Raw genomic sequence first — 288,358 nt, 5'->3', positions numbered from 1 at the left:
GATTTATTGAGCATACATTTTAAATACCGTCACCTTGCTAAACTAATGGCCTAAGTCACTTTTTGAGGAAAATGATATTCTTGCCTAAGTCAGCTCCTCATGACACTGGCCACCTCTGGTAAAATCACCCATCTCCTAATTGAAAAGGATCATACTGTTCACTCCCCTTTTAGTATAATGGCCTAACTCCCTAGTGTGACTTGGCCAAAATAGCCCTTTTTTTGGCCTAAGTCACATGGTTTTGTGACTTAGGTCAATTTATTTACTGATTTAGGCCATTAAAAAAAAAAAAGAAGTCAGATTTAATCCTATTTAAAGCTATTTAAATCTCTTATGTTACATAACTGACAGACAGTGTTATTTCTATTTAAATAGTCATAATTTGTTATAAACATTTTGGGTGAAATTATTAAGAAATATCATATAGTTTTGTTTTGGATCAGTTTTTTATTTTTCCTGAAAAACTTTTTAAAAAATGACATAGGCCATTAGTTTAGCAAGGCGACGAAATTCAACAATGAACCGTGTTGATTTTGTCGACTAAAACTATGACGAAAAATGTTCGTCGACTACCTTTTTTTCACTGACGAAAACTAAATTAAAACGAAATAAGAACTAAGCTACGGTGACTAAAACTAAGACTAAATATATTGACAATTTCGTCAACAAATAAAAACTAGACTAAAATGTTAGTGAGGGACCAGAGGAGAAGAGATCCAATAGAACTAAAACATTTTATGTTTGGTTGCGCTCGGGTGTTGCGCTCTGAAAATAGCAGATCTACAAGCTCATCGCGACGCGTTGTGAGCTTGCAGATCTGCTATTTTCAGCATGCAACGAAGTGTAAAATCAGCCAGTACGACGCCATCAAGGCACCGGCAAAATACATTTTATTCGACTATAATCTCATGATATTTAGTCAACGAAACTAGACAAAAACTAAAACATTTCAGATGACTAAAATATGACTGAAACTAAATGGAATTTTATTCAAAAGACTATGACTAAAACTAAATCAAAATTTGCTGTCAAAATCAACACTGCCATGAACTCCACCAGACGGATGCATATGGAATAGTGAAGCATAAGATGTATTATGGATGGCATACAGATTGACAGAGTGCTGATCCAGGCCCCTGCTGCTGCTCCTGTTGTAGTCCATGTATATCTGCTGCATCCATCAGGCCGTATAGCATATTTTGATACCAAAACTTTCGTACTTTTATTCAAGTACATTTTGAATACCGAACCTTTACTTGTAACAGACTATTGATACTTTTACTTAAGTAAAAGATGTGAGTACTTTTGAGTTGCCCGGATCCTCAGTCATTCTTTCTCAAACCACAGCAGATGTCTGCCTCCACCTCCACTCTTCCGTTCCGTCTGTGCGGTCGTCGTGTATATTTGTCTTACTGTAAATCAAATTAGCAGAAGCATATATAGCTTGCTGCGTAGCAAGGGATGTAAACTCAATAACATATGCTTTAGTGAATGAAATTGACAAACAGAATGACAGCTTCCGTTCGAGGGCTTTCAGGGAGGCGTAGATACAGTGCAATATCTTTTAACCCATTAAGACCTGAGGCCGTGTCTAAAAAAATCTAAATCCTAACAATTTTTTGGAAGAAAATGTAAAAAAATAATTTTCACGATTTTTCAAAAATAGCAGATATACAAGCTCGTAGCGCGGCACTCGGTGCCGCGCTACGAGCTTGTATATCTGCTATTTTTGAATAGCCAAAGACATCTAAAGTGACACAGATGCGTTCCAGGTATCAATGGGTTAATCAAGACAGAGAGAGAGGCAGCTGTGAGGTGAGCTGATACAGGCAGTGACGGAAATTAACTAAGTACATTTACTCAAGGTTTGAGGTTTTTTACTTTACTTAAGTATTTCCATTTTTCGACACTTTATACTTCTACTCCACAACATTTCAGGAGAAATACTACTTTTACTTGTACTTCTACTCCACTGCAGTTATTTGAAAACCTTAGTTTGTAGTTGCTTTGTAGATTTAGATAAGTATTACAAAACAATAACATACATTAACCACGTCAGCCCTATACGCGCTATCTGCAAATAGCAGATCTACAAGCTCACAATGCGTCGCAATGCGACGAGAGAGAGATAGAGAGAGAGAGACAGAGAGAGAGAAAGGGAGAGAGAATGTCTTCTCTAACAATGGACAGTGTGTCAACACATCAGCGCTTAAAGCACCTGTTCCTCTAAACCAAACACCACCTCTCTCTCTCACACACACACACACACACACACACACACACACACACACACACACACACACACACACACACACACACACACGCAGAGAGAGACAGAGAGATGAAGGGAATGAGTCAGAGGCTGGACAGAGCAGAGGAGTGATATATCTCTGGTGTGTATTCAGTGCTGTACTGTGAACAATACATAGTATACCTTATTGAACGCTGTCACTCAAGCTGTAGGCTGTACTGTACTGTACTGTACCTGCATATAGGCTGCAGAGGTTCAGGCTCAGAACAGAAACCTCTTATCTCCATAATGTTTGTGTTTTTTTCCCCCGTTTATTAACACCCTACTTTATCAAACTGCAGCGTCACTCGAAAATATCAAAAGTAGCAGATCCGAAATCTCTATACTGCTACAGTGTCTGCAATATGTCTAACTTTATGCTTTGTTGTATTGGCAGCAATACACAACAACACACCCTGTAGCCTGGAAAATGGAGATATATATAAAAAAAATAAACAGAAATTAAAAAGTATTAAAAATAGAAATAAAACCCCCCCAAATATTCCTGTTTTATATTTTATAAAACAGGAATATCCAATCTCAGTTGGAGAGCTTGTGGATCGACAATTTCCACGCCTCCTTCTAACAGTCGTGACAGACCTGCTACTTTTGATTCTGTTTAGTGGTGGGAAAAAAAGTTCATTTCAGTGAATGAACGATTTCGTTCACGTTCACGGCAATGATTCGTTCAAATGATTCGTTCACGTTCTCATTCAGTAACGCTATTTTCTAGTGTTAAAAATGTACTCGAGTAAAAGTACAAAAGTATTGGCATCAAAATATACACTTAAAGTACCAAAAGTAAAAGTACACAACGCGTTACCGCTCGGATCAGCGTTGATCGCGCCGCGATCATTGTTGTTTCGTCCTCCTGCGCGGTGCGGGGAAAACAAAAAGCTCACCACAATCCAGCTTTTGCCGCCCGTGCGCGTGTGTGCACAAACGAGCATGCGCGCGAAAGTTTAACGGGGACCGCGCCCGCTCGCCTCACCGCCTGTCAACTTCTCCACGCACCCCAAATACTCGCCCGCCTCTCATTGAAAATGAATTACACAGGCGCGTCGGTCGCTTGCCGTCTGAAAGGACCGTAACCGTGCCTCACATTCCAGAGTATAGTACCTCTCATGGTGTTATAGGTGGAAATCACTTACTTAGATAAATCTCAATGACCTTATTTCTGTGTTATCCCTTCAAACAATGACCTTATCTCTCTGTTATCCATTCAACCAATGACCTTATCTCTCTGTTATCCATTCAACCAATGACCTTATCTCTGTGTTATCCCTTCAACCCATTGGTTCTCAAAGTGGGGTCCGAGGACCCCCAGGGGTACTTGAGGGGGTTCCCAGCTAAATGATGGACAGGGACCAAATGGACCCTTATGGGTCTGTAACTCTGAGAGTGTACAGACTCAGATTTAAATTAACATTGATTTTATAATATGAATTGGGGTCCCAGAGACATACATGCCATTAAATGGGGGTCCGTAGCCTAATGCATGTCAAACTGGGGGTCCTTGAAATTAAAATGGTTGAAATCACTGCTAGAGAGCCGTAAAAATCTTCTCTTATGGGGGTCCCTGGCTTATCTTTTCAAATGGGGGTCCGCGGTCTAATAAGTGTCTATTTGGGGGTCCTTGGCACGAAAAAGTTTGAGAACCACTGCCTTCAACCAATGACCTTATCTCTGTGTTATCCCTTCAACCAATGACCTTATCTCTGTGTTATCCCTTCGACCAATGACCTTATCTCTGTGTTATCCCTTCAACCAATGACCTTATCTCTGTGTTATCCCTTCAACCAATGACCTTATCTCTGTGTTATCCCTTCAACCAATGACCTTATCTCTGTGTTATCCCTTCGACCAATGACCTTATCTCTGTGTTATCCCTTCAACCAATCAGGTTGGTCAGAAGTGTTTTGCATGCCTGCTGATGGGGGGGGGGGCAGGTTTTTATTTCTGGGATGTCTGGCTGGTGGGTGAAAATGATCTGTATGGTGGCCTTGTCGGATGATTAACTCCTCCCTTTTTTCTACCCTTTTTCCTCCATCTTTCCCCTTTTCTCTTTTCTTTCCATTTCCTATCAATATCTTTCGCTTCTCCTGAAAAAACAAAACAAAAAAATAATCAATACATAACCAATCGATCCAATCAATCATTGAAATCGCCTTGTTCACATAAACATGGGCACCTTTCACACCATAAACCACACACACACACACACACACACACACACACACACACACACACACACACACACAAAAATATGGCCTTTTTGAACACAAAAGCCGGCAACGCGTGTGTGGCCATGCCCCACAAAATAGGGCGCATCATCGAGGGCAGCCCGGCGGACCGCTGTGGGAAGCTGAAGGTGGGGGACCGCATCCTGGCGGTCAACGGCTGCTCCATCACCAACAAGTCCCACTCGGACATCGTCAACCTGATCAAGGAGGCCGGCAACACCGTGGCCCTGAGGATCATCCCCGGAGACGGTAAGAAAAGAACCATTATGGTGTTATTTTTGCACCATATAGGCTCTGTGCACAGCGGCCATATTGGAAAGAGATTGGGCCCCTTCTTCTTTACTTCCTTCACAGGTGTTACCAATGATACTAAGAGTCAGGGTGCTGATAGTGTGCATGGTGGCTCACTGGAAACACTCTGCTACACCAGTGGGTCTGAAAGTGTGGTCCAGGGACCCTCATGGTTCCTTGAGGGCAGGGGTCTTCAACGTTTTCAGGGCAAGGACCTCCTAGCTGAGAGAGAGATGAAGCAGGAACCCCCTCTATATTGTATAAAATTGTGTTTCAGATTATTGTTTATTTGGTCTGCTCTTTTTTCCCTCTACACCTATACCTCTTTGCCAAAAATAGCCGATCTACAAGCCCACAACGCCTCGCAGCGCCAGGCGTTGTGAGCTTGTAGATCGGCTATTTTTGGCTAAAGTTCTCCTCAGAATGGGATGCTATAGGGTTCAAGTGGTTAAGTTAAAAAGAAAAATCATATCACACAAAGATTTGGCGGACCCCCTGAAGTAACTCTGAGGACGCCCTAGGGGTCCCGGACCCCCTGTTGAAGACCCCTGCTTGAGGGGGTTCCAAATGGACCTCTGACGGCTCTGTAACTCTGAGAGTGTACAAATGGTTCCATTTGGTCCCATTTGTACACTTCATTTGGGTCCTTGAAATTAAAAGGTTTGAGAACCACTGTGCTTTCATTAGTATCATTGGTAAAACCTGTGAAGGAAGTAGGGAAGAGGCCCAATTTCTTTCCAATATGGCTGCTGTGCATAGAGACTATTGTTAGAAATGTATAAAAATCCCACACAGTTATAAATGAACAGCAAGCTATACATGAACCAGTGGAACAATGTTAAATCCCTGTCCATTAATTTCAAGGCTGCTCAACAGCGCCACTTGAAGGTAGGTCACCCAGCGGTATTCAGGCGGTACTACTCTATTTGATGTGTGGGGTATTCAGGCGGAACTACTGCATTTGATGTGTGGGTGCTGGTATTCAGGCAGTACTATATTTGTGCTGATTAGAGCAATGGTCACCGAGTTATGGCCATTTGAAATGTTAGTTACTTTGAAGTATTTTTGTGTGTGTGTGTGTGTGTGTGTGTGTGTGTGTGTGTGTGTGTGTGTGTGTGTGTGTGTGTGTGTGTGTGTGTGTGTGTGTGTGTGTGTGTGTGTGTGTGTGTGTGTGTGTGTGCACGTGTCTTTAAGTGCTGCATGTGTTGCACTGTCTCCTGTTTGAGTTTAATTAGTGTAACTGGTTGCATCTTTGTGTTGCAATCAGCTGCAGCTGTTGTTGCTGTGCCCATACATACATACATACATACATACATACATACATACATACATACATACATACATACATACATACATACATACATACATACGCAAACACACTCACAGTTATTGGAGCGGCTGGCACCGCTCAAAAAACTAAATGTGACTAGATTATGACTTTCACTCCACTACATTAGAAGGGAAGAAGTTTATTTTCATGAATTAACCACTAATCTAACAATCTGGCGCACCGTGACAAGCTTTTTGTGGAGGGGAAATCTCTGGAAAATGTTATTATAGCAATGCATTGACATTAAAAAGAAAATGCACTTTGTGATTTTTGAAAGCATGTAGCCTAGTAGGTACAGTACTTCAGTACTTTTACTCAAGTACAATTTTGACAGAGCAAATTTCACTTTTGACTCAATTACTGAGGTTGAGTTCTTTGTCCACCATTGCTTTCAACCTGCAATCCCTATTTCGGGCATGTAGGGCAAACAAAACAACAACAAAAAAGAAGTAATTTTGCTTGTGGATCAGGTATTTTTTTTGCCACATATATTTTCTAAGTCATTTCACTGTAGGAGGGCTGGCTACGGCCAGAGGCTTCCTTGGAAAAAGTCATAGGGAAACCCCTTAATTCTAGGTTGTTATGGGGTTGAGTGGAACTAAGTTGGAGAAGCTGTGGTATGAAAATAGTTCCTCCTCAGAGACACAGCTTAATTAAGTGGAGAGAAGTAGGGGCGAACAACCCCCCAAGATACGCACACACACACACACACACACACACACACACACACACACACACACACACACACACACACACACACACACACACACACACACACACACACACACACACACACACACACACACACACACACACACACACACACACAGAGCTTGTTTTGATGCCTGCCAGCGGATCCTGGCAGTTAGGATTAAATAGTAATGATAGCATTAGCTGTTCCTCTTCATTCTCACTTTAACCACTTAATCCCCAGCCTCTGTAAGCTTTCGCACAAAATAGCCGATCGACAAGCTTGTCGATCGGCTATTTTCTGCGAAAGCTTTTCCCCACAACAATAGCAGAAAACAGAAAAGTAGAGAGAAAAAGTATAGAGCCCTGAGCGACTCCGTTCAATCATATGGGGTTTGAGTGGTTTAAAGTCCTCAGACCACCCCACCGTCCAATGCTGGAAGAAGTACAACCATTTCTTTTTTTTACTTAACCCATTAAGACCTGAGGCCAATTCAAAAAATGTTTTCTAAATCCTAAAGCTTTAAAAATATATATATATATTCAAAGATTTGCACAAATTTAAATGATTTTTCAAAAATAGCAGATGTATCTAATCCAGGGGTCTTCAACGTTTTCAGGCCAAGGACCCCTTAGCTGAGAGAGAGATGAAGCAGGGAGCCCCTCTATATTGTATACAATTGTGTTTCAGATAAACCTTTGCTGCTCTTATTTCCCTCTACACACCTGTAACTCTTTGCCAAAAATAGCCGATCTATACACTTCAAACTCCATTCTAACCGTGTTGGACACACCTGGTTCTGTTGACTGATATTGGCCTTCTAATGTGTGAGGGTGTTTTTTTTTTATTTAGAAATAATATTTTTTATTTTTATAAAAGAAAAAAAGAAATATAAATATCCCTTTAAGTACAGTACTTGAGTAAATGTACTTAGTTACTTTCCACCGCTGGGGAGGCATGCCTTTCATAATAACGAGGGAAGCGAGAGAGAGAGAGAGAGTGACATGAATTAGTCATAGAGATGCTTTCACAGCCTCAGAGCAGCAGGCATATCGTTGTTGTCGGGCGGAAACCTTGTATGTCCAACAACGTTCCTATTTTATTATTATTATTTTTTCAAATGTCAAAATAGTGAAAATAGCAGATCCACAAGCTCACAACGCCTCGCATCGCGACGCGTTGTGTGATACTTTTGTGTGGTGAAATAAGGCATTAGTGTATGAAAAAAAACATAAAACGTTGAACTAAGGAGATACATGGTTGAATGTACTGAAACCAGCGAAACCCCAAAACAATATGCTGAGAATTGATTGCATGAAACAATCACCTGTGCGTCCAGTCTCAATGCTGGTAAACAAATAATTGGCCTATACGTAGGAGACCAGGGTCAGTGGGGAATGATACTCGCTACCACATTCATGCCTGCGGCACCAGGCTTGTACATTTGCAATTAAGTGTTTTTTTTTAGTTTTTGATCTGTTTTTTCAAATACATGAATTCCAACCACAACAATGTTGCACGCGTGTGTGTGTGTGTGTGTGTGTGTGTGTGTGTGTGTGTGTGTGTGTGTGTGTGTGTGTGTGTGTGTGTGTGTGTGTGTGTGTGTGTGTGTGTGTGTGTGTGTGTGTGTGTGTGTGTGTGTGTGTGTGTGTGTGTGTGTGTGTGTGCGTGCGTGTGCGTGTGCGTGTGCATTTGTGTTGACACCGTGGCTTATGAATTAGTTGAATTTGCAATGACATCATTACAGGCAGTTACCCTAAAACCACATTAACCCTAGCGTCTCTATTCCAAAATAGGCAAGCTCACGTAGAGCTTGTATTTGACGCACAAACTAAGAATATATAGGGTTTCAAGTGGTTAATTGGCTCACGGGTTTCTGTAGAATAAAAGCATGTTCTTTGCAGGCAATTGCCTTTTGAAAACACTTGTTGTTATCTAAAGCGTTTGATAAGAACAGTACTTTTTCCACCACTGCTTGTTTGTGTCTGTACTCATAATCTGTGTGTCTCTCTCTGTCCAGAGTCGTCCAACGCATCTCTGCTGACCAACGCTGAGAAGATCGCCACCATCACCACGACACACACACCTCAGACAGAGTCACGGTGGGTCTGACTACCTCCCTCTTAATAGACCGTAGGACAGGGGTCTTCAATGTTTTCAGGCCAAGGACCCCCTAGCTGAGAGAGAGATGAAGCAGGGAGGGACCCCCTCTATATTATATAAAATGGTGTTTCAGATAAACTTTTGCTGCTCTTTTTTCCCTCTACACCTATAACTCTTTGCCAAAAATAGCCGATCTACAAGCTCACAACGCCTTGCAGCGCGAGGCGTTGTGAGCTTGTAGATCGGCTATTTTTGGCTGGGGGTCCGCAGGCTAATAAGTGTCAATTTAGGGGTCCTTGACATGAAGAAGTCTGAGGACCACCGTGTTACAGTACATTATTTACAGTACATTGTACTCTGTGTTTATATCGATGTCTCTTTTCGTAGGAATAACTCTAAATCCAAAGGCGCTCCTCCACCTCCCCCGACACAAACTCAAGTCCCACAGGTAAGAACAGATATGTTGTTATCCCTCCACACTTTATTATGACACTTAAAGATGCCTTAGGTGATTTTCTGTGTTATATAGCTCTATATTCTGATAGTAATAATTGCTATAGAGTGTTTGTTCAGTAACAGGAGTCTCCCTGTCTCTCTCAGGGGCGTCACGGCCATTCACTGTGCGTACGACCCGACACCCTCACTCTCACAGATCCGTGATTTCATACCCCCCAGTTTTTGAAAACATGTTTTATTTTTTTTTATAATAAATCGGTAAAATCAGGCAAAAATAAGAATTAAATAACCTAACCCTAACCCTAAAACCGAAATAAAGTAACCAAAACACGAAAAAAAACTAACAAAATCCGCCCAATATTTTTTTGAAAATACAGAATTTGTTTACATTTGACAGTTACAAATGTTTTTCACGCTTTAAAAAAAATAGCAGATCTACAAGCTCATAGCGCGGCACTCGGTGCCGCGCTATGAGCTTGTATATCTGCTATTTTTGAATAGCCAAAGTGTAAAATAAGGGGTATAGTCCACCGAAAGTCCACCCCCCCCACCTTCTGAGAGCCCGTGACGTCCCTGGTCTCTCTAGCTCTTTAGTAAACAGAAAATCCATTTTCAGGTTGGGACTCTTATTTGTTTGATTATTTAGCCTGTTTATTGACTAGAGTTCATGTTCACTCTGCTTATTCTGATCTCACACTTGTAAAGTCGCTCTGGATAAGAGCGTCTGCTAAACGCCTAAATTGTGAATTGGGATACCAATTTGATCCAATCAGGAGAGAACGCTCAGACAGGATACAAGATAAACAAAGTGAAATTGGAAGAGAAAAAACTAATGGAATTGGAGTGCTATAATCTTGATGCTGATGAATGGGTTCTGGATGAAATGTGTAACCCACCATATTTTCTGTTTACTAAAGAGCTGGAGAGACAGGAAGACTCATGTTACTGTACAAACACTCTATACTAGCAATGATTACTATCACAATATAGAGCTTTAACATTTTAACAACAAAAAAAAACTGTTACTTTTCAGGATTTTGATATGTTTATTTTGATACTTTTGTGTGACGCTCTAGTGTGATCAAGAAGGGCGTTAATTTACGAAAAAAACACAACAACAAAAAAATATGGAGAGAAGAGGTTTCTGCCTCAACAGCAGCAATACATTTCATTGACCGGTACTGCCCCCTAGCTTCAGTGATCTGTATCCGACTCACAAGCTCAAACTCTCTCTCGCTCTCCCTCTCTCCTCTCTCTCTCTCTCTCCCTCTCTCTCTCTCTCCCTCTCTCTCTCTCTCTATGTGTCTCTCTCAGGATGGTGATTTCTACTCGGTGGACTTGGAACGCGACAGTAAAGGTTTCGGCTTCAGCCTGAGGGGGGGCAGGGAGTACAACATGGACCTGTACGTGTTGAGACTGGCCGAGGATGGAGCGGCCGTACGAAACGGCAAGATGAGGGTACGAACCAAGAGCTTTTCCATCGTATGTGTGGGCCCTATTTAGACCATCAGACCATCTATTTGCCCTTCAATTTTACTGGTTAAACAGCAGGTTGTCTGGGCACTAAGTGGGGCAGACGGCAAAAAAGGGGTTGTATTTAGACTCTGAATTAGTCATGGGTGTGTCATTGAAATAACATGAATTAAACCAACCAGAGTGTAGTCTCCCATTACCTTTAAAGGGCCTATGACGTCCAGAATTCAATCTTTATGTTTTTTAGCCCTTATTTCTTGTAATTCACTGTAGATAAATGCAATATCTGCCCTCAGTATGACAAAAAAAGTAGTTTTTTTGTAGATCTGCTATTTTCAAACATTACATTACATTACAGACATTTAGCAGACGCTTTTATCCAAAGCGACTTACAATAAGTGCAATCAACATAGGTAGGGAACGAAAACTACTAATCACCAGAGGTTTTAAGTGCATTTTCTGCAAAAACAAGCAACCAAGAGTATACCTAGCGCTAAGGTTAAAGTGCAATATAAACATTTTAGTACTTTTACTTTTGGTACTTTAAGTACATTTTGCTACCAATACTTTTGTTCTTTTACTCAAGTAAATGTTTTATTCCGGACTTTTACTTGTAACAGAGTACTTCTACATTGCAGTATTGATACTTTTACTTAACCCATTGAGACCTGGAACGCATCAGTGTCACTTTAGATGTCTTTGGCTATTCAAAAATAGCAGATATACAAGCTCATAGCGCGGCACCGAGTGCCGCGCTATGAGCTTGTAGATCTGCTATTTTTTTTAAATCTTGAAAAAATATTTTTCGTTTTTTTTTCAACAAAAAAAAATAGGATTTAGAAAACATTTTTAAGAATTGCCTCAGGTCTTAATGGGTTAAGTAAAACATTTGAGTACTTTTTCCACCACTGGTCCCCATGGTAACGCAGCAGGGCTCTCTGTCTCTGTCCTCAGGTGGGAGATGAGATCCTGGAGATCAACGGTGAGAGCACAAAGAACATGAAGCACGCACGCGCCATCGAGCTCATCAAGAACGGCGGGCGAAGGGCGCGGCTCGTCCTGAAGAGGGGTGACGGGTCGGTACCGGAATATGGTGGGTTAACGACGTGAAACGACACACCCCCCACTGTGTTAATGGAACAATAATAATAATAATAATAATAATTATATGTTATGTACATCCCACTGTCTTAATGCCAACTAATGACAACATTAACCGCTTAAACCCTCTCTAGTAAACTGGACCTGAGTTGGCTCTGTATTTGGACCGCTTTTCTTCACCAAATCTCACCAAATATAGTCAAATTTGATTTGAAACCACCAAGGAATGTGGTTTCGACGTGCGTGTGTGTTTTTTTTGCTGTTCGATAAAAGCCAATCTGATCTCAATATCGATAGGCCAAACATGTTATTCTCATACGTTATGGATATGATAAGGATATATTGCCCAGCCCTATAATATAAGTACATTGCCATATGCGTCATACTGTATGTTTTTTTTACAGTGCAATGTGTATAGAATTGAAAGCAAAGATGTTTTAATTGCTGCAATTATCTGCTCTTCCAAGGAGTGTATTTTGTGTTGGTTGGATTCTTGTCCTCATGACAAACAGTCCAGTTGTGTTTTTTCCAGCTTTATTTTTCTGCTTTACTTTGAGAGCTCAACGTCGCTGAACATCCCGTTTTTTTTCTCCCTCTTAGAATAATTTGATATTGCAAATACTTAAATATATATATTTTCTTTCACGACAAAAACCCCTCCTGCTCTCCTTGACGACTCACTGTAAACGGTCTCTTTTGTCTGTTTTTTTTGTTATTTTATATTTCATTTTATTTGTTTTCTCTATTCTATTCGACTCTCCCCCTCTCTCGTTCTCTTTCTTGTTCTCTCTCTCTCTCTCTCTCTCTCTCTCTCTCTCTCTCTCTCTCTCTCTCTCTCTCTCTCTCCCTCTGTTTCACTGGGCTCTCTCTTCCTCCTCTCCAGCGATGATGGCCCCTCATCATCTCGCTGTTGGTACAATGAGGAATGACAAGCTGGGAGAGCCCTGTTTCTACCTAATGGGCCAAAATCAGACCACGGTTTGTAGCCAAAAGCCTGTCTGTCCAAAAGCCAGCCAGTCCACCCTCCTTCCTGTCCTCCTTTTCACCCCTTCACTTTAACCCCCGCGCGCTCTCCACTAGGCCTGTCACAATTATGACACAATCGTCTAGTCGCAAATATTTGAGACGATCGCAATTATTTTTGCAGGATTGTCATGTTCGTACATTTTCAAACATAATTCCAAAAATAGCAGAAATAGCAGATCTACAAGCTTACAACTTGTAAGCTTGTTGATCAGTTGTAGAACAGATCTTGTATTAAATATGTCAGTAATTTATTTGTATATTTAAGCAATTCTTTTGTATTACGAAGCCTAAACGGCAAACGGAAATTTAATTTGTATTCATAATGTTCGAATCGTTAATTGCAATTAATTCATTTGTATGACAATTAATCGTCAACTTAAATTTAATAATGGTGACAGTCCTACTCTTCTGCACCCACCATGTGTGTGTGTTGTGTTGTGTACACAGACGCTTCATGTCATGTCTCCCCTGTCTTGTATCTGCTTCCATGACTTCTGTTCCACCCACAATGCACCTCTCCTCTCCGACCCAGCAGGCCAAGCAGTGGGGCTACATACTCCAACCGAACAGCTGGGTGCATGGGGCAATATCATGTTCTTCCACCAGGGTTTGGCAACAGCCAAAATAAGTTCAACAATAAGTTTGGAGGTGTTCTGACTACAGCCACAGTAGTTTGGCTAGCACGTATGTTACTTCAGACTAAACCCCTCTGTAATCCATCTCTGAGTGGCCATGAATAAACACGAGCTGTAGCAAGAAATGGCAAAACCTCTGCACCTCCGTCGGAGGGGGAGATCCAGTATTAAAACCACTGCTTCCAGCGCTGGCTTGTACAAAGTGCTTCAGTGGTTTTGAGCGACCAATGGAGCGAGCTGCAGTGTTGTTGCTAGGCAGATTCATTGAGCTATAAGGGTCAGCTTACTGAGTGGCCAGGACCAGGGCGTATGAAATACTTTCGTCCTCTCCAGACTTGATTCGGATCGGTAAACCCCCCCCCCCCCCCCCCAAAAAAAAGAGTTGCTGTTCGGTTGGACTTTCTGTGAAGTATGTAGCCGCCTTTACTGCGATTGACTCATGTCACTGTTCCATCTCTCACTGCAACCACACACACACACACACACACACACACACACACACACACACACACACACACACACACACACACACGCACACACGCAGCCATAGCACTTTTTATTATTTTGCTTTGGGTTTGTTCCGCTCCTCCCCAACAACAATGCACACTGAGTTGTTCCGCCATTTTGTTCTGAATGGTTTCTTACGAGGTGCCTGTTGTTGTGTCACATGGTACTGGCTGCCCTCAACCTGCTGATGTTTTGCACCTGCTGTTGTTGTCGATGACGTCAACGTGTGTTGTCTTTACACCCATTGTCACCACAGTCAAAACAATAGAGCCTGACACATGTCACATTTGGGTCCTAGACCACCCATGTTTTGTCCGATAATTTGTAAAAAATAATAATAATTATAATAATCTTGAAATCAATTTGAAATTGTCTTTGAATAAAGTTTCAATTTGAGAACATTTAACTTATAAACAATCAAATACATAGAAAAACAACAACGTTTTAATAGCTACAACATTGAAATTTTTTAGGTAGGGTAAGTGATATTTGTTGGTATTTTTTTGGCAATGAGTACTATCAGAATATAGAGCTATTTAACACTTATTTTAACCACAGTAAATCACTTACCCTACCTTTAAGTATATATATTAAACTAAATATATTACATACCCATAAACTGAACTTTAATCCCTAACAATTTCAAAAATACAAGCTCACGAAGCGTTGTAAGCTTGGACATTGGCTATTTTTGAAAAATAGGGTTAGGTAATAATTGGCTACATAATAGCTGACATGGATCTCGTAATAGTAACCGATATATCGGCCAAACGGATATATATATCGGTCAGGCTCTAGAAAACATAATATGTGTGTATATTATGAAGTGATTTGACTCCTCCATGTGATTCAGTGAACAGAGAATGACAATGAAATCACTCACGGTTTACATTATTTATATTGCATATGATTATGTACTGTATATATAATTTTGTTGGAATGTTTATGGAAGAGCATGTATATGCATGGTATATCCATACAAAAAAAACTGTATTTATCAATACAGCTGCAAGCGTTCACATGGACCCATCTTTGTTGAGATTTAGTTTAGTTTTTTTTTAAATCACAACAAGAATATGAACATTATAAAGATATCGTTGCTGTCTGGGGGCAGAGACCTTGTATCTCCATATTTCAACTTTTCATGTTTGTTTTTTTCCTCCCTAAATTAATGCTCTATTTCGTCATACAAGAGTAGCGAAAATAGCCAATCTACAAGCTCACGACACGTCACGACACGTCCAGAGCTTGTAGATCCGCTATTTCTGCCATTTAAAAAAAAACATGTTTTGTGGGTTTCATAAATATTGAACCCATAAAAAGTATTAACCCATTAAAACCGGGAAAGCATCTTGTGTCATTTTTGATTTTTGCGTTGGCTATTCAAAAATCGTGAAAATGTGTGCAAATCTTTGAATATATATATTTTTTAAAGCACATTTTTTTAACTCAAATCTTTGCTTCTGGGGGGTCCCTGGAACAAAATATTTTGATGAGGGTCCGCGGCCAAATACATATCATTTTGGGGGTCCTTGACATGAAAAAGATTGAGCACCAATGATATAGAAACATACGTTTTTCAGAATACTGTAGAATCGGCTTCAGGTCTCAATGGGTTAATACCTAAATCATAACTTCATTGGATTCCACTTCTTGAAAAGCAACCGGTTTGGGACATAACGCGGTTTCCACCCCACAACAGCGACGATATAAAACGTTAACACCATTTCACAGCTTGGTGTGTCTTGCTATCATGAGTTATTTATGTTTTTTTTACTCACTCTTCCTCCGTTCTGCCCCCCCCCCCCCCACCCCCACCAGACGGCAGCAATGACGGGCACCCTCCCTCACCCGGGTCACAAAACACTCCGGAAGTGAGAACTATGCCGCTCAACAGCCGATACACACACACCTCATCGGAGTCCAGTTACCCACCAGAACTTCACCAATCTCCACCATCGTCGCGCCAGGAGGAGGCTGTGCGTACGGGCGGCCGAGACAGGGACATGATGATCCGCTTCAGCACGGAGCCGACGGACTACCAGGGCCGGCCGTTTAACAGTCCCCCCCATCACCACCACACATGGAACAACAGTCACAACTCCCCCAGACAACAACAACAACAACAGCAACTGCTACTACAGCAGCAACAGCCGTCTCCGGACAACAACAACACGGCCAACAACACCAAGAGCCGAGGCCGCAAGGTGAAGAAGTCTGAGTCTGAGAGCGGCATCTCCAAGCTGCTGAAGACTCTGAGGAAGGACAGCTCAGGGAAGAAGGCAGCGGCGGCGGCCGCCGCCGAGAGGGAGAGGGAGCAGCAGGAGCGCGGGCGCGGCGGGCGGGAGCTCTCCGCCAGCAGCTCCACGCTGGACCGGAGGTTCGGCGGCCGAGCGCCGGCGCGCCGCGGCTCCCTCGACCGCTCGGCGGCGACGGCGACCGAGAAGCGCAACTCCTCCCCGCCGGACCGGCGGCGGGCCAAGTCCATGGACCGCCGGGCGCTCCACCGGGAGCGGGATCGTACTCCCGAGCGGGAGGAGGAGGAGTGCGACGACGGGGGCTTTCTCGCCGTCACGCCCGAGCGGAAGTTCTACGAGCGGCGGCTTCTGAAGGAGCCGGCGACGCCCGGCCGAGTCGTCAACAACGCGGCGACCGTGGCCACCCCCGAGCGCGTCAACAACGGCGGCGACACCTCGTCGCTCTCCTCCAGGGGGCGCTCCGTGGCGGCCCTCGATCGGCCCTTGAACAACGGCAACCTGTTGTTGCTGCGCGGCGACTCCTCCCCGGAGAGGTACGGCAGGACCAACGGAACGCCGGAGAGACGGTACCGAAGCGATCGGGACTCTTCCCCCGACTCTTCCGCCTACAGCCGGGAGGAGCTGAACTACGCGGCCACGACGGCCACGGCCACGGCGCCCCCTAGGCTCAAAGACTACTACGGCATGTTGAAGAACAACGCCGCCGTCGCTCATAACAACGGCGCCGCCAACGCCTCGTTCAACAACAACGCGTCGGCGACCGCGACCGTCGCCGCCGCGCAAAACAACAACAACAACGCGGGCGTCGCCGGCCGCAGCCCGCCGCACCCCCCCCACCACCACCTCATCCCTGAGCCCAAGAGACGCCTGTACAAAGAGAGCCCCAAGGACCTCAGCATCTAGAGCAGTGGACCTCAACACTTTTTTCACTTTCAACGACCCCCTCCCACCCCTCCACAGTTAGGTATATGCATCATTACTCCCAAACCTGTAAAGGGTTCCGTTTGGTTTCCTAACTATCAATAATTCAGCTGCAGACCCCGGTCGTCAGGACCCCGGCTTTGAGAAACGGGGATCCAGCGCAGGGGCCGAGACAGACCAGACCACTCCCCTCCTCCCCACTCCTCCTCCTCCTCCTACTGTTGTGGAAAACGATGTATAATACACTGGAATTATCGGAACTTAAGAGGATACTGACTCTTGTGATGTATTTGATCAATTGGTTTATTAATCGATTGATTGGTCGGTTCACCGACTGATTTTGACTGACTCCTCCCCCCCAGCCACAGATTCCTAAAAACAGCAGGAGTACAATCCTTTTTTTTTTTTCTTTCTCTTTTTTGTTTTCTTTTGAGTTCCATGCTGGTCGTTTTGTTATCGTTGGTTATTTTTTTGAACATAAACACAAAGTTGTTGTACTATATAGTAAAAAGGTATTGTATGTGCCTGCATATAAAAGAAAAAAAAACTAAATACAGCGATATTGCTTTTTTTTTTGTAGGCATTTCTAAAAATATGTGTTCCCCCCCTCCCCCCGAAAAGTTTGAAACAATGCTTCCAAACTGTGGTAAAACTAGTACTTCTTAAAAAAAAAAACTAGTAGGCTTGTTTTAAGCTCTTTTAGATGTCTTTCTTTTGTTTCTTTAACCCCAGAATTGCTTTTTATTGAACAAACTATAGCACAAGATACCGATGGGTTTCACAAGTAGTGTGAATATTATACTGGACTGAAGACAAAAATCTAAATTTTAAGATCAGATGGTGAATCTAGACTGACGCATATATATATATATATAAATATATATAATAATAATAATAATATAATATATATAATTTTTTTATTTGCTCACTATTTATTTTGTAATTGAGACATATCTGGAACAAGCTTGGTGAGGCCTGTACGGACCATAGTACGTGACATAATGTACCTGAGGAAAGCATGTTAGAATCTCTACTCGACTTTGTCGCGGTCGGGCGGAAACCGCGGATGTCCAAAAAAACGTTCCTTTTTAATTATTATAAAAAATACAAAATAAAACGTTTCAAAATCGTGAAAATAGCCGATCTTCAAGCTCACAACGCGTCGCGAGTAGATTGGCTATTTTACCTACTTTTGTGCGACACTCTTGTATGATGAAGTTAAGGGCATTAATTTACCGGGGGAAAAGAATTACAATAAAGAAATATTGGACATAAGAGGTTTCTGCTCGCCGGCGACGATTTGCGCACAAACCGTCTTCTTTGAGAAAAGTGTGGCGACTCATTCTCTTCTGCTTAACGGTGGTGGATAGTGATGTGTCGTTCATGATCGATTCGTTCAAAAGAACTGTTTCATTTGCCGTGAACGAGCTTGTTCACTTTCTGAAACTGTTACGTTCACACGCGACGTAATGGCTCCGGGGATGGTGTTTTACACACATTATAAAACATACATTAACCACTTTAGCCCTATTTTATACCTAGGCTATTTCAAAATAGCAGATCTACAAACTGCAACGCGTTGTGATCGGCTATTTTCAAATATGTTAGCACTTTTAATTCTGGTAGTTTAACTCATTTTCTGCCAATCACGCATATATGCGTTCTATTGAATCCATCACTTGCCTGCCAATAACGCATAAATGCGTTTTTTTTACATTTTTTTTTTTTTATTTGACCCAAAGACCAAGGAGATATGATTTTTCGAAGATCTAGACTCCCATCCACTTCCTTGTTAATTTAAAACTTAAAAATTCTGTATCTCGGCTCCTGAGTACTTTTTTAATTTCAATGAAAAATCTCTGGCAGACAACTGCAAAAAATCTGAAATAATTCAGGCAGGTTAAGTGTTAAGTATATTTTGATACCAATACTTTTGTACTTTTACCCGAGTACATCTTGAACGCTAGAAAATACCGCTACTGAACGAGAGCGTGAACGAATCATTTGAACGAATCATTGCCGGGAACGAAATCGTTCATTCACTGAAATGAACTTTTTTCCCCATCACTAGTGGTGGAGGAAGAACTCAGATTTTTACTTTAGTAAAAGTAGCAATACCACAATGTAGAGATCGACATACTCACAGAAATGTTACAAGTGAAAGGCCTGTATTCAAACTTTTGCTTGAGTAAAAGTACAAAAGGTATTTGTATCAAAATATACTTACAGTACCAAAGTAAAAAATACTCATGAATGGCCCATTATATACAGTAGATACATACAAAAAAGTTGTAATGTTTCAAAATGTGACTATTTTTGAACGGACAAAGTTTGCAAAAAAATTGGGTTTACTTCTAATTGGTTTGTACTAATGATCTGAATCTACAAAGTAACTCGAATACTTTTTGTGGACTAAAACAAGTACACCTCTGCATCTGAGATGGTGTGGAGTAGAATGTATAAAGTGTTGAAAAATGGACAAACACAACAAGTCAAAGTACCTCAAAATTGTACTTTGTACAGTACTTGAGTAAATGTACTTGGTTAATTTCCCACCACTGCTGCTTTATATTCTGTCCCGCGGCCGTATTATCATCATATCTCTGTCGGGTGGAAACTTCATATGTCCAAAACTCATTCAAATAAATTTAAATAAAAAGCAGATCTACAAGCCCAAAACATGTCGCTTCGCGCTGCGTTTCGAGCTTGCGGATCTGCTACTATCGCAGTTTAGCTGTCGTATGATCAAGTAGTAGGCTAGGGCATTAATTTACAAAAACACACAGAGTAATATATGGAGATAAGAGGTTTCTACCCCGACAGAGACGAGGTGACAGAAAGGACATATTATTTTCAACTGGTAAATGGTTGACACGATTCACGTCGACACAGTTTTCTGTTGGAAAAATGTAGCAATAGGCTCTATGCACAGCAGCCATATTGGAAAGAAATTGGGCCTCCTCTTACTTCCTTCACAGGTGTTACCAATGATACTAATGAAGCCTCTGTTCCATTCTGGTCAGGGTGCTGATATTGTGCATGTTGGCTCACTAGAAACACTCCATTTTGGTTCCCAAATGGCCCCTTATGGTGGGTGTGTAACTCTGAGAGTTACACACCCACCTGAGAGTTACACACCAATGGACCCTTACGGGTGTAAGGGTCCATTTGGTTCCATTTCTACACTCTCAGAGTTATGGGGGTCCTTGAAAATAAGACAACCATTATGCCACACTAAATGAAACAGAGCCTTAATTAGTATCATTGGTAACACCCGTGAAGGAAGTGAGGAAGGGGCCCAATTCCTTCCCAACATGGCTGCTGTGCATAGAGCCTATTCCTGTCATACGACCCAGCCGTGCGACTGAGTACAGCTTTTTTCTTTAAACGCCCACAAGTCTACATCCTGTATCGAACATTTTAAGAAGCAAAAAAAAACAACAACATACTGGCATCTCTCACATCTACCACTCTGGCCCTTTGTTTCTTTAAGCCTGATTTATACTCTGTTGTGCTGTATAAATTCAGCGTTAAAGGCTGTTCACACCAAGCAAGCACTATAACTTTTATTATGACGATAATTAAGTGAGAGAGGGGAGAGAGACTATTAATTATAAATAGGCTACCTGTAATAGCCTACCTGTAATAGAGTAATGTCAGTTAGCCTACCAGCTAGCGTTAACTATTTATAATAGTCTACTCGTCTTTGTTAATAACGATAATGATAATAATAATAACAAAACATCACTGACTCCGAGGTTGAGACCAATTGCATCGAAGATGTCCTGATGTATTTTGATTGGCTACCAATGTATTTTAGTCTTCATGAAATTCCTCTGAAAGTGATCCAAACTATTTGAAAACATAAGAGAATATGTTGGTGTTGTTTAAATGGCTCAAAATGTTCAATCATTTTCAAAAGCAGTAAATCTACGAGCTCACAACACGTCGGGAGCTTGTAGATCAGCTATTTTCTTTCAGTAGCTGACGTATAAAATAGAGTTAAAGTGGTTAAACAGATTTTGATGCGATATTGACCAATGGACCCACCCGGACCCCACTTTGAGAACCACTGGCGTGCAGACCTTCATGGTTATTGTTCTCGGTGTGAGCGGCCCGTTTACGATGTAGCAGTGAGAGAAACCCAGTCACTCGTATCTTCAAACAAAGATCACGTGTGTAGACTTTGACATCCGGGGGATGCTCAAACGTGGGCGACATGTCGCGCACTCAGAGAAACGGAAGAGGACTTTCTCCTGACCGCCAGATTTTAAGTTGCCATTACATGATTTAAGAGATATGCCAAAAAATAAGAAAAAGAAAAAAAGACGATTTCAAGGTTTCATCCTAAATGTGTACACAGTCTTCACCGAAGATGCATGTGTAATTGTGTATTAGATGAGTGTATATCGACTCCTCTGATAGCCTGTATTGTCGGAATCAAGTTCGGTCAGAACGACTTATACTTTGATCTCATTGTCATTGTAAACCGTCACCTGCTCATAGCACACCGACCGCATCTCGGATCACCAGGTAATGAGCCAATGTTGCTTAAATGTGATGTAAGTGATTATGATCATTTCTTTGTTAAAATGAGTGTTAAATAGCTCCATGTTCTGATAGCAATCATTGCCATAAAGTGTTTCCTCAGTTAACCGGGGTCTTCCTGTCTCTCCAACGCTTTAGTAAACATTTTCATCTCAGATTCCTGTTGTATCCAATCAGGAGAGAGAACTCATACAGCATACAGGATAAACATTATCGAACGTTATTGAAATTAGAAGTAACAAAAGGGAAAAAAAGCAGCCAAAATTTGAACTGGAAACACAATAAACCCATCTTGAAAAAAAATATTTTCTGTTGGAGAGAGCAAGCAAACCCTGTAGCAATATGACTACTATCAAAACACAGAGCTTTAACTTTTTAACAAAAAACACAAAAATATCACTTACACCACCTTTAAATAAGCCCTATGTATACTTTGTCATACTACGACAAATACGAAACGAAAATAGCCAATCTACAATGAAGCTCACAAGGTGGTAGATTTTTGCTGTTTTTGAAAGTTTCACAATAACCGCGACGCTAGGGTTACCGTTGGTTAGATAGTTAATAGACAGATGTTTGTGGTACAGAAGTCGAGCAATCTGCCATCCTGAGCCATGCCGTCACACCACTGGAATCTGACTGCTGCTTTACCACGTGTTTATGTGTGTAATTCTCTGTTTTTATGTTTCACTAACCAACTAAAGAAAAAATATATTGGGGGGAAAAACCACAACACAATCTTTACCTAGTTTTATCACTGTTGTCGCCATGGTACTGTATCGAATAGAAGACGAGAGAAAAAAAAAAGAAGAAAAATCCGTTTGAAGACGTTTAAACCCGTTGGCCATGAACCTGTAAAGAATTTTACCATGTAACTAATAGGATTTACCTGTTGAGGAAATTAAAAATGTTGCCTTTTTCTTGTACAAAAGAGAAATTTATGAGAAACCTCAGCAGTTTGGGGGAATGTGATGATAATGTGTTTATATTTCTGAAATGGACCTGTTTTGATTCATGGGGGAATAATGTTGATTTGCTCTGGATCAGGTATGATGTAAATGAGTGTATTTGGTAAATCAGAAGCTGTTTGATGGTTTGAACTCTCTCGATGGTTAGCCTGCCTTTGTATTATAAAGCACTTGTATGCAGTGTGTGTTCTTTAAAAAGCATTATTTCTTGCAATGTGCTCCAGACATAATGCTGTCTCTATGTGTTGATAAAAAGCAGTACATGTATATGGGCCAATCTTTTTATAAAACTATGCATATATAAATACTACATTGTTCATAGCTTTATTTGACCCATGAAGCTATACATAACATTAGTCTAAGTACAAGTAGTTGTGGACTTTATCTGGTAAAAGCTTCTTTTCCTTGAGATGGATCACAATGTATATGTAGCTATCGAAAGAAGTCTGTGAATGCTATTTTTATTATCAAATAAAGTTTTCCATACAAATAAAAAACAAATTAGTTTTATGTTTCGGCGCCGTTTTGTAGTTGTATCCCTGGGGGAGGTTTCTGGTATGTTTTGCTTTTTCCCTCGACGGGAGAACATTTAACGTGCGCGAAGAATCTACACACAAAAGCTTGAGGTGACCTCAGCTAGGACATTAGTTTGCCCTGCACTCATTATGGTGTGTTATCGTACATTTACACATGTCTACACACTTACCACTTGAACCCTTTATACAAGTAAACTGGATTGGAGTTGGCACTACTTGGTGCACACTTTGTTCCCCCTTCACCAAAAATGTATGATACTGACCATAATACTGACATGATACTGACCATGATACTGGCATGACACTGACACTTATAGTGACTTGTAGTGCCATGGGTTGTCATAGCAACATATATGATGAACGTTGTGGTTATACTGAATCCAGCACTGCCAGTTGTGTAGTCATGACATCTAGTTAATGAAATCTATAGTGTGTATATATAGAGCCATTCTACCGAATTGGTTCAAATTCGGTAGAATTCAAAAAGAGTTGAAATTTTTATTATATTTTGGAAAGACTTTGACCATATTCACGTTGCACCAGATCTAAGGGACACATATTTAGTAAAAGTACAGTCAATTATCATATTGTATTTTCATAATCTTTTGGAATATCTTTCCTCTCCCAAAATGTGTCACTACCGAAACATGTAGAATTACCTTAGAATAAAGATACTTAGGATAATTCCTTTTAACAGGTCGTTCATGAAAGTCCTTGCGGTCTTGTTTCCAATGAGAACCTGTGAGCAGTTAGGGGTTAAGAGTCTTGCTCAGGGACAAATTTCATTTCATCGACACATATGCTGACCTGGCCTGGAATCGAACTTGGAGGAACCAGGGCCTCTGGCTCCCTAGGCGGGCTCACTAACCATTCAGCTATGGCCGCCACATACTTCTACTCATACTTATATGAATTTACTAATTTATTTTTTCATCCTCCCCTGTACAGACTATTTCTAAAAATGTATGTAGGTGGTTTCTAAAATTAAATACATTAAAATGAATATTCTAACTGATTTTTTAATATTGAATTCTTAAGATTTATCAAAATTAAATGCTATATTTCTTTGTAAAATGTATGAAGTTGATTATATTGATTTCAGAATTAATGATTGTTGAAATTACACATACACCTAACCAATCATTATCATAAAATATTGGTATTGACCATCACTGCTTTTATAGATATTAGGGGGAAAAGTACAAACTTTGGCAGGCTACTAGGTCAGGGGATCTTAGTATAATCTCACATTCTATTCCAATTCACTTTTTAAACAATTATTTTACTGATTTTCCTTTCAGACCCCAAATTAGATATTGATCAATTTTTCAAATATTCACTTCCAATTTGAAGCTCAGATTATACTAAGATCCCCCGGGCCTGTGAAGGTATCTTAGTATAATCTGAGATTCAATTCGAATTCACTTCTCAAGTCTATCTTACTGATTTTCAAAATCGTCCCCCCAAAAACCTGTTAGGAGTACGTTTCAGGCAATTTAGAGTTGATTGGTAATTTTCGTTTCGGTAAAATTTATTTTACCGAAACGAAAGTTAAATGCGAAAAAATCACTAATTGTGGAGGCCAAAATCGTCCCCCCAAAAACCTGTTAGGAGTACGTTTCAGGCAATTTAGAGTTGATTGGTAATTTTCGTTTCGGTAAAATTTATTTTACCGAAACGAAAGTTAAATGCGAAAAAATCACTAAGTGTGGAGGCCAAAATCGTCCCCCCAAAAACCTGTTAGGAGTACGTTTCAGGCAATTTAGAGTTGATTGGTAGTACTTTGTAGTGACTTTTTTTGGTCCCTAACATTCATCGAGCTCTGGACCTAGTAAATTTATTTTTTCACCATTGTGTCACTACCGAAACGAAAGTTTGTCACTACCGAAACGAAAGTTAAAGGTAGGGTAAGTGATATTTTTTTGGTTAAAACAAAAAGTATTTTGTTAAAATGTTAAAGCACTATATTGTGATAGTAATCATTGCTATAGAGTGTTTGTTCAGTAACAGGAGTCTCCCCGTCTCTCCAGCTCTTTAATAAACAGAAAATACATTTTCCGGTAGGTGTCAAAATCTCAGCCAATCAGGAGAAAGTACCCATTTTTAAGCTTCATTTTTCTAGTGTTCCAGTTCCAATTTTGCCTGCTCATTTCTTAGTGTCATCACTTCCAATGTCACTTGTTTAATCTGTATCCTGATTGAGTTCTCTATCCTGATTGGATAAAATTGGAAATGAAACTGAAACTGAAACGAAAATGCATTTTCTGTTTTATAAAGAGCTGGAGAGACAAGGAGACTCCTTTTACTGAACAAACACTCTATAGCAATGAGTACTATCACAATATAGAGCTATTTAACACTTATTTTAACCAAAGAAAATCACTTACTCTACCTTTAAATCCGAAAAAATCACTAATTGTGGAGGCCAAAATCGTCCCCCCTAAAACCTGTTAGGAGTACGTTTCAGGCAATTTAGAGTTGATTGGTAATTTTCGTTTCGGTAAAATGTATTTTACCAAAACGAAAGTTAAATCCGAAAAAATCACTAAGTGTGGAGGCCAAAATAGTCCGCCCAAAAACCTGTTAGGAGTACGTTTCAGGCAATTTAGAGTTGATTGGTAGTACTTTGTAGTGACTTTTTTTGGTCCCTAACATTCATCGAGCTCTGGACCTAGTAAATCTATTTTTTCACCATTGTGTCACTACCGAAACGAAAGTTTGTCACTACCGAAACGAAAGTTAAATCCGAAAAAATCACTAATTGTGGAGGCCAAAATCGTCCCCCCAAAAACCTGTTAGGAGTACGTTTCAGGCAATTTAGAGTTGATTGGTAATTTTCGTTTCGGTAAAATTTATTTTACCGAAACGAAAGTTAAATCCTAAAAAATCACTAAGTGTGGAGGCCAAAATCGTCCCCCCAAAAACCTGTTAGGAGTACGTTTTAGGCAATTTAGAGTTGATTGGTAGTACTTTGTAGTGACTTTTTGTGGTCCCTAACAGTCATCGAGCTCTGGACTTAGTACATTTATTTTTTCACCATTGTGTCACTACCGAAACGAAAGTTTGTCACTACCGAAACGAAAGTTAAATCCGAAAAAATCACTAAGTGTGGAGGCCAAAATCGTCCCCCCAAAAACCTGTTAGGAGTACGTTTCAGACAATTTAGAGTTGATTGGTAATTTTCGATTCGGTAAAATTTATTTTACCGAAACGAAAATCACCAATCCGAATCGAAAATTACCAATCAACTCTAAATTTAACTTTCGTTTCGGTAGTGACGAACTTTCGTTTCGGTAGTGACACAATGGTGAAAAAATAAATGTATTTGTCTTGTTTGTTCTTCAAGTCAAAGCAGGAAGGCTGTATTTCTTGGCCAACAGTTAGCTCAATGGGTTGAGATGCAGTATTCATGATCCAGAGGCCATGAGTTCAAATCCCACTGGTGTCTTTACTGTGATGCTTCCCTTTGCAGACTAACTTCTAGAAAAACAAGTTAAAACCACCAGAAAACCTTTAACTCTCAGCCAACAGCTTAGGTCAACTGGTAGAGCGTCTGTCCAATAACATGACTTGACTTGACTTGAGTGGGTTAGATTCCCATTCGAGTCAAGTGTCCCCGGTAACTTGGGGCAACGGATACATTGACTGATATCCTTAGTGATGCTTCCCTTTGCAGACTAACTTCTAGAAAAACAAGTTAAAACCACCAGGAAACATGTAACTCTCAGCCAACAGCATAGCTCAACTGGTAGAGCGTCTGTCCAATAACATGACTTGACCTGACTTGAGTGGGTTCGATTCCCACTCGAGTCAAGTGTCCCCGGTAACTTGGTGCAACGGATAAATTGACTGATATCCTTAGTGATGCTTCCCTTTGCAGACTAACTTCTAGAAAAACAAGTTAAAACCACCAGGAAACCTGTAACTCTCAGCCAACAGCATAGCTCAACTGGTAGAGCGTCTGTCCAATAACATGACTTGACTTGACTTGAGTGGGTTCGATTCCCACTCGAGTCAAGTGTCCCCGCTAACTTGGGGCAACGGATAAATTTTAGCGGGGACACTTGACTCGAGTGGGAATCGAACCCACTCAAGTCAAGTCAAGTCAAGTCATGTTATTGGACAGACGCTCTACCAGTTGAGCTATGCTGTTGGCTGAGAGTTACAGGTTTCCTGGTGGTTTTAACTTGTTTTTCTAGAAGTTAGTCTGCAAAGAAAGCATCAGTAAGGATATCAGTCAATTTATCCGTTGCCCCAAGTTAGCGGGGACACTTGACTCGAGTGGGAATCGAACCCACTCAAGTCAAGTCAAGTTATTGGACAGACGCTCTACCAGTTGAGCTATGCTGTTGGCTGAGAGTTACAGGTTTCCTGGTGGTTTCAACTTGTTTTTCTAGAAGTTAGTCTGCAAAGGGAAGCATCACTAAGGATATCAGTCAATTTATCCGTTGCCCCAAGTTACCGGGGACACTTGACTCGAGTGGGAATCGAACCCACTATAGTCAAGTCATGTTATTGGACAGACGCTCTACCAGTTGAGCTAAGCTGTTGGCTGAGAGTTACAAGTTTCCTGGTGGTTTTAACTTGTTTTTCTAGAAGTTAGTCTGCAAAGGGAAGCATCACAGTAAAGACACCAGTGGGATTTGAACTCATGGCCTCTGGATCATGAATACTGCGTCTCAACCCATTGAGCTAACTGTTGGCCAAGAAATACAGCCTTCCTGGTGCTTTGACTTGAACAACAAACAAGACAAATACATTTATTTTTTCACCATTGTGTCACTACCGAAACGAAAGTTTGTCACTACCGAAACGAAAGTTAAATTTAGAGTTGATTGGTAATTTTCGTTTCGGTAAAATAAATTTTACACAATGGCGTCACTACCGAAACGAAAAAAAAAATGTTCCCCCAAAAACCTGTTAGGAGTACGTTTCAGGCAATTTAAAGTTGATTGGTAGTGACTTTTTTTTTGGTCCCTAACATTCATCGAGCTCTGGACTTAGTAATTTTTTTTCCGTTTCGGTAGTGACACAATGGTGTCTCTACCGAAACGGGAAAAAAAATGTTCCCCCAAAAACCTGTTAGGAGTACGTTTCAGGCAATTTAAAGTTGAGACAACCCAGAACCTTGAGAAGGTTCTGGGTTCAAAGCTCCCAAAGAGCATTTTTCACTTTCCATCTAAATTGTGAAAGGTGAGTCAATTATTACATTCCCGATTGCTTTTTCCATGCTAGCATGGCTCAAATGATAAATCAAGGATTTAAAATCCGAAGGTTCTGGGTTCAAAGCTCCTAAAGAGCATTTTTCACTTTCCATCGAAATTGTGAAAGGTGAGTTAACTATTACATTCCCGAATGCGTCTTCCATGCTAGCATGGCTCAAATGATAAATCAGGGGTTTATAAACCAAAGGTTCTGGGTTCAAAGCTCCCAAAGAGTATTTTTCACTTTCCATCTAGATTGTAAAAGATGAGCTAAGTATTACATTCCCAATTGCATCTTCTATGCCAGCGTGGCTTAATAGATGAATCAGGGGTTTATAAACCAAAGGTTCAGGGTTCAAAGCTCAATTAATACAAAAGACCACTCCAACAACTAATACAAAATATCTCAAACAACCAAAACAACAATCAATACAAAACTTCAAAGTGCCTCAATAAAAAAACATAAAACAGTGGTCAAAAAAATAACAAATAAGTCAGCTATAATACTAATAATGTCAATGACATACAACAAAAAAATTGCTTTGCTTCGTATGTAAATGTATTAAGCTCCTCCCACTGGAGGTGGGCTTTACCCATGCTCCTCCCCCTCCTACCGGAGCTAAAAGAGGGCGTGAGGAGGGAGGCGGGCTGATCCCACGCTCCTCGCCTTAAAAAGAGCAAAGATAGAGATTTACCATGACCAAGATTCAAACCCCCAACCTTCCACCTGCGAGGCCTCTCCTTTACTCTTGCGCCACCAGGCTTTTCACACTAATTAGAAACTCGAGGTAATATTTGAAGTTTAAGGGAGAGGTGGCAGCTCAAAAGTTGAAAGTCTACAGCAAACACCTCTACCCCTGACAGAATGACTGAATCTACTAGATTCACTGATGATCAGGGTTCATTATGACACAACTTTTTTGAGTTTTAGGTTATTGTTAAAAACCATCAAAAAAGGCAACAGATGGTTGGAGAGCAAACAGAGGGATGTTTAATGTTATCAAAACACATATTCGTTATTGTCATATCTTAAAGTCATTTATCAATTTCAGAAGACCAAAACTAGCAGTTTTAAAGGACAACTTTGTTTTTTTACAACCAAGGTTTATATTTTAGCTTGTAATTAAAGTAAATAAATGATGAGTGTAATTTTTTTTTCATTTACTGCTTTCTATAGTTTTAGCATTTTTTGCGATATTTTTTACAGTGGGCGGGGGCATTCTGTCCGGTGGCTAAATATGCCTTTTTTACACAATAAAAAAGGTCCGGCTGTCTGAGATGGCCAGATGTGAGTTATTGGGGGCTAGAAGAGCTACTGTAAATAATAATAAAGAAAACGCCGGGTTATTGTGTTAAAAAAATACATATTTAGCCACCGGACAGAATGCCCCCGCCCACTGTGAAAACACTGTAAAAAAAGATTGTGAAAATTGCTAAAACTATAGAAAGCAGTAAATTTAATTTTTTTAACACTCATCTTTTATTTACTTTAATTACAATCTAAAACATAAACATTGGTTGTAAAAAAACAAAGTTGTCCTTTAATCAAGAGTGTGAACCTGGCTCAGAGTTCAAACAAAATAAGAGCAATACACTTAAACACAGAATTGATTATGAATGTAAAGACAAAGGCTAATTAACCAATTGTTTATGAGTGAGTTAGTCTGCAGAATCTGTAGTGGATGTGTGTAAAGCAGTGGTTTTCAAAGTGGGGTCCAGGGGACCCTCATGGTTTCTTGAGGGGTTCTGAATGTCCCCTTACATTTCTGTAACTCCCGAGAGTGTACAAAATGGAACCAAATGGACCCCTAATGGTCCATTTGTACACTCTCAGAGATAATGGGGTCTTTGAAATTAAAACGTCGTAGAAGTAAGGAGTTGGATGATGGATGCAAACCAAAGGCCAAACAAGCCAAAATGTGAGAGGGGAGAATGAGAGACTCCAAAAGTAATGAAGACTGCTGTCACTGTGCGAGTCAGGAGGGAGTGCAGGACAGAAAGACCAAGGCAGACTAGTTCAGATATAAGGGGTTTTCTTTTTTTTATTATGACAAAAACCAGGGAACACAAGGAGCACCAGAAGGACTAGGAGGGCACTTGCAAGTTTCACTTGTAAAAGCACAAGAAGAAAGCCTACACTGTACATACACCGAATCAAGGAGACTAGATCAAACACTAAGATACTCACAGACAACTACGTATACAACAAACAGACTGGCAGTGAAGGGCAAACAGACACACATAGGAGACACAGGTGCTTATCTATGGACAATCAACACACGATTGGTTAGGGCTAAACAAGACACAGGTGAACAACATTTGCAAATGACAGGGTGAGACAAGACAGGTACTGTAGCAGCAAACAGTAAACACTCAGACATCACTACAAAATAAAAGGTACACAAGTGTAAATTAAAACTAGAACTAAGAAGATATATTTCTAAAATATGTAAAGAAACACAATTGTAGATCTGCTATTTTCAGAGGCCAACACCCGAGCACAACCAAACATAAAATGAATTGTCTTTTAGTTCTACTGGATCTCTTCTCCACTAGTCTCTCCCTGACATTTTAGTCCAGTTTTTATTTCTTGACGAAATTGTCAATATATTTAGTTTTAGTCGTCATAGCTTAGTTCATATTTAGTTTTCGTCAAACATTGACGTACATTTTTCGTCATAGTTTTAGTCTAAGAAATCAACACATGGTACGGATGGACGGACGGACGGACCAATATTCATCCCCTTGGGGACATTCAGGTGTCATCACAACACCGCTGTAGGCATGAAAGAAAAGACAGTTATACAGTAGGTACTGTAAGTGTACAAAGATCAAATCAAATTAAGAATGTAATGAAGATAAATACAGTACATCTTGCCATCGGCAGTTGGACTGACCAGGCTAACATAATGAATGAATTATTGTGTATCTAATTGAATCTGTTGTTTTATTGTAAATATTTCTTGCATTTGTTCCAATTGTTGTGCAGCACTTTGTAACTAAAAGTTACTAAAGTTAATATCACCCATTTTCAACATATCTTCATATAATTGGTGTCAGACTCCTCACTAATGCAAACCTTTTAATAAACTGATACATGCCTTTGATACAAGGATTTTAATACATTTAGTCATCTTGACAATCACATTTAGACAGACATACTTTGACCATCTTCAACTTGTGGAGATAGTTGTTTTGTCCATCATTGTCTGAAACGTGCTCCTAACAGGTTTTTGGGGGAACAATTTTTTTTCTGTTTTCGTCACTCGTCACTAGACGTCACTACCGAAACGGAAAAAAAAAATCACAAAAAAATCACTACCAATCAGCTTTAAATTGCCTGAAACGTGCTCCTAACAGGTTTTTGGGGGATTTTTTTTTTTCTGTTTTCGTCACTCGTCACTTTTCGTCACTACCGAAACGGGAAAAAAAAATCACAAAAAAATCACTACCAATCAGCTTTAAATTGCTTGAAACGTACTCCTAACAGGTTTTTGGGGGAACAATTTTTTTTCTGTTTTCGTCACTCGTCACTTTTCGTCACTACCGAAACGGGAAAAAAAATTCACAAAAAAATCACTACCAATCAGCTTTAAATTGCCTGAAAAGTGCTCCTAACAGGTTTTTGGGGGAACAATTTTTTTTCTGTTTTCGTCACTCGTCACTTTTCGTCACTACCGAAACGGGAAAAAAAATGCACAAAAAATCACTACCAATCAGCTTAAAATTTCCTGAAACGTGCTCCTAACAGGTTTTTGGGGGAACAATTTTGTTTCTGTTTTCGTCACTCGTCACTCGACACTTTTCGTCACTACCGAAACGGGAAAAGAAAATCACAAAAAAATCACTACCAATCAGCTTTAAATTGCCTGAAACGTGCTCCTAACAGGTTTCTGGGGGAACAATTTTTTTTCTGTTTTCGTCACTCGTCACTTTTCGTCACTACCGAAACGGGAAAAAAATTCACAAAAAAATCACTACCAATCAGCTTTAAATTGCTTGAAACGTACTCCTAACAGGTTTTTGGGGGAACAATCTTTTTTCTGTTTTCGTCACTCGTCACTTTTCGTCACTACCGAAACGGGAAAAAAAATCACAAAAAAAGCACTACCAATCAGCTTTAAATTGCCTGAAACGTGCTCCTAACAGGTTTTTGGGGGAACAATTTTTTTCTGTTTTCGTCACTCGTCACTAGTCGTCACTACCGAAACGGAAAAAAAAATTCACAAAAAAATCACTACCAATCAGCTTTAAATTGCCTGAAACGTGCTCCTAACAGGTTTTTGGGGGAACAATTTTGTTTCTGTTTTCGTCACTCGTCACTTTTCGTCACTACCGAAACGGAAAAAAAAATTCACAAAAAAATCACTACCAATCAGCTTTAAATTGCCTGAAACGTGCTCCTAACAGGTTTCTGGGGGAACAATTTTTTTTCTGTTTTCGTCACTCGTCACTTTTCGTCACTACCGAAACGGGAAAAAAATTCACAAAAAAATCACTACCAATCAGCTTTAAATTGCTTGAAACGTACTCCTAACAGGTTTTTGGGGGAACAATCTTTTTTCTGTTTTCGTCACTCGTCACTTTTCGTCACTACCGAAACGGGAAAAAAATTCACAAAAAAATCACTACCAATCAGCTTTAAATTGCCTGAAACGTGCTCCTAACAGGTTTTTGGGGGAACAATTTTGTTTCTGTTTTCGTCACTCGTCACTTTTCGTCACTACCGAAACGGAAAAAAAAATTCACAAAAAAATCACTACCAATCAGCTTTAAATTGACTGAAACGTGCTCCTAACAGGTTTCTGGGGGAACAATTTTGTTTCTGTTTTCGTCACTCGTCACTTTTCGTCACTACCGAAACGGGAAAAAAATTCACAAAAAAATCACTACCAATCAGCTTTAAATTGCTTGAAACGTACTCCTAACAGGTTTTTGGGGGAACAATCTTTTTTCTGTTTTCGTCACTCGTCACTTTTCGTCACTACCGAAACGGAAAAAAAAATTCACAAAAAAATCACTACCAATCAGCTTTAAATTGCCTGAAACGTGCTCCTAACAGGTTTCTGGGGGAACAATTTTTTTTCTGTTTTCGTCACTCGTCACTTTTCGTCACTACCGAAACGGGAAAAAAATTCACAAAAAAATCACTACCAATCAGCTTTAAATTGCTAGAAACGTACTCCTAACAGGTTTTTGGGGGAACAATCTTTTTTCTGTTTTCGTCACTCGTCACTTTTCGTCACTACCGAAACGGGAAAAAAATTCACAAAAAAATCACTACCAATCAGCTTTAAATTGCTTGAAACGTACTCCTAACAGGTTTTTGGGGGAACAATCTTTTTTCTGTTTTCGTCACTCGTCACTTTTCGTCACTACCGAAACGGGAAAAAAATTCACAAAAAAATCACTACCAATCAGCTTTAAATTGCCTGAAACGTGCTCCTAACAGGTTTTTGGGGGAACAATTTTTTTCTGTTTTCGTCACTCGTCACTAGTCGTCACTACCGAAACGGAAAAACAAATTCACAAAAAAATCACTACCAATCAGCTTTAAATTGCCTGAAACGTGCTCCTTACAGGTTTTTGGGGGAACATTTTTTTTTCTGTTTTCGTCACTCGTCACTAGTCGTCACTACCGAAACGAAAAAAAAAAAATCACAAAAAAATCACTACCAATCAGCTTTAAATTTCCTGAAACGTGCTCCTAACAGGTTTTTGGGGGAACAATTTTGTTTCTGTTTTCGTCACTCGTCACTTTTCGTCACTACCGAAACGGAAAAAAAAATTCACAAAAAAATCACTACCAATCAGCTTTAAATTGCCTGAAACGTGCTCCTAACAGGTTTCTGGGGGAACAATTTTTTTTCTGTTTTCGTCACTCGTCACTTTTCGTCACTACCGAAACGGGAAAAAAATTCACAAAAAAATCACTACCAATCAGCTTTAAATTGCCTGAAACGTGCTCCTAACAGGTTTTTGGGGGAACAATTTTTTTCTGTTTTCGTCACTCGTCACTAGTCGTCACTACCGAAACGGAAAAAAAAATTCACAAAAAAATCACTACCAATCAGCTTTAAATTGCCTGAAACGTGCTCCTAACAGGTTTTTGGGGGAACAATTTTTTTTCTGTTTTCGTCACTCGTCACTTTTCGTCACTACCGAAACGGGAAAAAAATTCACAAAAAAATCACTACCAATCAGCTTTAAATTGCCTGAAACGTGCTCCTAACAGGTTTTTGGGGGAACAATTTTTTTCTGTTTTCGTCACTCGTCACTAGTCGTCACTACCGAAACGGAAAAAAAAATTCACAAAAAAATCACTACCAATCAGCTTTAAATTGCCTGAAACGTGCTCCTAACAGGTTTTTGGGGGAACAATTTTTTTTCTGTTTTCGTCACTCGTCACTAGTCGTCACTACCGAAACGAAAAAAAAAAATCACAAAAAAATCACTACCAATCAGCTTTAAATTGCCTGAAACGTGCTCCTAACAGGTTTTTGGGGGAACATTTTTTTTTCTGTTTTCGTCACTCGTCACTTTTCGTCACTACCGAAACGGAAAAAAAAATTCACAAAAAAATCACTACCAATCAGCTTTAAATTGCCTGAAACGTGCTCCTAACAGGTTTCTGGGGGAACAATTTTTTTTCTGTTTTCGTCACTCGTCACTTTTCGTCACTACCGAAACGGGGAAAAAAATCACAAAAAAATCACTACCAATCAGCTTTAAATTGCTTGAAACGTACTCCTAACAGGTTTTTGGGGGAACAATCTTTTTTCTGTTTTCGTCACTCGTCACTTTTCGTCACTACCGAAACGGGAAAAAAATTCACAAAAAAATCACTACCAATCAGCTTTAAATTGCCTGAAACGTGCTCCTAACAGGTTTTTGGGGGAACATTTTTTTTCTGTTTTCGTCACTCGTCACTAGTCGTCACTACCGAAACGGAAAAAAAAAATCACAAAAAAATCACTACCAATCAGCTTTAAATTGCCTGAAACGTGCTCCTAACAGGTTTTTGGGGGAACAATTTTTTTCTGTTTTCGTCACTCGTCACTTTTCGTCACTACCGAAACGAAAAAAAAAAATCACAAAAAAATCACTACCAATCAGCTTTAAATTGCCTGAAACGTGCTCCTAACAGGTTTTTGGGGGAACAATTTTGTTTCTGTTTTCGTCACTCGTCACTTTTCGTCACTACCGAAACGGGAAAAAAAAATCACAAAAGAATCACTACCAATCAGCTTTAAATTGCCTGAAACGTGCTCCTAACAGGTTTTTGGGGGAACAATTTTTTTTCTGTTTTCGTCACTCGTCACTAGTCGTCACTACCGAAACGAAAAAAAAAAATCACTACCAATCAGCTTTAAATTGCCTGAAACGTGCTCCTAACAGGTTTTTTGGGGGAACAATTTTTTTTCTGTTTTCGTCACTCGTCACTAGTCGTCACTACCGAAACGGAAAAAAAAAATCACTACCAATCAGCTTTAAATTGCCTGAAACGTGCTCCTAACAGGTTTTTGGGGGAACAATTGTTTTTCTGTTTTCGTCACTCGTCACTTTTCGTCACTACCGAAACGGAAAAAAAAAATCACAAAAAAATCACTACCAATCAGCTTTAAATTGCCTGAAACGTGCTCCTAACAGGTTTTTGGGGGAACAATTGTTTTTCTGTTTTCGTCACTCGTCACTTTTCGTCACTACCGAAACGGAAAAAAAAAATCACAAAAAAATCACTACCAATCAGCTTTAAATTGCTTGAAACGTACTCCTAACAGGTTTTTGGGGGAACAATCTTTTTTCTGTTTTCGTCATTCGTCACTCGTCACTTTTCGTCACTACCGAAACGGGAAAAAAAATCACTACCAATCAGCTTTAAATTGCCTGAAACGTGCTCCTAACAGGTTTTTTGGGGGAACAATTTTTTTTCTGTTTTCGTCACTCGTCACTAGTCGTCACTACCGAAACGAGAAAAAAAAATCACTACCAATCAGCTTTAAATTGCCTGAAACGTGCTCCTAACAGGTTTTTTGGGGGAACAATTTTTTTTCTGTTTTCGTCACTCGTCACTAGTCGTCACTACCGAAACGGAAAAAAAAAATCACAAAAAAATCACTACCAATCAGCTTTAAATTGCCTGAAACGTGCTCCTAACAGGTTTTTGGGGGAACAATTGTTTTTCTGTTTTCGTCACTCGTCACTTTTCGTCACTACCGAAACGAAAAAAAAAAATCACAAAAAAATCACTACCAATCAGCTTTAAATTGCCTGAAACGTGCTCCTAACAGGTTTTTGGGGGAACAATTGTTTTTCTGTTTTCGTCACTCGTCACTTTTCGTCACTACCGAAACGGGAAAAAAAAATCACAAAAGAATCACTACCAATCAGCTTTAAATTGCTTGAAACGTACTCCTAACAGGTTTTTGGGGGAACAATTTTTTTTCTGTTTTCGTCACTCGTCACTAGTCGTCACTACCGAAACGAAAAAAAAAAATCACTACCAATCAGCTTTAAATTGCCTGAAACGTGCTCCTAACAGGTTTTTTGGGGGAACAATTTTTTTTCTGTTTTCGTCACTCGTCACTAGTCGTCACTACCGAAACGGAAAAAAAAAATCACAAAAAAATCACTACCAATCAGCTTTAAATTGCCTGAAACGTGCTCCTAACAGGTTTTTGGGGGAACAATTGTTTTTCTGTTTTCGTCACTCGTCACTTTTCGTCACTACCGAAACGGAAAAAAAAAATCACAAAAAAATCACTACCAATCAGCTTTAAATTGCCTGAAACGTGCTCCTAACAGGTTTTTGGGGGAACAATTGTTTTTCTGTTTTCGTCACTCGTCACTTTTCGTCACTACCGAAACGGAAAAAAAAAATCACAAAAAAATCACTACCAATCAGCTTTAAATTGCTTGAAACGTACTCCTAACAGGTTTTTGGGGGAACAATCTTTTTTCTGTTTTCGTCATTCGTCACTCGTCACTTTTCGTCACTACCGAAACGGGAAAAAAAATCACTACCAATCAGCTTTAAATTGCCTGAAACGTGCTCCTAACAGGTTTTTTGGGGGAACAATTTTTTTTCTGTTTTCGTCACTCGTCACTAGTCGTCACTACCGAAACGAAAAAAAAAAATCACTACCAATCAGCTTTAAATTGCCTGAAACGTGCTCCTAACAGGTTTTTTGGGGGAACAATTTTTTTTCTGTTTTCGTCACTCGTCACTAGTCGTCACTACCGAAACGGAAAAAAAAAATCACAAAAAAATCACTACCAATCAGCTTTAAATTGCCTGAAACGTGCTCCTAACAGGTTTTTGGGGGAACAATTGTTTTTCTGTTTTCGTCACTCGTCACTTTTCGTCACTACCGAAACGGAAAAAAAAAATCACAAAAAAATCACTACCAATCAGCTTTAAATTGCCTGAAACGTGCTCCTAACAGGTTTTTGGGGGAACAATTGTTTTTCTGTTTTCGTCACTCGTCACTTTTCGTCACTACCGAAACGGAAAAAAAAAATCACAAAAAAATCACTACCAATCAGCTTTAAATTGCTTGAAACGTACTCCTAACAGGTTTTTGGGGGAACAATCTTTTTTCTGTTTTCGTCATTCGTCACTCGTCACTTTTCGTCACTACCGAAACGGGAAAAAAAATTCACAAAAAAATCACTACCAATCAGCTTTAAATTGCCTGAAACGTGCTCCTAACAGGTTTTTGGGGGAACAATTTTTTTTCTGTTTTCGTCACTCGTCACTTTTCGTCACTACCGAAACGGAAAAAAAAATTCACAAAAAAATCACTACCAATCAGCTTTAAATTGCTTGAAACGTACTCCTAACAGGTTTTTGGGGGAACATTTTTTTTTCTGTTTTCGTCACTCGTCACTTTTCGTCACTACAGAAACGGAAAAAAAAATTCACAAAAAAATCACTACCAATCAGCTTTAAATTGCCTGAAACGTGCTCCTAACAGGTTTTTGGGGTAACAATTTTTTTTCTGTTTTCGTCACTCGTCACGTTTCGTCACTACCGAAACGAAAAAAAAAAATCACAAAAAAATCACTACCAATCAGCTTTAAATTGCCTGAAACGTGCTCCTAACAGGTTTTTGGGGGAACATTTTGTTTTCTGTTTTCGTCACTCGTCACTTTTCGTCACTACCGAAACGGGAAAAAAAATTCACAAAATAATCACTACCAATCAGCTTTAAATTGCCTGAAACGTGCTCCTAACTGGTTTTTGGGGGAACAAATTTTTTTCTGTTTTCGTCACTCGTCACTAGTCGTCACTACCGAAACGAAAAAAAAAAAATCACAAAAAAATCACTACCAATCAGCTTTAAATTGCCTGAAACGTGCTCCTAACAGGTTTTTGGGGGAACAATTTTTTTTCTGTTTTCGTCACTCGTCACTAGTCACTACCGAAACGGAAAAAAAAAATCACAAAAAAATCACTACCAATCAGCTTTAAATTGCCTGAAACGTGCTCCTAACAGGTTTTTGGGGGAACAATTTTTTTTCTGTTTTCGTCACTCGTCACTAGTCGTCACTACCGAAACGGAAAAAAAAAATCACAAAAAAATCACTACCAATCAGCTTTAAATTGCCTGAAACGTGCTCCTAACAGGTTTTTGGGGGAACATTTTTTTTTCTGTTTTCGTCACTCGTCACTTTTCGTCACTACCGAAACGGAAAAAAAAATTCACAAAAAAGATCACTACCAATCAGCTTTAAATTCCTTGAAACGTACTCCTAACAGGTTTTTGGGGGAACAATTTTTTTTATGTTTTCGTCACTCGTCACTTTTCGTCACTACCGAAACGGGGGAAAAAAATCACAAAAAAATCACTACCAATCAGCTTTAAATTGCCTGAAACGTGCTCCTAACAGGTTTTTGGGGGAACATTTTTTTTTCTGTTTTCGTCACTCGTCACTAGTCGTCACTACCGAAACGGAAAAAAAAATTCACAAAAAAATCACTACCAATCAGCTTTAAATTGCCTGAAACGTGCTCCTAACAGGTTTTTCTGGTCAAAAACTCCACTTGAGCTGTATTTGGGTAAAGTGATGATAATATAAGGACACATTCAAGTATCTGACAATGTATAAAGTCATCATACTACCAACTTTGATGGAAAATGCAGGGCAGAGTTTTTCCCTTGGCCTCTAGGGAGTGTGCGTGCAAAGTTTCACGCCTATCGGTCCAGTTACAGGTAACAATGCAAATTGGCCTGTTATGGATCCATTGGAAAACAGGCTCTCTTTTTTTTTTTACATTTTCAGAAAAGTAACGGTTTTGGACATTTCCACCCAACAGCGACAATATCCTATATTAAACCAGGCTAAAACACTCATTGATCTTTCAAAGCTAACATTTGTAACTCAAATCTTTGCTTCTGGGGATTCTACAAATGTCTTCTAAATCCTAACAGTTTTTTTAAAAACACTTATGTTGCTATTGTTGCAGTGGTTCTCAAACTGTTCCATGTCAAGGACCCCCAAATTATATGTATTTGGCCGCGGACCCCCATCTGAAAATATATTGTTCCCCCCCCAGAAGCAAAGATTTGAGTAAAAAATGTTCGCTTAAAAAAAAGTATATAGATTTGCATTACAAGCTTGTAGATCTGCAATTTTTGAATAGCCAATTAAATATAAAAATGACACACTCACAGATCTTGTGACTCATTGAGATGGCACCATATGGCCGATTTGAAAAACGTAGGGTGGCATTTCTTCCTTGGGCCCAGTGACAATGTGCGTGCAAAAGTTTCATGGCAATCGCACGCTGTGTTCATGATTTGAGGCAAACTTTGGAAGCCAATCTTAGCCAATCAGGATGGAATATATGAAAAATCTGAAAGACCCGTTTGGTTTAATGACTATGGAGATACTGTGTACCTTTTTGCGTGCTATTTGGACCAAATCTATAGGAGTAATATCCCCCCCACCAAAATTTGCAAAAATCAGCCTCCTGGTGGCGCTATAACAGGCCGATCTGAAAAGTGCGCGCGCGCGCGCGCACACACACACACACACACACACACACACACACACACACACACACACACACACACACACACACACACACACACACACACACACACACACACACACACACACACACACACACACACACACACACACACACACACACACACACAAATCGCTTACCCTCTGTAGAAGTAATCCCCCACTAGCCCCTGGGCATACCTTTCCCTTTCACCCAGTCACAACATTGGATCAAAATCTCCAATCTGTTTCCTATTATAATCTGTGTCCTCTGTAACACCACAGACTGATCCGACCATCTAATGGGGCTAAGGCAGGACAGGGCACGTCTATCTGCATGGCACATTTCAACAACTAGGCAATTCAATCATCATATATTATAGTATTTGACGCCCTACTTCGTCATAACTACGGTGTCACACAAGAGAAGCAAAAATAGCAGATTTGCAAGCACACAACGCGAGTCTGTGCTGTTTTTGAATTCCGTTTGAAGTCAAAGTGAAAGTGGTTTAGTGTGTCTGTGGGTTTAGTAAATATTGAACCAATGAAGCCTATCAACAAGAGCTTGTGACTAAATAAGAACTACATTGGATCCATTGGAACACAGGCTCTCTTTTTTTTAAACATTTTCTGAAAAGTAACGGTTTTGGACATGCAAGGTTTCCACACAACAGCGACAATATCCTACATTAAACCAGGCTAAAATACTCATTGATCTTTCAAAGCGAACATTTGTAACTCAAATCTTTGCTTCTGGGGGATTCTACAAATGTCTTCTAAATCCTAACAGTTTTTTTTTAAAACACTTATGTTGCTATTGTTGCAGTGGTTCTCAAACTGTTTCATGTCAAGGACCCCCAAATTATATGTATTTGGCCGCAGACCCCCCATCTCAAAATATGTTGTTCCAGGGACCCCCCCAGAAGCAAAGATTTGAGTAAAAAATGTTCGCTTTAAAAAATGTAGATTTGCGCAAACTTTCACGATTTGTCAAAAATAGCAGATCTACAAGCTCATAGCGCGGCACCGAGTGCCGCGCTATGAGCTTGTAGATCTGCTATTTTTGAGTAGCCAAATAAATCAAAAAATTACTCACAGATCTTGTGACTCATTGAGATTCAAATCTCTTTTCCAAGAGTGACCTGGCCAAGAGTGCAGCATGAAACACTTGTTACAACAATGAAAAAACAATACATATATCACACACTACATACAAGAACCATCACACTATCCAGTTAATATTGCAAAACAGGACTAATATGGTGACAACACGGTGACAAATTTAAAAGCAATCACGTTTTAGGAGATTGAAAAATGTGTAATGAATCATTCAATTCATCGCTTCATTGTATAACGTCTCCGTCGGGTAGAAACCTCATATGTCCAAAACGTGTTACTTTTCAGGATTTGAATTCTAAAATAGCAAAAGAAGCAGATCTACAAGCTCAAAATGTGTCACTTTGCGCTGCGTTTTGAGCTCGTAGATCTGCTACTTTTGATTCTTTTGTGTGACGCTGTAGTATGATCAAGTAGGGTTAATGTACTGCCCGACACCAACGACATGTGAAAACTGTAAATAAACCTTGTTAAAAAAATCTATCACATTTGCCAATAGTATTAGTCTGTCTATTCTTTGAAATAGATTAAAATTCTACCATAGTGATCAGCTCTGATAATTTTTTACCATCTGAATAGAATGTGCTCTACAAGCAAAATAAACACACTATAAAAAGGTCATTCTAATTCAGAAAGAAATCAAGAAAGAGAAAACAACAGGAAACACCTATAAAAGAACACAATATAATTTGAATGCAAAAAAATCTTAAAAATAATATAAAGTCACAGTTCGGGGGGGAATAAATATGTCAATAAAAGGCAGAGGCAAATAGAAAGGGTTTGTACCGGATTTACTTGATTTAAAAGAACTGAGAGTGGTAGCAGAACCTGCAGCAGTGGTGGAAAAGGTACTAAAATGTTTTACTTAAGTAAAAGTATCAATACTGCGATATAGAAATACTCCCATTACAAGTAAAAGTCCGGAATTCAATTCTTGAACGTAAAAGTATTCAAATAAAGTACAAATACCTCAAAATGGTACTTAAGTACAGTACTTGAATAAATGTACTTAGTTACTTTCCACCACTGACCTGCAAGTTCTCTCAGAGGTTGTTCCAGATATGTGTTGCATAGAAACGGAACGCTGCTTCTCCGTCTGGGGACAAAAAGCAGACTTTTCCCACATGACCTGCAGAGATGTGGATGGTTAAACAAGGATGAAGAAATGTGAGCAAGCACAATGCAGAAAATACAAACCTTGATATAGTTGCATTGTTTGTGGTACAGTATGTGATAATATTATTGAAAAGCTGAATATTGATATAATGGTATAAAACATTAAAACATTTATAGCAACCCTGCAAGCTGTCGTGCAGTAACTCGTGCAAATAACTCCCTATGCCATGCATTAAGTGAGCTTGTAGACTGGCTGTTATCGAATAGACAGAGTAGAAAATAGGGCTTATTACGTGTTTAATGATCAATAATTATAGCCCAATAACATGATACACATGATTCTGAAATGTGCATTCTGCATTTTGATGGTAGTACTTTTGCACTTTAACTGAGTAAGATTTTGAGAGCAAGACTTTTACTTGTAACCCCTGTGGTGGTATAGTAGGCTACTGTTACTCTTACAGAGTACTTCTCCCAGCGCTGGCCTGCAGTGTGTGAGAGAATGAGCAGCTATTTATTGGATCTTGCTGCAGGACATTAACCCCATTACAGACCCGGGACACTAAGCTGCTAATCTCTTTAAGTCCACACCCATTAAAAGATGCTGAGCCGTCTGCTAGCTGCTAAGATAGTGTTACTCTCTCTCTCTGAACCCGTTTGTCTCCTTCGCTATAAACCCCACAGCAATGACAATGCTCAAATTTATCTGAGTGTGTTGGCCGTGTGATGGTCGACTAATTCTGTTTGTTGAATTACTGTAGACACAATAAACACATTGTAGAGAATATCAATTGATCCCAAGAATCCCTTATAAAATGTTTGCAAGCTAAACATAGTGGACATTACAGTATATCCAACCCCAAACTGGGATTAGATACTGACCATGATACTGACATGATACTGACCATGATACTGACATTATACCGACCATGATACTGACATGATACTGACCATGATACTGACATTATACTGACCATGATACTGACATTATACTGACCATGATACTGACATGATACTGACCATGATACTGACATGATACTGACCATGATACTGACCATGATACTGACATGATACTGACCATGATACTGACCATGATACTGACATGATACTGACATGATACTGACATGATACTGACCATGATACTGACATGATACTGACCATGATACTGACCATGATACTGACATGATACTGACCATGATACTGACATTATACTGACCATGATACTGACATGACACTGACATGATACTGACCATGATACTGACATGATACTGACATGATACTGACCATGATACTGACATGATACTGACCATGATACTGACCATGATACTGACATGATACTGACCATGATACTGACATGATACTGACCATGATACTGACCATGATACTGACCATGATACTGACATGATACTGACCATGATACTGACCATGATACTGACCATGATACTGACATTATACTGACCATGATACTGACATACTGGTCTTCTGACACAGGAATTTTGTCGGGGGTGACAAATTGGGGCTAAAATCTATCTTAAAATGGCGTCGTGCGTACAGGCCTTTAGAGGCACATGGTTCTAACTCTATAATAGTGGTTAAGTAAAAGTATCAATACCACAATGTAGAAATAGGTTACTCTGTTACAAGTAAGAGTCCGGTATTCAAAATTCACCTGAGTAAAAGAACAACAGTATTGGAATCAAAATGTACTTAAAGTACCAAAAGTAAAAGTACTCATTACGCAGAATGTCCCATTTCATAAGTTTTCAAAATGCATGAAAATATATTTTTAAAATAGCAGCTTGTAGATCGACTAATTAACTACTAAAGTAGGCTATATAGGGCTGAAAGTGATATGTTTTGTAATAATCAACACATAAAAACTAGACGAAAATGTTATGGAGGGACTAGAGGAGAGGAGATCCAGTAGAACTAAGACAAGTCATTTTATGCTTGACAAGAATAGCCGATTTACAAGCTCACAATGTGTTGCAAACGCATTGTGAGCTTGTAGATCGTCTATTGTAGATCGTCTATTTTCATCACACAGCTATATATATATATATATATATATATATATATATATATATATATATATATATATATATATATATATATATATTATAAATCAGGCATTACAAGGCCATCAAGGCCCGCCAAAATACTGAATAATGATTTCTTTGGCTATTCAAAAATTTACTTTTTTTAAAAGCAAACATTTGTAACTCAAATCTTTGCATCTGGGGATTCTACAAATGTCTTCTAATTCCTAACAGGGTTTTTTCTTTTTTTAACTTATGTTGCTATAATCAGTGTTTTTTTCATGTCAAGCACCACCCACAATGATATGTATTTGGCCGTGGACCCCCCTATCTCAAAATATGTTGTTTGAGTGTTTGATATGAGTGAATTTGTAAAAAGATTTGAGTTAAAAACTTTTGCTTTAAAAAAGTATATATATATATATTCAACCTAAAGATTTGCACACATTTTCACAATTAAAAAAAAAAAATAGCAGATCTACAAGCTCATAGCGCGGCACTCGGTGCCGCGCTATGAGCTTGTATATCTGCTATTTTTACATAGCCAAAGAAATCTTAAAATGACACAGATGCGTTCCCGGTCTTAAAGGGTTAAACAGCTAAACAATGTACTATCAAAAATAATAATCTGTACATTGAAACTATAGGATGCCAGGTAAACAATGAGCCTAACATCTGTCTAAATGACATGCGAAAATGTCATTTTAACCTTGTGGTTAAAAAATAACAGTGGTGGAAAAAAGTACTCAAATTCTTTACTTAAGCAAAAGTATCAATACTGCAATATAAACCGCTCACAAAATGTAAGGAAACTTGAATTTGGGCCATTATATCTCCCCTTTACTAATACCAATCAGTAAAGTGTTACATATCATTTTTATCGGTGATTAGTCACCTTTACAACGAGGTACAGCTTGTAAGCATCGGGCATTCATGGAATGAGCAACACAGGCAAACGTGTGGGTAGCGCCGAGCAAAAATGTGCCAAAATCACCCAATATGCTTTTGCTGGTAATCGCTCTTGTTTTGAGCGACCTGCCAGCACACACCTGCTGAGAGGTGGGTTCTGCAACTTTGCGTTCTGCAACATGGGTTCTGCAACTTTGTTGAGTTTGTGTATGCTCCAAGCAGCAACACTGCCCCCATAGAAAGATGCCACGTTTGTCCCTTCAGGATAAGGCCCGTGCAATAGGACAAGTGAAGCTGGTGTTCCGTTACGCAGATTACGCATTATTTGATGTCAGCCCTGGTAGCATTTGCAGGCAGGTGTGTGCCAGTCAAAGGTGTGTGTCTGGCACCTGAGCATGGGCCCTGCAACTTTGACATCTGTCTTTGGTACCGTTGTGCAAATCTTGCCTGTAAATCTATGGTTCCTCAGTGAAGCAAGGGGTCTGGGTTGTTGTCTTCCTTGTTGACTTCACCAGTCTCACAGAACTTAATCCTAAATTTGGAAATGGTACCAGGGCTAACACCAAATAATGCTGTCACTCTGCATAACGGAACACCAGCTTCACTTGCCCTGTTGCACGGGCCTTATCCTGACAAAAGTGACATCTTTCCATGGGGGCAGTGTTGCTGCTTTGAGCATACACAAACTCAACAAAGTTGCAGAACCCATGTTCAGGTGCCAGTCACTCACCTGTGAGACAGTCACACACCTGTGACTGGCACACACCTGAAGCCCATTGAATGTCATGAATGTCACAACATTGAAAGTCAGCAGAAAAGTCTAAACAGGCCATTTTGGCACATTTTTGTTTGGCGCTACCCACACGTTTGCTTGTGTTGCTCATTCCATGAATGCCTGATGCTTACAAGCTGTACCTCGTTGTAAAGGTGACTAATCAACGATAAAAATAATATATAACACTTTACTGATTGGTATTAGTAAAGGGGAGATATAATGGCCCAAATTCAAGTTTCCTTACATTTTGTGAGCGGTTTAGAAATACTCTGTTACAAGTAAAAGTCCAGAATAAAAAATGTACTTGAGTAAAAGTACAAAAGTAGTGGCATCAACATGTACTTAAAGGGACTACACCATGAATTTTAACTTGTTCTTCTTTTTTGTGTGTTTTTGGTCTCCCCTACCTCTCTTCTATCCCCCAAAATACCCCAGTTTGAACACTCAGGCTTTCACAGCAAATCTGGGGTTTTCTGTAAATTGGTCTCAAAACAGGCCAAACTGATTTGGTCCCCGACATGACGTCACGTCAGGGTTATTATTTTTTAAATTCATGGTGTAGTCCCTTTAAAGTACAAAAATATTTGAAAATAGCAGATCTAAAAGCTCACAACGTCTATTTTCAAATATCCTATGTACTGTATAATATAGGGCCAAAGTGGTTAATGTTTGTTTCATAATATCATGATTTATATCTGAAAAGTAACTACTGTAGTAACTAAAGTTTTCAAATAATTGTAGTGGAGTAAAAGTACAATATTTTCCTCTGAGATGTCATAGAAGTAGAAGTAAAAGTATTGGAAATTGGAAATACTCAAGTAAAGTACAAATACCTCAAAATTGTACTTAAGTAAATGTACTTAGTTACTTCCCACCACTGAAAAACAAGCCTAAGAAACAAAAACATGAGAACAAAATGACCAGGAGGATAGTGTTGATTTTGACAGCAAATTTTGATTTAGTTTTAGTCATAGTCTTTTGAATACAATTTCATTTAGTTTTAGTCATATTTTAGTCATCTGAAATGTTTTACTGTTAGTCTAGTTTTAGTCGACTAAATATCATAAGATTATAGTCGACTAAATCTACAGTTGATTTAGTCGACAAAAATGTGTTTTGGGATGACTTGATGGGTCCTAATGGCTGATTTTACACTTGGTCGAATGCTGAAAATAGCCGATCTACAAGCTCACAACGCGTCGCAGCGCGACGCGTTGTGAGCTTGTAGATCGGCTATTGTCAGAGCGCAACACCCGAGAGCAACCAAACATAAAATGACTTGTCTTTTAGTTCTAGTGCATCCACTCATCCCTCACTAACATTTTAGTCTAGTTTTTATTTGTTGACGAAATTGTCAATATATTTAGTCATAGTTTTAGTCATCATATCTTAGTTTTTATTTAGTATTTATTTAGTATTCGTCAGTGAAAAAGTCGATGAAATCAACACTGCCAGGGGACGTCTGCCATGGTCGTCAGAACTAGGTCAAGTGCTACGGGGCTGAGGTGGCGTCTGAAGAGGTTGAGTCTTCAGATTATGGTGGGAAAGTGATTAATCCGACGTAGGCCTTTAATGACTTACTTTCTTAACCGCCATTTTTTTCCAGACCTCACACAAGCCAAAAAAAAAAAAAATGCTGGTTTTAGGATAACAGGATGGTGTTAAAAGTTTAACAGTAAGATTTAAGATTGGTATTTTGGTCATGATTTAACCCATTCAATCCGGGAACGCATCTGTGTGTCATTTTAGATTTGAGTTATAACCATTATTTTATGCTTTGGCTATTCAAAAATAGCAGATCTACAAGCTTGTAGCGCCGCCCTACGAGCTTGTAGATCTGCTATTTTTTGAAAAATCTTGAACATTTTGTGCAAATCTTTGAACACATATATTTTTTGAAACAACATTTTTAACTCAAATCTTTGCTTCTGGGGGGTCCCCGGAACAACATATTTTGATGGGGATCGGCTGCCAAAAACATATGATTTTGGGGGTCCTTGACAAGAAAAAGTTTGAGGACCACTGATATAACAATAATATAAGTTTTTTCAAAAAACTGTTAGGATTTAGAAGACATTTGTAAAGATTTGCACACATTTTCATGTTTTTCCAAAAATAGCAGATCTACAAGCTCATAGCACGGCACTCGGTGCCGTGCTATGAGCTTGTATATCTGCTATTTTTGAAGAAATCTAAAAGATGACTGTTCCCGGTCTTAATGATTTAAGTGAGGGTTATAGTGTGAAGCATTTAGGTTTATGGAAAAATCAACAGCTAATATATTATGGTCTTTTACAAGTGTTCCTCAATACATAAAAAAGAGAAATACAATTGTTCCAACTGCAAGTGATGATGATGATGATGATGATGATGATGATGATGATGATGATGATATCATCACCATCATCATCATCGGTGGTGTAAAGTAACTAAGCACTTTGCAGTTTTAGATTGTTAATAATTAATCGAATCACAAAGCTTCTAAATCTTTCAAAAATAGCAGATCTACAGGCTCACAGTGCATCGTATCGCGACATGTTATGAGCTCGTTGAGCTGCTATTTTTGAATAGGTGAAGTATAACATAGGGCGGTTAATGATAAATGATTATGGTCAAATAACGGTGGTTCTGAAATGGGCATTTTGCAGTAATGAGTGCTTTTACTTTTGCTACTTTAAGTACAGTATACTTTGATGAGAAATCTGAGTACTTCTTCCACAACTGATACTACTATTACGACAAAGACTACTACTACTACTACTACTAATAATAATAATAATAATAATGTTTTTGTCTGAGCAAACATTGCTATGTGATAGCAATGAGCTGGGGTAACCTTAATATCTTGATGAGTGTTCAGATATGTTTGCAGTGGTGGCTGGATTACAGTAAGAAGAATAGAATATGGATTACATATTAGCCGTGGCCTAAATCACGTTGTGCTGACGGCTTTGGAAAGTGATATAATCCGACGTAGGCTTTAAAAGTCGGAGTGCCTCCGAGCAGTTCCACTCGCAAAGTACTCCACTCCATCACGGTTCTGTTCAGCCTAAGAAACCACCGTCGGCACCGAGGGGCCTGATTGATTGCACCAGCGAACCGCAACCATGAACGGCACAGAGGGAGATGGGTTCTACGTCCCCATGTCCAACGCTACGGGCATCGTCCGCAGCCCTTATGAATATCCTCAGTACTACCTGGTCAATCCGGCGGCCTACGCGTGCCTGGGCGCCTATATGTTCTTCCTCATCCTGGTCGGATTCCCCGTCAACTTCCTCACGCTGTACGTCACCATCGAACACAAGAAGCTGCGAACCCCCTTAAACTACATCCTGCTCAACCTGGCGGTGGGAGACCTCTTGATGGTGCTGGGCGGGTTCACCACCACCATTTACACCTCCATGCACGGCTACTTCGTCCTAGGGAAACTGGGCTGCGCCATCGAAGGTTTCATGGCCACCCACGGCGGTCAGGTCGCCCTTTGGTCCCTGGTGGTTTTGTCCGTCGAGAGGTGGCTGGTCGTCTGCAAGCCCATCTCCAGCTTCCGCTTCACCGAGAGCCACTCCATCATGGGCCTGGCCTGGTCCTGGCTGATGGCGACGGCCTGTTCTGTGCCCCCTCTGGTCGGCTGGTCTCGCTACATCCCCGAGGGCATGCAGTGCTCGTGCGGAATCGACTACTACACGCGCGCGGAGGGCGTCAACAACGAGTCCTTCGTGGTGTACATGTTCTCCTGCCACTTCATCACGCCCATGGTCGTCATCTTCTTCTGCTACGGCCAGCTGCTCTGCGCTGTCAAGGCGGCCGCGGCCGCCCAGCAGGAGTCCGAGACCACCCAGAGGGCCGAGAGGGAAGTCACCCGCATGGTCATCATGATGGTCATCTCCTTCCTGGTGTGCTGGGTGCCCTACGCCAGCGTGGCCTGGTGGATCTTCTGCAACCAGGGCACCGCGTTCGGCCCCGTCTTCATGACACTCCCGGCCTTCTTTGCCAAGAGCTCGTCCATCTACAACCCTCTGATCTACATCTGCATGAACAAGCAGTTCCGCGAGTGCATGATCACCACCCTGTTCTGCGGAAAGAACCCCTTCGCCGAGGAGGAGGCGAGCGAGGCTTCCGCCACATCCTCCGTGGCTCCGGCATAAGCGGGACGGCGCGGTCCAGGATCCAAGGAGAAGACTTCTACATCCCCGGGAAACGGCTGAAGGTCAACGTCCACAGAAATAACTTCCACTACTTTTTTGTATTTTTACAAACCAGTTGGTTCAAACGTAAAGACAGTTGCAAGGAAAAGTGCAGCCTGCACCGCAAAGTTGTTTCTGTATGTACAGACGTCCAACGTAACAAGAGAGATATATATTTTTTCTTCCTGAGATGAAAAAGGAGAAAAATGGTAAAAATCTTTTACAGTTGGATCCTATATGATATGTTAACTGGCTTATTATTTTTTTGAATGTAGAGGCATGTATAATCAAGGCTATACGTTAAAATAAAACGCATTTGCAAATTTAAAAAAATACTCCCTCTTCATGTTTTACTTTAGCCTACTGTACAACCGGGGGTGGAAAAAAATACAAGGTGAATGTAGTTAATAAATGTGAATAAATGGTGAATGACCAATTCAGATCGCATTCATGTCTTGAGTCAATTACTGTTCTAGAAAAGTTACTTTGCAGAACGTTGAGGATGTGGACAGACGTTTCTACAGCACCTGCACCAAATGGACGCTTACGGAATCCTTTTGCGCACCTGATTAAAGACTCAGCGACAGACAGGCGTGTGTTGGGGTGGAGCTGCTGCAACAGCCAGGTAAGAAGAGCAGACACTGTCTTCACTTGCTGAATTGAGAATTTTGATCCATCACTTGGGAATTGGTGAAATATTGCAGCAGTTTCGGGCCAAAGATGCCCAAGGAAAGGTCTTTGACCGAAACGTTGCAATATTTAATATTGTCATTCTTTATTGAGCGAGTGAAGACAGTGTGCTCTTCTTACCTGTACATTCGCTGAGCTAAATTAACACTGAGGATTGTATTGTGTATAGATTGGGATCCCAGAGAAAATATGGTATGAAATGGGGTTCAGTGTCAGTGGTCTAACTGCATATCAAATGAAATTGAAGAAAACTAAACAAAAAACGTTGAGCATTAACTGATTTACAGGTTATTTATTAACTGATTCATATTTGTTTTGAATGTCTTGTGCATTCATTCAGGGCACCTGTAATAATCTCCCCTCACTCATGCCTCCTCAGGTCACCTTGGACTTAGAGCATTGTCCAGCTCAGGTGATTATTCTGACATGGATGGTCATGGAAGGACAGACATGCTAAGACTCTGATGCCGTTTTATCTGTTGAGACATGTTTAATCTCATTAATGAAAGGTTAACGCGGGCAGAGACTTATTAGATAATAACGCTATCTATGTTGACCTGGGAACACCTTCACCATGCTAGGGCTAGTGGCAGAGAAAAACCTGCACCTTACACCACACACACACACACACACACACACACACACACACACACACACACACACACATACTTAAATGAACAGGAACCAGCTGTCATGAGTCCTGAATTACTGCTGCACAATTCAATTTAATTCTCCATCTCTTCTCAACTTTCACAGGGTACCGTGGTCTTACAACCAGCTGACTTTTAACATAAAGGTTATATTTTACAATGGTCACTTCAGTACCAATACAGCAGGGGTGGGCAACTTTGATGATGGAGAGGGCCACTATATTTCCACACTGCCTGACATTGTATGTGCTTAACATAAACAATTCAGGATTCCAATTAAAAAATAGCAGATCTACAAGCTCAAAACGAGTGCGACGCGTTTTGAGCTTGTAGATCTGCTACTTTTGCTATTTTTTAATTGGCATCCTGATTTCTTTTTTTTTTTTTTTTATTGGAATCCTGAAAAGTAAAACTTTTATTTAATGTCAAATGCATTTAGTTATACTTATGTTCTAAATGTATCTTTATGAACTTAAATACAAATACATTGGACATAAAAAAGACAATAGAATTTTAATAATAGTCATTAAGCTACTAATATAGACTGAAGTACTTAAAGCGGGTCATGTTTGCATGTTTGGAATTGTAACAGCTGAAATCAATAATACATCAGTATTGTGATATTAACCTGCGGGCCACATTAAGTGAAACCCGGGCCGCCAGTTGCCCATGTATGCAATAGAGGGTATAATAGATCATGATTAGGCAGTGTGTTAACCACTTAAACACTAGTTCAACACTATTGGCACTATTTTAAGTGCGACTGTTTTTATTTTGTTTTTATTCATTTTATTTTGTTAGTTTTAGTTTTTCTTTATCATAATATGGGGCGTTTGTCAGGGGCTAGATTCATAAAGGTCAGAAAAAGTATTGTGTAATAAAAACACCAATGAATGAAACAAATAAAAGTGGCCCAGGCAAACAAACTGAGCTTTCATTTAGTATTATGCTTTTGAGTGGAATAAATTGACAAAGGCTAAAACTAAAACTAGTTTTGCAGAGGTGTAAAGTAAATAAGTAAATTGACTCAAGTACTGTACTTAAGTATGCTCACAACGCGATGCTAACCCTTGTAGATCTGCCTTTTTCAAAACATTTTAGAAAACAGGACAGGACAAACAGGACATTCTGCATAAGTAATGCCAATACTTTTGTACTATTACTCAAGTACATTTTTAATTTCGGACATTTACTTGTAACAGAGTATTTCTACATTGCAGTATTGCTGCTTTTACTTAAGTAAAAATAAATTGTACTTTTTCCACCAATGTAGTTCTGTAAACACACAATTCAGCTTCAGTTAGTTATTGTTTTTGTTGTAAAGCCTCACTTTTATTATTCTTTTACTATTTTCATATTCAGTTAACTAAAGTGTTGTTCAGGGTTACGGTCATCTAACTACATGAATGGCTACAGGCAACCATAGATCCTGCTGGTATGGTATATCCTTGCTGTCGGGCAGAAACCTTAAGCATATTTCGCCCTGAGATTGGGAGGTCGGGGGTTCGATTCCCCGTAACAGGAGATAGGCCACATGTGGGCCACATGGCTCTGCAAGGCTTAGCAAAAGCAGCAAAAAATAGCAAATAGTAATAATAATAATAATAATAATAATAATAATAATAGTAGCAGACGTGCTATTTAGAAAGTGGTTTTAAGTGTGGATTTTATAAATATTGAACCAATGAAAGGTATTAAGAAGAGCTTGTGACCAACAATAATTTGATTAGATCGATTGGAACACAAGTTCATTTTTACATTTCCTAAAAAGTATAACGGTGTTGGACAAACAAGGTTTCCACCTGACAGCAATGATACACGCGTTTATAGCTTCCTAGTATCATGCTAGTCCTTGACTTATTTTCACTCTTTGAAAAAGTTGTTGTGAGCTGATAGGCTGATAACTGACGTATAAGCTCACAGAATGACGTGTGTGTGTGTGTGTGTGTGTGTGTGTGTGTGTGTGTGTGTGTGTGTGTGTGTGTGTGTGTGTGTGTGTGTGTGTGTGTGTGTGCTTAACTGGGCCAACAGTGTTCCACGTCCTTGCCACATGATTGGCTGTGCAGAAGCGCCCTAGAGTGTGTGTGTGTGTGTGTGTGTGTGTGTGTGTGTGTGTGTGTGTGTGTGTGTGTGTGTGTGTGTGTGTGTGTGTGTGTGTGTGTGTGTACTGTAAGTGCTTAACTGGGCAATAAATTATGTCAGGATGGAGCAATACACATACACACCTCAAGATCTCACCCATCATGACCTCTGTGCTCTAGCAGGGAGTTACTACAGGGGTCCGCCAATTCTTTATGTGATATGATTTTTCTTTTTACCATAACCACTCGAAACCTAGCATCCCTTTTCCGAGGAGAACTTTAGCCAAAAATAGCAGATCTACAAGCCCACAACGCCTCGCGCTGCGAGGCGTTGTGGGCTTGTAGATCGGCTATTTTTGGCAAAGAGGTATAGGTGTAGAGGGAAAAAAGAGCAGACCAAGTCAACAAAAAAAAGTGTAATTTACTTGAGCACCTGCCCCTCAAAATGTCTGTGCACGCCACTGGCGCGCCACACACACACACACACACACACACACACACACACACACACACACACACACACACAGAGTGTCTTCCCATAAGTTAGTGTGTGATTCAGGTGTAACCACCTGGCTCCCATGCAAGAGTCTGCCAGTGTGCTGTATCTATGGCGTGAAGGAAGCTAATGTTGTCCAATGCAACCCTCTGCTGGCCAAGTTAGGATACAGCATGTTTTCTCCAGCTAAACTTAAAGGGCTAGACCACTTTGGTAGAGGTTTGAGTTGTGTAGTTACCTTGCCATGAAACTCCAAAGGTGGACAAGAAATCAAAAATAATTGCTCCATTGATTAGAAATTGATGATTCAAAATATGCTCCTCATTGACTTACATTGTACGGTGAAACAGCTCTCAAAGTCACTGTTTTAGCCAGTAAACAAACACAAACAAAGCTGATTCAGACAATACAGAACATCACCAAACCCAGTACTGTTTTTTTTTTTTATAAAAACTTTAACTTCCGGTTAGTTTAGCTACTTTTATCAGGAAGAAAAACCCGGACTGGATCCACAGATCCGGATCCGGATCTTCAAATAGTAAAATCAACAGCCAAATACATTTGGGGGTCCATTGAATCCATTGAAAAGGTTTGAGAACCACTGCTTTCGCATCCCCCCAATGGGGGCCCCGGGCCCTAGGTTGGAACACACTGGTTTAGTGATGACCTCCTCCTGCCATTCTTACTTCCTGCCAGCAAAGCTGCTCTATCTGTTAGCTCTGTTATCATGATGCAGGTGATAATCCTACAAGCAGGGGGTCCTCAGAGTTACTACAGGGGGGGGGGGACCAAAACCCTAGCATCCCTATTCTGGTGGGAACAATTGCTGAAAATAGCGGATCTACAAGCTTGTAGATCGGCAATTTTCGGCAAATAGGTTTGGTGTAGAGGGAGAAAAAGCGCAGACCAAGTACAGAGCCAGGGTTTAAAAGGGTTAAATACACACATACTGTACACAGTGCATGGCCGAAAATACACTGTACATACAATGATGATAGTTGCTGTCAAACAAGTTTGAAGCTATCCATAAAATCTATGAACATTTTTAATCTGCAACACAGTTTTATACAATATGTAGTGTGGGGGTCCCTGCTTCATCTCTCTCTCAGCTAAGGGGTCCTTGGCCTGAAAAAAAAAATGCTTGTTTGCCTCTGAGATGTGGTGGAGTAAAAGCACAGTACTTGAGTACATGCGCTTAGTTACTTTCCATCACCAACTCAAGTCAACAATACAAATATCTGGACATTTGGCTCAATGGCAAATTTACATTTATGAACCTATTCTGGGGCAAACACACACACATAGAAGATATTATTATTATTATTATTATTATATATTGGTTATTTACTGCAAAGAGATTTAGGGTAGAAGGAAAAAAGGAGGGAATCAAGTATAGAACCCATGGGGAAAGCCTTGCTTGTGACAGGCCTACAGCATGTAAAGTTGGCTTCCAATACATAAACAGTTTTCCTTCCTGAGCAAAGTTATCGATTATGGACTATTGTCATGTGATTTATAAACATGCTGCTGTTAACCACATAAAAACGTGCCATCCGTTTAGAAAATAGCCGATCTACGAGCTCACGAATCCTGTAAATTAGCATCTTTATACGATATAGGCCAGGGTTTAAAGTTTAGTAATATTGGGAGTATGTACTTATCGTGTGTGTGTGTGTGTGTGTGTGTGTGTGTGTGTGTGTGTGTGTGTGTGTGTGTGTGTGTGTGTGTGTGTGTGTGTGTGTGTGTGTGTGTGTGTGTGTGTGTGTGTGTGCGCGCTCACATTGGCAGTGCAACTTCTGGGACGCAGTCACCACCAGTCTGACCTTTGACCTGCGTGTCAAAGATGGATGTCCCCATGTCGTCCCTTTCTCACACAACCCAGCAGGGTCCCATACGTCACACCCTGTGCCCTCCCACCCCCCTGCCACCGACCACTGGCTCCACATCTAGACATATCATGTCACCAGTGTTGACCAGTAAAAGTACAAAAGTATTGGTATCAAAATGTACTTTGAGTACCAAAAGTAGGAAGTACTCATTATGCAGAATGTCCCATTTGACAAGTTTTCAAATGTATAAAATGTATGAAAAATCTTTTGAAAATAGCTCACAATGCGCGACACATTGTGAGCTTGTAGATCTGCTATTTTCGAATGGCCGAATTGCAGGGCTGAAGTGGTTCACAGGGGTTAAAGCAAAAAAGAATCCCAAGACTGAAAATTATTTTCAGACCATGTCCCAATATGTGATTTTTGATTTTTAAACATGGCACATGGAATCCTCAAGACTGAAATCAGTCCCCAGGACAGAGAACTTTAATCCCTGGGTTCATGTATGTTTTGTAATAATAATCCAAATCTACAAAGTAACTAAAGTTTTCAAATAATTGTAGTGGAGTAAACGTATAATATTTGCTTCTGAGATGTAGTGGAGTAGAAGTAAAACGTACAGAAAATTGAGAATACTCCAGTAAAGTTAAAATACCTCAAAATTGTACTTAAGTACGGTACTTGAGTACATGTACTTAGTTACGTCACACCCCGTGCCCTCCCACCCTGCCACCCACCACTGGCTCCACATCTAGACATGGGAAAAAAAATACTATTCTGTCTTTATGTACTGTAACTCCAAATGTTTTGAAACCTTGCTCATATTTTATTGGAGACCTTCTTTTTTATTATTATTACATCACAAATGAACGCCATCACTCATGTTGTGAAGGCTTCAGTTAGCAGTTAAACAAAGTTAACCCTTTAAGACCGGGAACGCATCTGTGTCATTTTAAGATTTCTTTGGCTATATAAAAAATAGCAGATATACAAGCTCATAGCGCTTGTAGATCTGCTATTTTTTTTTTTTGAAAAATCGTGAAAATGTGTGCAAATCTTTAGTTTGAATATATATATATACTTTTTTAAAGCGAAAGTTTTTAACTCAAATCTTTTTACAAATTCACAAAAAAAAAAAAAAAAAAAATGTACAGCTTTTTTTTCCTAAAGTTTTTTTTTCATATTTTTTTTTACATATGTTGCTCATTATTATTGTCTCCGCCAGGCCGAAGGCATGGCGAGAGAGTATGTTTTACCCTCCGTCCGTCCGTCCGTCTGTCCGTCTGTCTGTCCGTCCGTCTGTGGACAGCTAATCTCTGCCACCATTGGCTTGATCGCAGCCAAACTGTGCACACACACTCCCTGGATGCCAATTCAGACCCTCTGCCCCAACATTTTCACATGGGCTTGTTATAGCGCCACCAGGAGGCCGCTTTTGCTAAAACACATTTTATGACAGTACTCCTACAAAATGTGTCCAAACGTCACACAAATCGGTACACAGTATCTCTATAGTCATTAAACCAAACAACTTTTTCAGATTTCTCATATTCCATCTGGATTGGCTAAAAATGGCTTCCAAAGTTTGCAGGACTGCTCCGTTTTGAACAAAATGCCTCAAATCATGAACACAGCATGCAATTTCTGTGAAATTTTGCACGCACATTCTCACTAGGCCGAGGAAGAACTGCCACTTGAGAATTTTGAAATCAGCCTCATGGTGGCGCTACAACAGGCTGCTTTGTGTTTTCACCTATAACTGCACCGATCTGTGTAAAACTTTGTATGTGCACTCCCTAGAGGTCAAGGAAAAACCTTTGACCTGCATTTTTCACATCTGCCTTTTATAGCGCCACCAGGAGGCAGACTTATGTAAAACATATTTCTTTACATTACTTCTTCCGATTTTATCCAAATTTCACGCAAATCAGTAAACATGATCTCTATAGTCATGTGATCAAGGCGGATCTGTTTAATTTTTCATATTCCATCCCGATTGGCTAAAATTCACATCTTAAGTTTGCAGGTGTGGCCCGTTTTCAACAAAATGCCGCAAATCATGAACGCAGCGTCCGATTGTGGTCAGACTTTGCACGCACATTCACACTATGTTGAGGAACAAATGCTACCCTTTTAATATTTGCCTGTTATAGCGCCACCAGCAGGTCTAATTTAGCAAAACAAATTTTTTGAACAAAATGCCTCAAATCATGAATGCAGTGTCCGATTGCCGTGCAAGGCCTAAGAAGAAATGGCACCCTTTTCACATTGGCATATTATAGCGCCACCAGGAGGCCACAATAACCTACCTGACCTGGCGGAGACCTGTGCTCCGAGGAGCACTTTTTCTAGTTATCAATGGTTTTCAGCGCGGCACTCGGTGCCGCGCTATGAGCTTGTATATCTGCTATTTTTGAATAGCCAAAGTGTAAAGTAAGGGGTATAGTCCACCGAAAGTCCATCCCCCCCACCTTCTGAGAGACCGTGACGTCCCTGATGCCATGACTCTGTATAATGAGGTCCTGTGGGCCATGCTATCTATCAGCTTCCTGGGCGGCTTGTGTCCCACGGGAGGGGAATAATAATCTTAGGGGGTGACCTCCGACCTCTAGTGTGGGCCGTCTGTGTTTAGTGGCTGACATGTACCCTCCATATCTCTCCAGCCCCACCGGGGTGGTCCCTACACCCACCAACCTTACGATAGCATGCCTGACAGCAGTGATAGTGTGGGAACCCCCCCCCCTCCCCCTCCCCCCCTCACTAGCTACATGTTGGGACACACTTGATCCTTGACTTGAAAAAGTTTGAGAACCACTGGTATAACTGATACTGATAAGCAGGTTGGTGTCTTGCATGGTTTCCTCAACCGTCAGCGCCGGTGTGTGACTGTGTGTGTGTGTGTGTGTGTGTGTGTGTGTGTGTGTGTGTGTGTGTGTGTGTGTGTGAATGTGAAATACTGATATATACTAATATATAATGTACAGATATTTTTGGGACCTCAACGGAAATAAGTCCTACGACTTTTTGTGATATCCTGATAAATACTGTACTGTGCACCTCTGTGAATTGTACCATGAATTATCAAATAAAATCAATCAATCAAATCAATCATACAGCATAACATCCAAAATATAGTCAAGGACAGTCCTGCCATTGCTCAACACCCAAAATATAGTCAAGGACAGTCCTGCCATTGCTCAACATCCAAAATATAGTCAAGGACAGTCCTGCCATTGCTCAACATCCAAAATATAGTCAAGGACAGTCCTGCCATTGCTCAACACCCAAAATATAGTCAAGGACAGTCCTGCCATTCATTGCTCAACATCCAAAATATAGTCAAGGACAGTCCTGCCATTGCTCAACACCCAAAATATAGTCAAGGACAGTCCTGCCATTGCTCAACATCCAAAATATAGTCAAGGACAGTCCTGCCATTGCTCAACATCCAAAATATAGTCAAGGACAGTCCTGCCATTGCTCAACACCCAAAATATAGTCAAGGACAGTCCTGCCATTGCTCAACATCCAAAATATAGTCAAGGACAGTCCTGCCATTGCTCAACACCCAAAATATAGTCAATATGAAGGACTACTAATTTGTTGACCGTTATAAAGCCATTACAGGACCACAATGGACTTTTTTTGTGTTATCCTTTTAGCCTTTTAGGGAATTTTGGACCAAGGTTTTCTTACCTTTTCTATGATGTTATGATATCTTGCGTATTTGAATAGCTTTTTGGGGGGTTTTATTTGGTGAGATCTGACGTTCATAATGCCAGAACACTATGCAACCGGGGGAAAAAAAGAAAAAGAAAGAAACGAGATTGAAATCTCGTCTAGCCGAGATTGAAAGAGATCTTCTAGATCGTATAGCGCATTGGTTCTCAAACTTTTTCATGTCAAGGACCTCCAAATTGACACTTATTAGCCCGCGGACCCCCATTTGAAAATATATGCCAAGGACCCCCATAAGAGAAGATTTTTACGGCTCTATAGCAGTGATTTTCAAGCATTTTAATTTCTTGGACCCCCAGTTTGACATGCATTAGCCTACATACCCCCATTTAATGGCATTTATACCTCTGGGACCCCAATTCATATTGTAAAATCAATGTTAATTTAACTCTGAGAGTGTACAAATGGAACCAAATGGACCCGTTAGGGTCCATTTGGTTCCATTTGTACACTCTCAGAGTTACAGACCCATAAGGGTCCATTTGGTTCCTGTCCATCATTTAGCTGGGGACCCCCTGGAACCCCCTCAAGTACCCCTGGGGGTCCCCGGACCCCACTTTGAGAACCAACGGTCTAGCGAGACTTCCGTTTTTTGGGGGGGGGTTTGCATAGTGTTCTGTCACTATGAACGTCAGATCTCACCAAAAGAAAAGCTATTACAATACGCAATCAAACGCAAGGCCTATTGCCGTACGTTTTAAGCTGCGGCGGACCCGGGATGGAGTTATGATTTTTTTCTACTGTACCATTCATCCTAAGATATCATATCATCATAGAAAAGGTAAGAAAACCATAATGTCTGACTGGTACCACATGCTGGGCCCAATGGAAACAAGCTATAGTGCTTTCTGAGGTTATCCTTTTAGCAGACCTTGTATTGAACTGTACTTTCCTGTGCTTTTTTGTGCAAACTGCTAATAAAGTATCAATCAATCAATACACTCCTACAATTCCAAGTTCTTGTGTCAGGGTGGAGGGGGGGGGGGGGGGGGCAGTTCAAATACGATTACTTTGAGCGGGGGGGGGGGGCGCAGCCTGAAAAGGTTGAGAACCATTGAATTATAAAGGACCAACAGAAGTTGTCCCTTATCTGTTATAAGGCCTATATTGTAAGGTGAGCAGAGTCAGCAGAGTGTAAACAGAGAGGTGTGAAGCCTGTCTGCTCCACAGATAAGCCACGGATAGCCGTGGGAAAACAAGTCTCTCAGACTAGAGGAGGCAGACAAAGCCTCGATAGCGATAATAACCCTAAATTCAAAGTTCTGGTCGTTTCTCGCCTTAGACATTACGATTTGACATCATCGAATCAGCCCTTTTTATCTAAAGCCAAGTGGAGAAAAACAAGCAACATCATCATGGAATGAGATGGCTGAAGGTTAGGGTAGATTCTAAGCAAGGGAGACCAAGCCTTTTGTTTTAGTGCCCCAACCACCTGGAATGACCTACAGCTTAAATTTAATATCTGTTCTCCCATAAAATACGGACAATTTAAATTTAAAACCTTGATTGCAGGCCTATACCCACAAATGTTTGCAATTGCTTTTAAATCGTGTTGTATCACGATAGGGAAAGGTTGTTTTGTTTTATTTTGCTGTTCTGTCTTGTTTTTGATGTGAATATTGATGTGAAAATGGAAATTTAATTGTACTGTGATGTATCTCGACGACACCGCAAATGAGGACAACCTCAATGTCTTTCGAGAATGAATAAAGATTTGAAATGAAATAAAATGAATCCATGTGTTTTGTAGATTGTAGTTACTGTAGCCTCAACCTGTAGCCAATTGAAATAAAGAAAAAAAATACAATTACTCCTGGAGGAGTGGAGTGTTTAGAACATGACGTTGTTGTCGGGCAGAAACCTCTTATCTCGACAGTTGTTTCCATCGAACAGAGACGATAGGGCATTGGTTCTCAAAGTGGGGTCTGGGGACCCCCAGGGGTCCTTGGGGGGGTAACAGGGGGTCCCCAGCAATTAGTTGATATAGCGTCACAATCATTTTAACCACTTTAACCATATTTTATACTTTTCTAAAATATGTCTATTCTACACGAGCTTGTAGATCTGCTATCTTTTTTTTTTCTCTGTCCCAAAATATGTTTTGAGATGGGGGGTCCGCTGCCAAATACATATCCTTTTGGGGGTCCTTGACATGAAAAAGTTTGAGAACCACTGCGATAGGGTATGCAGGGTCCACACCTCTAAACTCTGAGACATATCTCTCGCTGCTCCACAGAAGACGTACACAGGCGGCGTCACCGATTCCATCCATCCCTCCCTCCCTCTCCACAACAACTCTGCATCCCTGCTTACTGTCGGCCATCCCCCCCCCGCCCCCCGACCAGGTCAAAGATCAAACCTCTCACTGGGACCTGTTTATCAGGGGAGGGGTTGTGAGAGACCTACAGAGAGGGTAGAAAGGAGGTGGGGGGGGGCTGAGAGACAACTTGTTTTCAGTGGTCACTTCTAGGAAAGCTCCCCAAAAAAACACCAAAGCCAAGCCAGTGTCCCCCATGGGTCAGATTATCATCATCACACAGGAAGAAGAGACGGTATAAAAACAGAGAGGGAGACATTTAGGGAGAGAGAGAGAGAGAGACGGCAAGCTTTTCTGCAAACTCGGCAACAAAATCTGTGCGGTACTACTAACGCGGAAAAAAGGGAAATTACACTTTTTATATTCTGCTTCACATCGTTTCTTCACATCTTTCAGAGACAAAGCCGTCATGATGACCTACTACGGGATGAGCTCCTGGGTGTGTACCATTGCGCTGTGGCTGATGATGGCCGACGATGGTCATGCACTGCGACGGTAAGCATATTATTATCTCTCCATCCAAGTACGTTTTATCCTCACCTTAATGCTGTGCTTATGTGGTACACATCTGCTGCTGTTTTTAACCTCATGGACACTGTACCTGCTTTCAGTATGTATCCCTTTCACTCTACTCATATAAGAACATTTGATTTACTTGATCTGTTTCTATCTGGTCTTTCCTTGAACTTACTCTTCGTCCCTTTCCTGAAAACGGCAAATGGAGTTTGTTAGAAAAATAAATATATACATACATACATACAGCACACACACACACACACACACACACACACACACACACACACACACACACACACACACACACACACACACACACACACACACACACACACACACACACACACACACAAATGATAATTAGAGCTAATCTTTTTATGATGCATTGTCTCAGAAGGTGTTTTGCTCTGTGACAGTCAGGCATTTAACCACTTAAATCTATTACTTTGATGACCATTGCAAACCAGGGTTCTTCATTTGGCCCCCTCCTTTTCTTGCCTCTACACCAAGGCTCTTCGCCGAAAACAGCCCGTCTACAGGCTCAGCTATTGCAGTGGGCTATTTTAGCCGAATGTTCACCAATTTTCTCAGAATGTTTTTGACTATTATGAAAAAGGGACGCTAGCTAGGGATCACGTGGTTAAAACACATTTTTGTGTTTTGTGAAAAGCGCACATACACACGTACTGTATATACATAACACATCAAACCAAAGTGTCAAGATAGTGTTTTTCTTCTACACCCTTCTAACTTCTGATCATTTAAAGGTGGCGTAAGGTATTTGTTTCTTTGTTAAAACAAAACGTGTTTTTCTTTTTTAATCCCTGCGATGCGATATTCTGATCATTGCTATAGTGTTCGTTCAGTAACAGGGGTCTCCATGTCTCTCCAGCCCTTTAATAAACAGAAAATACAATTTGCCAATTCCATCCAATCAGGAGAGAGAACCCCACAAAGATAAGTTATCAGCTTGTGTTCTAGTTCCAAGTTTTCATCACTTCCAATTGGCTCTACTGTATGCACAGCAGCCATATTGGGAAGGAATTGGGCCCCTTCCTAACTTCCTTCACGGGTGTTACCAATGATACTAATTAAGGCTCTGTTCCATTTAGTGTGGCATAGTGATTGTCTTATTTTCAAGGACCCCCATAACTCTGAGAGTGTACAAATGGAACCAAATGGACCCCTAAGGGTCCATTTGGTTCCATTTGTACACTCTCAGAGTTACACACCCACCATAAGGGGCCATTTGGGAACCAAAATGGAGTGTTTCTAGTGAGCCAACATGCACAATATCAGCACCCTGACCAGAATGGAACAGAGCCTTCATTAGTATCATCTAATCTTCTATCTAATTCTTCACAGGTGTTACACCTGTGAAGGAAGTAAGAAGAGGCCCAATTTCTTTACAATATGGCTGCTGTGCATAGAGCCTATTCCACTGTTTCTCTTGCACCCTTTCTGAGTTCTCGCTCCTGATTGGACAATTCAAATTGGAATCCCAACCTGAAATTGTTTTTCTTTCCTAAAGAGCTGAAAGGAGGACAAACCCTGTTACTGAATATAGCTAAGATTAATACCAGCATATAAAGCTATTTAATACTTATTTTAACAAGACAGTATATCACTTACAGCACCTTTAATCTGAGGATTTGATCTGATATCCGCTGTATTTCTGTTCTTTTATTTGAAGCTGGATTAAACAACATACGTTTTTCAGAAAAGGATTTAGAACAGTGGTTCTAAAAAAAAATAGCAGATCTACAAGCTCACCGCGCTGCAAGCTTGTACAGCTTGTACATTTTTGAAAAATCTTGAAAGTGTTTGAAAGATTTTGAATAATTTTGATTTTTTTAACACAAATGTTTTTGAAGAATTTTGAAAAATGTGTGCAAATCTTTGAATATATATGTTTTTTAGATACTCAAAATCTTTGCTTCTAGGGGTTCTACAAATGTATTCTAAATCCTAACAGTTGTTTTGAGGTTGTGGTTCTCAAACTTTTTTCATGTCAAGGACCACCCAAAATGATATGTATTTTTCCACGGACCCCCCCACCACCCCACCAACATTTGTTCCCCCAGAAGTAAAGATTTGAGTTAAAAATATTTGCAAAAATGTTCCACGATTTTTCAACCATAAAAAAAAAGTATTGTTTTTATTTTTGAATAGCCAAAGAAATCTTAAAAGTGACACATATGTGTTCACGGTCTAAATGGATTAAACACAATGTCTGTGTTTTGCTTGCAGAGTGGCCTTAAACAAGATGCCGTCCATCAGGGAGACGCTGCAGGAGATGGGGGTGTCCGTTGAAGCGTTCGCTGAGCTCAACCAGAAGAGTTCAGATGGTCCCTCCAATGGGACCACCCCAGATCCTACGCCCCTAACCAACTATCTGGATGTGAGACCCCTAGCAATGAGCACTGGGTTTGGATTTGTTTGCTGGGGGGAATGGGGGGAATCCATTATGGCCTTGTAGATCTGCTATTTTACTCCACTACAGTTATGGGAAAACGTTAGTTACTAGTTACTTTGAAAATGTGATCATTATTACAAAACATACATTAACGTCTTCAGCCCTATTTATACTTAGGGTATTTTCAAAGCATTTTTTAATACAATTATAAACTTGTGAAATGGGACATTCTGCATAATGAGAACTTTTACTTTCAGTACTTAAGTATATTTTAATGCAAATACTTTTGTACTTTTACTGGACTTTCATTCGCAATGGAGTATTTCTACATGGTGGTATTGCTCCTTTTACTTGAGTACAAAATGTGAGTACTTCTTTCACCACTGACGGTTTGTCTCAGGCTTTTTGGGGGTAATGTGAGCGCATCGTTTGATCTTTGGCTGTTGGATTACTAACATTGAAAAGTTGCCTGCATGCTTTTGAACAGACGCAGTACTTTGGGGAGATCAGCATCGGCTCTCCTGCCCAGATGTTCAACGTGGTGTTTGACACAGGATCAGCTAACCTGTGGGTCCCCTCACAAAGCTGTTCACCCTTCTCCACTGCCTGCTGTGAGTGCGCACGCACACACATACTGTACACACGCACGCATGCACGCACGTGTGCACGCACGCACCGCGGCCAAATGCATATCAATTTGGGGGTCCTTGACATTAAAAAAAGTTTGAACACTGGATGCTTTTCACACAGACACCCACAACAGGTACGACGGGTCCAAGTCCCACACGCACGTGGACAACGGAACAGGATTCTCCATCCAGTACGCCTCTGGAAACGTGAGGGGATTCCTGAGCCAGGACATCGTTACGGTGAGTTCTAGGAGCGCAAAAAAAACCTAAGCAAACTAAGCAACGCAACGCCTCGCGCTGCGAGGCGTTGCGTTGTTTGTAGCTTGTAGATCGGCTATTTTTGGCTAAGAGAGAAAAAATAACAGTAAACGTAACCAAAAAAGTTGAATCTAAAACACAATTCTATACAATATAGAGGGGGTCAACAAAATCAGAAAAGTCAACCAAAGAACACGTTTTCTATTCTGGATCTCCTCGGTGGTCAGTAGGATTACACTGAGGACTCTAGCAGGAGCACTCATCCAATGTCACTATATGACTCGTGGTACTTAAGCACCTCAAAAGGCATTAAAACCAACAAACTGCAAACCTCTCAAAACAAACTGGTCAGGTTACTACTAGGCCTCACACCCAGAACTCATCTAACCCCCGCTCATTTTGCTAGGGTGGGACGGCTCAGGGTAGAGGACAGAGTAAAGCAACTGGCAATGGACCAGAAGGAGCCCCACTGATCTCACTGAACCCAGTTTCGGCACAAAAATTGGGTCAAATTTGTTCTACTGCTATGCTGCCAGAAAGTGGAATGCCCTATCAACAGGCATAAAAAAAGTCTGAATTCTTACCCTCCTTCAAAACCGCTCTAAAAGAGCACTTACTGGTGGCTGCAATTTGTAACTGGCCCCTGTACAAAGTAAAACGTCTAAGCTTATCACCGGAAATGACCCCTCCCCCAACTGTTTACTGTACATATCCTTCTTTTTTATTACTACTCGTATGATGTTTTTGCATATTATTGTTTGTCTTTAAATGTCTCATTGAATTGAATACACAGGACCTTAATTGAATAAGCCCTGGGCTTATTGGGTTATCCTTTTACTAGCATTCTTTTGTATAAATCTGTGCCACCGTGCCTTTTCTTTGCAAACTGTTAATAAAGTACTCAATCAATCAATCAATCAATTGTCCCCAGGTGGGTGGCATCGAAGTGCACCAGGTGTTTGCTGAAGCCACCTCCCTCTCCGCCATGCCCTTCATCTTCGCCAAGTTCGACGGCGTGCTGGGCATGGGCTACCCTGACGTGGCCATCGACGGAATCACCCCCGTGTTCGACCGCATCATGAACCAGCACGTCCTCAAAGAGGAAGTGTTCTCCATCTACTACAGCAGGTACTGACTGGGTCCATCAATGAATCCATGCAACAACGATAAAAATAACATTCTGATATATATATATATGTTTTATAATAGACTAAATCAGTTTGTCTTATTAACCACTTAAGCCCTATTTTTTTGTACAATGGTGTCCCACAAAAATAGTAAATAGATGATCTACAAGTTCGTTTTGCTATCCTGATTTTTTTTATTTTACTGAGGTTGAGGTTAGGAATAAGTTTAAGGTTCGGCATAGTTTTACTGAAGTTACGTTTAGGAATAAGGTTAGGTTCAGCTATAGTTTTACTGAGGTTACGTTTAGGAATAAGGTTAGGTTTAGGCATAGTTTTACTGAGGTTACTCAGTTCCTCATAATATGATAAAGTTTTCATTGGGTTAATATGTTTTAAATCATATTCTTTTTGACAGGGACCCCCATCACTCCCCGGGAGGAGAGTTGGTGCTGGGGGGCACGGACCCCAACTACTACACTGGAACCTTCAACTACATGGACACCAAAGAAACGGGCAAATGGGAAGTCATCATGAAAGGGTACGACGCCCAACCCACACCTCTAACCTTGTACTGCAGGGGGTCTTCAACGTTTCTCAGGACAATTAAGGACCCCATTAGCTGAGAGCGAGACGAAGCAGGGACCCCCACTATATACAGAAACCTCTTAGCTCCATATTTAAACTTTTTGTAAATTAACTCATACTACAGCTTCACACAAAAGCATCAAAAATAGCAGATCTACAAGCTCGAAACGCAGCGCGAAGCGACGTGTTTTGAGCTTGTCGATCTGCTATTTTTTTATTTGAATCCTGAAAAGTAACATGAGGTTTCCACCCGATAGAGACGATATTGTATAGAATTGTGTCAGATTAAACTCAGGTCTGGTGACCTGAGGGTCTATACAGCAGTGGTTCTCAAACTTTTTAGTGTCAAGGACCCCCAAATTGACACTTATTATCCCGCGGACCCCCATTTGGAAAGATTTGTACGGCTCTAGCAGTGATTCTCAATCATTGTAATTTAAGGACCCCCCCAGTTTGACATGCATTAGGCTACAGACCCCCATTTAATGGCATTTCTATCTCTGGGACCCCAATTCATATTGTAACATCAATGTTAATTTAACTCTGAGAGTGTACAAATGGAACCAAATGGACCCTAACAGGTCCATTTGGTTCCATTTGTACACTCTCAGAGTTACAGACCCATAAGGGTCCATTTGGTTCCTATAAATCATTTAGCTGGGGACCCCCTGGCATCCCCTCAAGTACCCCTGGGGGTCCCCGGATCCCACTTTGAGAACCAATGCTATACAGTACATGCTTGTACATGGCTACACCGTTTTGAACACACATTTCCTCCATACTCGCAGGGTTTCGGTCGGGGAGCAGATGATGTTCTGTGAGGAAGGCTGCAACGCCGTGATTGACACTGGCTCCTCCTACATCACTGGCCCCGCCTCCTCTGTCACTGAGCTGATGAAAGCCATCGGAGCCGTGCTGGACGAAAGTGGCGTAAGCAACAACCACCAACGCTGTATAGTTTCCATATTATGTTTGAAAGTAAACAAATACAACAAGGGCGCTATGGTGGCGTAGTGCAGGGGTCTTCAATGTTTTCAGGCCAAGGACCCCCTAGCTGAGAGAGCGACGAAGCAGGGACCCCCTCTATATTGTATAAAAATGTGTTTCAGATTTAACTTTTTTTGTTTACTTGGTCTGCTAATTTTTCCCTCTACACCAAACACCTCTTTGCAGCGCGAGGCGTTGTGAGCTTGTAGATCGGCAATTTTTTGGCTAAAGTTCTCCTCAGAAAAGGGATGTTAGGGTTCAAGTGGTTAATGTAAAATATAAAAATCTTTTCACACAAAGATTTGGCGGACCCCCTGTAGTAACTCTGAGGACCCCCTAGGGGTCCCGGACCCCCTGTTGCAGACCCCTGGCGTAGTGGTTAAGTGCCTGCTCACCACCACGGAGGCTGGGGGTTCAAATCCACCGCGGTGCATCAAGCTTTGTTACCAACACAATTGGCCCGTGTTTCGGGGGAGGGAAGCCGGGCGGGATATTTGTCAATGTACGTAATCTGGGGGCGGCAGCTGTCAGTAGGGAGTGTTGGGCGGGAGGAGTAGGACGAAGGCTCTTCTACTTCCTCCCGTCCCGGTGGGGGCCCCTCACTGGGAGGTGAGTCAGTAGGATACAACAGCAGTGACAACACAGATATGTGTGTTGGGAGGCATTAATTGGCACAACGACTAAATTGGGGAGAAAAGGTTAAAAACTAAAAATGCTTATGCTCCTCAACAAAGGCAATGCATACAATTTGCGTTTGTCAACTTTTGGGAAATTAGCAAGAGTTAGATCCTGAAACTGAGATTCATTCAGATGAATCATGTGCTTGTATGATTGGCAGGCACATAGTTCAACTTCGTAAAGCTCCCCTGATTGGTCGAGTGACAATGGGAGCAGCAATTATGATAAGACCACACAAAAACTTGCTCAAATCCACCGCTGTGGCCGGAAGTCTGAACAATTACATTTGGTAATGTTCATTGGGAGGAGTAGGACGGAGGTGCTACGTCCTCCCGGTGGTGACTCCTCACTGGCAGGTGAGCCAGTAGGATAGGCTACAACATCATTGACAATCAAGTTGGACGAATTCATTGGCATAACGTCTAAATTGAAGGAAAATTGTGTAAAGATAATTGGCTACTTAAATTAAAAAAATCAGAGGCTGTGTTTTATCATTAATTTTAATTAATGGCAGCTGGCAGACTCAGGCAGACTCACACAAAACAACAACAAGTCAACCTATAAACGTTCTCTACAGTAATTGGATGGGTCTTTAGCACGCTTTTAAAGGTTGAATGCTGTTTTCTTTGTTTCTCTTCCTGTAGTACAAAGTAAACTGTGCCACTGTGAAGACTCTACCCAGCGTGACCTTCCACCTGGGGGGTCAGGAGTATGCCCTGGACCAGGAGGACTACATCTTATGGGTGAGAACAATAACCCTTCATTCTCAAAGCATTCTTAAACCCTATGCTTCAGTTGACCGCGGTCCCTCAGGGGTCCGCGCTTTTTATTCCCCTCTACACCAAATCTCTTCGTAGCAAATAGCCAATATACAACTTCACAACGCGTCGCCACCCATTGTGAGCTTGTAAGTCTGCTAAAGTAGTTTCCCCCTTCTTTTTCCCTCTATACCAATTACCAAATCTCTGTCGAAAATAGAAAATAGCCGATCTACAAGCTTGCAGACCTGCTACTTTTTTTTGGCTTATTTAATCTACTCAGTCACTACAGACACATCGTCCATTAAAAGCACACGTTTCACATGTGAACATTGTTCCCTGAACTGGTGGTGTGTGTTCCTCTCATACAGCAGTCCCAGTTTGGAGGAGACGTGTGCACAGTCACCTTCAGGGGCTTGGATGTGCCGCCCCCTACTGGCCCCATCTGGATACTGGGGGCCAACTTCATCGCCCGCTACTACACCGAGTTCGACCGGCAGAACAACCGCATCGGGTTCGCCGCGGCCGTCTGAGAACGACACTGATTTACTCTGAGACTCTGTCGCTACACTGACTGTTGATGGTTCCCATTTAGCCCGTCTCTCTCTCTTTATCTCTATCTGACTCTGTTTGTCTCTCTCTCTGTCTCTCTCTGTCTCTCTGTGTGTGTGTGTGTGTGTGTGTGTGTGTGTGTGTGTGTGTGTGTGTGTGTGTGTGTGTGTGTGTGTGTGTGTGTGTGTGTGTGTGTGTGTGTGTGTGTGTGTGTGTGTGTGTGTGTGTGTGTGTGTGTGTGTGCGTGCGTGCGTGCGTGCGTGCGTGCGTGCGTGCGTGCGTGCGTGCGTGCGTGCGTGCGTGCGTGCGTGCGTGCGTGCGTGCGTGCGTGCGTGCGTGCGTGCGTGCGTGCGTGCGTTGTGTGTCTCTCCCTCTCTCTCTCTGTCTGGCTGTCTCTCTCTCTCCCCTCAGTGGTGGATGAAGTACTTTACTTAAGTAAGAGATAATATATTCTTGGGTAAAAGTTCAAAAGTCATACTTAAAAGTGCCTTAAAATGCCAAAAGTAAAAGTATTTTGTGCAGAAAGTCCTAGGTTCTCAAAAAGAGGCAATCTACAAGCTCACACAAAGCTTGGGTCCCTAAAAGGACCTCACAATTGTAGGCTATACTCAAAGCACAGTACTTCTGTGAAACAATTTTAAAATAATATCGAAAATGTTTTGGAAACTTTTGTATATATATTTTTGTTTTTAACATCTCTTCTGGGGGTTCCCTGCCAAAAAATCTTGTCAAATGGGGGTTCGCGGCCAAATACATCTCTCTCTCTCTCTCACTCTCTCTCTCTCTCTCTCTCTCTCTCTCTCTTGCTTTTATCATGATAAAAATAAACCATTTTGTTTTTTGGGAGGGGAGGGGGGGGTATTTTGATTTTATTGGTTGTATTATTTTACTCTTACCTATTAAGAGTATCATTTTGTGCCAGTTGCACTTTTCTCTTTGCTGCGTAGCCTTTTAAGTGTTTGGGGTTTTATCTGTATGTGAGGATAATGTGATATTGTCGCTATCGGGCAGAAACCTTGTTTCTCCCCGTTTAAACTTTTAATGTTTTTTTCCCCCATAAATGAATGCGCTTCTTCGTCATGCAAGAGTGACGCAAGAAATAGTTAAAAAATAACCCATCTGCCAGCTCACAACGGGTCGTGATGCAACACACTGTGAGCTTGTACATCTGTTATTTCTGCGTGTTTTTGGAAAATCTTTGAAAGTGAAAGTGGTGAAGTGTGTCTCTGGGTTTTATAAATATTGAGCCAATGAACAGTATTAACAAAGAGCTTGTGAATAAATTATACTGTAACTACATTGGATCCATTGGAACACAGGTTATTTTTTTCCATTTTCTGACAAGTTTTTAGACTCGCTCACAAGATGTTTGAAAACCCACTGTTATTGTTTCAGCACATTATTAGACATGTACTATATTTTCTTATAGCAGCCTGTAAGGCCATATGATGTGTGTTATCAATCCTGACGTGACAAGAATAAACTTGTTTAAACATATTTTTAAGACCCGTGTAATGTTATTTCCTCCATGATGCTAAAAACTGCATGTTGTGTTTGTGCGCGCGCGCACGCACACGCACGCACGCGCGCGCGCGCACGCGCACACGCACACACACACACACACACACACACACACACACACACACACACACACACACACACACACACACACACACACACACACTACTTAAAGGGATATTTCACTTTCAAACATGTTTGGGGTCATTTCAACGTCTACTCAGACTTTTGTGTTTCAACCTCAGACAGTTTTTAAGTTGCTTGATTCAGTATTTAGATATTTGATATTAATCTTATCAGATATGCCCAGATATCAGATTGTAACTTCAAACTCCATTTTAACCATGTTAGACTCATTAAAAACACCCGTCCTTGGTTCTGCTAACTGATACATATCCGTGAGGGGGCCGTGTTTTTTCAATTACCTTTTCATTCATTTGTTATAATGTTTGGGGAAACCTCGGCAAACCTCTAGTTTGTAGTTATGTTGCATAATCGTCATAATAGTTTCCACGTTGAATAATTTTTTCAAACATTCTCAAAAAATAGCGGAAACAGCCGATGTACGAGAACTTGTCTGTTTCCACAAGTTATTTTTTAAACTTTCACAGTATAAAGTTATTAAATATGACAGTCACTTCTTTGTATATTAAGTTATTTGTCATATCTGCCCCTGAGCAATTTTTTTTATGAAGCCTAAAAGCCAGGACAGAAACAGCATTTTTATTTGTTATGTCCCAGTGCTCGATGCCAAGAACACAATTACACTCTTAACCCATTCAATTCGATTTCTTTAGCTATTCAAAAATTGCAGATCCACAAGCTCATAGCTCATAGCGAGCTTGTAGATCTGTAGTTTTTGGGGGAAATCGTGAAAATGTGTGCAAATCTTTGAATATTTATATATTTACTTTTACTTCACTTTAGTGTGTCCATTTTTCAATACTTTGTTTCTACTCAAAGTTTTTAAATTGACATCGTTATGACAAAACATACTGTACATTAACACATTCCCTGCCAAAAAAAAACACAGGAGCCGAGATACAGGATTTTAAAGTAATAATAAATTGAAAATTGAAAAAAAAAAAAGAAAAAAACAACGGTTATACTCGTTGTTGGTAGGTAATGTGTTAACCAATTAAGCTCTATTTTACACTTTGACTTTTTCCACAAATGGCTGATCTACAAGCTCGCATCACAACACATTGTAAGCTTATAAATCGGTCTATTTTTGAAAATATTCGGACAATCTTTTAATGAAAACCTTTGAAAAAAACGTATGAAATGGGTCATTCTCCAAACTTTGATTCTGTCTATAAGGGGGAATTCTTCCAATGCTTTTCAATGAGAACGGAGCGGTTTGTAACCCTGACCCTATTTGAAAATAGCTGATCTACAAGCTCACAACGCGTTGCGATGCAAGCTCTACAAGCTGTACAAGCTCGAAACGCGGCGTCAATATTGTGTGACACTGTAGTATGATCAAGTAGGGAAGTTAAAATTACGATTATTTTTAATACAGGAGGACCGTTACTTACTTTACTACTGAGTATTTCTACATTGTGGTATTGCTACTTTTAGTACCCAAGTAAAAGAATCGAGGTACCTGGTGACACAGCCAGCTTCCATAATAACCCCAGTACTGTTGTTCCTAACATGATGGGATCCGTTTACATTCCAGTGAAAACTGTTTTTTATTTTTTTGTCATGGACAAACCACAGATTGACGTGTTTTCATCAAAGTAACGCAGTGAGTCATGGTTGAGTTTGTTACGACCTCTGGTTTACACCAATTCACTTACATCACATCAGACAGGAAAGGATGGATGCAATTATTGCGCACACACACACACACACACGCACACACGCACACACGCACACGCACACGCGCACGCGCACGCACACGCACACACACGCAACTACACTTAATAAACAAGCCCAAAATTGCAACTACCAATATTTACAGAAAAAACAAGGCCAAAGTGGCTTATAATAAGCGGACATGGCAACTCTCTGTCTGTGCATGTGTCAGCTACTGTGTGATATTCGGTGACATAAGCAATACGAAGGAACAATGGACATGCCAGTAACCAAGGCGTTTCCTCAGAAATGAAACCATTCTCCCTTATCTATGTTTTAAAAATATACAGTAAACGAAAGCGGTAACAAGGCCCATCATGTGTGACCTTGCCTGACAGTTTGACACATTAGTCATGTCTATTTTTAGTTACAAAACAGTGACTTTTAATATAATAATAATTTGGAGAGATAATTTAAATGTTATTCCTTTTTTTTGGTAAGCAATAAGACAATCTAAGGCAGTGGTTCTCAAACTTTTTCATGTCAAGGACCCCCAAATTGACACTTATTAGCCCGCGGACCCCCATTTCAAAAGAGATGCCAGGGGACCCCCATAAGAGAAGATTTTTTTACGGCTCTAGCAGTGATTCTCAACCATTTTAATTTCAAGGACCCCCAGTTTGACATGCATTAGGGCTACGGATCCCCATTTAATGGCATTTCTATCACTTGGACAGCAATTCATATTGTAAAATCTATGTCAATGTAACTATGAGAGTGTACAAATGGAACCAAATGGACCCGTTAGGGTCCATTTGGTTCCATTTGTACACTCTCAGAGTTACAGACCCATAAGGGTCCATTTGGTTCCATTTGTACACTCTCAGAGTTACAGACCCATAAGGGTCCATTTGGTGCCTAATCTATCATTTAGCTGGGGACCCCCTGGAACCCCCTCAGGGACCCCTGGGGGTCCCCGGACCCCACTTTGAGAACCAATGATCTAAGGCACAGGTTCTCAAACCTTTTAGCTCGAGTCCCAAAAGGGGAATGTGATGATGTCTCCACAGGACCCAAGCTAGTGAAAATAGCTGATCTACAAGCTCACAACGTGTCGCATTGCGACGCGTTGTGAGCTTGTAGATCAGCTATTTTCGAATAGCCGAAACACAAAAATAGGGCTTCAACTCCCTCAAGGACCCCTGGGGGTCCCCGGACCCCACATTGAGAACCAGTACCATAAAGGATACACAAGTCACTGCTGAGGATAAGGATGATCAGATAAGGTCTCTCTAGGACTTTCACTTTAGTTGTGCTTATTCTGCATTTAGGAGCAAAGAGATAACAAAACAATAAAAGCACTCGGGGTCAGATGTTGCTGTCAGATTCAGAGCACCATCATCTGCTCTATGATAAACAGTGGTGGAAAGTAATGCAAGTACATTTACTCAAGTACTGTACTTAACCCATTAAGACCCCGAGGGCGATTCTACAAATACCTCCTAAATCAGGAGTTTTTTCTTGTCAAGGACCTAATTTATCGACAGACAGACAGACAGACAGACAGACAGACAGACAGACAGACAGACAGACAGACAGACAGACAGACAGATACCAGCTACAACCATAATTAACAGGGGCTTAAGTACAGTAAGTAAGTAAGTGTTTCATAACAGTTGAGATCAAGTTTATTTTTTAAACTTTTTTCAATAGTCTTTATCAAGCACATATTTCTCCAGCTAGTGAAAGTGTCGACTCCTTTTTACAATCTGCTAAGCTACCTAAAGTCTCTTTTAAACGCTTCCTTTTCATCTGAAGAACGAAGTTTATGACATCATTAAGGCTATGCCTGTTGGGAAATGTCCTGGCCTTGAGGATTCCCAGTAGAATTCTTCTTACATTTCTGGTCTGAATTACAACCACGTTTCATGCCTATATGGTAAAGGAATTTGTTGACTGTAATATTAGCCGAGGCTCCATCAAAGAGTCAGCTATCACACTTCTTTTTTTTAAATAAATAAAAAAAAGAATAAAGACATGCACGAATGAACATCTTACAGGCCAATTTCACTTCGTAATGCCGACTACAAAATCCTCGCCAAGCTTTTAGTTAAACGATTGGATTATGTTCTCCCGTCATTGCAAAAAAAAAACGACCAGACGGGCTTTGTTAAAGGCCGTCATGGAGCAGATAATAATACGCTGCTTGGTAAATATAATTGATTATGTTGAGGAGGCGTTGATTGTGGAGGCGAGTCCGCAATTATATCGTTGGATGGAGATAAAGGCCTTTGACCGGGTGGATTGGAGCTTTCTCCTCTCCAACCCGGCGCATTTCGATCTTGGCTCTAGGTTCATAAATTGTATAAAAACATACTCAGACATCCCACAGACAGACAGACAGACAGACAGACAGACAGAGACCAGCTACAACCATAATTAATAGGGGCTTAAGTTAAGCTTGACACGGCTTGAATGCTTCTAATAATCTAAAGTGGGTGTTATATTAATTTATTTCTTCCCGTCTGTCATCTAAATGAAGAAGATTAGACCGAATGTGTCCCAGACTTTTGTTTCTCTCCTCGCTCACTTCTCAGACTAAAAGCAGCAGTCACTAGTAGACACGCCCACCCTTCCTACAATGACATGAATACATTTAGCCAGATTGACAGTTGTCTGTATACTTCACCAACCGCACATGTTTTTACAAACGCCTTTCTTCCAAAAAAGATTAATCTAGCAAGAGGGACTAGGTAAGGATGTCTACTATCTGGATCTTTGTATGAATCTTCGCTGAATCTTTTGCCCAATCAGTTCGATTAAATTGTAATATTAAAGGCATATAAGGACTAACTTACCTCTAACACTTATAGGTCGAATTAATGTAGTCAAAATGAACTTACTAACAAGATTAAATTACTTATTTCAGTCGTTGCCCTGTCCTATTCCATCATTATTTTTAAAAAAATGCAGATATTAAAACATTTCTCTGGAACCACAAAAAAGTACAAGTCTCTCTGGACACTTTATGTAAACCATATAAAGAAAGGGGTCTAGCTCTGCCTGATTTTGAATTATATTATTGGTTCGCTCAAATCAAACGAATGACTAAATAGTTTCAAGATTCAGAAGACTCTCTTTGGAAATAAATAGAATCCCATTTTACTCATCCAATTCTGCTGAAATCTCTTCCATTTATAAATAAAAAATTGGCAAGACTTAAGAAATCCTTTGTTATTGATGGTGTTTCATCAGTTTGGCCTAATTGCAAGAAATATTGTAAACTTATTATCTGTTCTTTCACCTGTTTCTCATAATCCAAATTCACTTCAAAGATCTTAATAGTAGAGTGACTTCATCCTTCCAGCCTTTGAAAAGGATATGAGAAAAAATGTTAAATGTAATTATAGATCATGGACAATGGACAATGATATGTGCAAAAGTAAACCTATCTACACCTTCCCCGTTCCTTGTATTACTTTCCCCGTTTATGTTCCAGCACTTACAGTGCTGGAACATAAGTACAAGTTCATTTTGAAAACATTTTTAACTCCAGTTTGTTTAAATACGATGTCCCAGGAGTAGTCGCCTTTATGTAATAAATGTAAATTAACATTGGGTACATATTCGCATACGTTCTGGTTTTGTTCAAAGATTAAACCTTTTTGGCAAACAAATCATGCTTTAATAGAAACAATTTTTAAGTTCAAACTGAGGAAATCCCCTCTTTCATACCTCGTAGGAGTTGATTAAATGTAATTATGAGCTCTCCACTTAGAAAATTGTTTGATTTGTTTAGATTTTTGGCAAAGAAATGTATTTCAATTTTATGTTAAACGGATACTATTCCGGATGAACATACAGTATGTGGATGCCCCAAATAATGTCTCTGTTACCCCAGGAGAGGCTTAAATATGAAATGCAGGATTAGGCAGAGGTATTTTTGGAGGTATGGTCCCCCCTTTTGGACTATGGAAGAGACTAATTGATTCAGACTGGCTCAGGATCTTTGGCTGTTTTATTATGACATCCCACCCTCATTTGCATTCCTGTTTGACACAGGCCAAAAATCTGGGTGCCCCTGTATGCGCATAAAGGGGCAGATTTTTGGCCTGTGTCTCACTGTTCGGATGTGGGAGGATCGGGGTGGCGGGGTGCCCTGGGGCTTCTGTTGGTTCCGCCGTGGGGTGGCGAAACCAACAGAATGCCCCCTCCGCCATTTCTGAAGCTTTTACCACTTGATTACTATCTTTATTTTATTTAATGTTTTTGTTTGTTTCTTTTACTGTCTTCGTTTTTGTATTACTATAAATGTGTCTGATTATGTGTATGATATTTTGTATGTAACTTGTCTTGTATGTAGGTCTGAGTCTTGTCTAAATGTTCCTTTGAAAAAGCTCAAAATAAATGATACAAAATTAAATAATAATTCACACGTTGTGATGCATTGTGAGCTTGGAGATCCATGGTCAGCTGCTCTTATCAATGATGGACAAAATTTCATAATTCCACTTCTGAGCTGGAGCTGAGCTGAGCTTTGGGTAAAAAGTCACAATACCAACTTTGATGAGTCAGTATTGCTTTGTTTTCTGTCTAGGATTGTTATTCCTGCTTATTTAGCGTTTAGGGGAAAAGAGATAACAAGACAATAAAAGCACTTAAGTTCAGATGTTGTTTTCTAAGTTCCAGACAGCAGAGTGCATGTGGCCTATGATGAAGTGACACTCACAGTGTCTTATTGTGCTATAGGATGTATTGGGGACTTCCTCACTCATGCATCCATGAATTGTCTGCTTTAGATCTTATCTGGGGACCACATGCACCGAGGTTATGGGTGAAGATGGATTTATTGCGCCGTATTTATCGGAGTAGATTTTTAATTGTCACAACACTTGTTGTGTACGTCTGCCTGTCTGACTGGCATCCTGCTCAACACGCTTCGTCAGCAACCAAAGTTTGACAAATTAGGTAGATTTGAAGGAAATAGAATCTTCACCATTTCTTGGATGTTGTACCATTAACTATAGGGCTGTTCTGACATTTTAGTTGCCGATTAATTGTCATCCAAATAATGGAGATAAGGGCGTTATTTTTTGAAAAACATTAAAAAGGTGAAATTGTGGAGATAGGAGTTTCTGCCTGACAGCAACGATATGGGGATTTGCGGACGCATCAATATTCTTTAGAACAGTGGTTCCCAAGCTTTTTAGCCCGAGACACAAAAGAGAAATTTGACGTTTGTCCAGGACCCGCAAACAAGTAAAAATAGCCGATCTACATGCTTACAACGTGTCGCTTCGCACTAAATTTAGGGAATTTCTTTCATTAGGTTTTTTTTTACTGAAATTATTTTAAAAAAACGTTTCAATTAGTTTTCAACTCATGAAAATGTGTGATTTTTTGTGGACATTTTTAGAACATATTTTAAAATAATAATTAATAACGAAATTTGGGAAAAAAATAAATAAACGGATAGTTACTCGCGACCTATAAAAATGGATCCGCGACCCATAAAAATGGGTCCCGACCCACCGTTTGCTTTAGACAACCGACTTCTCACTTGGTGCGTCACTCCCTCGGGGCCTCGATCGCTCGTGACACGACACACCGCCAGCTTCGCGTCGCGCGGTTCTCAAGATTATACACTAGGGAGTCACTTCCACTCGCACGCAGGGATTTACGTAATTTATAGTCGGATGAATGGAAACAATTGTGACAATTATAGCGAAAATAATTGCGATAATCTCAAATAAATGAGATGAGGCAATTATGTCTTAACTGTGACAGGCGTTCCGGTAACATCCGAAATATATCCCAGAATACATCATGGTGAAATCATGGACGACTCATGTCGTCTCCGTCGGGTGGAAACCTCATAATTATGTCCAAAACTGTTACTTTTCAGGATTCAAATTCAAAAGTATCAAAAGTAGCAGATCTACAAGCTCGAAATGCGTCGCTTCACGCCACCCTTCGAGCTTGTAGATCTGCTACTTTTGATGCTTTTGTGATCAAGTAGGGCGTTAAAATATAAAATATGGAGATAAGAGGTTTCTGCCCAGCAACGATTTATGAGTTGTTTAAAATATCCCAGATACATCATGGTTTAACTATAATGGACGACTAATTTATGAGTTGTTTAAAATATCCCACATACATTATGGCTTAAACATGTTCAACTCATTTATGAGTTTTTTGCCCCCAGCGTTGAACACAACACAGTCCTTCAGCGAGTCTCACTAACGTCTCTAGCATCGGTCCCCCATCTCCTTTAAGTTATCGTCTTGAATTGTTTTAAACTGCATAATTGTAATTTTGCATAATTGTAATTTTGCATAATTATGCGCCTTTTGTATCATTGTTTGCCCGTTTTGTTGTCTGTCTCTAGGGGTTTGAATGTTTACTGACCACCATGGAAACTTTTGGAAACTATTATGCATTTGGCTTTTTCCTAATGTACTGCTGTACTTTTAAACTGGCAATAAAATATTACATCCATCAAAGTATCAATTTGGGGGTCCTTGATGTGAAAATGTTTGAGAATCACTGATTTAAAGAACTTTACGTGACATGAATAGTTGAATACTCTTAATTTTCATCATCTCCACTTCTCCAATTTGATCATGTATGACACGTTATATCAATTTACAACACAGAAAGCCATCATTGTTTTATCTGAACCACATGACCCCAGCCACACTGTTCAATCAATGACTGAACAGGAAGCATAAATCTGCCCTAAAGTCATCCTGTTTACTGGCATAGTAACCTGTTCCACATTTCAGGGCCGTACTAAATCTATACGATATGACTCATCTGTCATAGTGCAGATGCCGTCCATCGCTGGATAAAGAGTGAGAATTCTCTGTTGTCAGACAGTCACTTCACCTCCTGCCAAAACCACCAGAAAGACAGTATTTCTGTCAGTCGCATCACCAAAGAAGAATGTACAAAATTAAGCAGTTCAACACTTGTCATGCCACGTAATTCATCTGTAGCTTCTTCCCTTGCCCCTGTGGCCTGTAAACACACAGACAGGACCACTTATGTCATCTGTAGCATCTTCCTTTAATTGCCCCTGTGGCCTGTAAAAACACAGACAGGACCGACTGCCAACACAGAAGTTCTGTTGACAGAGATGACGCTAAAAACCCGTTTTTTTTTACAAAGTTTATATTTTATGACGTACCTCCCAGTTCAGGGATGATTTTGATTATAATGAAAATATAATGGGAAAAAAATAACTTTTACTCAAGTACATTTTGAATTCCGGACTTTTACTTGTGACAAAGTATTTCTACATTGCGGTATTGATACTTTTACTCAAGTAAAAATGTTTAATACTTTTTCCACCACTGCTCACAACAACAGTTCGTACAACAGATACTGAGCTAGAACTTATGACATCCAATTAGGAGCATCAGCTCCTATTTGATGACAGTCTTTACATAATCTATATATCTGTTCCTATAGGACAACACTGATAACCGGAACGCTCGCCCCAAAACACACTCGCCCCCATTCTTTCTGCTGACCGCTCGCCCCCAGCGGTTCTTATATTCTTGTATTCTTGTATTCTGAGGTTAAGATTAGGAATAAGGCTAGGTTTAGCCATACTTTTACTGAGGTTAAGTTTAGGAATAAGGCTAGGTTTAGCCATACTTTTACTGAGGTTACATTTAGGAATAAGGTTAGGTTTAGCCATAGTTTTACTGAGTATACGTTTAGGAATAAGGCTAGGTTTAGCCATAGTGTTACTGAGGTTACGTTTAGGAATAAGGCTAGGTTTAGCCATAGTTTTACTGAGGTTACGTTTAGGAATAAGGCTAGGTTCAGCCATAGTTTTACTGAGGTTACGTTTAGGAATAAGGTTAGATTTAGCCATAGTTTTACTGAGGTTAAGTTTAGGAATAAGGTTAGGTTTAGCCACAGTTTTACTGAGGTTACGTTTAGGAATAAGGTTAGGTTTAGCCATAGTTTTACTGAGGTTACGTTTAGGAATAAGGTTAGGTTTAGCCACAGTTTTACTGAGGTTACGTTTAGGAATAAGGTTAGGTTTAGCCATAGTTTTACTGAGGTTAAGTTTAGGAATAAGGCTAGGTTTAGCCATAGTTTTACTGAGGTTACGTTTAGGAATAAGGTCAGGTTTAGCCATAGTTTTACTGAGGTTACGTTTAGGAATAAGGCTAGGTTTAGCCATAGTTTTACTGAGGTTACGTTTAGGAATAAGGCTAGGTTTAGCCATAGTTTTACTGAGGTTACGTTTAGGAATAAGGTTAGGTTTAGGCATAGTTTTACTGAGGTTACGTTTAGGAATAAGGCTAGGTTTAGCCATAGTTTTACTGAGGTTACGTTTAGGAATAAGGTTAGGTTTAGCCATAGTTTTACTGAGGTTACGTTTAGGAATAAGGTTAGATTTAGCCATAGTTTTACTGAGGTTACGTTTAGGAATAAGGTTAGGTTTAGCCATAGTTTTACTGAGGTTACGTTTAGGAATAAGGTTAGGTTTAGCCATAGTTTTACTGAGGTTACGTTTAGGAATAAGGTTAGGTTTAGCCATAGTTTTACTGAGGTTACGTTTAGGAATAAGGTTAGGTTTAGCCATAGTTTTACTGAGGTTATGTTTAGGAATAAGGCTAGGTTTAGCCATAGTTTTACTGAGGTTATCTTTAAGAATAAGGTTCATTTTAGCTATAGTTTTACTGAGGTTACGTTTAGGAGGTCGAGGCCGAGGTCGCCGGATTTGACCCTGGGCGAGCGTGTTTTGGGGCAAGTGTTCTTGTATTCAGAACACTGATGCAGTAGCACTAGATGACAGTCAGGGATTGAAACGTTTGCTGCTCTCTGAACTTCACTCGTTCTTTTTTTGCACTAGAGATTTTTTTTTGTCACGGATGTCTTTAATTAAAGACAACGTCTCTGCATTGATCTCAGTGTGTGGACTGTCGTTGAGGCTTTCTAGCTGGTGTGTGTGTGTGTGTGTGTGTGTGTGTGTGTGTGTGTGTGTGTGTGTGTGTGTGTGTGTGTGTGTGTGTGTGTGTGTGTGTGTGTGTGTGTGTGTGTGTGTGTGTGTGTGCGCGCGGATGACCGGCGTTTAACCACTTTTTTTGTACAGGATTAACACATTTTTGTATAGGATTTCCTCTCTAGTCAGTAAGAATACCCTGAGGATTCTTACAGGGGCCCTCATCCAAGGCCATTTCTACTATGCATGCTCCTCATGGTATCACAACACCACTAAGGCCTTAAAAATAAGGCTCCAGACATCCCAAAACAAACTAGTCAGGCTACTTCTTGGCCATAAACATACAACCCACCTAACCCCTGCTTATTTTGCTAGGGTCGGATGGCTCAGGGTTGAGGACAGAGTATGGCAACTTGCTATGGGCCTGGTCTACAAGATACGACACAACATTGGTTGGGATACGCATGTACCTGTCAAAATACTTCAAAAACTTAAATGAAGTCCACGATCACAACACCAGAGGGCAGCTCCACGGATCATGTTCAACACAGAATTGGCACAACAAAGGGAATGAACTCGTTCTCATGCTATACAACAAAAATGTGGAATGCCCTACCAAAAGGAGTAAAGGAGTGTAAAACACTACTCACTTCAAAGCTGCCCTAAAGAGACACCTTCAGGAGGCTGCAATAACAAAGTCTTAACCTACCCCCCCCTAAGCTGATCGTATCACGTTCTGTATAGTAGTGTATATCTGTCTGTCTCTTATATGTCATGATTTGTGTGCGTGGGAACTCATTTTAAACAAGCTTAGAGCTTTTATGAGTTATCCAGTTTAGTAGACCTTGTATTGTGATTGTACTTCCATGTAGCCTACTGTTTCTCATGTCTTACTGAATAAAGTACATCAATCAATCAATCAAACCATGGACTTAATATTAATAATGCATTTTATTTGTAGTGCATTTTTCATTAACTCATTCTGTGCCACAATCCATCAAATCCGTCACGTGGCCTGACACCGCGTGCGCCACAATCCGTCAAATCCGTCATAAATTTGACGGATTTGCTCCATCCACTCCTTGTTTAACCTATAACTTAAAAAGGCTGTATCTCGCTTCCTAAGCACTTTTTTTTTTACAATGAATTTTGGCTGTGGCACTCAGAGCCAAAATTCCATAAATAAGCTGGGCACAGGGAATATCAGAGAGCTACATGGTTAAAACAAATAATCAATCATAGATGGTTAAAAGCAGGGTTTAGAAAATGTCAAGCACTAAAGGTTATTGCTGACTGTGACTGACTTACACAACAATTTAACCCAAAAAGGCCTAGCTTGGAGGAGGAAGCTGTTTGCAGATCAAAGTAAATTGGACATGAGTCGGCTCAATTTATGGCTAATGCTCCCCTCAGAAGATATGGATACTGGAGTTCAATCAGTTAAGAATGATGCCGCAGGACACACATTCCACATACCTGTGTGTGTGTGTGTGTGTGTGTGTGTGTGTGTGTGTGTGTGTGTGTGTGTGTGTGTGTGTGTGTGTGTGTGTGTGTGTGTGTGTGTGTGTGTGTGTGTGTGTGCGTGCGTGTGCGCGTGCGTGTGTGCGTGTGTGTGTGCATCTCCACTGTTTGCCGACCACTTAAAGTTTAAGTGGACAATTTTAAACAAGTCATAAACTGTCATACTGTAACTAACCACAAACATAGTGGTAGTGATGGAAGAATTACTCATATTTGTTTTACTTTCAGTAAAAGTATCAATACCACAATGTACTGTAGCAATACTCTGTTACAAGTAAAAGTCTGTTATAAAAATGTTACTTGACTAAAATTACGAAAGTGTGGCAATCAAAATGTATTTGAAGTACGCTCACAACACTGGAAATACTCCAGTCAAGTAAAAAAAAAAATACCTCAAAATTGTACCTATGTACAGTACTCGAGTACATGTACTTTCCACCACTGCATAGTGGATGGAGAGTTAACTAACTGGCACGGAAGGATGGAAAAATAACTAAGTAGAAGCTCTCCAAATGGCGCAAAACATATATTATTAAGTGTATTAAAACACTGAGTTCAAGCAGAACTTTAAACTGAAACATTCCATTGCCTTTTTCCCCTTTACCCAGGCACATTGTGTATTTATTTACAAGGACTATTTGACAGTTCTGACCTGTTTTCTTTGTTTTCTACTCTTTTCCCCTTTCCTGAACACTGCAAATGATGGAAGCGTGCACTAGAAATAAATTCACCCACTTTTTACACCTGTAAATCTGTGATGTGACAGTAAGAATAGTATGAATTTGAAAAATATGTTGTGTATGTTCTATCTAAGAGTCAGCGATCTCTGTGTGCACAGTTTCACTCTGGAATATTGCCACTACATATTGAAACGGGACGGTACACTGGAACAGAATTAGAACAAAGAATATGTGGCTATTGTGACCTTGGTGAAGTGGAGGATGAAACCCACTTTCTATTGTACTGCCCATTTTATCATGACTTAAAATATATTTGACAAAGTACATGTAGGTCTGTCCCTGGATAATGATTTAGTCAAATATTTATTTGATAACCATACATTCGCAATTTCAAATTTTATCCATAAAGCCTGGAGCCGAAGGAAACATGCAACTTATGCATAATTGCACTGTGATGGATCATACCAACTTGTTCTCACCCCTAACCTTTGAGTTCTTTTGTATTGAAAATATAATATTTGAGTTCACTGTATTGTCTAAGCTAAACATTCAAGTCTGTCTTCTCCTGTTCATTGTCTCCGCCAGGCCGAAAGTAGAAAAAAAAAGTAGTACTTTTACTCCACTACAATTATTTGAAAATTTGAATTACTAGTTACTACCGAACAAACACTCTGTAGCAATGATTACTATCAGAATATAGTACTTTAACCTTTTTTACAAAAAAAACAAAATATATATATATTTATATATATATCACTTACCCTACCGTTAAGTAAAGAATTTGAGTACTTTTTCGACCACTGGTAAAAAGCACGGAACAGAAAAGACTAATTGTTTTAGTTGTAAATGCATTGCTTCCAACAGCCTAATGTGTTCCTGGCTTTTAAAGTGTTGTTTGAACAATGTGTACGACTGCTATAATAGCACGTTTCAGCATTCCTACAACTGTCATATTAAAAAAGGTTAGAAAAAGAAGGTAAAAAGACATTTGTGTTTTACATTTTTACTGCCATGTCTTACGTTAAATCTTCGGGGTCAAAGGCGTACGCTTGTCTTTGGATCTTGTTGTAGATCGGCTATTTTCAAAACATTTTTTATGCATTTTGAACTTGTGAAATATGGGACAGTCTGCACAATGATTACTTTTACTTTTGGTACTTTAAGTATATTTTTGCCGACACTTTTGTACTTTTACTCAGGGACATTTTGAATACGGGACTTGTAACAGAGTACATCTACATTGCAGTATTGATACTTTTACTAAAACACAAAATGTGAGTACTTTTTGAAAAACATGCAGTTAGTCTGGTCTCTATACTGCCTCCCCCTGGGCAGCAGGGGCGCCTGATGGAGGGGAAAGGAACTGGTTGGAATAACGTGTTCCTTCCACGCGCTACATCCTACCGGGGAAACTCGCCCCTGTCAGGTGATAAGAAGCGGCTCGCTAGCTCCTCATGTATTGAAGGAGGCATGAGCTCAGTTCTGGGCTCTCCCCAGGCTGGCAGAGGGAGAGTAGCACCCAGGATTACATAGGCAATTGGCACTGGGTGAGAAAATGGGTTACAAAATCGAGGGATAAAAATTATAAATTAAAACAAAAAAAACAACATCTTCGGGGTCAAAGAATCACCCGTCACAAATAAATGGTTTGGTCCAGTTTCATGAAATCAAAGTTGAAGAGGTTAATCCTACGTTATTTATTTCATTGGTTCTCAAAGTGGGGTCCGGGGACCCCCAGGGGTACTTGAGGCGGTTCCAGGCGGTCCCCAGCTAAATGATGGATAGGAACCAAATGGGCCCTCATGGGTCTGTAACTCTGAGAGTGTACAAATGGAACCAAATGGACCCTAACGGGTCCATTTGGTTCCATTTGTACACTCTCAGAGTTAAATTAACATTGATTTTACAATATGAATTGGGGTCCCAGAGGTACAAATGCCATTAAATGGGGGTCCGTAGCCTAATGCATGTTAAACTGGGGGTCCTTGAAAGTAAAATGGTTGAGAATCACTGAGAGAGCCCTCAAAATCTTCTCTTATGGGGGTCCCTGGCATATCTTTTCAAATGGGGGTCCGTGGGGTAATAAGTGTCAATTTGGGGGTCCTTGACATGAAAAAGTTTGAGAACCACTGATTTATTTTATGAATTTACCAGTGGGAACCCAAGACAAAACAAATAGAAAAAGGCATTGTAATGCTGCTAGCTGGTACTCAAAGCACATGGTGAACATTAAAGAAGTTCTGTTTTATAGCCACGTAAGTAGGTTTGATGTGACAATGGGAGATCAAAGGAAGACCGATGTGCAGTGTGGCGATAACCGCTCTGTGTTGCATGTGGTGGAATGATCACATGTGGTGTACTTTCACTCAAGTACAATTATATGAAAACTTTAGTTACTAGTGAACTGAAGCCGATTCTACATGTCTCCTAAATCTCAACAGTATTCTCAAAAACGTATGTTTCTATATCAGTGGTGCTCAATGTTTTTCATGCCAAGAACCCCCAAAATGATATGTATTTGGCCGCGGACCCCCATCAAAATATGTTGTTCCAGGGACCCCCAGAAGCAAAGATTTGAGTTAAAAATGTTCACTTTAAAAAAATATATATTCAAAGATTTGCACACATTTTCACAATTTTTTCAAAAATAGCAGATCTACAAGCTCATAGCGTGGCACTCGGTGCCGCGCTATGAGCTTGTATATCTGCTATTTTTGAATAGCCCAAAGTGTAAAATAATGCTTTTTAGCTCAAATCAAAAAATGACACAGTTCCAGGTCTTAATGGGTTAACCACTTCAGCCCTATATGTTGGCATTTGAAAATAGCAGAGCTTGTAGATCGGCTATTTTTAAAATATGTTTTATACATTTTGAACTCCTGAAATATGAGACAGTCTGCACAATGATTACTTTTACTTTTGGTACTTTAAGTGTATTTTGATGCCGACACTTTTGTACTTTTACTCGAGTACATTTTGAATACGGGACTTCATATACATAACGTGAGTACTTTTTTTACTATTCTGTGTTGCATGACTGGAGGAGTACACGTGTCTGGATGTGCTGAAGGGCATCTGGGATTTTGGGGACTATTTGTGAACATTTTAATAACAACAAATCTTGTGGGGAAAATATTTTCAGATGGGTTTCTTTGAGGCACTTCGTTGTTTTCTGTTTTCTTTTATGTGATTAATTAACTTTGACAAAAGTTCACCGTTTACGCTGCTTATTGTGATTCTCGCTCTGGAAAATGGCATCTGCTGAACGTTTGCTGAATGTTTAAAATTGTAAATTGTAATTGTTGAGAGTGCAGATCGGCTGTAGGTCGAGGGACTTCATTTGTCTCTCTGACAACAAGGCCCCTGTTTAGGATTTGTGGCATTATGCTGTGTAAGCAGTGGTGGAAAAAGTACTCAGATATTTTAATTGAGTAAAAGCAGCAATACCACAATATAAAAATACTCTGTTACAAGTAAAAGGCCTGTGTTCAACATTTTTACTTGAGTAAAAGTACAAGAGTATTGGCTTCAAAATATACTTAAAGTACCAAAAATAAAAGTACAAAAATGTTTGAAAATCGCAGTTCTACAAGCCCACAACGCGTCACAATGCGACAGCGTTGTGAGCTTGTAGATCGGCTATTTTCAAATAGTCTAGGTATAAAATAGGGCTAAAGTGGTTAATGTATGTTTTATAATGTGATAATTTGTATCTGCAAAGTAACTAACTAAAGTTTTCAAATGATAGTAGTGTAAAAGTACAATATTTGCCTCTGAGATGTAGTGGAGGAAAAGTAAAAGTATTGAAAATTGGAAGTACTCCAATAAAGTAAAAGTACCTCAACATTTTACTTAAGTACAGTACTTGAGTAAATGTTACTTTACACCACTGTGTGTAAGCCTAATGCTTCCAATGCCAGTTCAATTCATGGTCTCAAATCCAGATTCAAGAGCAGACTGCAGACCGAAAAACGACTACGAAAAAACAGAAACTACAACAACAACTAAAAGTCCGGGGAAAACAACAACCAAACCGGTCCAACAGCCAATTTGTCACTAGGCTAATACATCTTCAGTTTCAAAGTCTTATTGCTGAGCATACACTGCTGGTTGTGGGAGGTTTTAGAAGGAAGAGTGGGGGGGCACGCCCCTTCCTCTCCCTGCATGAACTCAGCCCCACGCATGCAGACCAGGAGAGCTCCAGCATAGGAACCACACACCATTCAGAGAAGTGTCAGCTCTCTGCTCTGCTTTAATCCACTTTCTGAGGGACTGAGAGGGGATCTAAAGAGGAGGAGGATCTCCCCCTGCTTCAATGTGTGTGACAGAGGACTCTGCTCTTTTCCATCGACAAACGACTACCAGATGACCGTCCTCGTTCCAACCCTGATCCACAGCAAAACTAAGGTACTCTCTCTCTCTCTCTCTCTCTAGCACAGTTTAATTAAATGTATATTAAATGATTAAGCATCTAAAAGGTAGGGTAAGTGATATGTTTTTGTTAAAACAAAACGTTTTGTGTTAAATGGTTAAAGCACTAATTGTCTGATAGTAATCATTGCTATAGAATGTTTATTCAGTAGCAGGAGTCACTTCAGCTCTACCTGAAAATACATTTTCAGGAGGGTGATAACATTTCAGCCAATCAGAAGAGAGAACCCATTTATCATCTTCAATTGCTTTGTGTTCACGTTCCAATGTCTTTGTGTCATCACTTCAAATTTCATTTGTTTAATCTGTATACTGACTGAGTTCTCTATCCTGATTGGATAAAATTGGTATCCTGAATAAATCTTTAATAAAGAGAAGGAGAAAGAAAATCACTTACCCTACCTAATGGTCCGTTATTGACTGTATTTTATTTTCCTACACCATTTTCTTTCTTTTTAACTGTTTTAGAATCAGAATCAACTTTATAATCACATCACAAGTTTAAAGGTGAAAAGAATCTGCAGAAAATATTGTGTGTTGAGGGAGAGCAAGGAGAAAACACAGTAAAGAACCCGGCAGTCAAAAGAAAAATCTAAGATATGTATGTTTACGCATAGAGCATAAAAAGATGGCAGGTATGTGCATTAGGTTATACGGTTAAGCTGCAAAAAGATGCATGAGGTTAGACGTAAGGTGCATGTGCACCTTGCATGCACATTTTAAGTGCATATTTTGTGCACCTTACGTACTGTAAGGTGCACAAAACATGTCGCTACTGTCGGGCAGAAACCGCTAAACGTCCACATTCTAACTTTTTGTGTTTTTTTCGTAAATTAACGTAACTTGATCTTTCGAGCTTGAAGATCTGCTACTTTTGATGCTTTTGAATTTGAATCCTGAAAAGTTACAGTTTTGGACATATGAGGTTTCCATCCGACAGAGACGATATGTTTTATTGTAAGTGTTTGAAAATGAGGGCTCACCGTCATTGTATGGTTGATGGTGATTTTCTGGCCATGCATTATGGTGTGTGTTGGCTTGTGCACAACGTACCGTTTTGTCGTTTGTTTGCGTTGTTGTTGTTGTTGTTGTTGTTGTTGTTGTTGACCTATAGTGCACAAGGAAAGCATGGATAACTTAGACAGAGGTTAAACGTGGCAATACGTGACTTTTTCATAGACTTCATAGCTAGCTTTAAATACTTGTTTGACAGCACTGTCATCCGTGTTGTGTCAATTCATGTTTTTTATTAATATCAGCCATTTAACCACTTAAACCCTCAATAGTTACGAGGCGTTGTGAGCTTGTAGATTGGCTATTTTTGGTTAATGTTCCCCTCAGAATAGGGAATCTAGGGTTCAAGTGATTCATGTAAAAAATAACAGAAGTTCCTATCACACCAAAGTCCCGTGGCAAAGTTTAAATACTGTAGGGCTGAAGTGGTTAATGTATGTTTTGTAATACTAATCAAAATCACAAAGTAACTTCTGTAGTAACTAAAGTTTCCAAAATATTGTAGTGGAGTAAAAAGTAGGAATATTTGCGCCTGAGATTACTGTAGTAGAGAAGTAAAAGTATTGAAGTGGAAATAATCAACTAAAGTACAAAATACCTTAAAATGGTACTTAAGTACAGTACTTGGTAAATGTACTTTGTTACTTTACACCACTGTCCTCCATTGAGAACTTTTGACACTGGTGTCACGTAGGATACTTACTCGTTGGCAAGTAGCTCTGCCTGAAACTCAAAAGCCCAGCAGTTGTAGACTAATTTGTATCGCTTTGTGTTTAAGCTACTAGGCTACTCACCCAATAATAATCTATTGTTGCAACATGAATTAAGTATCCACAAGTTTCCCAAGGAGCTTACTGTCAATGAGTGTGTCAATGGAGTGGAGTGTGTCAATGATGCCCACATTCATGTTGTCAGTCATTTAATCCATTTGAGGGATCAAATTAGTCAACAATATTGTGGGAACACAACCTGACAGAAACCAGAAAGGCAGTTTAGTCTGCCTACTTCCTCTAAAAGATCTCCCTCCACAATGACAGCTCACCGTCATTGTATGGTTGGTGGTGATTTTCTGGCCATGCATTATGGTGTGTTGGCTTGTGCACAACGTACCGTTTTGTCGTTGCGTTGTTGTTGTTGTTGTTGTTGTTGTTGTTGTTGTTGTTGTTGTTGTTGTTGTTGATGATGATGACCTATAGTGCACAAGGAAAGCATGGATAACTTAGACAGAGGTTAAACGTGGCAATACATGACTTTTGCATCTGGTGCTATTTTTGCATTTTGTGCATGGTACTGTAGCACCACAGGCAGTATTAGATTAACCCAATCATGCATCAAGATCAGTTCAACAGATGTCCTGTATTAGAGGCACTGGGGAGACGAGTGATTTTTTATTATTATATCGCTGCTGTCTTTGCACCTACAGATATACAGTAGCCAATACCAGGGGTCAGGGGTGGGGGGTTCCTTCCATTCCGACATCTCGCCACTCCGACTAGTTGCGTCCGCGTGCGGTTAGGGTTAGGGTTAGGTATAGGGTTCGTAGCGTTAACGTCGGAAAGGCGACATGTCGGAAAGGCGACATGTCGGAAAGGCGAAATGCACCCGTCAGGGGTCTTCAACGTTTTTCAGTCCAAGGACCCCTTAGTCCTGAGAGAGAGATGAAGCAGGGACCCCCACTGTTAAAAATACATCCACAGATGCACTAACTAGGCTCTATTCACAGCAGCCATATTATGAAGACATTCACAGGTGTTACCAATGATATTAATGAAGGCTCTGTTCCATTTAGTGTAACACAGTGGTTTCCACGACCCCCATAACTCTGAGAGTGTACAAATGGAACCAAATGGACCGGTTCCATTTGTACACTCTCAGAGTTACACACCCGTTAAGTGCCATTTGGGAGTGTTTCCAGTGAGCCAACATGCACAATATCAGCACCCTGACTCTGTTTGACCAGAATGGAACATCGCCTTCATTAGTATCATTGGTAACACCTGTGAATGTCTTCATAATATGGCTGCTGTGAATAGAGCCTCTTGGACACAGTGTTGTTACCTGGAGTCACTGGGTGTTTCGGGTCTTGCAACAGACACCCTCCTCCAGGCGACCCGACCGAGGCTGATCAGACCGCGGCCTGTGTCCAAGTGGCTTGCTACTACACAGGCCGGGGTCTGTTGTTTAGGCTGCGTGGTAATCCCAGCCATCTGCGTAGATAGCTGCTCACGCTTCGGATCAAAGCCTTCCACCACAGTCATCGGGACCTCGACCTCATAGATGAGCAGAGGCCAGAGGATTCTTGGGAGGATTCCATGCTGGTAGATCCAGCATTAGAATCCTCCACTACATATTGTATAAACTTGTGTTACAGATTAAACTTTGTTCATAGACTTCATAGCTTAGACTTCAAATACTTGTTTGACAGAACTGTCATCAGTGTTGTGTCAATTCACGTTTTTCATGAATTTCAGCCATTTAACCACTTAAACCCTCAATAGTTACGAGGCGTTGTGAGCTTGTAGATCGGCTGTCTTTGGTTAATGTTCCCCTCAGAATAGGGAAGCTAGGGTTCAAGTGATTCATGTCAAAAATAAAAGAAGTTCCTATCCTACCACACCAAAGTCCCTGCGCCAAAGTTTAAATACTGTAGGGCTGAAGTGGTTAATGTATATTTTGTAATAATAATCAAAATCAACAAAGTAACTACTGTAGTAAATAAAGTTTCCAAAAATATTGTAGTGGAGTAAAAAGTAGGAATATTTGCCTGTAGAGTAGAAGTAAAAGTATTGAAATAATCCACTAAAGTAAAAAGTACCTTAAAATGGTACTGAAGTACAGTACTTGAGTAAATGTACTTAGTTACTTTACACCACTGTCCTCCATTGAGAACTGGCACTGGTGTCACATAGGATACTTACTGGTTGGCAAGTAGCTCTGCCTGAAACTCAAAATCCCAGCAGTTGTAAGCTAATTTGTATCGCTTTGTGTTTAAGCTACTAGGCTACTCACCCAAAAATCAATTGCTGCAACATAAATCCAGTATCCACAAGTTTCCCAAGGAGCTTACTGGGGAAAAGGGAGTGTGTGTCAATGATGCCCACATTCCTGTTGGCAGTCATTCAATTCATTTGAGGGATCAAAATCAGTGAACAATAATGTTCATAACAGAAACCAGAAAGGCAGTTTAGTCTGCCTACTTCCTCTATAAGATCTCCCCCCACACAGCTGATTCTAATCACTTAACAAGCACCATGTAATCCCCATGCAGAGATCCATATGATATCCACTTGAAAGTGTTGGTTGTGTCAGTTATAATATATCGGTTGTCACAAAATATCTTCTTCCCCACGAGATTCACATGGACAACATTATATGTGACGGGGTGAATTCACAGCAGTTCTAAATAGGCCTACATGATTGTAAACTTCCTTGAGCTCATTATACAGACAGTGTATTAACCCTAGCCCCAGTGTTAATTTTGACAGCAGTCTTTTGAATAACACACCATTTAGTTTTAGTCATATTTTAGTCTTCTGAAAATTGTTTAGTCTTAGTCTAGTCCAGGGGTCTTCAACGTTTTCAGGCTGAGGACCCCCTAGCTGAGAGAGAGATGAAGCAGGGACCCCCACTATATTGTATAAAATTGTGTTTCAGCTAAACCTTTGCTGTTCTTTTTTCCCTCTAGACCTATACCTCTTTGCCAAAAATAGCCGATCTACAAGCTCACAACGCCTCGCAGCGCGAGGCGTTGTGAGCTTGTAGATCTGCTATTTTTGGCCAAAGTTCTCCTCAGAAAAGGGATGCTAGGGTTCAAGTGGTTAATGTAAAAAAGAAACACAAAGATTTGGCGGACCCCCTGTAGTAGCTCTGAGGACCCCCTAGGGGTCCCGGACCCCCTGTTGAAGACCCCTGGTCTAGTCTTAGTCGACTAAATATCAAAACCTTAGTCTTAGTCGACAAAATTAACACTGCCTAGCCCCCAGCCATGCACCTGATTCGGATGCTATCAATGCATTGAATGGGACATAAAGATGGTCTGATCCAATATGTGTTTGGTGCAGCAGTCAAACACGTCATGCACTGTGAATAGTGTGAAGACATTCACAGGTATTACCAATGATACTAATGAAGGCTCTGTTCCCTTCTGGTCTAACAGAGTCAGGGTGCTGATATTGTGCATGTTGGCCCACTGGAAACACCAGTGGGTCTACAGTTGGGGTCCAGGGACCCTCATGGGCTTCCAAATGGCCCCTTACAGGTGTGTAACTCTGAGAGTGTACAAATGGAACCAAATGGACCCTACGGGTCCATTTGGTTCCATTTGTACACTCTCAGAGTTATGGGGGTCGTGGAAACACTGTGCTACACTAAATGGAACAGAGCCTTCATTAGTATCATTGGTAACACCTGTGAATGTCTTCATAATATGGCTGCTGTGAATAGAGCCTATCTCGTGTAAAGATTTTTTTTTAAATATATTTTACTAAATACACTTTTTTTTTGCCAGAACTTTCAAATGGATATGAAACTACACGACAAGAGCTAATTACCCCAAGTCACAGCAATTAATTATTGGGTGAGTAGCGTACAGTAGCCATACACACAGAGCACAGAGAGACAGAGAGAGAAAGAGAGATTTTCTCCATCACTGAAAACAACAGTGCATAAAATGACCGCTATATGTTCTATAGGGCTAGGCGGGTGCATACCGCCATTCCGACATCCCACCATTCCGACATCCCGCCATTCCGACATCCCGCCATTCCGACGTATCACCATTTCGACATACCACCATTCCGACATTTAGTCCCGCCATTCCGACAGTCCATAAATCCCAAATTCATTTTCATGGCTATATATATATATATATATATATAGCTAAAATGACATTATTGGATATATATAAGGGGTGGCTTTAGGCAGGCTGGCTGGCTCCAGGCTATGGAATGCCAAAGCTGCCGTATCTAGATATAAATACATAAATAAATAAATGAATTTATAAAGCAATAAATGCTAAAATAAATAAATAATTGTGCAAAGAAATATACAATTAAATATTGAAATGTATTAATTTATGTCACCATTTATGTATTTATTTATTTATTTATATATTTATGTATTTATTTATGTATTCATTTATTTTTATATTTATGTTTTTATTTATGTTTTTAATTATTTATGTATTTATTTACGTATTTATTTATTTAATTATTTATTTAAACATTTATTTAAACATTTAATGCCGTATTTCATTGACGGTATGTTAATGAGGGGGGCGTGTCTTGCCGTCCCATTCAGGCTTTAGCAATCAAACCCAGAGCGATCAAACACCAAAAAAATAACTTCCAGCCCATACAGCTGGTCAGTGGTCAAATGTATTATTATTTTGTTGATGATGATAACTGCGTTTATGTTCATAATAATTTGGTTTGATTTGATAAATTAACAAATAACAATGAAAGCCATAATATATTTAAAAATCACACCCTGTGTGAAGGAAGCGGCACCTTTGATGAGCCCCGTGCTCAAACATACATACATACTGTTTGTCATCAATATGTGTTTATAGCCCAGCCACGTGTCATGTGAAGCTTGACCAATCAGACGGACGGACATACGGAGGGACACACGGACATACACACGGACAAAGTCAGATATAGAGCGGCTGGCGCCGCTAAAAATATGAAGCAAAACTAAATAATATATAACAATAAATAAATGCTTGGGGATAATCCCCAACATGTTCAAAAAGGAATAGGAAGAAATGAAGACGTATTTACTCCTACCCCCTTCGTATGTATCCTTCCTGATTCATATAAACAATTACAAATTTAAATCTATATCATAAATCCTATGATATCTGTATAAATGAAATATATATTTCAAAAAATCTTATACATATGATATTTACACACACATTTATTACAGAGAAAACAGAACCGAATGTTTTTGCAATCATCACACAGTAGCCTACTGTCACTGTATGTATATTAAACATATCATATTCATCTGCAGTCATCCATCACACAGTTGTTCTATTAAATAAATGATATTAATGTCTATTATGGCTGTTTTGGACGACTGGGCACCTGGACATCTGGGCACTATGGTACATGTGGGCACCTGTACAACTGGGCACTAGGGACATGTGGGCACTTGGAGAGGTGGGCAACAAAACCATCTGGGCACTAGGGACAGGAGGGCACCTGGAGAGGTGGGCACCAAAACCATCTGGGCACTAGGGACATGTGGGCACCTGGACAAGTGGGCAATTAGGGGTGGAGACATATGGGCACTAGGGACATGTGGGCACCTGGACAACTGGGCATTAGGGACATCTGGGCACCTGGACAAGTGGGCAATTAGGGGTGGAGACATCTGGGCACTAGGTACATATGGGCACCTGGACAACTGGGCATTAGGGACATGTGGGCACCTTGACAACTGGCACTAGGTACATGTGGGCACCTTGACAACTGGGCACCAAAGCCATCTGGGCACCATGGACATGTGGGCACCTGGACAACTGGGCACTAGGGACATGTGGGCACCTGGAGAGGTGGGCACCAAAACCATCTGGGCACTAGGGACATGTGGGCAACTGGGCACCCGCCGTTCTAAAAATGGTTTATGCCACTTTTTAAGGTTAACACATTGACTGCCATCGGCTAATCTCAGAACGTCCATCGTAGTGCCAAGCAATTTCTTACCTTTTTTGTTTTTTTGATTCCGTCATAGGCCCCGCTAAATCCGTTTAAAATCCGCGTTCATTTGGTTCGACACAAACACGGGACCCGACCGAACAAAACGCTGAAAACCGTGCGGCGATCCGACACTGCATTCTGGAGAACGAGAGGAAAACGCTAAAATGGTGGATGCGGTGAGAAAAACAACAAGCCAGAGATAATGGCGTCCAAAGTTGACCGCTAGACAGGAAACGGAGGCGGGAGAAAAACCGGAAACAGTATTATTTCGTTTCCGGTCCGCCCACTTCGAGACCGGAAGTGCAAAAAAAATCCGGAATCTGCACCTGCACGATTTAACATGGGAAAACTACGGGACTACGGGCTACGGGAACGGCAGTTAACGGTTGGATTTAACGGCCCGTAGGACTACGGGCCTGGCAGTGGATGTGTTAATACCATGGTATGTTGTTTTATATAATGGCATATACCGTATTTTTTAAATGGTATGCCTTTCCAAAACGGTATGTGCCTACGGTATGTGCCTTTCCAAACCGGTATGCACCGTTCCTGGGAGTGGTATGCAAAATTGGTTTATACCACTTTTTAAATGGTATGTCGTTTTATATATAATTATCTATAATAACACTATTGTAGTGGCTATTTGTCAACAACAATAAAAACTCAAAAGCGACTGAGGCACCAGGCAGCGAATCTTATGCAGATCAGGGGGTAATTGGAATGAGTCCATTGTCCAGACAGGCGGCGAAGTTTTGTGGTATTTATTTAGCTCTCCAAGATGAACAATATACAAAAAGGATATTGAAATGTTTGCACATTATAATCACAACACTCTAATAATAATAATAATTATATTAATAATACTAATACTAATACTAATAATAATAAGGGTAATAATAATAATAATTATTATTATTATTATTATTATTATTATTATTATTATTATTATTATTATTATTATTATTATAGTGTTGTGATTATAATGTGCAGACATTTCAACAAGTGGTAAAAACCAATTTTGCATACCACTCCCATAAACCATTTTTAGAACGGCGGGTGCCCAGTTGCCCACATGTCCCTAGTGCCCAGATGGTTTTGGTGCCCACCTCTCCAGGTGCCCACATGTCCCTAGTGCCCAGTTGTCCAGGTGCCCACATGTCCATGGTGCCCAGATGGCTTTGGTGCCCAGTTGTGAAGGTGCCCACCTGTCCAGGTGCGCACATGTCCCTAATGCCCAGTTGTCCAGGTGCCCACATGTACCTAGTGCCCAGATGTCTCCACCCCTAATTGCCCACTCGTCCAGGTGCCCAGATCTCCCTAGTGCCCAGTTGTACAGGTGCCCACATGTCCCGAGTGCCCAGATGGTTTTGGTGCCCAGATGGTTTTGGTGCCCACATGTACCATAGTGCCCAGATGTCCAGGTGCCCAGTCGTCCAAAACAGCCATAATAGACATTAATATCATTTATTTAATAGAACAACTGTGTGATGGATCAGGGGTTCCCAAAGTAGGGGTCGCGACCCCACTTGGGGTCGCGGGAGACTGACGTGGGGTCGCGAAATTATTTTGGGTCATTTAAAAAAAAAAAAAAAAAAAAAACTTTTTTATTTTTTATTTTTTTTAACTTTTTATTCAACAGAATGGATGAAATACCATCTAAAATGATCACAAATGGTACATTTTACCATTTTAACACATTACAAATGCGCACCGAACGTGCAAGTTTATGTGCATAAATGACCTCCAGGTTTAGGTGGGGTCGCGAGTCAATTTCCGCCTTATTTTGGGGTCGCGGGCTGAAAAGTTTGGGAACCCATGTGCTAGGGGAAAACACAGGACTGTAGACTGTGATAGAAATACACATACCTTATGGCAGGGGTTCCCAAAGTAGGGGTCGCGACCCCACTTGGGGTCGCGGGAGACTGACGTGGGGTCGCGAAATTATTTTGGGTCATTTAAAAAAAAAAAAAAAAAAAAAACTTTTTTATTTTTTATTTTTTTTAACTTTTTATTCAACAGAATGGATGAAATACCATCTAAAATGATCACAAATGGTACATTTTACCATTTTAACACATTACAAATGCGCACCGAACGTGCAAGTTTATGTGCATAAATGACCTCCAGGTTTAGGTGGGGTCGCGAGTCAATTTCCGCCTTATTTTGGGGTCGCGGGCTGAAAAGTTTGGGAACCCATGTGATGGATGACTGCAGATGAATATGATATGTTTAATATACATACAGTAACAGTAGGCTACTGTGTGATGATTGCACAAACATTCGGTTCTGTTTTCTCTGTAATAAATGTGTGTGTAAATATCATATGTAGGCTATAAGATTTTTTGAAATATATATTTAATTTATAAGAGCAGTAGGCCCAACAAGCTGTCATGCTGGCAATATTCTCACAAAACATAGACTTTGCGTAAAAGGGACCTGTACCCCCAATAGCCTAGTATGTACTGTAGGCTGTAAGCCAACACAGAATAATAATAATGAACAATAACAATAATAAGGGTAATAATAATAATAATAATAATAATAATAATAATAATAATAATAATAATAATAATAATAATAATAATAATAATAATAAAAGCAATTACAATCCCGATACTCGGGAGGGTGATCATAAAGCAATAGGGGTAATAATAATAATCTCCATTAGGCACTTTACCCTTGTCGGAATGGTGGAACTATTCCCAAAATGGAACGTGCCGCCACTCCGACACAGTGAACATAACTTTGTCGGAGTGGCGGAATGTTTTTTTTAATGGATGGTACCACCACTCCGACAATTAGAAGTCAATGTCGGAGTGGCAGCATGTCGGAATGGAGAGTGAACACCGGGCTGGGCAAATGCCTGAAGTTCTGTCAGTACAGTACATCTACTGCATAGTGTGATATTTTCATTTGTATCAGACCTCACCGTCATTGTATGGTTGATGGTGATTTTCTGGCCATGCATTATGGTGTGTTGGCTTGTGCACAACGTACCGTTTTGTCGTTTGTTTGCGTTGTTGTCGTTGTCGTCGTTGTAATTGTTGTTGTTGTTGATGATGGTGACCTACAGTGCACAAGGAAAGCATGGATAACTTAGACAGAGGTAAAACGTGGCAATACGTGACTTTTGCATCTGGTGCTATTTTTGCATTTTGTGCATGGTACTGTAGCACCACAGGCAGTATTAGATTAACCCAATCATGCATCATGAACAGTTCAACACACAGTCTCAATTTTAGTAAAATTGGTCTATATAAACCTATTGTAAATCCAAACTCAATCCTTGCTTCTGGTGACTGATATTGTTGTCCTTATAATGTGTGAGGGGGCCGTGTTTTTTCAATTACTTTTTACATTTTTTAAAAATAATTGTTTGGGGAACATTTAAAAAAAATACAAAAAAAAAAAAATGAATGAATGAAATGAAATGAAAAAAGTAAAAATGGAGTTTGAAGTTACAAAGGGTTTGTTGGAAGGGGGTGTGTCTGATGAAATGAAATATCTAAATACTAAATCAAGCAACTTAAAAACAGTCTGGGGTGAAAGCCTGAGTAGATGATAAAATGACCCCAAACATGTTGAATGTTTGGGGTCGTTTGGGATGAATAGCGTCGATTGCCTGCTACTTCTAGTATGCCAGTGGTTGCTGGATGGCTATATTTAGCGTATGTAGAAAATGTAAATGTCTCTGTTATAGTCCTCTATGACTTTAACTCATACAATAGTTGTCCATGGTTTCACTGTGATGTCTCTGGGATATTTTAGAATGTTAACTGGTACAACATCCAAAACATGGTGAAGATTACATTTCCTGTCAAATCTACGTAGATCTAAGTGAGTTAGTTGTCAACTTGGTTGCTGACAAAACGTGTTGATTTGATGTATTTGACATTTACATTTGATATCCATCAAAGACAGAATGTGTACTCAAAGGGTAAGACCACTTTGGTAGAGGTTTGGGTTGTGTAATTACCTTGCCATGATGTAATTCCAAAGATGGGCAAGAAATAAAAAATAATTGCTCTATTGATTAGAAATTGATAATTCAAAATATGCTCCTCATTGACTTACATTGTACGGTAAAACAGCTCTCAAAGTCACTCTTTTACCACATAAACGAACGCAAACAAAGTTGATTCAGACAATATAGAACATCACCAAACCCAGTACTGTTTTTTTTTTTTAAATAAAAATGTCAACTACCTGTTGATTTTACCATTTTGAATAAGTAGAAAATCCGCGGATCCGGATCCAGATCTTCAAATAGTAAAATCAACAGGAAGTTGACATTTTTATTAAAAAAACAAACAGTACTGGGTTTGGTGATGCTCTATATTGTCTGAATCAGCTATGTTTGGGTTCATTTATGTGCTAAAAGAGTGACTTTGAGAGCTGTTTTACATTACAATGTAAGTCAATGAGCATATTTTGAATTATCAATTTCTAATCAATGGAGCAATTATTTTTGATTTCTTGCCCACCTTTGGGGTTACATCATGGCAAGGTAACTACACAACCCAAACCTCTACCAAAGTGGTCTTACCCTTTAAGAATCAGAATCATCTTCATTGCCTAATCACAGGTTTATACTGTAGGTGTAAAGAAGTTGGTGAAATTCGTTGTTGCGCAAAGCTCCCATCTTTTTAGTTGTTTTTAGGGTTAGGGTAAGAAAAAGAAGATGAGAGCGAGGAGAGAAAGACAGAAAAACAGAAACCTTGAAAACTCCACCCTGACAAGCACTTGGAATTGTTGAGTCATTCAATTGTCTTTGACTTGGTTCCTCAGATAAATATTGTGAAAATAGCCTATCTACAAGCAATGCGAGGCGTTGTGAGCTTGTAGATCGGCTATTTTCACAGTTCTTGCCTCTTTCTTATATTATTTGGCAAGTTTTTATAGTATAGTATAGGTTTGTTGATTAATTTTGATGCACAGATGCGGTAATGGTATTTTTTTTTTAGGTATTAAAAGTCCTTAAATTGTCACTTTACGGTCATCTAGGGTGATACCACAGATTGATAACCATTGATATAAAGTGCAGACAGTAATTGTCAACGTACTCGTCAGGTTCAACCACAAGGTCAACTTTCACAGGTAAAATCCACATGGTAGATCAAGGGGAAAAGTACATTGCAATACTAGGAGCTGGAGATCAACTAGGAGATCAACTAGGAGATGAGATCAACTAAGGTCAACTAGGAGATGGAGATGACGTGCAGCTCATGGATGTAGGGGTCATTTAGCATTGAGCAGCAGCAGCAGATTACACCTGTAGTTTGATCATTGCCACAGTGAGGCGCTGGCACTGATGAACATGTCATAATGGACTAACTGTCAGTGCAGATAAGGGCCTACTCGGTTTCCTCTTCCACGGTTAAATTATTAAAGGTGTTCTAAGTGACATTTCTTGTAAAAAATAAGTTAAATAGTTCAATATTTCAACACTACTCATGGCTATAGAGTGTTCCCTCCAGCTCAGAAAATACATTTTCAGGACAGGATACCAATTTTATCTATTCGGGAGAACAATAAAACCTTTGTTTTAACCACGACTTTAAAGCACCTTTATACTGAGACAATCATGCCCATGCCTCATCTTTATAGTTCCTTACTGCCTTCTGTCCTGGCTTTAACCTAACAGTAAAAACGTACGTCGTACGCTATGCTAATTTAAAAACATCAGAGCTTTTGCTTTGGCACTCTTGCTGTGAGCAGAGCTAGAGTGCGTCACCCCAAAATGATCAATTACCGTACTCCGTGAAACTAGCGGTCCAAGATGTAAACTCCCACACAACTCTTACAGTGAAAAACAAGTGTATTATATTCAGTCATATACTCAGTTATTCCAGAACAGCTCATTTTCTTTGGGAGGTGTGTTGGAGTTAGTTTATACTGTAAGTGGATTTGTGATATAGTTTTGCTGTTAATCATTGGACCCCAGTTTTCCTCAGCTCGAGTTTAGGGCCTATTTGATTTGTATCTGGATTCTTTCATTCACCGTGAAGGAATGCAACAAAAACAAAACTATTCAGTGAATTAAAGGCTTCACGCTGTGCGTAATTGACAGGAAATAAAGTCATTTTGGAGGTTGAACTATATTGCTTTCACATCTTGTGAGAGTAGAACTTTCTGGTTCCTGCTGCTTTACTGCTTTACTGTAAATTTGTTCCTTCTGGAACGCCTCATTCCATTTGGGATTGTTTCATGGATAATCACAGAAGCAGTGCAAGTTACTGCATGTGAGCAAAAAGTGGTTTAAGTGCTCACATTTCTAAGTATCAATACTGCAATGTATAAATATACTTAATATACTAATATAGTATAAATAATAATACCAAAAGTAGAAAGAACTCATGATGGAGAACGTCCCATTTCACAAGTTTGCAAATGTGTAAAATGTTTAAAAATCTTTTTGTCTCTGAGATGTAGTGGAGTAGAAGTTAAGCAAAAACACCTCAAAATTGTACTTAAGCAGAATAAGCACAGTACTCAGTTACTTTACACCATTGGGTTGTGCATGTTCCGTTTGATGTTGCAGGTACAGTGTCTGTGTGTGCTGGTGTTCCTGAGTGTCCCTCTGACCACCATGGGGGACGCCGTCTCTGGTCCTTGTAGACACTCCATCACCAGGGAACATCTGCTGACACTCAAACATCTAGTAAGTCATCACAGCAGCAAAGCTCCCTGCATGATACCAAACCCTATCACCTACAAGGTGATAGGGTGATCACCTCGTTTGGTATCATGCAGTGAGCTTTAGATGGTGTAAAATCCCTATTATATGCCCATGGGACTTGTGTTACAGTGGGGCCCTTGTGTCATTTAGACATGTCTATTGATGTTGCGTGCCGCATTCGCACGGGATGAACACAGGGTTTTACTCACATTTACTGGCATTATATTATCCCCCTGGATATGATTAAAAAGATATATATTGAGCCCTTTTAAAGAGAGAAACATTATCCTCAGACTGCCTGTCATCCGTCTCATCATCGTTTGAGATCTAAGATTTGACTACTACTAAGTTAGTCTATCTACTTCCTGTAAGTAGACATACTTATGTAACATATTTTAGAAATATTTGTAGACATATTTTATGTAACAAATAAAACCAGTGCTGACTTATCCTATTAGTCATTAGTTTTTAATAAAAGTCTATTAATTCCATTCCCTACCAATCCATACAGACTGGAAATAAACAAGGGAAGAAAGAAAGACAGACAGACAGACAGACAGACAGACAGAGCACCCTATGCGCGTGCAGATGATGTTAACAGATATTCATGCATTCAAGTGTTCTGATTAATAGATGTGTGTTCGATGTACACCTGCCTGCAGTCTGTTTGATTAAAATAAGCCTGATCTGCCATTAAATATATAATGTAGGCTAATTCTGTGAACGGATTGATTGCATTAAATGCGCCAAAATATTCATATGGCTCTGTTGCACTTAAATATTATGATGTGCTCTATCACACCGGAACCGCTTGCTACTGTAGCCTTCTGTATTAAATACAGAAATGTTGTCATAAAGACCTCTTTATATACAAAACAAATTGTCAAATATATGCTATATAAAAGAACCAAATGGGCGCAGGCGTTTCCCAAAAAAAACTCCATGTTCTTAAAGTGTCACATGTCATTCACACAGATGGATAACCAGCTGAGAAATGGATGTACAATAAACTACACATTCATAGAGCGCAGAGGTTTGGTAAGGTCAACTTTTACTCTGTCAACATTCTCCTGTAGGTCAGTGGTTCTCAGACATGTCAAGGACCGCCAAATTAATATGTATTTGGCTGCAGAACCTCATCTGAAAACATTTTGTGCCAGGGACCCCCATACAAGATTTGCGTTGTTAAAGGGATATTTCGCTTTCAAGCATGTTTGGGGTCATTTTAACATCGACGCTGGCTTTTGTGAGCAGACCACAAACAGTTTTTAAGTTGCTTGATTCAATATTTTTTTATATTCATTTTATCAGACACGTGTAACTTCCCAAACTCCATTTTAACCATGATAGATTCATCAAAAACACCCATCCTTGGTTCTGGTGACTGATATTGTCCTTCTAATGGGTGAGGAGACCGTGTTTTTTTCAATTACTTTTTTCATTAATGTTTTATATTTTTGTGGGGAAATTAAAATAAAATTAAATAAATGAAAAAGGTAATTTAAAAAACACGTCCCCCTCACGTATTAGAAGGACAATATCAGTCACCAGAACCAAGGACGTGTGTTTTCAATAAATCTATCATGGTTAAAATGGAGTTTGAAGTTACAATGGGTTTGTATAGGAAGGGGGCGTGCCTGATAAAAATAATATCAAATATCTAAATACTGAATCAAGCAACTTAAAAACTGTCTGGGGTTCTCACAAAAGCTAGAGTATAATATCCCTTTAAAATGTTATAAAAATATTCCAAATGTGTCAAAATGTTTATTTTTCTTTCAAATTGACAATGTACTGTATATAAAGGGTTAAAGTGGTTAAACTTATTTTGATGCTAAATTAACAAATTTGACTGGGGACCCCCTGAAACGAACTCAAGGACTCCCGGAGGTCCCCGAAACCCCCCTTTGAGAACCACTCGTTGAGGTCTTAGGAGTCCTTGTATTAAACAGAAAAGTCAGAATGCACATGTGATTATGCTATCCAAGATCTGCTATTTTCAAAAGACATTTTGACTATCTGTATCTATAAAGGACATTTTGAACTTGTGAAATGGGACATTCTGCATAATGAGTAATTCAACTTTTGCTACTTTAAGTATATTTTGATGCCAATACTTTTGTACTTTTACCGAGTACATTTTTATTACCGGACTTTTACTTGTAACAGAGTATTTCTACACTGCAGTATTGATACTTTTACTAAGTAAAAAGTACTTTTTCCACCACTGGATTCTGATGTATTCTTATATAATCTTTTCACAGAGTAAATGCTGCTTTGTGAAAGCGGCGTTGCCATGGATACTGGACCTGCTCAGCGCACACTTCAGATACAGCAGAGGATCCATCAACCACAGCCACGTCCTCACCCTGAGAACACTCATCCTCAACCTCTACTCCCAGAGATGTGTGCCTCAGATCGATGAGGAGGTGGAGGTGTGTGTGTGTGTGTGTGTGTGTGTGTGTGTGTGTGTGTGTGTGTGTGTGTGTGTGTGTGTGTGTGTGTGTGTGTGTGTGTGTGTGTGTGTGTGTGTGTGTGTGTGTGTGTGTGTGTGTGTGTGTGTGTGTGTTCGTGTGTGTTCGTGTTCGTGTTCTTGTGAGCTACAAATGTACCCACAAAGTAGAATTTGAGAAATGGACATTTTGAGGAACATTTTCCTGGTCCTCACAATAAAAATAATTGTTTTAAAGAGCTGGAGAGACATTGAGACTCCTGTTACTGAACAAACACTCTATAGCAATGATTACTATCAGAATATAGAGCTATTTGACACTGTTACTGAACAAACACTCTATAGTAATGAGTACTATAAGAATATAGAGCTATTTAACACGTATTTTAACCAAAGAAAATCATTTACCCTACCTTTAAAGGCCCAAAAAAATGTCTTCCATGCCAATGAATGACCTGATTTTGCTTAACAGGATGCTTTGAAAAGTTCAAAGCCATCATTTCGATTTAGAAAGTGAAGAAAGTGAAGTAGAAAGTAGACAAAAGTGCAGAGATGGTCATGGAAATAATAACAATAATAGACTTGACTTTTAAAGCAAATTTTGAAAATGGGTTACAAATTGCTCCATCTACGCTTTCCCTCTCAGCTTTCCTACTTTAATATCTTAAGTAGGAAATAAAATAAAATAATGTTCAAAGGGATGAGGACTAACCACTCTCCCTCTTTAAAAACACAGCATGTGTTCTCCATCGTGTCCACTGGACTAGTATGCATTAGTATTTTATTTATTTATGGTAATATCATTGACCACTCATTTTGCATGTCCTTGGCAAAAATAAAACACAAACAGCAGTGGTTTCTTGCACTCTGCATATATCTCTAAACTGAAGTATTTTACGACCAAAATCTGGTGATCAGATGAGAACTCATTGGAAACGGCTTGGACTCGGGGCCCATTTGGCATGAGGCGATTCACACAATCAAAGACTAGCCTGATGAACACCCGTTGTGTGGCTGATCCACGTTGGTCTGTTGTCCAATTAGAGGCAGAGTAATCTGCACACATACCAAGTGTTTATGCTGGTCTTTGATTGTGTTAAACAAATCAAATCAACAACTTTAATAGGAGAGAAATTGTTAAAAGGCTAAAAATGTAGCAAAGAGAAAAACATTAAAGGAGCAGTTCACACCAAAAATTACTTATGTTCTATAACTAATTACACACCCCCATCAAGCCTTGAATTCATGGAACATTTTTAGTTTTTGTCGCATTCCTAAGCCAATAATTTGATGACCGGCGGAGTCTCCAGTAGGAGACTCAAATGCAGGTCAATTTAGTCTACAGTCATCAAATTATTGGCTTAGAAAAAAACAAGAAAATCTCCATGAATTCAAGGCTTCATGGGGTGTGTAATTGATAGAAAATAAGTCATTTTTTGGGTGAACTACTCCTTTAAGTTAAGACTAAAAGGCAGATATACAGAGTACAAGGGACCACCTTGAAGGGTGTTCAGGATTAAAGCGGCACTATGTTACTATCCTCTTCTACCCCAGATTTGAACCCAGTTTTCTGTGCAGATGCTGAACGTTTACCATTGAGCTAATAGAGCCGGCCTACTTGCCCAGGGGATAAATGTAATCTTGACCATCAGGTCAAAATTCAAAAGTCAGATCCTGTGACCCTTGACACAATCTAAATGTCTCAATAGAAGAGCAGGGAGACAAAATCCAACCACCCCAATTGTATAAGTTATATTGTATTATACTCTAACATACAGATTGGACAAAATGACAGTTTATTCGTAGAAAAAAGTAACAGTGCCGCTTTAAGCTTTGAAAGAAAAGTAACTACACAAAACCACAAGTGGATTTTTATAATTTTCCCAACACCAAAAGAGAAAATGAAAGCTGTTTTAGTGCTGGTTAGCAATATTAGCTTACCTGTTGTAGTGATGCTCACCGCAGGGTTCCCAGTTTGATCCCGGGCTCCCCCAGAGTTAGTGTCGAAGTGTCCTTGAGCAAGACGCTGAAGCCTTGCATGGTTTCCTCCGCCATCGGTGTGTGAATGGGTGGGTGAACGGGTGAATGTAATGCACAATCTATGTAAAGCGCTTTGGATAAAAGCGCTATATAAATGCACCATTATTATTATTATGTTAATAGCACTTATAACAAGTCTCTCCTGCCTCAGGATAAACCAGAGCATTTGGAGAGGCCCTTCAGAGGCTCTCCCTCAGAGGCCCTGCAGATGGCGCTGGAGGTGCTGTCTTCATACTGGGAGCTGGTGGCTTCTGCTGATGCTCCTGTGAACTGGAACTGTCAGAGAGAATATACACAAGTGTCTGCTGTCACCACAGAAACATCCTACACCACAAGCCTACCGAAGGAACAACACACCACAAGCCTACCTAGACAAGACTTTATGACAGGTGGGCTGCTGGTTTTCTGGGGGGGGGATTGATTGACCTGTGTGTGATGGTGTAAAGTAACTAAGTACATTTACTCAAGTACTGTACTTAAGTGTCATTTTGAGGTATTTTAGTTTGTACTTTACTTCATGTCTATTCCACAGACAGAGCTGCGAGGAGCTCAGCGTCAGCCTCTCAGATGAGTCCACAGACCCATCTGTACAAGTGTGGCTTCATCATCGCTTCTATCTGTGGAGGATTGATGTTCATGCTCACCCTCTACTGCGTCATCCTGCAAAAGGTACAGCAATTAAATATGTTTGTCCAATTTAATTACTCAGGAATAACTCACTCACATCATGCAGTATGCGGGATGGACTTTCGGTCGACTATACCCCTTACTTCACACTTTGGCTATTCAAAAATAGCAGATCTACAAGCTCATAGCGCGGCACCAAGTGCCGCGCTATGAGCTTGTAGATCTGCTATTTTTGAAAAAGCGTGAAAAACATGTGTAACTGTCACATTTTTTTGTTCAAAATGTTGCATTTTTTTGGGCAGATTTTGTTAGTTTTTTTCGTGTTTTGGTTACTTTATTTCGGTTTTAGGGTTAGGGTTAGGTTATTTAATTCTTATTTTTGCCTGATTTTACAGATTTATTATCAAAAAATATGTATATTTTTTATTTTTTCAAAAAGTGGGGGGTATGAAATCACGGATCTGTGAGAGTGAGGGTGTCCCGTTGTACGCACAGTGAATGGCCGTGACGCCCCTGGGGCTTAGCGAAAGGTCCATTGAGTCTTGACCATCAGGTCCAGGCATGCAATGCTCATTAGGTTCTGTCATTTGTGTCAAACAGTGAAAACTTCACGCACCAAACTCCTCGGTGTATAAGGGCCACTGATCTCTCTCAGAGGAACCATAAGGGTCTGCTTTTACACTATTGTTCAACTTGCTGAGCACTTCAACTCACTGTGACATGCAGCAGGAGTTATGTTTACATACTGTAACTTGTATCTGTTGTGGAAAAAAATGATTCTGGTATGGGACTATGGGAATGAGATTATAGCCTATTTTCTTTAGAAAAAAAAGAACAATCATTGAATTCTTTCTGGCCATGGGATATATTAGCCTTCTGGGATTAAGGCAGAGCTACTCTGCTACAAGTGCTACGGAAAAATGTGTTTTGCTTTTTATCCGAAACACCCACTAATCTACAAACCTTTATTTATGTACTGTAGATTATAAAGAAACACAGAAGTGGTGGACCAGTGATGTGAGTAACCTGTCTGTCAGTAAATCATCATATCTTCAATACTCAGTTCTGGTGATTAGTAGTTTTCGTTCCCTACCTATGTTGAATACACTTATTGTAAGTCGCTTTGGATAAAAGCGTCTGCTAAATGACCGTAATGTAATGTAATATATATGCTCTGTACATAATAATGAATGAATCATGTTTTATCTTCCAAGGCATTAAAGGATCAGATGACAGCCGGAAGAACAGAGAATATTATGAACTGCACTTTGACTTTCTTCTATCTGATATCCTATATCTCTGCTGTCCAGCAGAAACCAGCTAACTCCAAAATGTACATTTTTCAGGAAATGACAAAAACAAAACAAAAAGTGGAGGTTTTGTTCATCATTGATAAGAACAGCTGAATGGACCTCCAAGCTCACAATGAGGTTGGAGGTCAAAAGGGTAGCTGGTTTAGCTGGTTAAGCAGGAAGTTTGAGGATCCAATGGAGTTAGCTGGTTTTGTCAGAAGAGCTTTTTAATGCTTTTCATTGGCTCAATATTTTTTTAATCAACACACAGACGGAAAGGGTGTTCAGCAACGATATGTTTATCAATTATTAATCTGAAGTATTACCAGTGTTTTCATATCAATCTCATGTGTGTAATTAAGAAGCACTCACAGGCAAAATAATTCTAATTACAAAGGTGATTCATCTGTGATGATCGCCAAAGAGTATATTATGTTACAGTATTTCTGCTATGTATATTATGTTTATGGTATATACTATCTTTTCAAAGTTCACTAAAGGTTTTATTTTTCAACAGCTATGTCTATATTGAGTCATTAATGTCTCCCTCCACCATCATATCAGCCATAACTTTAACACAAGTTTATTATTTAATAGTTGCACTTTAATTATTCTATTACTATCATTGATAAATAAAACTAACCTAACAATTTTAATAATAATTATAATTGTAATCAAAAACAGGTATAAGCAGGTTGGTGCTTTGCATGATTTTCCTGTGTGAATGTAATGCACATTTTAAAGCTATAATGCACCATTTACCATTTATAGTGCCAACAAGAGCAGATCTACAAGCACACAAAAATGTTGCATTAAGCTCAAGTCCTCATGGTTTCTACTCTATAACAACACAGTATCGTTGTTGCCACACACAGCGTTGTTATGCCTGAATCTTCAGTTTGGCGCCAACACATAAAATGTGTTAAAAAAAAAAATTAACTGTAGGGAGGGTTCCTATTGGCCAGGCACAGTCTCCTGGCAAATAAGCAGGGAAAACCGCCCAGATAACAATTACATCCAGTGGTTTACTGAAATAATGGATGTAAAGTTACTAAGTACATTTACTCAAGTACTGTACTTAAGTACAATTGTGAGGTATTTTTTCCAATTTTCATACTTTTACTTCTACTCCACTACATCTCAGAGGTAAATATTGTATTTTTACTCCACTACAATCATTTTAAAACTTTAGTTACTAGTTACTTTGTAGATTTTGATTAATATTACAAAACATACATTAAACATTTCAGCACTATAAGCATTTCGGCCATTTGAAAATAGCCAATCTACAAGCGATGCGACGCATTGTGAGCTTGTAGATCTGCTATTTTCAAAGGATGTTTATACATTTGAAAACGTGTGAAATGGGAAATGCGTACAAAATGCGAGTACTTTTTCCACCACTGCAGGAAAGTGACTTTAAAAGCACAACACCACCACACTGTGATATCTCCCTACATCTACACTTCACTTCAGCACAGACCAGCGTTCAAAGATCCAAACTGAAGATGGGAGGTCTGGATGGAGAGAGAGACCATCTGGAAGTCTGGACGGTGTCTGTCCCTTATTGGAATAATTGATTCGACTGTTTAATGCCCTCGGACTGGTTCCTGTTAAATTGTGTAAAGGAATGTGTGTTTCAAAACGTTGGGGTAAATATCTTACAATGTAAGCAGATACTAATGAAATGTGTCTATTCCAGTGGTGGAAAAAGTACTCAGAATGTCTTTTTAACTTAAGCATAAGTATCAATACTGTAGAAGTAGAAATACTCTGTTACAAGTAAAACTCCAGAATTCAAAAATTACAAAAGTATTGGTATTTCACAAGTTCAATACGTATACAAATATTTTGAAAATAGCAGATCTACAAGCTTTAACTGTTAAAGCCTCAATCTGCAATTTATTCAACTGGAAGAACAGCAAGAAGATTTAAAGATTTAAATGAACGATAATACCTAAACATTATAATTCCACATGACGTTGATCCCCTTCTCCTATTCACTCATACTAAGACATGACTTATGTGTATAGGCAGAAGAATAGGAAGCCAAACACTTTGATGGATGCATGTTATTATAGCATGGCATGAAGCCAAGTATTCCTCATGCCAAGCCCGGGCATTAGAACATACTATAAGGAAAGTTAATTCAATGCGGTGCCTTTCCCTTTCCGCTGCAGATTACAGGCAGCTGTTGGAGATGAAAGGGCAAGTCATTGCCAGGCGGCCATATTGCCCAGGAACAGTTTAGCATCACCCAGAGGGAGCCAGGCCTCCTGTTAAGAGCACTGGTTCGGTTCCCGGTGGTCTAAAGCAGTGGTCTCAAACTTTTTCATGTCAAGGACCCCAAAATTGACACTTATTTGCCTGCGGACCCCCATTTGAAGATACATGCCAGGGACCCCCATAAGAGAAGATTTTTACGGCTCTAGCAGTGATTCTCAACCATTTTAATGTCAAGGACCCCCCAGTTTGACATGCATTAGGCTATATGGACCCCCATTTAATGACATTTCTATCTATAGGACCCCAATTTATATTGTAAAATCGTTGTTAAATGTACATTTGTATGCTCTCAAAGTTGCAGACCCATTAGGGTCCATTTAATCTGAGTTCCCAGAAGTTTTCGCCAGCTCTGGCGAGGAACCATTTGGTTCCTATCTATCATTTAGCTGCATGGGGACCCCCTGGAACTCCCTCAAGGACCCCTGGGGGTCCCCGGACCCCACTTTGAGAACCAACGGTGTGAAGTAACTGAGTACATTTACTCAAATACTGTACTTGAGTGCAATTTTGAGAAACGTTTACTTTAGTGGAGTATCTCCAATTTTCAGTACTTTTACTGCAACCCCACTACACCTCAGAGGCAAATATTATACTTTTACTCCACTACAATTATTTGAAAACTTTAGTTACTAATTACTAGATTGTAGATTTTTATTATTACAAAACATACACTAACCACTTCAACCCTATATATATATATATATTTCGGCCATTTGAAAATAGTCGATCTACAAGCTTGTGATGCGACGCATTCGGAGCTTGTAGATCTGCTATTTTAAAAAAAAGAAAAAAGTTAAAAACACAATAGGCCGTGTTCGGGGGAGGGAAGACGGGCGGGGAGGATGATATTGGTCACTGTACGTACTCTTACGGGCTGGGGGCGGAGACTGTCAGCAGGGAGTGTAGGGCGGGAGGAGTAGGACGAAGGCCCTATATCCTCCTGGTGGAGGCTCCTCACTGGCAGGTGAGTCTGTAGGATGCAACAGCAGTAACGCCACAGAAACGTGTGTGGGGAGGAATCAATTGGCATAACGACTAAATTGGGGAGAAAAAGAGGTAAAAAATAATTGTCCACTCTAAATTTAGAAAAGAGGGGAAAAAATCCTTGTTATATAGAGTGTTTGTTCAGTAAGGGGTCTCCCTGTCTCTCCAGCTCTTTAATAAACAGATTTATAAAGCAGATCTAAAAGCTCATAACGCCAATAACTCATAACTGCGACACGTTATGAGTTTTTAGATCAGCTGTCTTCGCTTTTTTTTTATTTGAAATATGTCTTAAGTGGTGAAACGTTTTATTTAGCATTAGTGAATATAAATGTTTACAGAATGATAAGATGTGTCGAGGCTGTTTAGCATGGATATGAATACATATTTCTTAAAACGTTTGAAAACCACTGCATGATCAAAAGGAAAAAGAGAATAAAATCACACCTGAATAACAATGTTGTAAACAAAAATCTAGAGAGAGGCATCATCAAAAAGGCAGCCAAATTTTAAGGTAAATATTTGTTCGGTCTTTATTTAAAAGGAAAACAAAAATTCACAATACAAGACTGTGTTGCATTGTCCTTTATACTGTAGGTGAGTTCATTTATGATCTGAGAAAATCTCACTTTGAGAATTAACTGTCTATGTGTAAAAAGCAATTAAAATGCCTTACTGTGTTATAATATACAGATGTTAGAGACTTGGTTGGATTAAATATAGAACAGAATGTAAAATGTAAAATTCTCAGTTAATTTAAGAGTGTAAAATGTTACATTGATGATTTGACAGTATTCAGATTGTAGTCCATTACTGTGAAGTCATCAGTTACTGAAAATCTATTTGAGAAAATATCGATTCGATTACTTCGATAACTATTTGAAAGGAAATTAGTACCAAGATTAGACTTCATTTCAGTATTTGCTGTACATTGTGTATACAATCTACAAATAAACTACCACTACAATTACTGCAGTAGGCCTGTATGTACAGTATTTATCCAAAAAGTAACAAAAAACAATGAAATTACTGACCAATACATACAGTAGGTAAGCAGGTTAAAGTGGCTTATTGTTGGTATTAGGGGTGCAACAGTTAATTAAACGAATGTATCAAATAGACTATAAAAAATTATCAATTTTATTAAAATTAAAAATAATTGTGAAATGTATTTTTTTATTATCTAAACTAGTGAAAATAGCAGATTTACAAGCTCACAACAGTGAGCTTGTAGATCAGCTAATTTTGTGTGACACCATTGTATGGCGAAGTATAAAACAGGGCTTAACTAGTTAATAAGAAATCAATTGGATGTATTAAAATGCTGTGTGGAGTCACACTGGTGTACAGGACAAGTCCAGGTGTTTAGTGATGTTGTGACACCCACACATTAGGCTATTATTGCAACATATACAACTATACAAAAAGTTATGAATAGATTTAAATTGACTATATTCACTACTTTGTGCGCATTCACTTCCCAATACCAGAGGCAAATTCTATACTCTACAAAAAATATATATTTTAACCACTTTCAAACCGGCATCCCTATTTTGGGTCTGTCATTATAAGCGGAAATTTAAATTCATTTAATTTTATTGTTATTGTTTAGCAAAACATGATCTGCCATTGTTGCTATGAATACAGGTGTGCATTGATATTTTGACTTTTAATCATAGGATATGAATTACAGAGTATGTATGATAGGCATGCACAGCAGCCATATTGGTAATTAATTGGGCCCCTTCCTTACTTCCTTCACAGGTGTTACCAATAATACTAATTAAGGTGTTCCACTTAGTGTGGCACAGTGGTTGTCAAATTTCTTATTTTCAAGGACCCCCATAACTCTGAGTTACACACCCACCATAAAGGAGCCATTTGGGAACCAAAATGGAGGGTTTCTATTGAGTCAGCATGCACAATATCAGCACCCTGACCAGAATGAAACAGAACCTCCATTAGTATCATTGGTAACACATGTGAAGGAAGTAAGGAAGAGGCCCAATTTCTTTCCAAAATGGCTGCTGCGCATAGAGCCTATAAGGCTACATTTAGAACGTGACCTTCCAAACCCTGAGTGACTACATACACATCATTACATGAATCCTCTTTTGCATGACATGAGTCATGACTCACCCTGCTGTAATGCCATTATTCACCACACGGTGGCAGCCATTGTCCACATTTAGCGGCCTCTCCCACTGTGTTGCCCTGCATTGATGGCAAAGCAAGGGCTCTTGCGTTAACATATGTGTATCTTTCTAAAACAAATAATCTATCATTATTCTATAATAAGCAATAACAAATGACATGTTTGCTATTTTACACAAAGTGCCAGCTTCAAGCTCCCACATTGTGAGCTTGTTTAATCCTATAAACTCAGTTTGTGTATTTTGAATTTAATTTGTTTGCTTGTTTATTGTATAATTAAAGTTAAATGTTATTTTCATATTGGTTTAATACAATTTTCTAATGTTTATGTATAAACAAAAATTATTAGTGCCTGTTTTTTTTTACATTAATTGTTTGCTTATGAGTTAAAATATTCTCAAAGTTCTTTTCAATGAATTACAAGAATTATTAGAAAGTGGTGACCTATGCTCTATGCACACGTTTTGACCAAATATGGGTCAAAACATGGGGAATGGGGACGGGGTGGTCTAGTACTCTCCCAAATGGGGACCCAAACATGTGCTATGGGTGGGCCTCTAGCAGAGGCAGATAATCACTGCCAGAATGGGAGGAGCCCGCTAGACCAGTGGTTCTCTAACATCTTTCATGTCAAGGACTCTCAAATTAAAATGTAATTGGCTGTGGACCCCCATCTGAAAAGATTGAAACAAATAGCAGATCTTTGACCCTGTTTTATACTAATGCTGTTCAAAAAGCTATTGAACAGCATTAGTATAAAATGGTGTTAAAGTGACTGAACTGGTTGTGATGGTATGTTAACTCATTTTGCTGGGGACCCCCTGGAAACCCTTCAAGCACCCACTTTGAGAACCACGGTGCTAGACGTCGATGTGGGGGCATCAGGCTGTGTGGGGGTATGGGGGGTATAGGTGGAGGTATGGTATGGTGGTGGGGGGTTCTAGACATCGATGACAGACGCCATGCGTAAACAGTAGGCAGCTTCAGCGGGAATATCTTTGGCACTGATCTCGTTGGCGTCTAGACGCAGAACTCTCAGCTTGGAGTAGTTAGCCATGTCCACCACACTGCAGAAACTGCCCACCGAGAACTCTGCAAGAGACGGAGAGGATTAGTTAGACATGTCCATCACACCAGTGTTGATTTCGTCGACTAAAACTATGACGAAAAATGTTGGTCGACTACCTTTTTTCACTGACGAAATCTAAATAAAAACTAAGCTACGATGACTAAAACTAAGACTAAATACATTGACAATTTCGTCAACAAATAAAAACGAGATGAAAATGTTAGTGAGGGACTAGTGGAGAAGAGATCCAGTAGAACTTAAAGACAAGTCAATTTGTGTTTGATTGTGCTCAGGTGTTGTCTGAAAATAGAAGATCTTCAAGCCGACGCGTTGTGAGCCTTTAGATCGTCTATTTTCAGCATGCAATTATGATGCCATCAAGGCACCGCCAAAATACATTTTAGTCGACTAAATCAATTGTAGATTTAGTGGACTATAATCTTATAATATTTAGTCGACTAAAACTAGACTAACAGTAAAACATTTCAGGTGACTAAAATATGACTAAATGGAATTTGATTCAAAAGACTATGACTAAAACCGAGTCAAAATTTGTCAAAATCAACACTAATGTCCACCACACTGCAGAAGCTGCCCACAGAGAACTCTGTAAGAGACAGAGAGAAGAGTCAAGAGAAGTCAGCTAGGGACGCAACGCAACACTCAAATATCAATGATATATGATCCGCTATTTGATAATGATATATGTCGATGTTGTCTGACAGAAACCTTGTATCTCCATATCTAATCCTTTTTTTTTTTCATAAGTTAATGTAAGAAATGCATTTGTCGTATGACAGAAAAAGTGGCGATTTTTTTTTCAAGTTTTCACATAATTATAATGACAAAGGGAGGCCAGGCCAAGTGTGTCTGTGGGTTTTATATATATTGAACCAATGAAAGGTATTAACAAGAGCTTGTGGCTAAATAATAACTATAGTATCCATTGGAACACAGGTTATTTCTTATATTTCCTGAAGGTTTTGGACATACAAGGTTTCCACCTCACAGCGATGATATATCAAACAATAAACAAATAAAGAAACAGGAGTTAGACCCATTTAACTCATTCATTTCAGCATTACAACATTTAGTTTTTGTTAAACATTATCTGTGTTCTGATAGTAATCATTTAGAACTAAAGGAGTTCCACCGCACATCAAACACTTAACAGCAGCATCTCAGCAGCAAGACATATCAGCAAAATGAAGGAATGAGAACTTAATACATTTAAGTGCTAATATCATAAGTTTTAAACATTTAGTCTCCCCTTCTCTCCAGCTCTATAGTAAAGACTAAAGAGAATGTATGTTCAGGTCGGGATAACAATTTCTTTTCCAATCAGGAGAGAGAACTCATAGAGGATACAGGAAAAACAAGTACAATCGGAAGTGATGAAACCACAAAATGAGCAGACAAAACTGGAACACTATCAAATGTAAGCTGATAAATGAGTTGCTGAAAAAACTCTATAGCAATGATTACCATCAGAATAAAGTTCTTTAACCTATCGGCAAAAAAACGTTTTGTTTTTCAACGCAAAAATATAAAAATGAGTTTCACCATTATATTGATTATTTCATAAAATGAGCGTGCATTTTTTTATAATCGATTAAATTGATGAACTGTTCCACCCCTTTTAAGAATCATGCGATCAATCACACAGACACTCCCTTCAATCACTGCACCATGAAGCAGTGTTGATTTCGTCGACTAAAACTTAACTATGGCAAAAAATGTTCGTCGACTACCTTTTTTTCACTGAACGAAAACTAAAAACTAAATAAAAACTAAGCTACGATGACTAAAACTAAGACTAAATATATTGACAATTTCGTCAACAAATAAAAAGACTAGACTAAAATGTTAGTGAGGGACCAGAGGAGAAGAGATCCAGTAGAACTAACCAAGTCATTTTATGCTTGGTTGCGCTCGGGTGTTGCACTCTGAAAATAGCAGATCTACAAACTCACAAAGCGTCGCGCTGCGAGTAAAATCAGCCATTACTACACCATTCAAGGCACCGCCAAAATAAATTTTAGTCGACTAAATCAAATGTAGATTTAGTCGACTATAATCTTATGATAACTAAAACTAGACTAACAGTAAAAACATTTCAGGTGACTAAAATGTGACTAAAACTAAAAGGAATTTGATTCTAAAGACTATGACTAAAACTGAATCAAAATTTGCTGTCAAAATCAACACTACCATGAAGTAAAACCTATAGAAAATGGATTTGTGTGTCTTACCTTTGATCTGATTGGCCTGTAAGTACAGGTTCTCCAGGCTCCGGGCCACCATGGGGATCTTCTCCAGCTTATTATGGGATAGATCCAGCTCCACCAGGGTGCTAACGTTGAACACCTGGGAGGGAATGCCTCCGTCGGTCAGCTTGTTGTGGGCCAGCCGGACGAACTGCAGCTTGGGGTACGTGCCGAAGAAGTCCACCGGGATGCTCTCGATGCTGTTGAACTCCAGGTACAGCTGGTGCAGCCTCTCCGGGAGGTTGTCCGGGATCTTCCGCAGCTTGTTCTTCCTCAGGTCCAGCATGGTCAGGGACTTGAGGCCCTTGAACGTGCCGCCGGCCACCTCCTCGATGGCGTTGACGTGGAGCTTGAGGTTGGCGAGCTCGGTCATGCCCTCGAAGGCGTCCGCCTGGATCTTGGAGATCTTGTTGTGGCTCAGCCGCAGGTCCGTGATGGACCTGGGCAGGAGCGCGGGCACGCGGCTCAGCTCGTTGTGGTCCAGGTAGAGGCGGTCCAGGTTCCGGAGCTTACTGAAGACGTGCTTGCCGATCTTGTCGGATTCGAGCTGGTTGTGGAACAGCACGACCCACACCAGGCTGGTGGCGTTGTCGAACACGCCGTTGGGGATGCCGGTGAGCTGGTTGCGCTGCAGGTAGACGTACTTGATGTGCGAGGGGACGTAGGGGACGTGCTGCAGGTTGCGGTTGTGGCAGTACATGGCCGTGGGGAAGTGGGAGGGACAGTCACACTCCAGGGGACAGTCGTCTTGCCGGTTGTCCCACTGGGCCTCGGGGTGGCGCCGGCGGCTCCGCAGGTGGTTCAGCCACTGGAAGCTGTTGAGACGCTGGCTGGAGGCCAGGTCCAACAAGCCCACGACAAGGAGGAGCAGCAGCGTCCGCATGGTTCCTATCAGGGGTGGAACAGTTCATCCAATTAAAATCGATTCTAAAACAATCGACCATCGATGATTTAATAAAACAATCAAGTCATAATCGATCCCTAGTTTGGGGCATGTCATTCTAGGCTAAAAGCTTAAAAACAAATAATCAAAAACATTAAAACAAAAAAAAGTTAAAATAGCAGATCTACAAGCTTGTAGATCTGCTATTTCAACCATTTTTGTACGACAGAGTTGTGCGACAAATCGATTCATTTATACATACTTTTTTCTAAACATAAAAAACGTACTTCTCGATTATTCAAAAAAGTAATCGATAAGAATAATATCGCTAATAAAATAGTCGATAGTCTCATCCCTAAATCATAAAGAGAAATACAAAACAGAGGAACATGCGTCTTCAATTTGGACTCTGGAGTGATTACATTTAAAACAATTCTTTACTTAACTGGAAGTTGCACATTACATGTGTGCTGCAATATTCTCAGTGAAAACAAGCAATACATTTTTTTTAAAATGAAAACGTGGTTAACCCACAAATATTTCAGTAATTGAAATATCCCTGTATTAAATGTATTACATCCATAGAATGTATACCTACCGGCTATTTGTTGAGAAGCAACACCTCCAACCTTCTCTCTTCTTCACGTTGTGTAAGGTTCTCTCCCAGACAGAGGAGTATAAGAGGTTTGTATCAGAGTGCATACCCTCCCCTCTCTCTCTCTCTCTCTTTCTGTCTCCAGATGCAGTGCAGCCCCCCACCAACCCACTCCAGTCTCATTAGGAAACGTATATTTTCCGCTGGCATGCGGGGGTTTCAAACTGCTACACATCCCCTCTGGCCATCTCTGGATCAATTCCATCTGGATGGCTGGCTGCAGCTGGCATCTGTTCTTTAACTACCTTGTTTTCTCCCCCTCTCTCTCTCTCTCTCTCTCTCTGTGTGCCTTATCATTAACACTGAGACACAGGGCTCTACAGGTTCTGGTCTGCACATTGTACAGGTTCTTCAAACTATGGGTCGCGACCCCACAGGTAAGGGTCGCGGGAAGGTGGCGAATTGACAGCTGAAAAAAAGAAAGATGTAAAGGCTAGAAAATAGTGCTCCTGGGAGCACAGGTCTCCGCCAGGTCACGTAGGTTATTGTGGCCTCCTGGTGGTGCTATAGTAGGCCAATGTGAAAAGGGTGCCATTTCTTTGTCTTCCTTTCACGGTAAACGGACGCTGCGTTCATGATTTGAGGCATTTTGTAAAAATCGGCCTGCTGGTGGCGCTGTAACAGGCAAATAATGTGAAAAGGGTGGCATTTCTTCCTCGGCCTACTGGGAATGTGTAAGTTTCATGGCATTTTGTTCAAAACGGACCAATCCTGCAAACATAGGTCATAATAAGATTGGTCTGTGTCTCAGAGGAGGGACTGTGGACAGTTCAGAAACCTGCCTACCAGTGACATCATCGGTAGGCAGGTTTGCACATCTTAAACAAGATTGTATTTATGTATTTATTTTTTAATTAATTAAGAACAATGGCTTCCATTTCAGCATGCCAACTTTCCAGGAAGAAAAACGCTGTAATTTCTATCAGCTTGCAGTCCTCATCGATGAGGTCACTGGTAGGCAGGTTTCTGAACTAGTAGACAAAAACTGTTCAATCTTATAATGAGCATTAGTGAGGACCAATTACAGTTCTCCTTTAAGTACAGTACTTGAGTGAATGTACCTGTAAATGTTACTTTCCACGACTATTCAAAGCCAATGTCACTGGACAGCCCCTTGAACCTCTGGATATCAGTTGTTAAGGAGCATCCAGAGTTGCTTAACCTGAAGCCGATTCTACAAAATGGCTTGTTTTTCTAAACAGTTTAAAACCCTGGTGCTAGCCTATAGGGCAGTGAAAGGAACTCTTCTAAGAGTTTTCTAAAAACTGTTTTTTGAAAAAACTTATGTTACTATGTCAGTAGTTCTCAAACTTTTTCATGTCAATGACCCCCAAAATGTATATGTATTTGGCCAAAGCAAAGCAAAGCAAAGAACCCCCCATCTCAAAATGTTTTGTTCCAGGGACCCCCAGAAGCAAAGATTTGAGTTAAAAATGTTCGCTTTAAAACAATATACATTAAAAGATTTTCACACATTTTCACGATTTTCAAAAATAGCAGATCTACAAGTTCATAGTGCGGCACTCGGTGCCGCACTATGAGCTTGTAGATCTGCTATTTTTGAATAGCCAAAGTGTAAAATAATGCTTTTTAGCTCAAATCAAGAAGTGACACAGATGCGTCCCAGGTCTTAAAGGGTTAAGAGAAGGTGAGTCTGGTTCAGGGTTGCATTGTTCATGGGACGGTCTTGCACGCCGTGCCTACAGTATTTGACCAGGAGCACGCACAGGCACACGCATAGATTAGATAGAACGACTTTAAATTCACACCTCAACAAAGTTTACAAAGGCTCCCCGACTCACACCAGGTGGATTAACATAGGAATGAGCCTAGATCAATCAATTATCCATTGTGTGACCTGTAGTGTAGGTGTTAAGCGACGTGCGCGTAACGTAATGAAAATAGAGTGCAACCACGTTCCAATTCAGCATTGCAACACTGGTCTTGCTAATCAGGTATTTTGGCATTGAGAAAAGTTGAAGCAGTTCTTTGCCCGTTTCTCAGCCCAACGCAGCCACGCATCGTAGAACTGTGTCCCATTAAGTCTGTCTCTTTCATTTGTTTTTGAAAAGCACAGCCTATGAATGCACTCTGTTTTGTAATGTGTTTTATTAAGGTTCTGGCAACACATATGTCTCCATTTACAAATGTGTACAGAACCACTTTTAAACTAGCACGATAAGACACCACCACATCATTAGGAATCACAGCATTTTAAATGCATTTTCCAATAGATATTCATATCCAAGGCTTCCGATGTATGCTTTATTTTTTATATAGACTATTTTGCAACTTTGACATTGCACTATAAATGAAGTGTGGGGTCGCCAAAACATTTCCTCCATAAAAATGGGGTCCTGGTGTAAAAACATTTGAGAGAATCCCCTATTCTCTACAATGTAGTTAAGAGCTAAAAGGTATTTATGGAGCTGGAGACTTCAGTCCTGACTTACAGTATAAGGAAACGGTTTTAATGAACCACTTTCAACCTGGCCGGTGCCCTTAGCTTGGGCATGTCACAGGCGAAAACGGTCAAAAATAGTAATTGTTTTACATAATCATTCATTATTATTACATTTTAAAAAATAGCCAATCTGCAAGCTCACAACGAGACGTGTTGTTGGCTAGTAAATTGACAAATGTTGCCTGTTTTTGCCATTTCGCAATTTGTTGGAAGACAAACTAATTACAGCGGTTAAGTGGTTAATTAACTTCAAAGTACAATTGTTTCTCAAACTATTTTGCAATAAACATTATTTTTGTCTACTAAGTTTGCTTCCAATTAACATCTCCAGTGTGCTTCCTCCATTATCCTTTGTTTTTCAGGTGTTTGTGTGTTAGCGTTCCATTCCAGAGGTTCTCGCTGCCTGCCTTGCCTGTGCTCCAGGGCAGCTTGCTCAATTACAGTGTTTAACTTGTATAGGGAAAGTTAACAAATGGCTGCTCTGGCGCCAATTCACTCTAAATGATTACCTTCCTGCAGAATGTCCATATAATAGACGACTCCATTGTTTCTGCCAGATTTTACACGGTAACAGGTAGGGCAAGGGACAACTTCAGATATATACACATGTAGTCTATCTATCATGAGTATATCTAGACAAAAATATCAGTTGCTTTTTAAAAATAATGATATGGGAATGACTAGGGATGGGTATGAAAATGTGGTTCCAAGTAATCGAAAGGCACTCAGGTGGCGCAGTGGTAAAGTGCCTGCCCACTAGGAGGTTGTGGGTTCGAATCCACCGCGGTACATCCGGCTTTGTTGAGTGTCTATACGAACACAATTGGCAAGTGTTCGGGGGGCCAGGCGGGGAGGGTGTATTCCTACGGGCTGGGGGTGGGGCCTGTCAGTAGGGAGTGTTGGGCGGGAGGAGTAGCACGAAAGCTCTACGTCCTTCCGGTGGAGACTCCTCACTGGTAGGTGAGTCAGTAGGATACAACAGCAGTGACAACAGACACAAATGTGTGTGGGGAGGAATACATTGGCATAACGATTAAATTGGGGAGAAAAGAAAAAAGAAATAAAACAAATCTAAATTACTGGGTACCTGGTACCCACCCATACAACTAAGGAATCACATCATTTAAGGGCCCAGTATCTCTCCTATAAATAAATAGGCGTACAACAGCTTTAAAGACCCACTGAAGTGACATTTTCCGTCATTTTATTTTGAAGGTTCAGCCCAAAACGTCGGCTCAACGACTCTAAACCAATCAGAAGGTCCCATCCCTTCAGGCTATGGGACGTTCACTTCAGCCGTGCTGGCACACGGCTAGTGTTTGTTTACAAGTGAGAGAGAGACGGCCAGTGAAGCACGTTTGCTACTACCTGGCTTATTTCTAACCTATAATGTTTTCAGATACATATTTTAGTGTGCAGATGAAGTTTAAAATGAGTTATACACTCATCTTCAATGAGATTCAAAACGGAGTATCTCTGTAATTAAAATCAGCTGTGTTTGAAGAACGTGCAGCTATGGGAATCAAACAGGTGCATGTAATCAAGATTCATTTATATTCGTGAAGGCTGTATTATGTCATCACGCAGCACGTTTTCGTTTACAGGAAGTAATTAAGATTGGCTTTTTAGGGACTTTTGATGTAAAAATACACAAAAATTGTTTTTTTTTCTTTTTTTTTGGCATCTATTGTTAGGTATGCCCATATGATGACCACGGATATGCTCTAAAAGTGTGAAAAACATATTTTTCATTTCACTACACCTTTAACTGCTACTGCTTTCCATTGTGTTATATAAACATACGAGAGGTTACCATTAATTTGATTTGAGTTAAAAACAGGATAAAAAAAAGGGTTCAGGCATTGATTCCATCTCAGTATAACAGTCTGCAGTTAGTTCTAGCAATATTAAATACTATTTACTAACTGTTTCACTATCTATTTGTTTTACCATTATGGAACTGAAATGGGTAATCGATAAGCAGAATTTGAACCGATAAAATCCTGACAATCCCTAGAAATGACTTAAAATGAGAAAGGTTCTCCAGCACCACTGAAAAGGCAGCTGTCTGGGTGTGAAGAATCATGACATTATGAGTGGAGGAAGTTGTACATATTAACTGTACTCGTCATAATATTGTCCATAAATGTACATTGTAAATGTGTTAACCCATTAAGATCGGGAAGGGAACGCATCTGTGTCATTTTAAGATGTCTTTGGCTATTTATGTTTTTGAAAATCGTGAAATATTTGTGCAAATCTTTGAATTTACATTATACATTTTTATCTCTAAATTTTTATCCCACGATTTTGTAACCCAATTTTTTACGCCCAGTGCCAATTGTCTATGTAATTCTGGGCACTACCTTCCCTCTGCCAACCTAGGGAGGCCAGGGCCGAGCTCATGCCTCCTTCAATGCATGAGAGCCAACTGGCCTTCTTGTCACCTGACAGGGGAGAGTTTCCCTGGTTGGACGTAGCGCGTGGAAGGAACACGTTATTCCAACCAGTTCCTTTCCCCTCCATCAGGCGCCCTGGCTGTCCAGGGGAGGCAGTATAGTGACCAGGATTACTGCATGTTTTTGTGAGGGTGCCTACCCTAGGGAACACGGGGAGAACATGCAAACTCCACACAGAGACACAAACAGAGACACAGAGACACAAATGATGCTTTCCCGGTCTTAAAGTCCCTACTTTCTATTTCGTTGCACACCTGTATTGTGCTATGAAGCAAAACATAGCCAATCTACAAGTTCACAACTGTAGATCTTCTATTTTAGACGTTTAAAAAAAAATATATATATGTGCCTAGTACAATTACAATGTACAGTAGGCATTTAACAGACGCTGATCAAGAAGGACTTAGCTTACACATTGAGATCAGCATGAGCAGAACAAGCATGAATCCAGTCAATAAACAAGGTAAAGTATAGTCACATACAGTAAGTACAGTAGAGTGCAGAGTGAACAAAACAGTGCCTCAAAGAAACTAGGATAGCAGGTAAACAGCGAACCTACTGTAGCATCTGTCCAAACAACATATAAACAACATTCTCAACATTCTTAGTGGTTAACTGTTCCCGCCCAACTGGCCCCCTAAACTAGCATGCCGTATTGAAATTGGAAGCGACATGTAATGAACCTTAACTAACCAATTTCATTTGAGAGGGGTGGAGTGGGGAGACTTTAATGAACAGATGGAATTCCTCTGGTGAAAGGGAACACAGTGTTGCCAGTTTTTGTGAGAGAAATAAGCAACCAGGTCTAGGAAAACAAGCCCTAAAACAGGGGTCTTCAACCTTTTCAGGCCAAGGACCCCCTGGCTGAGAGAGAGATGAAGCAGGGACCCCCTCTATATTGTATAAAATTGTGTTTCAGATTCAACTTTTTTTGTTTACTTGGTCTGCTCTTTTTTCCCCTCTACACCAAACACCTCTTTGCCAAGGCATTGTGAGCTTGTAGATTGGCTATTTTTGGCTAAAGTTCTCCTCAGAATAGGGATGCTAGGGTTATGTTATGTTTTATTTATTTGATATGGACATCACAGTTACATTGAACAAAACCAGATGCATTGTTTACAGTGTATATAGCACGAGTGCTAATTTTCAACACCTGTCCACAGGAAGCTTTTCTAAAATACAGTAATACCAATCTAAAACCCAATCAAGTACAAAAAGGAATAATATATATATCTATCTGTACATGTATATACATATATACATACATACACATGCACACATACATACATGCACTAATAATTAACATCATCAATATCAATATTTAGACCCAATACATCAACCAAACAAAAGAAGACATAATCATTCAGATAACCAGTCAGCAACTATACGTGTGAGCACATTTGATTTGATTTCAACCATAATTTGAGTTCTCTGTTAAACACATTACCATCCGACTCTAGTTTTAGAACCGTTCAAGTGGTTAAGGTAAAAAGAAAACATCATATCACAAAGATTTGGCAGACCCCCTGTAGTAACTCTGAGGACCCTCTAGGGGTCCCGGACGCCCTGTTGAAGACCCCTGCCCTAAAAGAAGCCACTATAGGCCACTATGAGTACTTTAAACCTATACACTATGTACGTCGGCTGTTTGAACATAGCCACGTTGCAACGTTTTTGTGAGCTTCTAGATCTGCTATTTTCAAAAAAGTCTTGAGGGAAAAAAAGAGCAAAATGTGGAACATTTTTTAGACATTTTAAGAACACAAATCTGGTACGCGGGATCCTGGCAACAAAACCTTTTCAGATGGGGGTCCATAGACAAATACACATTAATTTGGGGGTCCTTGACATGAAAATGCTTGAGAACCACTGGTTTAAATAATAACCAATCAATTTGAAAGCAAGCCCAAATAAGCAGCTACACTTTAAAAAACTAGCCCAAAAAAATAAAAGCCCCAAAAAAATGCAACCCGCAACCACCAATATTTTACAAGCGACGAAAAACAAGCCCAAAGTCACTTCATAAGCGGACATTGCAACACTGAAAGGGAACCTCACTGAACGCTCTGGAACAAAAAAACATAACTTCTGGACCATGTAAGAAAAATGCGGCCTTCAACTGAAGCCTCTTCTCACACAACTCACGTCACCGATGAGTCACCATCTGATGGGTGGCAGTGTTGCCATGTCTGCTTATTATAAGCGACTTTGGGGCTTTTTCTGTAAGGTGGCTTGTAAATACTGGTGGTTGCGGGGGTTGTGATTTTTTTGGGGGCTTGTTTCTAAAGTGTAGTTGCTTAGTTGGGCTTGTTTACTGATGTTGTTTTAAAACCAGTGGTTCTTAAAAATGTTCATGTCAAGGACCCCCCCAAATGAATATGCATTTGTCCACAGACCTTCTGAAAATATTTTGTGACCCTGTACTAGATTTGTATTGCTAAAATATTTCAACAAATATTCTAATTATTTCACTTTTTTTTCAAGATGTATTTGTTTAAATAGCAGATCTACAAGCTCACGATGCGACACGTTGTGAGCTTGTAGATCTGCTATTTTCAAATGGTCAATAGTATATAGGTTTAAAGTGCTCCTGTGGCCCATTATAGTCGCTTCTTCTGAGCTAGTTTTCCAAGACCTCATGTTGCTTATTTCTCTCGCAAAATCCGGCAACGCTGAAAAATGTCTGAAATGTTTTTGCACAAAATTCCAAACTGAACACTGTGGTGTTATATGTTATAAATCATGTCCTATTGCCCCTGCCCCTACCAGGAACATGAATGACAGAGTCACGCACAATAAGATGACAGTGGACATTGTGTGTGACTACAAAGGCAAGGATGCTGAACAGGAATTGCTTCTTTCATTAAAAAAACAACAAACAAACATCCTAATTCAAAACATACCCCCATGGTGGGGTCTCGTCTCGCCACAGTCTTATTGCAAACACACACACACACACACACACACACACACACACACACACACACACACACACACACTTTGTAATTTTAAAGACAACATATGATAATCATCTAGCTAGGCCTGATGTCAACGTTTCACCCCCGCTGTTTAATAAAGCCTCGCTAGATAATGCCAAGTCCGTTCTTTTATTTTACACATTTATTTCTCCGCAGTTTTAGTCATTTACTAGGCAGCACGGGCCTACTCGGGAACGATGCAAGTTGGGAACGATGCAAACAGGGAATGCATGGCCCACCCGGTAATGCAATACCAACTAGAAAATGTGCTCCTCGGAGCACAGGTCTCCGCCAGTACTGTTCCTGATTAATCCTGTCTTACCTCACTTCAAAAGATATAAATGATCTTTTGAAGTGACACACCTATTTATAGAACTCTATTTCATCATGCGTCTCGGTCTCGCTAGCCAATCAAAGCACACCCTTTCAACATATTGTCACGTGTCACATGAAGCTTGACCAATGTTAGCTTGGTGGACACACGGAAGGACGAGAACGAAAACATAATCTCCTGGCGGAGACAATTATACCCGTGTATACCGTGTCTGTGTCCAGAACCGGCGGTTCTGGAAAGTCCTTGTGCAGTGGTAAACGTCTGTGGAGAATGTGTGGAGAGTGCAGCCTGACTGTGGGAAGTGGACTAAGTAATTAAGTAAGTGTGGGGAATTCAACAGGTGTCGGGAATTTGCTAGGGAAGGGGTTGCCATGGCAATCAATTAGCTCAGTTTGGGCCACGGCCAGAGCCTTTTCTGGCGGTTCTGGCCGACCGACTCGGCGCCGGGCACTGCACTCCCTCGGGTCGTCTGCGACGTGTGTGGGCAATGTGAAGTCGGTCGGTCCAACGGTTCTCGAGGTACGTGGATTACAGACGTACGTACACAGACATTTGTCACCAGCTTATTGCATTTCGTCTCCGTCGGGTGGAAACCTCATATGTCCAAAACTGCTACTTTTCAGGATTCAAACCAAACGTTAAAATATGGATATAAGAGGTTTCTGATATTCAAGCACGTTGATGACGCTGACCTAAAGATTAGTGCAAGCCCCGGACTAGGTGTGATTGGTCAATAACAACAGCACGAACCCCCCTTTCCAACACGCTATCTAGGCACTGTGTTTTCACAGATCTCTGGGGCTAACCCTGAAAAGTATGTTAACCTGCTCTAGAGCAGCACCAGCAAGCCCAGGGATGATAAAAAATATGGTTCTGTAACACAGCAAGGATTATGTTGTTGTTCACTCATTACAAACAGAAACTCTGCAAATCAACACACTTGATTTGAACCACCTGAGGCCGATTCCAAAACGCCTTCTAAATCCTAACAGTTTTCTGAAAAACACACACACACACACACACACACACACACAAAATACAAATTTCAACATTGAGATATTGGGTGTGTAATCTATGACACCGGGTCCGTGTTTATCATCCAAAATTGTCGCACGTTAAAAGATAAATACCTCACGTTGTGTCAATTACGTTTCCACACCGCCTCCGAAAACATCATTCAAGATTTCGGCTCGGGTCAAATTTTCTGCATTGTCCTCATCATCTGGTCATCTTCTTCGCATCATCTTGTTGCGGTGCTTTGAGGCTGTACCCTGAAAAATGAAACCATCTGCAGATTCACATTCAGGAAATGCTCATTGCCTGGTGAGCACGCACAGTTTTCCGATGCAATGATACGATTTGGAATGCCAATTAAACTCTGCAAGTGTGTTGGTGTGTGTCCCACTCCCTCCCTACTGCCAGTCGCTGTTCAGGATCATTACATTACAATCATTTAGCAGACGCTTTTATCCAAAGGTAGGCAAGGAAACTACTAATCAACAGAAGTCTTAAGTGCATTCTCTTCTAAAACAAGCTACTAAGAGTATACCTATGCGCTAAGGTAAAGTGCAATATATCAGCTACCTACTGTCTTAACCTAAATCTAATCGTATGTTTCTATATCAGTGGTGCTCAATCTTTTTTATGTCAAAATGATATGTATATGTATTTGACCCCCATCAAAATATTTTGTTCCAGGGACCCACAGAAGCAAATATTTGAGTTAAAAATATTAGCTTTAAAAATATATATATTCAAAGATTTGCACACATTTTCACGATTTTTCAAAAATAGCAGATATACAAGCTCGTAGCGCGGCACTCGGTGCCGTGCTATTGAGCTTGTATATCTGCTATTTTTGAATAGCCCAAAGTGTAAAATAATGCTTTTTAGGTCAAATCTAAAAATGATACAGTTCCAGGTCTTAATGGGTTAAACAGATGAGACAAGTAGGAAAATCAAATGAGCAAGAGCTAAAACAATTAAGTATCGAATAAACAAGAACCAATAAGACAAGAGCCCTGAGCTCATACAACTAATTGACAACAAGGATCAAATTGTTTCCCGGAATTGTTGGCTTTACATGGCTCACACTGAGAAAGGAGGAGGACAGGGTTGATCAGAAAGAATGAACTGCTGCACTGAAATGTACAGAATATACAGTATAGGGTTTGTGACCATTTCTGTTTCTACTAAGGATGTAACGAAACCAAAAACTCACAATTTGCTAATATCACAATAAGTCCAAGATGCCCCCTGGCAGACCAAGGACCAGATGGGGGGGATTGTATCTACCCCCTGGCCTTGGAATGCCTCGGGATCCCCCCCAGGAGGAAGTGCCGAATGTTGCTCGAGAAAGGGAAATGGAGCTCTCTGCTGGAACTGTTGACCCCGCGACCCGATTCCGGATAAGTGGTTGAAGATGGATGGATGGACCAAGACACCATATTCATCCTATTTTAAATAAATACAAAGAAATGTTCCAAACGTTCACTTATTATGACATGCTCAGATTAGGGATGCTATGGTTCATGTGCAGTGGTGGAAAAAGTACTCAAATGTTTTACTTAACTCATTGAGTGCCCAAATTATTATTATCTATTTCTGGCCATTTTTATTTTTTCAAAGTAAAAAAAAAGTGCTTAGGAAGCGAGATACAGCCTTTTTAAGTTATTAGTTAAACAAGGAGTGGATGGAGCTGCAAATCTTCAGATGATGGGTTTGAGTTTTTTTCTATTTTTTACAAAAACATGTGAAACACGTTAATGGCACTCAACACCATAGCGCTAAAACACGTGAAACACGTTAATGGCACTCAATGAGTTAAGTAGCAATACTGCAACATAGAAATACCCTGTTACAAGTAAAAGTTACAAATTCAAAATTTAGTAAAAGTACAAAAGTATTGGCATCAAAATATAAAGTACCAAAAGTGCTCATTATGCAAAATGTCCCATTTCAAGTTCTCAAAATGAATGATTTTTTTTTTAAATGGCTGAAATGCAGGACTGAAAGTGGTTAATGTAGGTTTTGTAATAATAATCAAAATCTACAAAGTAACTAAAGTTGTCAAATAATTGTAGTGGAGTGAAAAGTACAATATTTGCCTCTGAGATGTAGGGGAGTAAAGGTATTTAATATTGGAAATATTCCAGTAAAGTAAAAACAAATACCTCAAAATTGTGCTGTAGGAGTAAATGTACTTTGTTACTTTACACCACTGTTCATGTGATTGAGATGCACTCTGCTTGCTTAAGGCTTTGTGCCAATTTATCTTGTGTCTGTTGGTACAGGGGGCTCCCACTTTCCTTGGTGTGTCGCCCAGGTTGCGCCTAAACCCAAACATTTAACTTCACATAACGAAAAAACATCACATGGATGCACCTGGGACGTATCATCAGTGTTGTAGCCTGGGGTCATAGGATGTTTCGGGTCTCGCAACATACACCCTCACCCAGGTGACCCAGCCAGGGTTGATCAAGCCCCGACTTACGTCCCAGGTAGCTACCCACGGTCAGTCCTAAATAGGGAAAGACAGGGCCACTCAATACGCTTGTCCGAAACTACTCTGCTAGGAATGGGGGAGAGCGGAGGCTCTGGCACGTGGAGGGACTAGGCTCTGTGGATGGCCTCCTGGCCGGGCTCCACCTCCGTCTCACCAGGTCCAGGACCTGAGCGTTGCACCAGACTCCCCCGCTCCAAACATTTCATTCTGGTGTGATGGTGTCTTGGCCCGCGGTGGTACTGCAGGCTCCCTTTGCGTCTTGCTTGAATGGTCCTCCTAAAGGCCTCACCGTGGATTTGTTGGGCTTCTTCCTCACGGCAGACACAGACTGGGGCGCCAACCCAAACTGCTCCCGGATGCCGTCTACATTCCGGCTGTCACCCGTCTCTCCGGTGGTCACCAATCTATTCCTGGTTGTCACGTAGTCTATAAATTCCTAAACCATTGGTTCTCAAAGTGGGGTCCGGGGACCCCCAGGGGTACTTGAGGGGGTTCCAGGGGGTACACTGCAAAATGTGTAAATATAGCATCAGAATAATTATTACCTTTTATACTTTGGCTATTCAAAAATAGCAGATATACAAGCTCATAGCGCAGCACCGAGTGCAAATCTTTGAATATATATTTTTTTAAGCGAACATTTTTAACTCAAATCTTTGCTTCTGTGGGGTCCCTGGAACAAAATATTTTTAGATGGGGGTCCGTGGCCAAATACATATCATTTTGGGGGTCCTTGACATGAAAATGTCTGAGAACCACTGAGCTAAACAACCAAGTGATCAGTAAGAGAGTCCCTACAAAGTAGAGGCTGTTTCACTCTCATTACTCCGCTGCTGTTCAAACAAATCAATACAGTTTGTGAAAGCCGAGTGGGACGGGTGAAATGTGTCAATACTTACACCTACGGGCTGGGAATGTCAGCAGGGAGTGTTGGGCGGGAGGAGTAGGACGAAGGCTCTGCGTCCTCCCGGTGAGGGCTTCTCACTGGCAGGTGAATCAGTAGGATAAAACAGAAGTGGCATAATGACCAAATTGGGGAGAAAAATGTGTTAAAAAAAATACTTTATTTCCTGCATACATTCGAAGAGGAAAACCAACCCGCTGGGGGTGAGAAAACGTATGAAATTTTAGGACTACAAAATATTTTGGGACCACAAACCACCCATTAGGGGGCGGTAACATGCCACTAAAGCAGTGGTTTTCAACCTTTTTCGTGTCAAGGACCCCCAAATTGACACATATTAGCCCACGGACCCCCTTTTGAAAAGATATGCCAGGGACTCAACCATTTTGATTTCTTGAGGGTCCCAATCTACTCTGAGTGTACAACTCTGAGTGTACAAATAACGGGTCTATTTGGTTCCATTTGTACCCTCTCAGAGTTACAGACACATAAGGGTCAATTTGGTTCCTAACAATTCATTTGGCTGGAGACCCCCTGGAACCCCCTCAATGACCACTGGTGGTCCCCGGACCACTGGTTGAAAACCACTGCACTAAAGCTACAATAGAAGAGTCTACTGGGTTTGTCGCGATACATTATGCACACCAAGACTCCAGAGGATTTCAAGAGATTTAATTGAGAGTACAAGACATGATTTTTAGTAAGGTGCGATATTATAGATTCTTACATCTCTAACTACTCCCTTGTCTTATACTGTCCCTTGCCTCCCCCCCCAACACTTTTAAAATTCCTTAACACACAGTAGGGACCTTATAACGACACTGTAAAAATCCTCAGCGTTCAATTAACTCTTGAGAGGATAAAAACATAACGTTATGTTTGTATCCTCTCAATAGTTAGAAATTGATAAATGGAACACAGAGGAGTGGATTGGACGATGTACTTGTCCATCACTGCTGTGTACTGTGCGCGTTGAAATGCTTCTGAAGCATTTTGAATCCAGCGAGCAGCAGGGTTCATCACAAGCTTCTCAAATAAACGCTGTTGCGATCAGTCTGTCAAGAGATACATGATGAATACGAATACCACACGCTGACTACTTTGTATGGGGAAGGAACTACAACACTGATATTGGGACACCACGAATCTTAAGGTCAGTTCATGCTTTGAAATGTGTCGCCAAGTACCTTCTCGCAGACGGGTGTCGTGTCAGTCTGGAAAAAAAGAATGCACGAGACCACATTCACTTTTTGACATTTTAACGGCAAGTCACAGACAGTTTAGAATGCTCAACCCTCTGAATTCAGTGCGACACGTGCCGCTCAAAGCATAAATTGACCTTTATGTATTGAGAAAGTGACGAGAATTCTACGAATAAAAGTGAGAATAAATTCTACAATGACGTGGGCACAGAGAGCAAATCTGTGAATCATGCATTCATCCAACACACATTTGATTAAAAATACAAAAATAAAACCGATGTTTTTGAATTAGAATTCTCTGCCACACAGGGCTCAACTTTCCTATGGAGACAACATTAAAATATTTGGTTGACAGGACTCTGCTTGTCAAAAAAAAATATAGCACAACCAAAAATTCAACCCATTCAAAAGCAGTCATACAATCCATATTTTTTTTCCATTTGCGGCAACATAATTCACCCGACGCAGAAAAAAACAATACTGTTGATGTGAGGTATAAATCAATATATATACACACATCAACAATATAAAGGGGCAAGAAAACTATTAAAACACTATTATACACAGATGTTTTCCTCCCCCGACAACACAAGGATTTATGAATAACCTTCAGTGCACATACTAAAATATGTTCCAGTGCATAGCGAAGAGCCGAGTCGCCCAGAACGCTTACGTAATCCTTTGCGTCATTCTTTATGGACGCTCGGCTACCGATGACAGCATCCAGTAAATAACCAACTGTGAGAGGCATGTGGCCCCGCTGTGAGAAACAAAGACACAGTTCAGCTCCATTAATTATACTTCTGTGGAGTGCTCAATAACCGTTTGATGTGTTCCGACAACTGTTACAACAACCTATCATGAGAACAGTCTGAAAATGTAAATCATAATCATACTTCTGTGGAGTGCTCAATAACCGTTTGATGGGTTCAACAACTGGGACAAGAACCTATCATGAGAACGGTCTGAAAATGTATATCATAATTATATTTCTGTGGAGTGCTCAAGTAACCCTTTTAAGTGTTCAACTACTGGAAAAATGTATTATTGCAATGGTTCTCTTTTTTATTTTATTTCAAGGATCCCCATAACTCTGATAGTGTACGAATGGAACAAAATGGTAAGGGTCCATTTGGTTCCATTTGTACACTGTCAGAGTTCCAGACCTGTAAGGGTCCATTTTGAGTCCCCTCAAGGAACCCTGAAGGGTCCCTGGACCTCACTTTGAGAACCACTGTTCTAATGTGATAACTGTTTGATAATCTACACCGTATCACCTAAAACATGATCAATTTGACTTATAACTTCTATGATAAAAAGGTTGCAACGATAACACGAGACAAAAAAAATAAATGTTTTAAAAGCTTCCAATACAGCTTTTTTTTTGGGGGGGGGGGGGGGGGGGGGGGGGAATAGCAGTCTTCAAACACTGGACATTCTCTGGATTTCCCAGAGATCTCCGTGAGAGCGGCTCTCTGTGTGTGCGAGGCGAAGCCAACGGGAGAAACAAGTCGACACACACACACATCATAGCAACGTTCCTGAGGACAGACAGGACAATGTGTGTGTGAGAGGGCTTTTCTAAAAGAGTCTTTTGTCGTTTCACAGGCCTGGCGGTTGCGTGGATGTGCTTTTCACTTTTTTCCGTCTCTTCATGAGCAGCGGATTGGTGGAATCTTGGAGGGTTTTGATTGTGATCTGTTCGTAGTCCACTCTCATGGTTGCCAGGGCACTGGTCATTTCCTCCTAATGGTGACAAACAACAGAGAGCCCCATCAGTGGTGGAAGAAATACTCAAGACCTTTTACTTAAAGGTCCAGCTGCAATGGCTTTTTTTTTGCAACCTTTATTTTGAAATGTACAAGTAAAAACAGAGGCTGGTTATGTCTTAGCCAATCACAGTTTCAGCCGACTGCCCCGTCGCCTCGGGCTATGGGATGCCTTGTGTCAGCACTCTAGTGCACCGTGAGGCAGAGATAGTATACCGACCTGGGAGGCAGTGCAAAAGCATGTTTATGTCACTGCATTGATAATTGCTCACCTCAAATGTTTTCTGATACGGTACATATTTGAGTGCTCGGTTTAAGTTTAAAAACAGAGGAACATGAGCTATGGGAATCACACAGGTGAATGAAATCATGATTCATATTATTCACAAGCGCTTGCTGATGTAATCACGCAGACTTTTGATATAAAAATACAAAAACAATTAGTGGCATCTCATTATGATGACAGACATGCTGTAAAAGATGTGTAAATCTTAGAATAGCCGAAGAATAAAGTAGGGCTGTAGTGGTAAGTGTATGTTTTGTAATAATAATAATAATAATCTAAATCTGCAAATAACTAAAGATTATAATTGTAGTGGAGTCAAAAGTACAATATCTGCCTCTGAGATGTAGTGGAACAGAACTATTAAGTATCAAGAAATGGAAATACTCAAGTAAAGTAAAAGTACCTTAAAAATGACAGTACTTGAGTAAATATACTTAGTTACTTTACATCACTGCACCCCGTTAATAAAACGACCATGATCAAAATGTTAACAAGCACAGTCGTTGCGTCATTACAGTTTAAGTACCTGCTATGTGCCTCATTGTTCAGCAACAGCTGCACACATGTACTAGCATGCACCGACATGCAACACAAAGTACTGTACTATATAGGGTGCTTGCCCTCTTTCAGCGTTTCCCAAATAAAATTCAAATGGCTTTTCAAGACAAGTGTGTGTTGGGATTTTGACCTTTTGATCAGCGGTGGTGATCTCAACCTGCATGTTTTATGTCCTGCAGATGGCTGATCAACGCTGCCTCCCCTAAGCCCAACATGACTGTTTCATAATTTGTACCACATTTTACTGTTTGACTTATGTTGTCAGGAGCGCTCCAGGTTTCATATTTAGGGTGATTGAACTACATACTGGTCACTTGAACCCCCAACATTTTTTTTTGGAGAGGGGGGGGGGTGTAATTCACAGAAAATAGCCAATTTACAAGCTCACGACTCGTTTCAACGCAACGTGCTGTGAGCTTGTAGATTGGCTATTTTCAGTGAAGACAATTGGTGCAGCGGGGGGAAAAAGAGCGGACCAAGTAGAGAGCAAACCCTGGTCAAGTTTACCAAGTCTAAAAATCAAACTACAACCTATTTTTATTTCACACGTATTACCAAGTCTAGTTGGCTAGCGTCACTAAGTTGCAGTACAGGTGCAGACAGTGAAATGTAACCATTGCATTAAATACACCTAAATGGAATAATTACACTGTGCAGCCAAATGCTGCCCATAATTGAAAGCTGAAGTGAACACTAGAGGGCACAGGTGGACAATGTTCAGGGTTTGATAACAAGGCACACATGTTTCTGTCATTGTTATCAAATGGGGGTCCATCTTTTTTTTATCCTGGCGCCACCTCCACATGACAGCCAATCAGAAGTGCAGCACAGGGGACAAGCCCCCACACAGCCCGCCTGGAGAGAAGCAGCACACACAGTACACAACAGCAACAAAGTGGAGGCCCACCCATGATATATTTTGGGGTTTGAGGCCGATGCCACTTTTGGGCAGTCCTAGACACATGTTTTGACCCATAATCCCCCCCCCCCACCAAAAAAAATCTACATTGTATAACAATTTGACAAAGTTAGATTTGATTAAAGTTTATATTTGAGAACATGTAACTTATAAGGACACAAATAACAATAAACACAAATAAAATATACAAAATGTCAAATGTTTATCTTCAATATGAAAAGAACATTTAACTTTAATAATACAATGAACATGATTTTATTTAACCCCCTAAAGCCCTATTCAAACATTTTCAAAAACAGACAATCTACAACGTGCCGCAAAAACAGCGACATAGTGAGCTTTATATAAAGGATTAGTTACTTTACAGCACTGTTGGTAAGGGGTTAGTTAGTGACAGATACCTTGACATCCTCCCAGACATCCTGTTCTTCCTGTAGCACGCGGCTGGTGTGTAGGGGGGTCTGTGGGACCTCCATGGACTGCTGTGAACAACAGGACAAGACATGGATCATGGTGAGCATTCACAAACACTCACACACATTGAAACTTAAAGGTGCTCTTAAATGTGCATTGTGCAACATTGTTTTCTCACTCAACAGTAAACAAACCAACACACAGTATAAGTGTATACAGGGTATCTGCACATTTCTAAAATGACCCTCAGAAATTATATTTTCATTGTGTCAATAATCAACAAACTATAAAAATGTTGTCAGATATTACCTAACAAAGAGGCATAAATTGTGAAAATAGCGACGCGTTGTGTACTCGTAGAAGGAAAAACGGGATATTTACTCGACAACCCATTAAAAATGGGTCTGTGTGTGAACACTCTGTAGCAATGATTACTATCAGAACATACACAGTAGAGCTATTTAACACTATTTTACCAACAAAAAAAGTATCACTTACTGCACTTTTAACAAATAAGAAATTGAAATGGTGGGTTAGTGCAGTGATTCTCAAATTCCTTGAGGAGCTACAGGTCTGTAACTCCGAGAGTGTACACATGGAACCAAATGGACCCCATTTGGTTCCATGTGTACACTCTCAGAGTTAGGGTTTTTATAACCCATTAAGACCTGAAGCCGATTCTACATGTCTCCTAAATCTCAACAGTATTCTGAAAAACGTATGTTTCTATATCAGTGGTGCTGATATAGTGCTCAATCTTTTTCATGTCAAGGACCCCCAAAATGATGTATTTGGCCGCGGACCCCCATCAAAATATGTTGTTCCAGGGACCCCCCAGAAGCAAAGATTTGAGTCAAAAATGTTCGCTTTACAAATATATATATATATTCAATGATTTGCACACATTTTCAAGATTTTTCAAAAATAGCAGATCTACAAGCTCATAGCGCGGCACTCGGTGCCGCGCTATGAGCTTGTAGATCTGCTATTTTTGAATAGCCCAAAGTGTAAAATAATGCTTTTTAGCTCAAATCTAAAAATGACACAGTTCCAGGTCTTAATGGGATAATGTAGACTGGGGCCCCAGAGATGGAAAATGTGATCAAAGGATCAAGGGTCCTGGGCCTAATGCATATATAAACTGGGGGTCCTTGAAATGAAAAGGTCTGAGAATCACTGGGTTGGTTAGTGTGCAGTGTGCGGAGGCCAGCCGGTGGTGTTCTTACATTGATCCAGGGATGGTTCATGAACTCAGTGATGCTGATCCTCTGGCTGGGCTCAGTCTTCAGCAGGTGACGAATCAGCTGCTTGGCTGAAGAAAACAAACGGGTAATGATCATACAACCAGCTCAAAGGTCACATCACTCTCTACACTCTCTACTATCTCACTGATATCCTTATCAGTCACTCAGTCATCCGTAAGCCTCATTGACGCGACAATTATTTACTGCAACCATCACTTTTGACTGATATTAAATGTCACGTGCCACATGGCATGTGACACTAATGTTTACACACACACTTGCAAACAAAGGACTGCACTGGAAATAAGCACTCATAAGCTTTGTGTTTTTACCCTTTCGACAATGGATGGGGGGGGGGGGGGGATCATGCTGAAGCCTATCATTGCACAACGCATATATACAGTATATTCATATACACACATTTGTATATGGTCATTTATAGCAGTAGTTCCCAAAATGTTTAGCTCAAGACCCAAAAGAGAAATGTGACCCAAACCAGTGAGAATATCAGATCTACAAGCTCACACCTTGTAGATATGCCATTTTCACTACTTCTTAAACTTATTTTATTTTAGGAAATTCGATTTTTCATTTTATTCATGAAAAAAATGTTGGAATTCTTTTTTTTATTGATGATTTTTTTTTATTTTATTTTTTTTACATATTTTGTTCATAAATCATATATAGTTTGCGTGAGCACTATTGGCCAATCTGAATCTGCAGTTAGCCAATCAGGCGATTGATTGGGCCAGATATTCTTTAGCCCATTCAATCCGGGAACGCGTCCGTGTCAATTTTAGATTCCTTTGGGCTATTCAAAAATAGCAGATCTACAAGCTCCTAGCGCTGCACAAAGTGACGTCAGCTTTTACATCTGCTATTTTAGAAATTTTAAAAGTCTCAACAATGTTTGGAAAACTTTGAATATATATATATATATATATATATATATATATATATTTTTTTTTTTAAACAAGTCTTCTATTCTGGGGGTCCCGGTTCCAAATGTGATGGAACTGATTGGGATTCCTCTGGTTTCTGGATCCCAACCCTACACAGACATGGTTCTGGATCCCAACCCTACACAGACATGGTCCTGGATCCCAACCCTACACAGACATGGTTCTGGATCCCAACCCTACACAGACATGGTTCTGGATCCCAACCCTACACAGACATGGTTCTGGATCCCAACCCTACACAGACATGGTTCTGGATCCCAACCCTACACAGACATGGTTCTGGATCCCAACCCTACACAGACATGGTTCTGGATCCCAACCCTACACAGACATGGTTCTGGATCCCAACCGTACACAGACATGCCTCTGTCTCTCACCTTCCTCTGACACGTCGGACCACTCTGGGTTGGGGAACTCGTACTGTCCGTTGCGGATGCGTCTCTTCATCCCGGGGGAGATGGCCAGGCCGTGGTTGGAATAGAAGGGAGGATATCCACAAAGCCTGAGGATGATGGGACGGAAAACAACAACTATCAGGAATAAGGGAATGTTTTTGCTGTAAATCTAACCAAGAGAGTGCCAGTGGTGCCAGTTACAAGATTTTTTTTTTTTTTTTTTAAATAAGAAAAATCGCAGATCTACGATCGCAATGCATTGTTGAGCTTGTAGATATCGATGCTGTTGGGCAGAAAACTCATTTCACTATTTTTTTTTTTTTTTTTTCAAACTGCAGTGTCACACAAAAGTAGCTAAAATAGCGACATGTTGTGAGCTCGTATATCAGCTATTTTTCTTAGTTTTGAATCCTGTAAAGTAATAGTTTTGGACATATGAGGGTTTCCACAGACAGCAACGGTATGCTATTTTTGACCATTAAAAGAAATATATGTTATTAAACAGTACACAGATAAATCAAACTGATAAACTGATGATGGACACTGTTACGTCCGAAGTGACGACGGCGATATGGTATTACGCCCGAATATGGACAACGCCAGCGTGACGTCATCTTACGACCGCATGGCATCATATTCTACCCATAAAAGTACTACAACTATCAGATAGGGTGCGTATCAGCAGTTGTAGAGTAATAATAGCGATAATAACTAGACATATAGCCAGGGCCTATCCACCCATATTCAACGTGTGGACTCAAGATCCACCCAATCTCGGCCCCATCAATCACCTGTGGCGATCATAGCAGAATCAGCCCATTAGTAAATACAGTCCTTTATACCTTGCAGGAATCTCTGCAACAGACACAGAGTTTTTATTTTTTACGACATACGTCCCCCTTCAGGGCTGGTTCTGATTATGAAGGAAATGTAAACCATCAAAACAAAGATGACAGAACTTGATGGGTTCTGGAAAGCATCAGGTCATAGAGGGTTCATGGTTACCTTTCATAGTGGAACAGAGCCATATGTAAACCCATAAACACATCATGTCAAAACCTGCAATCACTAAAAACCACCTCATGACCTTTCAGTTTGACTTACAGGATATACATGATGACGCCCAGAGACCACATGTCACAGGATTTGTCGTACTTCTCTGGACCGAGAACTTCTGGGGCTGTCACAGTGTCACAGAGAGAAGAAACAACAATGAGGACATGTTCATTTTTGTTACAACTTAACTCATACACTGCCACTGACGTAATTAACGTAATTATTCCCGTTTACCAAACCTGCCACAGACGTAAAAAACGTAATTATTAATTTTTCAAAAAAAATTGTTTTTTTTTTTTTTTTTTTCAATTTTTTTCTTTCTTTTTGACCCAAAGACCAAGGAGATATGATTTTTCGAAGGAAAAGACTCCCATCCACTTCCTTGTTAACTTAAAGCTTAAAAATTCTGTATCTCAGCTCCAGAGTACTTTTTTTTTTTCAATGAAAAATCTCTGGCAGTGGGCAAACGCGGCCAACAATAAGTCCGGCAGTGAATGAGTTAATCTGTGTCATTTAAACATTTCTTTGGCTATTAAAAAATAGCAGATCTACAAGCTGATATCGTGGCACTCGGTGCCGCGCTATGAGCTTGTGGATCTGCTATTTATTTAAAGAAATCGTGAAAATGTGTGCAAATCTTTGAATATATAATTTTTCAAAGTGAACATTTGTAACTCAAATCTTTGCCTCTGGGGGTCCCTGGAACAAGATATTTTGAGTTGGGGGAGGGGTCCGGACAATTACATATCATTTTGGGGGTCCTTGACATAATATAATATAATACATTTGTAGAATCCCCAGAAGCAAATATTTGAGTTAAAAATATATAAACACACATTTTCTAAGATTTTCTTAAAAAAATTGCAGATCTCTGAATAGCTCAAAGTATCAAAGTAACATAATGGTTATAGCAAAAAAAATCTACAAAATGACATAGTATGCGTTCCCGGATTGAATGGGTTAATGCAGTGGTTTGTAAACTCTCAACATCTCAAGGCACTCCTGTATACATAGTGAAAATAGCACCTTTACACACTCATGACGCGTCCATTACACATTGCGAGCTTGTATCTATCTATATTGTATCTGCTGTGTTTGACATTCGCTGTGTTTGACATTTTGAGTAAATGAAATAATGCCACGCATTATTACACAAATATATATATAGAGATTTTATTTTTTATTGCCCTAAAAAAAATATATTTTTAAATTGTTTTTTAGGGTATATAATTAGCCTCTGTATTAGCAATTCATAACGTTTTTGTATAATGATATACACATTATGTCTCACGACACAGCAGTGTGCCTCCACACACTATCTGGTAACCACTGACTTAATGTATTCAACACATAGACTGACAATTGAAAACATAATTGACAAAAACAGCTGACTTTAAAACACGTTTACGTCTAGTCTCCACAGGATGTAACTTCTTGTTAACCAAAACAAGCTGTAGCCAGCGTCGATACTGTACTTTCCACAGGAAGTACCCTATATACTGTTAACGATCAGCAACGTTTTAAACATGTCTGTGAAATCCCCTGCAAGGAAAGTTCTGCATGCAAACACTAGGTCAACTTAACGCTTTAGTAAGCACGTATAAAAGCACCTACATGGCTTTATTTTAACCACCTGAAACCTGGGAGGAAGCCTCTCTCTCTTGTGGTTTCCAAGAAACCAGATATACACGCTCACAACGTGTTCCATCGCAACTTTGAATCTTGCCCTTTGTGGGCTTATTAGAAACATCGGCTATTTTCGAAACATTTTGAAACATTTCTGAAAATAGGGCTGAAGAAGTGGCCAACATAACAATTAGTGAAAAGAATATTAGTTGAAAGGTAGCAAAGAAGAGAACAACCGTTATGATTTCTCATTTGGAAGTATAAATTGTTATTTTCTGTGGGGCTAATAAGCTGCTGCATAACTTTAGCCAGCTGTTCTTGCCAACATAGTATGGGGTGTAGCAGGGTGTAGTTCTTACCACCAACATAGTATGGGGTGTAGCAGGGTGTAATTCTTACCAACATAGTATGGGGTGTAGCAGGGTGTAGCCAGTGAGTTGAGAGTGGTGATTTCTTTGGCGAAACCAAAGTCGGTGAGCTTGAGCAGAGCGTCGGGTCTTTTGGATGTGTACAACAGGTTCTCTGGCTGAAAGAAGAGTCCAAAACAACACATTTAACTTCTGCACAGCAGAGCAGAATTCATTTTTATTTTTATCAATTTAGGCATTTAGCAGACACTCTCTATCCAGAGCGACTTACAGTAAGCAAGGTAAACGCACACATCAAATGCAGAGAGACAGTGCAGTGCCACAGTAAACTAGGATCATAGGTAAACCAAGAACCTAGCTTTGGATAATATAATACATTGGTTCTCAAAGTACCAGGGGTACTTGAGGGGGTTCCAGGGGGTACCCAGCAAAATATGTTAATATAGCATCACAATAATTATGACCTTTTATACTTTGGCTGTTCAAAAATAGCAGATATACAAGCTCATAGCGCGCACCGAGTGCCACGCTATGAGCTTGTAGATCTGCTATTTTTTTTTAAATCGTGAAAATTTGCGCAAACCTTTGAATATATATATATTTTTAAGAGAACATTTGTAGCTCAAATCTTTGCTTCTGGGGGTCCCTGGAACAAAATATTTGAGATGGGGGTCCGCGGCCAGATACATATCATTTTGGGGGTCCTTGACATGAAAAAGATTGAACGCCACTGATATAGAAACATATGTTTTTCAGAAAACTGTTGAGATTTAGGAGACATGTAGAATCGGCTTCAAGTCTTAATGGGTTAAAAACATTATCTGTGCATTGAAACTATAGAAACTATCACCCTGGGCAAGACCTGGGATGTTGGTTGTCTAGGAAGTTGACAACCGGAAATGGTTGAATTTTGCGGAAGTACCGCTCAAGGAAATGACGTTGATGCTTTACAAATCTCTTAACATACTCCGTGAATGAAACGAGTGTTGTGATTGGTCAAAAAATATTGTTTCCGGGGGAAACGGAAATCCTGTCCACTCAGGACTTCCTAGACACTCGCTGCTTTAGGTCGTGACCAGGCTCTTCTTTTCGCAGATGAGTGAGGCTGGGACCGAGGTTAAGAAACTCTAGGATACCAGGTAAACAATGAACCTAGCATCTGTCTAAACAACATGCCATCTAAAGCCCCGTTTTCACAGAGCCAACGTGCAGGAAGTATAGTGGAAACTCATCTCATGTGAAAACGGCCACTGATCTTGTGTGGCGTAAGTTTTGGCAAGACACCTAGTTTTTTTTCCGGAATGTACTGTCAAAATAAAATGTTCCCTGTAGTGAAAACACATTACACACGTAATTTTACGGATAGTGTCATAACGTTGAGCATTGATTTCCCCCAGAGATAGACACTTCGTCACTTTGGATAGAGCCAGCTGCCAGGGAGCATGCTTACAGTAGATTAATGTGGTGCTTAATAGCGAGACGAGAGAGAGCGTGTGACAGTCAGCCTGTCAGCCAAAAACTGTTCAGTGACAAAATGCTTCAGAGCAATGTTGACAATGCTCTGAGAAAGGTGAAACTTCTTATGTAATATGGCTTGTAACTTGTCCTAAGAGTTAAAGCTCCGTTTATAGAGAATGGGGGTGAGCGAGAGAAAAGAGAAAGGCAGGCAGCCAGGCACACTGAATGAAATGAAGGAATGTGTGTTGCGTCGCGACCACTGTTGCCATGTCTGCTTATTATAAGCAAATTATAGGGCTTGTTTTTCTGTAAAGTTGCGGGTTGCTTTTTATTTGTTGTAAGCTTGTAGATCGGCTATTTTCAAATAATAGTCACTTAGAAAAAAAGAATGAGAAGACCACTTGCCCTCTGTTCTTTCGATGGTTTAAAGTTACAATCTCGCGTGCTTACAGTCATCTCTCGCACAAGTATAAAGTACTATACCGTTAGAAAATAAACAAATGAAAACGGTCAGGCAATACCAGAACTTTTGCTGCCAAGGAGGGCATGTGAGAGCGGCCTCTCCCATTGCCAGTCCAGCAATTATTCTAATTACTGTGCTGGAAAAATGCTGGCACTGTAGTGAAAACGTGGCTTTAATTACCTTTGCATTAGTCTACATGGTGGTCAAGGCTATAGGGTCAAGGGCTAAGGTGAGGTCTGAAGAGGTGAGTCTTCAGATTACGGCGGAATGCACACTTTTGTCAGTTTGTTGACCCTAGATTTGAAAGGCACAACTTAAAACCCATTAAGACCTGAGGCCGATTCTACAAATGTATTCTAAATCCTAACAGTATTCTGAAAAAAAAACCTATGTTTCTATATCAGTGGTGCTCAAACCTTTTCATGTCAAGGACCCCAAAAATTATATGTATTTGGCCGCCGACCCCCATCTCAAAATATTTTGTTCCAGGGACCCCCAGAAGCAAAGATTTGAGTTACAAATGTTCGCTTTAAAACTATATATATATATATTCAAAGATTTGCACACATTTTCACAATTTAAAAAAAAATAGCCAAAGTGTAAAATAATGCTTTTTAGCTCAAATCAAAAAGTAACACAGATGCGTTCCAGGTCTTATTGGGTTAATACTGTAGGAAATAACAGTCATTTGAGATGATTGAACCGCCTCCGACGTCTGGAAACCTGCCCCAAAAATCAGGAGTGAAACATTGGAATATCTACTGACAAACTACCATGGACTTTAACAGTAAAGACAAACAAAACTGAGATCTCTCAACAAAAGGACTGAAGTTACTTAAACTAGGGAGCCCTCTCATCTCATCTGGACTGAATAGCCCACAACATAAGAGTGTTAACTATACCAGAAATGTACTCATTTAATGTAATGTGATGCCCAACATGACCTACCTTGCTCTAAAAAAAAGAATAAAAATAAAGTTTAAAAAAAAAAGAACCTCCTCCGACGTAAAATGAACGAAATGTCTACATCTCTGTTCCTCAAATAGTGGTCCATGGTCCATTCATTTTATCCTCTCTGTCGGGTGGAAACCTCATACGTCCAAAACTGTGACTTTTCAGGATTCAAATTCTAAATTGGCAAAAGTAGCAGATCCACAAGCTCAAAACGTGTCGCTTTGCGTCACGTTTCAAGCTTGTAGATCTGCTACTTTTGACAGCAACACCATGTAAACCTGTGTATTGGACTGTGTTGATTTCATCGACTAAAACTATGACAAAAAATGTTGGTCCACTACCTTTTTTCACTGACGAAAACTAAATAAAAACTAAGCTATGATGACTAAAACTATGACTAAATATATTGACAATTTCGTCAACAAATAAAAACTAGACTATTATGTCAGGGAGGGGAGTAGTGGAGAAGAGATCCAGTAGAACTAAAAGACAAGTCATTTTATGTTTGGTTGCGCTTGGGTGTTGCGCTCTGAAAATAGCAGATCTACAAGCTCACAACGCGTCGCAGCGCGACGCGTTGTGAGCTTGTAGATCTGCTATTTTCAGCATGCAACCAAGTGTAAAATCAGCCATTACGACGCCATCAAGGCACCGCCAAAATAAATTTTAGTCGACTAAATCAACTGTAGATGTAGTCGACTATAATCTTATGATATTTAGTCAACTAAAACTAGACAAACAGTAAAACATTTCGGATGACTAATATATGACTGAAACTAAATGGAATTTGATTCAAAAGACTATGACTAAAACTTAATAAAAATTTGAAGTAAAAATCAACACTAGTATTGGACTGTTGTGCTCCACAGCAGGGGGTCCAGTCATAGAACCCCCTGGTGCTGCTGTCATTTGTTCATGTCAGACTACAAGCTGGTCACCTGTTCTCAACTTCACCGGCCAGCTGAAACACTGTTGTTACAGCGTCTATTAGTGTAACATGCCTACATGTAGAATACAACCTTGTAAGGGCACTTTATTAATGCAAGAAGAGTGTGTAAGGGGGACACTAAAAAGGGGTCCCCCGCCCAGCTTCCCTCCCCTGAACCCGGGCCAATTGTGTTCACATAGACGGCCGACAAACCCGGATGCATCGCGGTGGATTTGAACCCACAACCTCCGTGGAGGTGGGCAGGAACTTTTAACACTGCGCCACCCCGAGTGCTGAGTGTGCTTCTTGAGGACTTAGATCTCAAGGAGAACTGATTAGGACACATGACAGTGGAGAGGGCTGAAGCATGTTCTAGGCCGTTGGTTCTCAAAGTGGGGTCCGGGGACCCTTATGGGTCTATAATTCAGAGAGTGTACAAATGGAACCAAATGAACCCTAACGGGTAACTCTCTGAGTTACATTAACATTGATTATACAATATAAATTGGGGTCCCAGAGATAAAAAATGCCATTAAATGGGGGCCGGTAGCCTAATGCATGTCAAACTGGGGGTCCTTGTAATTAAAATGGTTGAAAATCACTACTAGAGCCGTAAAAATCTTCTCTAATGGGGGTCCTTGATATATCTTTTCAAATGGGGGTCCGCCGGGCTAATAAGTGTCAATTTGGGGGTCCTTGACGTGAAAAAGGTTGAGAATCACTGTTCTAGACAGTGAGGAGGACCTTATGGGCTATGATGTGATACAAGATTTCATGAAACGTAACTTCAGTTTTGGACACAAAGTTCCTGTCCGACAGGGACTTCATGCTGTAAGCATAGTCTTATCCTCAGTAAAACATGTTATGCTTCCCCCTGAGTGGAATACACTTCTTTCCACAAAAGGGAGAACAAATTAGGCAAGAATCCTTCAATGTGTTTACTCAACCCAATTCTTCTCAGTTATGCTACATAGTGCATGCTTCTTTATTCATGAAAACACACGGCGATGGTTTACCTTGATGTCTCTGTGAGCGATGTTGATGGCATGTAGGTACTGTATGGCTTCTCCTATGCTCTTCATGATGTCTGAGGCCTCTGTGTGCAGAAGAGAGAGAGAGAGAGAGAATTAATCAACAGGAAAGCACACTGACTGAGCCCCTGGCAAGCAGAGGAAGAAACCATTGGATTTGATTTAACCCATTGATACCTGGAACGCATCTGTGTCACTTTAGATGTCTTTGGCTATTTTTGAAAAATCTTGAAAAAAAATATTTTTGATTTTTTCCAAAAAACTGTTAGGATTTAGTTTTTTTTTAAAGAATCGCCTCAGGTCTTAATGGGTTAAAAAGAGAAGAATTCTCTTTACCTCTTTCTGTGAAAGCATGATTCCCTCTGTCTTGGATATGACTGAATAGCTCACCTCCATCCATGCTGAGAAAAAAAGTACAGGAAACAGATATTTAGAATATTATATTCAAAAATGATATATACTAGCCCATACCCGTGGGGGGATATGCGCACATGATCTGGCAACCCGGGAGCCATTCATCCCATAACTTGCGGGGCCATCCCACAGCTGGGCAGCCGTAACCATGGCAACATTATTTTTATTCATGTTTTTGATTCAAGTAGCCTAGACAAAGATTTTTTGTTGTTGTATGTCACAATCCCCATTAATGCTTCTTTAAAATAGCAGATCTACAAGCTTGTATATGGGCTATTTCTGGCACGAGACTCCGCCTTGCACACTTACAGTCCTTACAGACTGTTCAGTAATTACTTTCATTGCCAATTATCAACATCATAAAACTGAATATCGTTATGAAGAAACGGATCAATGAAAATGCTCCACTCTGTGTAAAATGTGTCAAGACACATGGAGAACGTGGCCTAAACAACCCAATTTAAATATATTACAGAAAAGCAAGCCATGAAAATAACTTTTATAGCAAGCATAGCGGTTTGTGTGCCACACATTAAAAACCCTGGTTCGACTGTAGAGTAAAACCATTAAAAGTCTAAACTCCAAGGAGCCGTTCGTTCACAGAACGGCTACAAGAAGCAACATATGAATACATCAGCCTAAACTTAATGACAAACATCTGAGATCATTATGCACAACATAATAATGGGTGTAATAAAAGCTATTATATGCCACGTGCTTTATGCTACATTCTGTGCTACTGTATTGTTCAGTGGCATATCATTATTTTACACTTTGGCTATTCAAAAATAGCAGATTTTTGAAAAATCGTGAAAATGTGTGCAAATCTTTGAATATATATATTTTTAAAGCAAACATTTTTAACTCAAATCTTTGCTTCTGGGGGTCCCTGGAACTAAATATTTTGAGATGGGGGTCCGCGGAAAAATACATATAATTGTGGGGGTCCTGGACATGAAAAAGATTGAGCACCACTGATACAGAAACATACGTTTTTCAGAAAACTGTTGGGATTTAGAAGACATGTAGAATCAGCTTCAGGTCTTAATGGGTTAAAAGGGATATTTCACTTTCAAACATGTTTGAGGTCATTTTAACGTCTACTCAGGCTTTTGTGTTCACCCCAGACAGTTTATAAGTTGCTTGATTCAGTACCGGTATTTAGATATTTTATATTAATTGTATCAGACACGCCCCCTTCCTATACAAACCCATTGTAACTTCAAACTCCATTTTAACCATGATAGATTCATTGAAAACACCCGTCCTTGGCTCTGGTGAATGATATTGTCCTTACAATACGAGAGGGGGCCGTGTTTTAGCAATTACTTTTTTCATTCATTTTACTTATTTATTTTATTCTATTTTAGGCAATTTCCCCCAAAGATTATAAAGAAATGTATGAAAAAAGTAAAGAAGCCCCCCTTACGCATTGGAAAGCCAATATCAGTCACCAGAACCAAGGACAGGTGTTTTCAATTAGTCTATCATGGTTAAAATGGAGTAAAATGATTTTGACAGCAAATCTTGATTTAGTTTTAGTCATAGTCTTTTGAATAAAATTCCATTTAGTTTCAGTCATATTTTAGTCATCTGAAATGTTTTAGTTTTTGTCTAGTTTTAGTCGACTAAATATCATAAAATTATAGTCGACTAAATCTACAGTTGATTTAGTCGACTAAAATGTTTGTTGGCGGTGCCTTGATGGCGTCGTAATGGCATTTACACTTGGTTGCATGCTGAAAATAGCCGATCTACAAGCTCGCAGCGCGACGCGTTGTGAGCTTGTAGTCTTAGTTTTAGTCATCATAGCCTAGTCTTTATTGAGTTTTCTTCAGTGAAAAAAAGGGTAGTCGACGAATAGTTTTAGTCGACGAAATCAACACCGGTTTGAAGTTACACTGGGTTTGTATAGGAAGGGGCGTGTCTGATCAAATTCATATCAAACGTCTAAATACTGAATCAAGCAACTTAAAAACTGTCTAAGGGTGCTTTACACTGGTGATGTATGTGTATGTGCGCTCTTAAAGAGGCAGAGCACATGTATTCTACAGTGCGTTTGTACACATGTGCGTATGTGTGTGTGCGTGTGCGTGTGCGTGCCCACCATTCCATCACGATGAGCAGACACTTCCTTCCCTGGTACAGGTTCTCGTAAACATCGGTGATGCGTACGATGTGTGTGCATGGAGACGCCCTCCAGTGGAGCTCAACCTCTCGTCTGGCTTTAGGACAGTCCTGTAGCATCTGAGACACAACACACACACACAGAGGTTTGTATTACTATTACTGTGAGGACTCGTCTGGCTTTAGGACAGTCCTGTAGCATCTGAGACAACACACACAGTTTTGTATTATTGTACTTGTGAGGGCTCGTCTGGCTTTAGGAAAAAACAGTGGAGGAAAGTAAGTAAGTACATTTACTTAAGTACTGTACTCAAGTACAATTTTGAGGTATTTGTACTTTACTTGAGTATTTCCAATTTCCAATACTTTTACTCCACTACATCTCGAGGCAAATATTGTTCTTTTACTCCACTACAATGATTTGAAAACCTAAGTTAATAGTTACTTTTCAGATATAAATTATGATATTATGACACATACATTAACCACTTTAGCCCCATTTTATACCTAGGCAATTTAAGAATAGCCGATCTACAAGCTCACAACGCGTCGCGTTGTGAGCTTGTAGATCCGCTATTTTCAAACATTTTAGTACTTTTACTTTTGGTACTTTTAAGTACATTTCGATGCCAAAACTTTTGTACTTTTTTACTCAAGTCCCATTTTAATTCCGGACTTTTGCTTGTAACATATATTGCAGTATTCATTATTTTAGTCAAGTAAAGAATTTGAGTACTTGTTCCACCAGTGGGGAAAAACACTAAAAGCTAAAACAACAGCTTTATGAAGAGGATTTAGACTTGGGAGGGAGTTACATCATCATCACTTCAGCCATATTGCCTTGTGTGAGACTGTCAGACGGCCTCGGTGGCATCACAACAAACTAACACACACATCACTACAAACACACACATCACTACAAACACACACACATCACTACAAACACACACATCACTACAAACACACGTTTGTAGCTTTCTTTGTGACGTCTTTCTTCCTCTCATGTTTACTACGCCATAAAGGCAGAACCTCATAAGAAAACATGGTGTTTTTGTTTAGAGCTCGACCGACGCCAGGTCTCTGGGTCTGATGCCAACCAATCCCCCCATTTTGGAAGAGTCCTATACCAGTGGTTCTCAACCTGTGGGGTCGGGACACCCAGGGCGGTCCCCACATGATTTTGGGGGGGTCTAGATGACAGTGAAGTGACAAATTAAGGACTTTTAATACTTCAAAGAAAAGGGGGAAAAATACATTACTGTATCAAAAGTAATCAACACACTATACTATACAAACTGGTCAAAGATTAGCCAAATAATATAAGAAAGAAACATTTGAAAATAGCCGATCTACAAGCTCATAAATCTGCTCTTTTTTCTTAAATGTCTTGAAAATGTGTGGAATTTTTTAAATAATTTTGCTTCTTTTTCTTTTTAACACAAATCTTCTCTACTTGGGCCCAGGGGTCCCTAGTAGTAGACATTTTCAGATGAGGGTCCGTCCGTGTCCAAATACATTCTGGGGGTCTTTGACATGGAAAAGTTTGAGAAGCACTGTTCTAGAGCACACACAAACAGGCCATTCATCACTGCCTTCAGGACGCGGACAGCCTTTTCCCATGTTGTTGAAGCGCAAGGGGGCGGGGGGCGGGGGGCGGGGGGACGGGTGTGGAGAGAGTCAGCGCACTGAAGTCAAGGCACAGACTACTGTGTTGTTGACAGACAACGGATGCACGCTTATGAGAAACAACAAAAATAAAACCTGGCAAAACAGTTGCGTGCATTAGCGCAAGATGAAGATAAATGAAACATTCAGTCTAAATGTCCAGTTTGCTAATTCACAACTACTGTGCCAGATAATCCCCACACCAAGAGAGTAAAAAAAGAGAAAACGTTTCAGTCATTATTCAGTCCGACTTCACTGTAGCCTATAGTAGCCTTTTCATAAAGTATATTAGTACTTAGGCTGTCCTGAAAGTTTATAATATTTAGAGAAATTTAAAGTTTCAAATACAAAAGTAGTAGTAGTAGGCGAGAATTAGCAAGCTGGACATTTAGACTGAATGTTTCCTTTATCCTCATCTTGAGCTAATGCACACAACTGTTTCACCAGGTTTTATTTGTGTTGTTTCTCATAAGCGTGCATCCGTTGTCTGTCAACAACACAGTAGTCTGTGCCTTGACTTCAAGGCACAGACTACTCTGACTCTCTCACCACCCCCCCCCCCCCCCCCCCCCCCCCCGCCCCCCCGCCCCCTTGCACTTCAACAACATGGGAAAAGGCTGTTCGCCTTCAGGACAGAGTGGAACAGGCAACCCCCGTACACTGTTGCCATATTTTGCGGGAGAAATAAGCAACCAGGTCTATGAAAACAAGCCCAAAAGAAGCAACTATATACAGTGTAGGCCACATAAGCACTTTAAACCTATATATACACTGTATACAAAAACAAATCAGATGGGGGTTAGGGACAAATACACATACATTTGGGGGTCCTTGACATGAAAATGTTTGAGAACCACTGGTTTAAATAACATTAGGAAACTAGCCCAAAAGAACACAACCCGCAACTACCAATATTTACAAGTGACCTTACACAAAAACAAGACAAAGTCGCTTATAATAAGCGGACATGGCAACACTGCCCCCGTAGCTCTGATAAGAAAACAAAGAGCATTGAAGGAGGAGGAACTGGAACATTCACTTAGCTGGGTTCTCCTCATGATGTCAAAACTACCCACAATTATTACATCACATCACCTGATCGCAATTATCCCATTCAATCCGGGAACGCATCTGTGTCACTTTAGATGTCTTTGGCTATTGAAAGATTGCAGATATAAAAGCTCTGAACGCGGCGTTTGGTGCCACGCTATGAGCTTTTATATCTGCTATTTTTGAGCTTTTTGAAAATATTTTGAGATGGGGGGGTCCGCGGACAAATATCATATATATATATATCATTTTGGGGGTGACATGAAAAGGTTTGAGAACCACTGATATTATAGCAACATAAGTTTAAAAAAAAGAAAACAGTTAGGATTTAGAAGACATTTCAGTTAAAAAAAAATATATATATTCAAAGATTTTATTCAAAAATATATATATGCAAAATTCACGATTTTTCTAAATAAATTACAGATCTACAAGCTTATTGTGCGCCACTCGGTACCACGCTATGAGCTTGTAGATCTGCTGTTTTTGAATAGCCCAAAGTATAGTATAATGGTTATAGCAAAAGATCTAAAATGACATAGTATTGGTTCCCGAATTGAATGGGTTATTTGAGATAATAGCACACATTACGATATTGAGATCTTGCGCTCTTAGATCGGCTATTTCTGCTATTTTTGAAAAAAATATATTATTAAATAATTAAGCCAATAGTACATTATTTATTTTGATTATTGGTACCGGTCATTGTCAGCCATTTCTTTGTATATTTAAAGCGGCACTATGTAACTTTTTTTAACGAATAAAATGTAATCTAGTTCAATCTGACAATTAAACAAAAATAATTGCTATTATCTCAAATAATTGCGGTTAGACCAGGGGTCTTCAACGTTTTCAGGCAAAGGACCCCCTAGCTGAGAGAGATGAAGCAGGACCCCCTAGCTGAGAGAGATGAAGCAGGGACCCCCTAGCTGAGAGAGATGAAGCAGGGACCCCCTAGCTGAGAGAGATATGAAGCAGGGACCCCCTAGCTGAGAGAGAGATGAAGCAGGGACCCCCTAGCTGAGAGAGATGAAGCAGGGACCCCCTAGCTGAGAGAGAGATGAAGCAGGGACCCCCTAGCTGAGAGAGAGATGAAGCAGGGACCCCCTCTATATTGTATAAAATTGTGTTTCAGATAACTTTTGCTGCTCTTTTTTCCCCTCTACACACCTATAACTGTTTGCCAAAAATAGCTGATCTACAAGCTCACAACGCCTTTTTGGCTAACGTTCTCCTCAGAAAAGGGACGCTAGGGTTTTAAGTGATTAATGTAAAAAGAAAATATCTTATCACACAAAAATTTGGCGGACCCCCTGTAGTAACTCTGAGGACCCCCTAGGGGTCCCGGACCCCCTGTTGAAGACCCCTGGGTTAGACAATGTAATAATTGTGACAGGCCTATTATAATCCCCCAAAATGTCATAATCGTAACAGCCCTGATGGTAACAGACCTACACGCAATCACCCCCCCCCCCCCCCCCCCCCCCCTCATGTCTGATAAGAAAGAAACAAAGGCCATCGAAGGAAGGAGAAACTGGTAGAATCACTTTTTGCTGGGAGGGTTGTTTACTCTCACGTCAAAAAACACTCCTGTGTTGCCTAATAAAAGCTGAGAACATGTTCCCTGTACGGGACACTGTGCTGCAGTTCTCATGCAGGCTGAATAATCCCCCAGTCATCTCTGGCCTCTCGCACCCAGGCTACTTTTAGACACAGGCATGCATGTCCCCATCACCCTCTCTCTCTCTCTCTCTCTCTCCCTCTCTGACATCATTGGAGTTGGCCAGACAGCAGAGGTTACAGTCAACAACACAAATAAATCGTCGCTGTCAGGGTAGAAACCTCTTATCTCCATATTTTAAAAAGGACTAGTTCACCCCAAAAAAATACTTATTTCCTATCAATTCCACACCCCACGAAGCATTGAATTCATAGAAAATGAGACATTTTTGGGGGTGAACTGCTCCTTTAACTTTGTGTGTCTTTTTTTCGTAAATTAAAACCCTACTTGATCACACTACAGCGTCACACAAAAGCATCAAAAGTAGCGGATCCATTTTGAGCTTGTAGATCTGCTACTTTTGGCCGTTTTTGAATTCTAAATTCTGAAAAGTAATACGTTTATTTGGACGTATGAGGTTTCCACCCGACGGAGACGAAATAACTGTGGTTCACACAGACACACACAGTAAAGTCCTTGTAGCTTTTCAACTGGGTACAACATTTTTAACCGTGTATGCGTATATACCTTAGCTACCGGCGATTACACTGTGATCAAACACTAGGACAGAATGTGATCAAACACTAGGACAGAAACTGTGACTTTGGTGTTTTTTTGCAACAACCAAAACATACAATCGAATATCTAATCCTCCATTAGCCGGGCCAATACATGGGCCCCATCTTATCTTTGCTTCTGGTGGGGGGGGGGGGTCCCTGGAACAACATTTTTTGACATGGGGGTCCACGACGGCCACATAGATATCATTTTGGCGGTCCTTGACATGAAAACGTTTGAGAACCACTGATAGCAACACTTTTTTTTTTTTTTTTAAACCGATAGGATTTAGAAGACATTTGTAGAATCCCCCAGAAGCAAAGATTTGAGTTAAAAATGTTTGCTTTAAAAAATATATATTCAAAGAAATGTCACGATTTTTCAAAACAGATGCATTCCCGGTCTTAATGGGTTAAATTCCAGCTGACACCGATGACTGGCTTCATTTATTATTACATTTAACAAAAATGTTGGGAGGGAAATCAATATCCATCTATCTATTGTAATATCATCTGTCGGTGTGGAAGGCTCATGTGTCCAAAACTAACTTTTCAGGATTCAAATTCGAAAGTATTAGATCTACAAGCTCAAAGCACGTTTCGAGTTTGTGGATATGCTATTTTTGAGCGACTAAAACTATGACGAAAAATGTTCGACTACCTTTTTTCACTGACAAAAACAAAATTAAAACTAAGCTACGATGACTAAAACTAAACATAGTGCCAATTTCGTCAACAAATAAAAACTAGACTAAAATGTTAGTGAGGGACTAGTGGAGAAGAGATCCAGTACTAACCAAGTCATTTTATGCTTGGTTGCGCTCTGGTGTTGCACTCTGAAAATAGCAGATCTACAAGCTCACAACGCGTCGCAGTGCGACGCGTTGTGAGCTTGTAGATCTGCTATTTTCAGCATGCAGCGTAAAGTGTAAAATCAGCCATTACGACGCCATCAAGGCCTGCCAAAAAAACATTTTAGTTAACTAAACCAACTGTAGATTTAGTCGACTAAAACTAGACTAACAGTAAAACATTTCAGGTGACTAAAATGTGACTAAAACTAAAAAGGAATTTGATTCAAAAGACTATGACTAAAAATTAATCAAAATTTCAGTCAAAATCAACACTACTTTTGAGTGACGCTGACGCAAGTAGGTCGTTAGTTTGAATTTGGAGAGGAGAGGTTTCTGCCCCGACAGCAACGTATTGTAATATATGCATGAGGCTTGATCCACATCATTCACAACACAATCTTGTAAGTATACAATTACTCACTCTTAAGCTGTGTTAGTCAATCACATACTGTAGAGATAATATGCGTTTGCTTATTCTGCTCTATCTGTCCTTATCAGGGATCACAGGCATACAGTTCGTACCACATCTGTCTCCTTCCTGTTCCGTCTACTTTGTAACCAGTCATGATGACTTGCACATCTTCAGGCTACATATCGAATGTACAGTCTGTCAGGTCAGGTGGCAACCTGTATTTGTCAAAAATACTCAATGGATCCAATGTAGTTATTATTTAGTCACAAGCTCTTGTTAATAATATGATTCATTGGTATGATATTTATCAAAGGCACAGACACACGTAATCAATACAAATAAATGTATTATAGCTGTAGATAATAGCTCATCTACAGAGCTTGTAGAACGGCCCCGTTTGCTACTTTATGCGTGACATTCTTGTGCGACGAAGTAGGACATTAGATGACAAAAGTAACGAAACATTTTGAAACGCGGAGAATGGAGATACAAGGTTGCCAGTGCCACCCGACAGCAACAATATATTTCTCTGTGTGTGCGTACAGTATGGTAACATATTGCGGTGTATCCTTGGTTACTTATATTGTTCTCAGACCTCTGGTAGCTTGCCTAAGCCTCGGTCATACTTATGTTGTGTGCCGGTGTCGTCGTGCTTGGTAAATAGCAGATCTACAAGCTCACAACACGACTTAGGGATGGGCAATATTATCGATTTTGCGATATATCGCGATATCTTATTTCGCGATACTGTATCGATACTCCAGGCCACCATTTCGCGATTTTTTTTTGCTTTTTTAGATACAGGCTTTATGAAAAAAACATTAAAAAAACCTATCACTGATCTGCAGCTACTCAATATGTAGTGTATACACAATATGTAGTTGTGATATATGTATATATCGCAATATATCGCAATATGTATCGTATCGCAATATATCGTGATATCGCAATATATCGCAATATATCACAATCGTAATATATGGCAATATGTATCGTATCGCAATATATCGTGATATAATCGTATCGTGGCCCAAGTATCGTATCGTGAGATTCTTGCCAATACCCATCCCTACAACGCGTCACAAATGTGAGCTTGTAGATCTGCCAGGCTTTTTACACGTTGAGTGAGAGATCTGAATGAAGTCACCAGCACCTCTAATAGAGTCAGTGCTTTTAGGATGACAACAGAGCGTTCAGAACCACAACACCATCCATCTGTGTCTCCATACTGTAACTGTATATAATGATGTCATCCCCACCCTGAGCCCATCGCCCCCCCCCCCCCCCCCTCCTCCCTCTATCTGCAGTGCAACGGCAGCTCTGCCAACTGTGTGTCTGTGTGCTGCTGCTTGTCAACACTGCCGGTAAAGTAACTTAATCCTTTAAGACCGGGAACGATTCTGTGTCATTTAAAGATTTCTTTGGGCTATTCAAAAAAATAGCAGATATACAAGCTCATAGCGCGGCACCGAGTGCCGCGCTATGAGCTTGTAGATCTGCTATTTTTGAAAAATTGTGAAAATGTGTGCAAATCTTTGAATATATATATTTTTAAAGCAAGCATTCGTAACTCAAATCTTTGCTTCTGGGAGTCCCTGGAACACAATATTTTGAGCGGCCAAACACATATCATTTTGACATTAAAACGTTTGAAAAACACTGATATAGAAACAAAGGTTTTTTTAAAAAAACTGTTTTTGTAGAATCGGCCTCAGGTCTTAATGGGTTAAAGGACATTTACTGAAGTGCTGTACTTCAGTGGTTCTCACACCTGCATGTCAAGGACACCCCAAATTGATATGTATTTGGCCGCTGACACCGGCTGAAAAGACTGCTAGGGACCCCCCAGAGGAGAAGATTTATGTATCTGCTATTCAAAAATAGCAGATGTACAAGCTCACAGCGCAAAAAATGTCAAAGAAATTGCAGATCTACAAGCTCACCAGATCGGCTATTTGTCCCATTTTACCATAAAATCAACCATTTTTCTACTGCAAGAAGGAACAGGAAAATGGTCCTCACAAAACGTCTATTTCTCAAATTCTACTATACTTGTGGGGACATTCGGGGCCTCACAAGTATACAAACACACACACGTGCCTCACAGCTGACTAATGCATCCCAGAGGAGAGGAGAGGAGAGGAGAGGGCAGGATGGTGAGGTAATGTGAGTCTCCTCTGATCATCATCATCATCATCATCTCTCCCCGGAGGATGAAAGCTGAAGCGTTGGCAGTGGAGCCTCTCTGTCCTGAAGGCAGAGGTAAGAGGAAGAGCCGACGAGAAGTGGAGGACGTCATGAAATCAAGAGAGGATCCGGGAACAACCGCAGTGTGCTATCCCTAAATCAACCTTGATCCATTTAGAGACCAGGAAAAGGATCCATGTCATTTTAACATTTCTTTGGCTATTCAAAAATAGCAGCTGTACAAGCTCATAGGAGCTTGTAGATCTGCTATTTTTTTAATATCTTGAAAATGTGTGCAAATCTTTGAATATATATATATTTAAAGCAAGGGGGGGGGGCCCTGGAACAAAACATTTTGAGATGGGGGGGGGTGGTCTGCGACCAAACACATATCACTCTTTCATGTCCTTGACATATAAAGGTTTGAGCACCACTGATATAAAACATAGGCTTTTTCAGAAAACTGTTAGGATTTAGAAGACATTTGTAGAATCGGTATTCGGTAATATAGTTCAAACTGTATGTTTAGAGGATGTTGATACAAGATAACTTATACAATTAGGGTGGTTGTATTTTGTTTGCCTTTTCTTCTTAAGATACATTTTAGATCTTGTCAAAGGTCAGAGGAAAGATACATAGTGCAGCTTTAAGGTGTTATTATTGTCATATCTGCCCTGTACAATTTTAGTTTACAAAGCTTAAAAGTCAAGACAGAAATCATTAAATTGACATTATCTGTATGACAAATAACCATCAACAAACATTTCATGATGGTGACGAAGGTCTGTCACAATTATTACATAATCGCAATTATTTGGGATAATCACAATTGTTATGACAATTATACCAAAAAAAATGTGATTATCTCACATAATTGCGGTTAGATGATGTAATAATTGTGACAGGCCTATTAATAATCACCCAAAATGTCATAATCCTAACAGCCCTGATGGTGACAGACCTACAGGCAATCACCCCCCCTGGAGCACCACTGATATAAAACATAGGCTTTTTCAGAAAACTGTTAGGATTTAGAAGACATTTTGTAGAATCAGCCTGACCCTCAAATCTTTAAAAAAAAAAACATAATCAAAGATTTGCACAAATTCTTCACGATTTTTCTAAAATAGCAGATCTACAAGCTCATAGCGTGGCACTCGGTGCTCCAATCGTTCGAGTTGCTCCAGCGCCTTCTGTATTCAGTTGTATGCTTTCAACTCAGATGCTCAGTTTGAAGGGTTGCCCTTGGATTGAAAGTTGAAATCTTGTCTTGCCTGGCCTGCTGATGATGTCACTGGTAGTCAGGTTTCTGCATCCCCCCCCCCCCCCCCCCCCCCCCCCGACACACAGTGAGTAGACAGAAATAGTGCCATCTTATAAAGAACCTTAGAGGACCATTTACATAAATAAATAGGTTGACAATGGGTGAAGTTCTCTTTTAAGTACAGAACTTATGTTACTTTCCATTATTCCATGAACTACTCAAAGCCAGTTTGACTGGACAGCACCTTGGTGCTCCTTTGACAGAATGGCACAGAAGACAACAATAACAAGCAGCTCTTATCAGTTCCATTAGATCCAGGGGAGAGGGGACAAGAAGGAGAAGTTATTTGTGGATCAGAAGGACAGCTGCACTACATTACAACACTCACTGACACCTCCCACTAAACAGCGCAGCACACACACACCAGTGGCGTAAGAAGTACTCACATTTTGTACCAGTAGTACCAGTACCACAATGTAGGAATAATCTGTTACAAATAAAAGTCCGGTATTCAAAATTTAATCGAGTAAAAGTACAAAAGTATTCTCATTAAAATATACTTAAGTGCTGAAAGTAAAAACAATTTTGCAGAATGTCCCATTTCACAAGTTTCCAAATGCATACAAATGCTTTGGAAAATAGTAAATCTACAAGCTCTAAGAGATAGGCTATGCATAGGGCTGAAGTGGTTAATGCACGTTTTGTAATAATAATCATAATCTACAAAGAAACTACAGTAGTAACTAAAGTTGTCAAATAATTGTAGTGGAGTAAAAGTACAATATTTGCCTCCGAGATCATGTAGTGGAGACTGAGTGGAAGTAAAATTATTGAAAACTGGAAACATTTTCAAAAACTTTACTGGAGAGTAAACTAAAGATTCCTCAAAAGTGTACTCAAGTACAGTAGTACTTGAGTACATGCACTTAGTTACTTTACACCACTGACACACACACACACACACACACACACACACACACACACACGGCCTGACTCAAGCACGTTGACACTCTGTAGCCAATATGTCAACAATGTAGCAACCATTCTCACACAGACGTCACACAGTGGCCTGTCCAGGTTGGACTGTACTTCAAATGGCATTAGTTCAAAGATCATGAAGATAGGGCCTTAGTAGTAGTGTGTCTACCATTAGCCCTTTACACTACTACAAAAACACAACATAACCATGTTCAAGCTTTATAGGACCACAATGGAAACAAGTCCCCAGGACTTTGTTATGTTATCCTTTTAACCTTATAATGTCTAGACTGTACCTTGTGCGGTTTAAATGTCTGTCTCATAAAGTATTCAATCAATAGACCACAGAATGCATGTGCATGGGAGCCAAAGAAAAGCATGTCACCTGAAGTACTGTACTAGTGACATATGAAACACTATTAATTTATAAGCCCTATATAACTCAAATGTTAGTCGTTTTTTATTTTACAGCCTTATGTTCTGTGCTTAAATGGGTTTTTAGAAAAGTTTACACAAATGGTCAAACTCAACTCCGCTTTACAGTCAGAGACATATAGCACGATGGTTCTCACAGTGGGGTCCGGGGACCCCCAGGGGTCCTTGAGGGGGTTCCCATATAAATGATGGATAGTTGGGAACCAAATGGACCCTTATGTGGCTGTAACTTTGAGAGTGTACAAATGGAACCAAATGGACCCTTACGGGTCCATTTGTACACTCTCAAGTTATGGTAGTCCATTATTGTCTAATGCATGGGTTCTCAAAGTGGGGTCCGGGGACCCACAGGGCCCTATATACACACACACACACACACACACACACACACACACACACTGACAGCCATTTTCAAACAATCTTGACAGTCTTTGAAGATGTTTGAATATTGTTGACATTTTTAAACACCACAAATCTTGTATGATGGGGTCCCTGCTGGCACATAATCTTTTCAGATGGGGGGGTCCGCGGCCAAATACACATTAATTTAGGGCATTGGTTCTCAAAGTAGGGTCCGGGGACCCCCAGGGGTACTTGAGGGGGTTCCAGGGGGTCCCCAGCTAAATGATGGATCATTAGGAACCAAATGGACCCTTATGGGTCTGTAACTCTGAGAGTGTACAAATGGAACCAAATGGACCCTAACGGGTCCATTTGATTCCATTTGTACACTAACAGAGTTAAATTAACATTGATTTTACGATATGAATTGGGGTCCCAGAGATAAGCTGACATAAGAGATAAATACCATTAAAAGGGGGTCTGTAGCCTAATGCATGTCAAACTGGGGGTCCTTGAAATTAAAATGGTTGAGAATCACTGCTAGAGAGCCATAAAAACCTTCTCTTATTGGGGTCCCTGGGATATCTTTTCAAATGGGGGTCCGCGGGCTAATAAGTGTCAATTTGGGGGTCCTTGACATGAAAAAGTTTGAGAACCACTGATACAGCAGCACTTAAAGTTAAAGATGGGAGAGAAAATAAAGGCGTTACCTTCAACGCACACTTTTCTCCATCGTCTTTCCTGAATATCTCCAGGACTTTGCCGTTTATTCCCATCCCGAGGACCTGACTGGTCACTTTGTAATCGTCCGTGATCGCGTTCTTCCTGATGAGCAGCGGGTTGTGGGGCTTGGAGAAAAACACCGGGAACATGGGAGCCTGGCTATGGTTGTTAAGGTTTGTTGTTGGCCCCTGAAGAAGAGGCCCCCCCTGCTGTAGGCTCAGGGGCCCCTGCTGGATGCCGCCGCCGGGGAACGCCGCCTGGTTCTGGTTGGGGACGTTCGACAACATGGTGGTGGTGGATGGTGGCCGGGCCCGGGGGGTTGAGTCACTCTGTTAACCCGATAGATAGTTGTAAATAAAAAGTCCAAACAACAAACTCCCCGTCGTCTTTCCTAAATAATAAAAGTAACACCTTAACGGTGAGTTAAAGGCTAGCTAGGCTAGCTTTAAGATCCGTTTAAACTCATGTTGTCCCGGCATGGACCTGCTCTCTGCTAGCCTAAACAACCCTCTGCTGTTAGCATCGGTTCCTCCTCCAACAAGACTGTTTGACTTTCTGCTTGTCAACAGCGTCCCGTTCCTCTGTGCTTTCTAGGTTCTTCTAAGGTTCTAAAGTTAAGAACCCCGGGGACCTAAAACACTGTCTGTCTGCTACTGAAGCACAACGTCGCTGTTCTTCTTTTCTAGAACGTGTCAGAGAGACAAACTAATGTCATTTCACTGTCCTCCTCCTGTTTGTCTGTCTCTGTCTGTCCGGACAAACTTCACTCTCAGGCCACCTGCGCTTCTTTTACAGCAGTGAGTAGGAGGGTCCCTGGGCCTGTTATACCGAGATTGGTGACTTGTTGAAATGTTGCGACTCCAGGGGGCGCTGATTTGGGAAATTAATTGTCATCTGGATTGGAAGCAAAATTCACCCCAAAAAAATGACACATTTTCTATCAATTACACCAGTGGTTCTCAAACTTTTTCGTGTCAGGGACCACCAAAATTATATGTATTTGGCCACGGACCCCCAGCTCAAATATTTTGTTCTAGGGACCCCCCAGAAGCAAAGATTTGAGTTAGAAATGTTCTATAATAATATAGAATATATATATATATTCAAAGGTTTGCACACATTTTCAAGCTCAAGCTATGAGCTTGTAGATCTGCTATTTTTGAATAGCCAAAGTGTAGAATAATGCTTTTTAGCTCAACTCAAAAAATGACACAGATCAGATGCATTCCAGAGTAGTTCACCCAAAAAATGATATATTTTCTATCAATTACACACCCCATGAAGCCTTGAATTCATGGAGATGTGTTTTTGTCGCAGTCCCAATAATTTGATGACCGGTGGTCGGTATGAGACTCTTTGACTTCAAGGCTTCATGGGGTGTGTAATAGATAGAAAATAAGTAATTGGGTAAACCACTCCTTTAAACGTGACTGATCTGAGTAAATGAAGACTATTATTGATCCACTTTATTGAGATATTAAGGTGTCTGGTCTTAGCCCATGGTCATAGTAGCAACAGTATATGACTGTATGATACATAATTAAAATACATGTGTATTATAGGCCTACACACACGCTCACAACTGTGCTTGTAGATCAGCTACTTATACACATTTTGCCTCTTTCTTATATTATTTGACAATTTGGCCAATGTTTGTCCAGTTCTTACAGCATCATTTGTTGGTTACTTTTGATGCAGTAATGGTCCTTAACCCATTAAGACCTGGAACGCATCTGTGTCACTTTAATTTCTTTGGCTATTCAAAAATAGCAGATATACAAGCTCATAGCACGGCCCCGAGTGCCGCGCTACGAGCTTGTAGATCTATTTTTGAAAAATCGTGAACAAATATTTTTTATAATTTTTTCAAAAAACTGTTAGGATTTAGATGTTTTTTAAGAATTGCCTCAGGTCTTAACTGTCACCTGGGGAACCCCCTAAAAGGTCCTGACCCACAGGTTGAGAAACACTGGTCTATGCTAGGAAATAGGAACTAGGAAATAGGAAATAGTTGGTTTTCGCAGCTACTACCGCATGACGATTTGCAATCTGTGGTGTCTGTCTGCAGAAGAACACTTCACTTTTTACAAACAGAAATGATAGTTCACATGAAGGACACCAACAGTTGTATACGAGACTTTTATTACAAATACATATTGATATCGACTCCAGTTGTGATAAAACTTTCAAAGGAGAAAATTACTGAAATTAATTACTAACAAAATGTGACTTCTAGCCTTCTTCACTCAAGCTTATTTGTACAAGAATATTGAAACCTTGATTTCTTTTCCAGTGGATGGGGGCCATCTGTAATTGTTAATTGTTTTGTGATTTGTTAAGTGTTGAAGCTAATCAATGTATGACAAGCAACCAGGGAACCGGGTTCTTGATAACCGACAGTCATTATTTAATGTAACATCTTGCTTGGCAGTACAAAAATATGTTATTAGAGAACAAAAAATCTTTCCTGCTGTGCATACATCTCAATGTCTCCCGTTTTCCTGCAACATCTGATGGGACCATTTCCTTTATGTTTTGAGTGGGCCACACATTTTGATTAAGAGACCTCATACAAAACGAAGATGACAATTAAAATGCTTTATTTGCACAGAGATTTTTTTATAAACCGATTCCATAAAAAGAAAATAAAATAAAAACTGCTTTGGGAACAATTCCGGGCCTTCCTGGTCACTCAATGCAACTGCCTCAATAAACCCTAAACAAAACGATATAAAACAAGCTAATGAGTGTTGTAAGGCAGCTACTGAAGCAGCCTGTATGTAATAATGGTTTTCAAACGGTACTGAGATTCCTTGAGTCTTTCTGTTGTACCTTCACGGGCAAAACCCCCCCCCAAAAAACTGAAATACAATTTAGAACCTGCCTAAAGTCTCTGTAGTACAGGAGCAACTGATAATTACTTCACAGCCACTGTTCAAAGATTTCAATGTATGAAAACAAATGTATGTACATTCATCTACTATATCCGGTACCTGGCCCAGGTACAACTTATCGACGTGACGGCATTAAAAGCTGCTTCGCCGTTACTGAATCGGGGAAAAGGTTGTGGTACGTCGGCAGGGGAACGTAGGCAGCAGTAATCATTTTCCCTAAAAGAGAGAGCAGAAGAAGAATCTCATTAAATTCCATAATAATCTGGCAAGTACAATATTTGCCATAGACATAGAGATGTAGTGGAGTAGAAGTAAAATAATTGAAAATTGTTAACACTCCAGTAGTCAAATTACCTGAAAATTGTACTTAAGTACAGTACTTGAGTAAATTTACTTAGTTACTTTCCACCACTGTAGTTTGTTGACCAGGGTCAGCAAAGTACTTGACCCCCTCTGTAACGCCCCCACCCCCCCTCTACACCAAATATTTGTATTAAAAAAAACAAAATAGCCGCAGTTCTCCAAGCTCTTAACGCATCGCGGTGCGTTGAGAGCTTGGGGAATCGGCCATTTTTATTTCCCCACCAGCATAGGGACGCTAGTGTTCCAAGTAGTTAAGGCCGAAGGTAGATATGTTTTATTTTCATCAGATTAAAGGCATTGTAGGGAACATTAAGCCTAAATTTAAAAAATATGTATATATATATTTTTTGCATTTTCTCCCCTCTATCAGCCACTATATAATGATGCTGGGGTGTTTTCCTTCATTGAAACACAGTCCTCTGTCTGAAATCCGTATTTTCCCTTCTGTTTATGTTCATGTTGTTTATGTCCAGGTCGTAAATTAACGCACGCATGTGCGTGTCCGTGCGCGTCCGTGCCCGTATCAACTTTTTACTTTCGGTTTTAAAACGCTCTCAAACTTCTTTTTTGAGGCACATAATTTACTTTTAAAAAATCGTTTGGATAGAATTTAGTTGTTTAGCTTCATATATGTGGTCAATTTATCATGAAAGAGCCTATTTAAAAATATAAATTCAGAGAACCGTAGGGTCGGGCATTTCCGCGAATTGTATCCGCATAAGGCAACCTATTTTGGGCATGACTCATTTAAAAAGTCCCCCCTGCGTCACCCCCTGGTGGTCGGGGAAAAGAACTGCTGGAGGGGCGGTGTTTGACAACAGTTTTTTTCTTTGATTATGTCTGAACTCCCTACAATGCCTTTAAGAATACATACCTGCAAACCAGCGGCCATGAAGTGCATTTACAGCCGCCATCGCTGTTGGTATTGAGGGACATTTCACATATACATTTCCCTGTACGAGAAAGAGAAAAAAACATAGGAATGAAATTGGCATTGTTTTTCTGAGTTGTAACATGAGTGAATTTACTAAGCTAACATGAGCCCAGGGCCCAGAACCAATGCGAGAGGTTATTAGCCATCCACTCACTTGAGCAGAGTTCCTGTCCACATAAATGTGAACGATTCCACCGTGTTTGTTGCATTCCTCAATGACATCATCTTTGATCTCATTATCCCAGCCAGGTTGATTTTCTCTGGAAAACACAAATATATGTATTAATATGTGGCTTCACAACCATGGAAAAAAAACAAGATATTTAAAAATACTGGGGCGAAATGTCACAAAAAAAGCTCATCTACAAGGTCGCTACGCAATACTCATTTATTTTCTCCTCTTTATCAGTCAAAACATTGGTAATTGGTGATCTATGACTCTAACAAAAGACAGGATCAGACCCCAAAATGTGTAATGCAGGAGTCTTCAACATTTTCAGGCCAAGGACCCCCTAGCTGAGAGAGAGATGAAGCCCCTCTATTTTGTATAAAATAGTGTTGCAGATTAAACAAATTATTATTTTTAACTTGGTCTGCCCTTTTTTCCCCCCTCTACACCTATACCTCTCTGCCAAAAAATAGCCGAACTACAAGCTCACAACGCCTCGCACTGCGAGGCGTTGTGTGCTTGTAGATCTGCTATTTTTGGCTTAAGTTCTCCTCAGAACTAGTGCTAGTGGTTAATGTAAAAAAATATCACAGAACGATTTGGCGGCCCCCCTGTAGTAACTCTGAGGACCCCCTAGGGGTCCCAGACCCCCCTGTTGAAGACCCCTGGTGTAATGGGTGTTAGGCAGTACTTACGACTGTGGGTTGAACATGTTGGACAGCTGCAGACAGTGTGTGGCCAGAGGCTGGGCTGGCAGGTTCATAGCTTGGACAGGGGATGGAGCAGCTGGAGAGTTAGTTGCATAATTAGTTGCATTACATCCCACCCGGAAAGTGCTCTACTATAAATAATCTTTGTCAGTCGAGGACATGACAAAGAGCTACTGAGTGAACATAAAAACCCCAAAGTGATCCATCTAACCTGCTGCAGCTGGCATGCCTCCAAATGGAATGGAGCCACTCATCTGTAGGGCCTGTTGGGCGGCTGGGGGAATCTTCAATCCAGTTCCTACAGAGAGAGAGAAACCACATATTTTTATATGTATAAAAAAAGGAGAATAATATTCAGCTTTCAAAATATTCTCCGTAAGCCAAACTCAAGACTACATGATGTTGACAAACCCAAGCTTCTAGGGTCGGGTATCACTTATCAATTCTGTTTAGCAACTGGAAGCAAGTGGTGGGATTAACCCATTAAGACCTGGAACTGTGTCATTTTTAGATTTGAACTAAAAAGCATTATTTTACACTTTGGGCTATTCAAAAATAGCAGATATACAAGCTCATAGCGCGGCACCGAGTGCCGCGCTACGAGCTTGTAGATCTGCTATTTTTGAAAAATCGTGAAAATCTGTGCAAATCTTTGAATATATATATTTTTAAAGCGAACATTTTTAACTCAAAACCCTGGAACAAAATATTTTGATGGGGGTCCGCGGCCAAATACACATAATTTTGGGGGTCCTTGACATGAAAAAGATTGAGCACCACTGATATAGAAACATACATTTTTCAGAATACTGTTGAGATTTAGGAGACATGTAGAATCGGCTTCAGGTCTTAAAACTAGGGTTAAACTAGAAACAAATGACTGTCTGTGTGCATTTCAGTTCTCTGGAAGTGGTTGCTACGGCTTACTCTGTGATTATTCCTGTCTGTCTGACACAGACACATACCAGCACGCACCTTTGTAAGCTGTGACCATCATAATATAAAACTTTGGCGGTGATAGTTTGGTCTGCCGAGCCAACAATGCCGAACACAAAGAGTTCTACATTTTGGGTGTATTTCACTAAAGAAAAAGATTGAGGCAAAGTGCAAATTAAAGTATTAAAATCCATGACCATAATGTGACATGTTAACACAACATGGCATAACATCTACAAGTCCACAACGTTAACCCATTGAGACCTGAAGCCGATTCTACATGTCTCCTAAATCTCAACAGTATTCTGAAAACGTATGTTTCTATATCAGTGGTGCTCAATCTTTTTCATGTCCAGGACCCCCAAAATTATATGTATTTGGCCACGGACCCCCATCAAAATATTTTGTTCCAGGGACCCCCAGAAGCAAAGATTTGAGTTAAAAATGTTTGCTTTAAAAAATATATATATTCAAAGATTTGCACATATTTTCACGATTTTTCAAAAATAGCAGATCTACAAGCTCATAGCTTGTATATCTGCTATTTTTGAATAGCCAAAGTGTAAAATAATACTTTTTAGCTCAAATCTAAAAATGAACCAGTTCCAGGTCTTATTTAAGTATGGGGCAGATAATTGCCCACATACAGCGAAACAGCATCACCTGCTGCCATGGCTGGAGATTACACCGAATGTCAAGCGTGGTAAAGTTGTATAAGGTCACATCTCGTTGCAACGTGATGCGTTGCAGGCATGTAGATCGGCTACTTTTGGCAAAGACATTAAGGGGGAAAAGGCGGTCCAAGTACAGAGCGAAATCAGGAAAAAATCTAGTCTAGTGGGTTTAAGTGGTGGAGCGCCCAAGTCCTGTACTTAGGTGCTACTGGTTGCCGGACGTGTGGATACAATAAATAATACATTAATAAACGAACACACTGGATTACAGACCACCAGCTTCTCTGAACACAGTCGAAAACTGTTTGCCTCTGCCAACACCTGCTGCTGATTACAGCCCTGTTAAATACCTAGGCAACTTGGCCTTGACCAAGCCCTGCAGTGACATCATCAATTAACAAGCAATTAACAAGCAATCATATATATGGCTCTTACAAGTGGTTTACTAAAAATATATATATTTAAGGGGGGACATTTTCAGACTTGAGTTTTTAAGTGTGTTTTTTTTTAGTGTATTGTTGACATTTTGCAGCGGTTCATTCAAAAATGAAGTTTGGTAAAAAAAAATGGAAGTGTGCTATGCCTATGACTCACCCTCTGCCAGCCTGGCCATGAGCTGCAGACGGCCCGTGGTGCCCAGGTCGATGCCGGTCCTCTCCAGCTCGTCGTTGTCTAGGAAGGAGCTGGCGGTGGACGCGTCCGTGCGCTCTGTAACGTGGCCCACCTTCATGGGCCGCCCGGCCAGCTCAAAGCCATTCAGTTGTTCCAGTGCCTTTTTTGCACACTCTGCATCGGCAAACTTCAAAACAAACGAAAACGATATTAAGCGGCGATCACAAATATAATAATTCTACACGTAGCAGCCAAATCTCATCTTGTACAATATTGTCGCTACATTTGTGTGGAGCTCTTTGTACAACAAAGTAAGACATTATTTTACCAATACAAAGAACATCAAGTTGAAATATGGAGATAAAAGGTTTCTGCCTGGGAGCAATGATATTCGATGTCTATAATGTGATGCAATTTTGTATAGTATAGACATACCGATATGAAGCCATATCCTTTAGATCGTCCAGTTTCACTGTCCATCATCAGCTGGATGCCTTCAATCTGTTGAAGAAAAGCAGTTCATAAGGTTATAACATGAATGTGTTCCAACTCTGGAACAATGGAGGAGCAACTCCAAAGCAAAGCCAAATCCTGAAAGCTGCTTGTGCAGAATGTCTCGTTTTTTTGGCTACTAACGTTTCAAAATGTTAGTATCGGAAAACTTTGAAAGAGCAATGTTTAGTGGATTGCATTTCCAACTATTCTGTTCATCCTACACATCTGCACTAACGTTTCTTTTGAAGTTCAAATATTTCTATTAGTTCAGAATTCCTCCATTTAACTACTTGACATGAGTTTATATTTTGGTCCCCTCCTTTCCCTCCTGTAACTAAAATCTCTTCGCCGAAAACATCTACGAGCACAAAATATCTTGTAGATCTGCTATTTTCGCCCATTGATCACCCCGTTAGGTTTCACATGGTTAAAAAAAAAAAGGCATTTGGTCCCTGATGCGAGGCCGTCAGCGGTACGGCGCCCGACTCTCAAATGTTTTCTCACACCCACCTTTCCGAAAGGTTCAAAGATCCCTCGCAGCATGTCCTCTGTGATGTTGAAGTGTAGTGAGCCCACGTAGAGCCGCATGGGCCCGGCGCTCCCCTTCTGCAGGTTGTTGGCCATGGCTGCAGCCCTGTTCTTCTCTGCCTGCAAGGAAACGGAAGCGACAAGGAGTTGTTATGTGCATGGATTGAAAGCAAGATAAACTTGGAATGAAAATGTTTGTATTTGTATAAGTCCTATTTGTAAAACAGTATGAAAAGTCTGCCATTATCAGCAAATGTTCCTCCCAGAATAAGGATGGTAAGGTTCGTTCAAGTGCTTCACAGACAGACAATCATACATCCTAAACTGACCCAGCCCGTTTAAAAATAAGTTCCCCAATAGGCTCTATGCACAGCAGCCATATTGGACAGAAATTGGGCCCCTTCCTTGCTTCCTTAACAGATGTTAGCAATGACACTAATGAAGGCTCTGTTCCATTTAGTGTAGCACAGTGGTTCTCAGACTTTTTAAATTTTCAAGGACCCCCATAACTCTGAGAGTGTACAAATGGAACCAAATGGACCCTCCCGGGTCCATTTAGTTCCATTTGTACACTCTCAGAGTTACACCGTCTCAAGGAACCATGAGGGTCCCTGGACCACACTTTGAGACCCACTAGTGTTTCTAGTGAGCCAACATGCACAATATCAGCACCCTGCCTCTGTTTGACCAGAATGGAACAGAGCCTTCATTAGTATCATTGGTAACACCTGTGAAGGAAGTAAGAAGAGGCCCAATTTTTCTCCAAAATGGCTGCTGTGCATAGAGCCTATTAAACAGTCATTGAATCATTCTAGCATCTAATCCTAATCACTTTTCTTTTTTTAAAGAGAACATTTTAAAACACATAATGTTATGTTATTTTTGTATCCATAAAAAGCTAATCCAGTTTCTACCTATACATCAGACAGGCTAGAAAAGAGTAATAATATATGCACAGTGTGTGTGTATATGTAAGATGTAATGTCCAACCATACATACATGTACCTGAGAGGCCTGGACGATGATGGGAACCCCCAGGAGCCGCTGTCCAGTCAGACCGATGGCCAGCGGTACGGAGGTGGCCTCCAGGAACTCGATGTAAGCGATGCCCTTTGACCTCCTGGAGTTTCTGTCTGAGATCATCCTCACATCTCTTACCTAGAGGAAGAGGAAGGAGCAGCGACGGCAAATTAAGAATTAAGACATTTCAGTAGAGTAGCTAAAGACAGTATTATAAAAAGCATAGGGCTGCAGCTACTTGGAGATTATTCTATCGAATACTTTTTCCATGAATCAAATAATTGAGAAGCGTCTTTTTTTTTATTATTATACTGTAAAGGCCTTTGCAGACAGGGTGCGATTTTTCGCACGGAAAAAAACGGACAATATCATTTTTTAAATGAACGCATGGTTCTCAATGACCTCATGCACACCGGCTCCCAATTTACCGTGCGGCGATGCGATGCGTTGTGCGTCTTTTCGCATGCGATAAAAACTGATTGACTATTCGCACCCTGTCTGCAAAGGCCTTCACTATAGTATATCTTTCAGTAAATCAATTATTTTTTATAATCAACTAAATTGAATAGACATATGGAATGAACTTCCCACTGAAGTCAGGACAGCAGAGTCACTGCCCATCTTTCGCCGCAGGCTGAAAACCCACCTCTTCAGGAAACACTACCCTTCCTCTTTGTCTGGCTTACTTGTTGTTAACTAGTTGTACGAACTCTTAGTTTATTGTTGTACTGTTTTATTGGATCTTGTTTAGTCGATACAATTATTTGTATTAGCTCTTGCTCATTTGATTTTGCTATTTTGTCTCATCTGTTTAAGAAAGTAGGTAGCTGATATATTGCACTTTTACCTTAGTGCTAGGTATACTCTTGGCTGCTTGTTTTTGCAGGAAATGCACTTAAGACTTCTGGTGATTAGTAGTTTCGTTCCCTACCTATGTTGAATGCACTTATTGTAAGTCGCTTTGGATAAAAGCGTCTGCTAAATGACTGTAATGTAATGTAACATACATTGTTGTATAACTGTCATGTAAAAATAAAACTGCAGACCTACAAGCTTACGAGTCGCATCGATAACAGTCATTATCGATATAAAAAACTGCTCACAATAATCGTATCGCAGAGATTTAAATGTATCGTGAAATTGTCCTCCGTCATACACTAGGGTGAATTAGCTTTTGTTGAGCTGCAAATTCAGTACCACTTGAACCCTCTATACGTGATAAAACTGAACTGTAAAGAGAGTATTTGGTACGCTCTTATTTCACTCTAGTCTACACACATCGATTTGTCAACAATAGCAGATCTACAAGCTCAGCTTTGTGAGCTTGTATTTTTGGCGCACATTGCCCCCAGAATAGGGAGTGTTGGGGGTTAAACAAAAGTGGCATTTTAAGTTTTAAGCATATTTTGATTAACACGATATCGTTAATCGCAATAATTTTTGCCACAATAATCGTGTCATGCAATTTTCATATTGTCCCATCCCTATTCTAACGTGTATATCTGCTATTTTCACTAAAAGCAATTATTTGTACAAATTGGTTAAATGTATCGGTTCGATTAACTGTTGCAAGACTAGAAGAGCTGCAAATAATAACATACCTTTCCCACAGCAGAGAAGAAATCCTCTAGGTCTCGTGGTCTGATTCTTGCAGCAAGCTGCATGCAGAAAACTGTGCGGGCATCCCTCTCCTCCGGTGTTAAATTGTCAATTGGTTGTCTGAAAGAAACAACGGAATTACTACCAAAGACATGCATCAATATACTTAGTTGACCAGGGTTCCCCCCAGCCGGTCCACAAGCTCACGTGACACGTTGTGAGCTTGTAAATGGGCTATTTTCGCCCCCAGAATAGGGACGCTAGGGTTCAAGTGATTAACACCCAGCTTAATGCATGCTATGTCAAACTGAATATTCACGGCCATTACAGCTCCCAAAAAAAAACAATGAAATGCTTGTATCTCACCTTACTGGACTCTTGTCTTTTCTGAAGGGGCTTCTGGAACGTTTGCGGCTGAAAGAAGTTTTGTTTCAAGTTAATGCTAGAGATATTAAAGCATAAACATTCACACACATAATATATTACTGTTTCCCTTCCCCGGAATAGCCAAATCTTAATTTGTAGTATTTTGTTGCTGTCAGGCAGAAACCCTATATCTCCATATTTCACTTTTTTTGTAAAGTAATGCCCTACTATGTCGTACAAGTGTTGCGCAAAGGTAGCCGATCTACAAGCTCACAAGAGTCAGTGAGCTTGATGATCAGCTGTTTTTGATTTTCTTGTTTTAAGTAAAGTGGTTAAATGTGTCTGCTGTGTTTATAAGCATTGACCCAATTAAAAGTATTAATGAGAGCTTGTGACTAAATAATAACTACATTGGAACACAACAGTTTTGGACATACAAGATTTCCACCCAACAGTGACAATGCCTTTCTAGACCTCAAAGACATGTCTCAATGCCCTGCTTAAAAAATAGTCAACAGTAGAAGGCGACATGCTATGGGCTATCATGGTTAACCACTTCAATTAAACCTTCTAAACTTGTCAAACTGGACTCAAGTTGTCTCTGTACTTTTTTCACTCTACACCAAATCTCTTTGCCAAAAATTGTAGATTGTAGATCTGCTATTTCTGGATAATGTTCCCCCAGAATATGGATGCTGGGGTTCGAGTGGTTAAAAGGGTCAAATAATAATTACTACACGTGATGGGCTATCATGTTTAAAGGCCAACATACAAGGGGCTCCTGCGTGCTTTGTAGCGCCCAGGACGCTCCTTGCTACGGGAGCGGCTGCGATGGCCTTCTTTGCTGTGACGTTCTTTGCTGTGGCGCTCTTTGCTGGGACGCTCTTTGCTGCGGCTTCGCTTTTTGTGCTCTTTCGGACTCTTGCTTCTCTTTCGGCTCTTCTTCCTGTCCCTGCTCCGGCTTCTTCTCTTGGTCGGGCTACGACTCCTACTCCGGCTCTTCTTTTTCCTGGAACATTGATGCATTCCATGACAGTCAGTTACAAGAAGGAAAATTGGCTGAATCTATACTTGGTGCACGCCACCGGTTATATTTTAACCCATTGAGACCTGAAGCCGATTCTACATGTCTCCTAAATCTCAACAGTATTCTTAAAAACGTATGTTTCTGTATCAGTGGTGCTCCATCTTTCGCATGTCAAGGACCCCCAAAATGATACGTATTTGGTCGCGGACCCCCATCTCAAAATGTTTTGTTCCAGGCACCCCCAGAATCAAAGATTTGAGTTAAAAATGTTTGCTTTAAACAACATATATTCAAAGATTTGCACCAATTTTCAAGATTTTTCAAAAATGGCAGTTTTTGCTATTTGTATATAGAGCTTGTATATATGCCTTTCTGCTTGCACAACTGTGTTATAGCAGGTATTCGACTACATTTTATTTTTCTGTTCTCAATTTATTGACAATGTGACACATTGTTTTACGAATAAACACACATCCTTCCCCCTCATGAAAAACATACAGAGAAGCAAACAAACATAGGGATATAAATATCTTAAGACCGGAGGCGATTTAAAAATGTTTTCTAAATCCAAACAGTTTTTTTGGGGAAAAAAATGTTTTCAAGATTCTCAAAAATAGCAATCTACAAGCTCATAGCGCGGCACTCATGCCGCGCTATGAGCTTGTATATCTGCTATTTTTGAATAGCCAAAGAAATCTAAAGAGACACAGATGCGTTCCAGGTCTTAATGTGTTAAGGAAAACAAAACAAATACAAACTCACTTCTTGCTGCGTTCTTCATGTCCGTTTGCATGAGAGGACTTGATGTCATCCTAAGCAAGGTTGATAGAAGAACATCATGAGGACGGAGGTGAAACATTTCAAGTCGTGATGGTAAAGGGGGGGTTGGGGGTGGGACAAGAGAAAATGCACAATACATTACAATTAATACTCAATTCACACAATAATGTCCCCCCCGCCCCCTAGATTCCCTTCCTACCCCCAAGCCTCTATATTACACTACATTGTTGAGTAACTCAATGCTACCAAACATCAGTCATGATTTATGGGAGAGCAATCCAACATTAGCACACTTCAGTTTAAGCTTTAATCATTATTTGGCCACCTTCCCCCTTTTCCCTCCCCCCGGCTTCTAAAAGGTCGTACCAATACCACTATCTGTGCCTATAAGCCCCCGTGAGGCCACACATGGGCCCAACGGCCCACTAAAAGAGATCCTGTGTGGTTGACGTTCAATCCAGTGATCTTCACCCATTTTCGTTCTTGGACTGTAAGGGCTCGATGCCACCTCTGTCACACATCTCGCCCTGAAGCAAACAGGGATTCACACTGCTTAGTAAGGTCGACTCCCAAAATTTGAAAAGAAATCAAAAAAAGGAAAAGAAAAATCCACTAGATCAGCCACATTTTTAAAAACTATTTTTTGCCGTCTGTTGTCAAAGTGAATTGATGTTATCAATGTAGGCATTTCATTCAAACAGGAAGTGATGTGCTTACTGAAAAAAATCTTAACTTTACAATAAGATGGAAGCTGAAAAAGTTGTATTTACCAAACCAGGTAATATATACATGTCTCTTGGTGTTCATGTAGCATGCAAAGTCAAGATGCGGATTTTAACAGTCTGACAGCAATTATAGTTGACCAAGGCAAAGAGGCAGTATTCATATTTCATAGCCAAAAGCATTTATCCATTCACCTTTATGTGGCTTAGATTTACTGACATTGCTCTCTTGTCACGCATAATGAAGCTACAATTGCTGTCAGTACACTTTGGCACACATGTGAGATAATCCCATATAGCTTCATGTTAATTACATGGTGGTAGTTCTAAAACTACTGCAATACATAATGATACATACGACATTTAATGTAGTTTAAAGACAGTAGACAGAGGAATGTTGTGTCATTCAAATGTTTTTGATAGACAAAAGAGCAATGTGATGCAGGCTACATACATGTGTCACTTAAAGTGAAAATGACATTCACTGACCAGGCTGATGGAGCCAAGTGATAATGGACTAACAACAGTGCGCAGGGCTGGGCCATATATGACTTTCAAATTAATATCACTATTATGTCACTTTTTCCTCGATTACATTTATGATATAGTAAACACAACAATTATGTAAAAAAGTGAAAATACTAGCAGATCTACAAGCTCACAACACGGCGCGATTCAACGTGTTGTGGGCTTGTATATTGGCTTGTCGATTAGTTTTGATCTGCAAGAAAATAAATGATCCTTCCCCCCAAAAAAGTCAATTATTCGGTTATAAGTCAGTTATTGGTTCTAAATACCGGTTTCGATATACTTCCGGTTAATTGCCCAGCCCTAACAGTGCGCTTTTTTCTTTTAATGACGGTGCTATGCACATTTATACATGTGAATACTGCCTCCTTTGCAAGAGAGGTACAATGCGCTCATCAATCATCCATTGGCATTCACCTTGTTGCAACTTAAATAGGTGATTGTATGTTTCTAAAAACTTGAGCCTCTTTTTTTTAGCCCTAGCAGGGGAACCACAGTACATCAACACATTGCGCAATAACTACCTTACTTTTTTTCACAGTTCACACTGGAATCAAAGGTGAATTCATGGTAGTAGAGGTGAGATATCATTAGGCAAGTCTATAAAAAGAGATAGATGGGGATTTATTCATAATTCTGTATAATGCGTTTGAAAGAGTCAACACACTTACTAACACCACATCATTGAATGCACTATTGTTCGGTAAAGGAAAACTATCATAGCAAGAAGTAGTACAAAAGGTCTCAACTTTTTTTTTTTTTGTCTTAACAGGTTAACAGTGAAGCAAGGCCTGGACTGTGTAACCGGCAACCCACCTTGTGATATGGAGCCTCCAGCATAGCCTCGATGTCTAAATCGTCATTCATTTTGTCCTGTGAAGAAAACAAAAACAAAAAGAGATTTAATACTGTGTTGCTTTAATAATATAATCCTCTAGACCAGTGGTTCTCAATATTTCAGGCTGTGACCCCCCAAAATAATCATATCCCCCCCCCCCCACAACAAGCACTTGGGAGTTCTAGGAGTTGAGTCATTAAATTTAGTTTGACTTGGTTCCACATATTGTGAAACAAACTAGCAGATCTACAAGCTCACAACACAAGGCGTTGTGAGTTTGCCTATTTTCCCAAGGTTTGCCTCTTTCTTCTATAATGTGGGCAATGTTTGAACAGTTTTTATAATGTAGTTTGTTGATTACTTTTGATGGCAGTAATGCTCTTTTACCTTTTTTTCTTTTCTTAAAAAGGTCCTTAAATTGTCACTTAACTGTCATCTGGGGTCCCGACCCACAGGCTGAGAACCACTACCCTAGACTGACTTGGTAGTAAACTGGACTCGAGTGGCTCTGTACATGGACCATTGTTTCTCCCGTCTACAGCACCGAATCTCTTCACCAAAAATAGCAGATCTACAAGCACACAACACCCTGTGAGCTTGTAGATCTACTATTTTTGGCTAATGCCTCCCCCACCACCACCAGAAATATGGATGCTGTGGTTAGGTATAAGTGCTTAACCAGACACTCAGGCACAGCCAGGCATGTTCTAAGCATGGCCGACTGTTTCTATCCCTGGAGGGCACAGGATATAAAAACTAAAATGTAACCTAGAGGGCACAAATGTAACCAAATGTTAACTTTAACATGGTCACACGTGTTAACCTGTGAGTTAAATTGAGAGATACACATTTCTAACCCTGCCGTACAGGTAAAGGTTAATGTCTGGCTCTCCAGTCCAAACAACATTGGATCCAAACCTCAGAGTCTCTGCGTGGGGCCTGTTTCTCCCCTCGAGACCTCGATACAAAAATAAACTAAATAACTAGTGTTTATAGATCACGTTATTATCAGACATCATAACGCCATCTGAACCTAGAATAAGACCTTAACCCGCACTATGAGATGCAACGTGTATAAAATGATATAACCCGCTTAAAAACAACAATAAACAAACACAAACACGGAAGGAAACGACACTCCAGTTCCTTTAAGAGTCTCCAGTCCAAACATTAGCAGGCTGTCGACGTTATAAACACGTATTAAACTGGAGCTTACTGCCACGTTTATTTCCATCGCAGCTACATGGGTTAAACACAGCGAGATGATTAATAATAACCAGATATAATTAACGCTGAGGCGTCGCGGTGATGATTGACATTTAGCCAGAATGAGCAACTTAGCATTGTAAAAAATTAGCAGCGATGCTAGGTTACCTTAGCCTCAAATGCTAAAGCCTGGCTGTATCCTTTTCCGGTTAGTTAGCCAACAGTTAGGTAAGTCTAGGTAACTAAAGTGATCTAAAACACTGCTCACCTGTTTAGAAAGCGATAAATGGGTCAGAAAACCAAAGGATTTGTAGGTTATATTCTCCTAGAAGAGGCTCGTCTCGCGCTGTTCCTCCTCCTGTAGACGCGTCGTCGTGTATCTCCAGTGTTTCTTCTCTTACATGCTAACCATGCTAACCCTCTCCATAGCGTGCTGCGTGATTCTGTTTCTGGCTGGGGCTTCGTCGAAATGGCGCTCCTCCACGCGAGAAAGCGCGAGACCTTGCATTTGTAAGGGCCTTTGGATTGACGGCGATGTATCGCCACCTAGCGGCGACTAGAATCAGAATCAGCCAGTGTTAATTTATTTTGTTGACTGCCTAAGATTTAAAAGACTAAGATTTTGATATTTAGTGAGTCGACTAAGATTAAACAATTTCAGATGACTAAAATAGGACTACAACTAAATGGTGTGTTATTCAAAAGACTAAGTCAGAGGAATTTGCTGTCAAAATTAATTCCAATTCCATAGAAAAAAAGAAAGGGAAGAAGAAGAAGGGGGCAAGGGGGAAGAGAGATTTATCAAAGAATAAACACAAGAAGCCACTACAAGCCACAACGCTTGGCATTGTGAGTTTGTAGATCGGCTATTTTTGCTATTTTACGACACCTTTGTACAACAAAGTATAAAACTTAAGTGGCTAATCAGACAAATCAATTCAGTATAATATAAAATCAATTAGAATATTTTTGCATGATTCATTGATATATTAAAAAATGTAGGTATATATATTTTTTTTAAATGTGCTGGTCGATAATTTGATTAATCGAAAAAGTAATCGATAGAACAATCGCTAAGAAAATACTGGATAGCTAGAGCTTATTCTAAACTAACAAAACCGTGTTCAGTATCTGTGTTTCCATGACTGGAGAAAGTTGTCCTGACGTCCCACCACCCTGGTTATAAAACCTCACACACACATCGCTCATAAAATATATAACTTTAATTCACCAAGGAAATATAAAAGAGTTGTATGCTGGGAGGTTTTTCTCATCCCAGGACAGTACAGTATTTTCAACTGGTGCTGGTTTGGAAGTAATTGCAAACACTGTGAGAGGTGGACAGAGAGGAAGAAGAGGACCAAATGTGTGGTTGTAAATGCTGTAGGCCTACTGTGGAGTTGATGTTCCACAGACATAGCTATATCTGGTTCTTTCTATAGCACTAGTGTTATACTGGTGGCGGCAGTAGGATTCGAACCCATATGCCCCTGAAGAGACTGGAGCCCTCTCTGGGTCCCTGCCACCAATCCAGACTGGCACGGGCCGGGGACCCGGAGCAACAGGGGGCGGCTGAAGCTCAGTAGGTAAAGAGGAAGTCTGGTAATCAGAAATTCACTGGTTTGCCTCTCAGCGAAGTGTCCTGTGTCAAAGTGTCCCTGAGCATGAGCAAGACACTTAACCCTTAAACCACACTCATAATAAACATCTAAGCAGTCATAAGCTAAAGCTGAAACAGAATTTCCCCCACGGGACTATAAGCCTAGAAATACAAAATCAAATCCGAAAAGAGCCTGCCCCTGCTTCAAACCCCAGTTTCAGTCCGAGCTGGAAAGTCTGGTGACGCGAGGTTACAGTTTCAGCCCTTTCACTGGCCCTGGCTGCCCCTGTATCAGTTTCGCCTCCCCCCGCCCCTGCCCCGGTCTTGGCCCAAGCCCCCTTTTCATCCCCCACTCCTACCAATACTAGCACAGAGGCCCTCTAAAGTTTCTAAACTGCCATGTGCCTGTCAGAGACTGAACAACAAACCACGTCACCTGAAATAATTTGTGTTAAGTTGATTTATTGTGGATGGACTGAGAAGTCACTGTATGGTAGTGTTTTGTTTGATTGATGTACTTTATTTAGTAAGACATGAGAACAGTACATGACAGTACATAACAGTACATGGAAGTACAAATTCACAATACAAGTTCTACTAAACTGGATAGCTCATTAAGTACTAAGCTTGTTTAAGATGAGATCCCCATGCACACAAATCATGATGACATATAAGAGACAGACAGATATACACGCTACTATACAGAATGTCATACAATCAATTTACAGGTTACTGGTATGAAAAGTGAAAAATATGTACAAAAGATATGTACAAAAGTTGGTGTTGTTGTTCTTCTTATTTTGCCATGTTATGGCACATAGTAGTGTGGTTACTGAGGTTCCTGTTTTAGTGAAGGGTCAAACATAGTAAGTTGTCATTGTGAGGGTTCAAATGTCATATAGTGAGGGTTCAACAAACTTGCAAATGTGAGTAAAATACAAATGGAAATACAATACATAATACTATTCAACACAGAGCAATGCTTTGATCTGAAACACTGCAATTATATCTTCCTGACTTTAGAAAAGCTCAATATTGAGTATAATAAGACAGACAGATGAGTGACAGCCAGCTTACTACTACAGATGATAAGAACATTACTGCTACTGCATCTGTATACTGGCCTGTATTCAAAAGAGCTGGTAAATACATTATACCATTTCAGCATGAAGTATTTGAAATGTAAAGTCTCTAAGCATAATATATGTATGCATAAATTACTCAAATAATAGTTATGAAAGGTAGACAATACATTTTCAGGTGGGTTGCAGTTTTCAGCCTATCAGAAAAGAGTACCCATTTATCAGCTTCAATTTATATAGTGTTCCATTCCAGGTGTGTCTGTTCATTTCTTTGTGTCATCACTTCCAATTTCACTTGTTTATATATTCCTATATTCTGTGTGAGGTTTCTATCCTGATTGGATAAAATTGGTATCCCGACCTGAAAATGTATTTTCTGTTTCCTAAAGAGCTGGAGAGACATGGAGACTCCTGTTACTGAACAAACCCTCTACAACAATGATTACTATCAGAATATAAAACTAACTAACACTTATTTTAACACAAACATATCGCTTACTCTTCCTTTACAATAATTAATTATAAGACAAGAATTAATCTGAAAATTAATCAAAACCACTCTTGTACTGACAGTTAATCTAATAAAGCTGCAGTAGATGACTTCTGAGGGGGAAAAGAGTGGTCTTGATCAGAGTAAATGTGCAGACTATCACAAAGTGTTTTTTGAGACTGGTCTCAAAGTAATACAGCGCTATCACAATGTTATCAATAAATATACAACACAAGTTGATTAGATCATTGTTAATTACCTGACTTGGGGCTCAATAAAGGTTTAGCTTATCTTATCTTATCCTAATTAACTAAAGCATATCATCAAATCGAAGGTATAATACGTTGTTATTAATACATGTTCAAGAAGGTACATATACATACAGTATCACTCAACAGCATTAGGGAACAGTGCAGGGGTCATCAATATGTCCGTACACAGACAAATGTGTCCGTGGCAAAGACTTGGTCTCGTCTGTGGAAAATTTTAGATTTTCTTTTTTACACACCAATATAATGTTCTTATTTTGATCATAAGACCAACTTACTGAATGTCAGTCTCCAGGTTTTCTTGCAACAACAACAAAAAGTACTAGTGGTTCTCAAATGTTTTATTTGCAAGGACCCCCTTAACTCTGATAGTGTACAAATGGAACCAAATGGACCCTTACGGGTCCATTTGGTTCCATTTGTACACTCTCAGAGTTACAGACATGCTATGGTCATTCAGGGCTAGCTCTTTATGTGTTTCTGGTAATATTGTCCACTCCTTTTGCATGTCTGTGGCAAAAATGGAATTTTGACTAAAATGTCCACCACAAGTTAGCATGGCGATGACCCCTGCAACAGTGATGTACATCCGTTAGCAGGATCCTCTGCTGCGATTGTGCTTTTGAAATTAGCCGGTGAATCATAGTCAGGCGGAATGTCGAAAAACAGCTCGTCATCGAAACACAGTTCATCCGATGGCGATGCTAGATAGGGCAGCTTCAACACCAAGCCTGTGACGATGCCTCCCAGTGCCGCTGTAGCTATGGTAGCAGCTATGGCTGCTACCTGGTAGAGAGCCTGCTCCCGCGCGGTCCTCCCCAAGCCCGCCTGTAGAGCAGGAATCAGCTTCTGCAGCTCCAGCAGCTTGGGGTCCCCTGCCACAGGCGCTCTGTGGGCAAAGATCTCATACATGCTGGGGCCGTACACCTCCTCCGAGGCCGTCAGGATGGCACATATCCCTGCAGCGCAAGATATAAGTCCGGTAAGGCCGTGCAGGTTGTGTATTCCACACTGGTCCTGGATCCTGAAACGCCGAGCCAAGAACGGGCTCAGGTACCTGTAACCCAGCATGCAGGCGGTGCAGCCCAGCATGCCCAGCCCGTACGCACCTGCCGGGGATATCATCATGTCGACGGACGCCCCCACCGTCACGCCCCCCGCCAGGGTCACGTTCTGCACGTCCGCCATGGTGAGCTTGCCGTTTCTGTTCAGCATGGCGGAGAGGGCGAACGCGGTGAGCGTGGACGAGCTGAGGGCGATGAAGGTGTGCACGATGGCCCGGTGCTGGTCGTCCCCTTTCAGCGCCAGCGCCGAGTTAAAGGAGGGCCAGAAGACCCACAGGAACAAGGTCCCCATCACGGACAGGATGTCCGACTGGTAGCTGGTGCACTCCTTGGCGTGGCCTTCGTTCAGACTGGGCCTGTACAGGACGAACGTAACGCCCAGGCCAAAGTAACAGGCAAACAGGTGGATCAAAATAGACCCTCCGGCGTCGGTGATTTTGAGATACTTCAACACGGCCCATTCCGTGACCGCGAAGACAGGGACCTCCAGCAGAGCCATGACCAGCAGCTGTACCGGACTGGTCTTCCCCAGCACGGCCCCGAAGGAGATCAACACCACGGCGCAGGCGAACTCTGCGTTGATGAGGTTGACCACCCCGAGGTGGATCTTACCGTCCTGGCTGAACTGGAAGTAGCCCTGCACCAGAATGGCCCACTGGGTGGCGAACGTGGCCGTGAGGAAGTTGAACACCATCCCCCCGAATCCGTAGAGACGAAAGAAGGCCAGGAGGCACCCGAAGCCGATGAATATCATGACCTGTATGTCAGAGATGGGACGATGATCGTTATTATCGTTTATCGTGATAAAGAAACGCTCACAATAATTGTATCGCAGAAATTTTTGATTAATCGTGAAATTGTCCTCCGTCATACCCTAGGATGAATTAGCTTTTGTTGAGCTGCAAATTGAGTACTACTTAAACCCTTAAACATTTGCAATATGGTACGCTCTTATTTCACTCTACACAAATCAATTCGCCAAAAAATAGCAGATCTACAAGCTCACAACGGATTCCCCCCCAGAATAGGGATGCTGGGGGTTCAAATTGTTAACAAAAGTGGCATTTTAAGTTGTAAGCATATTTTGATTTAATTTTTGCCACAAACAGTTGTGACGTGTAATCTTCATATCACTACCTGTATGTCAGCGAAGAAGGGGTAGTCTCTGTACACCGCATTGTCCATGGGGTTGGTCTCGTTGGTCTGCAGTTTGGCGTCGGTGTGCTCATCATACGTGACGAAGGTATAATAGAGGGCGAGAAAGAGCACCTCTGTGACGAGGACGAGCGCAGGAAGCCTCACTCGAAGGCTGGTGGAATTCTGCTTCTTCATCCTGGGAGCTCTTGCAAAAAAATAAACCACGCTTTGCTTCTTCTCTCCCGTTCTAGTTATCTCTGCTTACACAGCACCCAGATAAGAAGGTCGAAGGCGTCTGGTTGAGCTCGATCCTCGAAGAGGAGTACTGCTACTTGTACTTTGGCCTATATTATAAGCCATATATATAAGCCACACAGTTCTGACTGACTGACTCAAAGTAGTTCTGTCACTAGGCTATGTCACAACAGCCTGAACCCAATGGCAATAAAATAATAATGTCACGCGAAAACAAAGGCTGTCTATACAGCTGACACTAGCATCCTCTTTACAGGCGACAAGGCTACATTGTGTTAGGTTTGTGGGCATATAAACTCAAAACTAAAATACAAACATGTGCACCTTCTTGCAGAGATATATTGCATCAGTGGAAACGTGCAGGCCTATTATGAATTGTTAATCTACAGAATAGTCGTGTCATTGTTTTCAACATGTTTTCAGCATGAGAACCATATAGGTGAAAAAGGCAGAAAGGCTACATTGTGTGAGGATAGTATGCCTTTTTTTCTTATAAGGCATACTCATACACAGTACAGAATAAACATGCACCTTCTTGCCCAACAAGGTTTAATATTGTGTCAGTGAGAACATATATAGGGCCTGTGAATGGTTAATGTAGCAGAATAGTGGGTCACGGTGCATGTCAGGTGAGGACCCAGGCAGGCAGGTCAAGTCCAGTATTTATTAAACACAGCAGGTTTATATCAGGTGAGGAGGCAAACAGCAGGACATACAAAGGAAAGAACTCACAGTACTTGGATCTGGCAACATGTGTGTAGAATGAGTCCAGTATATATATAGGCTACAGGTGATGCGAGGTTATAGGCAGAGACAGACACAGAGCCGTGTTGATTTTGACAGCATGTTTTGATTCAGTTTTAGTCATAGTCTTTTGAATAAAATTCCATTTAGTTACATATTTTAGTCATCTGAAATGTTTTTGTTTTTGTCTAGTTTTAGTCGACTAAATATCATAAGATTTTAGTCGACTAAATCTACAGTTGATTTAGTCGACTAAAATGTATTTTGGCGGTGCCTTGATGGCGTTGTAATGGCTGATTTTACACTTGGTTGTAGGCTGAAAATAGCCGATCTACAAGCTCACAACGTGTCGCGCTGCGAAGTGTTGTGAGCTTGTAGATCTGCTATTGTCAGAGTGCAACACCAGAGCGCAACCAAACAAAATGACTTGTTTTTTAGTTCTACTGGATCTCTTCTCCACTAGTCCCTCCCTGACATAATAGTCTAGTTTTTCTTTGTTGACGAAATTGTCAATATATTTAGTCATAGTTTTAGTCATCGTAGCTTAGTTTTTATTTAGTTTTCGTCAGTGAAAAATGGTAGTCAACGAACATTTTTCGTCATAGTTTTAGTCGACGAAATCAACACTCACACAGAGACAGAGAGAGAGAAATAGACAGGTGGAGAGACAGAATGTGACATTTTCTTTTGTGGCGTTGTAGGCAAAATGGAAAATGTGCAAAGCGCTTGACTGAGGGCTGAGGCCCTGTGGCATGCGTGTGTGGGTCAGATTAGAGTCCTATGCATGCGCTGTAATAATTTTGTTCATAGGATGAGCGTTAGGATGTTTTTTACTTAAGTAATAGTAGCTATACCACAATGTAGAAATACTCTGTTACAAGTAAAAGTCCTGTATTCAAAATTGTATTGGCATCAAAATATATTATTCAAAGTGACAAAAGTACTCAATATGCAGACGGTCCCATTTCACACATGTTCAAAACATGTCAAAATCTTTCCAACATAGCAGATGTACAGATGTAAGTATTGAAAAATCAATTACATCACTCAGATCTGATTTTATGTGAGCTTGTAGATATGCTATTTCCCCAAGAATAGGGATTCTAGGTTTCAAGTGTTAACCTTTGGAGGAGAAGGTAAAAGGACAAGGTCCCTGTCAAGGGCAAGTGCAAAATGACATAATCACACATATCTACGGTAGAAATGGAAACATTTTGTTGACAGAGGTATGCACTGTGCTGTCTACAATCTTTCTGGTTAAAAATGTTGTGATGAGGAGCACTGCTTTTGGAGCATAGTCTATGATACAATCACTGAGTTTACTGATAACACAGCACTCCACGGCTCTTTAACTAAATTATCTCAGTCTAGACACTTTTAGAGTTCCACAGATTACAATACAACACATGACACTAGAGTTAAACAACAGCTGACAGTAATAGTGTCTAATATTCTCTGCCGGTCCAACTACTCTAAAATCGCACCCTCTTAAGCTATTATATTTTTATAGGGTGCCACCTGTTCAATAATTGTTAATGGTGCTCCTCTGACAGATTGTATTTCACAATCAATATGGCTTAATCTGCTTGGCATCAATTCAACTTCAAACACCTTTATCATTACATTTTTTGAAGAGTGATATGAGGTTGCAACAGGTATGACATATTGGCCCTATTCTGTAGATTAAGTCACCTATATATCCCATTGTATGTGACGCTATCAGCTGGACAGACTTTGATATTGCCGATCTCCTAAAACACATTATCACATGCCAACAATGGCCTACTAATTATGTACCACTCATCCTCTCTGACCACAATATAATGTACTATAAAGTTTGTTTCATAAAAGTTTGTTTTTATGATGATGGCCTCTGACTGAAATATCATGTCTGATTCTATAGTTATACTATGAACCTTCTGAGCTTGACTAGGACTCCTGTGAAACCCTTTGCAAACACTGGGTTTGCAAAATTTTATATCCAACTATTATATCTAACTGCTCCTTGTCACACTTAACATACTTCATTTGGCCTACCCATCTCTTTGTTTGATCAAAATAAGATATTAATGAGATAGATGTATTCGTAAAATAGATTGAAAAACTCTGATATTGTTGATTGTATGTACAAAGTCACACAGTATGTTTTTATTTACAATTAAAATGTACAAGGCAAAACTATAAATCTAATAAAGACACAACATGAAACAAAGCCATACAAAACACAACAAAACAGGAAGGTAGTCTGCAGGATACTCTAACTTCATACATGAAGATAAACACAGATTGATAGATATGCACTTTATAGTATATTATCAGATCACAGTGAAATGCTCCTATGGAGCACCATGAAACCTTTGAGACATTATTGTATGATGACAATGGAACAACCCAGGGTCTAACTGAAGATGATTACAATGGAATAACGGGTCCAACTGAAGATGATGACAATGGAATAACGGGTCCAACTGAAGATGCCAAGTTCATTCACAGTTGAATGTACTGAGCTCAATTTGAGGTGTAAAGATGTAGAGCCCTTTCTCAAACCTTGTTTAAATAAATAGATTAAGCATCTGGAAATGACAACTAAGACAACGTATTAAAATAAAATAAAATACAATTCTGGACTCAGTAAATTCCCTTATTAAACAGAACAAGGCTTAATTAGTCTTGTTTTTATACTTATTTAACAAATACAAGGTCAGTATCAAAACCCTTTTTCTGTGTACATGTAATGTATCACATTGCGATCGCATCGATTTGGCAAAAATAATTGTACAGCTGAACAGTCGCAGACAGAAATAGCCTGAACTTGATTAGAAGAATAATATATTCAGATCAATCTCCTAAAATGTGCTTGTGTGTGCTCCATGACGCATTTCCTACTATTGTATTTAAAAAACAATGAAGTGTAATCCCTGTAGTAGGCCCTGGTCACAGACTGTAGAATGCTGGTAGTAATAATGTGCACATATCAGGTGATCAATCAGGTGATTGATCAATGTAAACTACTTACACAGTTCAACACATGGGGTCAAAGCGCTCATGTTATTGTAGCATATCAGTCACAGCTTCCATTCACATAACCGTTCTCTCTCCATAATGTGTTTTTTTGTTCAGCTCATGCAGGCAGCTGTGTTGCTAATCTGACCTCCATGACCTGACAGTATGTGCTTGTACTGACTGGTTTAATTATTGATACTAGACCATACCCGGTCGACGCATCCGTGGGGGGATATGCGCACATGATCTGGCAACCCGGGAGGCAGTTCGTCCCATAGCCCGGCAGCCCCGTAACCATGGCGACAGTGTTTGACACAAAAACGCTAATAAGAAGCTGAGATTTGGTGAAATTGAAAAACGGGCTTCACAGTTAAGTTCAGATGGTAATGGTCAATGGCTGTGTGCAAAATCAGAGCAATTGCTCCAGCCACTGAGGAGAACCGGGTAGCTTCACCTACCACTACAGAGAGACAAACAGACAGAGGTTACTAGAATTATAGTAGGATTATGTTTCTGAAAATTCTTTATGAGACACAAACACAGACATTTCAATTAACAGATGAACACATGAATGAACAAATGAATGAATAAATAAATAAATAAACCAATAAATAAATAAATAGATACATATATAAATAAATAATAGAAAATGGCAGCAAATGATAAAGAACAGCCAATAATCCCTCATTTTTCCAATAAATGTCAGCCCTTAGCAAATAAAGTTAAAGACAAGTATAAATTCATATTCATCCTCACACTGTCGTACCATGAGAAAAGATTTTGTGACAAACACATATTATTATTGCAATATATACAAAGATGTATGAAATATATTTTGATTTATATATATATTATATATAATATATTATATATTTTGACCCTAACCCTAACCCTCTTATCAGTATTAGTTAGTTTGTGCGCAGGTCCCCAATACAGAGACAAATTCTATAACCTAAAAATATATATACGTATTTAAACCGCTTTCAATATGCATTATTCTTTTCAAAAGCACAAAGTACATGCAGTGCAAATCCAGATGATTATGCGACAACAGGGTGGGTTAGGGGTGAAGGTGATTGGAGAGACAGAGTGGCTTAAGTCAGTGTTTCCCAAACAGTGAGTCGGGGACCCATTTTTGGGTCGCAGACCCATTTTTATGGGTCATGTGTAAGTATCCCTTTTTTTCCTTTTCTACATTTTGTTTACATATTTAGAAATATTTTTAAAAATAAAATTAAAATTAAAATGTTGTTCATGAATTAAAAGTAGTGAAGAAAGCAGCTTGTAGATAGGCTATTTTCACTCGTTTGGGTCCCTGGGAGACATCAAATCTCTCTTTACAGGGTGGGTCAGGTGAAGGTGATTGGATGGACAGGGTGGGTCAGGTGATGGTGATTGGATGGATAGTGTGGGTCAGGTGAAGGTGATTGGATGACACATTCTTTGTGGGCGGGTCTTCAGGAATAGATGGTGATGACCTCACGCCCTCCTCCACGCACCAAGAGGACCCGGTTGAGACCCTCGGTGAGGACCTCCAGGAACTCCATGTCTGAGACGCACAGTCACAGTCAAAGAACAGAACTCTACTGCCCCCTATATCATCAGCTACGTCAACAAATAATAATAATAGGTGTAAAAACCTAGATTTGACATGGTTAAGTGACGCAGAGAGATTGTATGGATCTTTTAACATAAGAGCACAGAAGTCCTGACGTCACTCGTTCATCCCCTGGGTCGTACAAGTAATTTCTCTATGGAGAATAACATTGGGGCATCTTAGAATCGTCTCATATAAGAATTGAGGTTAAAAAATAAACAAACTGTCTCTTACTCTTAATTTTACTAATTCGGCGGAAGTAAAGTTACCGTTTCCTCACCATCGGTTGATGCTTCATATCCATAAGAGTCAAACCGCCGGGATCATTTGTTTATTTTTGGAACACAGTTCTTATTTGACGCGATATTAAACACGTCTATGGGAATTCTGAATGGGGAAATAAACTGCGACCCAGGTAGGATGTGTAAATTACGTCAGACTTCGGTGCTCTATTCGCACTTGCAGAATATTTAGAGAAAGCATGGGACAAACTGACAAAGAAAACATATATGTGATGTATATTTATTTTTAGTTTTTGGGTATTAACCAAATATTTTCTTTTTTACTTGTGCAGTTTCTGTTTCCAGGAAGTGAATGTGATATTGTTTATTTATGTTTTTGGTGTCTTATAATCCCGTAAGGGTTGGGTCTTATGGCAAGACACGAAAATAAAAATGCATTCATTCATTCATTCATAAGACACTGCGCGGGTGGCACAGTGGAACTGTTGATTCCCCAAGTGGCCGCTCTACCTCCTGAGCCACTGGTGTTCCCCAGCGGAACTGTAGAAGTCTTTCCATTTTCACAAGAAACTGGAGCATTATTGCACACTACTACTGCAGTATGTGTGAATGGTGATAAAATACTGAATGGAATATCGTCTCTATCAGGCAGAAACCTCCTATGCCCAAAACTCTAATTCAAGTTCAAGTTTCGAGCTTGTAGATCTGCTACTTTTGATGCTTTCCTGTGACGCTGTAGTATGATCAAGTAGGGTGTTAATTTACAACAAAAAAAACACAAAAAGTTGAATATGGAGATAAGAGGTTTCTGCCTGACAGCAACAATATACAGTATGGAATTATTATGCGGTGAAGGCAACTAGATGATATAAGGATACAGTTTTCATCGCCCATGCGGTTCTTTGGAGGTCCCGGCATGTTGAGCAAAACCAACTTGGCCTCCTTGGATTTCTTTAGGATGACTTCATTCAGTCTCAAGGCTGTGTGCATGCGCCGCACGTTGGACTGGTTTCTGTATAGGAAACACATTACTATTTAAACTATTTTCTGTATAGGGCACAAATACCAAAACGCTCGCCCCAAAACAAAATCGGGGTGAAATCCGCCGGTATTCACCTGGTATTCCTAAACGTAACCTCAGTAAACTATGCCTAAACCTAAGCTTATTCCTAAACTTAACCTCAGTAAAACTATGCCTAACCATAAACTTATTTCTAACCTTATCCTCAGTAAAACAAATACAAGAATACAAGAACCGCTGGTCCGCGAGCGTGTTTTGGGGTGAATCTTCTGCTTACCTAGGGCACAAGTTACAGTTTAGGCACGAGCAAACGCTCTTAACCAATAATGCTTAAAGTCTCACTGTGTAACATCCATTTTAGTTGTCTTTTCATAATCATAATCAACGTTATTGTCACATCACAGGTTTACCGGTGTAAAGAAGAGGGGGAAATGTTCATGCAAGCTCCAGAAAGTGAGGAAGGATTTAGCGACACCTTCATTAGCTCTGTTGTCTGTTAGAAATACGATTACCAGAATTCAGTTCGAAACAAAATCAGGTAGGTACTGCTCTAAAAGGAATGCTGCATTCATTTAAAAATAGCTATTAAATATATTTCCTGTGCATTTGGCACGAGTGTCAGTTGCAGTCCCTCGAGACAAAAAAGAGAAGTTGTCAAAAACACATTTATGTGGAATGGTTATTGTGGAAAAACATACCAGGGAAAGAGTACATCAAAAATAACTTGTGTTTAATTGAAAAAAGCCAAACATAGGCAGCCTATAACAGGCTCACAAGCTTGGCTTTACAAAGAGCTTTACAAAGAGCTTGAACCCTGGTCAAACAACAACAGAGTAAACAGTGATTCAAAGTAACTACTAGTTACTATCTAAATAGCAAAAGTGACATCTGTGGACAAGCAGCATACTAGGATGCATCAACAGTAGGCCTATATGAATAGGAATATATGAATAGCAATTTCATATTAAAAAAAAAAAAGTACTTACAGATTTTCCCACTCTCTGCAGCATTGAAAGGAAAGAATAATTATGAACTGAACACAGGGACAGAAATCTTCTTGCATTACGTCCAAAACCTCAGGTACAGTCACACACTACTGAGAGTTAATTTAACTCTGAGAGTGTGATTCAAGAGCGTTTATTTCTCCAGGTAAAATGGAACCAAATGGACCTACAAGGCCAAGGGACCATTTGGTTCCACTTGCACACTCTCAAGGCCCTATCTCGCACCCGGCGGAAAGTGGTACAAGTATGGAACGCAGTGTGCGTTTGCTAGTTTACAACCGACGCAATTGACATTTTCTGTCATGCTTTAATATGCAGTTTAAAAAATAACCTAACTATAGATTGAAAGGAAATTCTATAGGGCTGTCAAAATTATATATATATATTTACACTGTTTTGAGCTCAGCTATCCTGTTCATTTGAGCAGACAAGACTCTAGTGTCAGGAGATGAGGTCATCACATTAGAGTCTCTCTCTCTCTCTCTCTCGCATGTAGATTTAAGGGCTTGTCAAAAGAGATATTACTCCATTACAAACTTCTCGACTAGCTCGAGAGGAGTGTATCTTCAGAGCTCTGAATTGAACTGTAACTGCTGGTAGAGTATTATTTTTGTATATGACAATTCATTCTGGTTGGTTAATAGGCTCATACATAATTGTAACTTAGATTAAAGGGTAATAAAACCATTTCGATTCATACAATTGTAATCACCTGTGTAGCAATTCTTTCAAGGGGTGACTCCTCACACTATGGAACCACTGAACCAGGTACCTTAACCTTATTGTCTCCGCCAGGCCGAAGGCATGGCGAGAGAGTATGTTTTACCCTCCGTCCGTCCGTCCGTCCGTGTGTGTGTGTGTGTGTCCGTCCTTCTGTCTGTTAACAGCTAATCTCCGCCACCGTTGCCCTGGTCGCTGTGAAACTGCACACACACACTCCCTCGATGCCACAGCAGAACCTCTGCCCCAAATTTTTCACATGGGCCTGTTATAGCGCCACCAGGAGGCCGATTTGTGCAAAACACATTTTTGGATATTACTCCTACAGATTTTATCCAAATATCACGCAAACCGGTACACAGTATCTCTATAGTCATGTGATCAAGACGGATATGTCCGATATTTCATATTCCATCCTGATTGGCTAAGGTTGGCTTCCAAAGTTTGCAGGATTGGTCCGTTTTGAACAAAATGTCTCAAATCATGAACGCAGCGTGGGATTTCCGTGAAAACTTGCACGCACATTCCCACTAGGCCAAGGAAGAAATGCCACCCTTTTCACATTGGCCTGTTATAGCGCCACCAGCAGGTCTAATTTAGCAAAACACATTTTTGCAACAAAATGCCTCAAATCATGAATGCACGCACATTCCCACTAGGCCGAGGAAGAAATGCCACCCTTTTCACATTGGCCTATTATAGCGCCACCGGGAGGCCACAATAACGACGTGACCTGGCGGAGACCTGTGCTCCGAGGAGCACTTTTTCTAGTCTAGATTTACTTTTATGGAGTTAAGGTTCAGTAATAAATCTAACAATAATAAGTTGATATGTCAAGATATCACAGCTGTCTCTTGGACATGAGGAGACATGCAGGCTACAATCATTCTGACAAGTGGTTCTGACCACAGCACCACAGCCACTGTGTTTGGACACCTCTCGTTTCCATGTGATGTTTCAGTGAGTAGAACGTTTTTGTTTCCCATGTCTCCTGATATCGTAACATTATTAATGCTGCTCCCATAGGTCGGTCAAATACGATGTTCCTTGGCAGAATTATTCTTCCAACTGCTGAATCCGTCATTTAAATAGCAACGAGCATGGAACATGCAGGCACACCTCCTATTTAAAGGTAATGGGAGCTGACTAGTTTACTGTGATTGGTTTAATAAATGTGATACACCCATGACTAAGTCAGTGTCTACATACCACTTTGCACCTTGCAACTCACTTTGCATTCAGGTAATGCAACGTTTAACTACCACAATTGGAGTTGGGCATGCGGTACCGTGCACCATAGATTGTCTAAATAGTGCCCTCAGAGAGTCAGAGTTATGGGATTTACTGTGCAAAATGGTAAATGGTGCATTTATATAGCGCTTTTATCCAAAGCGCTTTACATAGATTGTGCATTACATTCACACACACATTCATTCATACACCGATGGCGGAGGAAACCATGCAAGCCACCAACCTGCTCATCGGGAGCAATTAGGGCCACTGCCGCCCGCTGTGCAAGTCTCAATGAACACATTAGGAATGAGCGACAGGTACAGTAACTCACGGCCTCATGTTGAAGAGGTCTTTCACTCCGTCTGGGTTCGCTGCCGCTGCTTGGCTCCTCCCCTTTTTCTCACCCTTTATGTCATCTGTCCAGGTCCTCTGCACGTCAGCGCCATCTACAGGCACGGCGGGGGATGTGGGACTGGTGTTGGCCGGGGCAGAGTTCTTATTGTGGATCAGCTGCACCTTTTGTTTAGGGTGTAAGAAGACAGACCCAGACTTAAGAGAGAGGGACATTATGTTGTGACAACGTGGCAGGGTGAAAGAGAGAACAATGACATCTATCAGTGTGACTAACCCAGTGGCCTTGTGGTTAAAGTGTCCGCCCTGCGACTGGAAGGTCAGGATTCGATTCCTCAGCCAGGTCAAACCAGAGACTGAAAAAAGGTGACCCAATACCTCCCTGCTTGGCACTCAGCATCAAGGGTTGGATCGGGGGTAAATCCCTGTGATGTACTAGCATCATTTCCAGGGGGTGTAGCCTACTATTACATCAAGCCACCTCACGCTACTGAAACAGGAGATGGCTCAGCAAGGCTTACTGTAGTGTGGCTGAACCCGCCCGGTGGAAGCTTATTTGCAGCTACAGTAGTAAATCGCATTTCTGCCGTAATCTGAAGACTCACCTCTTCAGACTCCATCTCAGCCCGTAGCACTTGCCCCAGCCTTGATGACCTTGCAGGATTATGCAAAGGCTAAAATTCAACTTAGATAGCATGTTATGTAGACAGATGCCAGGTCATCTGGCATCCTGTAGTGTGTATAGTTTCAATGTAGGCTGATGATAGGTTCTTGGTTTACATTATGTATTAGTTATTATTATACTATTGGTTTACTTATGTATTACTTTATTATTAGATTACTATTTTTATGCATTTGATGTTTTATGTGTATTATGATGTATTATGATGTATTATCTCGTGTCCTTGCTTACTGTAAATCGCTCTGGATTAAGAGCGTCTGCTAAATGCCTAGAACAGGGAAAACAGTTTTCTGTGGTTAATCAATGGAGCCTGATTATGGATCCCACCAACGCTCCAGGATATAGACCCGCCTTACCTGTCTGATTGGCTCCCTGGCAGGCATAGTTTTACTGAGGTTAGGGTTAGGGTTAAGGTTAGGTTCAGGCATAGTCTTACTGAGGTTAGGGTCAGGGTTAGGGTTAGGTTTAGGCATAGTTTTACTGAGGTTAGGGTTAAGGTTAGGTATAGGCATAGTTGCAAAAACGAGAACTGTCAATCACAGCGACTACTGACCAATCACAGCGGGTTTGCCAAGAGCTGGCGTGGGATCCATAATAACGCATCAATGGAACCCTATTTTTTCAATTCATCAAGTAGGCCTATTCTCTACCTTCTTCTCTTGCATTTGGACTCTTCATGGTATAGAAATGGGACAACATCAATCTGTTTGTATTCAAAGCTTCACAGGAGTAAAAAAAACAAGTAATTTTTGGGGGCAAAGTGTTCCTTTAAGAATGTCAGGTAAATGGCTACAATGTCAAGATATGAAACATAACAGGAGAACCTCTTCTTCTGTTATTTTTGCCCCGCTGGCTCCCTCGTCAACGCTGTGGCGCCCCCGCTGGCTGGATGGCTTTTTACGTCGGATGGACCCACGGGAGGAGTCTGTAATACTTTGGATCTGTTGGGATTAAAGTCACATAAACGTATGAAGTTATTTTAAAGAAGTCATGGAACAGCGCTGAATAAATACAACTGCTCTATGGACAAGAGTTGCTACTGTATACCAAATATTCTGAGGAAATTCTCCCATAAATCCTCCTGTTTTAGCCCTTAGATTATATTAGGATGTCAACATCCCTCACTCTTTTCCAGATGACAACTCCACTGAAAAAAAACAGTGGATTGTTTTGTAATTACCCTGTGCTGTAAATGAAACCTGTGTGCATTTGTATTGCTTGGCCCATCTCATAATTCATAAAACGATTGCAGCCGACCAGAACCACCAGGTGGGAAACCACCTCTTTTTGATCTGCCAGGTGACCGGTTTGGGCTATTGAGATGATCACCTCAATTAAGGTGATCAACTTAATTGAGTTTTTTTTTATTAAGCATTATTGTTTGATTTGCGTATCTGCATAAATAATTTCTCCCCCAGATTTATTTATTATCCCCTTTATTTATTATTCATATTAAATCATTGACTGATTATTTGCTAGTACTGTGTACTACCTGATGAAAAGAATATAAAGACGTGCACATCCACACACTGTGTCTGTCAGGCAGGTGATGAGCGAAAAATAACAGTAAACTAATAAATATCAACAAACGCTTGCACACAGAGAGGCTCCGTTTAAAGATTAAATGTTTATTGCACCCTTAAAGTGCTGTGACGTCTCAGGGTATACATACCACTACCTTCCTACCTCTCTCTCCTTCTTCACCAGACTCACTACTGCAGTGGTTCTCAAACTTTTTCATGTCAAGGACCCCCAAATAGACACTTATTACCCCGCGGAACCCCATTTGAAAAGATAAGCCAGGGACCCCAATAAGAGAAGGTTTTTACGGCTCTAGCAGTGATTCTCAACCATTTTAGTTTCAAGGACCCCCAGTTTAACATGCATTAGGCTACGGACCCCCATTTAATGGCATTTATACCTCTGGGACCCCAATTCATATTGTAAAATCAATGTTAATTTAACTCTGAGAGTGTACAAATGGAACCAAATGGACCCCTTAGGGTCCATTTGGTTCCATTTGTACACTCTCAGAGTTACAGACACATAAGGGTCTATTTGGTTCCTGTCCATCATTTATCTGGGGACCCCCTGGAACCCCCTCAAGGACCCCTGGGGGTCCCCGGACCCCACTTTGAGAACCAATGCACTACTGCACTACAGTACGTACCTCTCTCTCCTTCTCATTCTTGGTGAGGTGCATCTGCTTGAGGATCTGTGAGCGTTCCTCCATCACCAGGGTCTTCTCGTAGGTGTAGGCAGCGATGTCACTGTCGTGCTGTGGAAGGGAAGACATACCGTGTGTCACGCACATCTGCAACAACAGCTCATGACATAATCATGAATAAAGCATTGTGAAGAAGATGAGGAGGAAGCCACAACCACATGATTCCACTTTATTGTCAGTGAAAAACACACTGCTGTATGATATAACCACATGAACCCTATAGCGTCCCTATTCTGAGCATTATAGGTGACATCATCCTCCATATCATCAAGTTATTCAACAATAAATCAGCTTTTTATTCTGAGTAATATAAATATTGTGACTGATACCATTATGAATAACAATATTATGTCGATAAGTTATGTTTGTTAGTCGACGACAATTTTTCGTCATAGTTTTAGTTGACGAAATCAACACTGATTCCTAGATTAGTGGTTCTCAAACTTTTTAATTTCAAGGACCCCCATAAATCTGAGAGTTATGGGGGTCCTTAGTTAGACTGAGAGTGACCCTTACGGGTGCATTTGGTTCGGTACATCTCTAGTGAACAGAGTGTCTCACCATCTCCACCACCTCCACCAGGGCCTGGATGCGCAGGTGATAGAGGAACGTCATGAGGTCCTTCTTCATCTGGATGCTGTTGTCGTCCATCTGGGCCACCGTGAAGATACGCATCTTACATTTCCTCCACACCTGTCCACACACACAACACCTGGAATCATCTTACACTTCCTCCACACCTGTCCACACACACAACACCTGGAATCATCTTACACTTCCTCCACACCTGTCCACACACACAACACCTGGAATCATCTTACACTTCCTCCACACCTGTTCATACAAAACACCTGGAATCAAACGCTAAAAGACATGGCAGAATTCTCCTTGTTGCCAGGTATGTGCGTACAAGGAATTAAGTCTCAGCGAAGTAGTATGATCAAGTAGGGTGTTAATTTATATTAAAAAAAAGATGTATCTGCCCAACAACAACGTTATGATAATTCTAGGCTATATTTGCAGAACAACAGCCCAATAGCTCAGTAGATCTTGTAAGTTCCGACACTCAGTGATCCTGCAGCCTTCGCTGACCTTGTGCTGACGCAACAGGAAGGGGAGGAGCATCAGCATGCCTCCGTCGTGGACGATCCACCACACGTCGATGTGTCCCTCGGTGAAGCGCTCGCCGTTCGACGGGAAGCTGGAGATGTTCTTAGGAACCAGCAACGCCAGACTGGCCATGGTGGACTCTCTGACCACCTCTGTGTGCAGGGAGGGAGGTATGTACTGTATGATCACAGCTTCTCAAATGGAACGAATGGAACTCTTATCTTATCTTATACTTTGGCTATTGAAAAATAGCAGATCTACAAGCTCAAGATCTACAAGATAATGATAAAGACATTTCCAATACTTGTAAGATTTTTTTAAATATGCCGCACTGCAAGCTTGTAGATCTGCTATTTTTGAATAGCCAATGGATAAAGTGGTTCAAAAGATTGTGCTGCTGTATTAACATATTTAGCTGGGGACACCCTGGGACCCCCCCCCCCCCCCCCCCCCAAGGACCCCTGGGGGGGCAGTACATAGATCTGTACTGATCAATATTTTTGAATATCTGCTATTAAAAAATAGCCGATCTACAAGCTCATAGCGCGGCACCCATGGTGGTCAGCGGCCAAATACATATAAATTTGGATAATTTTGGAAAATCACTGCAATACTTCCCACCATGTGTGACTTACCGATGAAGTTCCTACAGTGGAGGTGGTTTTCGGCCTCCTTCCAGTGCCGGGGCCAGGCCACCAGCACGGTGTTGTGTTTGAGGCCCCCCAGGCCTCCGGTCTGGATGATGTGGGACGTCCCGTCCCTCAAGTTGGACGAGATGACCACCTGAGAGAAGCCCTTCACCTTCTCTGTCTCCATCTGTCTGCGTAACGCCTGCATGGTGGGACCCCCAAAAAACATACAGGTTGTGAGGAGGGTGGTGGGACCCGCCAAAAACATACAGGTTGTGAGGAGGGGACAGTATGCAGGAACTTTATATCGAGCCTGTTGGGAAGAAACCTCTTATTTCCATATTCTAACTTGTTGTGTTTTTTTGTAAATTAACACCCTACTATTAGATCATACTACAGCGTCACACAAAAGTATCAAGTAGCAGATCCCTAAATAATAACATACATTGGATCCATTGGATCACAGGTTCTTTTTTACATTTCCTGAAAAGTAACAGTTTTGGACATACAAGGTTTCCATCCAGCGACATGAAAGATATACATACATGTGTTCATCTAAATCAAATCAGCAATCCTCAACCTGTGGGCCGGGGCCCACTGGTGGACTGTCAGGGTATTGCAAGTATAATTATAATAATAATTGGCAAAACACAAAGTTTTTAATGATTAACCCATTAAGACCTGAGGCCGATACTACAAAATGTCTATTAAATATTTTTTGGGGAAAAAACTTATGTTACTTTGTCAGTGGTTCTGTCAAAGACCCCAAAATGTATATGTATTTGGCCGGGGACCCCCATCTCAAAATATGTTGTTCCAGGGACCCCCAGAAGCAAATATTTGAGTTACAAATGTTGACTAAAAAATATATATATATTCAAAGATTTGCAAACATTTTCACGATTTAAAAAAAAAATAGCAGATCTACAAGCTCATAGCGCGGCACTCGGTGCTGCGCTATGAGCTTGTAGATCTGCTATTTTCTTTATTACATAATTACATAAAAAAAAATAAGTTAAGTGGTCAGGTGGGTGGGCCTTACTTAAACAGATATGTTTAAGTGGGCCCTGACCCAGAAAAGGTTGAGACCCCCTGCTGGACAGTGTGTGTAGTACTAGTAGTGACCCACAGACCTGCTCGGCCCTCTGGACGTCAGGATGGTTATTGAGGAAGGTTCCCTGCACTGCGGCGCCGACCATGGTCAGGCCCCGCCCTGCCTTCAGCTGATTGGTCAGGGACAGCATACGAGGCTGTTCCACGTTCTGCTCAGCGTCCATGCTTACCAGCACCAGGATCTGAGGCCTGACACACACACACACACACACACACACACACACACACACACACACACACACACACACACACACACACACACACACACACTTACTTTATCTGTGGAACCGAGTCAATCTAAATGTAATGCCTCAACTCATACAATTCCAAGTTCTTGGAATCGTAAGGGGGTCCCCAGTTCAAATATGATTATTTTGGGGGGGTCACAGCCTGAAAAGTTTGGGAATACATACCAAGCAGCTTTGAGCATAGAAAACGTTCTGTTTTATAACTATCACTGTTAGTGTCTGTGTTGCTACTGTATGAAAACCCACATTTTTGGACTGACCTCCAGTTCTTGGTGTGTGGAGGGCCTTCCTCCAGCCGCATGAGGGCGAAGCGCGCTGCGCTGAGCGAGATTCCACGTATTCCATCCCCCCACTCCTTCTCAGCCCTGTTACACATCACCAACATATCATATCACCCCACTCCTATAGCCCTGTTACACATCACCAACATATCATATCACCCCACTTCTTTTCAGCCCTGTTAAGCATGAGTGCTGATGAGTTTTTCCCATTTAGTCCAATAATTTAGGCCTTTAATAGACACTCATATCCAGAGCGACTTCCAATAAGCAAATCATGTATCACCCCAGATGGACAAGGCCGCCACTTACCCACAGAACTCGATGTATTTGTAGATGCAGGTAGCGATCCCCATGGCAACAATGGCATAATGCCAGGAGCAGATGAACATGAGCGACAGACACAGGCTCATGCCCAGGAAGGAGAGAGCCCTGCAGACAGACAGACAGACAGACAGACAGACCATAGACTGTATAAATGCGGAGACAGACAGACAGACAGACAGACACATGATCAGTGCGACGCTAACTAGAGATGAGATGATAATCGTTAATCGCGAAGAAAAAAAAGTTCACAACGTGTCGCATCGCGACGCGTTGTGAGCTTGCAGATCTGCTATTTTTGGCTAATGTTCCCCGCAGATTAGGGATGCTAGGATAGGGATAAGTGGTTAACAAAAGTCCCATTTTAAGTGTTTTTAAGGATATTTTGATTATCGCGATGAAATAGTTAATCGCAAATATTTTGGCCACAATAATGGGACACATCACATGATCAGTCTGATGATGCCTGACAGCTGGATATGCGTACATACTGTATGTAGATTTCTTTTGTTCATTTTTTATTTTTATCCTTGCTCTCCCTGCCCCCCTCTTTTCTTGTCAATTTATGAAAATAACAAAAACGATAGAGCTTTCACAACAACAAAAAAATCACCCACTTCTTTACACCTGTAAACATGTGATGATTCCGATTGGTGGACTCACCAGTGGTAGAACATGAACCTGATTCTGATTGGTCGGACTCACCAGTGGTAGAACTTGAACCTGATTCTGATTGGTGGACGGACTCACCAGTGGTAGAACTTGAAGCGAGGCCTCCAGTTGGGCGTTCTCAACAAGGTCTGCAGAGCACATGCTAGATTGACAAACATGTAACACATCAAGAAGAACCTACAGATGAGAGACAGACAGACAGACAGACAGACAGATTTTAATAACAATCGATTTTCAAAAAACAAAATCAGGGTGTATGGGACACTTACATAGACAGGAGGAGCTATTCTCTCACTAAATAAGTGTAGAGGAATATCTTGTGGAGTTTCAGCTACTATGCATCCCAGAAATGTATAGATTATAAGGATTTGTAAAGTAAGGAATTTGTAATTTAGAAATGTAAATATGGCAACTCATTTAGATGTAGGCCTACGTAGGTTTATGGTTTCCCAAGGTCTATAGCCGTTTCACTCATTATACAATTTCTCTTTCATAACAGATACATGTGCCAGATAATCCCCTACAACAAAACACCAAGAGAGTAAAAAAACAAAACGTTTCAGTCATTCAGTCTGACTTCACTGTAGCCTATATAGTAGCCTTTTCATAAATGATATTTGTACTTAGGCTGTCGTGAAAGTTTATAATATTTCGAGAAATTGAAATTTTCAAATACAAAAGTAGTAGTAGTAGTTGTGAATTAGCAAACTGGACATTTAGACTGAATGTTTCCTTTATCCTCATCTTACGCCAATGCACGCAACTGTTTCGCCAGGTTTTATTATTGTTGTTTCTCATAAGCGTGGATCCGTTGTCCGTCAACAACACAGCCGTCTGTGCCTTGACTTCTGTGCGCTGACTGCGCTCACCCGGCCCCCCCGCTACTGCGAGGCGATAGGAAAACGCTGTTCGTGTCTAGGACACTTACATAGACAGGATGGGAGCGACTGCATCCAGGGATGCGATGAGGATGCCGATCTCACAGATGCTGGCTGTGAGGAGCAGGGCCCAGGTGGGCTCACCGTTGGCCTTCCCATGACCAAACACCTGCAAGAACACACACACACACACACGCTTGTATATCTGCTATTTTTGAATAGCCAAAGAAATCATAAAATGACACAGATGCGTTCCCGGATTGAATGGGATAACACTGAGGTGCACTCTCTCTCTCTCTCTCTCACTCACTCTGAGGAAAGGGATGATGCCGTCCCGGGAGATGGCCTGCAGGAGACGGGGAGCTCCGGTCAGACTCTGAAGCCCCGCCCCACAGGTGGAGAAGAAAGAGCCAATCACGATGACCCACGGCGAGGGCCACGCCAGCGTGCCGATCACCAGGTTACCGTTGACCCCTTCACCGAACCTGAGGAGGTTATAGGGACAACGGCGAGGATGAAAGTGATTGATTGAATAACTTTATACTCGTTCATCCCCTGGGTCATAAAGTAATTTCTCTATGGAGAATAACATTGGGTCATCATAGAATCGTCTCATATAAGAATTGTGGTCCAAAAATAAACAAACTGTCTCTGCGATATTGTCAGGGAGGAGGTTCTGTATCGTTTATGATAGTCACTCATATTTGAAGCAGTCCGTTTCTGGCGAAAATGTAACTAATTCAGTGGAAGTAACATTAGCGTTTTCTCACCGTCAGTTGATGCTTCATATCCCAAAGAGTAAAACCGCCGGGGTCATTAGTTTATTTTTGGAACAAAGTTCTTATTTGATGCGATATTAAACACGTCTATGGGAATTCAGAACGGGGGAAAAAAAACGCGACCCAGCAAGGTAGGATGTGTTAATTACGTCAGACTTCGGTGCTCTATTAACAGTACAAGGTAATACAGTCGGTTGTGCTGAAGGGATAACACAAAAAGTTCGAGGGGGCTTGTTTCCAGTGTGGTCCATTGTACTCAATTCATCAGTAATACAATACAATACATATCAGTACAAAACTCAGTAGCAGGAGGGGTGGAGGCGGGGGGCAGACGATGCTACTACCAAGGTGTTCAAGGAGTTAAACTATGCCTAATTGTATTTTACCGCCAGCCATTATTTAAGGTCAGTTTTAAGTTTGGGTAGGGAGTCGATATCTTTAATGGCTTTTGGTAAGGCCTTCCACATTTTGGTGGTAACATAGTAGAATGCATTGAGCCCAAAGTTTGGTCAGAAAAGGTCTGTGGTCAAATACATATTAATTTGGGGTCCTGGACATGAAAATGTTTTCAGTATACCACTCTAGTCGCTTATTTTGGGCTTGTTTTCATAGAACTGGTTGCTTGTTTCTCTAGCTAAATCTGGCAACACTGGTAAAGACCTTGTGTTTCTAATCTGATAACATGTCTCAAGAAAAGGTCCTTGAAGGGAAACGTTGACATAAGGAATCATTGAGAAGGTGATCTTGAGTGTGCAGGAATTAACTTAATATCTTCATCCTCTGCTTTGGTAACATACATACCTGTCTAAGATAACTAAATGAAGACATTGATACAATGATCCTACATTATACTGTATGTATACGTACAATACCAAAGACAAAAAGACTCACTTGTCACGTAGAACGACCCCCTCTATACAGGCACCAAACAGCACAACACATGAGATGTCTGACACAAAGAGTTAAGACAAAAACACTATCTTATCATATAACATCTCACACCTATAGATTCATTCTTCCAGTTCATACAAACTGAGGACGTCTTTAAACCACGTAAACCCAGTGGTGGAAAAAGTACTCAAATGTTTTTTCAAATAGCCTAGGTATACAATAGGGCTAAAGTCGTTGCTTTATAAGGTAATAATTCATATCTGCAAAGTAACTAAAGTTTTCAAATAATTGTATGGAGAAAAAAGTACAATATTTGCCTCTGAGATGTAGTGGAGTAGAAATAAAAGTATTGGAAATTGGAAATACTCAAGTAAAGTACAAATACCTAGGACTGTGGATGAAATGATGCATACCTTTTAGTGGGATTCATGAGCTCCGGCACCTAATAATTTACACATCAAGCACTTAATGTAATGTATTGTGAGCTTGTAAATCAGCTACGCTGGCGCCCAACTAAAAGCATTGTTCTTGGCCCAGCTGAAGGATACACACGATGGAGGTGGTGGTGATGGCTGCGATGGTGCCGATAGGGATGGACTTCTGGGCGTCACGCAGGTCTCCTGAGCGGTTGGAACCGGCCATTATACCTGTGAGGAGGAAGTCACACGTTGTCTCTGTCGGAGCAGAAACCTTGTATCTCCACATTTCGACTTTTTATGTTTTTTTTTTGTAGATCAACGCTAGGGATGTCCGATTTTATCGGCCTCCCGATATTATCGGCCGATATTAGCATAAAAATTGATATCGGGAAAATATCGGTATCGTTTTTTTTTTTTTGCTTTATAAATAAGTTACAGGAGTTCTTACTGTATATGGTGTGTGTGATATGAAATTTGAGCTTACCCTAATCACAATAATCCCCGCATATATCGGTATCGGTTGATATCGGTATCGGTAATTAAGAGTTGGACAATATCGGTATATCGGTTATCGGTAAAAAAGCCAATATCGGACAACCCTAATCAACGCCCTACCAGAGTGCACACAAGAGTGTCAAACAAAAGTAGTGAAAATTACGACGTGTTGTGTGCTATTTTCACTATAGAGCATCCATGGGCAACTGGCGGCCCGGGGGCCACATGTGGTCCCCACCTTCACTTAATGCGGCCCGCATGTTATTATCAGAATACTGATATATTATTGATTTCAGCTGTTACAATTCCAAACATGCAAACATGACCCAATGTGTTTGTATTTAAGTTCATAACGTTAACATAAGTATAACTAAATGCTTTTGAAATTAAATAAAAATGTTACTTTTCAGGATTCCAATTGAAAAATAGCAAAACAAAATCAGGATTCCGATTCAAAAATAGCAAAAATAGCAGATCTACAAGCTCAAAGCGCGTTGCGCTGCGTTTTGAGCTTGTAGATCTGCTATTTTTGCTACTTTTGTGTGACATAGAATGGCGAAGTACGGCATTCATTTACAAAAAAAGTTAAAATACAGTGATAAGAGGTTTCTGTACAGTATACTGTATGGCAATGTGGTCCTCTGGAGTGAGTGTGGAAATATAGTGTCCCTCTCCATCATCAAAGTTGCATCACCCCTGCTATAGAGTATTGAAGTCAAATCAGCCTGGCCATTCTGTCAGGTATGTCACTCCGTGTCGTTTATGATACTGAGTGACTGATTGTCTCCGCCAGGCCGAAAGGCATGGCGAGAGAGTATGTTTTACCCCTTGTCCGTCCGTCCGTCCGTCCGTCCGTCCGTGTGTCCGTGTGTCCGTCATTCGATCTGTCTGTGTACAGCTAATCTCCGGCACCGTTGGCTTGCTCGCAGCCAAACTGTGCACACACATTCCCTGGATACCGCAGCAGAACCTCTGCCCCAAATTTTTCACAGGGGCCTGTTATAGCGCCACCAGGAGGCCGATTTGTGCAAAACACATTTTTTGACAGTACTCCTACAGATTTTCTCCCAAAATCCCGCAAATCGGTACACAGTATCTCTATTGTCATTAAACGAAACGGGTCTTTCAGATTTCTAATATTCCATCCTGATTGGCTAAAAATGTCTTCCAAAGTTTGCAGGAGTGCTCCGTTTTGAACAAAATGCCTCAAATCATGAACACAGCATGCAATTTCCGTGAAATTTTGCACGCACATTCCCATTAGGCCGAGGAAGAACTACCATTTGAAATTTTTCAAATCAGCCTCATGGTGGCGCTATAACAGGCCGATTCGTGTTTTTACCTATAATTGCACCGATCTGTGTAAAACTTTGTATGCACACTCCCTATAGGTCAAGGAAAAACCTTTGCCCTGCATTTTTCATATCTGCCTTTTATAGCGCCACCAGGAGGCCGACTTAAGTAAAACAAAATTTGTTATACTACTCCTTCCAATTTTATCCAAATTTCACGCAAATCGGTACACATGATCTCTATAGTCATGTGATCACGATGGATGTGTTTGATTTTTTATATTCCATACTGATTGGCTAAGATTGACATCTAAAGTTTGCATTATTGGCTTGTTTTGAACAAAATTCCGCAAATCATGAACGCACCGTCCAATTGCGCTCAAACTTTGCATGCACATTCACACTATGTTGAGGAACAAATGCCACCCTTTTAACATTGGCCTATTATAGCGCCACCAACAGGTCTAATTTAGCGAAACACATGTTTTTAACAAAATGCCTCAAATCATGAATGCAGTCAGTCTGATTGTCGTGCAAGGCCTAAGAAGAAATGGCACCCTTTTCACGTTGGCCTATTATAGCGCCACCAGGAGGCCACAATAGCCTACCTGACCTGGCGGAGACCTGTGCTCCGAGGAGCACTTTTTCTAGTTTGATACTGATTTGATAACGTCTGTGTTTGGAGAATTATTCGTATTTCTGGGGTATAAATTAGAACTTTTTTACATTAGAGTGAAATGGCCAGGCTCATTTGTTTATTTTTGCACAGTTATATGACTTGATCTAAGATTTCTCAGGGTTACAGAGTGGCAGTGATGTCAGACTTCGGTGCTCTATTTAAATAGCATGTTATTTAAACAGATGCTATTGGTCCATTGATTACCTGGTATCCTAGTTCACTGAGGCCCTATTGTCTCTCTGCATTTTATTTGATGTGATCATCATCACCTTGCTTATTGTTATTGAGTGTCTGCTAAATCAATGCCTAAATGGTGTGGTGGTGCTGACCGGTGACGGAGGGGAAGTAGATGCCGACCAGCAGGGTGAAGAAGCTGGTGATGTCGGCCAGAACGTAGCGGTTGGAGCCGGCGGGGGCGGGGCCGTCTGTCTCAGACACAGAGGGAAGCCCTCGCTTCTCCACCACCTCCCCTTTGTCCAGATAGAACCCAAACAGGTTCTCTGTAACATAGAGAGAGAGAGAGAGAAAAGAAGAAAAAAAAAAAAGGTTAGTATTTAGAAGACATTTGTAGAATATATATTCAAATATTTGCACAAATGTTCACGATTTTTCAAAATAGCAGATCCACAAGCTCATAGCGTGGCACTCAGTGCTGCGCTATGAGCTTGTATATCTGCTATTTTTTGATAGCCAAATACATCCAAAAATGACACGGATGCGTTCCCGGATTGAATGGGTTAAAAGTCCGGTCTATAATGCATCATAATCGCATTTATAATGCATTATAATGCACTTATTAAGCATTATAACACTCATTTTAAATGCGTATAGTCATGTATGACAACGTTTATGACGTCTTACAGTATAAGTGCTGGTCAAAATGCATTATAAGCTCAGCGGAACAGCTCAAAGTAACTATCATAACTTCAGTTACTGTATAGGGATCTCCATATATGGGCATAAAAGGGACAAGGACCGACAGATACAGTTATCTCCATATACGGGCACAAAAGGGACACAGACAGACGGGTACAATGGGTACTCTGACACTATGACTCAGACATAATATCTGAGTCCGATTGGAGCAATATTATTGGTCGGATCGGTGGTGCGACGTAGATGTGAGGACCCCGTAGTGGCCCGGACTTCTAGTATGGACAAATTATCCTAATTATCAGCGGCATTGATATACCCAAGCCTAAGAGGCCGTGTCCACCAAGATGTTCTTTTTTCCTGAGCATGTTTTTGATGGTTGAAGATTTACTCTTCAGGGGACTGCGTTTTGCCCTCATCCCTTGTCTTACTGTCCTTTACTATGTAAGCTCTTACCCGCCAGGATGCCACTGCTGACCCCCGGTATGCCCTGGATCTCCGTGACGTTGTTGTCGGTGAAGTACTCGTCACAGGTGGCGTTGAGGTGCTCCGAGTCGCAGAAGGTCCTCCACAGCTGGGTGGTGACGGTGCCGTTGTCCACCTCAATGACCTTGGCGCACACGTCGTAACCTTTAGAGACCAGGGTTCGATTCCCCAGGACGCACACCCTGTGAGGGGGGGGGGGGTCAGTGGAAGTATCCTTAGAGCGAAACAGTCTGCAGTACATGTTTTACCATTGAGCTGATAGAGCCTGCCTGCTTGCTCTCGAATCTTGACCCTCGGGTCAAAATTCGTGTCAGATCCTGTGTCTAGGTGAGACATGACCTTTGACACGATCCCCTGTCTCCGGACCCCACTTTGAGAACCAATGGGCTAGGCCACACTCTCGCATCGTGCGCGCATATTAGTTCTATTGTTCTATTGATCCAAGCCGGAACACAATCGATTCATTGATCATTACAATAAACACGCTCTGAGAATACACGCCCCCCATCTGACCACTTAAAGGGACTACACCATGAATTTGAAGTTTTCCTTCTTTTTTTTGGGGCGGTGTAGCCGCCCCCTATAAGTGAGTTTTGGACACCGACCAAAAGATTTGTATACCCCCTAACCCTTCCATTGTTAATGCAAATCGATACTTTTGCAAAGTCAGCCAATCACATTACAGCTAGTGTCATCACAACTAACTGTAATGTGATTGGCTGACTTTGCAAATTCAGGACTGTGATTGGCTAGCGAAACACATGACACATGTGCAGCCCTATGAATAGCAGTATGGACTTTAAAAAAAGTAATTTATCCTTTTTTTAAAGTGAGTCATGTTGTGATGACCACACACCGCCCACTTCACACTGGGTGTGATTTTTTTCACTGTTGGCAACTTATATCCTTTTAAAGCTTTAGTTAGTAGCAGTTGGTATTAGACTAAGAGCATATGTGTGTGTCTTAATTACTATTGTTTCATTGTTGTTCACATATACACCCAAAGAAAATACATTATTACCCTATGAAATCAGTATAGCTCTGTTAGTATGATATTCTTAGAAGTAGAGTTATTGTGATAAATATGATCTATTCGCATAGCGGAACTCTGTGTGTTATCTCCCAGTAGACAAAAACTCACTCCCCTGTTCCGGCCGACACTTTGAGAAAGAGGAGGCTTACAATGATATCTGCATCCACTAGTTAGGGAGGTTGTTATTGCATTCCGCAGGTGCGAGGGACTCGGCCTGTGAGACCCAAGGTCATCGGCTGAACCTGTAAATCAAGGGGGGCCACTCACACACCCTGCGGAAGAGAACCTGGCCGACCAATGGGGACTTCTACTGATAAACTGTACATGATAATAATAATACATGATATAGGCTCCAGGGAGAGACAGACCCGCTAGACTTCATGAACTAGAGGGAACATAATTTGTTGTTTGTTAAGGAAAGTTCATTGGGAGCCCAGAGAATTCTCTGTTAAGTACATTTTTATATCCAGTATGTATTACTTTTAACTTTCGGCTTAATTAATAAATACACTTAATTTCAAGTCTCTGCTCTTAATTTCACCAATTCAACGGACGCACGGAGACGCGTGATCTGAAGGGTTACAAATTATCTCACTGCACAATTTGTCTGCTGTTTTTAGCCCAGTCTCCAACACTACCTCTCTTCTATCCAGCTGCCCTGTTCTTTGCTCTCAAAACAGCCTGCACGTGACGTCACATGCGATACCTACTTTATATAATCCCTTCCGTTCTTCAGTTCCGACATTCCTTCTTTTTTTGCGGCGCCAGCCGCTCTATATCTGACTTTGTCCGTGTGTATGTCCGTATGTCCGTGTGTATGTCCGTCCGTATGTATTCCCCTCTGTATTCTTATTGGCTGGGCTATAAACAAATATTGATGACAACACAAACTCCCCATTTGAGCACGGGGCCCATCAAAGGCGCCGCTTCCTTCACACAGGGTGTGATTTTTTTTTAAATGCATGGTGTAGATCCTTTAACACGACAGCCTTTCGGGTTTATATGAGTACTTCTTCCATCAGTGACTATAATATTTCTCCATGGTGACGAGCGTACTACAGTATACTCACGGGAAGACGGGCGGGTCGACGGCGGTCTTGATGACCCCGGCGTACACGGCCAGGATGGAGAGGATGACGCAGGCCAGGAAGACCAGGGCCAGCTTGTTGACGTACTTGACCCCCACGAACACCAGCAGGGACATGAGGCCCAGCACCATGGTGCCGTACACGCGCATGTTGTTGAGCAGCGCTAGCTCCGCCTCCGCTCCCTCCAGGCCCTCCAGCTTAAAGATGGCGGCCTGGGGGAGGATGTAGATCTGTGGACACACGGTGGAGCGGAGAGAGAGAGAGAGGGACAGACATGTTGTAAATCAGTGGTTCTCAAACTGTTTCATATCAAGGACCCCCAAATCGACACTTATTAGCCCACGGACCCCCATTTGAAAAGATATGCCAGGGACCCCCATAAGAGAAGATTTTTTACGGCTATAGCAGTGATTCTCAACCATTTTCATTTCAAGGACCCCCAGTTTGACATGCATTAGGCTACAGACCCCCATTTACTGGCATTTCTATCTCTGGGCCTCAATTCATATTGTAAAATCTATGTTAATGTAACTCTGTGACTGTACAAATGGAACCAAATGGACCGTTAGGGTCCTGGAACTATTTCCGTGGCCAAATACATATAATTTTGTCCTTGAGCAAGACACTGAACCCCTAACTGCTCCCGATGAACAAGTTGGTGCCTTGCATGGTTTCCTCCACTGTCGGTGTGTGAATGAATGGGTGAATGTAATGCACTTTGTAAAGTGCCGTGGATAAAGATGCAATATAAATGCACCATGTATGCGTTGTGTGTCCTTACCAGTAGGATCTCTATGCAGCCCAGGATGTACATGGCCCCGGCGAAGGTGGTCCCCAGGTAGAAGCAGATTCCAACAGCTCCCCCAAACTCTGGACCCAGCGAACGGGAGATCATGTAATATGACCCACCGGCTGTGTGTGGGCACAGAGGACAACACACCGCTTAGTCCAGGCAGGGGTCATCGACAGGGGTCCTCAGAGTTACTACAAATCTTTTGTGATAGGCTTTGTTTTTTACATTAACCACTTAAACCCTAGCATCCCTATTCTGAGAACTTTGGCAAAAAAATAGCAGATCTACAAGCTGACAACGCCTCTCGCTGCGAAGTGTTGTGAGCTTGTAGATCTGCTATTTCTGGTGTAGAGGGAAAAACTACGTTAGCAGATCTATGAAATCTATGAAAAGGTTGAATCTGCATCACAATTTTGTACAATATAAAGTAGGGGTCCCTGCTTCATCTCTCTCTCAGCTTGAAGACCAGTGGTTTAGTCTGTTACACTGACGGCACAAAGACAGAAAGAGAGACAGAAAAGACATACAGCATACATACGTATTTTAGTTACAGTGCAAGCACACAGACACTCACCTGGTACGACTCCATTTGTTGCGATGGCACTCATAGAGATGGCTGTTAGCATAGTCTGAAAGGAAGCACAGCCGAGAGCAGCCAGTGACTAAGACCATATTTGATAGGAATTGAAACACAGACCCCCATTTGATTACTTTTTTGTAATACAATGTGTTCATTTAACTCTGAGTGAAATAAAGCCTGGAGCAGTCGTGCTCGACCCTGCCCTGTTCGTTGCCCATAGGCAGGTTCGCAGGGAGTCTGCTGCAACCCGTTCTCTCCGACTGAGTAAGATTTTTGTTTCTATTTTTAAAGAACAATATCAATTGACAAAGTCTGACACATTTTATCAATTCCTGTGCCCAAAATAGGGACGCCAGGGTTAATGTGGTTAACAACTTTTTTTGAATTTAAATTAATTAACATAAATATCAAACATAACAGTCTACATTTCCGAAAAGGAAATGCATGTACAGTATTTAATTTAGTGTGACCAGAAGCAGGGATCAAACACACCCCCACCGTACATAAACATTAATGAATAACCAGAGAGGAAGAAGAGAATGCACTACTACTGGTGATTACTTTGGTAGTTTCCTTGCCTACCTTTGTTTAATGCACTTATTGTAAGTCGCTTTGGATAAAAGCGTCTACTAAATGACTGTAATGTAATGTAATGTAATGTAATGTAATGTGATGTTTGGTCACATTTGTCCCAAGAAGTCACGATATGCATTTTGGGAGTGTGTTGATGTATCACTAGGACCTCCTAGACAGCAGCATTTCAGAGATGTTCTCCTGGGCTTCCTTCACTCTGCGCTCCAGATACACCTTCTTCTGCTCCAGAACCTTCAGGCTCTGCTCGTCTCTCTCCTGTTTGTCTGTCAGATGGCCGTTTATCTCGTCCTTGGACTGCAGAATGAACACGCGGCCCACGTTCTCGTACATACGCGTGGCGTCGGGCAGCGAGGTGATTTCGCCACGCGTCAGGTCGGTGCGTTCCTTCGCGCGGCTCAGCTGTTCCATCTGCAGCTCGACCGACCTCGCCTTCTTCTGGGCGTCAATCATCTGAGCGTAAAGCCTTTCTAATTGAGAGTCATCCCCGGTGTCAGCCATGATGGTCAACTGTTCTATCAGTGCTGTTGTCAGACTTCTTGTAGGCTATATCTATGACGTCACCATGACGTCAGTCATCTCTATATTTGGGAATAACCGAGGGCAGACACACATACTGATACTGTAACAAGGGAACCAGGAGACCTGGTACTGCCAGACCCCTAGTGGTTGAAATCTGAATGGCCGGACTTCGCATGACATGTCATGCAAAGTCACGTCATGCGAGGTCCCTTCTATGCCCATGTATGGACAAAAGGGGGACAAAAGATGGACAGACATTTAACCCCATATATGGACGAAATAGGGACAAAGCCTCATGTAGGCCGACCCTCTGGGTCTGGCAAATAACAACTAGGCCGATGCCAGTTGGGAACGCATGCCCCTCTAGTTAAGCACGGGTATCCATTGGACCTGGATCAATCAGTAATCTTCTGCCGTAATCTGAAGACTCACCTCTTCAGACTCGTAGCACTTGCCCTCGCCTGGACGACATTGCAGGATTATGCAAAGGCTGAAATGTAACTTAGTTATGTAGACAGATGCCAGGTCATTGTTGGCCTGGCATCCTATAGTGTGTATACTGTAGTTTCAGTGTAGGCTGATGATGGCACAGATCGGTGGTAAAGTAGTTCTGCCAACGGGTACAGGGATCAGTCCATAGTTATGTTAGTTGTCACAAAGGACAAGCTGAACCATAACAAGCCATGGCTGTACTAAAACAATAGCTATCAGGCCTATAGATTATTCCTCACCATCCGTTGTCACTTGTCAGGTTACTTAGTGCAGTACTCTTTATCATAGTGCTTGGAGCCAGTTTATAACATAAGTGTGCATAGGACAGTGTGGGACACCAATTTCACTATAGGAGAGAACCCATCTGTCAGCTTCAATTTTACAGTGTTTAGTTCCACTTTTGTCTGCTTGTTTTCAGGACATTCAGGATTTCCAGAATGACTGTAGGGGGCGACAGATCCTCTCACTCACCGTGGAGCAGCACATGAAGACGATGACGAAGGAGCCGAAGACGCCTCCGATGCCGACCATCCAGGTCATCCTGAGGAAGAGGATGACTCCGAAGATGTTCTGAATGCAGGGCAGGTACACTCCCATCAGGGTGCCCAGCTGAGGAGCCTGGAAACCCCAAACAAAATGTTTTGAATTACTGTAGGGATCCGGAACCGGAGGAAGCAGCATACTTTAAATTTTGAGTACACAATCTTTACTTACGTAACGTATTAAAGTAAATTTATATATTGTGGAATTGCTGCTTTTACTAGAAATAAGTACAATAAAATCTGAGTGTTTCTTCCCCCACTGCTTGTGCAATAATAAAAATCATCCATTCTTAATCACTCCAGTCTTTGTGGACATGTGGCTTGGCACTGGTTAATGGGAAACAAACACATTAAGGTTTTATTGGTTGTTGAAATGCTGGCCATATAAGTTTAGAGTGTTCAGCTTCAAAGTCTGCGGACAATCAGGTTGAAATGAGCTCAAAGGCATACTGGTCTCCCACCTGGTAATAACAACCCAACATGTGGTTTGAACTGAACATGTGGTTTCAGGGCTTTTACTGTCATAACTGTGACGTGAACATGGTAAACACATTAAATCAGGCAGTAACCGAACGAGGCCAAATGTAAAACATATTTCTCAAAACAAACAATCGTTTAACCTTTGTTATTGTCATTAGTGCAGTGGTTCTCATGCTTTTTCATGTTAAGGACCCCCAAATTGACACAGACACCCATCTGAAAATGTTTTGTGCCAGGGCCACTGTTACTTTTCAGGATTTAAATTCAAAAATAGCAAAAGTAGCAGATCTACAAGGGGGTCGATCTGCGACAACGTGTCACTTTGCGCCACATTTCGTGCTTTTGTGCTACTGTACTTTTGTGTGACGCTGTAGCAGTGTTGATTTTGATAGCAAATTTTGATTTTAAGTCTTTTGAATAAAATTCCATTTTGTTTTAGTCATATTTTAGTCATCTGAAATGTTTTGTTTTTTGTCTAGTTTTAGTCGACTAAATATCATAAGATTATAGTCGACTAAATCTACAGTTGATTTAGTCGACTAAAATGTATTTTGGCGGTTCCTCGACGACAAGTAGGGCATTCATTTAACCCTTTAAGACCGGGAACGTCTCAACTGTGTCATTTTAAGATTTCTTTGGCTATTCAAAAATAGCAGATCTACAAGCTCATAGCGTGGCACCGAGTGCCGCGCTACAAGCTTGTAGATCTGCTATTTTTTTTAAATCGTGAAAATGTGTGCAAATCTTTAGTTTGAATATATATATATATACTTTTTTAAAGCGAACGTTTTTAACTCAAATCTTTGCATCTACAAGCTCTATGAGCTTGTAGATCTGCTATTTTTATATAGCCAAAGAAATCTTAAAATGACACACAGATGCGTTCCCGGTTTTAAAGGTTTAAGAAAAAAACACAAAAAGCCAGAATATGTAGATGAGAGGTTTCTGCCCGACAGCAACGAGATGTAGAGAGTCTTACCTTGACTGGTTTCTTGGTGGGTCGGCCTCCTTCCTCGTTGTTCTCGGCCTCTTCGTGCTCCTTGCTGCCGGTGGGCAGGTTGGAGTAGTTAGCCAGACTACTGAGCAGACCGCTGACCATGGGACTGGTGTCCATTTCATCCTAATACAACACAGAGAGAGAGTAACTTAGTACATTTTTGTTGATGTACCTGGTATACAGAAAGAAATTGGGAGACGTTCATTTAAGTTTAAAGCACCTTATGACTAGCCTGGTAAACCCTCCCTCCGGAAATCTCATTTCCATCAAATGGAAATGAGATTTCCGGAGGGAGGGTTTACCAGGCTACCTTATGACTGGAACAATTTACCCATTGCAATTAGATCAATTATTTCATTTCCTGTTTTCAAACTGTCTTTGCTTGATTCGCTCAAATCTAACTGTTCTTGTTTTTTTTATAATTGATTGCATTTAGATACTTTTTTATTTCATTTTCTCATTTATTTATTTTCAGTTTTTTAGATGACAAGTGTAACAGATGTAGAATGGTCTGGGATGGTGTGAGAGCCCTCATGTGTATGTTTGGTTGTTGTTGTTGAACGTTATGTGATTGTTTTTTGTCATTGTTTTGTATGTTGTGCCTGAGGACGCCCTGGAAGACGAGTTGATGCATCTCAAGGGGTATATCCTCCAATAAAAAGAAATAGATATAAACAAAAACATGGGACTATGGTGTCCATTTCGTCCTACATTACAGATACAGTGTTACAGCAAATGCTGTTACAGCAAGTTTAGATGCGATGAATATCGTATGAGCTAGGTGTGTTAGGTTGTACAGTCCAAAGGTTAAGCTAAAAAGGATAACACAACTCTGTCGGGTGGAAACCTCATATGTCCAAAACTGTAACTTTTCAGGATTCAATTTAAAAAACATTCAATTTAAAAAACATCAAAAAACTCAGCATTTACAGATGCTACTACTACCACAGCAGTATAGCATCAGTAACAAAAGTGTGTGTGTGTGTGTGTGTGTGTGTGTGTGTGCGTGTGCGTGTGCGCGTGCGTGTGCGTGTGCGCGTGCGTGTGTGCAACACAGTCTCACTCCGAAGAAGGCACATATTGCCTTTTGGTCAGAACCAAGAAGGCGCAGGGTGCCTTTTGAGGAATTCTATGAATGTCTATGAGTGACCCTGGAAGGCGCATATTGTCGCTGGGGGCGGACTTGGACGACACATAGTGCCTTCCTGAGGTTCTGACCAAAAGGCAATATGTGCCTTCTTCGGAGTGAGACTGTGTTGGTGTGTGTGTGTGTGTGTGTGTGTGTGTGTGTGTGTGTGTGTGTGTGTGTGTGTGTGTGTGTGTGTGTGTGTGTGTGTGTGTGTGTGCGTGTACCTCAAACAGGGCCATGTTGTTGCCATCATACAGCTGGTTCTTCTCCACGGTGCTGTTGATAAAAGGACTGCTCTCCTTACACGGGTTCCCCTCACCTGGACAACCACCACACAGATGACAACCAGCAGCGTTACGAACATTTCCCCATATCCCGGGTGAAGACATAGTCAAACTTACGGACTGTAGCTTTAAACACTCAAGATGTTACAGCAGGTGTTCTTTTGTGCTCTTCGTTTTCCAAAGAAATTATAATAAAACTAGAACCAGGAGACCTGGCACTGCCAGACCCCTAGTGGTTGAAATCTGAATGGCCGGACTTCGCATGACGTGTGTGCAGAGGAAAAGAGGAAAAGAGGGACAAAAGAGGGACGAAAGCGGGACAAAAGAGGGACAGACAAAGCCTCACGTAGGCCGACCCTCTGGGTCTGGCAAAAATAAATGAAAAGTAATACACGGCCCCCTCACGCATTCGAAGGACAATATCAGTCACCAGAACCAAGGGCCGGTGTTTTCAGTGAGGAGTTTGAGGTTGCAATGGGTTTGTATAGGAAGGGGGTGTGTCTGATAAAATGTATCAAATATCTAAATAGATACCGAATCAAGCAACTTCAAAACTGTCGAGTAGAGTAGATGTTAGAATGACCCCAAACTTGTTTGAAAGTGAAATATCCCTTTAAGGTGTCGATTGATTGAATACTTTATTAACAGTTTGCAAAATACCATAAATCCTCTAATAGTGACCTCTATTCAATTAAAAACCGGGTCTCTATTAATGACCGGGGGCGTTGTTGAAACAAGCGATTAAAAGCCTCTCTTCTAATACAAGCCTCTTTTTGTACAATACAATACAATATAATAATATAATACAAGCCTTTTTTCAAAAAATAGAAATATAGGCCTCTCTCTTATATATGCCTCCTTTCAATAAAAACCTGGTCCCCGCTACAGTTGAAATAAATAAAAGCCCGGGTCACTATTAGAGGATTTACGGTAGTACAGAAAAACTATTACACAATAATGCTAAAAAGATAAAACAAAAAGTCCCAGGACTTGTTCCCATTGTGGTCCTTTGCATTCAATTCATCAAGACATTTAAAGACAATAACATAAAATAAATTATCAACACTAGTAGCATTACAAGTATGAGTATACAGAAAACAATTGGCGTTGGGTCATTTCAGGTTATTCATAATCTTCGTCATCTCCGGGAAAAAACTCGGGCATGGCAAAAGAATCACACCCTGTGTGAAGAGAGTGGTGCCTTTGATGAGCCCCGTATTGATGTTGTCATCAATGTTTGTTTATTGGACAGACATACATACAGTACATACGGACACACGGACAAAGTCATGTATAGGAGTGGTTGGCACCACTCAAAAACAAAAGTTACCACTATAAGTTTAGGGCGGGTGAGGGGTGTGGATTCAAATGCATTCAGCGCCGTTCTAAAATCAGATCAACAAAAAATGTTCACAGTTGGAGAAAGTTATGCGCTAAAATACATTAATTTAAGGTTAAAAGTGAATGCTATAGGGCGTGGCAAGTGTCATCCACTGGGACCCTAAGTGACGCCCCTATCTGCGACATCTCTGCTTGGTGGAGCTCGCTGTTACCATAGAAATGCCTGAAGAATGTCTATTGACCAAAACGTTGCCTAAATAAAGTTGTGTGTTGTAGCTAAACCGTTACAGTGTGCAAGTGTAGACAGTGTTTGGGTCACTTTATTGCCAGACCCAGGGGAGGCTTTGTCTGTCCTCCTTTCGTCCATACATGGGCATAAAAGGGACCGGTCTGTCCCTTTCGGGTCTGTCCCTTTCGTCCATACATGGGCATAAAAGAGGTTTGTAGGTGTGTTACGTACGAGGAATTTATTCTGGGTCTGGCAGAACCAGGTCTCCTGGTCTTATTTATTCTATACATCTGATCCATGCCTACACACCCGTCTCTGAGCTGAGGAGGTGTGCATAAGACTTTGTTGTTAACATAGATAATCATACCGTGGAAATGGTGGGCAGTGGGCGGGGTTTTGGCGGGCGATGTAATTTTCTCTGGTATTCATGGCTGCCAGTTCCCACCTGATGTTGTGTGGGAGTCCCGACTGCTCCAGATCGTACTGTACAGCTGCTAGCTTGCATAACGTCTTCAGACTAGGATTTAAGTCTAAAATGTACAGGTTATCGAGAATTGACGATGTTCCTAAGAGGATGATACGATCCCCCACCACACAACAGCATGTAGAAGGCGTCTTACTCGTTGGGTGTTTCCCCTTGGGCTCAACCACCTGCTTCCAGGAGAAGGTCTCTCGGTTGAATTTCCACAGGTCGTTGATCCGCTCGTCCCACGTTTGACTACCAAATATGTACAGCTCTCCATTGTAGGCAAAGGCTGAGTGACCCCAGTGTCCTTCTGGGAGCTGTGCAGGTGGCGTGCTCAGCCAGCAGTCTGTCTCTGTGTCAAACACTCTGATGTTGTTGTATTGTGTGTTGTACGATGAGCAGTACCCAAACACAAACATCTTTGTCCCAATGATGGTGGCAGAGTGACTCCCTAAAGCTTCTCCTCTGGAGTTAGTAATTAAAGACCAGATCATTGTGGTGGTGTCCAGCTTGTAGATACTAAAACATTTTATCTGACTACTAAAGTAATAGCCGCTATAATAGGATCTGCTAAATCCTCCATAGATATACATGGCCTTACCCAAGACACAGGCAGTGTGGCCTTCCCTCGCCACTGGGACAGTCCCAGAAACCTTGGTTTTGAGCCATCTGTGTGCGTCAACATCAAAGGCATAAAGCGTGTTGCAGTACTCATAATAGCTTTTACAACCCCCCCAGATATAGACAACATCTTCCATGAGCACAGCGCTGTGGCCATGGCGCATGGCGGGAACTTCAACGGGACGTTCTCCTCTTCCAGTTGACAGCGTGGGCAACGTCGTCCAGCGCAGAGACACTGTGTTGAAGATGTGCACACTGAACTGAAGCTTCCCCCTGTATACATACCCTCCAAATGAATAGACCATGTGTCTCACTGCCAGTGCAGTGTGGTTGGCTTTATTTGGTCCTCCTTTCAGATGGACCGTCCAGCAAAACATTCCAGAAAACGAGCAGTACGATAAACTCAAATGGATGAACTAGCTATGTCAAACAATGGAGTGACATTGTGCACGTTAGCACTTATATTGTTATTATTATATCGGCACAAACATCACCCAAAAGCTTCGCCAATCTGCAACACTGATGCCTTGCTTTGGCCAATCAGGGAACCCGATGCCTGCTGCTATTCTTCATATGGCAAATTGACCTCCAGAATAAAGATCCCAGCACCGTCAGGCTTTGGAAAGTCTTTCCAGTCAGTCATAATCAAACTTGGTTTGGTTATGTGTATGACACTGCCTAAATGAGTATTTAAATGAAGCAATAAGAAATTATGCATGGGCTGTGAATGGGAAAACGTTAATATAATAAAAAATAAAAAAGTTTAAGTGAGGCCTGCAGACACCATTAGACGCTGTTTTTTTTCAGCCATATTGGAAAGAAATCGAGCCTCTCTTACTTCCTTCACAGGTGTTACCAATGACATTAATGAAGGCTCTGTTCCATTCTGGTCAAACAGAGTCCGGGTGCTGATATTGTTCATGTTCACGGGGGGGGTTTAACCACTTTAATCCTGCATCGGTTATTTGATAACAGCAGATCAAGTGAGGTTGTAGATCTGCTATTTTTTTTAAAAAGGGAACAACTCAGATTATTTTTTAAACAACATAATGGGGGGTCCCTGGCACAAAATAATTTCAGATGGGGTTCCACCACCAGATACATACTGTCATTTTAGATTTTTGTGTTGGCTATTCAAAAATCGCAGATAGGCTATACAAGGTCACTCGCTGCAAGCTTGTACATCTGCTGTTTTAGAATTACTTTTTTTTTAATCTTGAAAAATGTTTAATAACATTTTCGGATGGGGTCTGTGGCCAAATATGCATATCATTTTGGGGGCCTTGACATGAAAAAGTTTGAGAAACACTCTGTGTTACGGTATGGAAGTGTGGTGGGCTGATTCAGTGCTATGTGGTGCTGTGTGGCAGCATGCAATGTGCTCCAACCTCTGCAGCTTCAACCAAGCCTCGCAGACCAGTGGCGGGAAAAGTTCTCAAATTTGTACCAAAAGTAAAAGTACTCATTATGCAGAATGTCCCATTTCACAAGTTTTCAAAAAAGCTCTCTTTTCTAAATAGCAGATCTACAAGCTCACAATGTGTCGCATAGCGAAGCATTGTGAGCTTGTAGATCGGCTATTTTCAAATGGCCAAAATAGGCTGAAGTGGTTAATGTATGTTTTGTAATAATAATCCAAAGAAATCTACAAAGTAACTAGTAGTAACTCAAGTTTTCAAATAATTGTAGTGTATTAAAAGTACAATATTTGCCTCTGAGATGTAGTGGAGTAGAAGTAAAAGTACCGAAAATTGGAAATACTACAATAAAGTAAAGATACCTCGAAACTGTACTTAAGTACAGTACTTGAGTAAATGGACTTAGTTACCTTACACCATTGTCGCAGACCAAAGGACACAGGTGCCAGTTTGTCCCCTGGATGTGACTCGGCTATTACAAAATGGTACCGTTTATACAGGCTTTTAAAGGCTTAATGAAACACAAGCTCAGGGGGGGGATTATCCAACAGCTGCTGGAGGCCAAATTGGAAGGCAAAAAAAATAACGTCTGCACGTGAGAGATCAACCTGACAACCACTCAACACACACAGCATCCTGGCAGTAATTACCACGAGAAACGTCACGCAAAGGCAACACCCTCGTTCTGTCACACCTAGCCTGATCCAGATGAGGATTGAAATTTAAACTTGGGAGCAACCAGATTGCCAGATTTTTGCGAGAGAAGTAAGAAACCAAAATCTATGAAAACAAGACAAACAAAAAGTGAAACATTTAATCAACACAAATCTGGTACGGGGGTTCCTCAGAGAAGTATTTTCAGATGGGAGTCCACGGCCAAATACATATCAATTTAAGGGTATTTGACTTGGAAATGTTTGAGAACCACTGGTTTAAAGAATAATACATAAATGTGATAGCAAACTCAAATATGCAACTACAATCTTAAAAACAAACGCCCCAAAATATCTGCGACTATAGTGTATCAATATTTAATCCTAGTGTATCAATATTTAAAAATGTGGAATGTTTTTGAAATATTTGACACAAACACACATCTTGTATTGGGGTCCCTGGCACAAAATATTTTCAGATGGGGGATCCGTGGAATACATATTAATTTGGGGGTTCATGACATGAAAATGTTTGAGAACTACTGGTTTAAACAACGTTAGGAATCAAGCCCAAATAAGCAACAACACAAAAATGCAACCCGCACAGCCAATATTTACAAGCGGCTTTACAGAAAAACAAAGGCCAAAAGTCGCTTATAATAACCGGACACAACACTGCATGGTTGTACGACAATCTGGAGTGTAAACTGCAGTTGTGGAAAGTAACTAAGTACATGAACTCAAGTACTGTACTTACAATTTGGAGGTATTGTACTTTACTTGAGTATTTCCATTTTCCATTACTTACTTCTACTCCATTACATCTCAGAGGCAAATATTGTACTTTTACTCCACTACAATTATTTGAAAACTTTAGTTACTAGTTACTTTGTAGATTTTGATTGTAATTACAAAACATACATTACCCACTTCAGCCCTATATACATTTCAGCTATTTGAAAATAGACATCTACAAGCTCACAATGCGTCGCATCGCGACGCATTGTGAGCTTGTAGATCGACTATTTTCAAAAGATTTTCATACATTTAAAAACCTGAAATGGGACTTTCTGCATAATGAGTAGCCTACTTTTACTTTTGGTACTTTAAGTACATTTTGATGCCAACACTTTTGTACTTTCACTCAAGTACATTTTGAATTCCGGACTTTAATTGTAACAGAGTATTTCTATATTGCCGTATTGATACTTTTACATAAAAGGTAGGGTATTTTTTTGTAATTTTTTTTGTTTTGTTAAAAAGGTTAAAGTACTATATTCTCATAGTAATCATTGCTACAGAGCGTTTGTTCGGTCACAGGGGTCTCTCCAGCGGCTCTTTAGTAAACAGAATATAGTACATTTTCAGGTAGGTGTCAACATTTGCGCCAATCAGGAGAGAGCACTGAAAATGCATTTTCTGTTTAATAAGGAGCTGGAGAGACATGGAAGACTGGACAGGACACTCTATAGTAAGGAGTACTATCAGAACATAGACCCATTTTGCAATTATTTGAATAATTGCAAATCACTTACCCTACCTTTAAGTAAAACATTTGAGTACTTTTTCCACCACTGGTAAACTGGCTGTGAGAGGGACAGTGGTGAGGAAGGAGGAGGGATCAGAACGCGCTGTAATGTGTGAATAATCTCCAATCTAAGGAGACTGGGTGGGAGATGACGTATGCCAGATGTTAAGAGTTTATAGAGGGGGGATTAGAGTGATGCTCTGTCCGTCTTTTCTCCTCATCTCCTTCACAATAGATTACAACATTTTTGGTTGACGATGAATTGTCATACAGATAATTGCGATTAACGTTTGTATTCGGTTTTTAAGTCCGACGTCATTTTGTAGTCCGATGTCACTTCCGGGTCCAAGAGGCACCAAGCGCCGTACGCTCTTCATTGTAAACAGAAACATGTCAGAACCCGTAAATATTTTTACAATAACCTCCTTTTTCAGAAATGGGGTCTTAATGCTAATATCATAGACAGCAAAAAGTAGGCTAATATATATATGTATATACATATTTATTATATATGATTATTATCATTATTATATTATTTATTTTTTATATTTATGTATATATATATTTATATAAATATAGATATATAAAATAACCATTTCCTATTCTCTTTGTCGTTTCCAGGAAAGCGGTAGAATGACACTTAAGTCGTTATTTTAGACTCAGATCTGTTAAAACAGTGAGGGACACAGCACTGCGCATATTGGGAAAACACACGCATACTTAACAGCAGAATTGTGTTTTTGGCATTGAACATTGGAACTTTGAATTTCGGTTTGCCTTTCAGGCTTCGTAACATTGCACAGGGCAGATATGACAAATAACTTTAATTTGCCGACAATTTTGCGGAAATAAGCTTGTAGATCTGCAATTTCTACTATTTTTGGAAAATGTTTGAAAAAGTATGAGCGTTTTTTCAACATGGAAATTATTATGACGATTATTGCAACATAATTGCGATTATCGCAAATAATTGCGATCAAGGCCCGGACCGCTGGAGTAGCGGTCCGGGCACCTATAGGCTACAATGTAGCCTGACAGCGCGTCGCGGGTTCGAGTTCTGATCACGGCGGCCTTTGCTGCGTGTCACTCCCCATCTCTCTCTCTCCCCATTTCCTGTCAGCCTACTGTCCTATCAATAATAAAGGCATATAAAGCCCAAAATAAATCTTTAAAACAATATAATGATAATAATAATTGCGATCATGCAATAATTGTGACAGGCCTATCTCCCAATTAACTGGTCTCAAAGTACAGGCCACTGAACACATGGTCCCAATGAACAGAATGTCCCTATGGGACAATAAAGACTGATTATGATCAATGATCATAATCAGTCTTTATTGTCCCATATAGGGACATTCTGTCCTTTTCAACAGAAAGACACTGAGCACAATACAACACAATACAACAGAACACCAATACAATACACAGAGAGTCCCCAGGTTACACAAACCAACATATTGTATTGCTGTCGGGGCAGAAACATCTTGATCTTGATCAGCCCTGCTTGATCATAGTACAGCTTCACACAAAAGCATCAAAAGTAGCAGATCTAAAAGCTCGAAACTCCAGTGGTTGAGAACCAACGATCTATAGGCAACAGAAGGTCCCTGGTTCGAGTCCCTGAGCAAGACACTTAACCTCTACTGTAACTGCTGCCCCTAGAGTGCCACCTGAGTAGCCATCAGCTGGGTGAAGCTCAATGCTTTTCAACAAAGGTCTCCCTCCCTTTCCCCTTACACAAACACACACTCACACTCACTCGCCGAAAATAGCCAATCTAGGGCCCGGGGCCCCTAGGGGGTCTACAGGGGGGCCGCCAAATCGTTAACCACTTGAACCCTGGTATCCCTACTAGGGGGGTCCCTGTTTAATCTCTCTCTCAGCTCAAGGGGTCCTTGTCCTGAAAAACTTTGAAGACCCCTGCTCTATACACCCAATCTCTTTGCCCGGAAAATAGCCGACATACAAGCACACAACACGTCACAGCGTGACACGTTGTGAGTTTGTAAGTCAGAATCAGAATCAGCTTTATTGTCACATCACAGGTTTACAATTTTAAAAAAGTGGGTGAAATTCGCTTACGTGCATCGTTCCCATCGCAACGTTATTTCCATAGAAAGAAGAGGGGGGGGCAAGTGGGAAGGGAGATCAAACAAGAGAACAACAAAAAAGCCAAACAAGTTATCTACATATGGGGCCACACAGAGGGCCTCTCTGTGTGGAGTTTGCATGTTCTCCCCGTGTCTCCTAGGGTAGTTAATACCCTCACAAAAACATGTAGTAATCCTGGTCACTATACTGCCTCCCCCTGGTCAGCCGCGGGCGCCTGATGGAGGGGAAGGGAACTGGTTGGAATAACGTGTTCCTTCCACACGCTACGTCTAACCAGGGAAACTCCCCTCTGTCGGGTGATAAGAAGCGGCCTGCTTGCTCCTTGAAGGAGGCATGAGCTTCAGCTTGGGCTCTCCCTAGGCTGGCAGAGGGAGAGTAGTGCCCAGGATTACATAGGCAATTGGCACTGGGTGAAAAAATATGGATTACAAAATCGTGGGATAAAAATTATAAGAGAAAAAAAAAGTGATCTACATAATTACACTAGTACCTGAGATAAAAAATATGACGACGGTGCCTGAGCATAGCAGCAATGTATACAGTACTGTGCATGATATACTTATGGACGTCGGTTAAGGTGCTTATAGAGAAAAAAAAAGAAAAGCACAAGTCTGCTATTTACATTGAATGTTGGCCTATTATTATTATTACGTCATGCCCAGAAAAGGGATGCTACGGTTTCACGCGTCTAATCCGCTCGCCAGATGTCATCGCCTCATCCGGTTGGTCGTTGGAATCAGCATCAATTTGTGTGATTGCCCTGTACGTATGTTAATGCAGTGTCACCTCCACTGTCTGTCATTTTGCTGCCGGTTGAATAGAAAGGGCCACCTGCTTCGTCCTCGTCATCACAGGTGGTCGGATAAACCTAGCTTATTATTCTATTCCCGTTGAACTACAAATTATTACACTACAGTACACCACCACTGGATTTGATACGTTTGGATTTGTAGATTGTAAAAAAAGGACAAAGGGTCACATTCCGGTCACGGTGACACATGTTACATGCGCTCCAAAGTTAGTTTATGTCAGTGGCTCTCAAACGTTTTCATTTCAAGGACACCCAAAATGATTATGTATTTGGCTGCGGACCCCCATCTCAAAAGTATTTTGTGCCAGGGACCTCCAGAAGCAAAGATTTGAGTTACAAATTAAAAGTTTATGTTTAAAGTGGTTAAAATGATTGTGGCACTATATTAACACATTTTGCTAGGGACCCCCACCTGTCGCATGGCGATGCATTGTGAGCCTTTAAAAAGTGATACAAAAAAGTACTGTACTGTACTGTATGTCTGAATGTAGAGCAGCACTGCATTATTTTATATAATGCTGTCCTCCTAATTCCATAGAGAGGATTTTTCAAATCTGCTGCATCCAAATAATCGCACTGATGTGATGTATTGTCATTTGACAGCTTTGCTAAATTGTGATTGCCCAGCTGTTTCTGATGGGGGGCGGAGCACAACAAAACAAAACACCATGCAATAGCAATGATGTAGAAAATGGTCATTCAGGTTTAACAATATCAAACATGTCTTTTGTTCGGAGTGTAGTGGAGTTATACAATGCAAGGCGAGGCTATTTGTATGGCTAAGTTCAACAACAATGCAAGTCAATGTGCTGCTTTACATAAAACATTAAGCAAAAGAAAGGTATTATTGTTATTACAGGACATTTTAATTCAGTAAAACTACAGAAGAGCAGTGGTGTAAAGTAACTAAGTACATTTACTCAAGTACTGTACTTAAGTTCACTAGGTACTTTTACTTTACTGGAGTACTTCCAATTGTCTATATTTATACCTCTACTCCACTACATCTCAGAGGCAAGTATTGCACTTTTACTCCACTACAATTATTTGAAAACTTTAGTTACGAGTTACTTTGCAGATATAAATTATTATGTTTTAAACCACTTTAGCCCCATTTTATACCTAGGCCATTTCAAAATAGCTGATCTACAGGCACACAACGTGTCGCACCGCGACATGTTGTGAGCTTGTAGAGCTTCAAGTAGGGCATTAACTTACGAAAAAAAACTCAAAAAGTTAAAATAAGGAGATAAGAGGGTTTCTGCCCGACATTAACACTATGCATTGTTATTGCATGTCAACCACTGACTTTAATCTACATGGCGTGAGAGGCTCTGACCTATATCTCATAACTACCTAATCTGATTGAATATGCTTAATGTATACATGTGACAGATGTTTTTTATGATTCATATTCATAAATATATGAATTATACTTTACAGTGGAGGTATTGTTTAACATGCATATCATCGTAGTATAATCACTTTCTTTTAAATGTTCTGTCATTAAAAATGGGAGAGTGAGTCAGTGTGCATTAACCACTTAAGCCCTGAAAATAGCTGATCTATAAGGCAAGCTTGTAGATTCTCTATTTTTTAAATAGTTAAAGTATTAAATAAGTGATTAATACACAATAAACTAGAAATATTACCTATCTGTCAACATCCATTTACTCTTCAGATATGATCTTGAATGTGACCACTATGTTTGACCTTTTCAACCCAAAAGTGAATACATAGGATGGACAGACAGACAGACAGACAGACAGACAGACAGACAGACAGACAGACAGACAGACAGACAGACAGACAGACAGACAGACAGACGGTAGACATATACCACATGTGTGTTTCTAACACCCTGCTTTGGAAGTCAAATGACAGGGATCTGAAATGCACTGGTTTTGATCAGGGTCAGTGGTTCTCAAAGTGGGGTCCAGGGACCCCCCAGGGGACCTTGTGGGAGTTGTAGGGGGTCCCCAGGTACAGTAAATAAGCGGTGGGTTTATTCTGCATTAAGCTGTTTGTCTTTTATTTTAACAGGCTTTTCTCCCTAAGCTTGACCTTTTCATCATAATAATAATACTGTAATAATCTCATCTCTGATTTTGAAACACCCAAACACACTGTCAGTGCCGCTCTTACATGAATACAGCCCAAATGTTGTCCCTGGCTAATAAGCCGTAATACATTATAATTGCCCTCTATAACTAAAATTTTAAATGAAAAACACCTTGGGCCTACATATTTAATTTATTTTGAGAAATAGTTCATCTTATTTAAAAATAGCAGATCTACATCTGCTATTTTCGAAAATATTTGAAAAATATCGATTTTCTTTTTTTTAACACAAATCTTGTCTTCTGGGTTCCCTGGCACAAAACATTTTCAGATGGGGGTCCGCGGCCAAATGCATATCAATTTGGGGGTCCTTCACATGAAAAATTTGGAGAACTACTGGTATAGAGCTCTGAGGGACTCCGGTATAGGGTGGTCAAGTGACAAAAAGAAAGGGAAGCGTTGGCACGGGTTTAGTGAAGTCAGTTCAACAGAACAGACATTAGCTCAGCAGCTGCAGTGCATTATGGTGAAATCCCTGTGATTCATCATGTTAATTTCTCATCAGAACACAACTTTAATCCTGCCTTTCAGCGTCGCTGGGTGACAGTCTGCCTTGCGGAGAGGCCACACACACACACACACACACACACACACACACACACACACACACACACACACACACACACACACACACACACACACACACACACACACACACACACACACACACACACACACACACACACACACACACACACACACACACACACACTTACAGTAACACAGAAGTATTACGTCACATGGACGTGTCTCTCTCAGGATTATAGTTTTTTTCACTAATCAGTGACACATCTGCTGAATAAATGATGTGCATGACTGTGCTAATTTGGTGGTAGTATGTTTTCTCATGGCAATAAAGCTCCTTTGAATTGACTTGAATTGAATACAGTCGTTTCTATGCTGTAAAATGAAAATGAAAGTTACTGAGTGTTCTGAGTAACTCAAGAAAATAGCTAATAAGATAATAGAAAAGATACAATGTAGTACAGGGGTCTTCAACGTTTTCAGGCCAAGGACCCCCTAGCTGAGAGAGATGAAGCAGGGACCCCCCTCTATATCGTATAAAATTGAGTTACAGATTCAACATTTTTTGTTTACGTGGTCTGCTCTTTTTTCCCTCTACACCTATTTTGCCTACACCTCTTTGCCAAAAAATAGCAGATCTACAAGCTCACAACGCGGCGTTGTGAGCTTGTAGATCTGCTATTTTTGGCTAAAGTTATCCTCAGAAAAGGAATGCTAAGGTTGAAGTGGTTAAGGTAAAATAAAAAATCCTATCACACAAAGATTTGGCGGACCCCCTGTAGTAACTCTGAGGACCCCCTAGGGGTCCCGGACCCCCTGTTGAAGACCCCTGATGTAGTAGATGATGCGTAATAGTAAATGTACGTACCCACTGCTTGCGTGACCCATTTCACATAAGCAAGAATGCACACAGACTACAAAGGCACGCATACTGTCCACATGGCATAGTACAGTGTATATACTGTATGGAGGCTCACAGAATGGTTGATATTCCCAGTGGGAAGGTCCTTAATTAATGGAGAGATGACTTCACATCCCCAGGGTTTCCACTGAGCAGCTATAGGCTCTAGAGGCTGTGGTTTCCCCACATGCCGTGCTGGGGGGGCTCAGATGTGTACAGTATGCTACTGTATGCTACATGCTAGGATGCTATGTCCTTGAGGGGGTTCCAGGTGGTCCCCAGCTAAATGATGGAGAGTTGGTAACCAAATAGACCCTTATAGACCTTTAACTCTTGAGAGTTAACTTATTATAAGGAGACATGGCAACACTGGTAAACAGGAAACTCATTGATATGGGGCGCCTCATTCCCACCTCCCCTACTCGGCCACGCCCACAGTTGGCATGGCCAGGCCCACAGTGGGTGTAGCGGTTTCCAGAACAAGAAAAGAGAGTAGTAAGATAATCCTATAGTTGTGACATCAGCACAAAACATAACATGACAGATGACAGCGAATGTTACAATAGTCACAAACCGCAATGCTGTCCCTTGTGTGTTTCCATATACATTCTCATAGCAAACGGCACAAATTGACGCTGCTACAAAGGGGGGGGGGCTGTAAGACGGAAACATTTGAACATTGTGGGAGTCAACTGGGTAGTAGCAGGAGAACAATGGCTCTATCTTATGTTTCTTTCCATTCTCTGGACCACTTCCATTCTCTGAACCACCCCTGGACCCCCCCCCCCCCCCCAGGGGGTGGTCCATGAGGGCGCTCCAGGGGGGTCGTAAGTTAATGATTGATAGTTGATAGTTAGGAACCAAAATGGATATATCAAACTGGCAGTGATGGAAGAAGTACTCACATGTTTTACTTAAGAGTATCAATACTGCAATGTAGATTATACTCTGTTACAAGAAGAAGTTAGAAGTCCCATATTCAAAATGTACGTGAATAAAAGTGCAAAAGTAACTGCATCAAAATATACTTAAAGTACCAAAAGTAAAAGTACTCATTGTGCAGAATGTCCCAAATTCATTCACGAATTCAAAATGTATAAAAAAAATCTTTAGAAAATAGCCGATCTACACACAATTGTGAGCTTGTAGGGACGCTGCAGGGACAAGCGTTTCATGTGTATACGTGCCTGGAAAACACACACATGCATGGTTCAAAGGAAGTTTGAGTGTGAACGTGTGAGTGCTCACTATCACACTCTTTACACCAACAAGTCCACTGTGGTGTCAGAGGAGGGACCACAGAAACACACCATTATTGAATGAGCTTCTCTTTGTCACTCATTCCTCCCCCCCTCTCTCTCTCTCTCTCTCTGAACTCTCTGACACGCACGCACGCACGCACGCACGCACGCACGCACACACACACACACACACACACACACACACACACACACACACACACACACACACACACACACACACACACACACACACACACACACACACACACACACACACACACACACACACACACACACACACAGCCTGCTGTAGTCTTGATATTAAACTGTATTGCTTGAGCGCTGTCCATGGTCCTGAAACTGATGTCAGTTTGACCTGAATGCTGTCTTTGTGCTGCATGAGATGTGACACAGAGTGTGGAGAGCATGTTCTCATCACTCACCCTGGTTGTTGGGTCCATCATCACCGTCTGTCAGGCTGCTTTGCATCCTCTCTGCTCCTCTCTGGCTCCTCTCTGGCTCCTGCTGTGAGGAGTATAGAAGACACCTCCTCTCTTCTCCTCTGGATCCTGCTCCTGCTGCTGTGAGGAGAAGACAACCTCCTGAGTTCCTCCTGTCCTAACAGTGATCACCAAGTCTTCTTCTCCCACTGTTTCCCGTCTGTCTGTCTGTCTGTCTGTCTGTCTGTCTGTCTGTCTGTCTGTCTGTCTGTCTGTCTCTCACTCTCTCTCTCTCTCTCATCAGGAGGAGGATGCTAGAGAGGGAGATGCAGTCACACGCGGCACATGCATTCTGCTCTCATGCACACTCTCCAGGACCCCCCTCCCCTCCCCTCCCCTCCCCTCCAGTCACTATAAGCCTGATGACTGCAATACATTCATCAACAGTATTATCTCCCTCCCTCCCTCCCTCCCTCTCACCCTCCCTCCCTCTCTCTCTCTCTCTGTCTTTCTCTCTCATTCCCAATCCTCAACATTATCTAATTGTGAGATGCATGGGTTCCATTTGTAAAAGAATAACAGCGGGAGGACATGTTTCTTAACCCTTTAAGACCTGAGGCGATTCTTTAAAAAAATCTAAATCCTAACCTAAGTATTTTGAATAAAATCAAAACATTTTTTTTCAAGATTTTTCAAAAATAGCAGATCTACAAGCTCATAGCGCGGCACTCGGTGCCGCGCTATGAGCTTGTATATCTGCTATTTTTTAATAGCCAAAGAAATCTAAAGTGACACAGATGCGTTCCAGGTCTTGCTCGATATACTCTTCATATGACATAGCTAAAAAACAAATGTTACCATGTTTTAAGTCCATTCCTCTCCTCCACTCTGTTGAGTGCTCAGATCTCCTCTTCTTTTTATAATTCCTGCCCCGTTCGTTAGTGGCCAGGTGGAGATAAAAATGTAAATAAATCATATCAGATCAGACCCCCCCATGTGACCAGCCTGTGACATCAGTCATCTGCAGTATGACGGTTGTCTATGACATATCTATAATGTTGTTGCCCAAATTACAAATGTAGGTATTTAGCAGACAAATCTGGGCACGGGCACAGCCCTAGTGACAAACATAGGTGACACAAAATGTGTGGAGGTGATTCTGTGGCCTACTGGCAGTTTTCACAAGAAATGTGATGCTGATCGGTCCAGCGGTTTGCAAAATTAGCGCACACACACATGCACACCCCCCCCCCCCACACACACACACACACACACACACACACACACACACACACAGAGGACCCTCTTCTAGCCTCCTGCAGAGCCACAGCTTAAAAAGGTATGCAAACATGCACGTTAACCACATGCATGCGTGTTAACTTGCAGTAACATCTATGTTAACCACATGCAGTACCGTGAACAAACTCACTCACTCCATCACACAGGACTCTTACCAGAGTGAACTTTCTGATGCCCTAATCCTGCAGATTAAGGTCACACGCATCAAAGGGATAAAATCCTATCCTTTTTCCCCCCTCTGATCAGGCTCAGAGAATGTTTTGCTGTATGTAAATGGTATTATTTATTCACTGACTGACTGAGCCGACACAAAAACCTTGCTGCGCCTAGCCCAAATGAAATTAAAATAAATCACATTTCCATGCAGCTGCTGTTGACACCAGGGAGGAAAGCATAGAATTCCTCCACTGTCCTCATGTCCTGACTGCTGCACCCTGGGTAGGCAACCGGGCGTGGTGGAGATCTGCGCTCTGAGGGGCGCGTGAACTTTTGTAGTTAGTGATATTTGTGGGATTGTTTTGCTTTTTACTCCATTTTCTCCCCAAATTAGTCGTTATGACAATTATTTCCTCCCCCACACACATTTCTGTGTGTTGTCACTGCTGTTTCCGACTGACACACCTGCCAGTGAGGAGCCCCCACCGGCAGGACGTAGACCCTTCATCCTACTCCTCCCGCCCAACACACCCTCCCCGCCTGGCTTCCCTCCCCCAAACACGGGCCAAATGTGTTCGTACAGACACTCGACAAAACCGGATGCACCAGGGCGAATTTGAACCCACAGACTCTGTGGTCGTGGGCGTTAATAGGACTAATGAAAAAGTGCTTGAAAATGGTTTAGCTGCCGTTTCTGAGCATGACAATAATGTAGGCTATGTTTTAGGCCAGTGGTTCTCAAACTTTTTCATGTCAAGGACCAAAAGAATTACACTTATTAGTCTGCGGACCCCCATTTGAAAAGATATACCAAGGACCCCCATAAGAGAAGATTCTTACGGCTCTAGCAGTGATTTTCAACCATCTTAATTTCAAGGACCACCAGATTGACATGCATTAGTAGGCTACGGACCCCTATCTAATGGCATTTCTATCTCTGGGACCCCAATTTATATTGTAAAATCAATATTAATTTAACTCAAAGAGTGTACAAATGGAACCAAATAGACCCGTTAGGGTTCATTTGGTTCCATTTGTACACTCTCTGAGTTACAGAACCATAAGGGTCAATTTGGTTCCTAACTATCTATCATTTAGCTGGGGACCCCCTGGAACTCCCTCAAGGACCCCTGGGGTTCCCCGGACCCCACTTTGAGAACCAATGTTTTAAGCTGCCTCCCCACACATGACAAAATGTGGGCAACAGACATTTGCCCTATGCAACATATGTATGATATACAGCCAAGATCGGTAAGATGCGCTGGATTTGGTCTATACTTGTCTGTCTCTTTCTGTCACCAACACATGCAAACAGGTAGGGACCTCTTTCTGTCTGAATAATAACTGTGTTGTGTTGTCTTGACCATTATTATTCAAGGCACACATTGCAGCTGTCACACAGATTAGACCCTTCCTCACCCAGGAATCTGGCCAGGTCCTTATCCAGGCCCTCAGTCATCTCAAAACGTGACTACTCACTGAAGCCCCGCCAAATGATCCAGAATGCTGCGGCACGCCTGGTCTTCAACCAGCCAAAATGTTCACGTGCCCACCCCCCTTCTCCGCACCCTCCATTGGCTCCCAGTTGCTGCCCGCACAGAGTGCAAAACACTGATGTTGGCCTACAAGGCAACCAAAGGCAGGGCACCCCCATACCTTCAAAGCCTGATCCAACCCTGGACACTGGAAAGCTGTCAGAACCTTCCCTAAAACATCCGGTACAAAGCACCACATGTCTCAGACTCTTCTTCCTCCTGGCTCCCAAACTGTGGAACAAACTTCATTCAGTCAGAAGCAGGCAGAAGCAACATGCAGACTCACTCCGCTGTAGTTTGAGGACTCACCTCTTCAGATGCCACCTCACCCGCTTTCACTTCACTCTCCCCGTACCCTTTCCTGCCACCTTCTGCCTTGATTGATAGTGACTGACCTACAGTGGTGGAAAAAGTACTCAAATGTTTTACTTAAGTACTAAGTAAAAGTACCAATACTGCAATATAGAAACACAAGTCCAGAATTCAAAATTGACTTGAGTAAAAGTACAAAAGTATTGGCATCAAAATATACTTAAAGTACCAAAAGTAAAAGTACTAATATATTTGAAAATAGCAGATCTACAAGCTCACAACGTGCGATGCGTTGTGAGCTTGTAGATCGTCTATATGCATAATATATGGGTCTGACACTGTCCTTACTCATAATCCATACACAATGCCTCCATTAAAACTATGTAAGCTGTAGTGTAACTGGAAATAACAGAATAACATGACTACAACCAACATCTAATGACTGGGAGGGAGGGAGGGAGGGAGGGGTGGGGGCCAAATAGAGATTTCAGAAATGTTTAAAAACATTCCCTAATGACGGGCTTACAGCTTAACACACTTACATAACATCAGTGCACAGTAAGCATATTAGTCATATTTTGTGTGTGTGTGTGTGTGTGTGTGTGTGACTGTGTGTGTGTGTGACGTTATCAGTATTGTATCTACTAGGCCTATACAGTTGCATCACGGCTGAGATCAATGGGCACAACAAGGGCCTCTTTTGAATGTCACCCCTGACAAATACCCCATATTGCAATAAAAAACAAAGTAAAACTAAGTATTTTATAAATTAAAATAACTAAACTTGCAAACCAGATTTAAAGGCTAATTAAAACCAAAACTGAAATTGAAAACATGCAGTCAAAACTAAATAAAAATAAAAACTAAACTATAATAACCTTGTTCTGCAGGTATAATAGACACAGAGAGACCGTCTTATACACATCTTATGTTAAATGTACAGTATATGGTCTGGAATCAACACGTTTCTCTGTTGAGATTCGTCCTTGGTACAGTGTCACAGTGCCATCTGCTGGCTCACATCATGAATGCAGTGAACTTCCACAGCTATGTTGTACCTTTGATGATCAGTTTGAAATGTCAAATGGTTTCATTCATTCTGTGCTCCTCTCACTGCTCACAAGTGTTCCTACGAAGGTGTTACTTAAAGGAGTAGTTCACCCAAACAATTACGTATTTTCTATCAATTACACACCCCATGAAGTACTGAATTCATGGAGATTTTTGTGCTTTGGTCGCACTCCTAAGCCAATAATTAGATGACCGGCGGTCTCTTGGGTAGGAGACTCAAAAGAGACTCTTTGAGTCTCCTACCAGATACATTAACATCTTTCCACCGGTCATCAAATTATTGGCTCAGAAATGCGACAAAAACAAAAATACCTCCATGAATTCAATGCTTCATGGGGGGGTGTAATTGATCGAAAATAAGTAATATTTTGGGTGAACTACTCCTTTAAGGTGTTCTTTTATACCTGTAAACCACACTTTTAATAACTTAAGGGCAAAGGCTATTTAATAATCTGAGTGGTAAACTATGCTTACTGATGTGCTGGTTAGTTTGCTTATTTGTTTGTTTGTTATTTATTTAACATTGCTGTTGTCTTTGATGTATTTGATTTTATTCTTTGCTATCTAATAGTGTATACCCATTATATTTATGTGACTGTAACCGATTTTCCTCTATAGGTCTTGACTGCCTTCTCTCATTTTTCACGAACTCCAAATATGTGTCTCATTCTTTTTTATTTATTTTTATAATTAAATCTCTTCTGTTTATTTAGACAGCCCAGTAGATAAAAACACTCAATTGGTCAACACGGTGCAAGGCTTTTGACTCTGGCTTGGTTTGCTCCAGTGGGTGTGTTAAGATAAGGAGGAAATCAAAGGGAGGAACCTTACTCTGTGAGTATACTGACTGACTGACTGAGGTCAAGTCAAGATGGTGAGAGAGGAGCAAGCTTCCACCATGATGATGATGATGAGAACGACATCTATGGTGGCTGAGGATATTAGCCCCAATAACCACTGGATGGTCACCCTGCAAAAGGTCTTCTACCCCGCCCTGGCAACTGTGGGCATCCCCTGTGAGTATTGCAAATAGGCAGTGGTGGAAAAAGAACTAAATTGTTTTACTTAAGTAAAAGTATCAATGCTGCAGTGCAGAAATACTCTGTTACAAGTGAAAGTCCGGTAATCAAAATGTACTTGAGTAAAAGTACAAAAGTATTGGCATCAAAATATACTTACAAAAGTGAAAGTACTCACTCAAGTTCAAAACGTATAAAAATCTTTAGAAAATAGCTGATCTACAATCTCACAATGCGTCGCACATTGTGAGCTTGTAGATCAGCTATTTTCAAATGGACGAAATATATATGGCTTAAGTGGTTAATGTATGTTTTGTGATAATAATCTAAATCTGCAAAGTACAGAAACTAGTAACTAAAGCTGTCAAATAATTGTAGTGGAGTAAAAGTACAATATTTGCCTCTGAGATGTAGTGGAGTAGAAGTAAAAGTATTGAAAATGGGAAATACTCCAGTAAAGTAAAAAATCCTCAAAAGTGTACTTAAGTACAGTACTTGAGTAAATGTACTTAGTAACTTTACACCACTGCAAATAGGGCTGAGTAATTGTGTGTGTGTGTGTGTGTGTGTGTGTGTGTGTGTGTGTGTGTGTGTGTGTGTGTGTGTGTGTGTGTGTGTGTGTGTGTGTGTGTGTGTGTGTGTGTGTGTGTGTGTGTGTGTGTGTGTGTGTGTGTGTGTGTGTGTGTGTGTGTGTGTGTGTGTGTGTGTGTGTGTGTGTGTGTGTGCATTGATATGCAGCCAAAACATATTCACCTTCATGACATGACATTGCAAGGTGTTCTAATATGACTAGACAATGGTGAACTTAAAGGTGCAGTAAGTGATTTAATAGTGTTAAATAGCTCTATATTCTGATAGTAATCATTGCTATAGAGTGTTTGTTCTGTAACAGGAGTCTCCATGTCTCTCCATCGCTTTTAGAAAATACATTTCCATTTCGGGATACCAATTGCAATTGGTATCCTGAAATGGAAATCCAATCAGGAGAGAGAACTCATACAGGATAAACAAGTGGAATTGGAAGAAATGAAACAAACCAATGAGCTGGAAAAATTGGAACTGGAACACTATAACATTGAGGCTGATAAATGGGTTTTCTATCCTGATTGGATTAAATTCATGGCAACCCACCTGAAAATGTATTTTCTGTTTATTAAAGATCTACAGAGCTAGCTTTGACTTTTTAACAAATAAACAAACCAAAAATATAAATATATAATCACTAACATAATCACACAACATTTTTGATTTTAGCTATGTATATGAGTGTATGTCACAATTTTGTGTTAAATAATAGCAGAGATACAAGCTCATAGTGCGTCACTTCATTCCACGCTATGAGCTTGTAGATCTGCAACAACAAAAAAGAAAAATGCAAATCTTTGAATATATATATATTTAAAGCAAAACATTTTTATTAAAATCTTTGCTTCTGGGAGTCCCCGGAACAAAATATTTTGAGATGGGAGGGGTCCGTGGCCAAATACATATAATGTTGGGGGTTCTTGACATGAAAATGTTTTGAGCACCACTGATATAGCAACATACGTTTTTCAGAAAACTCTTAGGATTTAGAAGACTTTTTATTTTTATTTTTATCGGCCTAGGTCTTAATGGGTTGATGATAATAAATGTTTTGTTCTAGCCAACATGGTCACCTTTCTGATCATCTGGAGGAGAAACTGCATGCTCTCCAGGTCCAGTAGCTTCTACCTGATGGCCATGTCGGTGGCCGACACCTCCGTGCTGCTCACCATCGTGCTTCTGGAGTTCTCACTGAAATACCTCCAACAGGAGCCTTTCTGGAGCCACGCGCCCTGGTGCAGCCTCCGGGACATCGTTAGCTACGGAGCCTCTAACGCCTCCACCTGGCTGGTGGTGGTGTTTACAGGTACCCTACTATCCAATATCCATCATCTTCTTAGACATTATTGATTGATTTTACGATGAATCGAGAAGCAGTTCATAAATCGTTTAGATTCATTAACCACTTATAAGCCCTAATTTATACTTTGTTGTACAATGGTGTCATGCAAAAATAGCCAAGATTGGCTATTTTTGCTATTTAAAAAATATTGTTTGCATAATCATTAACCCGTTACGACTAGGAACGCAGGAGTGCCGTGCTACGAGCTTGTAGATCTGCATTTTATTTTATTTTATCGTGAACATTTCTGCAAATCTTTGAATATATATGTTTTTTAAAGCAGACTTTTTTTTTACTCAAATCTTTGCTTCTGGGGATTCTACAAATGTCTTCTAAATCCTAACAATTTTTTTTGAAAAAAACTTCAGTCAGTGATTCTCAAACTTCTTTCATGTCAAGGACCACCCAAAATGATATGTATATGACCCCCACCCCCCCCCCCCCCCATCTAAGAATATTTTGTTACATTTTTCTTTTTTTCTTTAAAAAAAATAAAATATTATTGGGTCATTTCCGGGTCGCGCGGCCCAATTATAAGTTCCGTTAATGTTTGGGCTGGGATGCTTTCCAGCAGTGGCCTCAGTGCGGCTGCAGAGTTCATGTGCAACCTAGGTGTCCCCCCCCCCGGTTGACAAAACGGCCCGGGGGGTGGTGGGCCAGTTGGGACCAAAATGCCAGGGCTGAATATCCCAGTCCGGGAACTTCCCGGATTGAATGGGTTAAAATAACGATGCACTATAACCATTGCATCCTCTGTTTCACAGGAGAACGTTTCGTGGCCATACACAACTGGAGGATCAAGAGCAGAGTCTGCACCGCCCGGTGTGCGGCGTGGACCATCGCCGCGGTCTTCCTCCTCAGCCACCTGCTGGCCGTTCCTCATTACTGGGCCAACGTCTCCGTCTACGTCAACAACCACACCAGGTGTGTGTACGCCGAGGACGGCCCGTACGACCCCTTCATCCATGGCCTGGTGTGGGCCCAGACAGTGCAGGCCTACATCCTGCCTTTCACCATCATCCTCCTGCTAAACAGGTACTGTTAGGCCCCGTCACAGTAGGCTCTATGCACAGCATTTGTACACTCTCAGAGTTATGGGGGTCCTTGAAAATAAGACAACCCTATGCCACACTAAATGGAACAGAGCCTTAATTAGTATCATTGGTAACACCAGTGAAGGAAGTAAGGACGGGGCCCAATTAATTCCCAATATGGCTGCTGTGCATAGAGCCTATTGTGCCTCTTCTTACTTCCTTCACAGGTGTTACCAATGATACTAATTAAGCCTCTGTTCCATTCTGGTCAAACAGAGTGCTGATATTGTGCTTGTTGGCTCACTGGAAACGCTCTGCTACACCAGTGGGTCTCAAAGTGTGGTCCAGGGTGCCAAACACACAATTATTTGCGTGACATTTAATAGTCAAATAAAATGTCAACAACGGACACGTTTCAACCTATAACAGGTCTTCCTCAGCGTTGTGACAATGCCAAGACCTGTTAGGTTGAAACAGTGGTGTAAAGTAACTTTACTAAAGTACTGTACCGTACTTAAGTACAATTTTGGAGTATTTCCAATTTTCTGTACTTTTATTTCTACTCCACTACATCTCAAGGGCAAATATTATGCTTTTACTCGACTACAATTACTTGAAAACTAAAGTTACTTTGTAGATTTTGATTATTACTACAACACATGCATTAACTACTTCAGCCCTACAGTATATGCATTTCGGCAATTTTAAAATAGCCGATCTACAAGCTCACAATGTGTCGCAATGCGACACATTGTGACACTCTGCATAATGAGTGCTTTCTACTTTTTGTACTTTAAGTACATTTTGATGCCAATACTTTTGTACTTTTACATAAAATTTTGAATTCCGGACTTTTACTTGTAACAGTCAGAGTACTTCTGCATTGCAGTATTGATACTTTTACTTAAGCAAAACATTTGAGTACTTTTTCCACCACTGCTATTTTCTCCACTTTCATGATGGTGACAACCCCCCCCGCCCCCCCTATATGGACAGGCTGACTCTGCGTCAGATCTCTCTCAGCAACCGGGTGCAGTCTGTGCAGAGCGCCACCAGAGGGCAGCACGCCGGGGTCACACCTCTGCTGCGGTCCAGGAAGAGGAAGTCCGTGCTGCTCCTGGTCACCGTGTCCATGACCTTCGTGTTGCTGTCCGTGACCCGGGCCGTGACGCAGATCATTCTGCGCACCACGAACGTCGGACGGCCCTACAACTTGGACCGCTACGACTACGACCTGGAGATCAACGTGGCGGCCGACATCGGCACCATGCTGAGCCTGAGCAACGCGGCGGTGAACATGTACCTGTACGTCTGCACCCAGAGCAGGTTTCGTCAGGAGTTCGTGGCCTGCGCGAGACAAGTGTTTTATCACACCAAGACGAAAGCTTCATGTCTCGGTCACATTCGGCTGAAATAGACAAATCTACGAGGTCACGTTTGGGGGGCGAAAATAGTCAATCTACAAGCTCACATTTGGTTGAAATAGCCGATCTACAAGCTCTCATTCGCCTAAAAACGGCATCTCTATTCTGGGGGTGAATATTTGGTGAAAATAGCCAATCTACAAGCTCACATTCGGAGAAAATAGCTGATCTACAAGCTAGATCAGCTGTTTTCGGCAGGGGCCTAGGATTGATTCCTGGGCAGGGGAACTCCAGTAACTAATTATATAGGGTTTAAGTGGTTAAAAATAGAATAGCCTGTTTGCAACTCACAACTAGTGACATTCATTCGAAAGATCAGACCCTTCCTCACTCAGGACTCAGCCCAGCTCCTTATCCAGACCTCAGTCATATCAAAACTTGACTGTACTGTAGCTCCCTCCTTACTGGCCTCCCAGCATGTGCACCTCCATATGATCCAGAATGCTGCAGCACGCTTGGTCTTCAACCAGCCAAAATGTTCACACGTCTCCCCCCTTCTATTCCATTCTATTGGCTACCAGTTGCTGCCCGCACCGAGTACAAAACACTGATGTTGGCCTACAAAGCAACCAAAGGTATGGCACCTCCACATCTTCAAAGCCTGATCCAACCCTACAACCCCTCCCCCCGCTCTCTCAGATCAGCTAACACAGGGAAGCTGTCAGAACCTTCCCTAAAAACATCCGGGACAACGCTCCACATGTCCCAGACTTTTCTCCTTCCTGGTTCCCAAACTATGGGAAAAAAACTACCCATTGCAGTTAGAACTGCATACTCCCAAACTTTCAGACTCCACCTCAGCCCGTAGCACTTGACCTATAGCCGTGACTACCATGCAGTCTTATGCGAAAGCTAAACTGTTGCTTATCATCTTATTTAGACAGATGCTATAGGTACCATTGTTTAGCTTACCTGGCATCCTATAGTTTCTATAGTTTCAATGTACAGATTATTGTTTTTGATATGTTGTTTAGACTTGATTTACCTATGATACCTAGATTGATGTATACATTTACCAGTGTTGATTTTGTCGACTAAAACTATGACAAAAAATGTTCGTCGACTACCTTTTTTCACTGACGAAAACTAAATAAAAACTAAGGTGCAAAACTAAGACTAAATATATTGTCAATTTCGTCAACAAATAAAAACTAGACTAAAATGTTAGGGAGTGACGAGTGGCGAAGAGACAAGTCATTTTATGTTTGGTTGCGCTTGGGTGTTGCGCTCTGAAAATAGCAGATCTACAACCTCACAACGCACAATTTTCAGCATGCAACCAAATGTAAAATCAGCCATTACGACGCCATCAAGGCCCGCCAGCATACATTTTAGTCGACTATAAACCTATGATATTTAGTCGACTAGAACTAGATTAAACTAAATCATTGGTTCTCAAAGTGGGGTCCGGGGACCCCCAGGGGTACTTGAGGGGGTTCCAGGGGGTACCTAGCTAAATGATGGATAGGAACCAAATGGACCCTAACGGGTCCATTTGGTTCCATTTCGACACTCTCAGAGTTAAATTAACATTGATTTTACAATATGAATTGGGGTCCCAGAGATAGAAATGCCATTAAATGGGGGTCCGTAGCCTAATGGATGTCAAAGTGGGGGTCCTTTGAAGTTAAAATGGTTGAGAATCACTGCTAGAGAGCCGTAAAAATCTTCTCTTACGGGGGTCCCTGGCTTATCTTTTCAAATGGGGGTCCGCGGGCTAATAAGTGTCAATTTGGGGGTCCTTGACATGAAAAAGTTTGAGAACCACTGAACTAAATCATTTCAGGTGACTAAAATATTACTAAAACTAAATGGATTTGTATTCAAAAGACTATGACTAAAACTAAATTAAAATTTGCTGTCAAAATCAACACTGGTATTTACCTTGATTATTGCAAGTCGCTCTGGATAAAGGGTGTCTGCTAAATGCCTAAATTGTAAATGACAGTGTTTCCCCAGTGGAACATTGAGATTAGAGGCTCATACTGTAGCAGTCATAATAACTACTTTATGGCTTTATTTAACTCTCCAGACCTCGAGGCCCAACTGTGACTCAATAAAACATTGAGTTTAGGGTGTTTATTTTACTGGCCTGGTAGCTCTACTACAGTACGGCACTAGTATCACCTTCATGTTAACGATTCATAACGGACGTAACAGCCATGTTTGATCAGGTAGATTACATTTCATTATTCATTTCCTACAAGTGGTTTCCAGACAGAGCAAACAACGAGGGCAATAACCGTCTAAAACACTGTTTCCTAAACAGTGGGTCGGAACCCAACTTTTATGGGTCGCGAGTAAATATCCTCTTTTTCCTACATTTAGACCATATATTATTTCAAGAGATTTTAAAAAGTTTAAACAAAAAAATATCACAACTTTTCATCAAATAAAAACAATTCCATTTTTTTCCAAAGAAAGTAATAAATACATATATATATATTCTAAATAATAATTTCAATAAATAAAAGGTTAAGAAGTAGTGAAAATAACTCCCCGAACAGCTGATCGGTGCCTTGTGTATACGCACAAAATAGAGCTCAAAACCCTCTCTGTAGCACAATGTGTTCATGTCTCTGGTGGAGCCAAAAATAATGATGTGAGGCCATAACAGCTACAAATTGATGTGATCATACTATAGCACAGGGGTCCTCAACGTGTTTCAGCCCAAGGACCCCTTAGCTAAGAGAGAGATGAAGCAGGGAGTGGAGCCCCCACTACATATTGTATAACATTGTGTTGCAGATCAAACCTTTTCATAGATGTCATAGATAGAGCTTCATAGACTTGTTTGACAGTACTATAATCAGTGTTGGATTCATGTTAATGTGCATTTTCAGACATTTAACCACTTGAACTGTCAATAATTAGTAAACTTGACCTTAGGCTCTGTACTTGGTCTGCTCTTTGTCTTTGACAAAAATAGCCGATCTAAGCTCACAACGCCTCGCGCCACGAGGCGTTGTGAGCTTGTAGATCTGCTATTTTTGGCTAAAGTTCTCCTCAGAATAGGAATGCTAGGGTTCAAGTGGTTAATGTAAAAAACATTATGTAAAAAGATTATCCTATCACACAAAGATTTGGCGGCCCAACTCTGAGGACCCCCTGTTGAAGACCCTTGCTATAGCACATTGATAAATGCTTTAATTTTAATTTTAGTCAACTGATAGGACTTTATTGGTGATGTGTGCAGTGTTGGGCAGTAGCTTACAGTAGCTACAATCAGTGAAGCTACCAGCTGGTACTGTACTTGGTTTTGGGGACCTCCAGGAGGTTGGCGTTACCTGACCTGAGGGAGCGGGAGGGGACATGACGTTTGAGGAGGTCCAAGACTGGAAGGGACGATGGAGGGCTCGTCTGAGGACGACCTAGAGAGAGAAGAGGTAGGAGGGAGCCAGATTGTTCAGTGCCTTATAGGTGGTACGTTGTATAACATGACATCAACCCCAAAACAAAAACCAAAGGAAAGAACAAAAAGACATTTACTAAACCTACTTACCTAAACTAAGAATTAAACATGTCAGGCACAGGTAGAAGGACTCAGAATGCAGACGGCACTGAAAACAGGTTTTATTCACAAAAACTTCCAAAACAGGCAAGGGGCAGGCAAAATCAAAACTGTGCGAAGCAGGGGGTCATATCCAGGGGGGGGGGGGCAGTCAACGAGGGCAGAGGTACCGGCAGGGGCTGGGCAAAAAAACAAAGTCTAGGGGACAAAACAGAGATCAGTAACGGCAAAACTTGGCTTAGACACTTAGCTTCACAACAATGCTTGAGAGCTTGCAATCAAGACAATCTGGGAAGCTGCTAAAGAGAGGCTGAGCGTTAAATACTGTGGGCATGATTGCAGGTGAGTGAATGCAGGTGGTCACACTGGCAGGAAGGCACCAGATCCAGACACACCCACTCCTAGGTCAGATTGTGACAAAACAGGAGTAAGCCGGAGAGGGAATTGGATTAACCAAATAAAAGTACCAAACACCCCTACATTGTGAATAATTAAGTCATTATTTACAAAGATTAAATCAAACACACAAACTAAGTAAATGGGTATCTGAGATTTATAGGAAAACTAAACTCAAAACAACTTAACCAAAGCACAATAGAAGTAACTAAAATGAACTCAAGACAAACAAACAACTCTGTTAACTAAGGCAGACGGTTACGAAGGTAAATGAATCAAATAAAGGTTACAAAATTTACTTTGGAGAAGAGGAATTGGGCCTCTGTTGCTTTTCAGCCACCAATCCTCCCAGCTACCAGAGCAAAATGAGGCTTTTAAATAGTTGGACCCAGAGCCACAGCCAACCACAAGCTCTGACAATCTGGAACGCTGCCTGCATCACCACACCAACTCTCCTCCATTCACCAGCACACCCATTCTTCACCTTATGAAACAACATTGTAATTGTAATATTATACAAAATACAAACAATAAAAAACAAAAAACAAATAGTATACTAATTAAATACACCAAAATAATAACATATACTTAATATAAATATGAAATAATCAATACAAATACAAAATGAAAAGTGTGTGTGCGCGTGCGTGGGAGTGTTACACTGCATGTATTGGTGAAGATCATGGATTGCAAGGAATAGATGCGTCATTTAGCAATTAAAAATAATAAACTTTATTTTAAAGCGCTTTTCAAAAACATTGGTTAAAGCAATTACAAACAAAGATACAAAGAATAAAAAGCATTCAAGGAAATAATCACAGATAAAAGAGGCAATTAAATAAACACTATAAAGAGGTGTCGATAGAAAAGTAGATTTTCGGCAGTTTTCAGTTTAATTTGTAAAATTTGTTTTGTGAAAAATGTGAACTTTCTGTTTATTTTTGAATCTCAGGATCGGAAAAAATAAGTGGGAACACTTATTTTTGCCACTGTATATTTGCACATACTGTAGCCTACGTGCAATTTCTCCTCTGCATTTACCGATCCTATAACTACTAGGAGCAGTGAGCAGCCATTCACTCAGGAAGCAATTAGGGGTTAAGAGTCTTGCTCAGGGACACACGACACATTGCTGACCCGGCCTGGAATTGAACTTGCGACAACCTGTGGCTGCCCAGGCAGCCTCAATAACCACTCAGCAATTTGGCTACATTATAAAAATGCTGTACGTGGTTTAGTGATGTTATACAGTATACATGCAGAATCGGCTTTGTTCGCATTCATTTATGTGCTAAAAGAGAGACTTTGAGAGTTGTTTCACTACAATGTAAGTTAATGAGGAGACTATTATTGGAACATTAATTCTAATCAACTGTACAACAGATCAACATATCTGACCAGTTGGACTAATTCCACCATTATAAGATAAATAACTACACAACCTAAACCTCTTAATGATTACCTCTCACCTCCTGGGTTCACAATATGGATATATAAATATTTATAAACTATGTATAAATACTAATATATTCCACTGCTTTAACCTATTAAAACCGGTATAACTGCCCTATTCCACTGAAATGAAATGTATCTTCTAACCTTGTGTACTGTATAATATATTCACTAATATATAATATACAGTATTTGACACTTCTGAGCTGTTTTCCTTGTTTTCTTTCAATCATTTCCCCCTTTTTCCTGAAAACAGCAAATGATGGCTCTGTTACGCTAAAACATTGCACCTGTAAACCTGTGATGTAACAATAAAAGTTTCTCTATAACTCGTTTCTATGGTGATTTGATGTTTGAACCATGTTGGGTTGTTCTACACGTCTCCATCTGAGGACCTGAAACAAATTTACAATAAATGATCATACTATTACAATGTAGTCTGCCATTTTCATCTACTGTCATCATACTTCATAACAGTAGAATAATACAACTTAATTACCTCCACATCCATCATCAAAGAGTTTCATCTTACATGCTGGGCTCATTCCTTCTTGGTGATTCTGTGAGGGAAACAGGAGTTGAAAGACAGTCAGCAGCCTTATAGGATGTGGGTCATAATTTGAACAGTTTGATGAATATGATGAATAGGTATAATTATTCACCTCTCATTTGGTCGTTCACTGAATTCAACATCCATTGCATCTAAAAAAAAAAAAAATCTAAGATATATCTGCTTAATGGACATTTACCCTTCAACCACTTGATGTCAAAATATGAATACATCTGGACAACAGTATGACATGAGAATATTAAAACATGAATACATCTGGACAACAGTATGACATGAAAATATCAATAACTCTGGACAACAGTATGACATGAAAATATCAATAACTCTGGACAACAGTATGATTTGAGGACATTTAAACTGTATATACTGTACCATCATAGTCATCATCAGGTCCATCGATTACTCCATAGATGCTTGTGGTGGCTAAAGGTCAATAAATAAACATTAAAGTGGACAAATAGATTATAATTTTTTAAAAATGGTTTAATTTTCTTTTTCTGCTAATAAGCAGGGGAAAAACAAACACATCTGAGCTGATCAACTTTAATGCATAAAAGTGAATTAATAAATAGTGGATAAATTAATTCAAATTAGACTAGAGTTTAGAGTTGTCCTTGTCAGAAGAACTTGTCAGGAGTGTTTTGTTGGGCATGTTACTTAAAATGTGTAATTAGTAATACTTAATAGTTACTGCTATCGAAAAGTAACTGAGTTACTGCATTATTATAAGTAAGTAGTTACTAGGTCTGTCTGTCTGTCTGTCTGTCTGTCTAAAGACTGACCGTGCTGCAGTGGGCAGTACACATCATCAGGAGCTCCACTTTGATTGGTCTTCTGGTCTGCAGATGAGTCCTGATTGGGTCCCTGAGACTGAACAGGTCTGTAATTAAAAGATAAACATTGATCATAAATGAAATATAAAACTAGATGTAATCTACTGCTGTCATGTTGATGAATAGACAGAGATCAATACTGTACTCACCTGACATAACCTGGATCTGTAATTTAAATAAAAACAATATGTTGTAACATAAACAGACGAATCAAATTAAAACATACAACATCCAGTGGTTGAAAACATGTACAAAATATATAATAATATAACTGTTTTACTGAAGTGTGAAGTAAGACCACTTAAAAGGACATTTTCAACCTTATCTTCATATAATAGACTCTATCATAGCGTACTCTATTAAATAGAGTACCGAAGTCCTGACGTCACTTGTTCATCCCCTGGAAGTTTTTTCTCTAATGAGAATAACACTGGGTCATCTTAGAATCGTCTCATAGAAGAATTGTGGTCCAAAAAATAAACAAATCGTACCGGTGATATTGTCAGGGAGGAAGCTCTGTATCGTTTACGATAGCCAATCAGTCCTATTTGATACAGTCTGTTTCTGGCGAAAATGTAACTAATTCAGCGGAAGTAACATTAGCGTTTTCTTACAGTCAGTTGATGCTTCATATCAATATGAGTCAAACCGCCAGGATCATTTGTTTATTTTTGTAACACAGTTTTTATTTGATGCGATATTAAACACAGATTTCTAACTTATTATTATTATTTTAAAACAATGTTTTGATAATGCAACAACAATGACTTCTATTTCAGCATGCTAACTTTCCAGGAAGAGAAGGTCAGTCATTTTATTAGCTTGGAATCCCCATCTATTCAGTCCTTGGTACAGACACAGACAGAAATGGTGCAATTATATGAAGATAAGGCTGGAAATTGGTGAAGTGCTCCTTTAAACCGAAGTGATCAAGTTTTTAGTTGTACATTTGTATTGTATTTGCTTTGTTCATGACCCCAGGAAGACTCATTCATGTGTCTCTAACGGGGATCCTTTAATAAACATATACATAAACCTAATTGTCAAAACCTTGTCATTTTGTTTTTATCATAAAAATGTGTCTGGCTGGTTTATAACACATTATTGTGTGGTGTGACAAACTGAGAATACATATTATTACTGCTTAGCAGGGTGTTTAAAATCGCTGGATTTAATGTTTAAAAAGTTGATACTTTACCATCAGGATGTGTGATTACATCATATACGCTTGTGTCGCCTAAAGGTAAACAAATAAACGTTAATTTTATTTTTATCTCTATTATTCCAAACATTGTTTTAATTTAGTTAATTATCCTGCTAATTAGGAAACAACCACAAAACAAACTGAGACACTTTCATGTACTTCCACAAACATTTATTGTTTAATGAAGATTATAATGTGTTTTTGTTAAGATAAGAATGAATTCAGATGAAAAAATAGACCCATCCTTGTCCTTGTCACAAGAACTTGTCAGAATTGTTCTTCAACATGATTGGTTGAAAGACTGACCGTGCTGCAGTGGGAGGTACACATCATCAGGAGCTGCACTCTGATTGGTTCCCTGAGACTGAACAGGTCTAAAAACATAAAAAATATACACGCGCACACACACACACACACACACACACACACACACACACACACATTGTATTTTGGTGTTATTGTTATGGTATGTTGATGAATAGAATGCATAGGACCACAATGGAAAAAAAATATGTTATCCTTTTATTATCAATAGACAGATCAACACAGTACTTACCTGACACAACATAGATCTGTAAATTAAAAAAGAGAGAAGTTGTACCATGAATCTTTGAACTGACATTTAAATTGCTATGCCATTGCTATTGTGTCATTTATTCATTCATTCATAATACTTCAGACAGGATGCATGTCCACAAGTAAAATACATCCTCCATTTAAAACAAGGTGAAGTATTACCAGGACAATAAATAGTCTCTGACAGCATGAAGCAGGCTGGGTTTTTTAACACAACACCTTACATAGCCTACATGCTGCTGTGTTGGACATAATGTAACAAGATCGAGGACGGACGACAAAGTTCAAACCTATAGACTACAGAAAGGACATCCTCCATCTTCCATACATGTAACCATAGCCATGTTGGACATAATGCTACGGACAAGATCACAGATTGATGGATGGACGGACGGACGGACGGACGGACGGATGATAAGAATTCAAACCGATGTTCTACAAAAAGTAAGGATAAAGACACAGTGTTTCTGTCAGCAGGGGTGAGTTCCAAAAGCGGTGCCGGCTTTCTGCCTTAGTATTTCTCCTAAGCCGTGGCTTCGTAGGCCTCCATCTGGATTCCAGGCTATAGGAGACATGCCGCGGCAGAAAACCTGCGCCGCTTTTGGAACTCGCTGTCTCTCGTTTCTTTCTTTCTACAGAGGTGCTGAGTGTGAGTGTGAGTGTGTGTGTGTGTGTGTGTGTGTGTGTGTGTGTGTGTGTGTGTGTGTGTGTGTGTGTGTGTGTGTGTGTGTGTGTGTGTGTGTGTGTGTGTGTGTGTGTGTGTGTGCGTGCGTGCGAGTGAACATTGTTGACATACCTCTGCGTTTTTTCCAGAGAAACAGACCCAGAATCAGCAGAAGGATGGAGACGCCAGCCCCAGCCCCCATCAGAGGGTACAAATATGGAGGCTTGTCTTTGGACACCGGAGAAAATGAAGTAGAATCACAGACACATTCATCTTAAACACATTTTTAGATCTGTGAATCTGAACCACAGCTGTGAGCTGTGACTTTCAATTGTGCGTCAGCAGATATGTATAGATTTCCATTTTGACCATGAGTAGGGCACATGCACAAATATATGACTGATTGATTTTTCCAAAATTTGTCGTCTTAAATACTTCATAATTTAACAACCACTCCAACTTCTGCCCATCATCTTTCCAGATTAGCTCAGGTTTTTGTGTTTGCAAAGTGTAACTTTCGACATCTTTCACTACATACCTTTGATATAAAATGGGTTGTCAAGGGCATCACTCTGCACCACACTGAGTGGGTTTTTCATTTCACAAAACAAGGTTTCAGCCTTCCTCCCTTCCTCATTGTTGATGATCCAGTGTGCAGGGTTCTGTCCAGAGTTAGACACCATCCATTCCCCTTGATCTTTCTTCCAGCGATAGGTGACCGGACCTGAATCTGTGATGTCCCCTCCTTCACAGACCAGTATGCAGCTGGTGAGATGTAGCTCAGCTAAGTAAGATGTACAAGGTTCCTTGATCACCACCACTGGCTTTGGGACTTTCTCTGTTGGGGGAAGAAAGAATGAACACAGCTCAGAATTACCGGTGATGTTGTCTCCAGACTGAACATTTTGATGAGGGAAACACATGTTGTCCTCAGTCAGTTAACAGTTATGCTTCAGGCCACGTTTACGCGGTAACGACCAGAACAGAAAACGACGAAGTGCCGTTGATTGCGTTCTCACTTTTTATTCTGTGTTTACACAGAGACGTAACAGTGATTGAAAACGCTGTAGTGTGCATGCATGCCAGGTGGCTAGGTAGCAGTGTCGAGCACTGCCAGATAGACTAGTCACGCAATGCGTAGAACGTTCTACTTCCTATCTGTTTGTTTACACCAATATAACAGAATACGCGCCGTGATCCGACGTGAGCCAAAATGTGTGACATCAGACATTTTGCATATTGCCTGTTTACATGGAGACGCGAGGCTGAGCGTTTTCAAAGATTTCCACTCTGGAAGGGAGTTTCACTTTGTTGCGTTTTCAACCCTCAAAAAAGTTGAAAGTATTGTATTGTATTAATTAACGGCAGTCGAATCAGACTCCCTCGATCGATTAGTCGACTATTCGAATAATCGAGGTCAGGCCTGTATAGTATAGTACATAATATGTGTTTCTGTGCCAGCATTAAGTATAACTGTACAGGGGTCCATGCTAGTATAAAATATACTCACAGTTACTATACTAATTACTATATTAAAGTGGTAACCTTTTTTTATGAATAAAATGTAATATTGTCCAATCTGTATGGTAGAGTATGTTAATACAATATAACTTATACAATCTGTATGGTCGAGTATGTTAAGCAAGGGATAATGCATGGGGAGGTGGTCATTATTGAAATTTGAAGCCTGACAGGGTGATTATTATGCATAACCACCCTGAAGGGCTTTACATTTTAAAACAAAGTATTTCCTTGCTTACAGCAATGAAAGTATTCCATAAGTATTGGGCTGGGCGGACAAGTTCGCCTCGGAAAACAAATGACAGTATTCCACAAGGTAACCGGAAAACTCGCCCCCAAACACACTCGCCCCCCATTCTATATACTGCCGATTTGCCTGTAATACCGCCGGATTTGCCCCGGGGCGACTGTGTTTTGGGGCGAGCGTTTTGGTATTCCCCCGTTGTTGTGCCACGATAAACAAGGAAGTGCAGAGGATCAAATAGAATCACTTTTCGGTTATTGCGTCGTCTATTTCTCACTTCAAATGTTTTCAAAAACATTCTTGAGAGTAACGTTTAGTTGTAGATGACATTGGTTGTTTGTTTACATGGCTGTCATGATGGATAAAGTATAAAACCAAGCAGCGCAGGTTGGCACAGCAGGTGCTCTGAGTCTCACAGCGGTCCGTTATAGAGCTATCCAGAAATAATGACCGATGACTGACCAATCAGAACCGAGCATTCAACCAAGCCGTGTAATAATACAATATAACTTATACAATCTGTATGGTAGAGTATGTTAATATAATATAACTTATACAATCTGTATGGTAGAGTATGTTAATACAATATAACTTATACAATTGGGGTGGTTGTATTTTGTCTCCCTGCTATTCTATTGGGACATTTAGATCATGTCAAAGGTCATGTCTCACCTAGACACAGGATCTGACACACATGTTTTGATTAGATGTATCCCCTGAACAAGCAGGCAGGCTCTATTAGCTCAATGGCAAAAATGGCGACATAGAAGAGGAAAGTTAGTGCAGCTTTAATCAGTGAAAAGGTTCCATTCTTCCATTTTATATGACAAGCTGTTTATATTTTTAACAATCTCTCTGACTTGGTTCACAGCAGAACACATGAAAGCATGGTGAAAGATGTCTCTGTTTGGTACTTCTAATCTAGGAGGATTAACAGCTGGTATTGTAGTGACACAGCAGTGTTAAACAGTTGGCTGTGGATGTAATTCACTCCACCATGTGTCTGCACCGTTATGGTTAAAACCGAGTGCCGGATATAAGTGTACCGAAAAATATGTATATTATGATGGATAGAAGTACAACACATAAGCATAACATGTATCCTTCACAGGACACAATTCACACTTACTGATCACGTGAACACCGTAATGCTTGTTCTGCGGGCGACCGTTTATCTGCACAGAATATATTCCACTGTCTTCTATGGTCATATTGTTGATGACCAACTTTCCAGTGTCTTTATTAATTGCTGTGCGTTTTTTATATGTCCCGTAGTAATCCACATCAGGACCAAAGCCCTTATCCCATTCTGCCACCTTATTGGGGCCATGTTTCCACAGGACGCCAGTGATGGGTACAAGGTTAAGATCTGGAAGCAAATAAAGGACCGCTCCCAGTGGAAGGTACATGTTGTATTCTGTGTGGAGAAAAGTTATAAAAATCAATAGAGATATAGTAGAATAAACCAAAAGTCAACCATCTCTACAGTAGCATATAGACAACCATACATATAGCAGTCAAATATGTGTCATGTTCACTTCAGTATATACCATATGTGGAATATGAAAAAAATATTTAAAAAAATAAAGCTCAGGGAATGAGTGTGATCACCACTTAGCACCCCAATAATCACAAAGCTATAGTGCTCCATTTCAGAGTAGTGTAAAAATGAATAGGGCATGCACAAACATGCGTGCGTGCGCGCGCACACACACACACACACACACACACACACACACACACACACACACACACACACACACACACACACACACACACACACACACACACACACACACACACACACACACACACACACACACACACACACACACACACACACACACACACACACACACAGACACACACACACAGGCTCTATTAGTTCAATGGCAAAAATGGTGACACTTGTGCAGGAAACCGGGTTCAAATCCGGGATAGAAGAGGAAAGTTAGTGCAGCTTTAATCAGTGAAAAGGTTCCATTCTTCCATTTTATATGACAAGCTGTTTATATTTTTAACAATCTCTCTGACTTGGTTCACAGCAGAACAAATGAAAGCATGGTGAAAGATGTCTCTGTTTGGTACTTCTAATCTAGGAGGATTAAACATTTAAACACACAGCTGGTATTGTAGTGACACGTCTAGTGTTAAACAGTTGGCTGTGGATGTAATTCACTCCGCCATGTATCTGCACTGTTATGGTTAAAACATAGTGCCGGACATAAGCGTACTGAAAAATATGTATATTATGATGGATAGAAGTATAACATATAAGCATAACATGTATCCTTCACAGGACACAATTCACACTTACTGATCACTTGAACACCGTAAGTCTTGCTCTGCACGCGACCGTTTATCTCCACAGAATATTCTCCACTGTCTGCTATGGTCATATTGTTGACCACCAACTTTCCAGTGTCTTTATTAATTGCTGTGCGTTTTTTATATGTCCCGTAGTAATCCACATCAGGACCAAAGCCCTGATCCCATTCTGCCACCTTGTAGGGGCCATGTTTCCACAGGACGCCAGTGATGGGTTCAGAGTTAAGATCTGGAAGCAAATTAAGGACCGCTCCCAGTGGAAGGTATTCTGTGTGGAGAAAAGTTATAGGAATCAATAGAGATTTAGTAGAATAAACCAAAAGTCAACCATCTCTACAGTAGCATAGACAACCATACATATAGTAGCAGTCAAATATGTGCCATGTTCACTTCAGTATATACCATATGTGGAATATGAAAAAATATAAAAAATAAAGCTCAGGGAATGAGTGTGATCACCACTTAGCACCCCAATAACCACAAAGCTACTGTATAATAGTGCTCCATTTCAGAGTAGTGTAAAAATGAATAGGGCACGCACAAACATGCGTGCGCACACACACACACACACACACACACACACACACACACACACACACACACACACACACACACACACACACACACACACACACACACACACACACACACACACACACACACACACACACACACACACACACACACACACACACAGGCTCTATTAGTTCAATGGCAAAAATGGCGACACTTGTGCAGGAAACCGGGTTCAAATCCGGGATAGAAGAGGAAAGTTAGTGCAGCTTTAATCAGTGAAAAGGTTCCATTCTTCCATTTTATATTGACAAGCTGTTTATATTTTTAACAATCTCTCTGATTTGGTTCACAGCAGAACAAATGAAAGCATGGTGAAAGATGTCTCTGTTTGGTACTTCTAATCTAGGAGGATTAACAGCAGGTATTGTAGTGACACAGCAGTGTTAAACAGTTGGCTGTGGATGTAATTCACTCCACCATGTGTCTGCACCGTTATGGTTAAAACCGAGTGCCGGACATAAGTGTACCGAAAAATATGTATATTATGATGGATAGAAGTACAACACCTAAGCATAACATGTATCCTTCACAGGACACAATTCACACTTACTGATCACTTGAACACCGTAAGTCTTGCTCTGCACGCGACCGTTTATCTCCACAGAATATTGTCCACTGTCTTCTATGGTCATATTGTTGACCACCAACTTTCCAGTGTCTTTATTAAGTTCTGTACGGCTTTTATATGTCCCGTAGTAATCCACATCAGGACCAAAGCCCTTATCCCATTCTGCCACCTTGTAGGGGCCATGTTTCCACAGGACGCCAGTGATGGGAGGGATAACATAGGTAAGATCTGGAAGCAAATTAAGGACCGCTCCCAGTGGAAGGTACATGTTGTATTCTGTGTGGAGAAAAGTTATAAAAATCAATAGAGATTTAGTAGAATAAACCAAAACTCAACCATCTCTACAGTAGCATATAGACAACATACATATAGTAGCAGTCAAATATGTGCCATGTTCACTTCAGTACATACCATATGTGGAATATGAAAAAATATAAAAAATAAAGCTCAGGGAATGAGTGTGATCACCACTTAGCACCCCAATAACCACAAAGCTATAGTGCTCCATTTCAGAGTAGTGTAAAAATGAATAGGGCACGCACGCACACACACACACACACACACACACACACACACACACACACACACACACACACACACACACACACACACACACACACACACACACACACACACACACACACACACACACACACACACACACGTGAGGGGCCATCTGTAGATGTAGCAGATGGATGAGCTTACAGATCTGCTATTTTCGAAAATGCCTTCGTTTTTAAACATTTGTGAAATGTCTCATGCAAGTACTTTAGCATTCGAACTGTAAGTATGGACTTTATTATTCACTTTCTATGAATCCATCACAATTATACATCCATTTATTTATGTGTTGAGGTGGATTGTGGTTGAACTAACAGGATGGCTTTTCTCACACTACACTACCCATAATGCAATGCATTGAATTGTCTCACCTTGTGTTTGAGCAGCTCCACAACAGACCAGGATGTACACCACTGTGTATAGAGAGAGAGAGAGAGAGAGAGAGAGAGAGAGAGAGAGAGAGAGAAAGAGAGATGCAAAGAAAGTGGAAGCGACAGAGAGAGACAGAAAGAGCAAGAGCGAGAGACAGAGAAAGAGAGAGGGGGGATGCACGACAGAGACAAAAGGCTAATGAGAATGTGGCCTGTGTGTGTGCGTGTGTGTGTGTGTGTGTGTGTGTGTGTGTGTGTGTGTGTGTGTGTGTGTGTGTGTGCGTGTGCGTGCGTGTGTGTGTGTGTGTGTGCGTGCGTGCGTGCGTGCGTGAGAGGGAGAGAGAGAGAGCTCTCTGTGGTGCTTTCTTCATAGCAGAGATGTGGTTTTCTTTGCACGAACCATGTATAGTCATACTTAATGTTTTCCTCTCTGACTTCCTGTTTCTCTCAATGTTTCACTCTCTTTCTTTTTCTCTTTTTTTGTCTCTATTTCGCTCATCCTCTCTTTTTCATGCATTTTCTGTATGTTCTATTTGAATGAAATTGAAATATCCCACCTGAAAATGTATTTTCTGTTTAGGCTACTAAAGAGCTTGAGAGACAGTGAGACCCCTGTTACTGAACAAACACTCTGTAGCAATGATTACTATCACAATATAGAGCTATTTAACACTGTTACTGAACAAACACTCTGTAGCAATGATTACTATCACAATATAGAGCTATTTAACACTGTTACTGAACAAACAATATAGCAATGATTACTGTAACTTTTTTTTTTACAAAGAAAAACGTTTTGTTTTAACCACCAAATATCACAGCACATCTAAGTAGCTTGAGTGGTGCATGGCTGTGTGTCAGGCACACAGGGGTGTCCCTATGTCAGACTATGTCTATCTCACAGGAGAGTCAGTGTCTGGTTGTTTGGTATATTTCTGAATCTAAGTCCAGTAATATTCCCAAGGGTTCCCATTGACTTATCATTATGGCCCAGAGAGTCCTGGGCTGTTCACTTCTCCCCTCTTGCTGTTATAAAGCTTCAGACAAAAATAGCATTTGTGAAAAATGGGGCCTGGTTGTTTTCCTACCAAGGAGTGGGTTTTGGTGAAAACTTGCAGTGGATTCAGAATGATGAAAAAAGTTTGACCCCTCAAGCTATAGGGACACCCCTGTGTGCCTGACACACAGCCATGCACAACATGGAGGTCTTACAACCACCACTGGGGGCCGACCCTGCTCACTGCCTACAGTATGCCTACCCTCTATCATCTATCTCAGGCATAGGAGCCAGCACGACCTGCCTGGAGGTCCACTTGGGATCAACGGTCCTATCCAGTGAGCCAGGCTGACATAGGGACCCCTGTTGGCCAAATGCACAGCAGCGCACCACATGGAGGTCTTAGAACCATCACCACCAGGGACCGACTCGCCCCACTCACACTTTACCCGTCAACGAGCACTCATCCTGGGCTTCCAACTGCCCCACTCTGTAGCCTTGATGGCTATAGAGGCCAACTAAACTCTTAGACCAGACACCCTCTCTTACCTCCCACCCACTTCTTTGTTCCCAGATTTGCCAGATATCTGATAATGATATTTCACTTTAAAAAATATTTTGGGTCATTTTATCATCTACTCAGACAGTTTTTAAGTTGCTTTATTTAAATTTAGATATTTGATATTAATTTTATCAGACACGCCCACTTCCTATACAAACCCATTGTAACTTCAAACTCCATTTTAACCATGATAGATTAATCAAAAACACCCGTCCTTGGTTCTGGTGACTCATACTGCCCTCCTAATACGTGAGGGGCCATGTTTTTTCGATTACTTTTTTTTTTTATTGGATCTTATTTTTTTCATTTTCCCCAAAAAATATTAAAGTAGGTTGAGTAAGGTTACAAGTAAGTATTCATTTTCAGCCTGAACATAAAAACACTTAACCTTCACTCCATCATTTTAATAACATTGTTTTGTATCAAAATAGGGATTTATGTTTGTTAAATAAATGTAAATGAAAAAAGTGCAAAACGTGTTAGTGAAAAGAAGCAGTGTTATCGGATAGTCTGTCTGGACTAAATACAATTACATTTTAAAGTAAACTAAAATAAGACAGAAATAAAGTACTCACATGCTATTGCAGAGTTTGATATGAATTTCATCGTGACAAAATGACTAAAACTGAGTGAAACTCAGTGACAGCTACGCAGTTTGACTCTGCTTCTGGCTCAAGCATCTCTTGCCTGTCCCCACCCACCCACACACACACACACACACACACACACACACACACACACACACACACACACACACACACACACACACACACACACACACACACACACACACACACACACACACACACACACACACACACACACACACACACACAGCAACTCATTTAGAAACCAGAGAAGATGGACAATCTAGAATAGTAAAAGTAAATGTGTAAAATACATACTTCATAAACCTTGTGTCTCCATATTTTTCAACTTTTTTTCGTGAATGAATGCCCTACTTCATCATACAAGAGTGTCGCACAAAAGTACTGAAAACACGATGTGACACATTGTGAGCTTATAGATCTTATCTTATATATATATTTTTTTTTATAATAAAAAAGGAAAGGTTTTGGACATACACGGTTTCCACCCGACTGAAAATGTTGTAATGTAGGAAGTTGCCACTTTAGGGTGTAACGTGCATGATGTCTGAATTAAAACCACATTTCAGATCCATATCTCTGAGACTCTTCCTCTTCCTGTGTGTCTTATTAAAAGTGCTATGGCATTCATGTGTTGAGTGCTGATGACTTTATTTACTATTGCTGTGTCTTTTAGGTCAACACAACCCCTCTTAATGTAAACCACTGTTTAATTCATGTTTTAAGTCTTGTAGCCTGTCTAGTATTGTACTGTATTGTAGTATTGTATTTTTTGTGATTATTATAAAGTGATTATTAAAAGGTTTAGGAATGGAGTTAGGGATGTTAAAGATTTCTAGAAGACTGTAAATAATGTACTTATTTTTAAGCGTGGAGCAGAGTGGTCCAGTCGTTTTGAAAAAGTAATGAACAATTAGGTAAAACCTGCCATGTTGCGCGCGCCTGTGTGTGTGTGTGTGTGTGTGTGTGTGTGTGTGTGTGTGTGTGTGTGTGTGTGTGTGTGTGTGTGTCTACTCTATTCAGGCAATGTATCTGTTGTATTCTGAACTAATTGAACTATGACACACAGATGACACTAGAGGGAACCAGAGCTCCATAAATAAACGTTCTAAGCAACAGTTCAATGGACAGTAACATCCTCCATGCTGGAGATCAGTAGCCTGGTAAACCTTCCCTCCGGAAATCTCATTTCCATTTGATTTCAGAAGTGAATAAAATCTAAGTCTTACTTTGGAAAATGAAAAAAAAAATACAATAAAAAAATTAAATAAAATAAATGAAAAAAGTAATCGGAAAAACACGGCCCCCTCACGCATTAGGAGGGCAGGGTGAGTCACCAGAACCAAGGACGGGTGTTTTTGATGAATCTAACATGGTTAAATTGAAGTTTGAAGTTACAATGGGTTTGTATAGGAAGGGTGCGTGTCTGATAAAATGGATATCAAATATCTAATTAATTAATCAAGCAAGCAACTTAAAAACTGTCTGGGGGGTTCACAAAGGCCTGAGTAGATGATAAAATGACCAAAAGTTTTTTTGAAAGTGAAATATCCCTTTAAGAGATAATACCAATAACAAAATATACATATGTGTACACAGAAGTGCATCACACTATGTGAGACTGAAAGTATAGTCCAGGGGTTGTAGGGTGTGGGTGGGGGGGGGGGGGGGGGGGGGGGTTGATGGTGAAGGGGTTGTAGGTGTGATTTCACTTCCTTTCACTGCCTGAATGAGGAAATAACAGGAGGAAGGAGGGGGAGGGGGGTTTTGGATGAAATCATAGGTCATATTATGACAACTCGTAATTTCATAAAAGAAAGACGACACTTCTCTATTGTTCATTTTGCTGTGAAGAGGTGGACCATATCAAATACTTCAGAAAGGTAGAAATGGCTTTTCATTCTGAAAACGTTGAGGTCCAAGACGATGATGATGAGGATGATGAGGAAGATGATGATATAAACTATGGGAATGTTGAGACCAAGACTACAACTCAGCAGAAACACCCCCAGAAGAAAAGATCTGGTAAGAGATGTTACTACAACTACAAATGACAGAAAGAATACTTGTACACTTTTTAAGGAAGAGGTTGAAATAGTGTGTGTGTCTGTGTGTCCAGTCAGAAGACGGTACAGGATGCTTGGAATGTGTCTTGGATTGCTTTGTGGTGTTCAAGCTCTCCTCAACATTGCTCTCAGACTCTCTCTCTGTAAGTCAAGTTTCAAAACAATGTATTTTATACAAAAATATTATAATATTTGATATAACTATGATTATCCAACATGGGTTTTATTTTCAATTCATTAGCATATCGTCTCTGTCGCGTGGAAACCTCATTATGTCAAAAACTGTTACTTTTCAAATCTTTGAATATATATATATTTTTAAACGAAAACTTTTAACTCAAATCTTTGCTTCTGGGGGAGTCCGACTCCCCCAGAAGCGGGGGAGTCCGACCCTGCTCACTGCCTACAGTATGCCTACCCTCTATCATCTATCTCAGGCATAGGAGCCAGCACGACCTGCCTGGAGGTCCACTTGGGATCAACGGTCCTATCCAGTGAGCCAGGCTGACATAGGGACCCCTGTTGGCCAAATGCACAGCAGCGCACCACATGGAGGTCTTAGAACCATCACCACCAGGGACCGACTCGCCCCACTCACACTTTACCCGTCAACGAGCACTCATCCTGGGCTTCCAACTGCCCCACTCTGTAGCCTTGATGGCTATAGAGGCCAACTAAACTCTTAGACCAGACACCCTCTCTTACCTCCCACCCACTTCTTTGTTCCCAGATTTGCCAGATATCTGATAATGATATTTCACTTTAAAAAATATTTTGGGTCATTTTATCATCTACTCAGACAGTTTTTAAGTTGCTTTATTTAAATTTAGATATTTGATATTAATTTTATCAGACACGCCCACTTCCTATACAAACCCATTGTAACTTCAAACTCCATTTTAACCATGATAGATTAATCAAAAACACCCGTCCTTGGTTCTGGTGACTCATACTGCCCTCCTAATACGTGAGGGGCCATGTTTTTTCGATTACTTTTTTTTTTTATTGGATCTTATTTTTTTCATTTTCCCCAAAAAATATTAAAGTAGGTTGAGTAAGGTTACAAGTAAGTATTCATTTTCAGCCTGAACATAAAAACACTTAACCTTCACTCCATCATTTTAATAACATTGTTTTGTATCAAAATAGGGATTTATGTTTGTTAAATAAATGTAAATGAAAAAAGTGCAAAACGTGTTAGTGAAAAGAAGCAGTGTTATCGGATAGTCTGTCTGGACTAAATACAATTACATTTTAAAGTAAACTAAAATAAGACAGAAATAAAGTACTCACATGCTATTGCAGAGTTTGATATGAATTTCATCGTGACAAAATGACTAAAACTGAGTGAAACTCAGTGACAGCTACGCAGTTTGACTCTGCTTCTGGCTCAAGCATCTCTTGCCTGTCCCCACCCACCCACACACACACACACACACACACACACACACACACACACACACACACACACACACACACACACACACACACACACACACACACACACACACACACACACACACACACACACACACACACACACACACACACACACACACACACACACACACACACACACACACACACAGCAACTCATTTAGAAACCAGAGAAGATGGACAATCTAGAATAGTAAAAGTAAATGTGTAAAATACATACTTCATAAACCTTGTGTCTCCATATTTTTCAACTTTTTTTCGTGAATGAATGCCCTACTTCATCATACAAGAGTGTCGCACAAAAGTACTGAAAACACGATGTGACACATTGTGAGCTTATAGATCTTATCTTATATATATATTTTTTTTTATAATAAAAAAGGAAAGGTTTTGGACATACACGGTTTCCACCCGACTGAAAATGTTGTAATGTAGGAAGTTGCCACTTTAGGGTGTAACGTGCATGATGTCTGAATTAAAACCACATTTCAGATCCATATCTCTGAGACTCTTCCTCTTCCTGTGTGTCTTATTAAAAGTGCTATGGCATTCATGTGTTGAGTGCTGATGACTTTATTTACTATTGCTGTGTCTTTTAGGTCAACACAACCCCTCTTAATGTAAACCACTGTTTAATTCATGTTTTAAGTCTTGTAGCCTGTCTAGTATTGTACTGTATTGTAGTATTGTATTTTTTGTGATTATTATAAAGTGATTATTAAAAGGTTTAGGAATGGAGTTAGGGATGTTAAAGATTTCTAGAAGACTGTAAATAATGTACTTATTTTTAAGCGTGGAGCAGAGTGGTCCAGTCGTTTTGAAAAAGTAATGAACAATTAGGTAAAACCTGCCATGTTGCGCGCGCCTGTGTGTGTGTGTGTGTGTGTGTGTGTGTGTGTGTGTGTGTGTGTGTGTGTGTGTGTGTGTGTGTGTGTGTGTGTGTGTGTGTGTGTGTGTGTGTGTGTGTGTGTGTGTGTGTGTGTCTACTCTATTCAGGCAATGTATCTGTTGTATTCTGAACTAATTGAACTATGACACACAGATGACACTAGAGGGAACCAGAGCTCCATAAATAAACGTTCTAAGCAACAGTTCAATGGACAGTAACATCCTCCATGCTGGAGATCAGTAGCCTGGTAAACCTTCCCTCCGGAAATCTCATTTCCATTTGATTTCAGAAGTGAATAAAATCTAAGTCTTACTTTGGAAAATGAAAAAAAAAATACAATAAAAAAATTAAATAAAATAAATGAAAAAAGTAATCGGAAAAACACGGCCCCCTCACGCATTAGGAGGGCAGGGTGAGTCACCAGAACCAAGGACGGGTGTTTTTGATGAATCTAACATGGTTAAATTGAAGTTTGAAGTTACAATGGGTTTGTATAGGAAGGGTGCGTGTCTGATAAAATGGATATCAAATATCTAATTAATTAATCAAGCAAGCAACTTAAAAACTGTCTGGGGGGTTCACAAAGGCCTGAGTAGATGATAAAATGACCAAAAGTTTTTTTGAAAGTGAAATATCCCTTTAAGAGATAATACCAATAACAAAATATACATATGTGTACACAGAAGTGCATCACACTATGTGAGACTGAAAGTATAGTCCAGGGGTTGTAGGGTGTGGGTGGGGGGGGGGGGGGGGGGGGGGTTGATGGTGAAGGGGTTGTAGGTGTGATTTCACTTCCTTTCACTGCCTGAATGAGGAAATAACAGGAGGAAGGAGGGGGAGGGGGGTTTTGGATGAAATCATAGGTCATATTATGACAACTCGTAATTTCATAAAAGAAAGACGACACTTCTCTATTGTTCATTTTGCTGTGAAGAGGTGGACCATATCAAATACTTCAGAAAGGTAGAAATGGCTTTTCATTCTGAAAACGTTGAGGTCCAAGACGATGATGATGAGGATGATGAGGAAGATGATGATATAAACTATGGGAATGTTGAGACCAAGACTACAACTCAGCAGAAACACCCCCAGAAGAAAAGATCTGGTAAGAGATGTTACTACAACTACAAATGACAGAAAGAATACTTGTACACTTTTTAAGGAAGAGGTTGAAATAGTGTGTGTGTCTGTGTGTCCAGTCAGAAGACGGTACAGGATGCTTGGAATGTGTCTTGGATTGCTTTGTGGTGTTCAAGCTCTCCTCAACATTGCTCTCAGACTCTCTCTCTGTAAGTCAAGTTTCAAAACAATGTATTTTATACAAAAATATTATAATATTTGATATAACTATGATTATCCAACATGGGTTTTATTTTCAATTCATTAGCATATCGTCTCTGTCGCGTGGAAACCTCATTATGTCAAAAACTGTTACTTTTCAAATCTTTGAATATATATATATTTTTAAACGAAAACTTTTAACTCAAATCTTTGCTTCTGGGGGAGTCCCTGGAACAAAATATGTTGAGATGGGTGTCCGCAGCCAAATACATATCATTTTGTGGGTCCTTGACATGAAAAAGTTGGAGCACCACTGATATAGAATTTTAGAAGACCCCCTGCCATATTGTAGAAATATAGGGCCTTAATTGACGAAAGTTCAAGCATGTTCAAATCATCAAATCATGTGTACTTTACAATACTTAAAATATTTTATTTTGTATCAAACATTTTGGAAAACAAATAAATTCTTCCTGTTACCGATATAACTCCCTGAATGAACAGGGAAAAAAACAGAGCAGCTACAACTACAATAACCTCATTAAAGGAGTAGTTCACCCCAAAAAAAACATATTTTCTATCAATTACACACCCTATGAAGCCTTGAATTCATGGAGATTCTTCTGTTTTTGTCACATTCCTAAGCCAATAATTCGATGACAGGGTGGCTGCTCAGTAGGAGACTCCGCCGGTCATCAAATTATTGGCATAGGAATGTGACAAAAACAAATCCATGAATTCAAGGCTTCATGGGGTGTGTAATTTTGTGGGCTAACTACTCCTTTAAGGCGGTCAGATCAGAACCCAGTTGTATGTAAAACTGATCAGTTTGATTGTCCTTCTTGCAGATAACGACCTGATTGAACAGAACAACGCGTTACAGTCCAGATATAACAGTGTGACTGCAGAGCGGGATGAGCTGAAAAGGAGTCTTTGTGGTCAGTGTGAGACATCAAAGTTGTTCTACATCATTATATCATGTTGCTCATCGTTTGTCATTAATCTTAACAAAATAAAAACAGTGGCAAACGTTATTCTCTTGTTGTTAGAATCACGTGGATTTACATATGCTGGTGGCATGTGCTATTACATCTCTACTGAGTATAAAACATGGGAGCAGAGCAGGCAATACTGTAGAGACAATCAGTCAGACCTGATGGTCATAAACGGCAAAGAAAAACAGGTATGGTGTGTGTGTGTGCAGTGGTGGAAAAATAACTCATATGTTTACTTAAGTAAAAGTATCAATACTGCTATGTAGAAATACTCTGTTACAGGTAAAAGTCCGGAATTCAAAATTTACTTGAGTAAAAGTACAAAAGTATCAAATCTATACTTCTTTTGAAAATAGCAGATCTACAAGCTCACAATGCAAGCTTGTAGATCGGCTATTTTCAAATGGCCAAAATGTATATAGGGCTGAAGTGGGTAATGTATGTTTTGCAATAATAATAAAAATCTACAAAGTAACTAGTAATTATTTTTTTTAAATATATTTGTATTGGAGTAAAAGTATAATATTTACCTCTGAGATGTAGTGGAGTAGAAGTGAAAGTACTGAAAATTGGAAACACTCCAGTAAAGTAAAAAATACCTCAACATTGTACAGTACTCAAGTACTGTACAATTTTTTATTTTTACATTTTTTTACTGTAAATGTACTTAGTTACTTTACACCACTGGGTGAGTGTGGTGTAACATATCTATTGTGATGTACTAACCATATCTTTTCTGTCCAGGACTTTGTTAACAGAGTTGTTAACAGTTCAACCAAGTGGGTGTGGCTGGGTTTGACCGACAGAGGGGGAAAAGGACAGTGGAAATGGGTGGACGGAACACAACTGACCACACCAACGTAAGATTTTACACACATTCTTCTTTTCTTAATTTCAACTGATTGATGTATTGAATATTTTAATGACAATTTAAAAGTACTGCAGTACGATACAAAATGCTAAATGGATTCATCACAAAAAAGCCAGTCTTGTTTCCATTGTGGTCTGTGTAAACATTCAACTAACATGCCATTATAAAATACAAACCTACTGCACTGTCACAGAAAAGTGATAGTATATACTGTTGTCTATTGCACTCTCCAGTTAATCTGCATAATATATAGATTATCATTTGAGATTATGATTTATATATTAAAAAAGATTGAGAGAAAAATCATCCATTGCAATGAAGTAAATGTTCCCTCTTCTTCAGGTACTGGCGCCATGGTGAGCCAAATAACACTGAACAAGAGGGCTGTGCTGTGTTCTATAACGGGGCTGAGAGAGGATGGATCGGCGTAGCATGTTCTGCAAAAATCCGTTGGATCTGTGAAACCATTATATAGTGAAATGATCATTTCAAGGGGTAGGGTAGGTTCAGGGTTTTTTGTTGAAAATGTAAGTTTGTTGTTAAGGACTATATTCTGATAGTAATCGTTGCTTGCTATAGTGTTTGTTCAGTAACAAGGGTCTCCTCGTGTCTCCAGCTATTTAATAAATAGAAAATACATATTCAGGTGTGTTCAGGTACTGTCCCCCCCCTCTCTGAGTGAGTTCAGTCAACTCATCTGGGTGTGGCTGTTAAAAGCCTGAGGAAGAGAACAGAACAGGGTCACTGGGCCGTTCAGCTGTGTGATGCTGCCGTCTTAAGACACAGCTAGTTGGGGAAGGTGTATATTATGTTGTCTTACACAACCGACCGAGGTCAACTGAAGTGTAGTGTTGTGGGTGCAACAGTATTCGGTGGACTCTCCCTTTCTAAGGGAGTGTGTTTTGTGTGTGTGTGTGTGTGTGTGTTTGTCCATCTGTTCTAGGTGCCGGCTTATTTACTGTTCTTGCTTTAGACTAACTTTAGTTAACGTTTAGAACATCATGTGTTTGGTGGTCTTTTAAGTTTATTAATAAATGTTTTATTTTTTGTACATTTGTTGTCTTTACTCCTTCTTTCTCCCGGCTTTTAATTTACGTTACACCCACATCCCCTCCTAGACAAACTTGGGGTCGCAACATTTATGTTTTACTGTAACACCAACCAATGACAAAAGCTATCTGTGGAAACATACAATGTGAGGCAGTCATTTTGACCTACAGTAGGTAAAAGGCTTTGATGTTATTTGATTGCCGGCTTTGCAGATGCACTCTAGATTCGTACCACACTTTAGCTGAACTGAAGCCTTTACGCAAACCTTGGAGTTTTACTTTTCAGCTTTTCATTATGTGTCAAACTGTTGTCAGTGTTCCTAAAGCAGTCATTATGTGGCCCCTGTAAAAGCCTAGCAGACCATGGAAATTACTGGATTCTCTCCAACTCTTTGACATGATGATGAAACCGTTTTCTACAAACACACTAGGTTTCTCCTGTACAAACATGCATCCACATAGCTTTAGTCAAAATAGAGGATGCCTTATTACAGTTGCAAGATAAAACAAAATGTGCTCTATTCACTTCCTGGTACACTAAGGTAACATGCAAATGTCTGTGCTGATATATGCTAAATTGCTCATTAAATTCTGTTAATTGAATATAATTCATATACACTGTGTACTTAAGTAATACATCCAGTCAATAAGTCTGTATATACTGTATTTAACCATTCATTGATGAAAGCTGTATGTACATATTACTGCTGATTGTAAATTACACTTTACACAAGTCCAAGAACAGATGGCTAGGCCAGACTTTTAGTCTACTTATTTGTATTTTATTACATGTTTCTTTTAATTGTATCAATTTATTAATGTACCAGGGCAGAGGTATTCCATATAGGCCATGGCATTCCATTTGCACTCTCTCAGAGCTATGGGGGGTCACGGGTTCGATTCCCGAGCTCGACGGCACTTTGCTGCGTGTCACGGCCCGATTCTTTCCCTTTTCCTGTCAATACTCCACTGTTACTGTCAATAAAGGCAGAAAAGCCCCACAAATATCTTTTGGGAAAAAAGAGCTGGAGATTCCATTCATACCAGATCACATGCAGACAATGTGGTCACAGAGAACGGCGCTGACATCAGGTACATTGTAAGAACACCTTATTGACATCAGGCATATTGTAAACAACACCTTATCAGACTTACCTGTAGTATAACAGAGATTGGCTAGCGAGGTTACGGTTTATCTCATTGGTTCTAAAAGTGGGGTTGGGGCACCCCCAGGGGTCCTTTTGGGGTACCAGGGGGTCCCCAGCAAAATTAGTTAATATAGCGTCACAATCATTTTAACCACTAACCATGTTTTATACTTTGGCTATTCAAAAATAGCAGATATACAATATTGTCCATCTGCTATTTTTGAAAAATCCCTGGTACAAAATATTTTTGAGATGGGGGTCCGCAGCCAAATACAGATCATTTTGGGGGTCCTTGACATGAAAAGGTTTGAGAACCACTGGCTTACCTAACTGACTGAACTGGGGAGATGCCTGCCTGGCCTGGTCTGTGTGTCTGACTGAACCAACCAACAAACGAACGCAGCAACGTCACACTGAAGAGAATAAAGAACACAAAAAAAACAGCCAAGGCAGCACAGTTTAACAGTAATGACACACTTCATCAACTCTCACCAGTTGACAAAATCTATGACGAAAAATGTTCGTCGACTAACTTTTTTCACTGGCGAAAACTAGATAAAAACTAAGCTATGGTGACTAAAACTACAGTAAGACTAAATATATTGACAATTTCGTCAACAAATAAAAACTAGACTAAAATGTTAGGGAGGGACAAGGGGAGAAGAGATCCAGTAGAACTAAAAGACAAGTCATTATATGTTTGGTTGCACTCGAGTGTTGCGCTCTGAAAATAGCAGATCTACAAGCTCACGTTGTGAGCTTGTAGATCGGCTATTTTTAGCATGAAACCAAGTGTAAAATCAGCCATTATGACACCGCCAAGGCACCGCCAAAATACATTTTAGTCGACTAAATCAACTGTACATTTAGTCGACTATAATCTTATGATATTCAGTCGACTAAAACTAGACAAAAACTAAAACATTTCAGGTGAGTAAAATATGACTAAAACTAAATGGAATCTTATTCAAAAGAATAAATAAAAATGTGCTGTCAAAATCAACACTGGCTCTCACACAAGATTCAAGTGAAAGTAAACTTTATTATGAATGTTTCACATACAGTGGCTCTACAGAGCGGATGGTAGGTACATGGTTGTGTTGATGATGTGCTTCTCATTTCTTCTTGCCACCCTTCCCAGGTTTGTCTAGGCCCTGGATGAACTTGCGAGGGATTTTGTACTGATCTGTTGAAGCAAACGAAAAACAGAAAGTTGTACAAAATGGAAACACTACCACGGCAATGCAAAGTGACCACAACGTTTCACAATTTAAAACGTTTGCCTGAATTATGATCATTATAATTATGTGAAAATGGCAGATCTGCAAGCTTGTAGATCTGCCATTTTCACACGCCACCATTGTACAACAAACTATCTATGTGGTTAATCAGACAAATCCATTTAGTTGATAAAAACATTATTAGAAAATGTTCAAGTCGATTCGTTGATATAAAATAAATTCATATAAATTCTAACCTAAGTTTTCTGAAAAACGTAGGTTACAAAAACAAAATGTTTAGACCTGTTGTAACACAGGTAGGCTATGTTGTTATACCTTTGAATCCGGGAGCCACCTCTGTGTCTCATTTTTTAGTAAGAATTTGAACGTTTTCAGAAAACTTAGGTTAGGTTTTAGAAGGGTTTTTAGAATCGGCCTCAGGTCTAAATGGGTTAAAAAAATACGAAAATATGCTGCTATATATTTAGCAACAACTAATGTGACACAGATGCTGTCCTGGATTGAAAGGTATAAAGACGTACCGTATGGGTCACAACAGGTCTAAATGCGTTAGTTAAGTCAGTTATGTGTTCTAAATATCAGTTTCGATATATGTTCGGTTAATTGCCCAGCCCTGATTTGAAAGCACAAGAGTTTTTTTTGAAGGATAATAGTCTCCAAACCTAGCAGCAAATTGCCGACTTGTTGTATCTGGCTGCCTTGGATCTGGACCTGGACTCGGTCCTTGGCTCCAGGGAGAGGCTGCAGCACAGAGCTGGCCTGGACTCTGTGCCTCAGAGCGGAGGACACTGCTACGGGATCCAGACCATACAGCTCCAGGTTCTTGATGAGGGTCACCTACAGGACAATGAATCCAAAGGGTTGATGAGGTTAAAATATGATGGCACCTGTTAGGTTACATCCACATCAATGGACATTGGACAATGAATCCAGAGTGACGCAGACCTTCTTGTTGGATCCTCTGGACGCCACAGAGATGTCTATAGGCTCAATGTGACCCTTCTTGGTGATGGGCGCTTGTCCAGGAAACACGAGCTGATAACACTGCTGCATTCTGCTCAGGGTCCTGTCAATATGAGTATCAAATACATTAAACATACAGTGGACCCAAACTGTCTGAGGAAACCATGAACATAATGTACTAATTTAATGTATCAGTGCTTATGGTTCAACTGACATGCTGCTGTTGCTAAATGCCGGTCAATGTGATCTACATGTGGTATTGGTCAAATATAATAAAATGGAAAAAGAAAGATTGAAATGGCAACGTGTGTTTTTGAAAAGCAAACTAATAGTAATACTTATATATTTAGTTTAGTTAGGTAATTCAAATGTGACACACTATCTGTAAAAACAATACATTTCCGTTCATTCAAAATAAGGAGGAATTTATATTGGCAGACAGTTCACATACAATGATTAATGTGGAATTTGAAGTCCAGACACGAGAAACCAGGGTATGAAAAAAACTGAGGTGGGACATACGTACTACAAATAGTTATGTAATAAATCTGCAAACTGCACACAATGCGTCACGTTGCAACATCTTGTGAACTGGTAGATCTGCTATGTTTACTATTTATTCAAATCATAGAGAAGAATAGAAATCCAGAGGTTCTCAATAAAAAGCCAGGGTTAATATGGTTAACATATATTTTGTATTCAATGTTTTTATTGTGATATTATCCTCCTATAATTCGACAAAGCTCTGTCTGTGCGGTGAGCCCAAAATCGCTTCTGCCCGGTTCTCCTCAGTGGCTGGAGCAATTGATCTGAATTTGCACACAGCCATTGACCATTACCATGTGCACGGAACACCGAAGGCCGTTTTTCGCTTTCCCCAAATGTCAGCTGTTTATTAGCGTTTTTGTGTTCGCTGGCTCCCGGGTTGCCAAATCATGTGTGCATATCCACCCACGGGTATGGTCTAACCCATTAAGACCTGCATTTTTAGATTTGAGCTAAAAAGCATTATTTTACACGTTGGGCTATTCAAAAATAGCAGATATACAAGCTCATAGCGTGGCACCGAGTGCCGCGCTATGAGCTTGTAGATCTGCTATTTTTGAAAAATCATGAAAATGTGTGCAAATCTTTGAATATATATATTTTTAAAGCGAACATTTTTAACTCAAATCTTTGCTTCTGGGGGTCCCTGGAACAAAATATTTTGATGGGGGTCCACGGCCAAATACATATCATTTTGGGGGTCCTTGACATGAAAAAGATTGAGCACCACTGATATAGAAACATACGTTTTTCAGAAAACTGTTGAGATTTAGGAGACATGTAGAATCGGCTTCAGGTCTCAATGGGCTAATCAAATATAAATATAAAAATGGTCAGACAGTCTACATTTAATAAAATGAAATGCACGTATTTAATTCAGTTTGACCAGAAACACATGCCCCTCCCAGCAAATCAAACCATGTGAGTAACTGTACTGGATGAGACTACTGCTCTTTACCTGCAGAAGAGCTCATCCCACTTCAGAGCGCTGATCTCCTGGTATTCCGTTCTCTCCAGCAGGCAGTCGCATAACGCAGGATTTATGGTGACATAACTAGAAGGCAGGAATCACAATAACAGAAATAAATGACAAGGGCCGCTGCCTTCAGAGAGGTCATGCTACCGGTAGCATTCTGTTGTCATTGTGATCTGCTTACTTTTTGTTATTTTCAGCCACCAGCTGGTTGTTCTTCACATACTCTGTAATGATGAGTCTGACATCGGCGGCATGGAGAACGCTTCCTTTCCTGTGAGCCGGCCAGCGCGCGCACACACACACACACACACACACACACACACACACACACACACACACACACACACACACACACACACACACACACACACACACACACACACACACACACACACACACACACACACACACACACACACACACACACACACAATAATTTATTTATGTCCACATAAGAGATACAATACAAGGACCCTAATATTACAAGGTCCTGTAAAAATCACACCCAGTGTGAAGTGGGCGGTGTGTGGTCTATTCCGTGTGTGGTCTATTCTCATTTTAGAAATCTTCAGCTGAAATTGCTCTGGAACCATGACCAGATCTGTGCTTTGTCACAATTCTGTGTTTAAGCTCTTGTGATATACACTTGGATCTCACAGGGCCAGTTCTAGGAAGACTTGCCATTGTCTTGTTTCGGTTTTTACTTTCCTCATTTTAACCATAGTGATTTTGCGATTATTTTTCACTGATCTCATGAAATACACAACATCTCAGTTAAATATACTACTCTCACATCAAAATGGTTTTATTGTGTGGTGTGTGGTCATCACAACATGACTCACTTAAAAAAAAGGATAAATGACTTTTTTTAAGTCCATACTGCTATTCATAGGGCTGCACATGTGTCATGTGTTTCGCTAGCCAATCACAGTCCTGAATTTGCAAAGTCAGCCAATCACATTACAGTTAGTGGTGATGACACTAGCTGTAATGTGATTGGCTGACTTTGCAAAAGTATCGATTTGCATTAACAATGGAAGGGTTAGGGGTATACAATGCGTTGTAGACTATTGGCCAATCACGGTGCAGGATTGGTCAGTGTCCAAAACTCACTTATAGGGGGCGGCTACACCGCCCCAAAAAATGGACAGTCAGTGAATCTTGGACAAATACCCCCACACCCTTCAGGGGTACAAATAACAGCGTCTTCGCCATATTTGGCGGCTACCGTTTTTTTTTTTTTGGCATTCCGAGTTGTTGGAAGCCTCTTACAACCAACCTTTATGTACATGTCAGCTGCCAAAAACAAGTTTGGCAGCACAAGTATATTGCACCTATAGCCTAGTTCTGTGATGGTATGGAGGAGCGGCTGGTATTTATTGACTTTGGTCATAAAAGCTTCCTCTAAGCTAGAGTCAAAGGTGCAGCCCACTTCAAGAATGGAAACTGATCTGGAGCCTTCATTGACAACAACAACATCTGGTGTATAAGCAGAGAGATGTGCAAAGATTTCAGGATTTTTAGTACAGAGTTGAAACATGGAAGGTTTGACACAAGAATGTTTGTACATTCTCACTCTCACGCACGTACACGCACGTACACACACACACACACACACACACACACACACACACACACACACACACACACACACACACACACACACACACACACACACACACACACACACACACACAGTCTGTCAGTGCAACTGAAGCAACACAGCAGGAGTTCACCGCAAAACACTGAGTGTTCATTTGGTTCCGTTTGTCCACTCACAGAGTTACAGACCTACTAACCTCTGTAACCATAAATTACAGACCCTTACGGGTCTGAGAACTCTGAGTGTACACAAGGAACCAATTGACCCTTACAAGTCCATGTGGTTCCATTTGTACACTCTCAGAATTAAATGAACACTGGTGATATTTTGACTGGCAAAGGCATGGATGCAAAAAGGAACACGTAAACCAACCTCTTGTGTGCTTCCAGAAACAGAGGTTCCAGTCTGGCTGACACAGAGTAGAGGCTGATGATTTCAGGGGGTTGGTAGGGCTTCTCTCCTGCTTCTACTCCCTCCACTGGCTGCTCTTCCTCAGGCTGCTCTGGGGCTCGGAAGGCCAGCAGTCTGGAAGGGATCACACAGGGACAGACAGCATTCTGAAAGGGTTCACAACAGTGTTGATTTTGACAGCAAATTTTGATTTAGTTTCAGTCATAGTCTTTTGAATATAATTCCATTTAGTTTTATTCATATTTTAGTTGTCTGAAATGTTTTAGTTTTTGTCTAGTTTTAGTCGTCTAAATATCATAAGATTATCGTCGATTAATCTACAGTTGATTGATTTTTGTAATGCCTGATTTTACACTTGGTTGTATGCTGAAAATAGCCGATCTGCTATTGTCAGAGTGCAACACCCGAGCGCAACCATGCATAACATGACTTGTCTTTTAGTTCTCCTGGATCTCTTCTCCACTCGTCCCTCACTAACATTGTAGTCTAGTCTTTATTTGTTGACGAAATTGTCCATATATTTAGTCTTAGTTTTAGTCATCAAAGCTTTTCATTTAGTTTTTGACTAGTTTTCGTCAGTGAAAAAAGGTAGTCGGCGAACATTCTCGTCATAGTTTTAGTCGATGAAATCAACACTGGTTCACACTCACACTCACACACACACACACACACACACACACACAATGCAGAGAGGCCCAGAGTCTGAAGCTAAGCCAGGAATTTGTTATGGCTGAGCTGAGGCAGGACTTAGTTTTTAGGCAAAGTGAAGCAGCAGCCGCACATGGTAGCGCTGAACAAAAGGTTTGGAAATGTGTGTTTGGTAGATAATTTCTCTGTTGTCACAATTCTTCTCGATAACAACCTTTATAATAAGACCTGTTTATTCCCCTTTTAAATGGTGCCCCGTTTGTAACCCGCATACTCAGCTGCACTAGCCTGACAATGAATTTTCATTTGGTTTCACTCCATTATTCAGTCTGAAATGCCCTCTCAGTGCAGCTGTTTTCTGAGATGGGGGCGTGGCCAAAGTCTGAAGACTCTTTGGCGATTGGGTCATACTGGATTATCCCGATCCCGATTCGCCGTGCATATTTTCAAACGAGAAAAGCCCGCCTTCGACAGCGTCACCAGACCCTGAATGCGAGGCTAGTGATTCAGGGGGTGGAGCCAGGCTACATTCTGCACTGCTCTTCCCACAAATCCATGTTCCTTACAAATGGGGCACCATTTAAAAAGGGGAATAAACAGGCTTTCCAACGGCATAAAAGTTATTGCCAGGACAAGAGAAGCATTGTTGCGACAGAGAGCAGCAGTAACGGTACTCACTGAGGATTCCTCCAGTCCACCTCCACTATGCTCTCCACTCCCTTACTGAGCTCTTTGACCTGCACCAGATGATGCTGCTGCTGCATGCTCTGGAGGAACCTGGACAACTGGGGGAAACATTACATTACAGTCATTTAGCAGACGCTTTTATCCAAAGCGACTTACAATAAGTGCATTCAACATGGTATCAACCGGTAGGGAAGGAAACTACTATTGACCAGAAGTCTTGAGTGCATTCTCTTCTAAAACAAGCAACTATAAGAGTATACCTAGCGCTAAGGTAAAAGTGCAATATATCAGCTACCTACTTTCTTAAACAGATGAGACAAAGTAGGAATATCAAATGAGCAAGAGCTAAAACAAATAAGTATATCAAATAAACAAGATCCAATAAGACAAGGGCTCGTACAACTAATTGACAACAAGTAACACACAGCAAACTTACTGCTCAATAACATTAACCCTGGATACACCTTCTGTATATGCCTGACATGTCCCCAGTTGTCTTGTCATTGTACCTTTTTATAGCTGGATCTCCTGATGTCCAGTTGTTTTCCATTTGGACTGCAAAATAAACGAGACATGTTGTGAGTGCTTAACCACTGGTTAACCACTTTAACCCCAGCATCCATATTCTGGGTGGGACCAGGGTTGCATTGCTCATGGGATGGCCTTGCACGCCGTGCAAGAACCTATTTGACCAGGAGCACGTGCAGGCACACGCATAGATTTACAACAACAACAACTTTAAATTCACACCTCAACAAAGTTTACAAAGGCTCCAGACTCACACCAGGTGAATTAACATAGGAATGAGCCTATATGCATATCAATTGTCCATTGTGTGACCTGTAGTGTAGGTGTTAAGCGATGTGCGCTTGACGTCATTAAAATTCAGTGCAACCACGTTCCAATTCAGCAATGCAACAATGGACAATAGCCAAAAACGTTTGCCAAAGACATTGGGTGTAGACGGGAAAAAAGTGTTCAAAGTAAAGAGCCAACTCAGTCCAGTTTACTAAGTCTAGAGAGGGTTTAAGTGGTTAAGTTCTGTTCAACACTACTGTACTTCACCACATGAACCCAAGCATCCCAATGCTGGGCACAACATAATAGGCAAACATTTGGCAGACATAGCAGATCTACAATTGGCTGCAGGAGAACATGTATTTAAATGTATTTAAACATACTGTACCAGCAGGAGAACATGTATTTAAATGTATTTAAACATACTGTACCAGCAGGAGAACATGTATTTAAATGTAATTAAACATACTGTACCAGCAGGAGAACATGTATTTAAATGTATTTAAACATACTGTACCAGCAGGAGAACATGTATTTAAATGTATTTAAACATACTGTACCAGCAGGAGAACATGTATTTGCGGAGGAAGGTGCTGGTCAGCAGGGGGAGCTCTGACTTCTTCACCTTGGTCTTTAGAGCCTGGAGGAAACACTGCAGCAGGAGGGCATCCAGCTCTTCTACGGAAACAGAAGAAGAAGAAGAACACTGAAGGCAGGCCAGTCCTGCTCCTGCTTCAACCACATCACAAGAAAATACCTGCTACTTTTGATGCTTTTTGTGTGACGCTGTAGTACAGGGGTGATGCAACTTTGATGATGGAAATGACCACTATTATTTCCACACTCACTCCAGAGGGCCACGTCGCATGTACTGTCGGGCAGACACCTCTTATCTCCGTATTTTAACTTTTTAAAATACCATTCACACAAAGGTAGCAAAAATAGCCGATATACAAGCTCAAAACACGTAGCAGTGCGGCGCGTTTTGAGCTTGTATATCTGCTATTTTTTAATTAGAATCCTGAAAGTACAATTCTTATTTAATTTCAAATGCATTTAGTTAACTTTATGAACTTGAATACAAATGCATTGGACATAAAAAAGACAATAGAATTTTAACACTCGTCATTAAGTTACTAATATAGACTGAAGTAATTAAAGCGGGTCATGTTTGCATGTTTGGAATTGTAACAGCTGAAATCAATAATATATCAGTATTCTGATATTAACCTGCAGGCCGCATTAAGCCACAATGTGGCCCCCGGGCCACCAGTTGCCCAAGTATGCTGTAGTATGATCAAGTAGGGCATTCATTTAGGAAAAAACACAAAAAGTTACAATTTGGAGATAAGAGGTTTCTGCCCGACAACAACGATATGTTTTCGGCAATTATTGCCAGCTATACCTGGCTACACGATCAGGTGAAAACTTAAACTCTAGCTTCCCTGTTCCAGTCAAGTCATAATAAGTGAACAAACATGCTGCGAAAATAGCTGATTTTCAGAGGAGAGATTTTGGTGTAGAGGGAAAACAACGAGCAGAGGTTAATCCATAAAGACCGGGAACGCATCTGTGTAATTTTTAGATTTCTTTGGCTATTCAAAAATAGCAGATCTACAAGCACAGAGTGCCACGCTATGAGCTTGTAGATCTCCTATTTTTGAGAAATCTTGAACATTAATTGTGCAAATCTTTGAATATATATATATTTTGAATAATTGTTAATTAAACTGTTGGCTTTAAAAGACAATACATATTCAAAGCTTTGCACACATGTTTACGATTTTTAAAATAAATACATTTCTAAAATAGCAGATATACAAGCTCATGGTACTCGGTGCCGCACTATGAGCTTGTATATCTGCTATTTTTGAACGGCCAAAGAAATCTTAAAATGACACAGATGTGTTCCCGGATCGAATGGGTGTTAAGGGACAGGCTATAGTTACCTTGTGGTGCTTTTTGATCTTCCTCATTCAAGTCCTCATCCTCCTCCTCCTCCTCCTCCTCCCCATCAACTTGCTCTCCTGCGTCCTTCAGACTCAGCTCTTCCATAGCAGGACAGGAGGGCTGGTCTGGGGTCTGTTGTTCAGCAGGCCGCTCCTCCGCTCCTCCTGCCTGCTCACCCTCCTCATCCTCCTCATCACTTCCTTCTCCGTTCCCCACCAGACCCTCACTTTCTGTATCCGGAATAGAGGGAGGACCACTCTTATCACCAAATGCCCTAAAAAAAGACACATTGGATCAAAAGCGAGGGTATTGTTAAGTTTACATACTGTAAGTAGGTTTGCTTCTTGGGTTTTGAGGTTGTTTAAAAATAATTACCTATTTCTGTTTAGCCAAGTCATTTTTTGCCAGACCCAGAGGGTCGGCCTACATGAGGCTTTGTCCCTCTTTCGTCCATACATGGGCATAGAAGGGACACAGGCTGACACGTCATGTGAAGTCCGGCTTGGCTGTGACGTAGTGCTCTGATCTTATTAAGTACTTATTCTGGGTCTGGCAGAACCAGGTCTCCTGGTCTTGTTATCAGCTTGATAAAGATGAACGCATCTGTGTCATTTTAGATTTTAGCCATAACCATTATTTTATACTTAGTACTTATACTTAATTTTAGGCTATTTTTGAAAAATCGTGAAAATGGGTGCACATCTTTGAATTTATATATATATATATATATTTATTTATTTTTTAATACGTTTTTTTTTGCCTTTTTATGCCTTTATTTAGAGAGGGATAGTGAAAGTAGGCTGACAGGAAACGGGGTGAGAGATGGGGGGTGACACGCAGCAAAGGTCGTAAACTAAATGATAAAATCAAGTAGAGGACAGAGAGAACAATGAAATGCCTCTAAGAAACTAGGATATTATGTAAACAATGAAGCTAGAATTTGTCTAAAAACTACATCCTATCTAGACAAGACTGACAGTTGAAGCATTCATCATGATTTGTGTGCGTGGGAACTCATTTTAAACAAGCTTAGTGCTTTATGAGTTATCCACTTTAGTAGACCATGTATTGTGAATTGTACTTCCATGTACTGTTTCTCATGTCTTACTAAATAAAGTACATCAATCTCAAAGGGTAATATCTCCCCTGCCCAGACGGGCTTTCCGTTTGAGCTCATTTAGCTTGTGGATCTGCTATTTTTCTTTTGTGAGCTTGTGGATCTGCTATACCTCTTTTTAAAGAGGTATAGGTGTAGAGGGAAAAAAGAGCAGACCAAGTTTAAAAAAAAAGTTAATCTGAAACACAATTTTATGCAATATAGAGGGGGTCCCTGCTTCATCTCTCTCTCAGCTACGGGGTCCTTAGCCTGATAAACGTTGAAGACCCCTGGTGTAAATGAACATGAGCGCGTCTCACCACAGGTTATCCATGTAGGTGTGGAGGACAGACACGCCTTTCCCTTTCATCCCCATGTTCAGCATCTCTGTGCTGGACATGGTGCTGGTGCCCACCGCCATGGGTGCCCTGCAACCAAAACAGGGTTAACACCGTTAAGACTTCATTCACCACATTAACCTGGTGTCCCTACTGTATGTAATGATGGGCATGTCGTCGTTATTGGCGAAGATTCTTAAAAATAGCTTAGGCCCATATCGTTGCCGTGGGGTAGAAACCTCTCATCTCCGTTTTTTTTACTTTTTGTGTTTTTTCGGAAACGAACACCCTACTTCAGTGGTTTTCAGCCTTTTTTTGCATCAAGGACGCCCCAAATTGACACATATTAGCCCAGGGACCCCCCATTTGAAAAGATATGCCAGGGACTCAACCATTTTGATTTATTGGGGGTCCCAATCTACGCTGTGGTATCATCATCAGTGTTCCTTTAACTCTGAGAGTGTACAAATGGAACCAAATGGACCCTAACGGCTCCATTTGGTTCCATTTGTACACTCTCAGAGTTACAGACACACAAGGGTCAATTTGGTTCCTAACTATTAATTTGTGTCATTTGTCTGGGGACCCCCTGGAACCCCCTTAAGGACCACTGGTGGTCCCCGGACCACTGGTTGAGAACCACTGCCCTACTTGATCATAACTATAGCGTCAAAAGTAGCAGATTGACAAGCTCAAAACGGCGTGTGAAGCTACGCGTTTTGAGCTTGTAACTTTTGCTACTTTTTGAATTTTAATCCTGAAAAGTAACAGTTTGGACATAATGAGGTTTCCACCCAACAGAGACGATTATGCTTAATTCATACACGTTGGACGCCAGTGTTGCACAGTGAAAATAGCTTATCTACAATCTGACAGTAATCTGCCTAGCAACACTGCAGCTCGCTCTGTCGCTGGAGCCACTGAAGCATTGCGTGTACTGTAAACTTGTCACAGAGGGTTTTACCATTTCTTGCAACAGTGTGATTGCTTAGAAAAGTTCTATACAATTCTGATCTTATAATTATTATTATTATTATTAATATTATTATCATCATTGTAATAAAGGAGAAATTCACATTTTCTGTGGTATCGCATCACTATAATTTTAACCGCTTTATCCATTTATAATGGCTATTCAGAAATAGCAGATCTACAAACTCACAGCTACAAGCTCACTTGTACATCTGCTATTTTTGAAAATATTTGAAAAAATATCGAAAATGGTTGTAAAACTTTGAATAATTTTGTCTACTTCTGGCGGGTCCCTGGCACAAAGTATTTTCAGATTGGGCTCCGCGGCCAAATACATCATCAATTTGGGGGGTCCTTGACATTGGCCAAGTCAAATGTTTAATCAATAAAAAATAAAACATGCTTTCTGCAGCTGTAACATAACACTGTAACTGCCTGTGATTCTTTCACCAGCCAGTGACATAATACACCACTAGATGGCAGTAGTAAACTATGCTGTTACTACAGCAATACATAGACTGTAGACATGTCACCTCTATGTTATTGATGACAATAAATTAATATTAAGATGAAGTTCAGCTATGTGTTCAGGTCTATGAGCATCATGGATAGACACTTGACCTCTTAACAATGAATCCCTATTTTGGGCAACAATGTCATTATAGGCAAAGGTTTTCTAAAACATTACAAAGTTAGCTGTACAAAAAACAGTTGTTTTTTTGAATTACCTGTTGCTCACCACTTTAACAGCACAGCAGTCACCCTGCCTCACATCTGGGAGACCGCTGGAAGGTTTCACCACTCCTGGCAGCATCAGATCTATGCACAAGCATATACCAACTTTATACATATAGTATTAATATGCCTAGAGTGTGCAAGTCTTTGATTTACGAAAAGAAGAAGCTTACCTGCCCCGCCGATCATTTTCTGCACCACAGGAGGCCATGTAGTAAATGCTGGCAGGACGTCAGGGAAGCGCCAAAGCATGTACACTGAGAATTACACAAAGTGCAATAAATATAAATTGCTCGTATGCTTCCTGCACTCTTTTAGTCAAATCAGTGTCAGGTCGCATTACAAACATTACACATTTTACAAAATAGTGAAGAATGTGGAATCGCTGCAAATAATTATCCTTACCCACTTAAACCCTATATAACTAGTTAACCCAGAGTCCCCCAGGGCTCTATAGCAGTTCGCTAGCATTTCCTGAATCTCTTTATTTTCATCGAAAATGGCTTGCAAATCTGCTATTTTCGCCCCCCAGAATTTGCACCTAACCAAAAAAATTAAGAGGACAAATTGGTTTCCTCTACAGAAAGTTTCAGAAACAGTCCTGTTTTTCTTTTTCCAGCAGAAAGACTATTATTCAGTCTGTAATAATGTCTGTTTTTGACTATGGGGATGTGCTGTATTATGCATGCCTCACTCTCCACACTGAAGCCTCTTGAATCAGTCTACCACAGTGCCCTGCGTTTTATAACTGGTAATGATTACCTCACCCATCACTGTATTTTATATGATAAAGTGGGTTGGCCATCTCTCGCAGTTCGTAGAGAGCAACATTGTATATATTTTTTAAATTTATAAGGCCTTGTGTGGTACTTCCACTTCCTTTGTACCTATCCTTGCTTTTAAAACCGAAGGTTACTGGAATTCAACACGTTCACAAACACCCATTAGATATACCAGTCCACGTAAGAGCAGTGAACAAGGAAAGACTGCTTTTATGTATTATGCTCCACACAAATGGAACAAACTTCAGGACTCTCTGGGGCGGCAGTGGCTCAGGGGTAGAGTGGCCGGGTAGAGTGAACTGGAAAACCCTAGAGTTAGTGTCGAAGTGTCCTTGAGCAAGACGCTGAACCCCTAATTGCTCCCGATGAGCAGGTTGGTGCCTTGCATGGTTTCCTCCGCCATCAGTGTATGAATGTGTGTGTGAATGAGTTAATAGCACAATCAATGTAAAGCGCTTTGGTTAAAAGTGCTATATAAATGCACCAGGCATTTACCATTTATTTACTCTCTGAAACTGGAGCGATTGGTCTCAATAGAGACATTTATGGTGCTTCTTGAGGACACACTACATAGTGACTGCACCCGTTTCATGTAACACTATGTTTATTTGCATCTGTGACATTGTAATGTTCATTCAAATGTTTGTTATTGTTTTTCATTATGTATGTATTTTATATGCCGTTATCAGGGGGTCCTTGAAAAAGAGAGCTTGCTCTCAATGGGCTTCCCTGAATAAATAAAGGAAAAAGAAAGAAAGAAGAAAGAATAGGGTTGAGGTGGTTGTTATTTACCTGTAGGATAGAGTCGTTTGTCCAGCTCAAAGAACAGTGGGTTTTTATGGAGGACGTACAGTGTGACAGACTCTCCTTTATGTGCATAAATCTTGACTACATTCAGCTCCTCTTTGTTGGGGAGCAGCTCTGACAGCTCCTCTGCAGACAGCGCGGGAAAAGCTACGGCGATGTCCGATTTCAGCTTCCTCCTACGGTGGGAAAAACAATGAAAATAACACACGTTGGAACGTCAGGTCTGATGTCTTGATTATGAATTGAGAACATAGGGTTACATTGGAAAGACATTAAAGTGATATTTCTCACTTTCAAACATGTTTGGGGTCATTTTAACACCTACTCAGGCTTTTGTGTTTCACCCCAGACAGTTTTTAGGTTGCTTCAGATTCAGTATAATATATTTTATATTTATTTGATCAGACACGCCCCCTTCCTATACAAACCCATTGTACCTTCAAACTCGATTGTAATCATGTTAAACTGATTGAAAACACCCGTCCTTGGTTCTGGTGAATGATATTGTGTGAGAATCCATGTCTATTTTTGTTTGGGGAAAATGAAAAAAAAATACAAGAACAAAAAAATCATAAAATGAACACCAAACCTGACGAAAATAGCCGATCTACAAGCTTACAACACCTCGCAACGTGAGGCGTAGTGCGCTTGTAGATCTGCTATTTTCAGCTAATGTTGCCATCAGAGTAGGGATGCAAGGGTTCAAGTGGTTAATGTACAAAAAAAAGTTCCTACAAGCTCGTAGATCTGCTATTTTCAAAAGATTTCTATACATTTTGAACTTGTGAAATGGGACATTCTGCACAATGAGTACTTTTGGTAGCCTGGTAAACCCTCCCTCCAGAAATCTCATTTGTATTTTGAGAATTCCGGAGGGAGGGGCTTTACCAGGCTATACTTTTGGTACTTTAAGCACATTTTGATACCAATAGTATTGGTAAAAGACTAAGTACAAAAAATATTGGGTCCAATACTTTTTGTACTTTTACTCAAGTAACACATTTTGAACACATGCCTTTTACTTAAAGGTAACAGAGTATTTCTACATTGCAGCATTGATACCTTTACTTAAGTAAAAATATCTGAGTACTTTCTCCACCAGTACCACTGATATATCTAGTATAGTGAGTGTGTGTGTGTGTGTGTGTGTGTGTGTGTGTGTGTGTGTGTGTGTGTGTGTGTGTGTGTGTGTGTGTGTGTGTGTGTGTGTGTGTGTGTGATGACTCACTTGGCTGAGCCCTTCAGCACGGTGTTAGACTTCACACGAAACGCTTTGGCAAACATCTCGTCTCTACTGTCAGCAACTCAGCATGTATTATGCTATGAAGTGACTTATTCAATACGTTGAATCATATACCCGTTATTCAAACATGTAATGCGTCTCTCACAGTGATAAGCAGAGAGTTATAAACATGATAAAAAATAATAATTATTATAAGCTACTGAGCTCTTCCATTCTGGTCGTCGAGGTCCGACACTCTAACCTGACCGAGGGGAAACAACGCTACACTGTACTGTATGGTTCCGTCCGTTTGTGTGTCACATCTAGCCATGACCGTCTGGGAACGTTATTTGCTCCAAAAAAAACAAAAGAGAAAGAAAGAAAGGACGCAAATAAATCTGTGGGTAATTCACTGAAAATATATTGGAAACCATTATTTAGATCATTGGTCCTCAGGGGTCCTTGAGGGAGTTCCAGGGGGTCCCCAGCTAAATGATGGATAGTTAGGATTAGGAATCAAATGGGTCCTTATGGGTCTGTAACTCTGAGAGTGTACAAATTTGTACACTCTCAGAGTTAAATTAACATTGATTTTACAATATAAATTGGGGTCCCAGAGATAGAAATGCCATTAAATGTGTGTCAATGTGGGGGTCCTTGACATGAAAAAGTTTGAGAACCAATGATTTAGATCCTTGTTTTAGGTCCTTGGGGGAATTCCAGGGGGTCCCCAGCAAAATGTGTTAATATTGCATCAAAATCAGTTTAACCACTGTAATAGTAATAGTAAATACAAGCTTGATGCGTTGTGTGATTCTCCAAAATTTCCCCAAAAAATCGTGACAAATGTTTAAAGATTAAGAATATTTTTTGAAACATTAAATGTCCCCTGGCATATGTCATGCTGTCAGATACATTAATTTGGGGGTCCTTGACATGAAAACGTTTGAGAATGTTCTGATATTGGTCTGATCCGTCTAGGATTTTTATAAACCAGGGTTTCTCAGCCTGTGGGTTGACCGTCCCGTATTAGCCGTTAGGACCCAGCTGTGGACCACAACATTTTCTGACAGGGTCACAGACAAAGAAGAACTTTAATACAGCAGGAGTATTGTGCATTTAAGCTAAACCCTATACAGGTCCTTTTTTCCTTTTTTCCTCTCTACACCAAATCTCTTAACAAAAATAGCTGTGCGACATGTTGTGAGCTTGTAGATCTGCTATTTGTGCCAAATGTTTCCCCCAGAATAGGGACGCTGTGGTTTATGTGGCAAGTATATTCAGATATAGCATTCCAGTAAGTTTACGTTTTTAAATAATTGACCTGGAATCAGATTATTGCTTTGTCAATCCCAGCAGATAAGAACAATATGTCTGCAATAAATGCTTTACAGATTCTGTAGTCGTTTACATGACTTCACTCAACCACCACTCACTCACTGACAATGAACTGAACAGCTTGTAATACTGTAATAACACTGAAGATAACTTACCAGTGGTGTAAAGCAACTAAGTATATTTACTCAAGTAATGCTCTTAAGTACAATTTTGAGGTACTTTTACCTTACTGGAGTATTTCCAAAATTCAATACTTTTACTTATACTCCACTATACATCTCGGAGGCAAATATTGTACTTTTACTCCACTGCAATATTTTGAAAACTTTATTAGTTACTAGTTACTTTGTAGATTTTTATTATTGCAAAACATACATTACCCACTTCAGCCCTATTTCAGCCATTTGAAAATAGCAGATCTACAAGCTCGTAGATCTGCTATTTTCAAGAGATTTTTTTGTTTAAATTTGTGAAATGGGACATTCTTCATAATGAGCAGGCTACTTTTACTTTTGGTCCTTAAAGTGTTATCCTTGTTAGATAAAACAAAAAAAATATGTCAGATTAATAAATGAATCAGATTGAAGTAATTTGTTATGATACATTCTGGTCTTAAATGTATCCTCACTTGTCAGTCACTGATCTAAACGGTATTAACTTGTATATGATGGGATTATGTGATGATCAGAATAGATTTTAGAATAGATCAATACACAGAATGTGTTGGTCTTACCTTGAATGCAGACAGCACATGTCAAGATGAAGATGGTGGTCAAAGACATGGTTTGGTAATCTTTGTCAAGCTTCAGTCATGAAGTGCTCAACTCACAGTCCTTCATAAAGTCTCCTCTCTATGCAAATCATTTTCCTGACAAAACTCAACTGCTAT

The 288,358-nt window shown here is 40.5% G+C and overlaps 13 protein-coding genes across 19 annotated transcripts in view; 5 read left to right on the top strand and 8 right to left on the bottom strand.

Annotated features, from left to right (window-relative positions):
• Positions 1–17,432, top strand: part of LOC311052909 (membrane-associated guanylate kinase, WW and PDZ domain-containing protein 1-like) — a gene marked incomplete at its 5' end in the record, with an annotated part of 191,782 nt that extends 174,350 nt beyond the window's left edge. The window contains 6 exons of the mRNA XM_084068210.1: positions 4,615–4,782; positions 8,866–8,947; positions 9,336–9,396; positions 10,719–10,862; positions 11,832–11,970; positions 15,968–17,432. Coding sequence (XP_083924336.1) covers positions 4,615–4,782; positions 8,866–8,947; positions 9,336–9,396; positions 10,719–10,862; positions 11,832–11,970; positions 15,968–17,307 — 1,934 coding nt within the window. The 3' untranslated portion in view covers positions 17,308–17,432. The remainder of the gene's footprint in view (positions 1–4,614; positions 4,783–8,865; positions 8,948–9,335; positions 9,397–10,718; positions 10,863–11,831; positions 11,971–15,967) is intronic.
• A 32,226-nt stretch (positions 17,433–49,658) lies between these two features.
• On the top strand, positions 49,659–50,696 carry LOC311054277 (rhodopsin-like; the record flags this gene model as incomplete). Its single annotated transcript, XM_084070153.1, has 1 exon — positions 49,659–50,696. One exon carries the CDS (start codon positions 49,659–49,661, stop codon positions 50,694–50,696), a length of 1,038 nt encoding a protein of 345 aa, XP_083926279.1.
• An 8,286-nt stretch (positions 50,697–58,982) lies between these two features.
• Positions 58,983–71,023, top strand: ren (renin; the record flags this gene model as incomplete). Its single annotated transcript, XM_084070152.1, has 12 exons — positions 58,983–59,041; positions 59,145–59,207; positions 62,456–62,632; positions 62,933–63,031; positions 65,303–65,453; positions 65,956–66,079; positions 66,219–66,337; positions 67,287–67,483; positions 67,898–68,020; positions 68,856–68,997; positions 70,377–70,475; positions 70,862–71,023. 12 exons carry the CDS (start codon positions 58,983–58,985, stop codon positions 71,021–71,023), a joined length of 1,515 nt encoding a protein of 504 aa, XP_083926278.1.
• Positions 71,024–89,891: 18,868 nt separating this feature from the next.
• Positions 89,892–110,794, top strand: LOC311053611 (macrophage colony-stimulating factor 1-like; the record flags this gene model as incomplete). Its single annotated transcript, XM_084069220.1, has 8 exons — positions 89,892–89,933; positions 104,217–104,336; positions 105,330–105,392; positions 106,619–106,789; positions 108,998–109,235; positions 109,379–109,515; positions 110,456–110,490; positions 110,688–110,794. The coding sequence occupies 8 exons, from the start codon at positions 89,892–89,894 to the stop codon at positions 110,692–110,694; spliced, it is 813 nt and encodes a 270-aa protein (XP_083925346.1). The 3' UTR covers positions 110,695–110,794.
• A 6,326-nt stretch (positions 110,795–117,120) lies between these two features.
• Positions 117,121–121,072, bottom strand: fmodb (fibromodulin b). Its single transcript, XM_084069452.1, has 3 exons — positions 121,007–121,072; positions 119,511–120,413; positions 117,121–117,281 (listed from the first exon to the last, which is right to left on the bottom strand). Exons 2-3 carry the CDS (start codon positions 120,406–120,408, stop codon positions 117,130–117,132), a joined length of 1,050 nt encoding a protein of 349 aa, XP_083925578.1. The 5' UTR covers positions 120,409–120,413; positions 121,007–121,072; the 3' UTR covers positions 117,121–117,129.
• Positions 121,073–136,306: 15,234 nt separating this feature from the next.
• On the bottom strand, positions 136,307–164,849 carry LOC311053674 (MAP kinase-activated protein kinase 2-like). The gene is made up of 10 exons (XM_084069335.1): positions 164,056–164,849; positions 151,862–152,001; positions 149,677–149,741; positions 149,326–149,405; positions 144,538–144,664; positions 142,561–142,636; positions 141,439–141,563; positions 140,082–140,167; positions 138,843–138,923; positions 136,307–136,655 (listed from the first exon to the last, which is right to left on the bottom strand). The coding sequence occupies exons 1-10, from the start codon at positions 164,353–164,355 to the stop codon at positions 136,512–136,514; spliced, it is 1,224 nt and encodes a 407-aa protein (XP_083925461.1). The 5' UTR covers positions 164,356–164,849; the 3' UTR covers positions 136,307–136,511.
• A 1,344-nt stretch (positions 164,850–166,193) lies between these two features.
• LOC311054476 (RNA-binding protein 39-like) lies at positions 166,194–180,921 on the bottom strand. 3 transcript variants are annotated; one of them, XM_084070475.1, is made up of 15 exons: positions 180,738–180,921; positions 179,242–179,298; positions 177,158–177,207; positions 176,141–176,377; positions 175,369–175,416; positions 175,005–175,122; positions 173,383–173,541; positions 172,366–172,503; positions 171,796–171,861; positions 171,343–171,547; positions 169,350–169,436; positions 169,124–169,214; positions 168,414–168,519; positions 168,200–168,278; positions 166,194–167,178 (listed from the first exon to the last, which is right to left on the bottom strand). In XM_084070475.1, the coding sequence occupies exons 2-15, from the start codon at positions 179,290–179,292 to the stop codon at positions 167,078–167,080; spliced, it is 1,536 nt and encodes a 511-aa protein (XP_083926601.1). In that variant the 5' UTR covers positions 179,293–179,298; positions 180,738–180,921; the 3' UTR covers positions 166,194–167,077. The 3 variants fall into 3 exon arrangements, with proteins under 3 accessions (XP_083926601.1, XP_083926603.1, XP_083926602.1); XM_084070477.1 differs by having other exon boundaries at positions 169,124–169,193; XM_084070476.1 differs by having other exon boundaries at positions 173,389–173,541.
• Positions 180,922–184,462: 3,541 nt separating this feature from the next.
• rh50 (Rh50-like protein) lies at positions 184,463–186,306 on the bottom strand (the record flags this gene model as incomplete). Its single annotated transcript, XM_084070151.1, has 2 exons — positions 184,463–185,731; positions 186,112–186,306. The coding sequence occupies 2 exons, from the start codon at positions 186,304–186,306 to the stop codon at positions 184,463–184,465; spliced, it is 1,464 nt and encodes a 487-aa protein (XP_083926277.1).
• A 5,264-nt stretch (positions 186,307–191,570) lies between these two features.
• Positions 191,571–218,992, bottom strand: LOC311054274 (solute carrier family 12 member 5-like; the record flags this gene model as incomplete). Its single annotated transcript, XM_084070150.1, has 25 exons — positions 191,571–191,662; positions 192,831–192,964; positions 193,960–193,974; positions 196,262–196,446; positions 197,788–197,904; positions 199,134–199,241; positions 199,752–199,883; positions 200,283–200,452; positions 200,936–201,131; positions 202,063–202,231; positions 202,551–202,655; positions 202,881–203,000; positions 203,643–203,741; positions 204,493–204,611; positions 204,753–204,927; positions 206,113–206,170; positions 206,661–206,759; positions 209,327–209,497; positions 210,327–210,538; positions 212,460–212,707; positions 213,259–213,389; positions 213,845–213,899; positions 215,927–216,073; positions 217,457–217,597; positions 218,828–218,992. The coding sequence occupies 25 exons, from the start codon at positions 218,990–218,992 to the stop codon at positions 191,571–191,573; spliced, it is 3,363 nt and encodes a 1,120-aa protein (XP_083926276.1).
• A 1,813-nt stretch (positions 218,993–220,805) lies between these two features.
• Positions 220,806–221,921, bottom strand: LOC311054273 (kelch domain-containing protein 3-like; the record flags this gene model as incomplete). Its single annotated transcript, XM_084070149.1, has 1 exon — positions 220,806–221,921. One exon carries the CDS (start codon positions 221,919–221,921, stop codon positions 220,806–220,808), a length of 1,116 nt encoding a protein of 371 aa, XP_083926275.1.
• A 16,620-nt stretch (positions 221,922–238,541) lies between these two features.
• Positions 238,542–243,067, top strand: LOC311054272 (putative G-protein coupled receptor 139; the record flags this gene model as incomplete). The annotated part of the gene is made up of 4 exons (XM_084070148.1): positions 238,542–238,686; positions 240,335–240,580; positions 241,381–241,651; positions 242,647–243,067. The coding sequence occupies 4 exons, from the start codon at positions 238,542–238,544 to the stop codon at positions 243,065–243,067; spliced, it is 1,083 nt and encodes a 360-aa protein (XP_083926274.1).
• Positions 243,068–247,695: 4,628 nt separating this feature from the next.
• On the bottom strand, positions 247,696–260,687 carry LOC311053679 (uncharacterized protein). 3 transcript variants are annotated; one of them, XM_084069340.1, is made up of 16 exons: positions 260,585–260,687; positions 258,451–258,492; positions 257,501–257,794; positions 256,364–256,642; positions 255,176–255,463; positions 252,820–253,119; positions 252,414–252,509; positions 251,598–251,613; positions 251,348–251,415; positions 251,036–251,074; positions 249,987–250,002; positions 249,787–249,884; positions 249,377–249,427; positions 249,096–249,135; positions 248,933–248,993; positions 247,696–248,828 (listed from the first exon to the last, which is right to left on the bottom strand). In XM_084069340.1, exons 1-15 carry the CDS (start codon positions 260,613–260,615, stop codon positions 248,975–248,977), a joined length of 1,677 nt encoding a protein of 558 aa, XP_083925466.1. In that variant the 5' UTR covers positions 260,616–260,687; the 3' UTR covers positions 247,696–248,828; positions 248,933–248,974. The 3 variants fall into 3 exon arrangements, with proteins under 3 accessions (XP_083925466.1, XP_083925467.1, XP_083925468.1); XM_084069341.1 differs by having other exon boundaries at positions 248,939–248,993; XM_084069342.1 differs by having other exon boundaries at positions 248,966–248,993.
• A 9,471-nt stretch (positions 260,688–270,158) lies between these two features.
• eif2d (eukaryotic translation initiation factor 2D) lies at positions 270,159–286,378 on the bottom strand. Of its 3 annotated transcripts, XR_014601665.1 has the most exons (17): positions 286,138–286,378; positions 284,895–285,085; positions 283,494–283,577; positions 283,314–283,404; positions 281,596–281,703; positions 280,179–280,453; positions 278,790–278,907; positions 277,941–277,986; positions 277,423–277,529; positions 276,058–276,210; positions 274,264–274,353; positions 274,065–274,160; positions 272,543–272,663; positions 272,260–272,434; positions 271,419–271,542; positions 270,683–270,769; positions 270,159–270,183 (listed from the first exon to the last, which is right to left on the bottom strand). XR_014601665.1 is itself a non-coding variant. In XM_084069339.1 (15 exons), exons 1-15 carry the CDS (start codon positions 286,191–286,193, stop codon positions 271,472–271,474), a joined length of 1,782 nt encoding a protein of 593 aa, XP_083925465.1. In that variant the 5' UTR covers positions 286,194–286,378; the 3' UTR covers positions 271,400–271,471. The 3 variants fall into 3 exon arrangements, 1 of the variants encoding a protein (XP_083925465.1); XR_014601666.1 differs by lacking the exon at positions 270,159–270,183 and having other exon boundaries at positions 270,678–270,769; XM_084069339.1 differs by lacking the exons at positions 270,159–270,183; positions 270,683–270,769 and having other exon boundaries at positions 271,400–271,542.
• Positions 286,379–288,358: the final 1,980 nt, after the last annotated feature.

Source organism: Gymnoscopelus microlampas (assembly GCF_963454915.1).
Source record: "Gymnoscopelus microlampas genome assembly, chromosome: 10".
In the NCBI taxonomy this organism is placed as follows: Eukaryota; Metazoa; Chordata; class Actinopteri; order Myctophiformes; family Myctophidae; genus Gymnoscopelus; species Gymnoscopelus microlampas.
Note: the sequence above shows the minus strand (reverse complement) of the source record. Positions and strands in the feature narration are given on the sequence as shown.

Coding starts and splice junctions, on each gene's coding strand:
- fmodb (XM_084069452.1), bottom strand. CDS start 120,408: ATGCGGACGCTGCTGCTCCTCCTTGTCGTGGGCTTGTTGGACCTGGCC. Junction 117,282..119,510: donor ACAGGCCAATCAGATCAAAG/GTAAGACACACA, acceptor CGTCTCTTGCAG/AGTTCTCGGTGGGCAGTTTC.
- LOC311053674 (XM_084069335.1), bottom strand. CDS start 164,355: ATGTTGTCGAACGTCCCCAACCAGAACCAGGCGGCGTTCCCCGGCGGC. Junction 144,665..149,325: donor TCGCTCACAGAGACATCAAG/GTAAACCATCGC, acceptor CTCTTCTTTCAG/CCAGAGAACCTGTTGTACAC. Junction 141,564..142,560: donor GGCGTCATCATGTATATCCT/GTAAGTCAAACT, acceptor CATCATCCTCAG/GCTTTGTGGATATCCTCCCT.
- LOC311054476 (XM_084070475.1), bottom strand. CDS start 179,292: ATGAATGACGATTTAGACATCGAGGCTATGCTGGAGGCTCCATATCAC. Junction 175,417..176,140: donor AAAGCACGCAGGAGCCCCTT/GTATGTTGGCCT, acceptor AACTTCTTTCAG/CCGCAAACGTTCCAGAAGCC. Junction 171,548..171,795: donor AAGGATATGGCTTCATATCG/GTATGTCTATAC, acceptor TTTGTTTTGAAG/TTTGCCGATGCAGAGTGTGC.
- LOC311053679 (XM_084069340.1), bottom strand. CDS start 260,615: ATGAAATTCATATCAAACTCTGCAATAGCAT. Junction 252,510..252,819: donor CAACCCATTTTATATCAAAG/GTATGTAGTGAA, acceptor CGGTGTCCAAAG/ACAAGCCTCCATATTTGTAC. Junction 249,428..249,786: donor GTACTGCCCACTGCAGCACG/GTCAGTCTTTAG, acceptor ATTGACCTTTAG/CCACCACAAGCATCTATGGA.
- eif2d (XM_084069339.1), bottom strand. CDS start 286,193: ATGTTTGCCAAAGCGTTTCGTGTGAAGTCTAACACCGTGCTGAAGGGC. Junction 281,704..283,313: donor GTTAAAGTGGTGAGCAACAG/GTAATTCAAAAA, acceptor TTTTGGTTGCAG/GGCACCCATGGCGGTGGGCA. Junction 278,908..280,178: donor AGATCAAAAAGCACCACAAG/GTAACTATAGCC, acceptor CTGTTTCCGTAG/AAGAGCTGGATGCCCTCCTG.